This window comes from Numenius arquata, chromosome 1, assembly GCF_964106895.1.
Source record: "Numenius arquata chromosome 1, bNumArq3.hap1.1, whole genome shotgun sequence".
NCBI classification, from domain to species: Eukaryota; Metazoa; Chordata; class Aves; order Charadriiformes; family Scolopacidae; genus Numenius; species Numenius arquata.
This window is the reverse complement of record NC_133576.1, coordinates 98,841,907-99,130,264: the sequence shown is the minus strand read 5'-3', so window position 1 is coordinate 99,130,264 and position 288,358 is coordinate 98,841,907.

The following is a 288,358-nucleotide window of genomic DNA, read 5'->3' as shown; positions in this document are numbered from 1 at the left end:
ACCTGCTTACAGAAACAAAATGTTAGCAAAATATTAATTTCCTAAATTTCACACAGGAGTTTAATTACCTTTGGAGAGACAAATTAAGACATTTTAATGAAATTCTTAATCTGGGCCTTGGCTCATATCTCAGAAAAGAGAGAAAATGTAAGACATCTTTGCACTACTCTAGTCCTGCTGCAATACTAATACTGATCTTCTTTATACATAGGAATGGAGGGTTTTTGCAAACTTCAGTGGCCTTTCTGGCATACGTAGACTCGTAGAATCATAGAAACATAGAATGGTTAGAGGTGGAAGGGACTTTAAAGAACACTGAGTTCCAACATCCCTGCCGTGGGCAGGGACACCTCCCACTAGAGCAGACTGCTCAAAGCCCCATCCAGCCTGGCCTTGAACACTTCCAGGGATGGGGCATCCACAGCTTCCCTGGGCAACCTGCTCCAATGCCTCACCACCCTTAGAGTAAAGAAGTTCTTCCTAATATCTAATCTAATTCTACCCTCTTTCAGTTTAAAACCATTACCCCTCATCCTATCACTACACTCCCTCACAAAGAGTCCCTCGCCATCTTTCCTGTAGGCTCCCTTCAAATATTGGAAGGCTGCTATAAGATCTCCCCGGAGCCTCCTCTTCTCCAGGCTGAACAACCCCAGCTCTCTCAGCCTGTCTTCATAGGGCAGGTGCTCCATCCCTCTGATCATCTTCCTAGCCCTCCGCTGGACCCGTTCCAACAGGTCCACGTCTTTCCTGTGTTGAGGACTCCAAAGCTGGACACAGTATTCCAGGTGGGGTCTCATTGGAGCAGAGTAGAGGGGTAGAATCACCTCCCGTGACCTGGTAGCCACACTTCTTTTGGTGCAGCCCAGGATTTGGTTGGCTTTCTGGGCTGCGAGCACACATTGTCAGCTCAATTGAGCTTCTCATCCACCCACACCCCCAAGTCCCTCTCCTCAGGGCTGTTCTCAATCTATTCTTTATGCAGTCTATATTTGCGCCTGGGACTGCTGTGACCCAGGTGCAGGACCTTGCACTTGGTCTGGTTGAACTAAATGAGGTTCACATGGGCTCCCCTCTCAAACCTGTCTGGGTTCCTCTGGATGGCATCCCTTCCCTCCAGTGTGTGGACTGTGCCACACAGTTTGGTGTTGTCAGCAAACTTGCTGAGGGTGCACTCTATCCCACTGTCCATGTCTCCGGCAAAGATGTTAAACAGCCCTTGTCCCAGTACCGACCCCTGAGGAATGCCAGTCATTGCTGGTTTCCACTTGGACATTGAGCCATTGACTGTAACTCTTTGAGTGCAGTCATCTAGCCAGTTCCTGATCCACCTAGTGGTCCATCTGCCAAATCCATGACTTTCTAGTTGTGAGACCAGGATGTCATGCGGGACAGTGTTAAACCTTTTGCATTAATGCAAAAGATGACATCTGTTGCTCTACCTTATATACCAATGGTGTAGCGCCATGGTAGAAGGCCACCAAATTCATCAGGCATGACTTGCCCTTGGTGAAGTCATGTTGGCTGTCACCAATAACCTCCTTATTTTCCTGTGAGCTATATAGCTGTGAGCTATAACTGCACAAGTTCATTTCCTTTCCCTGGCCACATACCTGACTCTCAGAAGAGGATTGCTTTAGCAAATATTTAGAGTATTGGGTAGCCCCGATATTTTGCCGCCTTTGTTAGGTTTCAACCTACAAGCACTTTTCATAAAGCATAAAGATGTAATTACATCCCTAGCGTTTTATGGAAATTCTTTAAAATCAGAGGCTACTTATATAAAGGTTTGTGATGATACCTGAGGAGTGCAGAAGACGTGCATTAGGTGGTTGAAGTCTTTTGTATTGAGTGGAATTAGAAGAAAAATTGTGGTTGGAAAAGACAAGAAGATTGATATTTTCTTTTTTGATATCCCAAAAGAATGTATTTTAGTCTCTTTTATTTCACAGAGATTATGTATTGGAAAAGTTTGCTTATGGATGCATCTCCTTGGGAAATGATATTAGCTAAAACACCAGAATTACCCTTATATACATGAGAACATATCTTCAAGATATGATGTCATATTCACTTTTCTCTAAAAATGAACTGATAGCTGAGAGACTGGGAGAGCTGGAGAACTTACAGGCTGGAGACCAGATTTACCTTCTTTCTGAAGACATCTGATTTAGCTTCTTTCTGAATCATCTATTGGAAATGACATCTTCTGGGAGGTTATCTATTGCAACCTGACACCTTCAAGCAGGGTAGTGCCAATGCTAGGTTAAGTTAGACAGGACTTTGGAAACCTCTAAGGACAAAAGTTGTCTGGGTAATCTGATTTAATAGTGCACCTCCTTCCTAGGGAAGGAATTTGTCCTAATGTCCAGAGTCAACCTCCCAAGTGGCTGGAGACCACTGCCTCATTTTTCACAACGTGCTAGTCAAAACCAGAATTCAGTTCCATCATATTTGTAACTTCTCTTCAAGCAGTGGATTTCTATTAGAACTCTCTTTATCTTCCTCTTCACCACACCAAACAAGACCTGCTTTCTTCACAGTTACCCCCAAATCCTTAGGTATCTTGGTAGACCAGCACTGGGGCCTCTCCAGCTTCTTACTGTCCTTCTTGAAATGATTATGGGGGAGAAAACCACTGGACAAAGCACTGCAGTGGTGGTCTCATCAGTAGGGAGTTGACTGGAACAGCAACTTTCTTGTACTTGTTATCCAAACTTGATGGATATACTTGCATGATTTGATTGCAGAGTTTGCCCAGTACATTATTTTCAATGAGAGCACACTGTTGTCTCAAAATCAGTTTAGTTGAATTATCAAGACTTTGTCAAGGAAGGCTGCTGCTCAGGTAGTTACTTCCAAGCCTGCACTGGTGCATGGGGATATACTGCTTCAGGTATACTGCTTGGCAGTATACTTGTTGAACTTTGTGAGGCTTCAGTTGGTCAACCAATTAAGTATCTCATGGTCCTCCAGGGCTGGAGCTCTAACATTCAGTATACTGGTCATCACCCCCCAATGCAGCATTGTTCATGATTTTCATGAGAGTGCCTTCTGTCTTGTCATCCAAGTTATTCACAAAGAGAATGAATAATATTGGCTTCAGCAGGAAACCTGGTGTACAGTGCTATTCCTGGCTACAAACTGGATGCTGGCTGAGATATTGATTGCTATCATCTGACCCTGACTGTTAAGCCAAATTTTAGCTCCTCTAACAATCTGTTCATTTAGTGCATATTTCTTCAGCTTCCACATGAGGCTGTTGTGGGAAATGGTCTCAAAAGCCTTTCAGAAGTTGAGATACACCTGTTGTTGTTTCCTTCTCCCTGTAGTCAGTCATTTAACTGTAGAAAGTGTTTATATTGGTCAAGGAAGATTGCCCTTGGTAAATTTGATTACCTTCTTGTCTGTCATGCATTTGAAATCTACCTTGGATTTCAAGAGGACGTGCTTCATGATCTTGTCAAGACTGAGGTGAAAATGACCTGCCTTTAGTTTCATTGGTCTGCTTTATTGCCTTTCTGAGAGATGTATGCAACATGAGCCATTTTCCTAGTTATTTATGACCTCTCTCAATAACCATGCTCTTTTTTTCCAGATGATAATGGCCCTGCAGTTTCATCAGGAACTCTTTCAACACACTTAGGTGAATCCCATTCTCCCCAACAAATGTGAATCCAACCAGCTTCCCTAGGTAGTCCTAAATCTGTTGTTCTCCACTGTTGGCTGTCTCTCTCCTTCCCAAAATATATTTTTTAACATAAATATCTGGGATTGAGTTTTTCTGGAGATTACAGTCAAGAAAGGGGTTGAGTACCTGAGCCTTTGCCTTAACTCTCACTAGACTGCCTTCTTGATTCAGCAGTGGATGCACATTTTCTCTGAACTTCCATTCACCATTAGTATGGTTGTAGAACCTCGTTCTTGTTACTCTTTATGTCCCTTGATAGTTTTACCTTTGTCTTCATTTTGTCCTTCTAATTTCTATTTTAAGTGTCAAGGCAATGTTTTTATTGCCTCGCTTTGCTGCCTCTCCTTGTTTCTACTGTTTATATTCTCTTAAAAAAAACAAAAACAAAACCAAAAAGAAGTGACAATAACAAAACAAAACTCCCCAAACCCTTCCACTCATTAAAACCTCCTTGCATAAAAAACCCAGTGTTCCACTGAAAATCCTGATCTTCCTGTACAGCGAGATGTACAGTGAGATGGGAGGATGCCCTTAAGGATACGGGAGTCCAGGAAGGATGGACATATTTCAAGAAAGAAGTCTTAAAAGCACAGGAGCAGGCTGTCCCCGTGTGCCGAAAAACAAATAGGCGGGGTAGGAGGCCAGCCTGGCTAAATAGGGATCCCTTGCTGGATCTCAAAAACAAAAAGAGAGTCTACGACCTTTGGAAGAGGGGGCAAGTCTCTCATGAACGCTATAAAGATGTAGCAAAGCTGTGCAGGGAGAAAATAAGGAGAGCCAAAGCGCAGCTAGAGCTCAACCTAGCTGCAGCTGTTAAGGATAATAAAAAATGTTTCCATAAATTCATTAACAACAAAAGGAGGATTAGGGAAAATCTCCCTCCTTTACTGGATGCAGAGGGAAATACAGTCACAAAGGATGAGGAAAAGGCTGAGGTGCTCAACGCCTACTTTGCGTCAGTCTTTAGCAGTGGAACTAGCTGTTCCCTGGACACCCAGCCTCATGAGCTAGGAGACAGGGAGGGGAAGCAGAATGAGAGCATCACGATTAAAGAGGAAGAGATCAGTGACCTGCTATGCCACTTGGATGCATGCAAGTCTATGGGACCAGATGGGCTACACCCAAGAGTGCTGAAAGAGTTGGCAGACGTGCTCGCCAAACCGCTTTCTATCATTTACAGGAAGTCATGGCTAACTGGGGAGGTCCCAATGGACTGGAGGGTGGCAAATGTAACACCCATCTACAAGAAAGGCAAAAAGGAGGATCCAGGAAACTATAGACCTGTCAGCCTGACTTTAATACCAGGGAAGGTCATGGAGCAGGTCATCTTGAGTGCCATCAAAACCCACATAATGGGCAACCAGGGGATCAGGCTTAGTCAGCATGGGTTTATGAAAGGCAGGTCCTGCCAGATGAACCTGATCTCCTTCTATGACAAGATGACCCGATTATTGGATGAAGGAAAGGCTGTGGATATTATCTACCTGGACTTTCGAAAAGCATTTGATACTGTTCCCCATACAATTCTTGTGGAAAAACTGGCTTCACATGGCCTGGATGAGCATACGATCTGCTGGATCAAGCACTGGCTGTCTGGAAGGTCCCAGAGAGTGGTGCTCAATGGATTTAAGTCCAGCTGGCAGCCGGTCACAAGTGGTGTGCGTCAGGGCTCAGTGTTAGGACCATTTCTGTTTAATGTCTTTATTGATGATCTCGACAAGGACATAGGGTGTATCATCAGCAAGTTTGCAGATGACACCAAGCTAAGCAGGAGTGTTGATTCCCAGGAGGATAGGGAAGCTCTACAGAGAGACCTAGATAGATTGGGTCATTGGGCCAAAATCAATGGCATGAGTTTCAACAAGGGCAAGTGCCCCGTTCTGCACTTGGGCCACAACAACCCCGTGCATTGCTACAGGCTTGGGGAAATGTGGCTGGAAAGCTGCCTGGAAGAAAGAGACCTGGGGGTTCTAATTGACAAGCGGCTGAATATGAGCCGGCAGTGTGCCCAGGTGGCCAAGAAAGCCAACGGCATCCCGGCTTGTATTAGAAATAGCGTGACCAGCAGAAGTAGGGAGGTGATTGTGCCCCTGTACTCAGCACTGGTGAGGCCACACCTCGAGTATTGTGTCCAGTTTTGGGCACCTCAATACAAGAGAGATATCGAGGTGCTGGAGCGAGCGCAGAGGAGGGCAACGAAGCTGGTGAAGGGCCTGGAAAACAAATCATATGAAGAGCAGTTGAAGGAGCTGGGACTGTTTAGTATGAGGAAGAGGAGGCTCGAGGGGAGACCTCATCACTCTCTACAACTACTTGAAAGGACACTGTAGAGAGGTTGGTGCTGGTCTCTTCGCACAGGTAACTAATGACAGAACGAGAGGGAATGGCTTCAAGCTCCAACAGGGTAGGTTTAGACTGAACATTAGGAAAGAATTTTTCACAGAAAGAGTGGTCGGGCATTGGAATAGGCTGCCCAGGGAGGTGGTTGAGTCACCATCCCTGGATGTGTTTAAGAGCCGTTTAGATGTGGTGTTGGGGGATATGATATAGGGGAGAACTTTGTAGTATAGGGTAAATGGTTGGACTCGATGATCCCAAGGGTCTCTTCCAACCTGGACGATTCTATGATTCTATGAAAGAGATTATATCTTCCTGATATCTCTGTAAATGCCCTTTAGTAATTGGACAGACCTTTTGGGCCACCTTCCTCTTCATGGTTGGGGGATTCTGCTTAGCTGTTCCCCAGAGAAGGGAGTTTCCTTCCCTAAAATCCAGAGTCTTAGCCCTATCATATCCTTTCTACTGTATCCTGAATGTAGTCATGTTATAGTCACTACCACTGAAAATGCCATCTATGATCACATTTACTATGTCTTTGGGAGAAAAAGTTCAAGATGAGCTTTAATCCTCACTAACCACTCCTTGGTTGATTGAGATAATTGTTAACAATGCAATCTGGAAACTTCCTGAATTGCTTTCACAATGCCATGCTACCCTGCCTGCAGAAGTCTGAGCAGCTGGACAATCTGGCATGAGGATGAGGGCCTTTTACAGGGAGACTTTTGTTGTTTATCTCTAGAAAGCCACATCCATTTCATGCTCTTTCTTCCATGGCATGCAACACAGCCCAAAAATTGTCAGTTTTACTGTTCCCTCAGATCTAGCCTTAGATATTCAACATATCCATCCACAGTTTCATAGTGAAACTCTGTGCAGTCGAGGAGCTCTTTTACAGAAAGTTAAATTTCTTTCTTCTTTTCCTTGGCTATCCTTCTTATGCATTAGTTCAGCGATAATTTTGCAGAGAGCTTGAAAAAAGCTTCTGAACTCCCTCCCTTTCTGACAGGAATTCTGAAAGTCTCCTTCTTACCTCTTTTGTCTTAATCAATTACTTCAGGGCTCTAGTCCTCACTCCCAGTGAACAGTTAAAAGCCTTTACATTGGGTTAGCATGTTTGTACACAAATATGTTCTTCCCACTTTTTATTAGGTGCATTCCACCTCTTCCCAGTGGTAGCCCTTAATCATCAACTGAAGCACAATTATCAAAGAAGCCAAAACATTTTTAGTGACAGTAGATACACAGTTACATGTTAGTCTGCCCACTGTGCCTGTTTCTACTCAGGTCTCCTTAATTGGAGGGATTACAGAGAAAAACACTCAGGAACCTACTGCTCTCAGCTTTGCCCTCAGAGAACTTTGATCTGATCAGGCTTTTTCCTGTGTACATGACTGGTTTCCACATGGATGAACAGATAGGGCTAATAACTGGACCATCATTGGAAAGTCATGGGTTCGATGGATGGATCACTCGGTGGATAAGGAACTGGCTGAATGGCCTCACTCAAAGGGTTGTGGTCAATGGCTCCATGTCCAATTGGTGGCCAGTGATGAGTGGAGTTCCTCAGGGGTCGGTACTGGGACCAGTGCTGTTCAACATCTTTGTCGGAGACATGGACAGTGGGATAGAGTCCACCCTCAGCAAGTTTGATGACGACACCAAGCTCGATGGCGCGGTCAACACGCTGGAGGGAAGGGATGCCATCCAGAGGGACCTGGACAGGCTTGAGAGGTGGACTTGTGCAAACCGCATGAAGTTCAACCAGGCCAAGTGCAGGGTCCTGCACCTGGGACGTGGCAATCCCAGGCACAAATACAGGTTGGGCGGAGAATGGCTAGAGAGCAGCCCTGAGGAGAAGGACTTGGGAGTGTTGGTGGATGAGAAGCTTAACATGAACCAGCAAGGCGCACTGGCAGCCGAGAAAGCCAACCGCATCCTGGGCTGCATCAAGAGAAATGTGGCCAGCAGGTCGTGGGAGGTGATTCTACCCCTCTACTCTGCTCCAATGAGACCCCACCTGGAATACTGTGTCCAGCTTTGGAGTCCTCAACACAGGAAGGACATGGACCTGTTGGAACGGGTCCAGCGGAGGGCCATGAAAATGATCAGAGGGATGGAGCACCTCCCCTGTGAAGACAGGCTGAGAGAGCTGGGGTTGTTCAGCCTGGAGAAGAGAAGGCTCCAGGAAGACCTCATAGCAGCCTTCCAATATCTGAAGGGAACCTACAGGAGAGCTGGAGAGGGACTCTTTGTCAGGAGATGTAGTGACAGGACAAGGGGTAATGGTTTTACATTGGAAGAGGGGAGATTTAGATTAGATATTAGGAGGAAATTCTTTACTGTGAGGGTGGTGAAGCACTGGAACAGGTTGCCCAGGGAAGTTGTGGATGCCCCATCCCTGGAAGTGTTTAAGGCCAGGCTGGATGGGGCTTTGAGCAACCTGGTCTAGTGGAGGTGTCCCTGCCCATGGCAGAGGGGTTGGAACTCGATGATCTTTAAGGTTCCTTCCAACTCTAACCATTCTATGATTCTATGATTCTGTGATCATGATGTGACTGAACGATCCTCATAAGTTTCTATCTGCAAGTTCATGGATGTGGATTTTGAAAAGTGGCAAACTTCCCTGGAGTGACAGATCACACTAGGAAGCAGGTGCCTCTGTGCCACTCAGTACAAAATCATCAACCACTAATGTTTCTGAGTTCTTCTTGGTACTGTTTCCCACCCAAAGACCTGAATTACCAATACAAGAAACTTCTCTAAATGGAATTCATCCTTCCCACTCAATTCTAAGGGTCTTAATACGCTCTCTAGATTTCCTTTCACTGACGAAAGTAGTTAGAAATGGAGAAAGAGGAAAGGAGATACTATGGCATGGTCAGACAAGCATACTGATCAGCAAGATGTTTACATGTGACTGGCCCCTTTTACCTCCTTTTACCTCTGCTTTCCTATGCTGGCTCATCCCCAATCTACTTTGTTCCCTTCCTTTTCCTGCCTTTGGTCTTTTTCCCTAAACACCTCATGGTAAGTCGTGGTACAATCTCAAGACTGTCTTCCCCAGTATCCCATAAGAAGCGGATACTCTTTAGGTAGTAACCTCCCTCATTCTGTTGAGTGATCTGGTGAGAAGCCCCCAGCTCTCATTGATACATGTTAATGTCTTTCACAGCTGGACAATGGGCTGATACCTGTGACAGCCTTCAGAGGACCTGGGCCAGGGTGTTCAAGTGGCTCCAGTTAGTTTATCAGGTTCTTCCTCTGTATTCCTTTGTGTTTACTGAGATGAGTTTTAATTACATAATCTAATTTTGGCAAATAAACGTTTCATATTTGGAGACAACCTTTCTTCTGCTACAAGAAATCATAATTATCCATATTCCAGGAAGTTCTTTATGTTAGCTATACCATTCCTGTCACTTGTATACAGACTCTTATTTATCTTTTTCATCTCCTGTTTGTCATACCAGGTGCAATCAATGCTGTTCACTTTCTTTTCTAATGCAATGTTGGGTAAAGGAGCTGCATCGGTGTCCCGCTGTACTCGGCACTGGTGAAACCCCACCTCGAGTACTGTGTCCAGTTTTGGGCCCCTTACCACAAAAAAGACATTGAGGTGCTGGAGCGGTCCAGAAAAGGGCAATAAAGTTAGTGAGGGGTCTAGAGCAAAAGTCTTACGAAGAGTGGCTGAGGAAACTGGCATTGTTTAGTCTGGAGAAAACGAGGCTGAAGGGAGACCTTATTGCTCTCTATAACTACCTGAAAGGAGGTTGTAGCAAAGTGAGGATCAGTCTCTTCTCCCGAGTAACAAGTGATAGGACAAGAGGAAATGGCCTCAAGTTCCACCAGGGGAGGTTTAGGATGGATATTAGGAAAAAAAATCTTCACTGAAAGGGTTATCAATCATTGGAACAGACTGCCTCTGGAACTGGTTGGGTCACCATCCCTGGAGGTGTTTAAAAGACAGGTAGATGTGGTGCTTCAGGAAATGGTTTAGTGGTGGACTCGGCAGTGCTAGGTTAAAAATTGGACTAGATGATCATAAAGGTCCCTTTCAACCTAGATGATTCTATGATTCTATGTACTAGAGGACATGTCCTATAGGTGAGAACACCGCTATTGTGTTCAGCCCCAGGGAGGAGCACCAGGCATTTGTTACAACATGAACCTGGATGATGGCACCCAGCACCAGAAGACCTGTCACAGTTTGGTCCAGGTTGGCCAATGACCAGACAATGGATGCTGTCCCCCACCTCTTGCTCCAAGGAGAGGAAGAAGAGAGATAAAGAGATTTATGAGTTTAAAAAAAACCACCTAATCTACTTTAATGAAATATTAATAATAAAATAAAAAGAAAATAATGAAATAGATACAATATATACAAAACCATATCAAGCTCCCAAGGAGACGTCACCAGACAGCACTGGGGAAGTTCCAGACTGCAGACTGGAGTCAGTTACAAATGGGAACTGGATTCCAGACCTTTATTCAGAAACCAATAGATCAGCAACAAAAGTAAATGAACTGATAGGGTCCTCCTCAGATACCAGTTACTGAAGAAAGAGAACCATTAAAGAAGCCAAGCCATTGAAGAAGAAGAAGAGCCAACCCTTGGGTCCCTCAGCTTTTATACTGAGCATGGCAGATGGACTGGAGTACCCTACTAGTCAGTTTGGGTCACCTGTCCTATCCGCTATTCCCCACAGGTGCAACCCCTCCACAGGGTAAACAGCCAAGTCAGCTGACCCTGGTTGCCACTGCAACAAGTATAAGCAAGAGCCTCTCTCACTGAAGAGAAAGTTGTCTCTGCTCCACCCCAAACCAGGATGACCTTTATTTGTAGTGGCTATCAAAGGACTTCATTTGGCTACACCAAGTCCTGCGGATCATACCATTTGGTGCCTAGTCACCCCTGCAGGTTTTTTCTGTGACCAGCACCTGCCTCTGGATCCCCTTTGCTTTATCAGTGCACTGACTGTCATGTTAACTCTGTTTGTCATGTTTATACATGAAGTTTCCATCAGTCCTGGTCATTAATATCCTCTGGTGCCAGATAAGTAGGAAGCCAGCTGTGAGTTTGCTCTGCAAGATTCTCTGCTTGGCAGGGAATTTCTCACACTGTCTGCTAGCTCCTGCCCTTGGTTCACTTTTTTTTTGTAATCATTGGCACTGCCACACACTGCTTCCTCCCACGCTGCTAGTCTGAAAACTTCTGATAGTACATGAGAGAAGTAAACATTGCTAAAAAAAAATCAGTAGAAAAGGCATGTTACCACTTATGATCTCTCCAGTGCAAGTGTTTTAGCTTTGTTATTTTCAGAGTAGGTTTTTCATGTACTGTCTTTGCCATTAGATGCAACAAACTCAGAAAAAAAAACAAAAAAACAACAAACAAACAAACAAACAAAAACTCAAAAAAGCCCAAAACACAAAACCCAACCCAAACTCAAAAAACCCTCAAAAACTCAAAATGTCAAAATTTTCTGCCAGCACACTTCCTTCAGTTAGGACCATGAAAAAAAAGTCCTGTATGTGTATTCGTACACACAAATAACACTGCTTTGTTGGAGAAATTCTTTGTAGAGGCACAGAAGTTGTAACTGTACTGGTACAGTAAATCCTGCCCAGCACTGAAATATAACTAGGCATGTTTCAAACCTTGCCTGAGATATATTTATCCTGTTCCAACTAGCACTTTCCTGAACAATTCCGAGGCATGCTCTGGTATTAAAATGTACAGGGGCCACCTCCAATAGAGCTTTGCATACAGCCATTATAGTGTGGAGGCAGAGAAAGTTTATTACCTTAGATGTGGACTGTTATGTGCCAACTAGCCTCTGCCCAGGAGCATTCACAAGCATGCTTACTAGAATATCTGTAGGAAAAAAAAAAATAAAGAAAATTATAGAGCAGGAATTAGAATAACATCAAATAAAAGTTTGTGTTAATTGAATTGTTTGTTTATAGGAGTATGTCTTAAGAGCACAATGAACTCCATGCAACATCTGACCTTTCTAGCAGGTTAGACAGTACTTACAGCTTAGGATTGCTTAGAAAAAATATTTTTTATTGATAATATTATATTTCTATGTTATTCCTGTTTGTGTTTTGAATAAGACAAATTACTTACTAGTTAATTTATTCCATTTAGAAGTTTTCCTTCAGCACTTACAAAACCTTCACCAACATGTAGAAAAAAAGACATATCTAAGAAAAAAAAAACTGTTAAAGATGAGGAGATTAGAGTTTTAGCCTCTGTATTTGGATGTCATAAACTTGATTCCTTTGCTGAAATGTTATTTTCAGCATCTGCTGAAATTACTGAAAATGGGTAAAATCACTTTTCCCATAGAACAGTGGCTACTGTGAGAGAGGAGCCTTTCCTCTTGTCATTCTGATCATTGCTTTTAGGAAAAGAGTGAAACAGCGAAATAATTCTAGAATATGCAGTTGAATTTCAGAATTCCATCTTATCAATAAGTTGAAATGATTTCAAATGATCGTGTTAAACGTCCATTTCACGCAAATGAAGAAAGCAAAGCAATCATTAACCAAGGATGATTTGACTCTAATTTCTATAGCCAAAAATGACAGAGTTTGTAAGTTTTTATGTGTGTGGAGATCTTATAGTTCTTAAAAAAAAAGTATCTTTATTAGAAGTATGATATAGAGATTCTGTAGTTGCAGCTAAAATAAAAATGTTTTTCAACCAACCTAACTCCTTACTACTTCCTCCCAAGTTTTCTTTTCTGCATGTTCCTCTTGAAAAATTTTTGTCTCTTGCTGTGAAACAATCTATCAAGCTACATACAGAGTCTTTGTTCCAGCTAATCTAAAATCAGCCCGTTTAGTCTGGATATAGCATAATTTAGAATGGAATATTTCACTCATTCACAATAAATTTTAATACTACTTTCTTTCTGTCCAGTAGAGAGAAAAATGCGTGTGATCAGAAGACACCATTTCTTTTCAGTTCTTGCTTCATTGCAAAGCTAAGCATGTGGGGAGAAAGAAAAGTCATTACAAGTACAAGGGGGTTACATAAAAACAATAGAACAAATAATACACTAGTAACTGCAGTGGATATTTATTTGAAATAAATAGAATGGAACAAAAGATATAATTGCAAAACTGAAATACTGATTAAAACAAATCTGAAAATAGGTCATAAGTTTCGGTTTGCATTTTTTGTTGTAGAAGGACGTAAATTTAAGATACTAGCTTACATCAAACAAGACATGTATCTATACTAACTATATTTTTCTTCTTTTACAAAATGCAAAAGAAGTTATGTATCTCAGTGGAATAGTTAGGTCAAAAATTTTGTATGAACCAGAATATTTTTCCCACCCCTCAGCCAGGAGCAGGGCAGCTGGGGGCATCAGGACAGCCCCAGCCCTGAGCATCGAGAACCTCCCTGGGGAATAGGGATGGGCTGAGGCCATGCTGGGACATTGGCCTGCAGGTGGATCTGGCATGGTGGGACCCATGGCCAGGAAGGGTGGGGCTGTGGGGAACTGGAGACCTGCCACACTGTGGCATCGCTGAGGCAGGGGCTGATGGCCCTGGGAGGCTGACATGGGGTCCTGGGCTGTGGGCAAGGTGGGAAGTTGTGCTGGGAGCACTGAGCAAGGTCATTAAGGTCCTGACAGTTTTCTCAGCCTACTTCTCAAATTGCTTTATTTCTGTGAATTGTTATTATTGATACATATGTCTGCTGTCCAATATGTCCCTCAGCTGTTGTGTTTTTTTTTTCTTTTAAAACTGCTGTCATGCAGGGCCATGCAGGTGACCTGTCCTGCTCATTTCAGACCATTGCTCCAACTGCTCAGGACCTCTCTGAATCCAGTCTTTGTTCTCTGAAGAGCTTAAAGCTGTCTCACCTGAATCAGTCTAAAATGAAAGTGTGGTGCTTTGTTCCATGTCATTAATGAATTGGGCTGAACTCGCCAGTACCCGGGCAAGCACTGGTGGTACTTCACTACAGCTGTGGAAGGATATACTGATAACTGCTCTCTAAGTACATTTTTATCAATTTATGAACTAATTTAACTGTAATTTATTCCAGCCTTTCCTTTTATTGATGAGTGTTTTACTCAGTTGCTGGTAAAGACTGTTCCCATACTTTCACATTCCTAAAAATTCATCAAGCATTCATGTGAAGGACTGAGTGAAAAAACTGATGAGGAAATGGTGGCAAAAGATGTGTGTATTATGTATTATTGTAATTTAAAATTGATCTTTAGTAATTTAATCCCTTTCTGTGTTTTTTGTCAACCTAAGAGAACAATACCATACTTGTGTGTACTTCCACTGCTGCATTTCAGCTTTTGGTCCTTGCTGCAGTGTAGTCCCTTAAGCAGAGTGGCATAACAGTGACTACATCCTTGCAACCTTTTGTGGATAACCAAGTACAGAGAGGTCTATTCAAGATCAGGATCTTAAAGAACAATGATCTATTCCACTGTAACAAAGGAAAGTTCCTCTTTCCTGAAGACCTTGCGCTTCCTGAGTATTCAAATTTTTGTTTCAGTTGTAACAGTTTCTAATGTGTTTATAGAGAAAAGATGAGATGCTACAGAAATTGGTGGTTTTAAGTTGATTGGTTGATTGACAGGTCTTTAAACTAGATGTGAAGGGGGAGGAGGGTGATAACATCAGGCCTGTCCTTGAGGCTCCTGAGGCAAAAGGAATCCGGGAAACACAGATAAAGCACCACAAGGAAGGCCACCTGAAGAGTGACACAAAGGAAATGGAGCCATTCCAGCTAGTAAGTCAGCCCCATTGGGCGCACAGCTGTTACACAAATGCACGAAGCATGGAGAACAAGCAAGAGGAGTTAGAGATGTACGCACGCCTCCAGGGCTACGATCTTATTGGCATTACTGAGACGTGGTGGGATGGCTCTTATGACTGGAGGGTTGGAATGGAGGGTTACAGACCCTTCAGGAAGGACAGGCTGGGCAGACAGGGTGGGGGTGTTGCCCTCTATTGTCAATGACCAGCTGGAGTGTGTGGAGCTTCACCTGGGGATGGATGAAGACCCAACAGAGACCTTATGGGTCAGGATTAAAGGGAGAACAGGGGCAAGTGATGTTACAGTAGGGGTCTGCTACAGACCACCAGATCAGAGTGACAGGGAGGATGGGGCCCTCTATAGGCAGATAGAAGCAGCATCGTGCTCGCACACCCTGGTCCTCATGGGAGACTTCAGCCACCCCGATATCTGTTGGAAGGACAACACAGCAGGGCACGTGAAATCCAGGAAGTTCTTGGAATGCATTAATGCTAACTTTCTTCTTCAGATGACAGAGGAGCCAACGAGGAGAGGAGCCGTGCTGAACCTTGTCCTTACCAACAAGGAGGGGCTGGTGGGGGATGTCAAGTTCAATGGTAGCCTTGGCTGCAGTGACCACAAAATGGTAGAATTCAAGATTCATAGGAAAGTGAGGAGGGTGTGCAGCAAGCTTGCTACCCTGGACTTCAGAAGAGCAGACTTTGGTCTCCTGAGAGATCTGATTGGCATGGTAGCATGGGAGAAAGAACTGGAGGGGAGAGGGGCCCAAGAAAGCTGGTTGGTATTCAAGGATTGCCTCCTCCAAGCTCAGGAGAGGTGCATCCCAAAAAAGAAGTCAGGCAAAATATCCAACAAGGAACTGCTGAACAAGCTCAGAACCAAAAAGGAGGCCTATAGAGGGTGGAAGCAGGGATGGGTAGAATGGGCAGAATATAAAGAAACTGTCCGAGTGCCCAGGAACCAGATCAGGCAAGCGAAAGCCCAGGCAGAACAAAATCTAGCCAGGGACATCAAAAACAATAAGAAAAACTTCTACAGATGTGTCAGGGACAAAGGCAAGACTAGGGAAGTTGTGGGCCCTCTCTGGAAGGAAACGGGAGACCTGGCCTCCCAGGATATGGATAAGGCTGAGCTACTGAACAACTTTTTTGCCTCAGTCTTCACCGGCAAGGGCTCTAACCACACTGCCCAAGTCACTGAAGGCAAAACCAGGGGCTCTGCAAATGAAGAATAGCCCACAGTAGGAGAAGATCAGGTTTGAGACCTCTTAAGGAACCTGAAGGTGCATAAGTCCATGGGACCTGATGAAATTCACCCAAGGGTCCTGACGGATCTGGCGGATGAAGTTGTTAAGCCACTTTCCATCATATTTGAGAAATTGTGGCAATTTTGTGAAGTTCCTGCTGACTGGAAAAAGGGGAACATAACCCCAATATTCAAAAAACGAAAAAAAGGAAGATCCAGGGAACTATAGGCCAGTGATCCTCACCTCTGTGCCTGGCAAGATCATGGAGCAGATCCTCCTGGAATCTCTGCTAAGGCACATGGAAAATAAGGAGGTGATTGGAGACAGCCAACATGATTTCACCAAGGGAAAATCGTGCCTGACAAATTTGGTGGCCTTTTACAATACTGCCACAGGCTTGGTGGACAAGGGCAGAGCAACAGACGTCATCTACCTGGACTTATGCAAAGCGTTTGACACTGTCCCACACGACATCCTGGTCTCAAAATTGGAAAGTCATGGGTTGGATGGATGGACCACTGGGTGGATAAGGAACTGGCTGGATGGCCGCACTCAAAGGGTTGTGGTCAATGTCTCCATGTCCAATTGGTGGCCAGTGATGAGTGGAGTTCCTCAGGGGTCGGGACTGGGACCAGTGCTGTTCAACATCTTTGTCGGAGACATGGACGGTGGGATAGAGTGCACCCTCAGCAAGTTTGCCGTTGACACCAAGCTCGATGGCGCGGTCAACACGCTGGAGGGAAGGGATGCCATCCAGAGGGACCTGGACAGGCTTGAGAGGTGGACTTGTGCAAACCGCATGAAGTTCAACCAGGCCAAGTGCAGGGTCCTGCACCTGGGACGTGGCAATCCCAGGCACAAATACAGGTTGGGCGGAGAATGGCTAGAGAGCAGCCCTGAGGCGAAGGACTTGGGAGTGTTGGTGGATGAGAAGCTTAACACGAACCAGCAAGGCGCACTGGCAGCCGAGAAAGCCAACCGCATCCTGGGCTGCATCAAGAGAAGTGTGGCCAGCATGTCACGGGAGGTGATTCTACCCCTCTACTCTGCTCCAATGAGACCCCACCTGGAATACTGTGTCCAGCTTTGGAGTCCTCAACACAGGAAGGACATGGACCTGTTGGAACGGGTCCAGCGGAGGGCCATGAAAATGATCAGAGGGATGGAGCACCTCCCCTATGAAGACAGGCTGAGAGAGCTGGGGTTGTTCAGCCTGGAGAAGAGAAGGCTCCAGGAAGACCTCATAGCAGCCTTCCAATATCTGAAGGGAACCTACAGGAGAGCCGGAGAGGGACTCTTTGTCAGGAGATGTAGTGACAGGACAAGGGGTAATGGTTTTACATTGGAAGAGGGGAGATTTAGATTAGATATTAGGAGGAAATTCTTTACTGTGAGGGTGGTGAAGCACTGGAACAGGTTGCCCAGGGAAGTTGTGGATGCCCCATCCCTGGAAGTGTTTAAGGCCAGGCTGGATGGGACTTTGAGCAACCTGGTCTAGTGGAGGTGTCCCTGCCCATGGCAGAGGGGTTGGAAGTCGATGATCTTTAAGGTTCCTTCCAACTCTAACCATTCTATGATTCTATGATTCTATGATTCTAAGTTCTAAGGACTGAATCTCATTAGCAAGAAAAATATCAGACTTTACTAATATCTCACAAACACAAATGCAATCACATCAAATACATACAGATGCACAAATATTGGACACTTTTCATTTGGCAGGAAGAAAACAGGGTTAGTTTGAGACTAGCCATACACATTTTGAAATTTTTTGCTATTTATGAAGCAAAAGTTATTTCTGAAACAAACTTTTAATCTCATTATAAGCCATTATAACATCTCACCCCATAAGGCAGGATGGACTTCTTCCTGACTTGGATTTTTACACATTGACAAAAGTAGACACATTTTTGCCGTCCATTCTCAGCATTTTATAGCCATTTCTATGTACTCAAGTCCCATTAAGGAAAAAAGCAAAACTATTTGCTGACTCAGTTCTAATCAAGTCTATTAGCTGACATCTTATCACTCTAAAACGTTATCCAAAGCAATCATTTACTTTGCTGAATGCTCAAATAAAATTTGATTCAGTCTAGAGAATTACTGTTCTCTTCTGTGGGAGGAAGAAATATGGAACATGCTGACACTTTAAGAAAAAAAATTAAAATCCTTTAACCCTTTTATCCCAGAATTTGATAGCTATAGTATACAGTGAGGGAAAAAGCAGTAAAAGATTAATTTTATAAAGCTACATTCTCTCCTCTGCCATGAAATGAGAACTGAAAGTTACATTTCTCTAAGTTCCTTGTGACCTTTACAGTTTTTTGGCTGGGATTTTCTTCCATGCATATAGAAAATCACATACCTCAGACAAAATCCCTTCAGGGTGAACTGCTTTCAAGCAAAGACCTTTGACTCTCTGCTGGCCAACCAGTAGCAAAGCCCCTACAGAAGTCATCCTGCCAAAATAGCGAATGTGCGTACATAAACTACATAAATGTGCAGAGCTTGGGAAGTTATGCAGTTTGTAACTGACTAAATCAACAGTAATTTATAAGCTGTGTATATTTGTGATTCAGAAGAACAAGCTGAGTGGTAAGCAGTGAAGAAGAAATGGGGAAGACAGCCCTCCTGAATGCATCTCAAAACTTTTTTGTTATCTTTTTCTATTTTTATGTGGCAAATTTTTCTTTTCCTGGTATTTCTATCCTATATTACAAATTATTTTGAGGATTTATTTTAAAGTATTGTCCTGTTTATAAACTTTTGTAACCAGTGAGTTACAATTTCTTATGAATCCTGCCGTTGTCAAGTGGTGGGCAATGTTATCTTTGTGTAAAGACTCTCCATTATTTCTCCTTTCATTAAAATTCCAAGAGAAATTTTCTATATTACAAACAAACAAACAAGCAAACAAACCACAACAAACCCATAAAATAAACTTTCAGAGTATATTCTGCAGACTAATGCACAAACAAGTGCCACTGCTAGTAACAAGCTACAGTCACCATATTAACTTGGCAAAGCTCTGAAGAGAAGACTTTTTCACCCTTTGTCTGAACATGTGTTAGTTTTTCTGGAGCTTTAATTTGGCTTATTTAGCTGTAATAACAACAAACAAACAAACAAACAAACAAAAAAAAAACCAACAAAACCAACCAACCAAAAAAACCAAAAACAAAAACAAAAAACAGAACACCAACATATCAAACGTGATTATTACTTAATTTGCTATATTTTTGCTTAGATTTGTATAACTGGGTGGTATAACCATAATTTTAAAATAGATGCTAGTAATAAGTAAGTTGCTATCCCCAAGACTATAATCAGGTCACCAACGGTCAATTACTCATAGCTAAAGAAATGCAGACTTGATAACTGAAAGAAAAACAGTTTAAGGGCAAAGAAAACATGAAACATTGTGTAAGATATGCAAAACACACCATACACAATGGATTTAGTTGTAGCAAGGAGTAGCAGTTCAATGAAGGGAAGACTTAGTGGTTTGTTATATTTACAAACACAAACACACAGGTTAGAAAATTCTGCTGCTAAGACTTCCTGCACACACACCACTGTCTTCTCTCTTCTCTCATATACACAATTATTAGTAATATAATCATTTGAAGAGTTTTTCTTCTTCTACAGGAAGCCTTACACTTTTCACAGAATACTGGACAAAACCAGAAGAATCTTGAAGAGATGATAAGCTAAGCAAGACAATGTCTACTAAAAGATTAAAAAAATTCAACATCTTTTGGCATGCCATTTATACACATATAGGTATCTAATAAGACTTGGAGGCTGAGCAGAATGTCTGGCTTCCTTATGCAGTCAGAATAGCTAAATATTCAAAACAGGATATACAAAATCTAACGTTCTGGGTGCCAAGTACCAAAAACCAGCGTAACAGCAAATATGTTGGAGAAAAATATACCTTGAGCTCCAGTTTTCCAAGTCATCTTGCTCTATATTGCAGATGGGTTTCCATCTCTAACTGAGAATCACATCCTTGATATCTCTTTTGGAGTTTGACATGTAGGTTAATTGTGTCTCCCAGCCCCAGCTGGAGACAGAACAGTAATAGTGATGTCTGCAGACATCTTTTTATCTTAGAATTTATTGGTGAGATCTTGCATGCAGTTATTTCAAAGATTATTGCACAATGAGAGAGCTAGAGCATTTATGGGAAAGGTTGTAGAAGGGACTGAAGTGATCACCTCACAAGCCTTCCAGGATCAGCCATACACATACTGACACAGGAACAGACCATTAGACCAATAGCATTGAGGAAAACTATTGTCTTTAGGCATTCATATCCTCAGGATAAACAGTAGACTCAATGGCCTGACTTTCAAAATGGATTGACTACAATACACAGGACACTTACATAAAACTCTGTTTTCATGTGAGCCCTAAGTAATTGATAGTATTCATTGGCCTATGCTCATCTCTCCTTTATCACATGTGGTAGAGCAAAATATAGCATCACATAGCTTTTTAAAGCATTTGTAGCAGCTCATATTTTTTCACATGTAACAGATATTTCTGACTGCTGTGTATGAAACTGAAGCAGGAAGCATATACAAGGAATATTTTAGTAGTTATGGCAACTACTGTTAGAAAGCAAGGGTTGGATAAAGTGCATGTGTTGTATCATAACAGATTTCTATTGTTTCCTAATCCTAGAAAAATTGAGTTGTTGTCTAGTTGAATACTAATTTAATGGTTTTCTTCCATTTTTTTTTAAAATGAAGTTGATATATGATATCATTTTGTTTACTAAAAAGAAATCTTAGATTTAGTGGGAAATAGCAAGGAAATAATGCTACCATATTAAGATATTTATAGCATCAGAATTGCTATTTTAAGATATCAGTGGAAGAAATCCTTCAGTTCTATAAATTATCGACATGAATATTTAAGAAACATAGACATCAACTCATCAGAATCCTAACATACTTGATTAAGAGGTCAGATCATCCAGTCAAACCACTCATAAGGAAGGTTAAACATAACTGAATGTTCCTACTTATCTGTATTGAATCTGCCTTTTAAAAAAATTCCAATTCCTCTTAATGATATTTTTACATTTATTATTATGAGTAAGTCGAGAAGAAATTAAAAATATTTAATAAGTCACTGGATCCTATACTGCATGGAGAACCCTGATTAACCCAGCGAGTTTGATCTGCATTTTTCTGGTATTATCATATTCTGTCAGAAAAGACATTAAAAGTTCTAATTTTCTGTATTTTATCAAAAGAGGCTTGAAGAAAAAACATTAGTAATATTTACATTTATTCCTAAGTCTCTAATAGTCTTACTGCTCTGTGACAAAGTCACATTAGATAGGATTAATTTGAGCAGCCGTAGATTTATCCTAAAACAGATGTCTAACATAGGTCAGATGAATCATATCTCTAAGTGATTAACTGTCTCAAGCATAAAGGAAGCTTAGGATAACTACCTCATATGTAGAAGTCTACATTGTAAATGTCTAAAGTTAGATGAAAGAAATCCTATCTTGTGGCTTCAAAACATGTGGCTCAAAACAAGCACTTGAGTACTGGTTTCATAACTAGATTACAAAGCTAAGTGTATAGTGAAGCCAGCAGTGGGGTGTGTGGAAACAGGCAAAATTTACTGAACTCATCTGAAGTAGAGATCACTGGCATTACATTATATTATTTTTTTCAATGATCACTAGTGACTCATTTCAGTGATGGCAGCCTTTTCAGCAATCACTGAAGTGGTAATTCCAATGGGGAGACATAACTATAAGTAGAGAAATTTTCAGTCTGCAAGGGGAGGGGGGGTGTGGGGAGGTGTTCTGCTTGAATAGCCATTTGACGTGTTGTGAAATGGGAGCTAAGTACTGATGAAGCTGAGAATAGTTGTCCACTAGAAAACTTGTAAATGGCAACAGTAATATGAGAAAATTGACAATAAACTTACTATCCCTGAGAAATAAAAATACTTGAAATAAACTACTCTTTATATTACAGTTGCACATATATTGCATGTAAATCTAGAGTAAAACTTAAAATGCCACACTGATCCCAGAAGTAGCAAAAGTTTTTCAGGTCTGAATGAGAAGTCTTGATGTTCTAACTCAATGAACAAAAGGTAGTATTCAGCTTTGGGCTAACATGCAGTGTAAATATAACTCTTCTACTTAATAAAAATGTAAATGTTATTTGTATTCACAGGCACAATGAACTACCTCGCTTGAACATAATCCTGGCCCGATATCTAATAAACAACATATAAGTTATTATTTTTCCTTAAGCCCAGGAGTAAAAACAGCTGTTTGTAAAGCCCCACTTTTTCCTTTTTTCTAATATTGCAGTGATTCTGGTGAAAAAAGTCTGTATGTATATATAACATATATTGGCTCCTTCCCAGGTGGATTCAGTCACTGTCGAAAAATTATGTGTTGTATTCAAAGTTTTTCCAACAACAATTACATAAACATATTAATAAAATAATTCACTTTTTTTCCTCTCTCTGTGGCATTTTGGGAAATAAAATAGGCATGTCTTGTTATGACAGATCAGTCTTAGAGGGAAAGTGGCAGCAGGGATCTTGAGTGGAGAGTCTTTCAGACCAGCATAGCAATATAAGGTTCAGCAGCATCTGGCAAACTGCTGGTGATTCCTGGGTTCAAGTGTCAGAATCAGCCTGTAAATTGCAGGAAAAGAGTTTCTGATGCATACAAGTCTTTACATAACCTCTGTCCTGAAAGGGTTTACAACTTGAAGTCAAAAAGCTAGTATGGGTCTGAAATCTGGAAAACTTCTGTGTGAGCTGCGGTGGGTGTTGCTTTGGAAGTGAACTGTTGAACTTGCTCACCTTTAGCAAGGCAGTTTTTGTTGTGATTGCTGATGAAGTAGGATACTGTTGACCCACTCTGCAGCTGTCAAACTAAAGTTAAAACTGATGACTGGTATTTCCTGGGGCTGAATTAGTGTAAAGGATGTGAGGCATCCTGTAATTTGTTGATCCTAGATCTTAGTGGAAGCATGAAAAAGAATATTTGCCTGAGGGGAGATGCCAGGGATGAGAAGGTCTCAGGCTTCTGAGATGCGTAATGGAGAGGTAAATTCTATGCTGCTTGAAGTTTTTTTTTACTTTAAAATGGCATTGCTTTCAGTAGCAGTGATGCTTTCTTTGTATTAGGTATTAAAACATGAGAAAGATGAAGGTTGCTTTGCATATTTTTATCCTGTATGGTTGCATTCAGCGGGGCATGGTGAGCACTGAAACAGGAAAGATTGCAAGACATATTAAAATAAAATTTGGGGGAAAATGAGTGAGCTGGGATCAAACAGCAACACTGTATCAACACTGAGCATGGCAACATGATCTTCATGCACATTACAGTTGCCTTTTCTCCAGATCTTCTCACTTACCTTCTCACCTGGATTTCCTCTCAAAGAGTGTGTTCATGATAAATGTCCCAGCACATGCTAGTCTACATGATGTGTAACAGCCGAATACAAGTGCAGCATCTTCTACTGTTTTGAGCAAGCTCTCTAAATGTACCAAAATATGCCTTAAATGCACCCAGCTGAATGAATTAGAAAGGCACAGCATGAAAAGTTGCATCATTGATGTTTTCTTTGGATTTAAAAAGGGGAAGCACAGAAAGGAAATTTGCCTTATCTATCTTCTGTCATCCTCCTCACATGTTTACTTCCAAGTGAGGTCTGCTTCAATAAAAGTAAATTACCAGTACCTTTTTCCCTTGGGGAGCTTTTGAAGAGGAAGAAACTTTGCACAAAATATTGTTCATCAAATGCTGGGAACTATTTCTCTTTTGGTTAAGTGTACGCTGCAGCTCCTAGTAAGGTAACCATGTAACTTGTTGCATATTAGCAGGAGAATGAACTGCTAAACTTATTCACTCTGTGTATAGACACAAATGCTCTTGCTGAGTCATAAACTCCAGCTTTCTACCCTAGTTTACTTGATGTGGTGTGTGTACAACTTGTATGAATAGACAGCCTGGTGATACACCTTACTTCAGCCAAGGTAACATGCCATGTCCTCAGATCACATTAGAATTACAATTAAAAGAACACCACAAAAAGTTTTTATGAATCCTCTATGCACATTTAATGTACTTGTTAAGGGAGGAAACTGGCTGCAGCATTATTCCAGATCTTGGCAACTGTAAGTCCGCTGATACCTCTATGACTATACATGTATAAAAGAGATGATGCAGTTTTAGAATCATCTACTCTAAAACATTAAGAAAACTAGTCTGGAATAATGTTTACAATTTCAAAACTGGTTTCTACATTTTGTATGTGATCGTCCCTCGCTCTGCATAACATTTTAAAATAGAAGGCTTCAATAGTTTGGTTTTGGCCTGGCAAAAAAAGAGTCTGGTTAGAGATTTTTCTGATTATGATTTAATGATTTTAACTGCTTTCAGTACAGACTGGGAAATAACAAATACTTCTTTCATAAGCAGACAGAAAATAATCTCTTGGTAACTTTAGAACATATTTTACTGGCTGTTCAGTATTGCTGTTCAGGAATAATAGCCTTCAACTGCTCATCTACATTTCTTATTATTAAATTTTAAAGAGTCTGACAGTCTGAGACATAAAGAATTAATATAATTCTATATCACAGCTGTAAAAGACTGAGATTTTTCTTTCTCTGTTGTATTCAGCAAACTTAGAAATACAAGATTTGTTTCTAGCAGGGAACTACACAGCCCACTCTAAGATTTTGTGTTATATTATACCAAGTACCTTCGAGTGCGAAGAAATGCTACTTCTTTTTGCCATTACACTACTTTTCAAAAAGAGCATTCTTTCCAGCCATGCATATAAGAGCAGTTATGAATCTGTGCCATTATCTTCATAGATTAATGAAATAATTACTATCTTATTATTAAATGAGGTAGTTCATGCTTCCCACACCCTTTCAAACACAGCATAACCTGCACTGAGAGATCTTTATTATGAAACCATTATTTGACAGATAAGTCTGGCTGGTTACCAAAAACATTCGAGCTTCTCCTTTTCAGATAAGATCTTTGAAAAGAAGGTGCAGGAGCCAACTCCAGTAACACAACACTGCTGCATAAAATACAGAATCCTTTTGATTTAATGTATAAAGCCAAACTGTGATGCTTAGATGACAAAGACTATTTTCATGCACATCTTTCACATTAATAATGAAGAACCTATCCACAATAATCAACCATACATCATTTTAGGATTGCTAATTCACCTAACAGGTTTTGCATATGTGACCTGTCACTCACTCTTCAACACATTCACACACCCTTCCTCCATAAGGGATAGTATTTGTGTATACCGTATGGTAAACAATGTCAATATATCAATCCAACAACCATGATAATGATTAGTGATAATTAGCTAAACATCCAAACAGAAGAGAAACTATCATGTCTACACAAAGCATTGGCAAAAGTCAATTACTTTTTATACAGATTTGGAGCTGACATGATTTCAGGAGAGGCATACAGATTGGGGAACACTCCATTTCTTAGAAAGAGCTTCAGAAATCTCTTCTATACTTTTCTACTTGTATCTGCACAAAGGGACTATAAAATGAACATAAAATGCTATTACATTGGATTGATGTTTCACTTACATATTTGCACTCATTTATTGCCCAGAAGGTAATAGGAACACAATCCTTATCTTGTTTCCACACATGTAGATTTGATTAAGTTATTCATAAGTGGCTTTGGGTGGAAGCTGAGCACGCTACATCTATCCTAATTTTACCTGTCAGCTATGTAACATATCCAGTGGATTAATGGAGTGATATAGATTTTAGAAAAGTAAGCTAAGAAGATGTGGCTTACATCATCATTGTCCAGTCAATTTCTTCCATCCCCTAATATTTGTCTATCTTTTTGAATTACCTCTATCACTTCCCCGCCTTTGTAGGTTCTGACTTCCCTGACTTCTTAGGCTTTTAGAGTTTAGAGAAGCAGCTGCAAAAAGATCACACCATCAAACTTTTTGTAATGAATTACAGCTAGAATTAATCCTCATTTGTAGGCTTGACAGGCTAACCGTACCCACATGAGACAGTGCTCACAAGAGTGATCAGAAGGAAAGTTCTAGCAGTCAGGAAACTCGTGTCTCATATTCACTTCCAATGTCAAGCCACATAGGACTGTATTTTAAGACAGTTTGTTTCAGAGTAGCATTGATTGAGATCTGCAATCTGAAGCATTTTAAGGAGGTATCCATTTAATCTGTTTTATGATATTAGCTATCTAGCTTTGGTTATGGTAAATTTAGAAGTTTCTTTGCAGTGAAGGGGACCAGGGCATTAAGGAAGTCAGATGCCAAATCAGATTCCTGACCTTAGAAAATCCTTCTAGAATCCTCCTCTTTAAGAAAGACATCTCTTTGCTCTGGTTATTGAATTAATATTTCCAGTTTTCAAATTTGAGAAGTGCAGAACATGTAAATACTCAGGCAAATAAAGGTGAAGTGTTCTAAGCCAGACATCAAAATTTCAGGGTTAAAAAAATCTGAGACCTGTTTCTTGAAATGTAGGATCTAGTACCCTGTGATTATCCAATCTGTATAAAACAGACTGCACTTCTCTTGCCTCTGCCAAGATTCCCATGTTAATAACATTATATAAGTGCAAAGTGTAATTGTAGCAATAAGTGGAAGAGAAATAGAAAAAGTAGCTAAATGTTAACCAATAATAGTGAGAAATATATATGCATTTCATTAAAAGGTAATTACATTTAAAGGAGAGAACTTCAGAATGATATTTAATTAGTTCTGCAATAGAAACAATTATCATGAAAAAACACATGTAGGAATAATAAAAATGAGTCCTTTCCCAAATGTATTTAATTACACATAAAAAAATGGAATACAGAATATAATTAATACAAATGATATAAAGCTGCCTGTTTTTTTGATTTTGTTTTGTTTTTCAAATTATTCACATTTAGAAAAAGTTGGCTGTAGTAATGGCAGTAGAAGTACTAATGCAACCTGCAATCTGAACAGGACCTTAGCTGAGAAGCCCTATAAGAGTATATATAAATACTAAGACATGTCAAAAAACCCAAAGTTAACCTTCACATTTTAAAACACAAATATAAATAAATTCCTAACGTGGACTGGCATAGTGATAAATGCATGAAGTTGGATAGTGATTTCTAGCTTTATGATTTTCATTCTAACTAGTACAGAAACCAGAATGAGGGTTGCAAAGCACCGAAAGACTCATCTTCCCTTTCCAAGAAGTAGCCCTGAGCATTATTTTTAGCTCCTCTATGTGTACACTCTTACCTGTCCAAGTAATTTGTGTACTTGTGTCAGCATGGAATTTAAGTTATAATTGTGAAATAAGGATGAAATTAAAGTTTTCCCTACAGCTGTAACAGTTGTTTGGCTGGGTATGAGGGGTGTTCCTGCATGCAGCCACTGTGCTCTTAGTCATCAGTTCCCTGTGTTGTCTAGAAACTCCCCAGATAGTCTCTGCATAGATGAGACAATGCACCAATTTGAAACAGCAAACTGACTTGAGATAAAATGATTGACTGAACTCCTAGCCATTGTCAAACAAAACATTTGATGATTAACTGGTGCAGAAAGTGGGAGTTTTGAACAGTCCCAGACATTCCCCAATGCTATGCATATGCCAATTGGTAGGTGCTATTTGTGCACTTAATTGTGTTGGTTCTCTTGGGTGGGCAATCTGGCAGTTTCAGAGACTCTACCATTCCTGATGTAGAATTGACAGAAAGATATAAAAATAATGTAAAATAGCGTAAACTGTTCCTGCTTATGCAGGTTTGGTCACATAACAGTCTTTTGTATATAGTGAGGACAGACAAGAAATGTTTTGTACATCGTTTAAGATAATACTCAGAGAATGATCATGCATTTTCTAAAGTGGTCACATAGGACCATCAACCATCTAGATTCATTAGAACAGTTTAGAAACTCTCAGTTGATTCGGGTGAAGATACTGTTGAAAGGGGCCCTTGCAGCAGTGACTAGTATCACCATCCAAAAAACAAGCAGCCATCCTGTTCAACGGATTTGATTCCTCACGTGAGCATTACCCTATTCAAAGATGCCAATAAATGAGGACTTCTTTAAACAAATCCTGTCTGTGAATGTTTGTGAAGCACCTTACACAGAATGTGATGTTCTCGCTGAATGTTCTTTCTAACATTGAGACAACAAGATCAAAACAAAACATTTGTATATAACACTAGAGTAAACAAAATAATCAGGGTAGCAAACTACCTTTTCAACCCCGATAGCCTAAAGTTAAGAGTGGAAATCAGCACAAGTACAAGGAAAGAATAAATTATGACTCTCCTAAAAAGATCAAGTGCGTTCAAGGAAGGTTTTTTCAAGCTGCATGGTTCTAGTTACAGACTTCTTTAATTCACTGAGTCAAGTTCTCTCTTTCTACAAAACTTACAGAATAAGCTGAAGAATTGAGTTGAATGGATTGATGATAGGTAGATAGATAGACAGATAGATTAATTATTTATGTTGTTGAATGGAGGTCAGATCTCTACTTTCATCTTTTGGACCTGGCTGCATATTTAATACTCTTATTAGAAAGATGGCTGGAATGCCTAATCTTAATGTTCCCAATTGTTGATAGATTATGATCTCTAGGAGGCTCCCAATGACTCGTCTACCTGAATTATTTATATCTCACTAATTATTTATACCATGCTTATTTTAAAGAATGGGAATTATCTACACACTAATTAAAACTGTCAAAATTTTCAAGTACTACTCTAGGTGAATCAGCTTTGGCAGGGGGCTTGGACTGGATGATCTCTGACGGTCACTTCCAACCCCTTTGCAATAGCTTGAGGACAAGTCTGTGACAAGTATGTGTATAAGTTCTTTTAGAAGAAGTCAAATGAGCCATCTTTACTACTTACACATATATATATTTATACTGCAGAGCTTAAACCAGCAGTGATACAAAATCACCTTATAAGTATATGCTTGTTCAAGCCATGGCATTATCTTTCTTTTTGCAACAGCTTGTATGATAGAATACTGATGTTCTGTTCATGGACAATATTGAGTGTGGAAAACTATGCTCACCACTGTAAAGAACAAAAATTATACAAGGAGTGAAGGAACAAACAGCCAAAGACCTCAATGTCTTGCTCTCTTTTGTTTTTCTGCATTCCCAAAGTTAAATGAGAGCTATGAACAATCAGATTTTTGCTGCAGGGATTCAAGGTTACGTCTTTAGATAACTAAAATAAAAGAAGGTTTCAATCCTGTAGCAGTCCAAATCACTTTACTGATGCAAATATTTCACACAACAAAGGATCGTGTTTTCCTAGCTGTGTTCTTACTCGAGGCTGTTAGCTTCCTCAGCTTATGTCTATCCTACACCAGACAGACTGCACTGATCACCAGACTGCAGGAATAAAGTATATTAGAGTTCCTATTAGTCTTTTTGCTTGCAGATCCTTAAGCTTAATAAGCCTAATTCTTTAGATGAGGGTTAATTGCTTAAAATAAATCCAACATATTAGTCACTGTGGCTTTAGTTACTTAGTCTTCCTCTAGCAGAAAGAGGTGAACAAGTAGCTACAATCCAACAGCAAGCAAGACTTAAAAGAGGGAGAGTAAAATACGTGAATAGCGTAAACAGTAAATGAAGCAAAAATGGTCCATGTGCCTTATCTGGGGGGATAGATAAGGGACCCAACAAATAAAACAACACAAAAAACCTACCAACAAAACCACCAAACATCTGGGTGGGGAAACAGGAGAGCACAGAGGTAAACATATTAGCAATCATAGCAGAATACAGAAATACCAAAGACTCTCTGGCTACACTAGTGACTTACACTAATAAATTCAACAGCACTCAGGAGTTCAGTCCTCCATACTATGGAAGTGCTGGAAGGCTCCTTGGCAGGCTTGTGGGTCGTGGCTTCCAATCCCCTCCCAAACTATTAGCGGCATTGCTCAGAAATTGGAACATCCATGACATACTCAACAGGAAGCTTGCATGAAACGTTATGTTTCCAAGGCCTTGTTAACAGGCAATATAGGGGCCATTTCATATTAGAATCATAGACTCATTTAGGTTGGAAATGACCTTTAAGATCATCGAGTCCAACCACAAACCTAACACTGCCAAGTCCCCCATTAAACCATGTCCCTAAGAGCCACGTCTAAGCATCTTTTAAATACTTTCAGAGATGGTGACTCAACCAATTCCATGGGCAGCCTGTTCCAATGCTTGACAGCTCTTTTGGTGAAGAACTTTTTCCTAATATCCATCCTAAACCTCCCCTGGCGCAACTTGTCCTATTGATTGCTACTTGGGAGAAGAGACTGACCCCCACCTCACTACAACCTCCATTCAGGTAGTTGTAGAGAGCAATAAGGTCTCCCCTCAGCCTCCTTTTCTCCAGGCTAAACAACCCCAGTTCCCTCAGTCATTCCTCATAAGCCTGTTCTCCAGGCCCCTCACCAGCCTCACCAGCGCTGAGTACAGGGGGACAATCACTTCCCTAGTCCTGCTGGCCACATTGTTTCTAATACAAGCCAGGATGCTGTTGGCCTTCTTGGCTACCTGGGCACATATTCAGCTGGCTATTGACCAACACCCTCCAGGTCCTTTTCCACCAGGCATCTTTCCAGTCACTCTTCCCCAAGCCTGCAGCATTGCATGGGGTGGTTGTGACCCAAGTGCAAGACCCAGCACTAGGCCTTGTTGAACCTCATACCTTAGGCCCATTGATCCAGCTTGTCCAGATCCCTCTGTAGAGCCATCCTACCCTCAAGCAGATCAACACTCCTGCCTGATTTGGTGTCATCTGCAAACTTACTGAGGGTATACTCTATCCCCCCGCCCAGGTCATTGATAAAGATATTAAACAGAATTGGTCCCAATACTGAGCCCTGGAGAACATCACTTGTGACCGGCCAATGACTGGATTTACCGCCATTCACCACAACTCTTTGGGCCCAGCCATCCAGCCAGTTTTTTACCAAATCCAAATCATGAGCAGCCAGTTTCTCCAGGAAAATGCTGTGGGAAATGGTGTCAAAGGCTTTACTAAAGTCTAGGTAGAGAACATCCATAACCTTTTCCTCATCCAGTAAGTGGGTCACCTTGTCACAGGAGAATGAGTGTGCTGCTGGTAAAGGTGTTCAGGTAATAAATCCTCATCATCTTGCATTGACCTTATTCATGATTCTATGATTCTAGCCTTTAGGTGAAAGCTTTTGCATCAGGGAAAAAAAAACAACCAAACAAAAAAAAAACCCAAACAACAATCAACAGAAAATGCCTTACAAAACAAAACAAAAACAAACAATAAAAAAACAACCAAGAAGACACTTGGCAAAAGGAGGCAGAAAGGATAACTAGTGAAATATACAATCTCCTGAAGGAAAAGTGTAGGGTATGGAAACTTAACATGCTACAATTCCTCAACAATGGCATAACAAAAGACAGTCCTGAATACCATTATTACTATGACAATTATTTTTTTTAAACAAGGCTAATAATACCGAGGCATATTGAACCTAATTAGTCATAGGTATCTATACAAATGACAATACCTGTGTACACAACTTTTTAAAAGTTCTTTGGACTTCATAGAATCATAGAATCATCTGGGCTGGAAGGCACCTTCAAAGCTCATCTAGTCCGAGCCCCCCCGCAGTCAGTGGGGACACCCCCAACTAGACCAGGTTGCCCAGGGCCTCATCGAGCCTTACCTTGAATGTCTCCAGGGAAGGGGTCTCAACCACTTCCCTTGGCAACTTATTCCAGTGCTCCACCACCCTCACGGTAAAGAACTTATTCCTAATGTCTAATATAAATCTGCGTTTTTCCAGTTTAAAGCCATTACCCCTTGTTCTGTCATTGCCAGCCTTTGTAAACAGACTGTCTCCAGCCTTCCTGTAGACTTCTCATTGCAGGACTCATGTTGCCTTCTGTGGCATCTGTCCTAAGAATATTTTATGAAATATCAGCCTAAGCAGGACATAATTACCCAAACCTACCACCTTCCAAACTTGAAGTAGAAGAAAAAAACACTGATTTATAGTGCTAATATTAGTCTTAAGACTGCTTATCATAAATACCTAGATAGCCAGAGTTATAAGCTACCTGACACACATCTCTAGAAAAAATTCAGCAGAATTTTTCTAACAGGATACTTTCTAACATTATACATCAGTATACATTTTAAATAGTAATAATAAGGATCAAAGTTTACCCTGACAAAGTATGACAATATAGTAATTTCAGGACACATGAGCTTGCTCTGCCTAAGTTTCAAAGCCAGATGAAACCTACCTGACCACAATAATATGGTGCCAAGACTGAGTTAATAAACCCTGCCAAGAATTAACATTCATTTGTTTGGGGTCTGTGTTATGCTAGAAGGTCAAAGATTGCAGACATTTATTTAAAATATACTATGTAAATCTACCCTCTACAACAAAAATACTGAGACACTTGGTAAACTCGTAATTACATCAAGATTTGATTTCTGTTTACCCATATACAAGGGTCAAAACAATATTATTTGAAAAAAATTCATCTTTTCTAACTGGTACTCATACCTTAGTATAAATTATTCATATATATCATTTACCTGTCATAATTAAAATGTGTCCCTTTGTTCTGTGCACATAAGGCCACACTCTTCTCACCAGTTAGCTATGCAGAGAAGGAAATTCAAAACTAACAGCTACTAATATGGCAGTGCAATATTAAAACCAGCTCTTTTTTTCAATAGAATGTGACACAGGGCATCATTCTACCAATATCTTGTCAGCAATATGGCTGCCACAAGCAGAAGACTCAGATATCCCAATTATGAAGTAAAATTTTATTTTCAAATACAGTTTATTCACACCGAGGAGCACTTTCTGAGTTTCAGACTGCTGGCTGAGCAAAATAGATACAATTTTCTTTTAACTATTTATTTGTAAATCTCCTCTGAGTATTAAACACATTCATAAAGATATGTCCCTAAAGAGAACAAGTACAAACTTTATCCTGACATTTGATTTAAGCTGTGTTAGGAAACTTTTTTGACAGATACAGTTTTTCCCCTAGGCATTGAAATAGAGCAGATTGGCACGAAGATTTGTGCTTGAAGAGAAGACCTGATTTCATAGTGAAATGTGAATATGAATAATACTCTTAATCTCTGCAGATTTTCCTACCTTTCAGTAATATGCTACTATGTAATATCATTAGCAAAACAAAAGAAACACTACCATCCTTCCTTAAAAGGATACTATTAAGTTATTTTAGCTCAAAGTTTGACCTGTATTAGTATAATCTCTTGGCAAAAGTCCTCTGGGGGAAAAAAAGAAAACCATTAATACGTTACTCATTAAAATTACCACTCTGGCTCAGCAGAAACAGTAAAATTAAAGTTAAAACATTCCAGGTGATATGATGGTTCTACAAAAAGCAGAATGAAAAAAAAAAGTATCTTAATTAGTGAATGGCAGGCTGTATATTGTTTTTGAATCATTATCTATGGTCTACTATAATGCAGAGGAAAAATCAGACTCCTTCTCTGGAGACATTCAAAACCTGCCTGGACATGTTCCTGTGCAACCTCTCTAGGTGGACCTGCTTTGGAAGGGGGGTGGGACTAGATGATCTCCAGAGGTCCCTTCCAACCCCATATCGTTCTGTGATCTGTGTGATTCTGTAACAGCTTCGTATATTCATGATCCTGATGAAAATTGGTGTTAGTTTGAAAAGTTCTTTTTACAGCTTTGTTTAGGCTATATTATTAAGTCTATGCAAAATAGAACATTTTACATGTATTTTTATGCCAAGTTTCAATAAACATATAGAATCATAGAATGGTTAGAGTTGGAAGGGACCTTAAAGATCATCTAGTTCCAACCCCCCTGCCATGGGCAGGGACACCTCCCACTAGACCAGGTTGCTCAAAGCCCCATCCAGCCTGGGCTTGAACACCTCCAGGGATGGGGCATCCATAACTTCTCTGGGCAACCTGTTCCAGTGCCTCACCACCCTCACAGTATAGAATTTCTTCCTAATATCTGATCTAAATTTCCCCTCTTTCAATTTAAAACCATTACCCCTTGTCCTGTCACTACATTCCCTGATAAAGAGTCCCTCCCTAAATATATATAATTGATGTAATTATCAATTGATATAATTGATATCATTATCAATTACTATAATTATTAATTATAGAATTATCAATTTCACAAATTCTTCCTGATAAGATCAATTACTTTTCTACAAGTAGCTTGTTGGTAAGAAAGATATGGTAAAGCTTCCCAACATGAAAAAAAAAGACGTATCTTTCCAAACAGAATTTAACATGACATGCTCACTCTGACAAATTAATAAGCTTTTCTCATCATAGATTCCACAGGTGGTTCATAGCATGGTACTAAAGTGAGCTGCATTTGATCTGAGAGATTATTTTAACTTGTTTCAGTGATCGAAAAGAACACTACAAATACTGTATAGAAAGAGAGCGATGAGCCTGATTAATTAGATATTTTTTTGACACAGAAATGATTCTATGACATCTTCAGCAGAATACAGTCTGTATGAATATGATAAGTATATATGCACTGTTGCTTGACCAAACCCATATTATAATTTGTAGTATACAGTAGTATACTCTATAGTACATAGTATTATATAGTGTTATTATATACTATTATATAGTATATAGCGTTATTATTACTGGTAAAAAATGTTCTTATTACTGAATAAAACACATAAAACAACTGTAAGGAAAGAATTATTTTTTAATAAATTAATGAGAAAAAACATCATCATTTTCTCAAGGGATTAGCACTGGAAATGATCCCAAAACTGTTTTTAAAAAGGTGAAGAGAGGAAAAGAAAGGAAAGATAAGAGCTTTTCAAAAAGAATAAGAGACAAAAAAAGGATAACTTTTGCTGAGCAGCTTGTGTAACTTCACACTTGGCATGAACAGCAAAGAGCTCAAAAACATTATGGACAGGACCTAGCCTCATGCCAACTGATTTTATCTACCAAGACCACAGCTGCTTTTAGGGACGTTATAGCTCGCGGGCTGAATCACATATTGGTGGTATATATTTCTCTCTCTAATTGTACCAAGCCTAAGGAGACAAAGCTTTTAAAAGAGAGGGATGAATCCTGACCAGCACAGAACACTGAAGATCTCTCGTAGATCTTGAGAAATGGTTCACTGTTGACACAGTAATTTCAGGGGCACTGTTTAACAGAGTAAAACAAAATTATCACACTTTCACTGCAGTTAACTCAGAAATTGCTGCGCTAGCCTCTCCTGCTCAATTGAAATTATTCATTCCAAATTGCTCAAGCACAGATAATCAGAGACAGGTTATGATACACTTTTATGAATCAGAAAAAAAAAAAAATATCTAACACAATTTCCAGGCTTCTTTTCTCTTAGTAGTCTTGGGTTGTTCAGAATTGAAGTACACTCTTTTTGAATTAGGTAGAACAGGATTGGACTCTCATTTTCAGACAAATCCCATGCCTGAAAGAGCAAGTTTCTGCATTTGTGTTTTGGCAGGTTCAAAGCTATGATCAATATTCTTTGACGTTTTTTCATGGTACATAATCATGAAATGTTAGTTGTTCTAATGACTACAATTTCAAACCATTGCATTTGAAAGGGTCAGTGGTTGAAAAGTTCGTATTTGTAGCAGTCCTATATGCTCATTTGTGATTACTGCTTCTGAAATGTTGAGTGAACCTTCTATCATAACAGCCTTTTATAAATGCATTTTATTGCCAAATAACTTTTAACTATTTTCTCTGCGGGTATATTTTCCTATCTGTGCAGAATTTGGTTTTCTCTTTAGCTGACAAATTATTCTCTTGCTGAGAGGAGTACACCTTTCTTGTAAAATTTCCAAGATGTTTGCTGGATTGTGTTTCACAGCAGATGTCCATTCCCTGTTACAGGATATTATACTGACATACCTTTGAATACTTCAGTGATGTCATGTTACACACAGTTGATAAGCTACTTTCATATATTAAGAGTTCATTCTTCATTGTTATAGTTTGAGAAAACCCATAACAATTTATTGTTGTTTAGACCATTATTCTATCACCCGATGACCTCTCCCCATGCAGAAAGAGGAATTGGGGAACACAAAGAAACGCAAGGGTTGAAATATAAATAGATTTAATAGAATAAGACTAAATAATTAACAATAATACTAAAGAACCAGTATTAATCCCGATACTGATATAAAATATACAAGAATTATATTCAGCCAATTATATCAGCAGGAAGCTGTGCACTCCCAGCAGGGACAGCAAATGTTGGACACTGCGAGGGCAACGGCTTTGGGAGGAAAGGAAGGCCTCAGGGGTCTGGCACCGGGGCAAGGAGTTGTCTGGACTGCTGCCATCAGGGAGAGAGAGCTACGCAGCAAACTTTTCTAATTTATATTGAATGTGATGTTCATGGTATGAAATAATCCTGTTGGCCAGCCTGGGTCAAATGCCCAGGCCTTGCTCCTCCTCATCCCTGCACCTGGCAAGGCTCAAAACCACTAAGGTCTTGAATCCCACATAGCCTAGCTGGCTTTAAAGTAAATATTTTCATGAATTCAGACACTAGAGTCTTCTAAAAGTGCAGTTTCCCCCAGCATTAGAAGAAAAGTTAGTCCTGTGTCTCTCAACCCAGGACATTCATATACAACCTTCACTTCTAAAAGTATTTAAAAATATAAATATTTCAAACAAAATATTAACTCTTTGTTGCCATAAAGCTATATTTTGAAATCTTTTGATTGCTGAACCATCTCCTGTTCATAGTTGGTCTTTTGAATCCAATAAGATTATTTAAATTACTAATTACAAGATATATACAAGGTAAGTAAAATATGACCAATTTCAAGGATAAATTATTAAGTCTTGTTGTATGAGACATATTTAAACTGTCCTTATCAAAATGGGCAGAGAAGAACCTAATGAGGTTCAACAAGGGCAAATGTAGGGCCCTGCACCTGGGGAGGAAGAACCCCAGGCACCAATATAGGTTAGGGGTGGATCTTCTGGAAAGCACTACTGAGGAGAAGGATCTGGGAGTCCGGGTGGATAGCAAGCTTTCCATGAGCCAGCAATGTGCCCTTGTTGCCAAGAGGGCCAATGGGATCCTGGGCTGCATAGGGAAGAGTGTGGCCAGTAGGTCGAGGGAAGTCATTCTGCCCCTCTACTCTGCACTGGTGAGGCCACAACTGGAATATTGCGTCCAGTTCTGGGCTCCCCAGTTCAAGAGAGACAGGGAACTACTGGAGAGAGTCCAAAGTAGGGCAACTAAGATGATTAAGGGATTGGAGCATCTCCCTTATGAGGAAAGGCTGAGAGAGCAGGGACTCTTTAGCCTGGAGAAGAGAAGGCTGAGGGGAGACCTTATCTATATTTACAAGTACCTAAAGGGTGGGTTGAAGGACGATGGAGCTGGATTCTTTTCAGTGGTTTTCAAAGACAGGACGAGGGGCAATGGGTAAAAGCTGGAACATAGGAAGTTCCACTCAAATATGAGGAGAAACTTCTTTATGGTGAGGGTGACAGAGCCCTGGAACAGGCTGCCCAGGGAGGTTGTGGAGTCCCCTTCTCTGGAGATTTTCAAGACCTGCCTTGATGCAGTCCTGGGTAATGTGCTCTAGGCAATACTGCTTCAGCAAGGGAGTTGGATTAGACGATCTCTAGAGGTCCCTTCCAACTCTGACAATTCCATGATTCCATAGTGATATCCTGTCATTTCATGATATTATTGAGGCAGCAATAGATCAGAGTATTTGGCTTGTAGTGTTCCTCCAAAACACTGTGCAAAAGCACCTATCTTCTAGAGAAGTTAGTAAAAGTAAAGAATAAAAAAAACCCCACAACCAGGTTTTACGGATTTCTAGCAAATAGCTCCTTATCAATCTGAAAGGCATAAAATAAATTGTTTCTTTACCTTCTGTGATTAATAATGATTCCCCACCCCCCTACAAAGCCAGACTTCCTTTTCTATTGAGGGAAGGGCGGGAGGGAGATTACTAGAATGGATGTTTTTATTATAAAAAAAAAAGATATGTGTTGGGAAAAGCAAGATAACGGACCAGGCCAATAAATGTACCTTGATCTAGAAAGATAGGTCTGCTATTACAACTGCTACTGCAACTACTCAATCACAGAATGGTTGAGATTGGAAGGGACCTCTGGAAGTCATCTGGCCCAACTGCTCTGCTCAAGCAGGGACACCCAGAGCCAGTGCTGAGGACCAGCTTTTGAATATCTCAAGAAAAGAGCCTCCAAGACCTCTCTGGGCATCCTGTTCCAGTATATGGTCATGCTCACAGCAGAAAAAATGTTCCTGGTGTTCAGATAGAACATCTTGGAGAACTTGTCTCCGTCTTCTTTGCATCATTCCTTCAGGTTTTTATCGGCATTAATAAGATCCCCCCATAAGCCTTCCCTTCCCTGAACAGTCCCCGCTCTCTCAGAAAAACCTCACGTGTCTTCATCAGCTTCCTGGCCCTTTGTTGGACTCTCTGCAGTATGTCCATGTCTCTCTTGTACTGAGGAGCCCAGAACTGGACACGGTACTCCGGGTGTGACCTCACCAGTGCTCAGCAGAAGGGAAGGATCACTTCCCTCGACCTGCCGGCAATACTTTTGCCTAATGAACAACATGGTACGATTAGCCTTCTCTGACACAGTGATGACTCATGTTCATCTTGGTGTCCACCAGGACCCCAGGTCCTTTTCTGCCAAGCTCCTTTCCAGCTGTGTGGTCCTCAGCATGTACTGGCACCAGGGTTTGCTCCTTCCCAGAGGCGGGACTTTGCACTTCCCTTTGTTGAACTTCATAAGGTTCCTGTCAGCCCATTTCTCTAGCCTGTTGAGATCCCTCTGGATGGCAGCACAACCCTCTGACCTATCTGTCACTCCTCCCAGTTTCCTGTCATCAGCAAACTTGCAGAGGGTACACTCTGCCCCAGTTTTAGGAACATATCTAGAAAAGGAATAACAAAGTGGGGGAGGAGAGGTCTGAATCTAACCTACACTTTTTAATTCTAACGATAAAGAGATTCAGAAAGTGCAAAATAACACCAAAGAGAGAAAATCCAGCTATCAGCAGAAAGCCAGCTGAACTGTTGGTGGTAAAGCATCACTTAATCAAATAAGTTATTTCAAAAAATTAAGCAGACCAGAACAGAAGCTTAAAAGCTAACACTGACAAAGTACCAATCAACGTTATCAGCAAACATTAAATTGCTTTCCAAAACAAAATCCACTTAAAAGTTCACTACACAGGAAAGGGCTACTTCACCATAACAGCAAGACAGATGTATCCATCAACAAAAATGCTGGACCCCAGGACAGTGATTTCAAGAGTAAGACATTTTATTCTGATAAAAGTCTCGTCATCAGTTTTTGTGCTAAAGATTGTATTCAAAGTCAAACCATTCAACACTAACATATTAACCTGTGAAACAGTTTTGAAGAATATAAATGCAGTCTTAAGGAAAAGAACTTTCCTTGATTATGGAAATTATCCTCCTGTTATGGAACAGATCATCCTGAGTGCCATTATGCAGTTCATGAAGGACGCCCAGGTGATCAGGCCCAGCCAGCATGGGTTCACGAGGGGCAGGTCCTGCTTGACAAACCTGGTCTCCTCATACGACAAAGTGACCCACTTGGTGGATGAGGGAAAGGCTGTGGATGTTGTTTACCTGGACTTTAGCAAGGCCTTTGATACAGTCTCCCACAGTATCCTCCCGGAGAAACTGGCTGTCCATGGCTGGGATGGGATTACTCTCTGCTGGGTTAAAAACTGGCTGGAGGGCCGGGCCCAGAGAGTGGCAGTGAATGGAGTTAAATCCAGTTGGCGTCCGGTCACGAGTTGTGTCCCCCAGGGCTCGGTACGGGGACCCGTTCTCTTTAGCATCTTTATCAATGATCCGGACAAGGGGATTGAGTGCACCCTCAGTGAGTTTGCAGACGACACTAAGTTGGGTGGCAGTGTCGATCTGCTGGAGGGTAGAAAGGCTTTGCAGAGGGAACTGGATAGGTTGGATCGATGGGCTGAAACCAACGGGATGAGGTTCAACAAGGCGAAGTGCCGGGTCCTCCACTTGGGTCACAACAACCCCAGGCAGCACTACAGGCTTGGGGCAGAGTGACTGGAGAGCTGCCTGGCAGAAAAGGACCTGAGGGTGTTAGTGGACAGCCAGCTGAACATGAGCCAGCAGTGTGCCCAGGTGGCCAAGAAGGCCAACAGCATCTTGGCCTGTATCAGGAACAGCGTGGTGAGTAGGACTCGGGAGGTGATCGTCCCCCTGTACTCGGCACTGGTGAGGCCCCACCTCGAGTACTGTGTCCAGTTTTGGGCCCCTCACCACAAAAAAGACATTGAGGTGCTGGGTCCAGAGAAGGGCAACGAAGCTGGTGAGGGGTCTGGAGAGTAAGTCTTATGAGGAGAGGCTGAGGGAGCTGGGGTTGTTCAGCCTAGAGAGAAGGAGGCTGAGGGGAGACCTTCTCACTCTCTACAACTACCTGAAAGGAGGGTGTAGAGAGGTGGGGGTCGATCTCTTCTCCCAAGTCACAGGCGATAGGACAAGAGGAAATGGCCTGAAGTTGCACCAGGGGAGGTTCAGATTGGATATTAGAAAAATTTTTTTCACTGAAAGGGTTATCGCACATTGGAATGGGCTGCCCAGGGAAGTGGTTGAGGCACCATCCCTGGAAGTATTTAAAAGATGTGTAGACATAGTGCTTAGAGACATGGTTTAGTGATGGTATTTTTATCAAAGGTAGGTTGATGGTTGCACTAGAGGATCTTAAACGTCCCTTCCAACCTAGACAATTCTATGATTCTATGATTATATTGAATAAGGGGAGCCATTTGGATCTGGTTCAAAACAGAACTAGGAGTGAAATTAGGGCTTCATTTAGGTGATGTAACTTTTCTGCAAGTAAAGCATTCATGAGTTCATAAAAAATGGATATGACATGAAGTTGTCACTACAACTTACCTTGTGAAAAAAGAGTTGGTATTCATGTATCATATGTGGATTGAACTTTAAAATATTTCTTCTATGATACTTCCATAAAATCTAGGAAAATATATTCGGAGTAAATGGCTAAGGCAAAAGCACAACTGATTTAAAAAACAAAACCAAAACCAACCAACTGACCAAACAAACAAAAAAAAAGCAGAAGAAAAACCCCCACCGACTTTCCAAGTGTCACTGCTAGCAATTCTCCATCAAACTGAGATGGTGTTTTAAGCACAACCTTGAAGGAGTCATTTAATTTTTGATTGGTGCTGTCACCAATCACATGGATGGTCTGTACAACTATAAAACTTTGTCGTGTCCCAAGGTGGAAGTCAAAAGATTAAAGGCATTAACAAGAAGGGAAATTTTAAATAAGATGACTAAACTGGAAAACTAATCTGAAATCAAGGAGGAGAAATTCAGTACAAAACAGATTGTTGAAGCACATCATATGTTACAAATGAACTTTACATCAACTATGGTGGGCATTGTTATTCAGAGATGATTGTAGGCCCCAAAACTACCCAGCCAGATAAACTAGGAAGAAAATGAGAAAAGCTGACCTCGTAACAGAGAAATATACTACTGGCATTTAACCTAACTAATAAACTAGATTGAGGCAGCTTGAAGATATGTAGAAGGGAATGCAAAGCAAAGGTCAGCGGTCTGTGCCAAATGTAATAAAGACTCTGACTAGATGGAAGAAATTCATTCCCCATAACACTTAAAAACCTATAAAGAGTGACTGATGGGTGTAGCAGGGGAAAGAAAAACATGACAGAAAGAAGGCTCTGATCTAATAACATTAAGGAACAGCACAAAAAACTTAAAAACAAAATGAGAACCTGGATCAGATCAAATCTTCTTTAACTGTGGTTTTGCATATTTGTAGTATCGTAGAGAAAATTTTTTGTATTTTACGGCAAATACACCACATGTATTTAAAGGCAGCACTACTCACGTGACTGGCTAATCTCTTTGTTTGTGTTTATAAGTGTTAAAGTGAATTGAAATAAATACTTCCCTTGACTGCAAACATTCCCTTGTCTTACTCATTTTGGAGTCAGCTGGTGGACAGAAACTGGAAGTATTCCTTCAATCAGCCAACCTGACTTAGGCGTGGTTGCAGACCACAGCTGGCATGCAAAATCAAAAGCGGGAATCAAGCATGTGTACATGCACACACACAATGGAGACTATTTGGATAAGCAGCAAAGGATATGGAGATTGAATCTAACTGATTTCCAACTTAATAGCAGTCTAAATTATGGTTTAGGTGTTAAAAAGGCAACTCTAACTGAGCCTTAATTAAAAGGCAGTAGAGTTTAGTCTGCTTATATTGTGTATTGTCTCACCAGAATTTCAGGTACAGATCTTTGAGGACAATCCAGCACACCTAGAATAAGCTTTTTTTTTAATTTTTTTTTTTTTAAGTAATGGAAAACTATTGGGGACAATTCAACATCATTAAATAAAATGTCTTTAAGACTATAGAAAACCTGGGAAGTGGTAAGTACTTCCATTTACTTTCTTTAGTTCTTTGTTGACAATATCATTACAGCAAAGTCAAATTATTTGAATAGTATCCAGGGAAAGAAGCATCTGGGCAAACTAAACTCCACTTTGGAGCAAACACAGAATCCATAGTGTTTACATATCTGGAGGCTTTCCTGACTATTCGTGATACTAAGTGATCAAAGCTGTTGGCCAACTCCAGTGATCACAAATTGTACATGCAAGCATAGATTTTTAGCACTGCTTCTGAGACATAAAAGTACTTTGTGTTAGAACATCACTGGACTACCTTTCCATCATGTTGCTTTCATATGGAAAAAAAAAATAAAACAAGAAAACCTTAAAACCAAGTCTTGCTGGCCCATAACCAGGAAGAAGAATCTACCCTCAAAGTTGAAAACTTCTTATAACAAGATGCATCTAAGGGCTTCATCAAACTGAAGACCCTAATTACTATAGAAACTGCAGCTCAGCTCCCATAGATAAGCATAGTCCAACTTCTCTACAAGTTAGCGATTTTGACACTCTCCAAGAGATTTACTTCATCTTGGACTGAATGGAATATAACAGGTTTCCCAGTGTTCTCCCTTCATGAATGACTGCTTTAACTGTTAAACTATTATGTAGAAATGGAAACTTATTTATTACTAATTTTAGCTTGTCACAGGTCACTTTTTCAGGGGCCTAGAACTGCTTTAGCATATATGTGCCCATCTATTCTAAAACAGCACTTTTGTCTGTGTAGGGAAGAACACTGGCAACTGTTCTAACAACTCTCAAATTAACTAAGGTAATACCTTCTGAATTTACAAATTCATGGATAGGTAGTCCTGGTAACCACATTGAGGAATCTGGAAAACCAAATACTAAGGGAAGACATGGTAACAGTCTCACAGTTCACAACAAGTTATAATATTTAGGACAATAAGCAATTTATTCACTTTTTCTATCAGAAGAATATTGAGAAAAAAGGGCAGCTTAACTTGCAGCAAAGACAACTTTCTAAGCAGTTGCTTAGAGCAGCTACAAAGCTAAGCTAGCAACTAGGGTAAATGCTGCTGGAGGGGCAGCTCAGGTACACAGAACAACAGTTTGTGCTGTGGTAAGCAAACTGACCTTCTAACAGCAGCAATAGCTAAAGTCAAAATCCCAATAGGAAAAACAAAATCCATTCTACCAGACATAATTCACATTTCTCTCCCCTGACTCAAGTATACTCTATCTTCTTCTGTTTTAGTTGCAGTAGCAGACTGTACCTAACACCTCATATTCATGATAGAAAAAAACAGTTTTGCCTGCTTTGTTATAAAGCCCTGAGTCAACTCTGCTAAATGGATTAACAATATCTAAAAAAATTAAATCACATACCAGAGACCTACTTGCAGATGAAAGAGAACTTACGTCTCTAAAAAAAAATAATGAAATTTTGTTTTAGCTATTTATTTCTTGCTAAGATTACAACTGTAGACACTCCTACCTCCAGGCTAGAAAAGAGAATTATATCTGTTCTTGATTCAGTCTGTGAGATAGAGGGAGACACACACTAAGATTGTTAGCTACTTCCTGACAATTGCTTTCTATTATAGCAGATCCAGCCCAGCTGTGATGAACTTAAAGAGTCACAGGTGCAGCAATCACTAGTTGGCAGGAGGAAAGGCCCTATGAGCATTCTGCTCTGCTAATGCCCTGCAGCAGAAGTCTTGGATTCACTTCAGGCAGAAGTGTTGAAGCAGTAGGAATAAAAATGAGAATTAATTGAAAGATTTGTGAAATTCATAGGCATGGTACAAATAAGTAGATGTTAAGGATACAGTTAGTGTTTAGGTTCTCTCATCTTGTAGGTAACAACTGTTTCTGTCCTTTTTTTGAAAGCTTAGTTCCTAGATAGAGGAGAAGGCTTGGGAGGCCTGCTACTACAGCAGAATTTTGATAAATTAATGGGAATTAGTTTATCTTTATGTATTTTCTTTCATCTCTAGGTTTCTTGTGGGTTTTTTTCTATTATTCAACAGTTATTTTACAGGAAAGTTTTCAGTTGACAAAGGTAATAATGTACTTTGATTATTTAAACTGTATTTTAAAGTTTTAATTTTAAGCATGTAGAAACTAGGTTTATTAGTTTATTATGATAATTGTTTGGTTGTACAGTTATTTTAACTTTGAATCTTCAGTACAACTTGTAGGAGGAGCAGCAGCTACAAATGATGGGTATTTTCTTCTTCCCTCAGTGTTAATTGTAAATCCATACCTGAAGTAGGGTATTAAACCTATTTAGCATAACTATTTTGTTAAACTTTTGCAGAGGATGATTAGCGTCGTCTTGTTTGTGGCAGCTGTATGATGAGGAGTAGTCCTCCATCAAACAAGTCTCATGTAATAAAGCTTCACTTGGAATGCGTGTCTCATTGTTCTTATCTGTAGAAAGGCTACCTCTGTGTAAACACTTCAGTTAAGAGTTACAGGCTGTACTCTACTTGTTTTCTGTAGAATTAGAGGTAGCATAAGGGAGGTTCAGAATATGTGTACATATAATTTTATATATATATTATATATGCATGTATAGATTTTTGCAACTTTGCAACTCTTTATAAAAGAGAAGTGCAGTAGAAGCAAGAGACAAGAAAGTTTTGACTCTATTATGAATCTGAAGTAGCTGGGACTCTAAAGTCTTTATTGTGTCTCTTAAAAACAAAGGATATGCTTCCATGTCTACTATTCTTTGTTATAAGGACTTGCCAAATATAATGCACAAATAATTTCCTGATTTAAAATGAAATGAAGCCCAGGAATGGGATTAGCTTTCTGATCCATAAATTTCCTATGTGATACACTTAATATTCTTACATAGAGAGTGGAACATTTCAGGTTTGGCTCTCTTGTTCCTGGTTTCTCCAAACTGATGAGGACTCTAGCTGCCTGTTATACTGTTCTTATATATTTTGATGAAATAAATTTGGGTTCCAAATACAAATAAGTCTCATCTCAACTATACCTTAGAATAAAATTGCATTTAAAAGAGGAAAAAAGGGGTTTGTTTACTTTGAAAATTAAGTGCTATTAACAAAACTTTTTGTTCGTGGTGTAATGACTAAACACTAAGAATGGATACCTGAATACACTGAATTTCTTCTGACAAAAATCTTATTTTGCAATATTGCACATGATCTATATAAATGTGCAGTAATAGATGTTCTAGCTCTGCCTCAAGCAATATAACAACAAAAATCTCTCAACATAACAACACTAACTGCAAATCATTAGCCATTATAAAGTTTAGCAATATGCAGGATGTTTTCCACTTTTTTTTTTGTTTGTTTGTTTTATCCCTGAGTGTTGGGATCTAGAATATTTGGTCAGAACATGTCTAATGTCCCCGAACAACATTCATTTCAGTCAAGAGAAAAACAGACCCACAGGTTTTACTTATGATTTGCTACTGTCCTCTGTAATAACATAGTGATAGGTGACTCACTGTGGAGTTCTGAGACAACCTGTATAAGTTTTCATTTATTAAAAATTTGTGGACATTATTTTTCTTTCTTTTTTGTACATCTACTTATTTCCTGTAAATGTTTTTTTTTCTTTTTTTTTTTTTCTTTTGAGAGCGAGAGGCTTAATGCTGTGAATGTCTTGAAATTTCCTGCAAGTCTAGCTTCTAAACTCAGATAAGAACAGGTCCTAGCTCCATGCCTGATGGAATTCATTGTAAAGTAGCCTATGGAGAAGATGAGCTACCTGATGTTGAAACACAAGTTTCCCTTCAAGGAGATGAAGAGATTGCTCATTGCAGTATGTGTGCATATAAGTTGCAGGGGATTTGCATGGGAAAGCATGGATTCTTGGCCATAGGTGAAGAGCTGCAAGCTAATTGTTTTGTGTCAAAGGTCTGGAGGCCTTCTGAAAACTAAGATGGAAAGATGTGGAGGAGGATGAAAGAATTAGTAATGGAGTGTCACATTGTAGCTGTCTATAGGGTCAATCCTCTGGAAAGGAGATGAAGAGAGCTATTAGTTAAGAACTATTTCTGCATTCTGCATTAGAGTTGTCAAATGAAACATAGCTGTCCTGTCAGTATATCCAAAGACTGATGATTGGCACTTGCAGGGAAATCTATGCCTCACTAGGACGTGGAATGAAATCCTTTTATTCTTATGTTTTCTTTCATTTCAACAAGTCTGTTTCCCTGCTTCATAAGGGGAGGAAAATCCCAGAACTGAAGTATAAGGATTTATTTGAAGACATAATATCTGCCTTTGACCAGATTTATTTTTGATCTGTAGATGAAAGAAAAAGTCACAAAATAAAAGGGGAGGGGGAAGTGCAATAAAGTTATACAGGGTCATCTTTTTCACCTTTTTTGATTTGAAGAAAGAGAAATTAAAACAAAACAAGCAAACAAACCCCTCCAAAATCTGAAAAAAACACACAACAAAACCAGATTCTTCTTTTTAGTTGAGGAAAAAAAAGTTTCCCATCATAAAGTGCTGTCATAGTAACAGTCTATTACCTGGGGGCAGGGGAATACATTCATATAAACACTAGGGATTTTTAACGGTACAAAAAAAATCTGAGGAGATTATGAAGTGAACATGATCAAACCTCGAAGTGATATATTTTATGATAAATGCATGTGACCATCTGGGATTAACTTTAGTTTATATATGCCAATTATATATAGAGAGGTAGTTTTTATATATATCTTATTAGTATAGAAATTATATGTGTAAAACTATATAGAATTTTGTATATAGTTTATATTTATATAAAATATGTTTTTATAAATGATATATATATTGTTTCTGCACAATCTTGTTTGACACATAAATAATATGCAGTTTTTTCCTCTGTGCAAATCTGTTTTCCTTCCCTTTTTATTACTGGATGTGTGAAATAAAGAGTGAAGTCATATGCTTCACTGTTTAAGAGAGAAAGCACTTTCCTTTATTTCCTTCTAATAACTAGTAATAATTTATCTGTTTTGCAACTCAGTCTTGCCATGATATCACGTGACACTTTTTGCTACATTTGTTCACTCTAACCATTTATGCCTGTAGACTATCTCTATAAAGAGCTGGGGTTTGTTTAGTATATTTTATCTTCTGAAAACGGCTCTGAAATCTTTCATTATAATTAAAATGTGAGAACAGCAGCTCCTAAATAAATACTGATAACTTTTTAATACATATCTATGTATTTTGTTTACATCATGTAGTGTTTTTAGGCCTTTTCAATATTTGCTTCCTATATTGAGAAAGGACGTAGTGGTGATGTCCAGTACCTTAATGATAGTTCTACCTAGAAAGTGTGAAAGTTTGAAAAAAGCACAAACCCAACAACAACAAAACACAAAAAAGCAAACCAAACAACTTTGCTTAAGCCTGATTTGTTTATTTCAGGTCCTCCAGTAAAAATGGCCAAAGACTATAGATAAAAATTATTTTCAATGGGATTTTTGAAGCAAAGCCAGTGTTCGAGGAAAATCACACAGCCCTTTGGAAAAACCACAATAGCACAGACACGAAAATGGAACCTGCCTTCTCAAGTTTAAACATCTACTTCAGGATAAAATTGGTAAATTAACAGAGAAGGCTGGTTATAATGATGATGTCACCATTAAGTCAGTATGAGATCAGGTAAAAATACAGTAGCTCTTGAAGTTTCTAGAACCTGATAGTTACTGTGACAATAAATGAGTACTAGTAAGCATTAACAATACAAATACACGTATTTCACAAGGTCTTTTCCTACTAAACGTTAACCTAACACATTTTTTTAAATTGAAAATTAATGACAAATCCATGTTGTTATGCAAAGCTCTCATCAATAATCAACAGAATACACAACGTAGCATCAGGAGAAAGATGCAGAAGTTGAAAACAATCTAAAAACTGAAATGGAAGAAAAAACATCTAGTAAGAAAATATAGCAAGTCCTCTGGGAAACATGTAGTGTTTTGGAAGAGGCAGAAACAAACAAAAATTCAAGCAGGAATTTTATTCCTTTCAGAAGTAAGGAGAACTACTAAAATTCAAAAATTTAAGGTAGTTGTTCTTCTGAATACTGAAGTAAGAGATAAAGATTAATGTGCAGTAGTTACATGAGGAAGAGGAAGTAAAACTTCAGATTGCAGTCAGAAAAAAAATAAAAGAATACTAAACTCATTTCAACCACCTCAGTTTTAAATAGATACCCTGTAACAGCAGAAACTTCAATAGAAGATGAAATCTGAGTGTAAGGGAACTATTAATTCTTACTGATCTGCTAAAAAAAAAAAAAAAGCTGCTTATTGCATCTTAAAACAGAAAGAAGCACTCTAGGACTCCTTAATATGGGCTAGGGGATGGGAGGGGGCAGAGGAGAAGGAATGACAAAGAAAAAGAAAAAAGAATGGAGAGGAAAAAAAGCAACCACCAAAAAAGCTCATTTACATCATCCAGGAAATTTTAGATTCATTTTTTGTTATTAATATAGATTTGTTTAACTCCTTGGAAAAATGCATGGATTATTTTTACATTGTCATTTTTCAGAAATAGAATTATGAGAATTATTCAGAAAACTGTGAAATATTACCCTTATGCATATATTCTGAAAACCTGTGGTAATGACACGTAATGGTTAAAGTAATGATTACGCGTTTCAGTACTATAGAATTTTTTTAAATGCATCTGATGTCTTGTAGAAAAAGGGTATTAAAATGTTAAAAACATGCTCAAAAAAGCTACAATGTCTAGTTTAAGTCCTCATAATTACAGGGTAGCCACTTTTGCATTTGGGAATTTAAATTATTACAATGTTATTCATTAAAAAAGCTTAAAACTATATTATTTATCCCTGGAATTTAAAAATAGGAGCATTTTAAATACTTATAAACTGGCAAAAATCAAATGTAATATGATTAAGAGAGACAAAAATTATACTTGCTGTAGACCCTTGTAATTAGTGTGTGTGTATGCATGTGCTTGTATGCTGTACATAGATGCAATATATTTATGGTAAAACATGGGTATAAAAACTAAGTATTGAATTTGTTCCTCTTGGCTTCAGTGTGCTAAATTAGTCTCCGGAGTAGAACAGAAAAATCGGAGACATCTGACCTTTTTTCTTTTTTTTTTTTTTTTTTTTTTTTTGTGGAAGAAAGTAAAGATCAAGATTCTTAATCTCTAAACTCCAGAACAGGCTGAAGAAGACTAAATGGCTCAGTCGTCATCACTTGACACAAATTTTTCACTGACTATGACTAGAGAAGTCACTGATGGCCCCTGTACCAATATGAAACTCTTGCAGTTCAATGGCTCGTTGGCTCAGGTAGATCAATAAACTATACAACTTTTATAAAATATTATTTCTAAGAATCTAAAATGTTTTGTTGTTTCTCCCCATAATGGTACTTCAAACCCATCCCTACTAATGTATGACAGTGTGATTGCTAGTATTTTGCAAGCACTTTTTAGAGTGGAAATTCTATTTATCTTACTAAATATTTTGCACATTATAATAACACATAGAGTATACTGCTCTGTATCAGTCAAGGAAAAATTATAAGAAACTTCTTGTGCAGTAAATTACAAGCAAGGACAAATTTAAAACAGTTGTCCTTGACTGCCTTATATCTACTGGGCAAAAATAAGCCTTAGTGATTTATGATAAGAGAAATAATGACTTTATTAAAGACTTGTTCAAGCTCATTTTTCAAAATATAGAGTACATGTGATCATTTATTACTGATTTTTTTAATGCTCCAGTTGTACCATGCAACACACATCATTTGCTTATCTCATTAAAATTTTCTCCATAGAAAGAAAATATTAGGTCACCAACATAATATTACAAATTCTTTACACTAGATTGGAAAAGTGAGATTGAAAATACAATGTCTTAATTGACGAAAACTACTGCTAATCTTTAAAATACTTTTTAGTTTTTAACTGTTTGAAAGCTCTTGTCAGTGCCACCTTATTTACGATAGTTCTGGAATTTGTGTAACGATGCACACTGATAAGTCGAGAGCTGTAGCTCACTGAAAAATAATTTAATTTTTTTTTCCCAAATAGTCCTACTAGCATTCTCTTTTCCTTTGTTGTAAGGACATAAGTTAATATTAGCTAGGCTTTCTGTGAAGTCCTGATTTTGCAAATGCTCTTTCATTGGCTTAATTTAGTGTTGCGATAAGTCTCCGTCATTTAAATCACTTGCCAATGTCATTTGTTATTTACCATTAACATTCTGACATCTCTTCTTGAAAGTAATTTCTGTTCTCATGTGATTGCAGTCTGCCACCCTTAGCACTTACTACTTTCTGATGTACCCTTGGCTTCGTCTTTCCATCCACAATTTGTCCAATTCTTTGTAGTGTTAAAGGCATTCATCTACATGGAGATAGGAATACCTCAGGATGTATATTCATGCCTTGGTTGTACCTGCAGAAATAAATACTGTATACTCCTATACAGCATCTCTCATGTCAGTAAAATTTATCAAGTCCAGCTGCTACTGCAAGATATGACTCAGACTCATCCAGTATAAATCCGAACATCTATTTATGACACCTCATTTAAGACACTGGGTGTCCTAGGCTTCCTCAGATGGCCATATGTCTTAGGTAATCTGCATCTACGTCGATACATATTTGTTTTCACAAATAGTACAAACAGTGAAGGGCGCTCTTAAATATCTGCTTAAAGTTAGTAGGATGAATCCATGCATAAGTCTGCTTTGCAGCACAGAATCTCCAGGTAGGTAAAATGAGTAAAAAAGGAAGGTAAAGTTCACCAAGAACTGTTTTTATAGAGTTCACACCAGTAATAAAAGCTAAAGTAAGCATCTTACTGTGAGTGCTTCTGACTGGTCCAAATGTAAAAAAATCTGGACACAGAGGAGAAACATTTTTTGGTTTTTAGAGAAAATGTCTTTTCTAATTTGTGTAAACACTGTGTAAATGTATAGAAATTTAGAGATAATTTGACATCATATATTTCAACAGTAACCCTTTCTGACAAAGAGATATTTTGAATGGAATTCAAAGTAAATCATGTTCCATTCCCCATCCCTGTCAGAGTGTAAAAATGCTGATGAATCTTGATTACAAACAAAATATGAGAGAAAGAAAGTATCAAGAATGGTTTAGATTTCTTTCTGTGAAGATAAATTTATCACAGTAAATCTTTCTTGGGACAGTACTGTCTTTACATACACAAATAGAAGTTGTTACTTTTCTAAATGTCTGAACACACAGAGAAATGGGCTTTGCTACTCACATCCAGTTGAAGAAAATAGTGCATGGAAACATTTATTTTTCAGAGATCTCTTGCATGTGTTTTCAGAATTTCCAGTCTCATAAATTTCAACTTTCAGCCAATTTTGTCCCTAATCCATGCATTGCTCTTCATCTGTCAAATAGCCACTTGAAAAATCTCCAAAAGAAAACAGGAAGGTGGAGAAATTTGCCAGACACATAACTCTGTCTAGATAACCTGATTTGACTGAACTGGAAGGAGTTAGAGCATGCTTTCCCTTAACAACAAAGCATTAACCATCTACACAGAAAATAATCATGTGAAGTCTGAATTACTGTGTTCCAAAGCAATGAAGCAACAAACCTTATGGAAATAGTGTCTTCACATTACTCAGTGAGCTCCCTGCCAAAGCTATTTCTATTCAATTTTCAAGCCTAGAAACACAGATAGATTGTTTTTGGTATCACAGTAGTTATGCAGCTACCAATGAAAAAGATAATGTACAGTTGTTTCTATTTGTCTTGACAAAATAGCATACATAGAATGCTGTAAATAGTACATCTTGTTAGTTTTGCATTCAAAAGAACGTGTTTTAAAGTTGTATATTAATAGGTTGATCTGATATCCTTTGAAAAAAGCCAGTTTCCCAAAACCATGATTAAATATTTTCCAATATATTATATAGCTTGTAAATAAAGGCTGAAAATTTTTAAATATGTGTTTAACTTAAGGAATGCAAAATATATTATGACATTGAAAAGAGCTGAGTGCAATTTCTTTCTGTATAAATGGAAGAACTCGAAAGGGAAGTTCTCAAGTATGATTAACTTATTCAAGGAAATACAGATTTCTTTCTTAAACTGCTATAATAAATAGTGTCTGAGACAATCCAGAAAGGGTAGGACGTGGACCAACCAGTGCAGGCATACAGATACACTGTTCTGAGAGGCTGAAAAGAGATGTTCTTAAATTGTGACATATTCTGAAGTTTTTTCTTCTTTGCCCTGTGTTAACAGAGGAAAGTTAAAACGAAATCGAATAAAAGGTATTCACGGTGTTGCCTCATTGTCAAGTAGTATCCTGCAGAATGTTAAACAACTCCTAATGCGTGTATTTGCTGTATAACACAAATACTCATATTTCAGTGTTTTCCTCTCTTCACATCTTTGTAGTCTGCTTACCATTCACTATGGTGGCTGGCGCTTACCTACAAACACAGATGGGAAGGGTATACTAAGATCGTCATAATTACTGTCCAAGACGTGAAGATTTGAATCAAACAACTCTGTTTTGGTAAGAAGGCCTTCTCTTGATTTGGATATCTGGCACATGATGTGTGCCTATAGAATAGAATTCTACTATTAGATCTACAGTGTTAGATATGTTAGCAACATGTTAGACATGTTTTTGTTAGAGACATGTTGGATATTGTCACTCTACAGAGACATTTGTTTGTGACCAATATTCACATCACCTTATAGTGCAAAATTCATTTTTCATGAATTCTGAAATAAAGGAAATGTTGCTAAAAGAATGTTTAAAGAGCAAATGCATGATGGACTAAATGGAAAGGACAAGCTGAGGCTACAATGTAAGGGTCTATTTCCTGATTCAAACGAAAATGGAAATAGTAGATACCTGAAGCCAGCATGTACCTCACAGATAGGTAAATATAATTTTTGAAACCAGTCTTCATAACTAATGGGTTTCAAGTGATTATAACCGTAATATAACCATTCTAAACCATTATAAAAGCAATGGCAGCGCTCTCTCAGCACTCGCGGTTGTATCCCATCTGGGCCCATGGACTTATGAATGTCCAGTTTGGCCAAGTGGTCCTGAACCTGGTCCTCTTCTACTGAAGAAAAAAATTCCTCTCTCCATACCCTCCCCCTGGCCTCCAAGGCCAGAGATTCATGAGGGGCAGCCTTAGCAGTGAAGACTGAAGAAAAGAAGGCATTCAGCAACTCTGCCTTCTCCGTGTCTTCCACCACTAGGGTGTCCATCTCATTCCTCAGTGGGCCCACATTATCCCTAGTCTTCCTTTTTCTGTTTACATACTGGAAAAAACCCTTTTTGTTATTCTTAACTGTAGTGGCCAAGATGAGTTCAGCTTGAGCCTTGGTCCTTCTAATTTTCCCCCTGCATATCTTCACTGCTTCCTGGTATTTCTCCTTGCCTACCAGGCCCTTTTTCCAAAAATCATAAACCTTCTTTTTGTTCCTGAGCTCCAGCCAAAGCTCTCTATTTAGCCAGGCTGGTCTTCTTCCCTTCCTGCTTGATTTTTGGGACTTGGGTATGGCTCTTTCCTGCGCTTTTAAGAGTGCCTCCTTGAAGTGCGACCAGCCTTCCTGGGCACCTTTGCCCTTCAGGACTGTCTCCCAAGGGACGCTTTCAACCATGCTCCTGAAGAGGCCAAAGTCTGCCCTTTGGAAGTCCAACGTGGCAGTTTTGCTGGCCCCTCGCCTTGCTTCAGCAAGAATTGAAAATTTTATCATTTCATGATCACTCTGTCCAAGACAACCTCCAACGTTTACATCCCCCACAAGACCTTCTGAGTTAACTAACAGCAGGTCCAGTACGGCACTTTCCCTAGTCGGTTCTCTCACCAGCTGCATTAGGAAGTTGTCTTCCATGCACTCCAAGAATCTCCAGGACTGTTGCCTCTCTGCTGTGTTGTATTTCCAGCAGATATCTGGGAAGTTGAAGTCCCCCATGAGTACAAGGGGGAGTGATCGTGAGGTCTCTGCCAGCTGCTTATAGAATATTTCATCAGTCTTTATATCCTGGTTTGGGGGTCTATAACAAATTCCCACCACAAGGTCTGCCTTATTGGTCTTCCCCTTGATTCTTATCCATAGGCACTCAACACTGTCTTCATGTGTATTGCCAAGTTCTAGGCATACAATACTACTCTTAACATAAAGGGCCACCCCACCACCTCTCTTTCCTTGCCTGTCCCTTCTGAAGAGTTGATAGCTGTCAATCACAACATTCCAGTTATGCGAGTCCTCCCACCACGTTTCTGTGATGGCAACTAGATCATAGTTTTCTTGCTGTACGATGGCCTCCAGCTCCTCCTGTTTGTTGCCCATGCTGCATGCATTCATGTAGATGCACTTCAGCTGGGCTAATCGTCCCACTATTTTTCTGGGAGGGCAGGCACTAATTCCCACCTGTCCATGTGCAGACATTTCTGCAGTTACCATCTTATCACTACTCCTTATGTCTTCACAGCTGCATGTATCTTTCTCTCCCACATCGACTGCTGCAACAGGCTGCAAGGCCTTACTGGCACCTTTACCCACTAGCACACTACTCCTGGGCACCACTTTAGTAACCCTGGTTCCAACCCCGTCCCCCTTCAAATCTAGTTTAAAGCTCTCTCAATGAGCCCTGCTAATTCTTGTCCCAGTATCCTTTTTCCCCTTTGGGTTAGGCTTCCCCCACCTGCTGCCAGCATGCCTGGTGACCTGTAGATCAGCCCATGATCAAAGAATCCAATGTCCTGCCGTTTACACCAGTCTTTTAGCCACGAATTGATCTGTTGAATCTTGCTTTTTATCCCTTCATCTATCCCTGTGACTGGTGGGATAGAAGAGAACACCACTCGTGCTCCTGATCCTTTGACCAGTCGTCCCAGCACTCTGAAGTCCTTTTTCATTGCCTTTTGGCTTCTGGTAGCTACCTCATCATTGCCTACTTGAAATATCAGTAGTGGGTAATAATCTGAGGGCTGAACCAGGGAGTGAATTTTCCTCTGTATATCCTTAATCCTGGCCCCAGGGAGGCAGGTGACTTCCCTGTGGGACGGGTCTGGTCTACAGATTGGGCCTTCTGTTCCACTCAGAAGGGAGTCACCTATTACAATCACCTTTCTTTTTTTCTTGGTTGGTGAGGTCCTGAGGCAATGGGGTGGGTGACTATTCCTGGGTGCCTCACTGGGTAGATCGTCCTCTCCATTCTCATTTACCTTTTCCCCAAAATCCAGAACTCCGAACCTATTATACAAATGCAGCTGGGAATGTGAGGGAGGCTGTTGGGGGTTCCGCCTGCCTCTCCGAGGAAGGACCAGCTTCCATTCCCCCCTTTCTATTAAGTCCCCTCTCTCTGCCTGGTGACAGGGTGGGAGGGGATCATCTACTTTTATTAGAGCCTCTTCTTGCTGCCTTTGCCTCAGGGTACGGCTCCACCAGTCTATTTCACTTTCGCATTCTCTATGCTTCTTAACCTTTCCACCTCTTCTCTCAGTTCCACCACCTGCCTGAGCAGGTCGTTTATCTGCTCACATCGCACACAATGGGTGTCTCTGGGTCCCTGTGGTACCACAGCCAGGCTCAGGCATTCGGTGCAGCCAGGGCACTGCACGGATGCATCTTTGCGTGGGAGCTCGGTCTGAGTTCCCACATTCTTCTTCACAGGGGCTTTGGGGCGATTCGTTGCCATTTCCTCTCTTGAACCTAAACGGACCATTCACCCTCAGCCTCGCATTCCCCTGTGAGGTTCCTGCCTCCTTTCTTACTCTCTGCTCTCCTTTGGCTTCACCGTCTCCGAGAAGCCCCCTCTCTGCCCTAGTCTAGCTCTCCACGTGCTCTGATTGCTGCTTCCCACAAGCTCTGCGCACGTGCGCCTACACGTTAATATACTCACCCTTGCGTTCGCGCGCGCCCGCCTCGCGCTCTGAACCTGCTGCAGCTGTAGCCGCTTTTAAATTTGCCGTGGCTCGCCCGGCCCGCCCCCTGCCACTCGGCTCTCTCTCGCGAGATTCCCGACTCGTTTTGGGCCTCTCCGCTCTCCCTTGGCTTCTCCGTCTCCGGGAAGCCCCCTTTCCGTCTTGATCTAAATCAAATTTAAAGCTGCAGCACTCACCGCTGCCGCTGTCGCTCTCCGCGTGTACCCACAGTTTTTTTAATAGCCTTTGGCCGAGTTCCAACCATGATTCAAAAAATCTCTTCTGCCAAGTGACTTTTTTTTTTTTTCTGTGTCGCGCGCCACCTGCCAGACCGGTCGGGTGCCGCCGCCTCGCCGACCGACCGAGTGTCTGCTCTGACCGCGTTTAAATCCCTGCGGCCGCGCCCCCTCCGCGCCTGATAGGCTGACGCGGACTTCCGGGTTCCGGCTGGGGCTCGGGCTGTGAGTGGGGGGTCTCTGAGCTCGGAAACCCCTCCGTACAGCGTGATCCAACCCTCCCCGCCTGCTCACCTCAGTCTTCGTCGCCGGTGCTGCCGGTGCTGCTGCCGCCGCCTCGCCGACCGAGTTCTATCACTTTGTCTCCTCAGTTGGACCGGGGAGAGAAAATATAACGAAAGGCTCATGGATCAAGTTAAGGGCAGGGAGAGATCACTCACCAATTACTGTCAAAGGGAAAACAGACTTGACTTGGGAAAATTTAATTTATTAACAATTAAATCAGAGTAGAATAATGAGAAATAAATAAAAAAAAACAAACCCAACTTAAACACCTTCTCCTCACCACTCCCTTCTTCCCAGGCTCAACTTCACTCCTGATTTCTCTACCTCCTCCCTGCACCAAGTGGTGCCGAAGGACAAGGATGGAGGTTGCTATCAGTTAATCACACGTCATCTTTGCCGCTTTCAGTGAAAATTCAGTGAAATCTGTTCCACCGTTAACACCCATGGGCTGCAGGGGACAGTCTGCCTTGCCATGGTCTTCACTATGGGCTGCAGGGGATTCTCTGGTGCCTGAATTTCACTGAATTTCACTGAATTTTTTAGAGTTGGAAGGGACCATAAAGATCATCTAGTCCAACTCCCCTGCCGAAGCAGGATTGCCCAGAGCATGTCAGAGCATGTTACTCAGGACTGCATCCAGGCGGGTCTTGAAAATCTCCAGAGAAGGGGACTCCACAACCTCCCTGGGCAGCCTGTTCCAGGGCTCTGTCACCCTCACTGTAAAGAAGTTTCTTCTCATATTCGAGTGGAACCTCCTATGTTCCAGCTTGTGCCCGTTGCCCCTCGTCCTCTCACTGGGAACCACTGAAAAGAGTCTGGCTCCCTCCTCCTTCAACCTACCCTTTAGATACTTATAAGCATTGATAAGGTCTCCCCTCAGCCTTGTCTTCTCCAGGAAGCACCTCCTCCCCTTTCTTCTTCACTGATCTTGGTGCCTGCAGAGTTGTTTCTCTCGCATATTCTCACTCCTCTCTTACAGCTTCTGTTGTGTAGCAGTTTTTTCCCCTCTTCTTAAAAATGTTAACCCAGAGGTGCTACCACTGTCGCTAACTGGCTCAGCCTTGGCCAGCAGCAGGTCCATCTTGGAGTCAGCTGGCATTGGCTCTACGGGACACAGGGGAAGTTACTGACAGCTTCTCACAGAAGCCACCCCTGTGCTACCAAAACCTTACCATGCAAACCCAAGACAGAAGGAAATTAGGAAGGAAAAATAACTGAATCTTAATGTTTGGTATTAGTTTCTTTAAGCTTTCTGACAGGTGTAAAAAGATGTTACTGGAAATAAAAAATATGCTTGACCTGTAAATTGGTTAGTAAAATGAAAAAAGAAAACAAAAAACATACCCAGCAGTGTACTTTTCTTAGCACAAAATCTTTCTCCTTTTTTTTTTTAACTCCACTGAGATGCAAAATCAGATACCAAGGAAAAGAAGAAAAACTGAAATACTCTAGATGCTTCACAGTACACTTCTGTGTTATATGAGGTTTTGATTATGTAAATGATTAAAAGATATTAGTCTTGTGCCTAACATATTTTTACTTTGGTGAATTTCACTAAACAGAGAGAAAATAATGCTACCAATAATCTGTCCAACATTATATTTGCTTTAGAAAAAATGACATTCAAAGTTTTATAATGATTGTAATGGTTCAGCAGAGAAATTGAAATCAAAACTATAAACTAAAAAGAGGGGTTTTGCTTGACAAGTTAAAAATTCACCACCATGAATTACTTAAATAGGAATTTACTCAATGGACTGCTATGACTTCTGAAGACTTGCTATAGTCTAGTGGTTAAGCATTATGCATTTTCAAAATCTAGAGATCTTTTCTCCCTTCAGATCAGAAGAGATTTATATGCGTAACTACTATTAGCAGTAATGGGAATTATAGACGTCACTGCTGGCAGAATTACATGCTTTAATACACATCATATTAACATCTTTTTTAAACCATAAAGAAATAATAAACTTTTAAAAATAATTTTTCACTAAAAAGTTCATACCAGTACAGTCAAAAATGAATTCCCCTAAACAGTGCTATTCGGGGTTTCTTTTGTCTGACAGTCTTTAGCACTTTCCTTATTTTTGTTTATACATTTGGAAGTGAAACGTTGAAAGAACATTTTTGAACTTGTGCTCTACTTTCATCGGTATTTTTCACTGTCATAAATTAAAAAGAGGAATGTTAGATATATTTTTTTTTTATTTTAAAGGTCAGATTGTATTACAATTTTATATTTTTAGATAAACAATTTCTTCCTCCCTGACTCAGAACCCATTGTCCTAAGACTTATGCTTGTACTACAGATAATAGAGTGTAAATCATACCCATGTTGGGAGGAAATCTAAATAAAGGTTGTTAAATATAACAAATAATTAGAAGGTAATAAAGTAATAAGTTAAACACCTAAATACACAAAGTCTAAACAACAGCAGGTGATAAAGACAATAACAAGAACCACAAGTCTCAGGCCACTGACTGATGAGCCACTGAAGGAATTCTTTTGTAACTGGTAAGAAGAGAGCAGACCAGATTAGCATGGGTCTCATAAGCAGGAGCAGATTTCTTATGAGATATTTGAGAGATCTGATGGAGTTGGGTAAAACATAAAATAGGGTGTTTTAAGGGGTGAATGGCATGTAAAAAACCTACTATGGAATGTTTAGGGAAAGCACAAAAGGTAGGAAAATGAGGGATCAAAGTTGATTGGGGAATAACAAGTGGGTAGTGAAGAAGAAAAGACATAAAAGGCTGGTCAGGTACAAACAAGCTGATGTTCAGGACACTAAACTGGCCAATCCCCCTGGCCAATTACCACAGCCTGTCACATCTTACTAAATTCTGTTCTTGCTTATTTTCTGTGTGACCTTGCTCTCTATTATGGAGGTTGAGGGCAGGCAGAGGGAGGAATATGATTTATTAGAAAACTCAATATGGATTAGCCAGTGAGTAGGAGGAGAACAGAATCTGGAAAGATCCAAAGTTGAAGCTGAAGACTAGGTAATGGAGTCCAGGGTCTGGTCATGGATTCAGATCTGGTCAAGGATTTGAGGGACTAATGGATGTGCATGAACTTGTGGATCACAAGCATGAGGATAAATGCATGTTCATGAGTGAATTCCAAGGTCAGCTGGAGAGGAGGAACATGATTGGTCCTGTTTGTACCTCCATCTTCAGAATGACATCCTAAGCCTAGCTCCTATTTGTACCTATCAATAGCACTCCCACTGGGACTAAGTGAGCAGCTGTGGGGTGCTTAATTTCTGTCTGGGGTTAAACCACAACACTGCGTCTTGACTCGATTGCTGAAAAATAGATGTATATGGGATGTAGATCTCTATTGACTTTTACGGGAATTTTTATATCTACAGCTTTATTCAGTTGCCAAAATGCAGGAATCTTATGACATTTTAAATGCTTGTCTTCAATCTGTCTGGTTTCCAGTTGCTTTTCCAGAGGAGTATGGGTTTCCTGTAGATCTTCTGTCATAGCTGCCATGTCCATGCAGATTTTCTCAGATACTCTAGAAAATCTCAAATAGTGCTACATGCTCTATGTTTAGGAAAATGAATCAAGCCTGTTGCTGATATAGGCACTTTCATGCAGACACCTAAATTTAAATGTCTTAATCTAGAGCCTCCTACAATGAAGGCATCTGTATCTGAATTAGTACTATATTTGAATTAGTCACTGTATCTGATTATTCACTGTAACTGACTAATTCACTTAGGCTTAACTTTGATGGAGACTAAAAGGAATTTATGATGAGATGAACTGTATCATGCAAGTGAATTAGTCAAACTTCTCTATTTTTCTGCCTATTCATATACTGCAGGTCACCAAATTCCCAGAATTGTATCTGTTTTCAGAGGTTTTTCTTGTGTTCATGTCTCCTTCAACAAATATCCTGATTTGCTGTAGTATTTCACTCTCTTCTTTTGCACTTTCAGATGAAAAAGGTATATTTTTAATAGGATTACTGAATTTGCCTTGTTAATCAAGCTGTTCTTTTCTAGCTCCCTGCCCCCCCCATCTTGAAGGAATACTCTAATAAATAACCAAAATATTTCCAACGCAGCTCTCATTTAACTTCTTGACAGATGATGGCTCCTGCCTTTCAGTTAAATAGAGTATGACTCTTGAAATGGAAAGACATAATTGAGGGATAACTTTATGAAAGCAAATAAACAGTGAGAAACACATGAAACAAGTTTACAGTAGAAGGACTGGAGGCCAAAAGAAGAAAGTCGGTAATAAGAGATTTAAGACAAACAGCGATGAATGTATAGTCAAGCTATGAAACACTATACTGTGGATGCTAAAAGTGTAAATGAGTTCAGTAAAAATCTGAACAAACTCATGGGGAAAAAAGCCACCTTAGAGGGCTTTTAAATATAAATATGCCAACACTAGTTGAGAAAGATTTTGAATCACACGGACCACTGAAGTTCACTAAATCTCAGAGAATATTTTTATCTATCACTATGTACTATGCCTGTTCTTATGCTTTTCATGGCCAGAAATGTGTTATTTGGTCACAATTTATGAACACTTAGATTAGATAGATCTTTGGTAAGAATTAACTTTTCCCAGCAATGCATCCAGAGGCTCTATATAACAATACACATAGAAATTTAAGTATGTCTGTACTGAGTAGGTCTAAAATCTGTTGGTTTTCTTTCCCCCATGGTATGTTTCCAAGTAGAAGTATACTTCTCTAAGATTTGAGAAGTATAAAAGAGATTTTCATGTTAGTTATCTCTTTTCTATTTCTAGATCCATAATGAACCTCTGTTTTCTAAAACTGATTTTTGTAGGTGACACGTAATTTTTAGATAGATTAGAGACAGTCAACATGACATCACCAAGGGGAACTTCACAACTGACCCCAACAGACCAAAGAGATACCCAATACCATATGATGTCAAGCTCAGAAATAAAATCTGGGGGAGCAGGAAGGAAGTGGGAGAATGTTCAGAGTGATGCCGTTTGTCTTCCCAAGTAACCACTATGCGTGATGGAGCCCTGCTTTCCTGGAGGTGGCTGAACACCTGCCTGCCTAGCTATTAAACTGTCTTTATCTCAACCCGTGAGTTTTTTTCACTTTCAACCTTCTGATTCTTTCCTCCATCATACCTTGGGGAAAGTAAGCAAGTGGCTTTGTGGTGCTTAGTTGTCAACTGGGTTTAAGCCATGACACCATTCAGTATTTAAAGGGGGCCTTTAAGAGATAGAGAAAGACTTTTTAACAAGGCCTGTAGTGACAGGGCAAGGGAAAATGGTTTTAAACTTAAAAAGAGTATATTTAGATTGAACATAAGGAAGAAATTTTTTTTTTTACAGTGAGGGTTGGGAGACACTGGACCACGTTGCCCAGAGAAGTTGTGAATGCCCCATCTCTGGAAAGTTCAAGGTCAGGCTGGGTAGGGCTTTGAGCAACCTGATCTATTGCAACATTTCCCTGCTCATGGCAGGGGGCATTAGACTAGATAATCTTTAAAATTTCCTTCCAATCCAAAACATTCCATGATTCTGTAAAACTATCACTCTACGATTCTACAATTTTATGATTCTATTATTCTGTAATTATGGTCCCTGTTAACTACAACTCCTCCAGTAATATGTAAGAATATTCCTTATTGACTTAGGTCAAATTTCCATGGTCAGAATTTTCATTTAGTACCAAGTTTAGATTCAGTTCAGGGTTGGGAGTCCAATCGAAAAATGTTCAAGATATTTTTATTCTGGACGACTTTGAATCACTAAATTCTTTATCCAAATATGGATTATCTGCTCCTTTTTAAGACATCTTTTTGAATGTTTACATTCATACCTTTCATAAGTCACTGGGTTTTGGCTGAGCAAGGAACATAGAAACTTTTATTCTTCATAGTTCATAGATTACAAGTAGTATCCCTTATTTTATTTCAATACATTGAATAAAATCAGAAAGTGCACAGTTTGCAGTCCTTTGTTTCTAAACCAGAGGAAAAAAAGCAAATTGAATTCTGCACAGATTGAAATATGTTGATTATATAGAGTGGCAAGGATAAGATGAACATTAAGTTGTTCAAAGCATCTCATAACACTACAATATTTTCAGTCCTCTTTTTTGATTGCAGCACCGTAACTACTCAATTTAAGTAAAAGAAGTTAACAATGACTATTGCTCATTTGGTTTCCATTGAATATCTGATCTGTTTTTGCATATGTATAAAAGGAGAAGCAATTTGGCCTTGCAAAGAAAAGAAATAACTAAGGACTCCAAACCAAAGATCAGCACCAAAATTACAACTCTTCAGTATTACTTGTTAACATTTATGCCTGAGCAACAGCATCACATCAAAAGTCAGAGAAATTATTGTAAGTTTCAGTAGCTGGAAATAAATTACTTGTGCATCTCTTGTGAATTAAGTTGTCCCTATGCATGTGTATAAATCAAACAGAAAGGAAGGAAATTATGCATGTAATGTTCACATGCCCATATTCTTAATTCATAATAACAAGTTTCATGAATGGCAATTTAAGTGTAGTACAGTTAATGCTTCAGAGAAGACCTTACAGCACTCAGGTTTACTAACTACACAAAGTCTGATCTGTAATTTTATTTTTCTGAAATATTCTCAAGAATCATGATATATCCATCTAATAAAGAAAGAAAAAATTAATGTATCTGATAATATCTGGAACAGTCAAGTTGCTTCTCATCTTCTATGGTATTTCAGAAAGATTCAGTTCAGTGTATGCACAATTTAGATTTACAATTTCCTTTAAAAGGCAAGGCTAGCAAGTGCTAATATCACTTAGAGAGAAAGAGTGGAAGAGTCTGTAAGCTTTCATTTCCACTTTGGAACAGAGATTTATGTATTTTTAAATCAAGCTGTTTTCTAAATTGTCTGTCCTCTTTAAGAGTTTAGTGTTTTGACTTACCCCCTCCCCTCCCCTCTCTCCTCCCCCTCCCCCCCTCCCCCAGTTAATATAAAACATGCATTTGTTATAACAAGCTTGAAAATCTGCTGGGGTTTCATTATCTCAACATTTTAAAAAGCAGCACTTCTAAGAAAAGCTTGAGGCAGAGGTAAAGGTGCATACAAAAATGTTTCAGCATCAGATTTTTAAGGGGAAGATATCTACATCTACACATATCTACATTATTATAGCTATAGTAGCACATATTTACATAAGTTTTTTTTTATTATTTTTATTTAAATATGGCTAATTAATTTACCAGTGAGAATAATATTCAGAACAGTAATGACCTAATCCAGAAGGAAAGTTGTTCTTTATTCAGAAGACTCACATTAACTTGGTTCAGTCTTTATCTTCTGGATTATTGTAAGAACACAAATGATAAAACATGCAAGATGGGGACTTCATTATCCACAGGAAAAGCAGTTATCTGTAAAAAAGTATAATTAGTTTTTATAATGTAAGTTGTTATAAACTTAATTTACATAAGTAACACTTGTTTATATTTCCTTCTGGAATTGATTAAGTCCCTTAAATTAATGTTCAGATGATTGTTGCAACAGTTGCTGATTTCTATCACACTAAGGCAAATCTAGACTGTAACATGTCTACATGCACTTACACAGATTTAGCAGAAATCACCCCCTATCTGGCTTTAATTTTTGGTATTCCTTTCCCACTAAAATGAAGTTCAGAGGATGCATATGAGGTCTTCTAACTGTCTGTAAGAATTTCTGTTTACCTTGTAGAAAACATCTAACAGAAGTTTTTATCTGCAAGTTGTATATCTTCTGGAAATAACAGTTTGCAAAGATAGGACTATTTGATTAAGAGTTACACAATGAACAGAAGTCTCCTCAAAGAACAAGACATATTGTGCCTGATACTGACTTCTTTCAAGCATACAAACTTTCAAGATACTTATCTTACAAGAACACATCTGTAACAGATAAAGATGTTTTGATTATGAAAGTGAAATACTGGAATGCATTATTGATGGTAATATGAGGCAGCAATCACAACTGATAGGAATAGTAAGAGACTTCGTACTTTTCAAAATTAAATCTACTCTCATAATTGCAGTCTTTCAAGACCTGTCCACTGGGAAGTATTCAAAGAGATTGAAACCTAAATAATTATTTGTTAATGTGTATGACTTGCTTTTTTGAACATCTCCCACTCCTATTTATTTAGTTGCAAAATAGTCCTGGTTAATAATAGTAATTGTTTTTCTTGTTTCCATATCCCCAGAGACACATTTTTAAAAAAATTATTTCAAAAGAGAAGTCACTTCTCTGGATTAGCACTAAAAGAATTACCTATACCATTTTTATTTCTCTAGACTACAGTATGCAAAACTTTTAAATTTGAGGTTGCTTGGAATATGATGACTCAAACACTTTCCTTCTCATACCTCAAAGCTAATAACCAATAAAGCCAAAATATTAATGGAAAATAAACACTAAAGAAGATTTTAAAGAGCAGAGAAACACTCATTAGCTAATTCACAGAGAGAATTTACAGCTTCTGTACTTTGAGATAGAAATTCAAATATTATACAAAATAAATAATACTTTAAAAATCCACCCATGGCAGTAGAACTTGCCACCAAGAGATATACTGGATTCTGTGGTAAATCTTTTAAGACTAGGAATTGTATCTGTATTGAAACAGCTCAGAAATTTCCTACACAATCTTACAGCCATTTGTTGAAACTAGAATTAATTTTTTTCCCAAAAAAATTTCACCAAATCCTGTGATGATTCTCCAGGAAGCCTTCCTTGAACTAATGCTGACCTGGCTCAGACTTTAGGAATAACATATTTCTCACTTGAACCTCAAAGTGCGTAACTGGACTGTCCAGGCTCTATGACCATTAAAGAGATTATTTCAAAGCCAAAAACCCTGGGACATCTGTAGAGTTAAATATTTGAAAGTTCTGTGTCTAACAAGGCTTGGATTCATATGACCAAGGGTCTAATGAGAAGCAGCAGATATGTGTGTAAAAAGATGCTGAAAAAAATTGGCATGGTTTTGATTTCACTGATGCTATAGATTATTTGCTGAAAAAAAAGTGTTAATGGCATCAATATCATGGAGTGGCTGAAAGTCCATAGGACCGTTTTCATATTGGAGAAGCTGTTCCATGCTTGTTTTTCTAAAATAAACTGTACCCAATTTTTTTTTAAAGTGTGTTTTTGTCTGATCCAGAATTAAAACTAAAGCTAAAAACAATAATAATTTAAAATTGAGCTTTTAAACAGCTTGACTTCTTATCCTGCTTCGATCACTTCATTTTGGAAAAGAAACAGTTGAAGTGACATAGTCATCCTGTTCCTTGCTGTACAAAGATCCATTCTGCTTCTGAGATACTTTCTCAGACTTTCCATAAGAAATATGCTTAGAATGGAAGAACATGTGAGGAACAAATGTGTAGCACATAGACACAATTTAAAGCAGAGTGAAAGATACTACTCCTTAAAGCATTCTGAGTAAGTTGTTATAGCCAAATTAAAGGACGTGCTTTTATATTATCAGGAATTCTTCTAGCCTGCTGAAAGTACCAAACTATATTTGTTGAGTCTGGCTATGATGGAGTTAACTTTCCCCATAGCAGCCCTTATAGTGCTGTGTTTTGTACTGATAGCTAGGAGGATGTTGATAACACACCAAATATTCTGGCTATTGCTGAGCAGTGCCTGCACAGTAGCAAGGCTGTCTCTCCAACCCACTTCCTCCCTGTCCCCCCCCACCCAAAGCAAGTAGGCTGGCAGTGGGCAAGAGGTTGGGAGGAGACATAGCTGGGACAGCTGACCTAAACTGACCAAAGAGATATTCCATATCTTGGAATCATTTAGGTTGGAAAAGACACTTAAGATCATAGAGTCCAACTATAAACCTGACACTACCAAGTCCACCACTATCAAAAGATAAGAGAAAGGAGGAGGTGGGACAACATTCATTATTAAGGTATTTGTCATACATGTACTGAGGCCCTACTTCCCAGGAAGTGTCTGGACATTACCTGCTGATAAGTAGAGAATAAATCTTTTTGCTTTTCTTTACTTCCAAACAGCCTTTGCTTTTCTTCATCAAACTGCCTTTATCCTGACCCATAAGTTTTTAACCTTTTCTCCACCGTAACGCTGAGGAGAAGGAATGACAGAGTGGCTTGATGGGTACCTGGCAGCCAGCCAAGGTCAATCCACCACATCTTTCCTCATTCCTCTGTGTCACTTGTTTCTCAAGGAATGGTCTCACTCCACAGAATTTGTGTCCTTTCTATGTGGTATACTAAGTGAGTTCCTACCGACTTTATGGCTCTACTCCTTCACAATTAACTCAAACATTTTTTCCCAATTATCAGGCACCAGATCTGACCCAGCTGACATGATTGAAGTTAAATGATTGTGCCTTTGGTAAACTTCTCCTTTTCTCTTTTCTCTTTATGTCCTTTGTGTCGTGTCTATTTTCATTCTCTCTTGTTTCAACAGCTTCCATCTAATAAGCTGAGCAAAGTCACTTTTCTCAGAATTAGTCCATGTATCCTTTCTCATTAGAAGTGGTAGTAAAGTAAGAAAAATTCATGGTCTAGACCAATACATTATCTAACAGAGGAAACAGATTTGGATGAGGAAAAGGAATGAGGAGAAAGGATTTTCCATGGTTTTTATAGTGTTTTTTTCCGTTATGTCACAATTTTATTTTATCTGTTCCATGTCTTTAGAGCCTCATAATTTTTCTTTTTGAGCTTGATTGACTGAAAAACAAAGCTTGTACCTTTTTTTGCTAACAAACAGCTTGGAAATTTTCAGTAGAAGAACTTATAAGAGAAGGTGTTATTATAGCTAATCAGAAGTTTCACATATTTACAGTACAAATATTTTTTAAATAACCAGCTAGTGATTATTTTCATAGATACAATACACCTTCTTAGAGTTCCTTATTGTTATGTAAATGGTTAGAAAAGACTGCCAAATTAATCAACTACTAAATGGTTACAAATAAATAACTATTATCTGATTGTGTTGATCAGGTCCCATAATCAAACTGAAGGAAAGAGGACAGAATAACCATTTCTTCTTGATTCTTGATTCATCCTTGTTACATGTTTTTGGTTAGACAGCATCTTTGCATTCTGATTGTTTGAAAAAAATAATGTGAATATAAAGTACAATAATTTGATGAAAACTAGAGGAAGAACTAAATGGTTATTTGTCTGGATAGTTAATGAAAGCATATTTATTATTTCACTGTATGTGTGCGTGGTCATTTATATATGTACCTACACACATATATATATGTACATAAAAATTAGGGAAAGTCCTGGTACAACGGAGACAATCCTTGCAGCAGTGATTTTATTAGAATCTCACCACAGTTACAATATTAATTTCAGTAATACTGAAACACAATCTGAAGGATTGGTTTCTGTAATGCGCTATAACCTATAAATCAAATATATGTTCTCTCCATGATCCCATGCAAATAACCAAACTGCTAACAATTTAAATATTAATTAAAATATTTAAATTAGGCTTATGAAGATAAAGCCTGAGGCTAAAGCTCAGGAACAAATTTGGCTTTTGGCTGTGTTAGAACAATTGCAATTTTATGCAAGTCACAAAAGACTAAAAGTGAAAATGCCTAATTAACAGACATTTAAAAATTAACTAATTTTTTGGGGAAGGTTCCTATCATTCCAAGAGGAATTCAGAAAACACTTTTAGATCCTAGGCTTCCAACACTGTACCCAGAATAAGACATTCAGACTTAATTTCACTTTCAAAGTTAAGAACTCAGGTCTATCTTTCTCAACATTAAAAGTAAATCACCTCAGGTTGTAAATTAGAATTAATCTGACTTGGCTTGAATTAATATACTCAAAATCAGGCTGATCATAGAAATGTATCAGGCAGTAAATCTGTTTCTCCTTTGCCATTACATTTAGCTAGTTAGCACACATTTCTGTTTAGCGTAAAGAAACTGTATTCCCTTTTGAGAATTTTGTAAATCTAGCTTGAGTATATCCAGTTTACATTATTTCTTTGTGACAATTTTTAATGGGAACCATGTGGATACCTGAAAAAGTAAGTAGGACCTCAAATTCAAACAAATTTAAAATTTGCAAGAGAGGGGGTAAATATCATTGTACAAAAACCCCCAAAAGTAAAATTAATAAAATCAAATAAATAAAGCAAACTGATGTCACATGTTGAGATACATTATTTTATTGTTAATTATTGAGAAAAATGAAGTGGAGGAGGCTGGAACTATTTAAAAACTTTGCAAGCAGACGGAATAGACGGGGGTCATGAGAACATGCCTTAGCCCATGGCCAATGTTTGAATGTCTATTAGAATATTTTGACTGAAGCCTTGATAAAGTTTCATAAATTTGTAATTTATCAAATTGCAAAAATGCAAACAAAAGAAAGAAAAAGAAATTTACAAAAATAACAAAACATAAAAGGAAAGAACAAAGACAAGAACAAAGGTGTGAAAGTGGGATAATAATCTTATCTGCAGTGGTAGCTGAGATGCTTTTCTCTCATTGAACAGAAGCTATATGAGATATCCAAATTGCTGCATGTATTCCCTCATATCCAGCAAATGATTTCTCCCATACCCAGTTTGTATTTTTTCATTTATAAGATGGTTGTGAAATATGCTGAGAATTAATTGAATGATGAAATGACATTAATGCCATGATTTAGGGTCACATATTGACTCCTGAGTCACACTTAATTGGAGGAGAAGGTGGAAATAAAGAAGGTATTTGTCTTTTCATACAAGCTGATGATCATTTTATTTTTCCAAGTTTTCCCCTCATTTTGCCAGTGTTCTTCCTTAAAACTATCTAGCCTTTTCTCTGAACAAGTATACTCTATTATAATGATTTTCAAATGATTTTTTTTTTTTTTTCATTTTTTTGCTTTCTGCTAAGGAGTAGATCCTGCAGGTTTACAACTGAGAAGCACATATGGGAGAAGCATGTCTAGTTACAGTGGGATTTTTTTGCGTGTATTACATGGATCTGTCACAAAGGAAAGAGCTTTCTCAGAGCTACAGTTTTCTTTTTTAATAAAGAACTGTTGGGAAATGCTGGCAACTTTACATGCTTCAGTGACCAATTTACTGTTTTCCCAATGCATTAAAAAATCTATTTTTTTCTTTAGAAAAAAATGACACTTTCTCAAAATTGTAAAAAGCTTTTGAAGTGACATTCATGATTCCAGCAGATACTATTCAACGTATATGTAAATGTGTAAAAGTATGGTTTCTGTTTTGATTTCTGCATAATTTTAATTCACATTTGGTATGAGTTTTTAAGAGAATTTGATATAAATTTTATATTATTTTCAAGGTATTATCAGGTCAAAACACATTTTTTTATTTTCTTGACTTAGTGTACATCATTTTGATACATGTGAAAAAGACTAGAAAAAAGGAAGATAAAATCCTGAGTCTAAGTGTCTTTCACCTTGTCTTCAGATACAGAGTGTGCCTAGTGTTCCTCCCTGGGATGGGGCCAGGAACATCACTGGGGGTGTTCCATCTAGGATGTGTGCTCTGATACAGGTGTTGCGGTGCTAGGGGGAAGAGGTGCAAGAAGAGGTGATCTAGCTTCATTGCACCCAAGATGAGAACAGAAGATAAACAGCATCTCCTAAAAGAGTTAGCAGAGGCAATGGCCTGAGCCCTACAAGGAAGGTATGTCTAGGACAACACAAAACCAGGAAGATAACAAAAGCTCTCAGGTGGGTGGCAGCTGGAAAATGGGTACTCTTGAGAGCAAGAGATAGTCCCGCTCTCCACTTGTAACTGATAGGAAAACAGATTCAGGGCTCTTCAGAGTGAGGAGGAGGAACACTCAAGAGTATATTCTGCAATATTTTCAGTCAAAGAAAGAGACTATGGTGAAAGAATTCATATGCAGAAAATCAGCACCTGGCTGCATATCTGGTGTCAGTGAACACAGTTTGGCCTATTCAATAATGGTGCATAATTTGATGAAGGAGGAAAACTACTGGCAAGAAATGAAAATACACCTGATAAAGACAGGGCATAGCAAACATTAACCTAGGAAGAGGAATTTTAACATGAGTGGACTGGATGATGGGTGCCTAGGTCCAGAAGTAATTAAGGAAGAGCCACAGCACAGGAGCTTCTTGTGGAAAAAGGGAGACTCACATTCCCTCTCAGAAGAGAGGACATTCAGAAGGTTTTTTCAAGCATCTGTGTATTAACACAATGTACCTTGTGAAATAAACAGGAAGAATTAGAACTGTTTGTACTGAGACAAGGTTATGTGACAATGGGAATCACAGACTTGGTGTGATAGCACAACAGGAACACATGAATGAGTGTAGACTGTTAAAGAAGGATAAGGAGAGAGGAGAGGAGAGGAGAGGAGAGGAGAGGAGAGGAGAGGAGAGGAGAGGAGAGGAGAGGAGAGGAGAGGAGAGGAGAGGAGAGGAGAGGAGAGGAGAGGAGAGGAGAGGAGAGGAGAGGAGAGGAGAGGAGAGGAGAGGAGAGGAGAGGAGAGGAGAGGAGAGGAGAGGAGAGGAGAGGAGAGGAGAGGAGAGGAGAGGAGAGGGGAGGGGAGGGGAGGGGAGGGGAGGGGAGGGGAGAGGAGAGGAGAGGGGAGGGGAGGGGAGGGGAGGGGAGGGGAGGGGAGGGGAGGAGAAGTTGTATTCTGTGTAAAACAGCTCCCTGGCTGTGTAGAGCCCCAGCATGAAGCCGGAGATATATTTTCTGTATCTCTAGATGAAGGTCAGAAGATCCTGTGCTAAGAAGGCTAGTTTTGATCATCTAACAAAGAGGATGGACTCAGAAAGTCTGGAAATTTTGGCAGAAAACCTATTTGACTAAGCACAGAAATTTTTTGCGAACTAAAATATAAAAAGGTAGCATACAGGAAGTGAACAAACAGCAGAGGTGGAATTTAAAAGGTCTGTACCTCATCTCTAAGCATTTTAATTGTTATGAGTGTTTGATCATTTGATTCACCTGAGGGTGTTGAGAGAACTGGGTGATGAAATTGGACTACTGCTGTCATTCATTTGTGAAAATTCTCACTATTCAGGAGCTGTCAGCAACAACTCAGAAAATTAATCATGCTGTATCTATTTTAAAGAAGGAAGACCCAAGAACCTAAAAGCCATTCAGTCTCACCTCAGTCCTTAGAAAGATCATGAAACATGTAATCTCAGAATCCATTCCTAAATGCATGATGAACAGTTTGGTACTAAAATTTACCAAGGCCAATCTTCCTTGACAAACTGAGTGCCTTCTACTGTTAAATAATGGGCTACAAGGAAAAAGAGAAAGCAGAAGGCCTATCTCAACTTCAAGGGGTCTTTTGAGACCATTTCCTACATCAGTCTTATGTGGTAGCTGTAGAATTATGGGCTGCATAAACATATGCCTAGTGGAGTTGAAATTTGGCTCAACTGTGATATCTTCATAGTACTATGAGTTATACAATAGAAGACGGGTATTTCTTGATAGACAACTGAGGAATCTATGAATCTATGAATCTATGAACCTATAAATGGGTGGGATTCTCTGGGCTGTCTCCGTGCCACTAGATGTTGACGTGTGTACAAATGAACCAAGTTGCAGTTAATTAGCCTAGATTTGTAAAAGGCAAAAGTTAAGTTAGATGAATCCTGCTCTTCCTCACAGTTTCAGACACTCTTTAATAAGAAACAAAATGAGGCAGAAATTATAAATTTTGGAGACTAAAGCAAGGATGGAAATAATATGTATCACATAATTTTGCATTTTGGAAATAATTGCATTTTTTTTAATTCTATCTGTTATAATTTCTCTAGCAAAGCTCTGAGAAATGTCATTTTCTGTTGCACTGGAAAGGCAGACTATTCTCTTTTTTTATATGAGGAGAGAATAAGAAATAAAGCATAAGGGAAGTTAATGAGGCAGTTTCAATGAGTCAGACTCAACTGAATTTCCTAGGAATTGCTTCTCCGAAGTTCACATTTCTTTATTGGTATTCATTTCTGAGGCTCTCTTTGGCTTCTTATTCATAAGCTGCAGATTTATGTTTCCACCTGGAAGTTGTTAGACAACACCCATATTTGTAAAATTACAGCCTTATGCTGTGAAAATCCTGAAACCTATATAAAGGTCAGGAAACTATTATTCTTCCAGTAACACAGGAATAATGGAATGAGTACAGGCTTAATGATTGTCGTAATTTTTCTCAGTTTTAAAGTCCACCTGTTTAATCATGATCTGACCACTTTGCAGCCAGAAAACTGAGAAAAAGGAGTTCTCCAGAACACAAGCCATGCTCAGTTTTAATACCGCTGAATTTTAAAGGTTTTCTGGAAGCACTTACGTATCCTGTCATGTTCTCCAACATCCTAATATAAGTTTATACTTCCCTAACTTGTTAACTGACAAAGTTAAATGATAGTTCAGTGCCTTCCTTATATGCATTTCATGTAATGTTAGCTGAACACTGTCAGTTTTATACTTTAGAGCTCAGCAGGACGTATGTTGCTGGTTCACAAGAGGATTATGTCAACTGTATGCACTTAGCTGATGTTTGCCTATTGATTCTGCTTAATAGTTACAACTCCCTAGGTGTTAACTGAAAAATATGTATGTTTAACCAGGATTTCATGTGCCTCGTGCATCAAAAATGGATATAAAGGTAGAAAAAAATATCTTCTATCATTTTATCTTTTTAATTCTCACTGGAAAAAATCTCAAATTATAACAAAAAGAATGATGAAAGAAACAGCAAGATATAATCTATTCTATCTGTCTCAAGGTAGCATCAGTTATTCTGAATCACTGTGATGATGGGAAGGAAACAACTTACTAACTACTGTGATGTCACTCTGCCTGCATAGTTTTGTTGTAATAACCATCAGAAAATAAAATCCTCAACTTAGGTGCTCTCAGCATTCTTTTACTGTATTAAAAGTCAGCATTACTCATGTATCCACATTAATAGTCAATAGGATGCCATTTTTGTTGCCTCCAACAGCTAGTCTGATACATCCTGCCACTCTATATGCTAGGTTCTAAGCATGTTTTAATTATTTATCACCTCAGCAGAGAGAACTCTCCTGCTGTCTGTATCTACCAGCAAGCAGAAACACCAGTCTTAGCATCCTTTGCTACTGCACCTCTTACCTTCTAAAAGAGACACCGAATTTTCCGCTGTGTGAATCAATTGATGCTGTGCTTCAGCTTTATCTTCCGCTGAGAAGCCAATTCCCTGATTTTCTTGGTCTGCAACAGAGCGGCTACATTTTCGCTTGTTGTAGATGCTTATGGCAGAGAAATTACTACTCATTTCAAGTCTCAAAAGTTTTATTTGATGAAACTTCTGTGACTAAAATAAAACATGTTAACTGAAAATGGAAAACATATTTTTGTTAAAAAAAAAATAATTCACATTTTTTTTTATTTATAACATCCTTTGAAATTTCTCCATGGAAAATAACCATCACTTTTCAAGATCTATTTCTATTTATTTGAATATTCTAATTTGGCTTCTAAATACCCACCGTTTTCATAATATATAAATATCAAGCATTATTGATATGTGAAGCCTTTGCAGCTCTCTATGAGGGTCAGTTTAACACAAGAGGTAAAAACCTGATATTACCTGAAAATACAACGGTACGTGAAATCATGAACTCCTATGTCTTAAGTATGGTATAAGCCATTGAGAAATGAGAAGTCCCAAAATCTGCTGATCAGCTTCAGTATAGCTTCTTCATCTCCATGATAATCATCTAAGCCTTGTTCCAGTTTGAAACCCTCTTTATTTAACGTGGTTAATCAAAATTATATGCAATATTTGAATGCCTTTTGTAATGTCATTCACGTTTTCTCACTTCTATTGAAAATGTTGATTGGTGCACTACAAACTACCTATATCTTCTTATGACCACATTAAATTGAGGATTTATAGCTATTTCATAAAAGCCCCAAATGCACAGTCTTTTGAAGACAGATGTAAAAAAACCCACTCTGTGTCATTGTACCCTACTAGATATAAGGTAGCTCTAAACAACAAGAACAACAACAACAACAACAAAAGTATTTCTATGTCTAGAGGGGCATCCGTCCTGAGCTAATAATCCTTGCTGTGAGGAGAAACACATTATTTCATGCTTCAGTCTGAGCTGAGAGAGAAAAGTGGTTGCTGATTACAAATGGCTCGTAATATGGGCAGAATATAAAAAAACTGTCCAAGTGGCCACGAATCAGATCAGGCAAGCGAAAGTCCAGGCAGAACTAAATCTAGCCAGGGACATCAAAAACAATAAGAAAAACTTCTACAGATATGTCAGGGATAAAGGCAAGACTAGGGAAGTTGTGGGCCCTCTCTGGAAGGAAACGGGAGACCTGGCCTCCCAGGATACGGATAACGCTGAGCTACTGAACAACTTTTTTGCCTGAGTCTTCACCAGCAAGGGCTCTAACCACACTGCCCAAGTCATGGAAGGCAAAAACAAGGGCTCTGCAAATGAAGAACTGCCCACAGTAGGAGAAGATCAGGTTCGAGACCTCTTAAGGAACCTGAAGGTGCGTAAGTCCATGGGACCTTATGAAATCCATCCACGGGTCCTGAGGGAGCTGGGGTTGTTCAGCACCGAGAAGAGAAGGTTCCGGGGAGACCTCATAGCAGTCTTCCAACATCTGAAGGGAGCCTACAGGAGAGCCAGAGAGGGACACTTTGTCAGGAGATGTAGTGACAGGACAAGGGGTAATGGTTTTTTAATTGGAAGAGGGGAGATTTAGATTAGATATTAGGAGGAAATTCGTTACTGTGAGGGTGGTGAAGCACTGGAACAAGTTGCCCAGGGAAGTTGTAGATGCCCCATCCCTGGAAGTGTTTAAGGCCAGGCTGGATGGGGCTTTGAGCAACCTGCTCTAGTGGAGGTGTCCCTGCCCATGGCAGGGGGGTTGGAACTCGATGATCTTTAAGGTCCCTTCCAACTCTAACCATTCTATGATTCTATGATTCTATATTAGGAATTACTAGGTGCCTGTAGTAGGATGTGACTTAAGTAAGTTCAAAGCTTCCTCATTCCCCCATGCAAAAGACCAAAGAAACATTATGATAATGCATAATCTTGTCTTTCGTATCTTCAAATATCTCCCTGTCCTCCTCAATAAATAGGAAAAAAAGTTGCCACATGATCTTTGTCTTTTAATACTGTCTTAGATCCCATTTCTATAACACAGGTTACTACAAAATCAAGCAATTCTTTCTCCATATTACTGTTATTCTCCTTTGTATTTTAAATTGCTTCAGTCTTGTGTCATCAGAAAAAATATTGTATATCCCTGCTTTTTTTTTCCAGGTTAATTAACAAATATTAAAAAAAATTGTAAAAATTATTTCAATCCTATCCTTGATGAATTTCACTGTTAATATTTCTCTATCCTTATATTTGTTTGTCTTACATTAAAAAAAATATCATTCTTCTTTTAACCATTCTTTTCCTATCTACAATTATGATACTTATTCCTATCACATCTATTGTATATAATTTGTAGTGCAGGTAGAAATCCTGTGCTTAAATTCAAATAGATTAAACCAGAATGGACAGGGTTTTGAGGAACCTGGTTTAGTGGGAGCTGTCCCTGCCCATGGCAGGGGGTTTGGAATTTGAAGATCTTAAAGGTCCCTTCCAACTCTAACCATTCTATGATTCTGTGAAATCCACTGAATTTTGTTTAACCAGGGAAAAAAACAAGAGAAAGCCCCCCCCACCCAAAAAACAAACAAACAAACAAACAAAAAGCCCCAAAGCCACCACTTTGCTATCAAAGAAAACCACTAGGCTGACCATGATACGTTAGCCTTCATTATGCACATGCTATTTATTAAAATATATAATTTATTAAAATTTGCCCTTTTAAAGTAAAGAACTTAAAAAATCCTTTCATTTGCTATGTCTGCCCTTTTGTATGAATCAAGTCCCAGATCTCTAGGACATTTTGTTTTCTCTGAGCAATTTTATAATGTCCTCTTTGTTTACTAAAAACAAATTAAGCATTCAGAGAATAATTTAGAGAATTTAGAGTATTAAGTATTTAGAGAATTCCCTTACAACTAGGATAAATTGCTTTTCAAAACAGTTAATACAAGGAAAGGAGCTGTGCTGGACCTTGTCCTTACCAACAATGAGGGACTGGTGGGGAATGTCAAGTTCAAGGGTAGCCTCGGCTGCAGAGGTCATGAAATGGTAGAATTCAAGATTCATAGGGTAGCGAGGAGGGTGTGCAGCAAGCTCGCTACCCTGGACTTCAGAAGAGCAGACTTTGGTCTCCTGAGAGATCTGATTGGCAGGGTAGCATGGGGAAAAAAACTGGACGGGAGAGGGGCCTAAGAAAGTTGGTTGGTATTCAATGATTGCCTCCTCCAAGCTCAGGAGAGGTGCATCCCAAAAAAGAAGTCAGGCAAAATAGCCAGCAGACCTGCAAGGATGAACAAGGAACTGCTGAACAAGCTCAGGACCAAAAAGGAGGCCTAGAGAGGGTGGAAGCAGGGCCTAGTAGACTGGGCAGAATATAGAGAAACTGTCCGAGTGCCCAGGAACCAGATCAGGCAAGCGAAAGCCCAGGCAGAACTAAATCTAAAAAAAAAAAAAACTAAAATGCCAGGGACATCAAAGACAGTAAGAAGAACTTCTATAGATATGTCAGGGATAAAGGCAAGACTAGGGAAGTTGTGGGCCCTCTCCGGAAGGAAACGGGAGACCTGGCCTCCCAGGATACGGATAACGCTGAGCTACTGAACAACTTTTTTGCCTGAGTCTTCACCAGCAAGGGCTCTAACCACACTGCCCAAGTCATGGAAGGCAAAAACAAGGGCTCTGCAAATGAAGAACTGCCCACAGTAGGAGAAGATCAGGTTTGAGACCTCTTAAGGAACATGGGACCTTATGAAATCCATCCACGAGTCCTGAGGGAGCTGGCAGATGAAGTTGTTAAGCCGCTTTCCATCATATTTGCAAAATCATGGCATTCTGGCAAAGTTCCCACTGACTGGAAAAAGGGGAACATAACCCCAATATTCAAAAAAGGAAAAAAAGAAGACCCAGGGAACTATAGGCCAGTGATCTTCACCTCTGTGCCTGGCAAGATCATGGAGAAGATCCTCCTGGAATCTCTGCTAAGGCACATGGAAAATAAGGAGGTGATTGGAGACAGCCAACATGATTTCACCAAGGGCAAATCATGCCTGACAAATTTGGTGGCCTTTTACAATACTGCCACAGACTTGGTGGACAAGGGCAGAGCAACAGACATCATCTACATGGACTTATGCAAAGCGTTTGACACTGTCCCGCATGAAATCCTGGTCTCAAAATTGGAAAGTCATGGGTTGGATGGATGGACCACTGGGTGGATCAGGAACTGGCTGAATGGCCGCACTCAAAGGGTTGTGGTCAATGGTTCAATGTCCAAGTGGCGGCCAGTGATGAGTGGTGTTCCTCAGGGGTCGGTAGTGGGACCAGTGCTGTTCAAGATCTTTGTCGGAGACATGGACAGTGGGATAGAGTGCACCCTCAGCAAGTTTGCCGTTGACACCAAGCTCAGTGGCGTGGTTGACACGCTGGAGGGAAGGGATGCCATCCAGAGGGACCTGGACAGGCTTGAGAGGTGGGCTTGTGCAAACCGCATGAAGTTCAGCCAAGCCAAGTGCAGGGTCCTTCACCTGGGACGTGGCAATCCCAGGCACAAACACAGGTTGGGCAGAGAATGGATTAAGAGCAGCCCTGAGGAGAAGGACTTGGGAGTGTTGGTGGATGAGAAGCTCAACATGAGCCGGCAATGCACACTGGCAGCCGAGAAAGCCAACCGAATCCTGGGCTGCATCAAGAGAAGTGTGGCCAGCATGTCGCGGGAGGTGATTCTACACCTCTACTCTGCTCCAATGAGACCCCACCTGGAATACTGTGTCCAGCTTTGGAGTCCTCAACACAGGAAGGACATGGACCTGTTGGAATGGGTCCAGTGGAGGGCCACGAAAATGATCAGAGGGATGGAGCACCTCCCCTATGAAGACAGGCTGAGAGAGCTGGGGTTGTTCAGCCTGGAGAAGAGAAGGCTCCGGGAAGACCTTATAGCAGCCTTCCAATATCTGAAGGGAGCCTACAGGAGAGCCGGAGAGGGACTCTTTGTCAGGAGACGTAGTGACAGGACAAGGGGTAATGGTTTTAAATTGGAAGAGGGGAGATTTAGATTAGATATTAGGAGGAAATTCTTTACTGTGAGGGTAGAGAAGCACTGGAACAGGTTGCCCAGGGAAGTTGTGGATGTCCCATCCCTGGAAGTGTTTAAGGCCAGGCTGGATGGGGCTTTGAGCAACCTGCTCTAGTGGAGGTGTCCCTGCCCATGGCAGGGGGGTTGGAATTTGATGATCTTTAAGGTCCCTTCCAACTCTAACCATTCTATGATAATACTATTTCTTACTTAATCTGTTTTTCTAAAAATTACGCTTTTAGTACTATATCTGTTTCCAGGAATAATTAAAAATAAATCTATCAGTATCTGTATTTTACCCCAAATTTTATGTTCTGGTTCTTGATTTAACGTAGTGGTTCGATAAATAATCCAGTAAATCTTCTCCTATATTTTAAAATATTTTGTACTACATATAGTTTTGCTTATTTCTTTATGTTTCATCCTTCTATTTGCATGCAATTCCAAACTTTTCCATTTATATCTGTTTTCCTGAAAATTTGTCAGTTCTTCAATACCTCCATTCTAATTGCAACTGCTAGATTACTGTTTTTTTATTTTATTGTTAAGACTCAAATACTGTTCAAGTAATTTGAGTTTTTGTGAATTTCCTTCCCTCACAATATGTATTTGGGGCATTTCTTTGGTGTGTATATACATACTGTTTAAAAAAAAAAAAAAAGGCAACAAAACAAAAAACAAAACAAGCAAAATACCAGAAAGAAACAATCCTAAAAATCTTTAGGAGCAGTATAATACCTTATATTTTTTTCTTTTTTTATGAAAGGAATAAGTTTAGATTTTGCAACACCAGAGGGTTTGTTTCTGAGGGCCTACAAAAGCTGATTCTCTGTTACAGAAACTGTTCTATTATATACTTCTAGGAATAGGAATTGTCAGACGTTGAAAGTCACAGGAAAGTTTAGAAACCATGGCAGCAGAATTCTATGCTCATAGACACAGGGCACTAACTATAAATACTCCTATAGTTGTACTAAACATGTCTAGCAAATCTATCAGTAGGATAGATTTATCTTTGGGCTGTTGACTAACAGGCTCTACTAAAAGAAAGTCTTTGGAATTTGAAATTAAAAGTGAATAGAAAGAAAAGGAACAGGCACTGAGGTTGTCTTGATGAGAAGACAGTAAGGTGGTTTGAAAAAACTGTCTGGAAGGCTGGCCCGAGACAGTGGTGATCACTGGAACAAAGTCCTTTTGGAGGCCAGTTACTAATGGTATACTCTAGGGGTCAATACTGGGTCCAATCCTGTTTAACATCTTCATTAAAGATCTGGATGATGAGGCAGTGTGTACCCTCAACAAGTTTGCAGATGACACAAAACTGGGAGGAGTGACTGATACGCCAGAGAGTTGTGCTGTTATCCAGAGGGAGCTGACAGGGTGGAGAAATGGGCTGACAGGAACCTCATGAAATTCAACAAGGGGAAGTGCAAAGTCCTGCACATGGGAAAAAAACAGTCCCATGCACCAGTATATGCTCAGGTCTGTCCAGCTGGAAAGGAACCATGCAGAAAAGGGCGTGAGAATCCTGCCAGGCACCATGTTGAATATGAACATTCAATGTGCCCTTGTGACAAAGAAGACTAATGGCATCCTCAGCTGCATTAGGCAGATTGTTGCCAGCAGGTTGAAAGAGGTGGTCCTTCCCCTCTGCTCAGCGCTGATGAAACCACATCTGGAGTACTGTGTCCCATTCTGGGCTCTCCAGTACAAGGTAGGGTGTCCAATGAAGTGCTACAAAGATGATGAAGGGACTGGAACATCTCTCCTATGAAGAAAGGCTGGGACTGCTTATCCTACAGAAGACTCAGAGGGGATCTTATCAATGTGTATAAATACCTGAGGGGAGGGTATAAAGACGATGGAGCCAGGCTCTTTCCAGTGGTGCCCTGTGACAGGACAAGAAGCAATGGGCACAAACCAAAACACAGGGTTCCAAATGAACACCAGAAAACACTTTTTTACCATGAGAGCAACTGAGCAGTGGCACAGGCTGCCCAGAGAAGTCGTGGAGTCTCCCTCCTCAGACATATTCAAAAGCCATCTGGACACAGTCCAGCTGTGGGTGGCCTCTTTTGAGCAGAAGGGTTGGACTAGATGACCTCCAGGGGTCTCTTCCAACTTCTACCACTCTCTGACTTTGTGAAACAACATTAATAGGACAGGAGAGCACAGTATGCTGCTAATCAGTCAGTCAGGGGACCACATCAGATATTAAATATGAATATCTTTCCAGTTTCAATGACTCACATTTTTCTAATAGCCTAAGACTCCTCATCAGATTAGTAAACACTCGTTTTTATTTTGATTTTGAGTTTAAATAAATTTTTAACAAATGACATAATTGGACTAATTATAGCATTTCATATTAATTGTTTCATAATTATCTTATTTTCTATGTATTGGATTTATGCTGTTTTCCTTGCTGTTAATTTTAATATGAACTAAATACCAGAGAAACTCAGAATATTTTTAGAACATCATTTCCTGTAGCTGATATTTCAATGACATAACACTTGGTGCTTTGCACAGAATATTGATGCTAATATGTATGTTATACTTTGAAAACTTGTGTTTCATCATGTATTTTGATATCCTGTGATTTGAAGAAAAATATACAAACATTGTCTCACTAACAAGAAGGTATTCAACTAATTCAATAAAAGAGTTGAGCATTTCACATTACAAATTTTATAAAAGAAACTATTTAGCTCCATGTAAGAAAAAAAGATAAATTCCATATGATATTAATTAGGATATTAATCTCCTAAAATGGTGTTATTTTCATCTAACTTTACATGTGGAATAATATAAATATTTTTATATCCATACATATATACACATGTATGTGTGCTTATATACTTGTATAACTCTAAGAGATCCACCATGTTCTTGTAGTATATGAACAAAAATAGACATCTCCAGAGGTCATTTTATCCTGAGACAGCTATGTAAATCAGCTTCTTGGAGCTTATCCATATGGAGCCTATAATAGAGTTAAAAATTCAACTTCTGTAAGTAAGGACTGGTGGAGAAAATATTGGAAAATTAGGAGAAAAGTTAGTCATGAGGACACAGAAACAAAGATTTTGTCCACTCAGTATGTTATGATAGGGAAGGATGGTAAATGTCTTTGGAAAAAGTAGCTGCTGTTCACGAAAAATGCTTTGGTTTTGTAGCAATCAAAAAATAAACCACATTTTTTAAGCTGATAAAACTGAGAATAAATAAACTCAGTTCTTTCTTCTTACATCTTTTTTCAGAATTTCCCCTTAACATCCAAACACTCCAACTTTTATTCTATTATCTCATCATGGATTGCTGACTGGCTTATTTGAAACATTGTTTTATAACTTCCACTTTCTTTATAAAATTATTGCAGTGATGATAAAGCTGATTTTTTTATGGAAGCCTGGCTTTGTAAAACTTCTCAACATCTGATTACTACTCCAAATAAAATGCAACATTTAAAGGAATTGATAAAATTTAAAATCTCTTTCTAGGCCAGGTTCTTAACATCCAGAATCTATTCTGAATTCTTAATTTGGTGACGTTTCTATTTTCTTGTCTTGTATATTACTGACCTATGTGTCACTGCCTTGTGGCTTGTTGTCAGATGCACACAAAATTGCTAACTGTATTAAATACACAGAATAAGTCTCTCATCTTTCCCTGCAAGTTTTCTTCTAATTATAAATTCATATATTAAATGCAAAGAAGTGAGAATGGCGAATAGATTAAAATCCTGCTCTCCCTCGGGTACGTAGTCAAGAGGGATTAAACAAGATAATTTCCCACATTCATGGTTGTTGGGTAAGTCAACTTTCATTGTATAACAGTTACGCCAAGCAAAAATCAATAGCACAAGCACAATGAACAAAATCCCAGGAGATCTGTGATTTGTGTCTATGTGTAGGACATGGTACATGTTAATGTGAATAACATGTGAAACACTATTATAAAAACATTAGGTCTCAGCTTTCTTCTGTTTACACTACAAGAACTATTTTTCTCTTTAGTAAGTATTTCCAATGCGGAAGAGGCAAAGAGTGTGTCCTGTACTGCGAGCGCTTCAGGGCTTCTCTTGTTTGCCATTAAAATCTCATACTTTCCCTCTTCATTCTAATTCCTGCTCTTGTACAAAACACAGGATCTGCAGGGGAACATCCACTCAATCCATGGAAAACTGCTATGTAGGCAACACTTCTTTGCCACCTCTCTTTTACATGTAATGAACAGATTAGGCTTTGCCAAGTACGAATGACCAGTACTGGTATTATTTTTATTCCCAGGATGTTATGGGAGTTACATAGTGATTTTTTTTTTTTATTTTTTTTTTTTTTGAAATTTAAGCATAAAACATCACAGGGGTGTTAATTGTCCATAAATTAACTTTTGTATGCCCACCAACTTTAGAATTAAGTTCACGTTAAAACAAAACAAATCAAAACAAAAACCCATCTGCTGATTATGATGACAAAAAGGAAATTAAAATATTTAATATATAAATAAGTTTCTTTTCTAAAGAAGTCTCAGACATCTATCTCTGACATTTGATTCTTTGGATCTAACCAACAGGTCTACATGGGAGTTGCTGCTTCTTTTAATCTCTGTCCCCAGCCACAGTTGCATTGTAATGAACTGCAAATAATCCCTAATGAGTGTTTCAAACTAATGTCCAGATGGTGTTCAAGCATTGAGATTTTAAAAGACAGAAACAGTCAAACCAGTGGGTATCACTACCCTAAAAACTTTTCACCTCAGAAAATATTTCTTACTAAATAGCTTTGCAGGTTTGAGATAATTCGTTGACTTAAAATGTAACATGGAGTCTTTAGGCAGTAACCTCACAGTTGCTTTAAGTTTTTCACTGTCCAATATAATCAGTAGAATTAGACAAAAGATATGAATAATTCAAACATATGTAAATGTAAAGTTTCACTTGTTCTATTACTGATGTAAACTGAGGAAAAACTGGATCTTTTCACTTATCTCTGGAAACGTATTTTTGCTTATTTCTGGAAACCTACAACAAGACTATCTCTACATGTAGGAGAAATAGGTTTCTTTTGGGTGAAAATATAGACATTAGAATGAGGAGAGAGAAAGGAGCGTCTCTAGAGTTTAACTCTTAACTATAGATCTCCTTACTACAGGTATCTAAAGTTTGGTGAGAAACCCACCACAAATGAAAATGTAGTTATCTCTCTTAAACAACCAACATGTTTGCATGAAAATTATCAGATATTTTATGTGGAACTCTGGCAGTAAAGATTGTTGAACCAGAAATAGAACTAATTTTCTAAGTAGAAAAAAGCTATGTATCCTGCTTTATGTGCAAAACAGAAATCCATCATAACTCTATGTTACGTTTCCTGTTGTTATGTTCCCTTAAAAACCTTTAGTGACAGCATACTATCTTATGAGTTTAATAGCCATGAGTTTCATGGTAACAGTCACTAACTGAAGATAACTACTAAAAAGCATTTATAATATTCAGTGAATATCCAAATACCTAACAGTGAGCGACTTGAATCAGCCAAATCAACATAGCATAATTAGTATTATTTACCATGTTTATATTAATGAAACGTAATTTTTAAGATGTTTTTTCTGGATACAGAAAGACGGAAATACTGAACTTTCTCCTATGTTTGTGCTTGCAATAAACATAAGTAAGTGTGAATAAGTGCTGTATACACATTAGTGTAAAATAGAGCTGACAGTGAGTATACTGTGAATTCACTAACGTTTACTGGCAGTTCATAACGAGGTCTGGTTTTATGTAGATTTAGCAGTGTAATCTGACTGTTGTAGTCAATGTAAAGTTATTCATATTAGCTAATTTAAAGTGTCATGGTAGTATGTTATTCTACTTTTTCCATAAATGGGAAAATATTTTCTATAAGTTTCAATTCATTCTTGGCTGTTTCAGGATAAATTAGAATTACTCAAATCTTTTAAGCAGAAAAAGTAGAAGTGGAAAAAAATCAGTATATCTTTCTTAATAAAAAAATCTGTTAAACTCCAAAGCAGTTTCACATTAGTAAGGATGACAGTCTACATTCCATATAGTTTATCTATCTAAAGTCAACCCATCCAATGGAGTAAGAAAAAGATGTTATTTTAATGAGGAGTAACCACAAGAAAGATTGAATGGATGACTTTTTAAGTGTGTTGTAGAAGAATTAGAATTAGAAGAATTACATTTTTTAAGGAAAAAATACAATAACAATATAGTAATAAAATCCTATTTCTACAGGAATTTTGACATATATCTCATGCATTAGAAATAGGACTCATAGGAGTCCCTGATTTTCTCACAACTTCATAGAGTTGTTTTTGTCTCAGAAATTAATTTTGTCTCAGAGAAATGTAACTAAATAATGTAGTAGATTATAAAAATTTTGTTTGAATTGGATCTGTTGGTAAAGCATACAAAGGGAAGGATGCTCTTTCTTCACTTTCACTTAAAACCTCATATAACACTACTGAACAGTTAATAGCTATATCAACATTTTATTTTTTTTTCTTTTGGATAGGTCACCTGTTTGATTAACTTTTATTTTCTCTCTCTCGCATGTCAATTACCTGTTTATCTTCTTGCAAGTTCCTTACATGACATTGCTATCAGGCTTTTGTGAATGGTCCGTGCTGGTAAGCACTAAGCTAAAGTAAAGGAAGTTATACTTATTTCCTATGGTAATCAGTTTGAATTTGCTAAAATGAAAGGACTTTCCAGGAAAACAAAGATCGCTATAATTAATATATTGAGAAGCAAAATGTATTAGAAAGTAACTAACTTAAACAAGTAATTATTTTAACTCAGTCTGTTCTCTCTTTTATAGTATTATTTAAATTAATGACATTATTTATGTTAATAAAATTGCAAATACTTAGCTTAAAAGAGTGATTCGAAATTACACCAGAATAATATAAAATAAGTCTGTACACTGAACTTGATTAGGTTCAAAGTATTGCTCAAAGTATTCCTATTTATATGAGATCAGAAGTTGTAGATTTGTAGAATCACCCATAGATACACAGAAAAGACTGCAAATTATGGTGAGTAGGAGAAATGCCAAGAGACATTGGATAAGCTGTACATGACAGATCTATGCATCCAGAATAAAATTATTACAGCTATATTTACACTGCTGTTTTCCATCAATTGGAAAAACACTATAGCCATAATGTCAACTATTAATGAATTTATTAAATCACAGAATCACAGAATGATATGGGGTTGGAAGAGACCTCTGGAGATCATCTAGTCCAACCCCTCGGCCAAAGCAGGTCCTCCTAGAGCAGGTTATACAGGAACTTGTCCAGGCGGGTTTTGAATGTCTCCAGAGACAGAGACTCTACCACCTCTCTGGGCAGACTGTTCCAGTGCTCTGCTACCCTCAAAGTAAAGAAGTTCTTCCTCATGTTTAGATGGAACTTCTTATGTACAAGTTTGTGCCCATTTCCTCTTGTCCTGTCACTGGACACCACTGAAAAAAGACTGACACCCACCCTTTAAGTATTCATAGGTCTTGATCAGATCCCCACTCAGTCTTCTCCAGACTAAAAAGACCCAAGTCCCTCAGCCTCTTCCTCATCAGAGAGATGCTCCAAGCCCCTAATCATCTTTGTGGTCCTCTGCTGTACCCTCTCCAGCAGTTCTCCTGTGTTTCTCTAAAGTACACAAAGATATCTACATCTAAAATCGCTTGCATTTATATCCATATAACATTTTCTGAAGGGGACAAATTCAGGCTTCATAAAAAATCTTTTTCTTTATAAAAATTATCGATTTTTGATCAAAATTTGTTGTGGTTTCTTTTTGGGTTTGTTTTGTTTTGTTTTGTTTTGTTTTTCATTTTCTCTTCTGCTTTTAAAGATACTAGTGTTTTTTCTTTCTAGGTTCTGTATTTTTAAATAGCACATGATCATAGGTAATTAGGCATTTTTAGATTAAGCAAAACAGGTATGCATTTTTAACTCCTTATGTTGTACCCTCTTTAAGCCAAATGATCAATCTTATGAAAACTGAGCTCTAATCTATATAGAGGCAGTTTTTTGCTGATTTTTAAAGATGTCAAGAAACAGAAATTTTAAGTAGTTTCATGAAAATTTGAGCTGAGCAACAGCCTAGGTCACTGAGGGTATTTTATGTGTTTATTTTTCATATATGTGTCTAATTCCTGTTTTGCTTACAGCAGATACTTTTAAGAATGTCAACACATGAATATGAAGTCCATTGAGATGCATTTATGAATTTTCTCAATTTTTTTTTTCTATTAGAAATTTCAATATAAAATCTAATATATTGCTAAATTAGACGCAAATAAATGAGGACACAAAAACTTCAGAAATTGACTCAGACACAGGAAAACTGACAGATTATACTTTAAAAATTACAGATTGGAAAGTTCTTCAATAACATGAATAATGATGATTATTTGAGCAGCAGAAAGAAAGTTTATTGTACACAATCAATTACAAACAAAAGTTGTAATTCTAGTAGAAATTTCAGATGTTTAAACTAAATATCTTAAAGTGAATGGTTTTAGAAAGAAATCTTCACTTTCCCATGTTTTCTTCTTTCCCCTTTTTCTAACTCAATAATGATGGGGTTTATTCTCATCTCAGCACCTCTTTTAAAATGGAATATTTTCTCTGGCAGAGAAATTCCTTGAATTCCAAGAATTCCTTGTCAGAGAAATCAGCTCTTATTTAATTTATTTATTTAATATTTATTTAATATTTAATATTTATTTAATATTTATTTAATAATTAATTTATTTATTTAATTATCTTTGTTTTGGTTTGGTTTTTTTTTTTTGGGGGGGGGGGGGGGGGGCTGTAGTCCTCTAAAAAACATATAGAGATGAAAGGTTCCTGCATTTTTAAGAGGACTTGTTTTTCAGAGTTGGAAATATTGGCATTTTTGTGCAATAAAAAATGACCTTAACCAACGATGCTTTCCTACTGGAAAGCACATGGATATAGAAAATCCTTGTTTCTTTGCCCAAACAAATTTAATTACACACTCTGATTCACTCAGTCAATCTCAGCTGAGAATCTCCAAGTAAGAGATAGTTACTGACATTCTGTCCATTGCACATTCTAATTTTGAATTAAACATAGTCATAGTATAAGTGCTTCAGAGGGGAAGTTCATCTGTTGTCCTATAAACGTCTTGTTTGTATTTGAGCTTCAGAAGAATCTCTATTAAGTTTTTATACTGGGACTTAGAGAATGCCCAAAATAATTATAATATTTGTTTATTTCTTCTCAAATACATTTTTCTAGTGTTTTTATAAAAGATTGGGTCATTTCAGGAGAGTGAAATAGAATTATTTTACAAATATATTAAGCAAAATATACTTTATTTTTTTACTCAGAAATTATTTCATGATTTGTAACTTGCTTATATTTAGATTTCAAGCTGAATATTTAAAAAATGCATCTGTGCCACAAAAAATCCCAAAATATAGACAAAATTTTGCAGTTTCCACATAAAATCTACAATGTCATTGTTTGTCATAATGTATAGAGATTTATATATATAATTCATAGAGAATTTAAATACTTATATTTATAAATATATTTTTATATATTACATATATATTTATATATGTTCTAGTATTCCAAATAGTTATCCTGTAAAAAATACATGGAGACACATTCAGTGTTAGTGGGTTTTGTGTGTATTTAACATAATACAGGACAAGAAAAAAAATGAAATCAACCAATTTTCTTGACCTGTGAACATCTGCAGTGACAGCCAACTTCAAAGTATTGTACACACTTTCTAATTAACTGGCAAGAATAATTAGTTAAATTTTAAGGAAAATTAAACTAATTGTGAAAAATCACTCTAGATGAAACTCCTTTGATTTCTTTAAGCTTAGAGAAGCATAAAATTTGTTCCATCATTTACTTTACATTCTGGAGTACTATTGCTTAGCAAGCAAAGCCAATTTTTATCCCAAGGGACATATACTTAATGACATAGCAACAGTTTTGCTTTACTTTCTACCTCAGGCCACAAAGTGAGATTAAGTGGGAGTTGTACTTTTTGCTTAGCTCTATTTTCCCCTAGCTTCACACCAATAGTACATACAGGAAAAATCAGGAGGAAAAAAAATAATTATTTTTAAGTAACAAGAGACAACAAAAGCAACAAGAAGAGAGTGTATAAGTACTTAATACACAAGAAAACAGACCTACTTCAAGTTGGAAAAGTTACAGGGTGTTGCATTGCATTCTTAGATTAGGTGTATATTAAAAAGTAACCTGTGACAAGGTACATAAAATAATTAAGTTGAGCGAGGAGATAAACATAGAGGATAAAAACTCCAGGGATAAAAGCTGGAGTTCAGGGGGGAAGAAAATGGACATAACAAAATCAGATTAAAGGATGTCTTGGTATAGAATCTGTGTTTTGTTCCTTGGGGCCTGATGAAATAATTCACCAGAGCATGCCAAAGGACTTAATGGCAGTCACTTAGAATCACTCCAGTATCTGTAAGAACTTGAGAAAATAGATGGGGTCACAGGTGACTGGGAAATTGAATATATTTGTATATTATGTTTGGCAGGGGGAATCTTTGTCTTATGAACTGTAGGAGTATGTGTGACATATCAAAACTACAGCAGAATGACTGAATTTGTTCCACAAAAGATCTCATATATAAACTAAACTCTAGTTGTTACAGCCATTCAAGGTGTCTGGAAAATTATTTTCCAAGAATAGCTATCAATAATTTGGTGTATAATTATGAAGCATCTTAACTTCAAAAACAGTCTCTCTTAAGGTCAGATTTTCATTGATGTTATGACAGAAAACAGAGTGTAACTTCTAAAATTTGCAGATGACATCCAACTGAAAGGAGGTACAGTTTGACAAAGACGTTCAGACTTCAAAATGGTCATGAAAAATTAGTGCAGGATCTGAAATCAGGAAAATGAAATTCAACTGAGACAAAAGCAAAATGCTGTGTTTCAGAAGGAGGACAAATACTAATGGGGAATATCTGTGTAGGCATCAATAGAAAAGAGGGGAGTTCTAGAAGTAACCATGTATCACACACAAAATAAGTGCCAACAGTGTGAAATAAGCAAATCCCATTTGGGAATGTAGTAACAAGCTTTTTTATTTTCAAGACATTCTAGGTCTGGTAAACAGATAGAGAGTAAAGTTATCTCCCAGCTAGCTGTGAAAATGATTTATCTCACAGAATCCAGCTCAATTTAGATGGTGAAAGAGTGAGAAAAAGAGTTTTAGGAATAAGTTATCTGACCTTGAACTTCCTCCTTGTTTTTGGTTGAAGCCAAATAAAATCTAAAGAATAAATCTGAAACAGGATGCAACCATTTACCTACTGGGGGCAAACCAACTTGTCTTGTCTGTCTAGAGATAAATTGCACAGTTAAATGCCAAGCTGTCTGTGGAGAAAACTTTTAAGTGTCAGTCACAACTGGAGACAACTGGCAACAGGAAGTTAGCCAGTAAGAAATGTTCAACAGCTAAATGCAGAAAGTTGTTTGGACTCCTTTCTGTAACAGTGATTTAAGAGTGAAACTTAAGATCAAAGGAAAGTATTTACATACACAGATCCAGAGACCCAATATGTCTTCTGGAAAACAGGGTTCATTATTATCCTTTAAAATCTACCAAGGGAAAAGCTGATGGCAAGATTTATATTGTAACTGCTGTTTAGAACTCTTGCCCAGAATGAGAAAAGTTTTGAAACCACCTCCATTAAGTATCATTAATAAAACATAAAGAGATTTGATCCCTTTCACCCTATGCAGTCTTTTAAAGTTATCACAAACCAAATGAGCTTCTCATCTTGAAGCGCCTACACCAATCTTCATGAGACGTCCCCTACTGAGGTTCCAAGAGGTGCACAATCACCTCTTGGTTATGTGATTCTGTAAGCTAGATGAATTCATTGATTCCATTTATTGACTATTTTGAAGCCCTTTTTAAAGAATCTGGTTGATTTCTAACACTGTATATACAGGGAAGGTATATAATCCAGGATTTAGCATTCCATTTTCAAATGACTGACTTGAAGTTCCTTTTTTGTGCCTAAGTGTACTGTTTTTCGCTGGGATAGTGTCAAATTTCTTCATAGTATTTTGTATGGTGCTGCTTTGGATTTGTGCTGAAAAACATGTTGAATACACACCCATGTTTCAGTTATTGTTGAGCAGTGCTTACACAAAGTCAGGGCCTTTTCTTTCTCAGACTGCCATGCCAGTGAGTAGGGTGGGTGTTTGCAAGAAGTTGGGAGGGGACAGCTCAGTCCAACTGACCAAGGAGATATTCCATACTGTATGACATCATGCTCAATAATAAAATCTACAAGCAAGAAGGAGGAAGGGTGAAGGAGATTGGTCTTCCCACCATTCATCCCCATTACGGGTGATGAATCCCTGCTTTCCTGGAAATGGCTAAACATCTGCTTGCCAATGTGGAGTAGTGAATGAATTCCTTATTTTGCTTTGCTTGTGCACACTGCTTTTTCTGTACCTATTAAACTGTCTTTATATCATCCCATGAGTTTTCGCACTTTTACCCTTCCAAGTCTCTCCCCTACTCCACTGTGGGGGTGTTGAGTGAGCAGCTGCATGGGGCTGTGATGCCTATCAGTGTTAAACCACAACACAACGTCCTTTATAAATGGAGTATGGGCTTCATATATTTAAGTATTTAAGTTGAAAAATATATATCACAATGAAAAATTCATCAGCGCTAAAAAAAAAAAAAAGGAAAAAAGAATCAACTATAAGTAGGGAAGAAAAAAAAACCAGAAAGGAACCATTTGCTATTTGATACAAGCATGTTCCAGTACAAAGGTGCTTGTGAAAAAGTGCCAATCACTTTTGGGGTCCCAATATTATAATGTCAGTATCTACATCATATATTTTAGTGTTCTATGCTTTTCAAGAGTTCACAAATCTATTGCTAATATTATCAGCATCCAGGAAATATGCTTCAGTGCAAAACCTGAGATATGAAGAGCAATGTAATAAATTGACTGCTTAAAAAAGCTATACCTATTTATCTGTCTATACTTACTTGTGTATTTACATCTTTTATCAATATTCCAAAAGCACTGTTTCCCAGATTGGTCTCTTTATACTGCACCCCTCTCTCCCAGTTTATGACTTATCAGCATCAATGAAACATAACCATATTGCAGTAATTTCATTATAGGTATCCAGTGTTTTCGTCATGAACTAAATAATGCTATATACATAGGGGTCTACTTTGAAATTATAGATAATTTGACATATTTATCAATACACATGATTCATATACTAAGACCAGGATACCAATGCAGAGACTACCATGGAGGATTTTTAGACCCCTTTCTAGAAATAAGGTAGGGCTCCCGAAAATAACAGAAAGATGAAAGACAGAAAAGACCTAAGGAAAAAAAGCTTTCTCCTGTTCTCTGAATCTAACTTGTAAGTATGGATAGAACAGAGATTTCATGTCATATGGGAGAACATATCTGCTGTTAAGGTCTTATTCTTTATGACCACTGATACTTTCTTTATGGAAAAAGCAAAACCATATTTGCATTAATAAAATCATGCATACAAAAAAAATTGATTCAGAATGATTATCTGATCTGTTAAAAAAAATCATCTTGTTACATAAATATGCTGTGGACCAATTTATACCAAGGGTATAGAATATATTCAACATATTACACCTGAAGACATATTATATCTACTAAATGTGTAAATACATACAGTAATAACATTACAGTAGCTCAAATTAATTTAAGAAAGCCACATTGTTGAACTTGGGTTAAGTAGAAGTCTGTGTATCACTGTTTATGGTGGAAAATGCAATTACTTGTTCTATAAAATGAAAGCAGGACCAACAATGTTAACATTTCTTGAGCTTCAAGTTGTATATTTCTTTTATTTTCTAGTTGAATTAAAATGCATAGTCAAAACAGCCACTATTGGCATTCACATCCTTGCTCAAAACAGCCAGTACTGCACAGTTTGTTATCTATTTGAACAGAATTCACATTTGATCTTCGCTAAGAACTAACGTAAAGAATATACACTCTTAATTTGTATAAGGTGATAAAGATCCATGAGAAAAGTTAGGCTTTGGCACTTCCTGGATCTTAATTAGACAACATCAACATAGAGTAGATTGTTATATTTGTTTAATTTGTTTTAATTAATTTTATATCTGCTATGTTCATATGCTTATTGGAAAGAAAGATCAAATAATTTGGCCAGTTCCAACTGTGATGTGCTGCAGAAAAATGACTGACAATAAAAAAGGCATATAGCAAATTTCTATGTCTCTCCTTTTGCAATATAACTGTAAAATAAAATTCTACCAAAAGAAAGGTGTAATATTTAGAAGTGCCAAGGCACCTAATTAAGCAACAAAATATGTCAAAAGGTGAGATTCAGCTCATCTTATTTCAAACATACACAATACAGTCAACTACAACAATCTACATTATAGTTTTGACTCTTTCTGTACTCAGTAGGTAGATATTTTCAGGGACAAATTCATGTCAGTTCAGGAGATGAATCAAGCTTTGGACCCAATTGACAATATTAACTAGTTCTTACTAGGAAACTTGAATTATTCTCTCAAATGTGAACATCTGATGTCACTTAGATGAACCACACCCACAATATTATTAAAGTAATTATTTCTCTTCTGGGTGTATTAGGCAATCACAGATGATGATAAACCATGAAAGAGACATAAGGGAAACCACTGGAGGGAAATATAAATTTAGGATTATATCAAATGATCTATTTTGGTAGGGCTAGAGGTACAGTATGCAAAGTATACAGTATATAGGGCCAGTATACAAAGAAAGATAAGATTTCTTTTGAAATTCTGTGCATCCACAGCCAAGAAATATGTGGAGTATGTGAGAGGAAGGCCAGTAAAAGTGATTAGGGACATGGAGATTTAAATTGACAAAGAGAGTTTGGTTTATAATTTGTTCATCTGTAATTTTTAATTAGAAATTAAATGAGTGTTTCTAGTCTCTGAAAGGTTGAAGATTTTTCACCACAGTACGATCATGGCTGTCAAAATGAAATTCTAAACTGGGACTGACCATTTGATGAGAAAAATATTATCTGATGTGTTTACTGCTGTTGTATTTTTTTTGTTGTTTAATAACAGTAATAGTAATTTCCAAATACATGTGTTTTTGTATAATTTAACATTTAATATTTAACATAGATTCTAGTGGCACTATTTTTTATTCTGAAAATGAGTCATTATGCCTAGACAAACATGTTGTCTTTGGTGGAATTTTTGTTTAAAATCTACTGTTTCCATTTTATCGCGATTTATTTTATATATATATATTTTTAAAGTGTCATTATTCCTATTACAAAAAATGTTTGCTTTATTATGAATATTAATTTTATTGCTTATTGTTTATTATTCCACTGTTAAAAAATCAACATATTAGCTATAAAATTTTAACACTGTGGAGTTTTCTTTTTTCAGAAGTAAACTTATTCCAAAATAATTTGCTGTACAAACATATCTACCATTTGTCTTGTCTTTGTCATGCTAAACCTACTAAGAAGCTAATTAGTTAATTAATTAGCTAATTAGCTAATTAATTAATTGAAATTAACAAATTTCAAAAAAAACTCTCTCTTAAAAGAAAATTAAGAAAAATCAATACAAGTTATTGAGACCAAAATAAGATCTTGCCACCTTGCTTCTGATATAAAAGAAAGTCAAGAAAAGTAAGTAAGTTTAAACACAAAAATTACATATATAGATGGAGTTTAAGTGCAATTAACTAATACATCCACTGACCTGCTAGAAGTTAAGGTGTACCATTTGAGGGAAAATCTAGGATTAAACAAGAAAAGATAGTGTGGGAAAGGCACGGGTAGTTACATGTCATAAAAATGAAAAGAAGCCCGAGAATTACCCTCCAACTTCAGTTTACTGTTAAAATAATCAAGACCATATCAGAATATCTAGATAACTTCCTTTGTACCTATGAAAATTGTAAGCAAAAGTAACTCAGGTTGAAAATAATTCTGGCCATTGTAATCACAATACAAAATGGTATTTCCACATGAGAGTTGATTTTTCTTTAGAAAAGTGGGATTGATTCTGATTCACCATTTGAAAGCTCTGGGTTAACTAATCCTGTGAGAAGCAGAGAATAAACTCAACACTAGTTATTTAACAAAAAACAAACAGCCCCCTCCACATGAATATTCCTATTCAGCCTTTCCTGAGTTTGGTTCCTGTAATTTATAATGCTTTGATTATTCTACCTAACAAATCTATTACAGTTTCCTGTGATGATATTGCTGTCTTTAAATAGTCAAATTATCATTCTAATCTTCAGTGTACAATGCAAGTAGTTGAGCTTGGAAGCTGATTAATAAATTTCCATATAAATCAGGAAACTTTTAAAATAAGTAGATATTAAATTTACATTTTTGTAAGGACAAACCTAGCAAGGCATGGATCCAGTGGCTCATTAAGAGTTTATATATTATCTCTATTTGATAGCACTCAAACTCAACATCACACTAATCATGTGGTGGACACTGTAAATGTCAGGTAAGTGACAGCAAACTTGTAGGAAACCAGACAGAGGAACCCCTGCGAATGTAAGAGCTGAACTATGCAGAAAGAGACCTTCAATAAGCTGACTTTCCAGTAATACTGCATAAGGCTTCTGCAGGACTTCCATATTCATAATGCTCATTTCTCTTATCTGTCAGTGGATTTGGATTATACAGCAGAAGAGCTATTATTCCAGCATTCAGTATAATACAATGATTTTTTACAGAGGAAATGTAGGGCATATTTTATTTATTTGTTTGTTTCATTTTAGCTGAATGCACTGAAAGTGTTTAAATTTTCATCATTTGTTTTTAGAGTTGTCTGTTTCAGTTTATACCATTAATTTAGGACTTTCTATTGTTTTCGTCCAGCTAGGTTTGTGTTGGTCATTTTTAGACACTAATCTCTAATTAGTAATTATAAAATAATATGATGCAAATAAAAATTTTAATTGCTTTAAAACTCCAAATACTCTTTGCCACAATGAGTATGTATACCACTTCTGCATCATCAGAAGATAACACAGTTGCTTGCTATTGCAACTTTTAGCTCCTGGTTTCTGTTGTTACTACTAGAAAAAGTTCTACAGGCTGGTACTACATGTCACAGAACAAAAAGGCTACAATGTTGTAGTGGCTGAATAGATAACACATGTCAACAGTGAGGAGTACAGTGATTTACTTTAATAGAAACATTTGAAGTCGCTCTGAGTCACTTATCAGAGCCCAGCAGCTTATTTCATTAGCATTTTCATATTTCCTTATGTTTTTAAAATCAGTCTGAGCAAACAGTAAAAAGTTCATGTGTAATTTATTCTAGTGCCTTTTGTGGGATGTATTTTTAGAGAGAAAAAACAGAAATATACTCTAGTCCATTGTGCTATAGGTTGACTCATGAAAAGTATAATAAAAGTCTAATGTCAATGTTTTAGCTATATTGTGGGATGCATATTTGAAATTATAGCTTTCAAAATGCATACTTGAAATTATAGCTTTCAAAATCCATAAAACATTTCAACAAAATTCATTTTGGTGAAGTTGGCACACGACTGGAGGACACTGTAAAATCAGAACAGTGGCAGTATAACAAAATACTTAAGGCTTGGTAAGAATAGTGGAGGCATGCTGATCATTCATCACACAACTAAAGTTCTCTTTGAAGCAACAGAATTTTCAAGAGTAAAACTTAAATTGCACAAAAACTCTCCAGTGTTTGCAGAGCAGAAAATAATGTGAAACAAAACAGCTTTTAAGCAAAAGCATCTTCATATTTTATTGTTAACGAGGAATGTGCATTTTATTTTTTATAATAAATTACAGTTAAGAATGAAATTGTACTGAGTTTTGCCAGGCTCACTTTGACAGACTTTGCTTTTAGCCGTTACTGTTGTTATTATCATAATTACTATTATTCAGTATGGTATGTAGTCTGTGCACTTAGTGCCATTCCTTATGTCAAATATGGTTTTGTACACACATAAAAAAACCACCATGAATGCATTTTCTGTACAAAAGAAAAATCAAACAATCAAAATAAAATTTAATCAATTGTATAAAGCTTTAAAATTTGTAAGTAAACTCACACCCACCTTGAAACACCTAAGTATAAGAGAGTTGAGGAGACAGAGCAAGGCCTGTTTGTTAACACACATCCATACTAATTGTGGATTTAGATGAGAAGAATCCCATCTGATATGTTTTTCAGGAAAACAAACAAGCAAGCAAACAAACAAAAAAACAGATGAAGAAGACAATTTGCATTTTATGTATGACGTGTAAATGTTATTATTTCACAACATGAAGAATAGGATAGGATAGGATAGCATTCACTGCTACTCAAAGGTTAGAAAAATTCACACACCACACTACTCCCCTTCATCCCACAGTTACTCTTTTTTTTTTTTTTTTTTTTTTTGTCACTTAGCAAATGTAAAATTCTGTGACGTATAATTTGGCTTCTGTCTCTAAACAAGTATAATGTGATATCTTCTCTTCATTTCACTTTCTGAATGAGTCTCCGAGCAATTTTTATGTATAACAACTGTCTTTTTATAATAGGAAGAATGTTTTTTTTTCTCTATTGAGCATTCATGCAGAGCTTTAAGATATATGTGAATCTTGGAAACCTGTTCATTAAGAAGTACAGTACTTATACAGGAATTTTCTGAAATGTCCTCAGAAGTACTCCAGAATTACTTAGCAGAACTGTCATCCTTCCAAAAATGTACCTAGCAACTGTCATTTTACCATCCTATGTGCTTGGGGACAGGTAATAGAGTATAGAGTTTTTTGGTTCTAGTCCAGTTATTGAAAACTAGATGTTATACATTATGTCTGAAATTCATTATTACTAGTATTACTAGTTGTTTCCAAGTGGTGTACTGGAACTGAGTCACAGTCACTAAGCAGTCTATAACTGATTATTGCTTAGCTCAAGAGTCAATTTAGTATGCTGTGAAATTAAATGGGAGTTTTATGAATCAAATGAAGTAGAAAAAAAATTGAATTAACGAATTTTACAAATTCTTCAATTTTTCTCATTAAAAAAAATAAAATTAACTATATATGTAAGGAAAGCAAATGGCTTCCATGGAGGAGGCATTTTTTTTCTCTTTTTGAAAAACTCAGGATTTAGAGCACTAACATGAGATGTGGAAAGCATGAGAACAATGGGGATTTAACTCAATTTAAAGTACTTAAGTGATAAATTATCCCAGACCAAGTTGGAGCTGTGATACAATTTCCTTAACCAAAAGGAGATAACAAAAAATAGACTAAGGAGCTTCAGTAAGACTATCTTAGTGGGACTGAAACCTTTAAGTTTGGGATATAGTTTATTCTCTTAGATGGTAATTGCAGCCTAACATCCCTGTTCCCCAAAATTTAAAAAGAAAAAAAAAAAAAGATAAAACAGTATATGCATAGATCTCTGAATTTGCTTCGCCTTACAGATTTGCAAAGTAACATATGATCTTTAAAATCTGTATTGTTCTACTCAGTCTCTACCTATTTCTACAAAGCACCTTGATGCTTGTCCTACTGAATCCCTCATGGCCTGTTGTGTTTTGGATCTTAACAATGTAGAACTCGTCACTTGAGGACCTTATGCATCATATACTATTTTTATAGATATGTCCTTGCCCATATTGCATAGTTCACATAGGCCTTTTACCTCCATTGATTATCAACTGTGCCTAAAAGTTATTTGGGAGTGTGGTGGCTGCTGTGGGCTAAACTGTCCAGGAAGCATTCTGACAGTATGAGAGTATAAACAAACATGTCCCCAGACAGTGTCTGGGAATTTTACCTGGAACTGCTTAATTCGTATATATTGATAAACTGTTGATAAACACTTATTTCCTCCATACTCAAGTAAGACTGTAACAACTGTGATCTATTGAATCTTGAGGGTCTTGGAGCATATTTAAATGCACATCTGATTCTGACAGTCAAAGGAGAAGAAGGAAAAGCTTTTGAAAGAAGAGGTGTATATCTTTTTCAGTCAGAGCTGAACGTACTCTAACAAACAACATCTGATTCATATGAAAATGATCCAGAAATGTAATTTTGTAGCCCATCCTTCTTGAAGTGACAATTTCCCTTATAGTAGACAGGCAACCGGTGGCCAGGAGTCCTTTCTGTGAATCTAATCTACACGATATTAATCTAATCTAATCTAATCTACACGGTATTTTGTGTCCCAGAGCTCTTCTTATGAAGGAAAATTTAGTATTTATAAGTAGTAGAATAGTTAACAGGAAATATCAAGCACAAGATACCCTGGAACCCTGTGGACAGGAGATTCTTGTTGTGAGTATGGATTTAGATCCCTTCAAGTAGCAGATTACTTAAAACTTGGTCTCCTAAATGAATGGACTAGTGCTCCCATAGTATGTAAAAGGGAACTGTAAACTCAACATGCTGCCAACATCCAATCTTTTTTTTTTTTTTTTTTTTTTTTCAGCTGAAACTTCTGGCAGATACAATATAGAATCTTTTGATTTGACCTAAACATAAATTTTTAATTAATTTTCTAGTCCTTTCTAGCTCTGGTGAGACCCCAGATACAGTACTGAATCCAGCTCTGGAGTCTTCAGCACAGGAAAGACATGGACCTGTTGGAGCAGGTCCAGAAGAGGGCCACAAAAATGATCAGAGGGATGGAACACCTCTCCTATTAAGAAAGGCTGAGAGAATTGGGGTTCAGCCTGAAGAAGAGAATGTTCCAAGGACACCTCATTGCAGCTTTTCAGTACCTAAAGGGGGCTTATAAGAAAGATAGGGACAGACTTTTTAGCAGGGCTGTTGCGATAGGACAGAAGGTAATGGTTTTAAAATAAAGAGGGTAGATTTAGATTAGATAGGAGGAAGAAATTTTTAAAGATGAAAAGTTGGAACAGGTTGCTGGAAAAGGTGGTAGATGCACCATTCTTGGTCAAGGTCAGGTTGGACGGGGCTCTGAGCAACCTGATCTAGTTGAAGACATCGCTGCTCATTCCAGGGAGGATGGACTAGATGACCTTTAGAGGTCCCTTCCAACCTAAACTATTTTATGATTCTATGGTTCTTTAAAAATTAAAACTACACCTATTGGTTCTATCACTGGCATAAACATAATCTTTTACCAGAATACTCCATAGAAAGTGAGGTTATGTTAACAGTTACTGGTCATGGAGAAACTTTAAATTTGTCATTCTTGCAAAAAGCAATTTTTTAAAATTCTTCTGGACTCTAAGGTGTCCTACCTCTAGTTCTATCTACTGTTTCAGTTTGGTTTTACCATAATCTGTTTACTCAGACTGAGGTCTGTGCTATAGCCTTGTATTAAAAGGACACAAAAATACAATATAAGAGAGCTTGAAGTAACTAGTGAAGTTACTACTTGGAATCTCCAGATCAGAAATCTCACTTTCTCTTTTTTTTTAGCAAAGCTAAATTTCCATTGCCAAATGCATTTTACTTAAGCTAACTTACACAGTACGAAATAAGATGTATCTTGCACTTCTTTCCTTTTGTACTTTATTTGGGGGGCAGGGCAGTCTTTTGTTGAGATACAAAACCAGCTAAAAACATTACAATTATATGCTAAAATCAATCTTCTGGATTTCTAGTGTACTAGGTTTGACTGGGATACAGTTAATTTCCTTCATAGTAGCTTGTATCGTGTTATGTTTTGATTTTGTGCTGAACACAGTGTTGATAATACAGGTCTGTTTTAGTTATTGCTGAGCAGTGCTTACACACAATCAAGGCCTTTTCTGTTTCTCAGATTGCCCTGCCAGTGAGTAGGCTGGAGGTCCACAATAAGTTGTGAGGGGGACACAGATGGGACAGTTGACTTCAGTTGACTAAAGGGTTATTCCATACTGTATGTCATCATGCTCAATAATAAAAGCTACAGGCAAGAAGGAGGAAGGGGGGACATTTGGAGTTATGGCGTTTGTCTTCCCAAGTAACTCTTAAGTGTGATGAATCCCTGCTTTCCTGGAGATGGCTGAACACCTGCCACGTGGTGGGAAATAGTGAATGAATTCCTTATTTTGCTTTGCTTGTGCTTGCAGCTTTTCCTGTACCTATTAAACTGTCTTTATATCACCCCAAGAGTTTTCACACTTTTACCCTTCCGATTCTCTTCCCCATCCCACTGGGTGGGGGTGAGAAAGTGGCTGCATGGGGCTGTGCTGCCTATTGGGGTTAAACCACAATATCTAGTCATGGTATTTAGCCAATGGTTAATGAACAAGCCTGAAAATGAGATGTACATATACTAATACATTTGCCATGAAAAGTTAGGAGATAAATTTATTTTTTATCCTGAAGAAATATTAACACAAATGACTTCTTCATAAACAATCCAATATTAAAGTTATAAGGCTCCAAGTATAAAGAGCATAATTTTTGAAAAACAAGCAGTGATATTTCTAAACTGTCCCTACTTATGAAATTGAGCTCTTTGTGTGAGTATCGGTGTAGCATACTGGCGTTGCTAAACTGAGATCCTGTGTAACAAAAGCATAGCTCTACTGGTGTTTGAATTCACAGTTCTACCTTTTGAAGTAACAGAACAGATGTACCTTATCATGTATTTTTCCTTTAAGTTGCTACTGCTTGTAGTTGTGTTTGCTATGACCAAGTGACTAGTTGCAATTTTGTCTTTATAAATGCTGGAATTGATTTTTGTCACTTTGAAGATCTTGTTGTGAAAATCCAGAACACATCCTTGACCCTAAAGTGCAGTGTAGCAACAGCAGGCAACGTAGGACACAAACTTGTTTGTGATCAAGCATCTGAAGGTGAGCAAAATCTGATAAACTGATTCTCCCACAACCACACATATACTGCTTTTCCTGACTAATATCTAGTAAAAAGGCATAACTATGTTTACTGAAGAGTACAAAACTTCATGTGTTACCTTCAGCATACATAGTACACAACATATCAGACTTTACTTGGTTAAATAAAACATTGCCCTTTGTTGCTTTCCAATAATCCAACTATAATTACATTTCAGAAAAGAGCATTGTCTTTTGTTTAACCTGCATTTCAGGTACTTTCAATATTCATACCTTGTACAAATCCCCTAAAAGTCTGTATTCCTTGTCCTTAAATAAACTAATAATGTATCCACCCTTAGTGTCTGAATCAAATATTGATATGGTAATAAAGTTCATATTGCAAATAATGGTTGAGCATGAAAAAAAAAATACATCTGAGGCACAGAATCTATACCTTTCTTCCAGTAAATATGTAAGTAAAATACTTCTAATGAAGCAATAAAATAGATTGTGAAATTTATCTGTTATCTTGCTTGATTCATTTATTACCACCAGTTGAAATTTAATATAGTGTAAAATCTGTCCTACCATTTTTCTTAAACACGTTTCCTGATGATGAAAAACATTTTCTTTCTTGCTGTTATTTTGTAACAGGAAAGTCTTATATTAATTAAAGAACAAATCCTTTCATTCTCTGTATAACATTGATCACATACAACATCCAAATCTGTGGATAGAAGCGATTTCCCCTACCTCAAAATGAGTTCCCTGATACAATGGGAAATAAAATGTAGAGCAAGTAGAAAAGCTCCAGCTGTTCAAGAAGAATTCTGAGTTGCAGCTCACAATGCACATGTCATTTGCTCATGAAGACTAAGGCAATTAATTTTTTGTTGTTTTCCACACCTGAAAAATCAATCAGACAATGATATAATCAGTAACAACAAAGGTTTAATGGAACCCACAGTAAACAAGACTTAATTATTGCACTATCACTATAGGGGGTGCACTCTAGGCAAGTAGACTATAAGGTGGATTAATTTTGCCTCTTTTTATTTTTTGTGTCCCTGTAGAGATCTCTATAGCAACTGAATTAAATTATACGTGGTGTTAATAGCTACAGAATTTTATAAATTAATAATGCTGCAAAATTGGACTATGGTTTGTCTGGAGATAGAACAGCCTTCCTCAATACACAGAGAGTGTTGAAATAAGACTAACAAAGATATACAGGCAGTATAAATTTAAAGAACATGAAACTTGACTACCATAATTATTTTCCAAAGTAATTCTGAATAGAAAGCTACATAAGCACTTTTACCATTGACCTCATCTTCTCTGCAAAGGATTGTGCTGTTCTTTTAAAATATAGCATATTGAATTCTGAAATGTAGTTAAGCCTGAGCTTGTTTTCGATCATGTTTCTTCTGCTATGAAAATTCTGTTGTGTATATACATGACTGAAATGTGGCTACGGAACAAAAGAACTACACACTACAGTCAGACCCTTGTCCTATGAGAGTTTAAATGTATCATGTAAATCTCAGTAGAATGATAAAAATCAAAGGTGTTATGCCTACTCTAACTCTTTTAAAGCTATGCCTCCCATTTAACCTTTAGGCATGGATATCATCATGTGCTTATGCTATGACTGCCCTAAGAGCTGGTATTGCAAAAAGACTTATGAAGGACTCAGATGAGTAACTTCCCTTCTAGTATCTTGAGAATAAATCTCCAAACCTCAAGGTTCTCTTTGAAGTACCTCATAATAAAACGATGACAGCTAAAGTACCTTCCCTTTGATCCTGAAGTTACTTATAGACCTAAAATCACATTTGTGAGAAAGCTAAAACCAGTTTGATATTAACAGTTAAGTGTAAGCAATTGGAATTCCTCCCTGTTCACAGTCAGAGAAAAATCAGTTTCCTATAGGGAAACTTTAGAGAGGACTTCAGTAATAATAACTTAAAATAAGAAATCAGGATGACTTCAAAAAATGACAGCTTAGATGGGTGTATGAAAAATAGATTTGTCTACTATCTTTTTATATGAGGCATTATAAGAATTTATTATAAATAATAGTGAAGATGCAGTATAAGTAGATACTGTAAGGCATGTATGTGATTTAGTGTTTTGGAACACTTGGATAAAGAGACTAGAATGGTATGAGTGTGACAAATATTAAATGGAGTGAAAACTGACTCACCATTGGTGTCAAAATAGGGATCATCCATAGATAATGATTGCATATGCATAACAGGGATTGACTCTGGTACTGATTCTAGTTTTGTGCTAGTATTCAGTGATATGCAAGAAAGCATAAATTTTTTAACAACCAAAATTGAAAAGAACAATGAAAGAGTGGCAAATAAGGAATGGGACTGTTTGCTAATATTAGGGTGACCAACTCAAACCAATAATCAATATCAATTAGTGAGGTCAAATGTTAAGTCATACATTCCGACTGTGAATCTAGTCTGATGAGTTTGTGAATTCTAAAATTCAGAAATAGAAAATAACAAGTAAAAGTAAAGAAGTTACAATGATAACTGGTCACATCTTAAACCTGAAACTCTGCTTGACCCACACTGATCTGGAGCAAAATATTCTGTAACAAGTATCCTGTCATTCCAGACTAACAGACTGAGTTATAAGGTCCAGTGCCTGGAAGCTGACAATAGACTCATTTAGATTAGAAATAGGGAATATAATTTTAATTGTAGTGGTAATAATCTGCTGTACTTGCAAGCTGTGGTGGAGAATCCATCACTAAAAATGCATGCTTTCCTGGAAAAGCTGCCCTAGTTCAGAATCAGATTAATTCAAAGAACTCCTGTGACTTCTGTTACGCTGAAGTCAGGCTAGATAATCAGTGCCTCCTCAAGGTTTTATAATCTCTGGATTAAGTACAACAGGACACTAAACCACAGACTAGAATAGTACTGGTGGAGAAAGAGCATGATAGAATCCTGACTACAAACTGTAAAATTGAATTTCTTGCCACTCCCATAGTTTTCAAGAAAGAAACAATTACTCAATCTTTGTGTGATAGATGAATGTCATCGAGGTTGACAGTTGTCATGAGCTAACCCCAATGGGCAGCTAGGCACCACACAGCTACTCACTTCCCCCCATCACCCTAAGTACGATAGGGAAAGAGGAAAGTAAGAACAAAAGCAAGAAAATTTGCAGGGCAAGTTTAAAAAAAAAAAAAAAAAGGTTTAATAAGTGAGGGATAAGATAGACTGATGTCCTGTCAGTTACCAAGCAAGAGAAACAAGCCCTCCTAAAATTCCCCTTTTTTTTTTTTTTTTTTTTGCTAAACATGTTTCATGCATGTCATATCTCTTTGGTTAGTTCAGGTCATCTGCTCATTGTGTCCTCTCCCAGCCTGCCGTGCCCCTCCCAGTTTACTCACTGAGGGGGCAGACTGAGAAACAGAGAAGGCCTTGATATCATGAAACACTGTTTAGCAAAAGCTAGAACACCAGTGTATTGTCAGTAGTGTTTTGGTGAAAAATCTAAAACACAGCACCATATGAATTGCTGTGAAGAAAACTGTCCTAGCCAGCAGAACAGAGAAGAGATCTAATTTTTTCATCCACTTCCCTTCTACAGGGAAGGAACTACAGTTTGTAGTGCTGTCAATCAATTTTTGCACATAAATTTTCCAATATCAAACCCAAATTATTTTTTTTTGAAGTTTCAAGGAGAATATCATACAACACATGTATTACATTAACTCATGTACACACCTTATTTCTATCAGTGTTACTGTGATTTTTCACTGACTTCATTTAGGCTTTAGGGTTCTTTAAATAAAGTTATTAAATGTTCAATATTTCCACAGATGGTGAATATAGACAAGCTGAAATAACAACTTAGACTTCTATACTTGGTTAGCTGAATAGCTTACTAGACTTTTGACTTGATTTTTTTTGGCAGCTGAAACAAACTGGCTTTCATTTAGATGCAACATTGAGATAACTAAAAGTTGGTATCTGTCATTTGGAACTCAATTCACTTTCCCAATCTGTATTAATATAAAATAGATGACAGCCACCTTCAGTGGTGACAACATCCACATTCATTTGATCTCTTGACAAATTTCAATTTAGCATAAAAGTCTTCTGAAGAGGCTGGCTGGTGCAGTTTCCAGTTCTACATTAGATTTTTGGGGGGTTTGTTTCTTTGTTTGTTGTTTGGTTTGGTTTGGTTTTCATGCTATTGCTTGAATAGCGTTAGTGCGATGTAAAAGTTTCATTATTTCTTCTGGTGCTGCTTCATTCTCCTGCTCCCCACCTCTTGTTATTAAGACTCAAGATCATCTTTCACCAGGTAACACTGCTAATCTAGTATCTACTACTTTATTGGATATATGGACAGAGAGCACAAAAATTGAAGTGGCAAGATTCTGATCAATTTATAAGCTTCAACAGCAATTTACCTTTTAGGTTCCTTAAGAAGTTTAGATTCTTCTTGTAATAATGTAAGAAAATTTGCTTTCATGCTGCACAATTTGGACTTCTTATTTTTTAGGCAGTTTTGGATCTTAATGCTGAATTAAACTTGCCAGTCAAAATACACTTAATCCAGAAACCTGTAATATTCATGGTAGAATTTGGACTTAAAACTTCAGAAAATATTCAGTATCCTGTTACAACCACATAAACACTTTCCTTAAAACCAGTCTTCAGTGTAATTAAGATGATTAAATAACTGGAGCATCTGATACTGGGGGAAAGGCTGAAAGAGATGTGATTATTCAGATTGGAGAAGAGAAGGACCCGAGGGATCTTATCAACGTGTGCAAAAATATCACGGGGGCAATTAAAAAAGATGCAGCCAGACCCTTCTCACTGTTGCCCACTGACAGGACAAGAGTCAATTGGTGCACATTGAAAAAACATAAATTTCACTGAAACAGTAAAAAAAAAAAATTCACTGTGAGGGTGGCCAAACACTGGAATAGGTTGCCCAGAGTTGTTGTGAGGTCTCCATACTTGAAGATATTCAAAACTTGTCTGGATGTGGTCCTGAGTAATCTGCTATATCTGTCCCTGCTCTGAGCAGGGACATTGGATTAGACAACATCCCAACCCAGGGCATCAGGCATGTATGTGGGAATGTGACCAGGTCAAGGCCAGGCCAAGACATCAACCCACAGGTGGGGATCAGAGTCAAGCCTGGTGAGGGGAAACAGGGTCAGACACATCTCTGGGATGGCCAGGCAGGGCTATGGGGATGAGCAGAGGCCAGGCTGGAATGTTGGTGTGTGGGTGGACCTGGCTTGGCAAGGGCCATGGCCCGGCAGGGCTGTGGGGAGCTGGAGACCGACCCTGCTGCAGTGTCTTTGGGGCAGAGACTGACAGCCCCAGGGCATTTAAATGGGATCCTGTGTCATGGGCAGAGTGAGAGGAGGCCTTAAGCTGTTAAAGCCCATTAGTGCACTCAGATCCCTTTCAGATTCTTGGGAGACATTCTCCCACAATGTGAATGACACAAATTGACCTCCTTGGTACCTCCTCTGAAAAGCAAGCTCCCAAGTATCAAGTAAACCGAATGAAGCATTAATTCTCCGCTGGTCTTCTAGTAAATGTCATGGGATCCTAGAAATCTAGTTTGCATGGTGATGTAAACAATTTGTCTAAATGTCTGTAATGTTTAGTTTACTCTCAGTTAAAGCTAACCTGGACTTTCAACTCAGAAAGGCTGTCCTAATCTCAAATCTACAGGGTAAACACATTTTCTTTTTGTTGGACTGTCTCCAGTGTGTAAATATACACGTAAACTTTTAATTGGCATTAAAGGTTTGTCTCTAACAATCAGAATTCAATACTACAATGAGACACCTGAACTAACAAGGTTTAGCTTAACTTTTTTGGCTTAATATTCTGTCTGTACTCCTAATCTACCTTAAAGTTTTTATTGAGCAGATGAATTGCCTTGGCTGTAGCACTGCACTACTATGTACTTCTGATACAATAGGTAGTTTGTTAAAATCTAGTTTAGATATTTTCAACTAGTGCTCAGTTATTACAGTTAGGCATACAGCCACTGTATAATAAAGCCACAATAATGTGTAACCTTAAGGTTCAAGCCTGAATCTTGGAAAAAGAGAATGTGGGGTCAGGCGCTGAAGGCTAGCTGCTCTGCCCCATAGGCCTTTGAATAAATGATGATGCCTGTTCCTTCACCGACAACTTTCATTCTGAAGACCTTCTTTCATCTGTTGTGCCACAGATACCCCAAAGAAACATTCCCTTTAAGTTTCAAATAGTGTTGCAATTAAGTAAAACAAAAAAAACCCAGGGTTTCATTTCCACAAAAAAAAAAAAAAAAAAAAAAAGTGAAAAAGCCTCTCTCTTTCCCCCTCAGTGCTCCTTTTTTCTGCAGCTGAAGTGAGCAATCACTAACTTATCCCAGGATTTTCATGAATATATTCATCAAATGTTAAACCAAATCCATAGCTGGGTATTTCTTAAAGTTAAATTTAAATAAAGTCACTCTATGATGAAGGATATTGTTTACATAGTCATGGTCAAAAGATACCAGAATGCCACAATTCAGTTTTCCTGTCATAGTGTTCTACTCAGCTCAGAGACAAGGCTAGCATTGATCCTGGAATTAGTTAATGTATTCTTAGGGCTTTGAAAACAGAAAAAAAATAGTACTATTTCTGATTCTAATACTATTTCTAATTTATTATTTTAGATGTTATTGTTGTTATCAGTACTGTTTGTATGGTTTTCATGATTATGATTATTGCCATGCATAGGCCTTATTTAATTTCTTTGTATAATATTAACATAAATTAAATATTCTTACAGAAACCTCTTACTTTTATGCTTCTCAGTTACCAAGTTTAACGAAGTTTTAGAATTATATAGCTGAATGATGGATATTCTCTTATGTGGTTATTTAAAACTTGAAATTTAATAGCATAAAGAAATACTCTCTTGAGCAATAGTATTTCAACTAGATGGTTGCAGGTAGTCCTTGACTGAAAAATGTAAGTAATGCAACAGAGGTATTTTTGTCATAATATAATCATATCCCTAAGGCTGTAAAAGATATGAGATTTAGCAGAGTATTTATAATTCCCAAGGGGGGTGATTATCTCCTGACAACTACCCACTAGATTTGCCTTGCTGCTTTTATAAGAAGTCTGCATTGTGTGAGATAATGCTGCTTAATTTCCTAGAAGATAAAGTCAGTTTGACAGCAGTTTCAGTATGTTTCACATGAAATAATCTGACATTATGAAATAATGTAACATTTGGAATGTTCTCTAGCCATTGAAAATGCTCCCCCAATTCAGTGATCCAGTGTAGCAATAAAGATGAGCAAAGTGATACGGTCAACAACCTAAAGATATTGGGAATTTACATTAATACCAGGGAAACATTATGGAAATTTTACTGTCTGTAGAAAATGATAATATTTTTGTGATTTTTTTTTTTTTTTTCAGAATATTATAATCTATGTGGATTTCTATGCTGTGTTTACAAGAATACAGATGGAACTGGGTCATCTTTAGCTTTTTGGATAACAACAGAGAATGACATAACATCTATTAGCTTAACAATGCCAAATATACTTTGTTTCCTGGTTTAATTTTGAAGTCCTTTCTAAGAAGTCACTGCTAGAAAGCTGCTGATGTCCAGGCTATCCATTTTAAGGTTGCATCCCTGTGTCTCTGCATTATTGCAGATTCAGCTGATAAAGAAATGGGTAGAACAAAGGTTGATATCCACCTAGTAACATATTAAACTAATTATCTAACCTCATATCTTCATCATTAATAGAGAAAAAATAGGTCTCCAGGTAGTAAATCTTATTATCCTCTTACCTCAAATTTATTACAAGACTTTTTTTTCCACCAACATACGGAATTCATCTTTTAAGAAACACATTTTTGTAACAATCATCCTTCTCTAGACTTTAAATTGTGCAAATCTCCATTGCAGTTAGATTTTCCTCTTAGAATAAATATTCACAAAAAGTAAAAAATGGTCAAACATTATCATCCACTCTTCCTAAACACTGATTAAATAAGAGAACATTGTAATACCTAGTATCACAGTTCCAAACTTAATTGAATGATATGTGTTAGAAAAACCCAAAGAAAAAACAACCCCACTCAGCTGCTTAATTCACACCCAGAAGACAAGATAACAAAATAACAAGCAAACAAAAAAATTATCTCAAATCCACAGAATTCCAAAGACTGATAAACTGAAATGACAAAAAAATCTACTTCTTCTTTTCCAAATTGGCACTTTCAAAAGAAATATTCAGAAGAATTATGGTTCCAAAAATAAATAACAAAGGATTTGCTGACAGATGTCAGTTTGTGTCTTTTTGCTGAATTTTTAGTCACAATCACAAAATAGGAAAATTACTTTCTTCTTACTCACACTAGCACATTATTTTTATTGGCTCAATAAACTCAACAGGTTGAATATCACAGAAATTACTTTGAACAATGTTATTTAGCATCAGTGGAGGGACTAGTAAGATATCACAAAATTCTGTGATTCTGTGATATGGGATTCTCGGAGAGCTACAGTGAGAGAATAAAGCTTAAAAAATATGAATGCTGGTTGACTCTTTTTAAAATGCATTTGCCTTGGTGAGCTTCATACTTCTGTCTTTATTTTTTTAATGCTCATAGCAATTGAGTTTAACATATACAAATTATTAGAGAAACTAAATTCAGTCCCATGGGCAAGTAATATTGGTGGAAATACTTGTATTTTTGTTCAGTCAGAGAATACAAAATATAGTGTAAAACTTATTTGGACAACCAGATCTAAAAAAAATATAACTAGAAAATGCAGCATAAAAAAAAAAAAAAAAAAACATTACAAAGAACGACTGGTGGAGAATGAAGCAGTGATCACTTTAGAGTAATTTTGAGCAAATGAAATTGAGGGAAAACACCATGATGCCCTTGCCTTAAAAAAGGAGAAAATCAAAAGGTGGAAGACTAACTCCTAAAAAGTATTGCTACAAATGGCCCATTTAATTATGAACAATAAATTAACCTTTTCTGTGAAAAGGTCACAATTGTTCATCCCTAACGTTTAGTCCCGTGGGTTGATAACAGGAGATAATTTTAGATAACTGAACTTATTAAGTCAGTTTATCAGCCTTGAGAAACAATGGGCTGAGATAAAAAGAGATGATTTTAAGATCCAAGAAGGTACTGGAAACTTCATGGGCTTATGGACTGGGTGCTTCATATTGCATGCAATGCAGACTCCTTCATATATGTGTAGTAAGTCCAACACATCAGGCTTTCTTCCACACGTGCATATCAGCCATGTAAGACATATGCATTTGAATTAATATGAACATTTTAAACGCAGTTAATTCACTTTCAGGCCCTGTTTCAAACCAAATCCTGCATGTATGTACCTCAGACTAGTGTAAGACATACAATTGGAAGACATTATGGTGGAAAAATTCATAGAACTCAAAAGTTTGAAGTCGGAAACTGAAAACGTGCTTCAGGGAACTTTGTGTCAAGAAACTACCAGTAGTTCTGAGAATTCTAAAAAAACCCTGAAGTAAACCAAAGTCAACTATAGCTTGATTGCAGCAAAGTTAAAAATGATGGATCTCAAAGGGGTTGAACTCCTTCCATGCTTTACCAAAAATGGCTGCAAGATTGCTAATGAACATTTTTCAATGCATATTTTATGAAATTTAAGCTTTTCTAAAGACATAGCCCCAATCACAAAGAATTAAAGCAATTTTAAACAATTTGTAATTCAGATGGAAGTAAAGTAAGAACTGCCTTCAATCCCTACAGTATCCTGGCTAATTAATGAAGTATTTATTTTACATCTTTCTCTTCTAAGCTTTTGGCATTGTTCGACAGTATTCTTTATATGAGTTTATTTCCCCAAACAATATTCCTTCTCACAAGAGTAATTATACCTTCTTTACACTGCACTATACATGCACAGACAGAAACAATAGTTCACAGTTCAAAAATATTGTTATTCACCTCCTGTAGTACTAAAACATGGTTTTGCAGTTTGGCAATGTAATAATGTGGAAATGTCATCAGTGGCAAAAAAAAAAAAAAAATACAAAAAAAAAAAAACCACCCACTGGTATTTAGAATTATTTCTAAGCAGACACCTTTGAAGGTTTACTGGTTAAAAGTGTGAAAGGAAGTTTAATTTGGGCTTTAATATTATTTAGACAACTAGCAACACTAAACAAGAATTCAGTTACTGGAGACTGTAACATAAGTGTGAAGCTTGTATTTTGTAAATTTTTTCAGTAATAAAATTTTGCCATTAAAACATTCTAGATTTTAATACCATTGAGAAACTGATATACTCTGTTCACTAGAGGGATACTAAGCTTAGCATTTATGATGATGAGAAATAGGGAAGAAATTCTAATATACATACTCCTAAAAATGTAATTCGGAAGGAAAATGTGTCTTATTTTATGACTAAACATTTTAAACTAAAACCAAAACCATTGTTTTCTGATAAATTTAGAATCAAAGTGAAACTTCAGTAAAGTATAATGGATTAATCATGACAGAATTTGAATTACGCAGATATAAACTCTGAGTCTCTAGATCTTGGCAGGAAGAGATACTGCTAATGTTGACAGGAAACATATAGGAAAAAAGTGTAGGACAATGAAGGAGAGATTGATATCAGACTTCTTTTCTTACAGAGGAGTACTCACACTGTATCCTGTGAAAACATAGTTTGCAAATTCTCAAATATTTTGAAGGTATTCCAGTCTACATGATATACATATTCCTGAGCTTCAAGGAATGTTTTAATGTATTTCTAGTTCTTTCTCACTGAAATTAATAACAACAACAATAATAATAAGATTAATAAAGATGAAAATGTTTCCTTGGAACCATTTCACTAGAATATGCCCTGATCAAACAGAGGACAAAATTTAGTTCTGATAGAAAGGTTACACCTTGTTTGTCCTTGAATCTTGTCTGCACTCAATTTATTAAGTGATATAGATTATACACTATACCTCCACACATTTTAAAGGAAAGTGGAATATGTACAATATTTTTGTTATGGGTGATGTACTAGGGTGACATACTTCAAAAATTAAAAAAAAACTACATATGATGTAGAAAATTTTTTGTTCTCTTTCCTTCTGCTACGTTCAAGGAGAAAAAAAGTATAACAGCTATGAAAACAGCTATTCTGCCTCCGTCTTTTCATCTGATTTTGTATTTTAAGAGTGATTTAATTTTTCAGGGAATACCAGTCTTCAAAATGGAACTAAAATTATTTACTTGCCAGTCCAGGAATATATTTTATCAAAGAGTATCTAGAACAAATATATGCATTGTAGGTAAATATATAAATATAGTGAACATAAATTTATATTAAAACATAAAAAAATTATGTGTAGGACTATTGTCTCTAAAATAGTAAGTAATTTTTGTGTTTTATAGCCTCAATAAGGCCTTAACATGGAAACTGTGTCGAGATTTTTACCATATTTCAGGGAAAAAAACATGGATTAATTGGTTAAAATGCAGAGGAGGTATACAAAAATGGTTATATCTTCAGAAAATATGCCATGCAACGTGAAGTGAAAAGAAGAAAAATTGATTTGCTGAAAGACAAGAAGACTGGAGATTTAAATACACAAAATGCAACACCAGTGAGTAAAACAGATGTTTTCCATGTCCACTGTTATGACAGAGAAGATTTAGATTAACGGTCAGAAAAGTTTCAAATTAATTTAATTTGCCAAGGTAGTGCATTAAGTCTTCACCTCTGGAGGACTTTAAGAAAAGTTTAAACAGTCATTTGCTAGGAAGTGTTACACATGAATGTTCCACCCTGGAGCAATGGAGTGAATTAGACCTGGGTGCCACTTCTGTTTACACTTTTATTATTACAACTTTATTGCAAATATATTATAAAAGTACAAAGAATTCAGTATAATTAAATTTTGTGTTTTGTCAGTGAGAAGTGCTATACCTCAAGAAGAAAATAAATTTATTACTAACCTGAAAAAAACCTTGCAAGGAATCAAAAATGTAACGTGATAAATAAAGTGTCTTCAGTTGCCTCTAGATTTGGGTCAGATACTCATATTAACCTTCATACTCAGACTTGTATTGTGCAAGACTCAAATAGCTCTTAAATATTTAGAAGACATGGTCTATAGTTATTGATAATGTAGGAAATTTGGTGCAAAAAAAAAAAGAAAAATAAATAAATATATATTCTGTTCTAACTGCAATCCCACAAAGTTTACTGGTGCAATTTAGGAATCTAAATCCAAATTGATACTCTGAAAAGTCTTATGCAGTTGCTACTTAGCCTACTGGTAATCCAGTTTGGATTTAGTATTACCCTGACACCTGAAGCTCATGGCCCAACATCTCTTAATTTTAATTCTGCTGAGACAGTTGGAATTTATCTCACAGTCACCCAACCAAGATCCAATGGTCAGGCATTTTAGAATCATCGTTAAATAATCTGCAAAGAATATGCTAGAACAGATAGGGCTTTTATTATTATGTAGTTACAGTCAGAGCAAGAGATGATCGGAACACATCAGTGATCAAAGAATTCTTTCCGGATGCATGAAACATATTACCCAGACTTACCCCCACTTTCTGTCCCAGGTAATTTAATTGTGTGTGCAGTCAAAGAATCATAGAATCAGAAAATCAAAGTAGTACAGAACACTTGGCCTTGGAAGTTCAAGCAGGGTCAACTGGACCAGGTTGCCCAGGGCCGTGTCCTGTTACGTTTTTAATATCTTTACACATGGAGACTCCACAGCCTCTCTGGGCAAGCTATTACAGTTGACCACCCTCACAGTAAAAATCATTTTTCCTATCTTCGGATGGAATTTCATGCTTTATAATTTGTGCTCATTGCCTCTTGTCCTGTCAGTGAGTACTACTGAGATGAGTCTGGTTGCCACTTCTTCATTCCCTCCCATCAGGTATTTACAACCATTGACGAGATCCCCCTTGAGCCTTCTCTTCTGCAGGATGAACAGTCTGAGCTCCTCAGCCTCTCCATTTATGTCAGATGCTCCATGCCTTTATTCATTGTAGTGTCCTTGTGCTGGGCTACTTATAGTAAGTCTACACCTTTCTTGTTCTGGAGAGCCCAGAACTGGACACAGTAGTCTAAATGTGGCCTTACCAGTGCTGAGTAGGGGGGAAGGAACACATCCCTTGACCTGTTGGCAATGTTTCTACTAGTGCAACTCTGGTTACCATTATACTTGGTGGCAAGGGCCCATTGATGGCTCCTGTTCAACTTGCTGTCCGCCAGAATCCCAGCTCTTTTACTGCAAAGCTATTTTCAGGATATTTATAGGAGTTTCATAGCTACAGTAAAACCATATTTCAGTAGTCCTTTTTTTTTCCCTTTAGTCCTTTCTGTATGCCCATTTCTTTCTCTGTCCTCTTCCTCTGGCACTAGTATAATTTCTCTTCGTATTTTTGTCGTTCTCCTGTCACAATATTTGTTCATCCTGCTTTGACTCGTATGGCTCTATTTAAGGCATTTACTAACTCTCTAATTCAATACATAGCTTGTTCCTAATAATTTATAGCTGTTAAAAGTGTGTACAAAATAATGTGGTTATGAGAGGAAAATGGCAATAATAATAATAAACTGTGACTACCAGTTATCCTGATCTGATTTCTTGTGGTGGGGTTTTAGAAATTTAAAATACGTTTTGTAGCATCATATGCAGATTTAAGAATGAATTTTGCATTTCATTACTACCTTTCTGAGTGTTTCATTGTGTGCAGTGATGACACAAAATCAAGGATGACATATTAGCAGATAAAACACTTGACATACATCACTGATGAAACACATCCAGCCAATGCATATACTTAACCTTTATGCATATAAGTTAAGGTCAAAATCCGTCCTTTATGGGTTCTCAAAATCTGGAAATATCATGTGTAGAACCGTACACATTGGTCATGATGGTTTGAAAAAGGGACTTTATATGTATTTGAAGAGTAGTGCCCACTGAAATTGTAGAAACCAATTGTGTATATATTATCATGTGTGTATATGAGTTGGTATCTGCCTATGTATGCTTTAAAAAAGAGGGAGACTAAGAAGTGTGACTGGTCTGCAAGTATTTCAAACAGCCCAAAGGCAGCGTATGCTTTTTAATGCACTGCCTAAAATGTGTCAGTTGGCATACATCTATATATGTAGTTCAGTTGTAATTCAAGTCAATAAAGTTCCAGTCAAGTCAATTGGGTCCCAATCAAGTCTGTGAGAATTTAGCCACTAATTTCAATGAGAGTTGGACTGAGCTCAGCATCAGAATGAGAAAATAAATAATGAAAAAGTATTCCTGATTATTTTTTTTTAAAGTATCTGAACGCAGTTCACTTAGTGTGACCCTGAAAAACTCACAGCAGTATCAAAAAACAGGTTGTGTAATTAGATGCCAAATTAATCCACCTGGACCAATTAACCCAGAAAAGGCTCCCAGGCTCAGTAATACAATGTCAAAAGAAATAAAATCAGAAAGGAGAAAAAGGTTGAGTGAAGAAAACTTCTTATGAAAATCAGAACAGAATTAGGGATGATTATAAAGAAGTCTGGGATCAAAGAGATCTCAGAGACAAGTTTGCACCAGAGTGCAAGATAATACTACAAGTCATCATATCGTAAGATACTTGTAATTCACTAATGCACTGAAAAAAGTTGGCAAATCACCGTAACTCCAGCGAAATCTTAACTACTTATAAGTTTCTTGTTCTGTTTCTGTTGATTTAGTGGGGTGATCTTTTTTGGAGAGCAGAGGAAAGATTATTTTTTTAAAATTTCCTGACATTCTAATTGCCTAAAATTAGCTGGAACACTTATATTTATGATGAACTACAATGCTGCTCTACTAAAGCACAGTAGAGAAAATGTTTGATTACTAGAACTATAACTGTATATTTATACAAGTGTGGGCTTCTGTTGCTTATTGGGATCCCATCTACTCCGGTCAGTTTTCAGCTTTTGAAGTGATGACAAAATATAAACATCCAAAATTAGAAACTCTCATATTTTTCTTGAAGAATCTTAAACCTGGTTAAATTCTAGTATTTGTAAAAAACAAAATCTGAAGTTTATAAATTAGCCACAAGATGCCAAGTTCTGTGAAGGGAAGCAGAACAACCACAAGTACATACCAGCATGTGCAGAAGTTGAAGGTAACAGATCTGGGTAAATGATGCACAACTGCTAATGCATAAACTGATTGGATGATACCTTCAGTTGTCTTCCTTGGGGTTTTTTTTTGTGGGTTTTTTTTTTTTTTTTGTAGTACCCTTTTTTATCTTTCCAGAAGGATCCCTAGTATTTGTGTACTATAGACTTTCCACTTCTAGTATCAGCATCTTCACACTTCATGTTGTTCACACCACTTCCTGGGAGTGTCTATTGTCTCTGGTTGTAAGAAGTTAATGATGAATAATAATATAAATACTTTAACATGCATTCCATTTTACGTGTAAACTATGTAAATATTGATTTTTTTGCCCATTATGATCTAGAATAGAAATTGAAACTCAAAGAGTGGATTCTTAACATACAAAAATCAAAATAACATTACTAGTATAAGTAGTGCTTTTATGAATACGCACTGTATATATAGGCATGAGTGTCCTGCTCTTCTTCCAAAAGTAATATGACAAAATAAAATATATTACATGTACATCTCCAGAAAATACCTTTAGATCCAGATGTACTTTAAAAAGTTGATAATGTTTACAGGAATTCATGCCTGTGCATTTTTAAACTCCATTAATAGAATTATTAATTTGTATTTAGAGTAGTTTCAGAATGTTGGAACTTCTTTTTTGATGGAAAAGAATATGCAATAATTTTATTCCATGTGTATCTCAGTGTATGTTATATGGAGTTGTACTGATTTTTTTTTAATTGAAGTAACACAATATGAAAGAAAGTGGAACGTAGTACTTTGACTAGGCTCATTATAATCCGAGCCATAGTATCATTCACACACAGAATTAATGTGGCTAAATCTTCAATTCATCAAGATTTTCAAGCGCATTAATTTGCATGATGCAAGAATAATAACTGTAATCTCCTTTTCTCAGGCAAATTCATCAATATTTGGGATTTTGTGAGTGAAACCAAAAAAGAAGACAGTAAAGGGGACAAACAGTTTTACTGTAATTTAGTCTTAATAAGAAATTGTCAATTCCTGATATTATATCTTTTCCAGTCTACTCTTTATGTCCGTGGAGCATACTAGGAATTAAAAATGTATTTTCACTGATTGTCCCAGGATGTTTCCTTTAATAGAAATTAAATAATAATTTAGTATCTAATGTTCAGAGCAAATATTAAGTGGCAGATAACTGATAGCTTAACGCTGAAGTATGGAAGGACCTAGAACTAAATGACTGAATGTGTAACTCATGATGGGAATCATTATGGGTTTTTTGTAGTACAGTTATCTTGATAATAATTAATAGTTCAAAGAGGTAATTATATGTAAGGAAATTCACATGTAATAGATTCTGATTAGGATTTGAAACTGTCCATTTCATAGCATATTTGCAATTATAGTTTAATTTGGTCTGTCTCTGCTGAAATTCCATTCAGGACAAGCAGAGACCAAATTAGAGTTTGGTGCAATTCAGCAGTTTTGGTTTGGTTTGAAGTCTACGGCATCTTTGGCCAAGATTCATAAATAAACTAAACATAGTTTTGTTTTGTATATTTGTCTAGTATCAATCACTGCAGTTGGTAGAGGAATGCAATATTTTAAAATCTTGTCTAAGTATTTCACCGTAGGACATTTTATGGAACATTTAATCTAAACAATAATTGTAATCCATTGCATAGGACACTACAGGGGAACTGAGGAAATTTGTTTCTCTGACACTGAAAAATCTTATGAGTTTTATGAGTGTGTTGGCTGATCATTTAGGAAGTATTGTCTGACTTCTAATCCCTGATGACTTGCATTAAATATTAAAAGGGAAAAAAAACCCCAAACCACAGAAAGGAAATTATAAAGACTTCTTTGTTATTATAATTAACTTCTTTATATTATAATTATAAAGTCTTACTTTGTTCAAGACTCCTAGATGTTTACCTATAGATAATAGTAACCCCTTAATCACAGAGATTTTTTAAATCATTTTTATCTATTGAAGTACTCTCACATTAAATTAGACATATTCAATCAAATCCAAAATAGAGAGCTCTAGGTAAAACATAATGATTATTAGGAAAGCTTTGCATGTGTAACAACTCTGTTTCTTTGTATTTAAAATTCCAATTGTATTTCATACACTCAATAGATTTCTTTGTAAAGCCAGAAGTGGGATTTTTTGGTCTAAAAATAACCATTTGATTTCTATATTTCTAAAGGAACTTGTTGACTTAGCTCTAAGACAAAGCTCTATTTTCATTCACATGCCTCTGTAGAACAGTTTAATACAGAATAATATCACTTCTGTATAAAAAAATCACTCTAATTGTTTGAAATTTGCATGTTTTTCTTTGATGTTTTCTGGTTTCTCTTACCGTATTATGTTTTCTAGGGGTTATGAAAACTCTCATTAGATATTGTTTCAAAGTCTATTCATTTTCTGCTTTTCAGAGAGAAACTGTTAGGTCACTGAAGAATTATCACCTACTATGTTTTTTCCCAATCTTGAGATGTCTTTTCTGTAAAATTCATATTTATATACTGATAAAAAAAAATTGATAGAAATCAGTACTTCCTGGTATTTGGCACACTTCCTGGAAAGTGTAGTTTTTCATTAATGCTAGGTAGTATAGATGAGACTGCAAGCACTTCAACCCATTCTGGTCTATTCAGCTCTTCAACGCTGTTCCAGAAGCTTTTGCACACTTTTACTTTGCAACCCCAAATGTCACTTTCATGTTTCAAAACACACTTCTGAAAAATCTGTAACAAAGCCTTCACATCATATCAGACCCTTTGCATTGAAGGAAATAAACAAAAAATACAGAAAGAAAATAATATTTTGTTGACTCAAGAGGACATCTTGGGGGGAGAAAGGGGGGAGAAAATCTAGTCAATCCGTTTTAGAAGGTGCAATCAGAGAACAGTATATATGTGAACTACTCAGAATAATTTGCCTGTTGGCCACAGGTCTTTCCCATGAAAAAAATACAACAGTGTGAATATAGCATAGAATCATAGAATCACAGAATCATTCAGGTTGGAAAAGACCCTTGGGATCATTGAGTCCAACCATCTACCCTACACTACAAAGTTTTTCCCTACACCATATCCCCCAACACCACATCTAAACGGCTCTTAAACACATCCAGGGATGGTGACTCAACCACCTCCCTGGGCAGCCTATTCCAATGCCCGACCACTCTTTCTGTGAAAAATTCTTTCCTAATGTTCAGTCTAAACCTACCCTGCTGGAGCTTGAAGCCATTCCCTCTCGTTCTGTCATTAATTACCTGTGCGAAGAGACCAGCACCAACCTCTCTACAGTGTCCTTTCAAGTAGTTGTAGAGAGTGATGAGGTCTCCCCTCAGCCTCCTCTTCCTCATACTAAACAGTCCCAGCTCCTTCAACCGCTCTTCATATGATTTGTTTTCCAGGCCCTTCACCAGCTTCGTTGCCCTCCTCTGCACTCGCTCCAGCACCTCGATATCTCTCTTGTATTGAGGTGCCCAAAACTGGACACAATACTTGAGGTGTGGCCTCACCAGTGCTGAGTACAGGGGGCACAATCACCTCCCTACTTCTGCTGGTCACGCTATTTCTAATACAAGCCAGGATGCCGTTGGCTTTCTTGGCCGCCTGGGCACACTGCCGGCTCATATTCAGCCGCTTGTCAATCAGAACCCCCAGGTCTCTTTCTTCCAGGCAGCTTTCCAATCACACTTCCCCAAGCCTGTAGCGCTGCTTGGGGTTATTGTGGCCCAAGTGCAGAACCTGGCACTTGCCCTTGTTGAAACTCATACCATTGATTTTGGCCCAATGATCCAATCTATCTAGGTCTCTCTGTAGAGCTTCCCTATCCTCCTGGGAATCAACACTCCTGCTTAGCTTGGTGTCATCTGCGAACTTGCTGATGATGCACTCTATGTCATTATCAAGATCATCAATGAAGATGTTAAACAGAAATGGTCCTAACACTGAGCCCTGAGGCACACCACTTGTGACCGGCCGCCAGCTGGATTTAAATCCGTTGAGCGCACTCTTTGGGACCTTCCAGACAGCCAGTGCTTGATCCAGCAGATCGTATGCTCGCCCAGGCCATGTGCAGCTACTTTTTCTACTAGAATTCTATGAGGAACAGTGTCAAATGCTTTTTGAAAGTCCAGGTAGATAACATCCACAGCCCTTCCTTCATCCAATAATCGGGTCATCTTGTCATAGAAGAAGATCAGGTTTGTCTGGCAGGGATTCATAAACCCATGCTGACTAGGCCTGATCCCCTGGTTGCCCATTATATGGTTTGTGATGGCACTCAAGATGACCTGCTCCATGACCTTCCCTGGTATCAAAGTCAGGCTGACAGGTCTATAGTTTCCTGGATCCTCCTTTTTGCCTTTCTTGTAGATGGGTGTTACATTTGCCACCCTCCAGTCCATTGGGACCTCCCCAGTTAGCCATGACTTCCTGTAAATGATGGAAAGCGGTTTGGTGAGCACGTCTGCCAACTCTTTCAGCACTCTTGGGTGTAGCCCATCTCGTCCCATAGACTCGTGTGCATCCAAACAGCGTAGCAGGTCACTGATCTCTTCCTCTTTAATCATGATGTCCTCGTTCTGCTTCCCCTCCCTGTCTCCTAGCTCATGAGGCTGGGTGTCCAGGGAACAGCTAGTTCCACTGCTAAAGACTGAGGCAAAGGAGGCGTTGAGCACCTCAACCTTTATTAAGCTGATTAATTAAGCTAATTAAAAAGATGATAGTTAATTGCCAAATAAGGCAGTCCATCAACTACTTGAGATCCACAAATAATTCACTGAATTTAAGCACAATGAATACAAAACTTTATTCAAAAGTGCCTTGTGAAAACACTTTTGAAAGCCATTACTTCCTTCTGGAGGGAAAATGGATAAAAATAGTATCTCAGAAAAAGGCAAGAAGTCATTGATCTTAGCCGAGATGATAACACAAAAGGAACTTGGCCTTATGACTAAGTCAGTCATCTAGCTCGGGTAAGTTTGGGCTATGATCTTGCTTAAATAACTCTTTTGAACTGTACAGATTTAATAGTTATCAAATAAGTTATAGGAAAGTTCAGAAGAAGGATCTCAAACCGAGGAGTAGCCCGAAAAGCCTGAAGAGCTATTCAGCTCAGCCTAAAATAGACATAAGATTCAGTTGCCTATTTATGTTTGCTATTGTATTAATCACTCTGAGGCCTGTAACATCTGTTCTAGAAAGATTTTCTTCTTAGAGCTCTAAGTCCAGAGTCTTGTATCAGCCTTCCACGTATGTCCTGATTGCACTATGGCATGTGAAATTACACTAAATAACTATTAGTGTATAACCAAATCAAGTCCTAGAGTTCATTTGAATGTAATGGAGGCTTAGAAAGCTAGCTCATATCCATACACCTCCTTGTAAATGTTACCTCAAAGTTCTTAATCTAAAAATACAACCCAATCTCTTTTGCTGAGTTACTACACAAGATTCAGTTCTTTAAGTTAGTCACCTTATACAATTTTAGGCTCCGTGGGGTATCTTGCTTTCCTTCTAGTTAAGATTCCAGAGAGAAACACACCTCATATATGACCTACAATATAGTCCCCTCCCATAAGGGCCTCCCACAGGTAGCACTATCACTAGCGTCCCTCTCTGAGATCTTATTGTGCTGCATGCAATTCTTCTTTTCCTAAACAGGTTGAATTTCCTAGATGAACTTTCTACACGATCTTTGACTCTCACTGGGGATGCTGGGCTGATTCCAGACGCTGTGTCAGATGATTTTTGAAGTGAGACTCTGTTTTTTACTTTATTGGTCCCCCTCTGGGTCTGTTTCTGGAGTCAGTTTGGTTTGTCGTCCCACCTGTGGGATGGTTGGATCCCCTTCTGCAGTTGGTTTGTCCTCCTCACTGAGATGGTTTGGTGCCTTCTGAAATCTGTCTGATTCACTTGACGCTGGTATTATACATCCATATAAGTAACTAACATATCATAAATATACCTGCTGTTATATAGTTAAATTTGCTTCACTAATGATAAGTTTGTAGTAACTTGTAAAAGTATATACCTACTTGGTTGTTGCTATAATAATGATTCATGCTATATTATCAATTGCTGACTGTAACAGCTTGAGATATACATATATTTGCTTTACTAGTCATAGGTATATTTGCTAGTGGTGATTCTGTTTGTGGTAATCTGTAATAAAATAGAGAAATTTAGAGGATAAAGTCTCCATGTCCTTGTGTATTCCAGAATCCTTAGAGCCTACAGTCACAATCTTTATACACCAGCAGGCCAGGTAACCCTTTAGGCCATGACAGTATCCCTGAGTAAATATTCTTCACTGAAATATATAGGTTATTTTTATACTTTTAAATAAAGTATTACCTTGGACCAAACCCTAGTCTTGAGACCACTTTGTACCAGCTGGCTTGCATTCACATTGATTACAGTTAGTCTTTCTAGAATGCATTTTTCTCCAAGACAGCAATTTGGAGTGGTCCAAAACAGAGCCTGCTAAATAAGATATCAGTTAAGCTGTACTGATCATCAGCATTACAGTGCATGAGCTTGCTCCATGACCCACAGAAACCAAGCAAGCAGGGACACGTGGAAAAAAAGAAAAAGATTAATATTTCTGTCCAATCTTACCTGGCCTGGAGATACTCAAGTCATTCTGAACACTAAGCAGATAACTTTTAAGTTTGGTGGAAGTGAACTGAGGGCATAACTGTGAGATACATATATACGGAAGGAATGTCTCCGAAGTTCTTAACGTAACATCCGTGGGAATAAAACATTGCAGTTCAACGCACAGTTCTGCTCAGAATATCAGAATGGTACCTCTACTATATACTATACAATAAGATTACTCTCATGTGGTAAGCAAATATGAAAGAGATCTAACCCTGATTTTCAGAGCATGAGAATTTGCAGATCATTTCCAAGTATGGCTCCAACTTTGTCAAATTCAAAAGATTAATATTCAAGGGAATCTTTCAAATCTCAGAGACTATCCTTCTGCAAGAGATACTGCAGGAAACAATACCTATGCTGTATTTATTCATGCAATATTCATCAGCCCGTCCCTCCCTCTACTCACAATATTTTATATCTACTTTGTAAAATTGTGTACAATATATAGAGAAATAGCTATTTGGTAGTATTTGATAGCAAAAGCAGCCTAGTTTTCTTTGGGTGCAATTAAAAGTCATTGCACCACAAGCTAGAGCATAACTTATCCATGTGTTCCTTCACAACAATGAATGAGTTATTAACTCAAGAGTCATTGCTGCACAGTGTTAATAAGGTATTACAGACTTTCCACATTGTTGATCCTGAATACAGTAATTTGATTCCGTTACAATAATCTTGTAATGGATCTATAAAAATGTCAGATGTATTTAAAAAAACATTAATGCAACTGGGAAAAAAGCTGAAATAATCAACGTAGGTAAGTTGTACAGAGTTGACTGAGTCACAGAGTCAGAATACATTTACCAGGAAAAGATAAAAAAATTGTAAAAAAAAAAGTTCTGTAGTCATTATGATCTCACTTTTACTGCTTTACAGACTATTTTCACCAGGAGTCTGCTGGATTACAGGCTGAAGAGGTAGAACTTTTCTACATCTTTACTCTGTTTTTTTGTTCCTTTTTAGGACTATCACATCTTGCTCTAAATTGTATCTCGCTATCTGTAACAGCTGGCTATAGTAACCCACAGAATCCCCCACAGAACTCTGGCCTGGGAATCTTGAATCTGTTACTGATCTAAAACAGCTGGAGCATTATATTTCAGGGCGCAGTGCAAAAATTTTTTATACTCGTCATCCCTCACCACTCTCAACCATTGTGACTAATAGAAATGATGGTTTAGAACACATTCTGTTAAAAAAAAATACTGTACTTTTTAACTGGAGTGTATAAAGAGCCATGATGACTCAAGGAAGTGCTTCAAGGGTACCCTAAGGACATGCATGACTGAGTATAATTTACCAAGCAACTCTTTTGAGCTCGTAGATGCAAACAGGCAGCAATGGAATGCCAAGGTGATAAAAAGTCCTAGGACACTGAGCAGAAACGGAATGCCCCTTGGCTTTTATTGAAAAATACACAAGATGACACACCAGCAACAGTAGAACCAGAGCAGGTCATTTCCTGCATAGGACTACGTAGTGTTTCATAAAAAATGCTAAATGCACTCAGACTTTTACAGTCCTTTTCACACTTTGTTTTCTACATCACTGAGTGTCACTGTGGCACAATCATTTTCTGTCATGAGAGGCTTATAATGGTGACAAGAATTTCTGTCATATGTATAAAAATGACTACTACTTATATAACGAAGGAAACAATTTTCCTTTAACAAGACATTGGATCCTAGCAGATTTATCCAATGCATAATATTGATTATGAATAAATTTATGTAATCTCAATACTGTTTCGTACGTTCCTTCATTTGTGGTCTTTCTCACCAGTTAATTTCCTTTTTCTTTGTGCTAATGCACTATTAATTTGTGGCTAAAGGAAATATGCAAATTAAACACCATACCTCAAGAACAACAGTGAAGTTATGTTCAGTTTAGTTTGCATCTGCCTGTCTGATAAATGCCTTCTACATGTTTCACTCTATCAAGACCTATTAGTACAGAGATCTTGTTAGGTTATACAGAGAAAAAATTAGGAAGGCAAAAGCCCAGCTGGAACTCAACCTGGCCATTAATATAAGGGACAACAAAAAAAGGTTTTTACAAATACATCAACAAAAAGAGAGTCAGGGAGAATCTTCATCCCTTACTGGATGCAGGGGGGAAACATTGAGACCAAGGACGAGGAGAAGGCTGAGATACTTAATGCCTTCTTTGCCTCCATCTTCAATAGTCGGACCAGCTATCCCCAGGGTGTTCAGCCTCCTGGGCTGGAAGATAAGGATGGAGAGAAGAACAATACCCCTGTAATCCAGGAGGAAGTAGTTAATGATTTGCTTATGCACCTGGACATGCATAAGTCTATGGGGCCAGATGGGATTCACCCAAGGGTACTCAGGGAGCTGGCGGGAGAGCTCACCAAGCCTCTCTCCATTATCTATCAACAATCCTGGTCAACAGGAGAGGTACCAGATGACTGGAGGGTGGCCAGTGTGATGCCCATCTACAAGAAGGGCTGGAAGGAGGATCTGGGAAACTATAGGCCTGTCAGTCTGACCTCGGTACTGGGAAAGATCACGGAGAGGATCATCTTGAGTGAGCTCTCATGGCAAGTGCAGGGCAGCCGAGGGATCAGGGCCAGCCAGCATGGGTTTAGGAAAGGGAGGTCCTGCTTAACCTACCTGATCTCTTTCTATGACCATGTGACCCGCCTCCTCGATGCAGGGGAGGGACTGTGGACATTGTCTACCCGGACTTTGGTAAGGCCTTTAACACCGTCCCCCACAGCGTTCTCCTGGAGAAGCTGGCGAATCATGGCATAGACAAGTGTACTCTTCACTGGGTAAAAAACTGGCTGGATGGCCATGCCCAGAGAGTTGTAATTAATGGGGTGAAATCCAATTGGCGGCCGGTCACCAGTGGTGTCCCTCAGGGCTCAGTCTTGTTTAATATCTTTACTGATGATCTGGATAAGGGGATTGAGTGCACCCTCAGTAAGTTTGCAGATGACACCAAACTAGGTGGGAGTGTTGATCTGCTTGAGGGTCGGCAGGCTTTACAGAGGGATCTGGACAGGTTGAATTGATGGGCCAAGGCCAATGAGATGAGGTTTAATAAGGCCAAGTGCCAGGTCCTGCATTTTGGTGACAACAACCCCAGGCAACGCTACAGGCTTTGGGAAGAGTGGCTGGAAAGCTGCCCAGCAGAAAAGGACCTGGGGGTGTTGGTGGACAGCCGGCTTAACATGAGCCAGCAGTGTGCCCAGGTGGCCAAGAAAGCCAATGGCATCCTGGCCTGTATCAGGAATAGCGTGGCCAGCAGGAGTAGGGAAGTGATGGTACCTCTGTACTCGGCCCTGGTGAGGCCTCACCTCGAGTGCTGTGTTCAGTTCTGGACCCCTCACTACAAGAAGGACATTGAAGTGCTGGAGTGTGTCCAGAGGAGAGCCACCAAGCTGGTGAGGGGTCTAGAGAAAAAATCACATGAGGAGAGGCTGAGGGAACTGGGCATGTTTAGTTTGGGGAAGAGGAGGCTGAGGGGAGACCTCATTGCCCTCTACAACTACCTGAAAGGAGGTTGTAGACAGGTGGGTGTTGGCCTCTTCTCCCAAGGGAATAATGACAGGACCAGAAGAAATGGTCTAAAGTTGCGGCAGGGGAGGATTACAGAATCACAGAATCACAGAATCTTCTAGGTTGGAAGGGACCTTCAAGATCATCTTGTCCAACCATCAACCTAACTGGCAAAAATAAACACCCACAAAAACAACAAAATGCAACACCATCACTAAACCATGTCTCCCAGCACCACGTCAACCTGTCTTTTGAACACTTCCTGAACACTGAGGGATGGTGCCTCAACCACCTCCCTGGGCAGCCCATTCCAATGTCTGAAAACCCTTTCAGTGAAAAAATTTTTCCTAATATCCAGCCTGAACCTCCCCTGGCACAACTTGAGGCCGTTTCCTCTAATCCTGTCACCTGTGACTTGGGAGAAGAGATCGACCCCCACCTCTCTACACCCTCCTTTCAGGTAGTTGTAGAGAGCAATAAGGTCTCCCCTCAGCCTCCTTTTCTCCAGGCTGAATAACCCTAGTTCCCTCAGCCTCTCCTCATAAGACTTGTGCTCCAGACCCCTCACCAGCCTTGTTGCTCTTCTCTGGACCTGCTCCAGCACCTCGATGTCTTTTTTGTGGTAGGGGGCCCAAAACTGGACACTGTACTCGAGGTGGGGCCTCACCAGTGCCGAATACAGGGGGACGATCACCTCCCGAGTCCTACTCGCCACACTGTTCCTGATACGGGCCAGGATGCTGTTGGCCTTCTTGGCCACCTGGGCACACTGCTGGCTCATGTTCAGCCGGCTGTCCACCAACAGCCTGAGGTCCTTTTCTGCCAGGCAGCTCTCCAGCCACTCTGCCCCAAGCCTGTAGCGCTGCCTGGGGTTGTTGTGACCCAAGTGGAGGACCCGGCACTTCACCTTGTTGAACCTCATCCCGTTGGTCTCAGCCCATCGGTCCAACCTGTCCAGTTCCCTCTGCAAAGCCTTTCTACCCTCCAGCAGGTCGACACTGCCACCCAACTTAGTGTCGTCTGCGAACTTACTGAGGATGCACTCAATTAGATTAGATATTAGGAAGAATTACTTTACTGAGAGAGTGGTCAGGCACTGGAACAGCCTGCCCAGGGAGGTGGTGGAGTCACCATCCCTGGAGGTATTTAAGAAACGTGTAGACATGGCATTTCAGGGCATGTTCTAGTGCCCAAGATTGTTGGTTTGTGTCTGTTTGTGGGTGGGTATGGTGGGTGGTTGTGGGTGGTTTTTGTTTTGTTTTATTTTTTGGTTTTTGGGTTTTTTTTGTTGTGCTTGGACTCAATGATCTCAAAGGTCCCTTCCAGCCATGAAGATTCTGTGATTCTGTGATTATATATGGTGTTCAACTGATGGTGTGGGGTTTTTAGTTTCATTTTTCCAATAGCAATGTGGCAGAAGATTTTTCTCATCTTTAAGTTTGCACCATAATTCCAAACAATTACATTATTAAAACTGGAAAAAGTCAAAGTAGCAAGAATCACAATTATCTTTGAATTAAGCAAGAAAAGGGACAGTGAGTACACAGATTAATTTTCACACAGTATAAACCCATTGGTTCTAGTCACCGCTTGGCTAAATGAAAAACCTCAAACCACGCCATTATTTTTTATTGCTAGTTGCAAAGCAAAGTTTACCTAATATTCCTCTTATCTTTATGACTATTCCTTATGTAATTTGCATAGGTACTTCCAAAATGTAAAATGGTGTATTTGATGGTAATTACACCTGACTAATAGTCAGAATATACTTAAGTAAATTTATGTTACTTTATAATCACTTTTAAGATGTTTTAAGTTACACATTTACATGTAAACACCTGAAACGATTAACACAGTTATGCCAATAGGTAGAAAAATAATTCCTGAAAGACAAGGTCAAGCAATAACTGCTTTGAATTAAAGGATTTTATTTTTAGCAATCATAACCATTATCTTTCTTATTGTAAGTAACTAGAGTGGTTGACTACTGTTTCTGATATAATTTGACCTATTTCTGGAGAGGGAGCTGCAAAAAAACCCATCGTGGAAATTTCATGATTCACTGCACATTGACTTAACCATCTGCTGAAACATACAATGGCTGAGTTTACTCAGGATGGGCACCAACATCTCACTAGGGACCCTTTTTGAATTATTGGTTTTCAGTGGTTAGGGAGAAGCTGTGATCTCCTGGAGATGATCTTTTAAAACAGATGTGCAGTCAAGAGAAATCAGTAAGGAAATGAGTGGAGAAAAAAAATATAAATTTTCCTCTGAACCTGAACATTACTGGTAAATAAGCAAGTAATATGCTTTTTGCATTTTTTTTTTTTGCCTTTTGTTTTTTGAATTCTTCATTATTTCAGTGAACACGTTATTAAAGGATAAATTATTCATACTTGTACAAAAAGAAACACTCTTGAACTTTTGGAGTTCAGATCTTTAGTGACCTAGATTATGTAAATTCAGATGTGAATATATTGATTCTATGATTCTTGTTAATTATGCACCATTGTGAATATTGGTATCAATAATGGCTTTATTTACATTATCATATATATTATGGCCCTGGTGTTCTGTAGTGGCAAAAGTGTTCATGTCTGGCATTCCTTTTGGGTTTAGCTTCAAACATAACAGGGCAATGCCATAACTTACTGCTAAATATAGATAATACGCAGAGATACAAAGCCAGAATACCTCTCTATAGCTATAGCTGTATGTGTAAAATGTTTTAATTCCATCTGTATCATATGACACTGTATGATATTGACTGTATCTGTGTCATATAGTTGTAAGAAATTTTACTAAGACTGGTAGACAAATTTAGTACAGAAAACACAGAAAAATAAAAACTTTACAATTACTTTTTTTTTTTTTTTTATCATGGTCCAATCTAAATATTTCATAAGAAAATATCAGGTTTTGTGCTATTAAAAACTGTTATGATTAAATAAAGCCCCCTGATCCATATATATACAGTTATGTATAAAATACTTATATAAATATATTGCATATATTATATATTATATGTAGTATATATATTATAAATACTATATATACTATATATTTTATATATATATAACTTCAAAAAGTTGTACATAGATATGTACTTACATATGCATAGATATAAAATTAAATATGTTAAATCATCTAAACATGACCATATTTTGGTTTATGCTGAACAACCTTTTTTTTTTTCCCTGAAATGTCCTTATTTTTTTTTAATTCAAAATGGAAATAATTAGTGATATTAGTGAGTATTGGGTTTCCTACCCTCTTGTTGTTTTTATTAGTGGGTGAATTCTCCTTTAGTAAGGCTTTAGGTATCCTTTTGATTTTTAGGTATGCAGCCTTAAGAAGCACAGTCTACAAAGTGAGTCGTACTTACATGAATACCAAAGCTTCTTCCTATCAAAAGCCATAATTTTCTGGTTATTGTTGAACTTACATAATTTTAATATATAAAAATATTTTATATTAATACATGTTAATTCTTTATTTTTAATAAACTGCAAAACTACTGCCTGCAGCTGACCTGAATGCACATTTCTTTGCCCATATCACTTGTAGTTATATCAGTTCATCCATCCCTGCCTACCTTGCAACCTATCCCTGAAGCCTGAGTATTCTGTCGTTGAGGTACTGTCTTCAGGAATTCTGAAAGTAAAAGTTAGGATGAGATTTCACTTGGAGTTGAACAGTTAGTCTTGTGCAAGACTATTAAGTTAAAGCATTGCACATATTGCTATAATAAGCTTCTTGTTTATCAAATAAAATTAGAAAAAGTTGAATGTATGTGAAATTATATAATGAAAAGTTGAGTGATATTTATTTTCTCCATAGATTCTTATTACTACGGAACTATTTCTGAAGAGTATCACATGGAAATGTTAATTGTATTAATTTGTATTTTTGTAATTTAAGCTTATTTTCCTTATTAATAAAATAAGATGTTAAATATTTCAAGCTCATTAAAGTAATGAATATGCAACAACATAAAGGAATTTAGGTGGAACAAGATTTGGAATTTTTTTTTTTAGCATAGCAGAACTGGCAAAGGTACAAATGACTGAGATGCAGACATGCATCATTCTCTTCTATTAAACGCAAAACGCAAAACAAACCCTCTTTCAATATGGCTATCTGAGTGTTTCTGTATGATATAAAAAATATTCTTCTGATCTATGATGATGCTATAAGGAAACATTAAAAGTTCTGAAGCTAAAGAAAATACACACTTTAAAATTTAATGCTATTAAAGTACATCAGTGCATTCAAACCATCCAAATCTGCAATCATTTTTGCTTATAATCCTAAGAATCTTAACTACCTTGAGTTACCTTGGTCTTTATTAGTGCCACCAAAAACCTTAAAAGACTTTTGGATGGGATTATTACAGAAATTGAACTTTAATTGGAGCTTAATCTCTATAATTATGCATAATTAGCCATGTTTATTACTCCTACGATGAGCACACATTTTTCTTTAGCTGTAAGGCAAAATGAGTTAAAGCTTCTAGAAGCATTGGATAATATGATTTGTATGCACTTCACTGACTTTATTAGGCTGTATAGTTTTAAAATTCAATTAAAAATGTATTTGCACTCTTTGGCCTTTGACTTTGGTAAGGAACATGAATGGAGAAAAGTACAAGTCTTGATGGCATGTGACAGCCTTTCATTTCTTTTATTCCTTGAAACATGGGCCAAAAATGATGTAGTTGTGTCCTTCGCATGACTTCTTTCCATTCTGAAATATTCAGATGAACCAATGTACAAACATAAGGGAGAAGAAGGGAACGTTTAAACCAATTTTATTATTTTTCAAAGATAAGTATGATTAAATCAGATTCAGCCTCAGTCTTTTCTTGGGTCTATTTAAACTACAAGTCATGTTGGTTGTCACCTCAGGGAGTAGATTTGTGATAACATGGCACAGTCATTTGTAAAACTACTCTTCATAACTAATGCAGCTTGCTTGGATGAGTTTCACCATTTGTAAAGAAACAGTCACATGCTCTGACTTCTGTTTGTACATTCTGAACTCAATCTTTTAAAATCCAATAGTTGTGTCAGCAGGATTTATATTCTGTGGCCACCACTTCCATCAATTCTGTGAAATCAGTTACGAGGTTAGATCCATTTACTTTCAGAATCACAAGTATCATTGCCCCTGCCTCAGAGTTACTTACAGATATTATACTTCTGGTGCTCCAGGGATAAAGAAATACTATGGTGGTGGTGTGTTTAAAATATTTTACTGATCTGATCTGGTTTGGTAGTAATAATTTTATATAAGGAAAAACTAAGATAAAGTCCCTAAATTTTACTCAATTCAGTTTAACAAGAAAGTACTGTGTGGATGGTAGGTGGATGGTAGTACTTATAAAACATACAAAATCAGAGTTGTTTTCTTCAGTATGTTCCTATCAAATCAGCTACTGATTACAATTAGACATTCAATCCTGTTTTAACGTCTGATGTGTCATGACAAAAGGTGACAGTAATCAAACCATATATACATTATTTAATTTTTTAATGTATTTTTTCTTTATCCTGTAGGAATAATCACCTGCATTTTCAATATCATATGTTACCTTGTAAATTCTCTATTTAGTCTGATATTTCATGCAAATTTTGGGTTAGTTTTTTTTGTTTGTTTGTTTGTGAGTGGGGTTTTGATTGGGGTTTTTTGGGGGAAGGTGTTAAAATAATTTAATTTTTCTAGTTCCTCTGGCCTGTCTTCTGGAAGGGATCAAAAAATCTGTCAGAATATCCCCAACATAGAATTTACAGAGAGCATTAACTAAGAATTCACTTGCTGTAGTCTTCTAATCCAAGAGTATTCTTTTTACATCTTTATCATGGATTTAACTTCTTGTGTGATGTTATCTGCTGAACTTATTTTTTATGTTACTTTAATTTAAATTTTCTTATTGATTTGACCACTCTTCCACAAATTCTGTTTTGAATTTTCTTTTTGATTTTTGCCGGTCAATTCTCAAGATTTCCTTTTCGCTAATGAAAAAGAAAAGGAAAAGAAAAAAATAAATTTGTAAAACTTAGCATTCCTATGTTCATGACATTTACCTGGAAAGTATCAGGCGTGCTTTTTCTTATCTATTCTCAACCTTATTTTTGTAATATACATTACACAGTAGGTAAATACAAGAAAATAGCAACAACATTAGAAACAAAGGCCAGAACACTGGATGTCCTTTTTCCACTTGAAAATCCTAAGCAATGAGTTACTTGTTTTCTGTCTCTAGTTTAGTGAATCTTTAATGATACAGTGTTCAAGTAGAGTTGGGAATTTTCATGTTTTTATTGTGATTAGGAAGCTCTCAAGGTATAGATATATATGCAAAACCTTCAGCCTGAAGAGCTCCGGAGTTTGGTTTTACACTTATTGGACACTTCTGTAGCTCCTTGAGCTGTTATTCATATAACAGCAAATACCATTAAACTGATAGTTATTAACAGAGATCACTATCCAACAGTAACTAACAATAACTAAACCCATCTAAGGGTATTTGTTAGAGGGTTGGTTACTCCCTACGTCCCTACTGGGCTCTGGAAGAAAGTGAACAATGATTTGAAAAGGCCCCTAGAAGATCTAGCCATAGCTAGAACTCTCTATATCTGTTGAATTCTGATATTGAAGAAGATTTTGTGAATTATGCCCCAATATAACCAGGCACCTTCTAAAAATTTTCAGGTTTTCATATAGAAAATTTTTGAAATACAGTTTTGGACATCTCAGCCTTAGAACTGTAATAGGGACTGAGCAAATGATTCGAGAGTCCCTCATTTATTTATTAAAATAAATATTTATAAATATTTATTATTATTTATTAAATAGTTCTGTTCTTTTAATTGTATGAGAGTATCAATAATATTTTTCTTTTAACAAAATGAGCTATTATAAAAGAACACTGTGCATATAAAGAACCATCTGGGCAAAAGAATCACTTGCTCAGTTAATCATGAACACTTGCTGTAACCAGTCTCTCAAATAAGATAGTATTTTGTAGCACTCACGGTTACAAGTTTCAGGTTGATACATTAGCATGAAGGGTATGGCAGTGGTTGCAATAGTCTCAAGGGCCTTACCTGACAACTACTTGAAAAAAAATAAAGCCAACAAACCAACCAAACAACCAAAACCAACCAAACAACCTACCAAACAATACAAAACAAAACACTGCAAAGAAACTAGAAAAGAGAACAAACAAACCCTCCTCCCTGCCCTTTTTAATTAATTTTTTTTTTCCAAAACACTAGTTTCACTTTTGTGAACTTCCATAACAGATACAAAAGTCTAACTACACTGACAGATACAGCATATTAAAATGGAGCATGGGCAAGATAAACAGCAAAAAGAAAGGTTAGAAAACAAAAGAAAACAAACAAACCCTATATAAAAGAACAGTCCTCAGCTGCAAGTTTCTCTTGTTTTACCTTCACAACATGCACTAACCTCGTATTCAAATTTTCAGTCTGTAGCCAGGCATAAAATGTCTACTATTTATACTAGAAGCAATAATGATTTATATACAGCTCTGACTATCGCAGAATCACAGAATCAGAATCACAGAATTGTCATGGTTGGAAAGCACCGCTGATATCACCGAGTCTAACCATACACACACAAAAAAACCAAATCCTACAATATTGGCCACTAGAGCATGCCCTGAAGTGCACATCTACACGTTTCTTAAATACCTCCAGGGATGGTGACTCCACCACCTCCCTGGGCAGGCTGTTCCAGTGCCTGAGCACCCTCTCAGTAAAGTAATTCTTCCTAACACCTAATCTAAACCTCCCCTGCCGCAACTTCAGACCATTTCCTCTGGTCCTGTCATTATTCCCTTGGGAGAAGAGGCCAACACCCACCTGTCTACAACCTCCTTTCAGGTAGTTGTAGAGGGCAATGAGGTCTCCCCTCAGCCTCCTCTTCCCCAAACTAAACATGCCCAGTTCCCTCAGCCTCTCCTCATGTGATTTTTTCTCTAGACCCCTCACCAGCTTGGTGGCTCTCCTCTGGACACACTCCAGCACTTCAATGTCCTTCTTGTAGTGAGGGGTCCAGAACTGAACACAGCACTCGAGGTGAGGCCTCACCAGGGCCGAGTACAGAGGCACCATCACTTCCCTACTCCTGCTGGCCATGCTATTCCTGATACAGGCCAGGATGCCATTGGCTTTCTTGGCCACCTGGGCACACTGCTGGCTCATGTTAAGCCGGCTGTCCACCAACACCCCCAGGTCCTTTTCTGCTGGGCAGCTTTCCAGCCACTCTTCCCCAAGCCTGTAATGTTGCCTGGGGTTGTTGTGACTGAAATGCAGGACCCAGCACTTGGCCTTATTAAACCTCATCTCATTGGCCTTGGCCCATCAATCCAGCCTGGCCAGGTCCCTCTGTAGAGCCTTCCTAATGCACATAATAATGACTATATGCACATAATAATGACTTTTCACCTTAGGAAAAAAATAATCCTCAAAGAACAAGGATTTTAGATACACAGAAGGAATGAATATATTAAAAAGTCTTCCTATATAGTGGAATGAAAAACAATCAAATTGATATAACATTTAAGAGTCAAATCCAACCAGGGAATTAAGCAAAGTGAGATTTAAATAGATTTTCAATTAAATTCCTCTTATTCCATGTTATACCAACCATTTCTCATTATTTCTTACTCAGATTTATGAGGTTTAAAACTCTCCAGCTTTCCATAGTTGTCAATTCTGTCAACTTTGATTTCAAGTAATTTTATAATAACTTTCTTAAACATTTTGTGGCATTCATTCAGCAGATACTTCTCCTTCAAACCTTTTTTTTTTTTTTTTTTTTTTTTGTACAACGATGGATTTATTTGAAAAATTAGTTACCTTTTATACAGTAGAGTAATATATTGGACAGTTGCATGAATAAGGATCCTTATTTCATGTCTTAGCAAAATTAGTCTCAGAATTAGAATAAAACCAATGGTAATATACAGAATCCACGCAAGAATGTTGAACCATCTTTTAGCTGTAGCTACTTTAAAAAGAACGGTGCACTATTTGTATTTTTCAGATGCTTTATGTAAAAGGAGTGGTGAGTAGAATATCTTTCAGTAACACTTTTTGAGCAAAACTGTACTATATCCTTTGTTTAAGATACGTTAGCAATTAACTCACAGTTTTTCTTAAGGTTGTTATATAATATAACTACATGATATCTGATAGAAATAAACAGGAATCTGTCAAACCTCAGCTTCTCACAAAGCTATTTTTAATCATTAATATTATTGAAACAAACAAATCAGCCCGGTTTCACAATATCCAGTTTCCCAGTCTTCATTATTTTCTTTCACAAGCTTTAAACAAATTAAAATACTAAAATTATTGAAGCTGTATAAATTTACATGCAAATCTATTTTAACTGCCTGATAGCAGATCAAAGCTGTAAGGAAAGATAAATAGTTTATCTAATTACATGATATTTAATGCTGATGTTTTCAAGATGCTGATTGGTTGGGTTTGTGTCATTAGAATCAAAAGTTATGCATGAAATATTTTTATTACCTTCATTAATGATGTTAAGCTCAAGAAGTACAGATATTACATTGCTCTGGTGTGGGTTGCATATTAGGACTGGAAAAACTACATTTCTGTAGTGCTTTAAAATTTTAACACATACTAGCAAAAGCAATAAAATCTAAGGCTCTTATGCCTTAATTATTATAATGTGAATATAAATAGTGAAACAGGATACGAAACATATTTTCAGCTTTTTAATTTTCATTTGACATATATTTCATACATTTAATGCACTAAGTAGACTAATGGTTTGCAAGGTTTTCATTTAGAAAAAAATTTAGAGTGTGAAAGACTACAAGATGCACTCGTATTCATGTCTAGAAAGTGGATAAAGTTTGCAAATTTGTGATATTGTTGGCTTCTTGTTTCTTAATTTTCATTAGATACCAGCTTAATATTAGGAAAAAATGCTAATATTTTCCTCAAACATTCTAACTTTGTAAGGTTCTAGTTTTCAGAAAGCTATTTTATTTATACATTTAGTTATGCAACAACAAGACCAAAACAGCTTGCAGAATATCTGCAATGAAGTGTCAATAGATGGTTATTCTAAATATTACTATCAGCTACATATTTTATTATTAGACACATGCCACAAACAGGACAAATTGAATCAGAGCATCATTGTACTGGATAGTGCACATTATGGGAAATGACTGTACTTGTTTAGTTTTAATTTCAGAAGTGCTGCAAATGGCACACAAAATATCCTCATGAGGAAAATTAGAAGATAATGTGTGACAGAGGGTATTCTTGAGTAAAGGTTATCTTTTAGGCTATCTTTTTCTGTTTCTAACTACAGTACTTTGTAAGCTTATTCAAACCACTCAATCCCTTTCTTTCCCAAGATCAGATCATAACTAAAAATGTCACCTTTTAATGGATCTAGAAACTCTCTGAAATTCATCCTAAAGTCTTCCCTAATTTTGCCACTGAATTGTGTGTTCTTCAATGCTACTAAAGTTTAAAGAACAGAAGAGCATTCATACTGTAATCGTATCAGCTGATTTTAGGCATCTGCAATATATATTCTTGTAGCTAGATTACTCTTACATACTAAGCTATCCATACTAGGCTGGTAACTTTTAAGGTGTGTTACCACAAATATACAAAGTACTTGTGATAGGACAAGGGGTAATGGTTTTAAACTAAAAGAGGGTAGATTTAGACTACATAGAAGGAAGGCATTTTTTACAATGAGGGTGATGAAATACTGAAACAGGTTACCCAGAGAGGTGGTCGATGCTCCATCCCTGGAAACATTCAAGGTCAGTTTAGATGGGGCTCTGAGCAGCCTGATCTAGCTGAAGATGTCCCTGGTCATTGCAGGGATGTTGGACTAGATGACCTTTAAAGGTCCCTTCCAACCCCAACTATTCTATGATTCTAAGCAGTCATCTACTTTATTTTGAAAAGAGTTGAATCCTCAAGTTCCCTTCAATTACCCCCAGAATTGTTGTACAATGACTCAAAACATAGCACTGAAATTTACAGAAGAGTAACGGTGTAAAATCATAGCCTGGGGAAGTTATGACTTCATTGGCAATTTTGCTTGGTTTTGGGCTACTATAAGTAAAAACATACAAACGTTTCATCAAATATTATAAAAAAAAAGCTCAGATCTTCTCAAGAGTAACCTATTTAGCCAGTAATTCCGTTGAAGAGGAATAATGATACTCATTGTAATAACTCTTACTCAATAGAAAGATATAACAGCTTCTGTCTTTCAATAATATTTTACTGTCTCTCTAAGGAGAGGTAGAAAATTACTAGTAATTACGCACATATAAATATTTCCTCTGGATGCTATTAAAAATCTCCAGAGAAACTCTACTAAGAGCTGCGCCTAAAGAAGCAAATAAAAGTATTTCATAGGATAATACAATAATTTAGGTTAGGAGAGATCAAGGCCAACCGCCTGATCAAAGCAGGTTCATCTGTGAGATCAAACTGACTTACCTAGGGCTTTATCCAGTCAGGTTTAGAAAACCTCCAAAGAGAAGACTACACAATCTATGTGGGTTACATGATCCACTGCCTGACTGCCCTCTTAGGAAAAAAAAGCTTCTTCTTATAGCCAGTCTAACTGTCTCTTGTTTCAGGTTATGCCTGTTGCCTCTAATCCTCCCACCATGCATGGCTGTGAAAAGCTTGGATCCTTCTCCTCTGTCATCCCCCCCTAATTACTGGGGATAAAGTTTTTAGGTCCCCTTGAAACTGCCTCTTCTCCAGGCTGAATGAGCCCCTGTCAACCTCTGCACAAGTACTCCAGCCCTGACCATCCTGGTAGCCCACTGCTGAACTCGCTCCGGTTTATTTATGACTTTTCTGTACTCAGCAGGCCCAAAACTGGATGATTTATTACATATGTGGTCTAATCAGTGCTGAGTAGAGGATGATCATCACTCCCATTGATCTGCTGACTATAATCTGGTTAACACAGTCCCAGACACTGTTGGCCATCTCTGCTGACAGGACACACTGCTTTCTTATTTTCAGCTCACTGCCCTCAAGGCCCCAGTAGTTTTCCTCAGACCTGTGTCCCAGTCCCTTAGTCCCCCAATCTGTGACAATGCCAGGGTCTCCCTTCCCAGGGACAGGACTCAAAATTTGTCCTTGTTGAGTTTCATTAGTTTAATATCATCTCATTCCTTCAGCCTGTCAGTACAGAGCCATGTGTGCAGACCCAGTACTCCTCTGGTTGACTCCAGGTATGGAGAACAATCCATGAACCACAACCTTCTGAGCCCGATAATCCAACCAGTTTATCTTTTATCTGCTTGTTCACACACCCAGTCATAATGTACTAACTTCGATACAAGGATGTTGTGGGAAACTGTCAAAAGCCTTGCTAAAACGGAAGCAAAAGACATTGCCTACTCTCCCCTTGTACATGTACCTGATCATTTAGTGATATAGGACAGTCAGGATGACCAGACATGAGTTATACTTTATAAGAATTTCCCACACACACACCCGTTTAACTCTTCTGGACTGATGTTTTCTCATCTTTATGCAGATTATGTAGATTTTCAGAAGTCAGACGCAAAACTCCCATTGATCTGTGATCCATCTCTTCTTAAAATAGTACCTGAGACAAAGAGGATTCTCACTCTGTGGCAGTGATTTTTAATTTCTACTGACTTTAAAGAAAGTATAAGGAGCTTAATTATCTATGTTAGGTGAGATGAATTGTTCCATTAGACTACCTGTATAATAAATGAAGAAAGATACCCAACTCCAGAGCACAAGCCATAACATTTGTTATATGTAGGCTGTGATGATTTTTCCCTTGGTGTTGTCTCTCTCTAGATTAAAGAAGAGACTCTGCAAAGATGCCTTAGTCTAAACATGCAACTAAAACTATATGAGATGAGTTCCGCTCTTGTCATAGGCAGCTCTCTTTGGCTCTACCTTCTGTGGTTCATGCTTATTATTTCTTCTCATTTTAATTAAACATGAGTATAGTGGGTCTGGCTGGGATGGAGTTAACTTTTTTCAGAGTAACACATGTGGTGCTGTGCTTTGGAGTTGTGGCTAAATCAGTGTTGATAACACACCAGTGTTTTGGCTATTGCTGGACAAGCCTTCTCTTGATCCCACTCTGCCCCCTCAGCAAGTAGGCTGGTGCTGAGCAAGAAGTTGGGAGGAGACACAACTGGGACAGCTGACCCCAACCAGTTAAAGAGGGTTCCATGCATTACAATCTCTGGGATGCTTTTGATCTGGTTTCTTTCAGTCTGTCAGTCTGATATGCCAATCAGCTGAAGCCCAGCTAGAGACCATCTGGAGGTTTTTGGAAATTTACTGTGTAAATGATGAGCTAATTGTACACAAATGTAAAATTCCTGCAGTAGTTTCAGCTGGTACTTTTCCTCTCTTACCCTACATATTATCCATTCTACACAAGAGAGAGGTTTTTTATGCTGGATTTAGATCTAAAACTTAGTGAAGGAATGGATTCCTATAAATGTACTATATAAATATAAGTGTTTATTAACACCATATGAAAGCTGACACTAACATAATTAAAATTATATTAACATATATCATAAAGATCTACTTTTTTTTTTCCCCCCTTTTTTTTTTTTGCTCAAGCATAAGAGATTTATGGAAACAACTTTGTAATCTGATAGTATATATGTTAAATTAATGGTCTTCCATGTTTCATTTTTTCATAATCATATTTAAACCTCATCTTTGTAAGACTAGAAGATTAAATTCAAGACATACTTTCTGAATTTCAGATAATTTCCTTTCTGAATAACAGCTATTTAAGATTAAGCAAAAATGAATACTGTGAATAATTTTATGCAGATGAAAATCATGCTCTCACTGAATTGTTAATATCTAAAAATAGAGAGATTTTTTAGAGGAAAGCCTATAGAAACAGACCATGCATTTTAGTAATACATAAAGTATCTGTAAAAATTCTGAAAACCATGAAGCGAAGATGATCAGTAAATCTTGCCCCACTGCATGGGGTTTCAGATGAAAAGGCTCATCAGAATCACACTACCTAAATGTGAAATCAGACCGGTCTGTCCAGTAAAGAAAGCACGATGTGATACGGTGCCATTCTGACCTGAGGAATACTGCCTCCTACTTTTTGCATCTTCATATCACTTCTAGATTGGGTATGGGGATTTCAGTAGACAGGTGATCGTGGGTTAATGGCTTTGCATACCTGCACATTGTGTATAATTTGTTCTAAGTTTACAATAAATGTACTACTACTGTTAATCAACACATTTAAACTGTCATACATATCATCTTTCTTTAATGTTTTCTATAAGTCTTTATATTATACAACACTACACACTGAAGTATTACAGGTGAAAAGGAAGAATATCTAATGGATTTTAATTATTTTGGACATTCTGTTTGGGAAAAAAAACCAACACACATTACTGTTAAAAAAACATTATTAACCATATTCTGCTTCTGTTGCTCATAGTGAATGTTACATTATACCAGACTAAGAAAAATCTCACAGAAACTTACTTTTTACTGAAGTAAATTTGATTCTGTATCCTCAAAAGTACATGGCTTCAATGTGGAAAATACCAAGGATGGGATTCAACTCCAGAATATGTCTACCTAAATCCAAATGTACAGATGCCAGATTTGCATGATAACTAGGTATCTGAGCTGTCATTACTGCCAACAGAACCTAAGAGGACTTGATTCATGGTCTAAACACAAAAGCCACCCTGAATGCCATAGGTTGTCAGACCCTTCTGCTTATGGCTGTCAGACCTGTAGGTGATCCCTGTCTCCCTGGAGTGGCACCTGAAAAACAGTCCAGATACTCTAAGATGTTTCAAATCCTGCATATGTTTAAGGTTAAGAAGCTGAATCAAGATCCTGTATTTATTCAGCAGAGGAGGTCTCCAAATTCTCCGGGGCTTGATTCCATTGCCTACACTTAGACAGTTTTTAGCACTGTTTAAAACATTGTAAAGTGCTGCTCGGTTCCCTGAACTTAGAAAAACTAGTGTCATTTTAAAAACATGACACTAATCCACGTAACTCCAGATGGTTCTTTAAGAGGTTCATATCTTCCATGGGTCCTGTTCCTTACCTTCCAGCTGCATGGAGCATGGATTGCCTATTTTAAGGCTTCTCAGGACTCTTATGTATCAGGAACTGAGTCACGACTTCTTGACTATATGCTCTATTTGTCTCTTGCTATTTGAAAGAATAGCAGAACTGATGGTTATGGCTAAGGACTTATAAAATACCAGTCCCCATCTAGAATACTTTTGAGGGATTAAGCTGATATCCTAGAGCACCTGTGTAGACACACTTAGATGTCTGTATTCAGCATGTATGGTCAGGAGTTTAATTTCCCTCTATATTGGTTAAAAATGGCTTTTCTGAATATGAAAATGAACAAAAATCCTCCAAAAACTGGAGGATTCAAATAATGTGTAGAAGTAAACTAATAAACTGAGAATTCTAGCCTTAAGATTTGATGACATATATATTCATAGTCCATATTGTTTTGAGTGTAAGACCAAATAATGTCAGTAGAGAAGGCTCATGTAGGCATAATTTAGAAAGGGAATCTTATACTAATGTTAAATTTTCATAATCCATGGGGGAAAAAAGACAAGTAAGGTAATGAATGATAGATTTCAGAAGTAAGTTATACTTCTTTTCATATAATTTTTCTTAATTTACCACAGGAAAACCATCATTACACATACATAATGATGCGTATGACACACAGAATTATCTGATGCAATGAGAGCCTTTAAAGATTTTTTTGGGTTTTTTTTAATATTTTTTTTTTAGTATGGCTAGATACTTCTGCTGTCAGAAGAAATTGCAGAATAATGTGGCAATAGATCTGATAGATAGGTCTGTAGACCAGACCCGTTCCACAGGGAAGTCACCTGCCTCCCTGGGGCCAGGATTAAGGATATACAGAGGAAAATTCACTCCCTGGTTCAGCCCTCAGATTATTACCCACTACTGATATTTCAAGTGGGCAATGATGAGGTAGCCACCAGAAGCCTAAAGGCAATGAAAAGGGAATTCAGAGTGCTGAGACGACTGGTCAAAGGATCAGGAGCACGAGTGGTGTTCTCTTCTATCCCACCAGTCACAGGGATGGATGGGGGGATAAATAGGAAGATTCAACAGATCAATTCGTGGCTAAAAGACTGGTGTAAACGGCAGGACATTGGATTCTTTGATCACGGGCAGATCTACAGCTCACCAGGCATACTGGCAGCAGGTAGGGGAAGCCTAACCCAAAGGGGAAAAAGGATATTGGGACAAGAATTAGCAGGGCTCATTGAGAGAGCTTTAAACTAGATTTGAAGGGGGACGGGGTTGGAACCAGGGTTACTAAAGTGGTGCCCAGGAGTAGCGTGCCAGTGCTAGTAGGTAAAGGTGCCAGCAAGGCCTTGCAGCCTGTTGTGGCAGTTGATGAGGGAGAGGACACATGTGGTAGTGAAGACATGAATAGTGATAAGATGGTAACTGCAGAAATGTCTGCACATGGACAGGTGGGAATTAGTGCTTGCCCTCCCAGAAAAATAGTGGGATGATTAGCCCAGCTGAAATGTATCTACATGAATGCACGCAGCATGGGTAACAAACAGGAGGAGCTGGAGGCCATCGTACAGCAAGAAAACTATGATCTAGGTGCCATCACAGAAACGTGGTGGGAGGACTCGCATAACTGGAGTGCTGTGATTGATGGTTACCAACTTTTCAGAAGGGACAGGCAAGGAAAGAGAGGTGGTGGGGTGGCCCTTTATGTTAAGAGCAGTATTGTATGCCTCGAACTTAGCAATATGCATGATGACAACGTTGAGTGTCTATGGATAAGAATCAAGGGGAAGACCAATAAGGCAGACATCGTGGTGGGAATTTGTTATAGACCCCCAAACCAGGATATAAAGGCAGATGAAATATTCTATAAGCAGCTGGCAGAGACCTCACGATCACTCTCCCTTGTACTCATGGGGGACTTCAACTTCCCAGATATCTGCTGGAAATATAACACAGCAGAGAGGCAACAGTCCTGGAGATTCTTAGAGTGCATGGAAGACAACTTCCTAATGCAGCTGGTGAGAGAACTGACAACGGAAAGTGCCATACTGGACCTGCTGATAGTTAACTCAGAAGGTCTTGTGGGGGATGTAAACACTGGAGTTTGTCTTGGACAGAGTGATCATGAAATGATACAATTTTCAATTCTTGCTGAAGCAAGGAGGGGGGCCAGCAAAACTGCCACGTTGGACTTCCAAAGGGCAGACTTCGGCCTCTTCAGGAGCAGGGTTGAAAGTGTCCCTTGGGAGACAGTCCTGAAGGGCAAAGGTGTCCAGGAAGGCTGGTCGGACTTCAAGGAGGCACTCTTAAAAGCCCAGGAAAGAGCCATACCCAAGTCCCAAAAAACAAGCAGGAAGGGAAGAAGACCAGCCTGGCTAAATAGAGAGCTTTGGCTGGAGCTCAGGAACAAAAAGAAGGTTTATGATCTTTGGAAAAGGGGCCTGGCAGGCAAGAAGAAATACCAGGAAGCGGTGAAGATATGCAGGGGGAAAATTAGAAGGGCCAAGGCTCAAGCTGAGCTCATCTTGGCCACTACAGTTAAGAATAACAAAAAGGTTTTTTTTCGATATGTAAACAGTAAAAGGAAGATTAGGGATAATGTGGGCCCACTGATGAATGAGATGGGCACCCTAGTGGTGGAAGACACGGAGAAAGCAGAGTTGCTGAATGCCTTCTTTTCTTCAGTCTTCACTGCTAAGGCTGTCCCTCATGAATCTCTGGCCTTGGAGGCCAGGGGGAGGGTATGGAGAGAGGAAGTTTTTCCTCCAGTAGAGGAGGACCAGGTTCGGGACCACTTGGCCAAACTGGACATTCATAAGTCCATGGGCCCTGATGGGATGCACCCGTGAGTGCTGAGAGAGCTGGCAGATGTTATCGCTGGGCCACTCTCTATCATCTTTGAAAGGTCATGGAGAACAGGAGAGGTGCCAGAAGACTGGAGGCAGGCCAACATCACATCAGTCTTCAAAAAGGGCAAGAAGGAGGACCCTGGGAACTACAGACCAGTTAGTCTCACCTCCATCCCTGGGAAGGTAATGGAGAGACTCATTCTAGATGTCATCTCCAAACAAGTTGAAGAGCGGGGGGTTATTGGATGTGGGCAACATGGGTTTACCAAGGGTAAATCATGTTTGACCAATCTGATAGCTTTCTACGATGCTATAATTGGTTGGTTGGATGAGGGGAGGGCAGCAGATGTCATCTACCTTGACTTCAGCAAGGCTTTTGACACAGTCACCCATAGCATCCTCATTAGGAAACTAAGGAAGTGTGGGCTGGATGAGGGGACAGCGAGGTGGATTGAGAACTGGATGTGTGACAGGACCCAAAGGGTAATGGTTAATGGAACAGGTTCAAGCTGGAGGCCTGTAACCAGTGGTGTCCCCCAGGGGTCAATACTTGGTCCAGTCCTGTTCAACATATTCATCAGTGACCTGGATGAGGGGACAGAGTGTATCCTTAGCAAGTTTGCTGATGATACCAAACTGGGAGGGGTGGCTGACACCCCGGAGGACCATGCTGCCATCCAGCGAGACCTGGACAGGCTGGAGAGCTGGGCAAGGAAGAACCTCATGAGGTTCAACAGGGAAAAGTGTAAGGTGCTACACCTGGGCAAGAAGAATGTCAGGCACCAATACAGGTTAGGTGTGGACCTGCTGGAGTCAAGTTCTGAAGAGAAAGACCTGGGGGTCCTGGTAGACAGCAAAATGACAATGAGCAAGCAATGTGCTCTTGTGGCCAGGAAGGCCAATGGAATCCTGGGCTGCATAGGGAAGAGTGTGGCTAGTAGGTCGAGGGAAGTCATTCTGCCCCTCTACTCTGCACTGGTGAGGCCACAACTGGAGTATTGCATCCAGTTCTGGGCTCCCCAATTCAAGAGGGTTAGGGAACTACTGGAAAGAGTCCAGCAAATGGCAACGAGGATGATTCAAGGATTGGAGCATCTCCCTTATGAAGAAAGGCTGAGAGAGCTGGGACTCTTTAGCCTGGAGAAGAGAAGGCTGAGGGGAGACCTTATCAATGCTTATAAGTATCTAAAGGGTGGGTTGAAGGAGGAGGGAGCCAGACCCTTTTCAGTGGTTGCCAGTGAGAGGACGAGGGGCAACGGGCACAAGTTGGAACATAGGAGGTTCCACTCAAATATGAGAAGAAACTTCTTTACGGTGAGGGTGACAGAGCCCTGGAACAGGCTGCCCAGGGAGGTTGTGGCGTCCCCTTCTTTGGAGATTTTCAAGACCCGCCTGGATGCAGTCCTGAGTAACATGCTCTGACATGCTCTGGGCAATCCTGCTTCAGCAGGGGAGTTGGACTAGATGATCTTTATGGCCTCTTCCAACTCTAAAAATTCAGTGAAATTCAGTGAAATTCAGTGAAAATTTTAAGTGAATCAGTTTCGCAGCAGGTAACAGTTATCCTTTCTAATTCACTGAGGCTTTCAGCATTTCTGTGACAGAAAGCCTCTTTCCTTAAAGTGCAAGTGTTTTTGTTACCTCTAGAAATGGTATAGAAGTAGTTCCTATGAGAGAATGTATAAACGAGGCTAGATCCACACTGCTAAATGACTCTGTCCCAAGAAACGATCCCCAGAACTCAAGCTAAAAGGTTATCATGATTTGGGCCGGACTGGCCACTGAAATGAATGACAGATGCTCTTCCCCACCTCTCTCTAGGAGGGGACAGAGAAAGGACAGGAGGGAGACAGAGAAAGACAGTTAGGAGTTTAGGAAAAAAACTAAACTACTTTAATGAAAATATTAATAAATTAATAAAATAATAATAATAAAAAAAAGAAAATAATTAAATATTTACGAAACTGTATCAAGCTTCCAGGATGACGATCACATCATTGCAGGCACAGGGAAAGTCCCAGACTGGACTCAGTGACAGATGGGAACTGGATTCCAGATCTGGAGTCAGGAATACATGGATCAGGATCAAAGGCAGATGAACAGACTGAGTCCTCCTTGTACACCAGCCACTTAAGAAAGAGGGTGACCCTTTGATCCCTCAGCTTTTATACTGAGCATGAGGCAGATGGGATGGAATACCCTGTTGCTCAATTTTCGGTCACCTGTCCTGTCCATTCCTCCCCGCAAGTGCGACCCCTCTACACTTTTCCACTTCCAGCCCTCCAATAGGGCACACAACAAAGTATGCTGATCCTCATTGTTATAGCAATAAGTATAAGCAAGAGCCTCTCTGTGTACCATTCCTTGAATTACACTGAGTCTTGTTGGATCATCTAGTTCAGATCAAAAGGCAACCCAAGAACTAACTAATGTTTATACAAGACTGTGTTTGTCCTGGTCCTGGCCACCCACTTGATCACACTGCACTAACATTAGACTGTTTGGCAGAGGTAGTGCTCTGTTTTATGAATTAAACAGTGATATAGACTTGAAATTCTCAAGAATTATTCTACTGAATGCTATTCACTTCTTTTATTCTATGGGTTTTCTGTGTGGAAACAAAAGCATAACTTTTGCAGAGTTGTCACAATCATTCCTGTACTATACAAATATCACAGCAAAAAGTCCTTAAATTACATTAATGTCTAGTATAAAAAGCAATTTTTTTTAACCCACTATTGTGATTTAAAAACAATTTTGGACCTAAGAAATTTTGAAGCTGCTGAATATACACTTAAAATACAATTAAACACTGAATCCTTGTTAAATTTTTCACCAAAGTTCCATTTGCAAAGACCCAGGAATCTGCTGTCGTAACAGAGTGAGTATTTTGCTGTTAGAACACGATTGCTGGTCTTTGAAGAACAGGGAACAGAAACTATAAATTACTTTAGTACTTTGAGATCCCATTTCTAAAGAAAAAATAGTCTGGGAAGAAGATTAAGTGGGAGGAAGCAGAGATCAGGATCCATGAGAGTCTACAAATGATTAAAACTTTCTTACATAAAGTACCTTTATGAAGAAAACATCTACTACAGATAGAGATTAACTAGAACATCTTAATTAGATCATCATGATTACTTGGATAGGGATTTAATTAGAACAACTACAAGTAAAGGAAACAATCAGGAAAATCAATTAGTATTAAAAGCAAACAGAAACCTATAAAAAACCCTAAAAAAAATAGTTCATGAAAGATGGTTAAAACTAAACTCTGTATTTAATTCAGACAATAACAGTGCACTCAGAATTTTGTGCAAGATGTTGAGTATCAAGGTTCTATTGTCCCACTGAACTGTAGTCATATTGTTTCATATCACCGTGGATGTGGCCTTAAATATATTTAGAAAGGAATGTATTTTCAAATGTTAAGTTTAATAATTTTATCTTAGGTATGAATTAGAAAATGTAGGACTAGTAAAAATCACATATTTAATCTTTGTAGTACTGACCAAAATTTTTTAGCTAGAAAAAACTCAAATACTTACCTGCGAGTTAACTGCATACCTTGGTTTTTCTATCCTGGAACTTTTACATTCAATTTTCCAGCTCCTTTTTTTTTCCTTTGAAAGATTATAAAATACTACCACAAGTAATATGTAGAAGCAAATTATTTATTCATTATATAGCTTTTCCAGATTTATTCTTAGTTTAGATCTGGTTGTCTTATGGTTCTGAAGTTGGTCACATTGAACTAATTGCCCTAGATTAATTATCCAAAGCATATTACAGTGTGCTTTAGTGTACTTAGTATTTTACAGTTCACCCTTCCAAAATCACAGGTCCTTAGTTTTACAATACATTTACTTAGCTGGTCTACTAGAATCGAAGTTTGTTGACTTTCAAAATAGTTCATCAAGTCTTCAGTGTAGCGAGGTTGAGGATGTGGATTTTATTTCAATTTTTTTTAATAGTTCATTTTAATTTTTTCCTTAGTATTAGGTATTTTTATTTCAGCACCATTTAATAGATGAGCAAATTGAGAATATGTAATTTAATAGGTACGGGTTTTATTATTATTTCTTAATGCTGGTAGAGGATGTAAAAGCAATTCCAGAAGTAGATGAAAAGTTAATAAAATGCTTTGAAGTACTGCCCTACATAATTGCTGCACATTATTATTCTCAGCATTCTGTATTTTCCAGCTATGAAAAGGCTCATTGCTGTACTTAATTTCATAGATGAACAAACTATTCTCAGATTTATTTGTGAATCCAAAGTTTTAGCAAAGAAATATAATAATTTCAAAGTGAATGAAGAGTCATCTTGATCTTTGGAACTGATAAACACAGGGTAGCTCCCTAGTACTGTCTTAGAATAGCTTCAGGCTATCTGGTCTGGATACATGCCCTGACTTGATTGGGGTGAGACATAAACATGCATCAAGATTCCTTCCTCTTTCCACCTAAATCTTTAATCGAGCACAAAGAAAGCTGGAGGTTATGAACTTGACAAGATCTACGACTGGCTCCAGCTCATATTCCTATACAGAAACTGCAGTCATATTCTGCAGTTTCCTAAAACTTCCTCATAAAAAAATGTCCAAATGTACAGATATCTCCAGAAACCAAATGTCAGACCTTGAAATTTAGAATATTATTACACTTAAAAACAAAACCTATTTCTGGTTTTAGATGTTTAAAAGTGACTCCAACAGAAATTAGTGTATATTTGACACAGAAGAATCAGAACCCATTTTTTAAGTCTTCTTCATGATCTTCACAAATCAATAAGTATAAACATACTTAAGTCCCTATTGAAGTGACTTATTTGTGTGAATATCCTTTTTTTTTTGTTGTTTTTTCATGACAGTAAGACATTTGAGTAGCACCATTAATTAGAATTATAGAATCATAGAATCATCCAGGTTGGAAGATACCCTTGGGATTACCGAGTCCAACCATCTACCCTATACTACAAAGTTCTTCCTGATATCATATCCCCCAACACCACATCTAAAAGGCTCTTAAACACATCCAGGGATGGTGACTCAACCACCTCCCTGGGCAGCCTATTCCAATGCCCGACCACTCTTTCTGTGAAAAATTCTTTCCTAATGTTCAGTCTAAACCTACCCTGCTGGAGCTTGAAGCCATTCCCTCTCGTTCTGTCATTAATTACCTGTGCGAAGAGACCAGCACCAACCTCTCTACAGTGTCCTTTCAAGTAGTTGTAGAGAGTGATGAGGTCTCCCCTCAGCCTCCTCTTCCTCATACTAAACAGTCCCAGCTCCTTCAACCGCTCTTCATATGATTTGTTTTCCAGGCCCTTCACCAGCTTCGTTGCCCTCCTCTGCACTCGCTCCAGCACCTCGATATCTCTCTTGTATTGAGGTGCCCAAAACTGGACACAATACTCGAGGTGTGGCCTCACCAGTGCTGAGTACAGGGGGCACAATCACCTCCCTACTTCTGCTGGTCACGCTATTTCTAATACAAGCCAGGATGCCGTTGGCTTTCTTGGCCGCCTGGGCACACTGCCGGCTCATATTCAGCCGCTTGTCAATCAGAACCCCCAGGTCTCTTTCTTCCAGGCAGCTTTCCAATCACACTTCCCCAAGCCTGTAGCGCTGCTTGGGGTTGTTGTGGCCCAAGTGCAGAACCTGGCACTTGCCCTTGTTGAAACTCATACCATTGATTTTGGCCCAATGATCCAATCTATCTAGGTCTCTCTGTAGAGCTTCCCTATCCTCCTGGGAATCAACACTCCTGCTTAGCTTGGTGTCATCTGCGAACTTGCTGATGATACACCCTATGTCCTTGTCAAGATCATCAATAAAGACATTAAACAGAAATGGTCCTAACACTGAGCCCTGAGGCACACAACTTGTGACCGGCCGCCAGCTGGATTTAAATCCTTTGAGCGCACTCTTTGGGACCTTCCAGTCAGCCATTGCTTGACCCAGCGGATCGTATGCTCAACCAGGCTGTGTGAAGCCAGTTTTTCCACAAGAATTGTATGGGGGACAGTACTGAATGCTTTTCAAAAGTCCAGGTATACAATATCAACAGCCTTTCCCTCATCCAATAATCTGGTTATCTTGTCATAGAAGGAGATCAGGTTCATCTGGCAGGACCTGCCTTCTATAAACCCATGCTGACTAGGCCTGATCCCCTGGTTGCCCATTATGTGGGTTTTGATGGCACTCAAGATGACCTGCTCCATGACCTTCCCTGGTATCAAAGTCAGGCTGACAGGTCTATAGTTTCCTGGATCCTCCTTTTTGCCTTTCTTGTAGATGGGTGTTCCATTTGCCACCCTCCAGTCCATTGGGACCTCCCCAGCTAGCCCCAGTTAGACCTCCCCAGTTAGCCATGACATTAGCATAGGACACCATCAAATATCTGGTTTGGGTGTTTGGTTTTTTTTAAAAAAGGTCATCTTATGGAAAGAAGCTATTCTTTTTAATATGATTCTTCTTATTTTGAGTTGAATTTACTGCAACAAAATAACCCCCAAATTACTTACTCCATCAGTTTCCTGTGATAGCGGATTGCTGATCACCCCAGCATACTGATAACCTTCTAGCCAACACAGCTGATTTACAGTTATTAATTTTTTTCATTGTTATCTTCTGTGCCTGTTAGTAGAATTGTAACAATGCCTGCTGGCTGAAAAATTAACCAACTGAACCCTTTCACATCTGTTTCTCAGTAGGCTAATGAGAAATAGGGTCTGATATCCTCACATTTTTTTCTTGCCGAGCAGTCCCAGTAGTGGGAGAACAAGAAAATACAACCTTCTGCAGCCATTTCATTCAATTTTTCTTAACTTTGTTACAGAGGTATAGCAAGGTAGATATTACTTTCAATTACACAAAATATTGCATTAATTTAAATGGAAGATCTTGCTTCTAGAAGAATTTATGGAAACAAATTGAAAATTGCAACATAATAACCAATGCTAACAATAGCAGTACATCCCTCATTTGGCTTCTCTTTATATAATACATAGAATTGAAATGAATACAAGGCTGTTATTCCTATCCTCCCCTTCAAAGTCACAAAAAAAATTGACTGACCTTTTCTCTAACAGTAATTTCAACTGCCATTGTTCACTTAGATTTTAAGTAGCATTCACAATTCTATTTTTATGCTGCCCTTAACAGTGAAGGAGGCAGCTTGTAAACATCTAGAATGGTGTCACTCCTTGAAATCCAAAAATGCAAAAATTCATTGTATACTAAGTTAACTGTCTACTGTCTACTATTATACCAAAATTTGCTTCCCAGTTTTCACAAACTTCTTGCTTGCCTTTTTGCATCTCCTTCTTCTCACATTTCAGTTCATGGTACTCTGGGATTAGATACTCCATGTTTTTTTGTTGTTTGCTTGCTTTCTGTTTGCTGACCACAAAACACGAGAGTGCTTACTTGTAGATTGTGTTATTTGATGCTAATAAAAAAGTTATATATAGCAGCAAATTATGGGAATTCTGAATACGCAGTAAACATCTTTAATATAACTTACTTATTACTCAAAAATACATATAAAATATTGAGTGTAACCTGTCGGATATATGCACCTATTTCTACAGCATGGCTGTAGAACATGGAATATAGTTATTATAAATTTATAATTAACAGATTCATATTTTCTGTATTGTGGAACAAGAAGTGAAAATGAATTTCAGTTAAAGAAATTTTAACAGGATAGCCATATAACTTCAAGCCTTGATTCAGTCGAGAATGTTTTAAAATAGACTGCAGTCCTTAGAGCTTCCTCATAACACTGGATAAAGTAGAAGTAGAAAGAAAGAATTACAGAGTTTGCTCATGCCATTCTGGAGAGTCTTATCATTTTATACTCAATTGTACTTTTTATTCAACAGGAAAAGATTAAATAATCCAGCAATTACTTATCGCCTTAAAGTCTATGTATCTAAAAAACTCAAAGGTAATTTATGATCTAGAATAATAAACATTTTGGAGTATATTTTTTTTTCTATGGGTAGACACTTATGTGGTCAAATACAGGGGAAAATGCATTGTATATGTTTCATGAGTGTGATACAAATAAATATTTAAAGACTTTTCAACAGTAATACCTAACAAACCTAGGAGTGCAAACTGAGATTTACTTGGAAAAAGGAATAAATGTTTCCGGTATCACTAGAATCAACATTTTAAAATAGAGTTGAAAAAGAAAAGAAGAATTTATTTCAATTTCAACTTCACAACAATTTTTTCCTTAAAAGTATTCTAACATATGTAACTTTTAATTTTTTTTTTTTTTCAATTTCCAGTTTTACCACAGGAGAAATGCTACAGCACAGCAACCCTTCAAAACTGGTAAAAACTCCCTACATTTTGTTTCAATCTTATAACAAAAAAGAGAAAGAAAAAAAAATCCAGTTCCTACTACATGCTATTCAAACTCTTTAATTATGTTTCATAAAAAAAGACTCCTTCAGCTACTGCTTTTGTGTGAAACATTCTCCCTGAAAAAATGTAAATGCACACAAAAATAATCAATAGAATGTGCAGGATCATACCTTATATAATTATGTAATGCTAATCAATACAGTGAGTACAGTCAATATAAGACAGGCATGTAGTTTTGACCCCAATTAGGAGACTCAGAGAAACAGTGTAAACAAAGAAAATAACATGCAGGGAAAATCTAAATGCCAAACCTCAATTTTGTTACTGTAGTGATGAGTAAGACAACTATCTAATACTCATGTTCAATACACTAAATATATATCAGGGTTCAGTCACAAATATTTCATTACATTGCAACAATTTGGAATGCCTGCTACTCAGCCTCTCTTATGCTTGAAAAAATTTCTGTTTTCACTGGCATGTCTGAATACAAGAAAGCCATTTACCAGTTTCTTCTAGGAACTAGTTTCTTGCTTTGGGACTGACGTCCTGCTCATCTCCCACCTTACGCCTACCTTCAGCTGCTGCTACAGAATCTTAAACTGAACCTCAGAACAAGGAAGATAAAAAGGGTTGTAACCTTTTTATTACATATCTTAGGACAAATATTTTTGCCTGTCTTCTTGGACTGACCTGGGACAGAGAAATGGAAGTTGAAAAATCTGTTCTAGCAGTTGCAATGATGAGTTTTCCAGCACTCTAACATGACAAGTCAGCAGTATTCTAAATATTATACAATCCTCATATATTATACAATCTTTCTTTAATCTTTCAGTATAGTAATTTATTTCCTGCTTCTCTCATGTAATTTTTCTATGTCATTATCATCTCCCTTAATTCCTTAGATTGTTCTGCTTCTAACTTGGATTTGACCCACTTTTAAGCCAGAACTAAACAGACTTAAAGTTGGCCTTGTGCCTTATTTAATTCCTTGCTGGTTCCATTTTTAACAAAGTGAAAAAGCAGATCTCTTCACTATTTCCAATAAGATAGCTGAGAGAGTTTTTATCTGAAAAGGCTGCCATGAGGTGATAACCACGGGTGAGTTGTAGCTACACAGGTCAGACAAATTTAAAAGATCAACCTGAAAAAGGCTTCCTGGAAAAGTTGTTTTGGAATCTGTAGTAAAAGATGGAATTTCAAAGTGATTCTTTACAGACAGGTCTATTTTGTGACAAGAACAACAATGCCTTGCATCTGACAATTTTATGTCAGGACAAGAGAACAATCTTTTTTGGATGTTTAATGAAGCAGGTTTTTTAATGGGAACTAGAAGACAAAAAACTATTGAGATTATTCTTTAGCCAGTAAACAGAAACCTTGAGAAAAAGAATAAAGAAATGCTTGATTTTTTTCTTCTATGTTCCATATTTATAAGCTGCTAAATATTCAACTGATATCTTGGTAACATAATGTTCTGCTGCATTTGAGACTTGTAGAGGTAAAGACTGGGCCTTAGATTTATAAAGGCAGTTAGGTGCGTAACTCCCGTTGGTTCAGAGGATGATTTTTAGCCTAGGTAATTGGTTCTAAATGAGTAAGGAAACAAGCTACAGGTCTCTGCTTGGTCTTACATCTTTTCAGTATGGGACAATTTAAGATCATAGACAAAGTAGCTTGCTGTCATCTTCCAGCTGCAGGTTATGCATTAAATGCTCAAAAAACTCTACTCAGTATGTACAGAAATGGAATTTGTTGATTTATAGGCTTTGTATTAACAACAAAGAACATAAACGTGTACAAAAAATCTCAGAATGGCCTGACATCAGGAAATGTCTAGAAACAACTTGTTTCTAAGGGAAAGTCCTAGGAATATATTTAGAGTTAGAATAAAAATGTTTCCTGTACATATACTTTTTTTTTTTTTTTCTACTGGCAAAATACTCATTAGTCACGTAAGGTTTTAGACAAGTTTATTGACATTTATATCTCTATGTGAAAACTGAGTTTTGAATTGGCATTCAAACTAGCAAAATATCTATAACCATTTGGCACGGCAACACCGTATTCTTTGGATCTCCTATTTTTTTCATGCTACACTAAAACATTTCCAAACCCACAGTCCATTTTAATTCCCATAATTATATTTTTTTCCCTTTTCAGTGGATCATATGGATCATATTTTAAGAAGAAGAGGAATGTGAGACAAAGGTTAAGTTTCTGCTCCAGGAACTAAAGACTGCAGAGACCTCAAAATGTTTCTGTTCTGTCTTATATTTCCCACACAAGCCTTGGACCAGACCAAGGTTAAATATTATCCTCTGTGTTGCTCTCTATACCCTCCTTGATGATGCCCATGATTTTGTTGGCTTTGTTTTCTGCCACTGCAGACTGATTTTAGGCCACTGCCTCTGTTGAGGTCCAAAATCACTTTCCCCACTTGCAGCTGCCAGATTCGATTTCATCATCACATCAGTGTTTTTCAGTAATTTTTAGTTATTGTTTTGCTTAATTGCCTTGATTTATGTTTATTTATACTGAAGCTTAGTTGAAAAAGACTAGACATTCATAGAACTAGAGCTTACATCGGTCACTCTTTTTGTCAGAGTGGTGATAGCAATTCTGAAATTACTGTTGTCTCACTGTAGTTCGTTTTAATGATAGGTTATGCACACATTGGTCACCAGTTCTGCAGTTTCATATTTGATGGTTGTCAGATATCTCAGGCAGATGCTGTACAGCCCTGATGACTTACTGTCATCTAAGTTCTCTGTTTGATCATATGCTTTCTATATATTTCAAACCGATCTTGCTTCTCTGACCTAGCTTCTAGAAAGGGTATGACAACTATGGGAATATACATAACAAAAGACCAATCCATAGAACCTACAGAGTCTTTCTTCTATGGCCTTTTAATCTCCAACTGTCATTTCTACAGTACAGCAATTGGAAGAATTATTACTTGTAAGCTATTATGAACTACTGTCCAATTGAAATTTAAATTCCCTTTAAACTAAGAAAATTGAACATAGCTGTGTTCTGTTTTTTCAGCTTTGTTTGGTTTTGGTTTTTTGGTTGGTTGGTTGGTTTTGTTTGGTTTTTTTTTAATTTGTTTTGGTTTTTTTTCCTGTTTTTTGTTGTTGTTGTTTAATTTGGAAAAATAGTACAGACATTTTTCAAATGTACTTGTGAGCTTCAGCTTTTGAAAACAGAATTCTACTGCTACCTCTTTACTCATTAGCCATCCACATTCATCTCCTTTTGAATGACACTTTATGAAGATGCTTAGGCTAATCTTCAAAAAATGCCCAGCAAAAAGGTTTGCAGAGCTGAAGATAAGACTATACAAGTATTACTGTAATTTAAAGAACAAAAACTTTAACAGCTATTATAATTTCTTTGCCACCGTGAATTTAATTACTGATTATTATTTAATTATAATGCAGTTTACTGACTGAAAAAAACCCTAAACTCTTTTTCTGTGAGAACTTGATTAATAGGTAACTTATCGATAAAGTTCTTTCAATACTCATATATATAAAAGGAGTCAAAAACTTGATATTTTCTTTTTTTTCTTTCCCTACTGACAGTTTTGCTATGGGAAACTTTGCAGGAAGTTAAGCAACTGCTTCAATTATGATAAGAAGTCTAATATTGCACTTGGGCTCTGCCTGTACTGTTGTGGTGGTGAATAAGTTGAAATACACTGGCGAAACCATTCTTCTCTTTGTGCCTTACTCTTCCCATCTCTAAAAGACAGAAAAGTTACTGTCTTTCTATATAAAGCATACAGATACTTGCAAATGGAAATTGCTGTCTGTACTGCCTAGAATATAATTTAAATCCTTAGCACAAAAAGCAGCAAAAAGAACACTTTCTTGTAAAAAAGCCACACCAGATATACTAGGACAGGCTTTATGTATACATTTCATTTTTCTGTATATGACTGAGGGGAATTTGGCATTGTCTCCATTTGTTAGAAAGAAAAGAAACTGGGATTTGTGAGAACTGTACTATAAGGGAAAACTAAGAATTCTAGATGTGGAGCTAGATGTAACAGTAGCAAATCATTGTACTTTGTCCAAGAAACTGGGAATTAATGTTGGTTTGAACCATTCTGTCATTTCCAGTACTCAGATGAGGCTTCATGCAAGTGTAGCTTAGACTTATAGGCCAACCTCTCTTGCTCTGGCCATAGATCTGAAAGGTTTAATAAAATATTGGAAGACAGACATCAAATAAAAAAAAAATAGAAAAGTGCATTTCATCTAGGAAAAGGTGAATTGAATCTATAACCTATTTAGAGTATGGTTCACCTCATTGTGGCAGAGCAACTCACTTCCTCCTGTCAAGTCCTCTGTTTCATAAAGGAAGGACAGATAGCAGTCTGGCATCATACCGCAGTACAGCATAATGAGCAGAGTGCCTTGTCTGCGCTCCCATAGCACACCAGGATATAACTCCATATTGGTATTCTTGCCAGAGCAGCAGAGACAGGTCAATGAGTTTGGGTGTTATACTTTGCCTTCAGTTTGGTTGTTTCACACATTGGACAGGCTGTCACAGCACCCACATTTAGTAGAACGTGTTTGAAAAAGAGTTATTTTAAGCAGAGCTAGTAAGGTGAGCTGTGATGCACAGTGAAGTCGCCAGTCTGCTATGGCACTAAGTTTGGCAGCTGTTTTACTGGGTAAGAAAACAAGTGCCAACAATGGTATAGTACACACATTGCACTGCCTGCATGTTAATGCTTGGGTTCATTTTTCCTTATTTTAAGTACTTACTATGAGAATACTTCTAGGCTTCGGTTGTTCAATCTGCTCACTATATTCCAGCCTCCTAAAAGCTATTCATGAATAGCTTATTGTATCTTCGTTTTGACAAATATGATACATGTTTGCTGGGAAATGTGTTGTACTGCAGATTTATCTCACCTGGATAGCTGGGGAGGAACCCAAACAAGTATAGGTAGTGTTTGATTTCCAATGTTTCAACTATGTGTCCTCAGAGGTTTTGATCTCTTAGGAGAAACAGGCAACCTGCCACAAAGAGGGAGCTCAACTTTTCCTAAGATAAAGCTCTCAGTGTCTCATCTTAAGGGCATGAATCCTGACCTTAGTTAATTCACTTTGTTTTGAACCTACTTATGCCAGGCAGCCCTTTTTTGTCAGACAAATAAGAAAGGTCTCTCCAAAGAATAATTCGCATTGTAGCCATACTGAATCACTACAAGATTGTGTTTCTGCCCACTGAAGGAATCTAGAGTGATTAGATTCCATACAAGCAACGTAAGAACAGCCAAGTTTATGGTTTAAAGTTGCTTCTTATGCCTTATTATATCCCACCCCCAAAAAATCCCAAACAAATCTGTGACTCTTTAAGGATTAAATTAAAACTAGTGATATAAATTCATGTCAATTTGAGCATGTAGTTCCTGACACAAAATTATTTTCTACTCCTCCCCCCTTCAAAAATAATGGAAATTTATTATTGCTTTCAGTTCACAGTTCAACCTTTTTTTTAATTATTCCTAAGGCCTACAGTTCAAATGACAACACTCAGTGTAAAGGAGGAGAGAGATTGGTGAGCTAGTATCAGAGGCAAAGACAGAGATTTTAAGGACTGAATTGAAGAGAAAAGATAATTTCCGTGAATCCTTCAACTATTTTCTGAAAGAAAAAATTCTCACCATTTAAAGTATTCTGGTGCTTTCTGTGAATATTGTGAATTTAACTAGAATTTAACTACACAGTCTTGTCCCAAACTTAGAATTTAAGCAAGTAAGAGGCAAACGCTGGTTCCCAGGGGATAGTTCAAACAACAGAATGTTTAGGTGACCAAAGTGTTTTCTAAATGATGTTCCTCTAGAGAGTTTAGAGCCTTTTATGAACTTAAGAATTAATGTCCCTGAGCTACATACTCCCTGTACTGCCCTGGGTAGACAAGTATAACTATTCTCTCAAAGAAGGGCAGAGCATTGGTGAGTGAGCAGACTAGCAGCACTCATATTTTGTTTTCAAGGTTAGTTGGTGGCATCCTTTACTTTTTGATGTAATGGTCTAATTAGGCACTGAGAAATGCTGCAACTTTCTGGATGGGATTTGTTTCTCTTAACATTAGAGACCTATAATGTAAAAGTCTACATGTAAGCAGTGCCATTAAATTTCCAGGAGATCGAGGGATTGTTTCAGTTACCTTTACATAGGTGTCTAGTCTTATTGAGATGTTCTAAAATATCCAAGATACCGCAAAGGAGCCAGCATTTATAACTCTGAGTATCTGGGGAAAATTTGACCTTCTGCAGTAATAGCTTGCATTATGTATAGATGGCAAGGTTTTGATGAGGGGTGGGGAACCTGTCAGGGTGGCATCTGTGAGGAGAGGACAGGACAGGACTGCCCCATGCCAGACACAGCTGGTTCCAGTCAGCTCCAACAAAACCACCACAGGGCATGGCTGAGCCCCTCAGCTGAGTTGGCACCTCTGAACCAAACAGAGGAATAGGTGGCGCCTTTTACCTGCCATGGTAATTGGCAAGTAACCTCCCTTTCTTTTCTTCTTTCTTTTCTTCTTCTCAACCTATGAGCTTTTTCATTCTTGTTCTTCCTGGTTTTTTTTTTCAGCTTTCCCCATTCCAGCAAGGAAGAGGAGTGACCAAGTGGATGGTAACCCACCACACCGCTGGGGGTAGAGTCAGGACAGGACAGCTTATGATGCTTCAAAAAATGCTAGGTGCCCATTGTAGGCAACTGAGTTAATGTTTTAATTGTTACAATCAGTGGTGTCTAAAGATTTGTTCAAATTGACAAATGACATCTATTTCAGACTGAAATTATTTTAGAGTCCTATGTTCACGCAGCTGAGTCACACCCTTACACTGTATAAACCTAAAATTAGCTGAACTAAATTATATCCTCCATGTGATTTAGTGTGGTAATGCATGTTAGTCATATCCCAGAGGAATATGCTTGATTTCAGTCAGTTGGGTATTCTGGAATAAGGTATTTTCAATGCCTGCTTATAAACCTGTCCTCCTTGTATTAGTTAATTTGAATATCAATTACACCCTGTTGTGTAGATCAGAAAGAAAAAGATTAAATTTAAAGCCTATTAGGATGGTTGTCCTATAGCATATCTGTGTTCAAATCTACTGGGGTAAGAAATTGAAATGACAGATTTCTACTTCCCAAGAATATTCCATATTTAATTAACTAAAATAAATTATTTTTTCCAATTTTTTTCATTATAAAATATAGCCCAAGGTTTGGTATCTGGGTTCAAGAGAATACTTTTGGTGAGTAGTTCCAAGAAGTTTACTTGCTACTTGTGTTCACCTTGATTTTCCTCTTCTTCCCAATTCCCACTTATTTGCTTATGCAATTCTCTACTCAGTAACCTTTTTTTGTGAATTCCTTCTTTGGTCTCTCTCTCATCTGAAAACTGAAGGAAACAACGTCATTTCTTTCTGCATTGTCTGCTGCTTCCACTGTGTTTACAGCTATTAGATAAGTAAGAGAAGTCATCTATTGACCCTTGTAAATGCTTGTAGAATAGCAGTACTCAAAGACTCCAGGACAGGAATTTTGTTCCAGAAGAATCTACTGGACAGAACAGACAATAGGATCCTCTTTATTCTCACTGCCTGTTATGATTTCCATAGCATTAGGAGTGAACAGTACATAAGGAATCATTATCATAATTCCATTTAGTATCTATAATGTTCTTTTCATACCTAGATACAGAATTTTTGTTTTAAAAAAAGCATATTTATATTCCTATTATAAAGTATGGAAAGATATTATTACTTTACTCATGGTCATCAGAGATAGTTCAGAAGTAAAAAGTCTCTGACTTGTTGAGATTTTTATCTAGCAATCTCTCTGACAATATTCCTTCTTTCCAAAATCCTAGAGTATGCAACAGCCAATAGCAAGGGACTGTTGTGGTTTGGGCCAGGTTGGCGAATTATAGGATGACAGATGCTCTGCCCCACTTCTCATTCCAAGGAGAGGAAGAGGAGAGATAAAGAGATTTATGAGTTTAGGAAAAAACTACTTTAATGAAATATTAATAATAATAATAAAAAAGAAATAGATAAAGAAATTCTGTACTGTGAAGGTGGTGAGGCACTGGAACAGATTGCCCAGGGAAGTTGTGGATGCCCCATCCCTGGAAGCATTTAAGGCCAGGCTGGATGGGGCTTTGAGCAACCTGGTCTAGTGGGAAGTGTCCCTGCCCATGGCAGGGGGGTTGGAACTAGATGATCTTTAAGGTCCCTTCCAACTCTAACCACTCTATGGTTCTATGATTCTAAGATACAGTATATATAAATATATACAAAACCATACCAAGTTCCCAGGAAGATGTCACCAGCAGGCACTGAAAAAGTTCCAGACTGGTCTCAGTGACAAATGGGAATTGGATTCCAGAACTCACTGATAGAGACCAAAGGTAGACAAACTGACAGGGTCTTCCCCAGGCATCAGTCATCAAAGAAAGAGAGCAATTGACAAGGAGGCCCTTGATATACTGAGCATGGCAGATGGGATGGAATACCCTATTTGTGAGTTTGGGTCACCTGTCCACTCCTCCCCACAGGTGTAAACCCTCCACAGGGTAAACAAGTCAGCTGACCCTGGTTGCCACAGCAATAAGGCAAGAGCCTCTCCCACTGAACAGAAAGCAGGCTCTGCTCCACCCCAAACCAGGATAAGGGCATATAATTAAGCAGCTTTTCATGTATTCCATTTAAACATTTATTATGATAGATAAAAAAAGTTTGGAATGCTAACATATAGGTCCCTTCAGTTATAACCAGAATAGAAGAAACAATTTGGAACTGAGTTTAGATAACCTTGTATAACACTCTTTAGGGTGCAATAACATTAGTGGCATTTATAATATGAGCAATTGAATTTTATTTTCACTTTGTGATGGGTTCATCTTGGTCAGCTGCTAGACAACCACCCAGTCATTCTCTCAGTCCTCATTCTTAATCAGACGGGGACAGGGATGGGGACGGGGAGCATGGGGGAGGAAATAACATTAAAATGCTCATGGGCCAAGGTAAAAACAGGGAGATCATTTACCAATTACTATCATGGGGAAAAGAGACTAAATTTCAAGACAAATAATTTTATTTATTGCCAATTAAAATAGAGTTGGATGGTGAGAAATAAAGAAAAAAATCGAAACAACTCCTCCCTATCACACCCCTTTTTTTCCCAGACTCAATTTCACTCTTTCCTTCCTGACTTAGAATCATAGAATCATAGAATGGCTAGAGTTGGAAAGGACCTTAAAGATCATCTAGTTCCAACCCCCCTGCCATGGGCAGGGACACCTCTCACTAGAGCAGGTTGCTCAAAGCCCCATCCAGCCTGGCCTTGAACACTTCCAGGGATGGGGCATCCACAACCTCCCTGGGCAACCTGTTCCAGTGCCTCACCACCCTCACTGTAAAGAATTTCTTCCTTATATCTAATCTAAATCTCCTCTCTTCCCATTTAAAACCATTGCCCCTTGTCCTGTCACCACTCTTCCTGACAAAGAGTCCCTCTTCAGCTCTTCTGTAGGCTCCCTTCAGGTATTGATAGGCTGTTATAAGGTCTCCCTGGAGCCTTCTCTTCTCCAGGCTGAACAACCCCAGCTCTCTCAGCCTGTCTTCATAGGAGAGGTGCTCCATCCCTCTGATCATCCTCGTGGCCCTCCGCTGGACCCGCTCCAACAGGTCCATGTCCTTTCTGTGTTGAGGACTCCAAAGCTGGACACAGTACTCCAGGAGGGGTCTCACGAGCGCAGAGTAGAGGGGCAGAATCACCTCGCGAGACCTGCTGGCCACACTTCTCCTGATGCAGCCCAGGACACGGTTGGCTCTCTGGGCTGCCAGTGCACACTGCCTGCTCATGTTGAGCTTCTCATCCATAAGCACTCCCAAGTCCTTCTCCTCGGGGCTGCTCTCCAGCCATTCTCCACCCAACTTGTATTTGTGCCTGGGGTTGCCACGTCCCAGGTGCAGGACCCTGCACTTGGCTTGGTTGAACTTCATGCAATTTGCACGAGCCCACCTCTCCAGCCTGTCTAGGTCCCTCTGGATGGCATCCCTTCCCTCCAGCATGTCAACTGCGCCACCGAGCTTGGTGTCATCAGCAAACTTGCTGAGGGTGCACTCTATCCCACTGTCCATGTCACCGACAAAGATGTTAAATAGTACTGGTCCCAGTACCGACCCTTGCGGAACACCACTCGTTACTGGCCGCCACCTGGACATTGAGCCATTGATTGTAACCCTTTGGATGCGGCCATCCAGCCAGTTCCTTATCCACCGAGTGGTCCATCCATCGAATCCATGAGTTTCCAATTTTGAGACCAGGATGTCGTGCGGGACAGTGTCAAATGCTTTGCATAAGTCCAGGTAAATGACGTCAGTCGCTCTGCCCTTGTCTACCAAGTCTGTGGCAGTATTGTAAAAGGCCACCAAATTTGTCAGGCACGATTTGCCCTTGGTGAAGCCATGTTGGCTGTTTCCAATCACTTCTTTATTCTCCATGTGCCTTAGCAAGGATTTCAGGAGGACTTCTCAATGTCCCCCTCCCCAGTCAATGCAGGAGGGATGGGGAATGGGGGCTGTGGTCAGTCCATAACCATTCATTTCTGCCACTCCTTCTTCCTCACACTCTTCCTCTCCTCCAGTGTGGGTCCTTCTCTTGGGCTCCAGTTCCTTCAGGGAAAAATATCGTCCAGCATGGGCTCTCCATGGGCCACAGTTCCCTCAGGGCACATCCACCCGCTATGACATGGGGTCATCCAGGGGCTGCAGGGAGCAATTTGTTCCAGCACCTGACATACGTCCTTCTCTCACCTTGGTGTCTGCATGGCTGTTCCTCACACTTTTTTCTTCACTCCTCACTGCCTGTGTGCTGTTTTCTGCTCTTTTTTAAATCTGTTTTCTCTGAGGCACCACCACCTTGGCTGCTGGGTTAGGCTGTGCCCTGGGGGGGGTCAGTTGGAGCCGGCTGGAACCAGCTGTGTCTGGCTTGGGGCAGCCCCAGCCGCTTCTCACAGAGGCCACCCTGCAGCTCCCCCATTACCAACACCTGGACACCTACACCAAATACATCCTTTTTCTTTTTTTTTTTTTTTTGTTAAAAATTTGAATGAATATACATTTTTTTTCTGAGAGTAGCTTAAAAGATGAACAATTCAGGAAGACACTTAGTAAACTTTACCAGGATCCTCTGTCAAAACAGTTGTTTGTGTGTAAAACACATTGTACTTTGACATTACTGAAATGTTAGCCCAAGCCACCCAAAAACTTTAAACTTTAATGTGTTTTTTTATTCTTATTATTTCTTTAGAACTTACACTTTTTAAGAGCTATGTAATATTTTTAAATCATCTATTTTTGCATGTGTTTAATTTCCCATCAATATCTACAAATGAATGAAGTTCTACTTAAGGCATTTAATGATGGGAAAACTTTAAATGGATTTTGAGTTTCAGTTGAATAATCTTGCCAAACCAAGGATGCCTATGAAAACTGTTGAAACCTACTCAGCTTAAGTGCACTGTGACAACTAAATAACAGGAAGATACTATTTTAATGTAAACATATTGGAAAGCCCTTTCTGGGCCAAGACAAAAACAAGGTCGTAAAGTAATCCTCCTTGGTCACCTCATGGATTATGGTAGTTGTCCAAGCAGTTATTGTCATTAAAAGAAATTATGGTGTTTACAGTGCTAGGTTTTCAAGCACTCCTTTGTTACATGGTTTGTACCCCACACAATTTGATAGCATTAAAAAAATTTATCCCCTGAAATAACATAGTGGTAAAGTTCTTTTATTCCCTTGGCTAAGTAGCTTCTGGCATAGAATAAAGATTATTGACATCTCCCAGACATGTATCCTAGGTATCCCATGTATCATCAGAGAGTCCCAAACCCCTGATACCAATGGGAATATCTGGAACAAGACAGATTTATCCTCAGTGAAGGAGGATCACATTAAAGAATATTTAAACAAACTGAACATATATAAATCCATGGGACTTGCAAGTGCTCAGGGAGCTGGCTGATGTCACTGTGGAGACACTCTCGATTATCTTTGAAAGGTCATGGCAATCAGAAGAAGTTCCTGAGGACTGAAAGAAAGCAAATATCACTCCTATCATCAAGAAGTGCAAGAAGGAGTGTGGGTGAACAGGATTGTGGAAGATGCAAGGCCAGAGGAAGGAACAGAAGCAGCAGGAACACTGGCAGGGGACGACCCACAAACAGCAGCTAACGACCCTACTGATTGAGGGGAATTCCGCCCATCTGGCAGTTGGGGGTTGCAGGGGTGTGTTGTCTGGGAAAGAATATACTTAGTACTATATAAGCTGCATGTTTGTTGTAATAAACGATTCTGGTTGCACCTCCGGCAGGGGGCTGTGCCTTCATATGCTACAAAGGAGGATTTGGGGAGGTACAGTTAGATTCAGCTTGCTCTCTTGACAGGTGATGGAGCGACTAATCATTGAAACCATTCTAAACACATGAAAGACAAGAAACTGATTGGGAGGAGTCAGCATGGATTTACGAAGGGGAAATAATTTCTGGCTAACCTGTTAGTCTTCTACAAGAAACTGCTTGGCTTGGTGGATGATGGTACATTAGTAGATGTTGCCACATAATGTCCTAGTAACTAGATTTTGCTAGATGTCCTAGTGACAGACTCATAGAAAAAGTGATGAAGTATGGACTAGATAAGTGGACAGTGAGGTAGATTCAAAGTGAGCTTGAGTGACTGGTTTCAGAGGGCTGTGATCAGCAGATAAAGACCACAGAGACTCCAATAACTAGTGGTGTACCCAGGGGCCAGTACTTTTTGACATTTTCATTAATGATTTGGATGGTGGAACCAAGTACACCCTCATCACGTATACAGATGAGACACAAAGCTCTGAAGAGTGGTTGGTAAAATGTGGTTGTGGAAGATGCTGCCATTCACATGGACTTCAAAAGGAGGGAGAAATAAGCAGAGAGTAATATAATGAAATTCAACAAAAAGAAATGCCAAGTTCTGCCCCTCGGGAGGAATAATGTCATGTCAATCTCCTGGAAAACAGCTTTGCAGAAAAGACATGGGGGATCCTGAAGAAAAACAAGTCTGCATTGGTGCCCGGTGAAAATATAAGAGACAATGGGCATGAACTGAAATACAGTAAAATCCATTGAAAAGTAAGGAAAAAAAAAAAGATTTTACTCTGAAGGTTCTCAGATACTGGAACAGGTTGCTCAGAGAGGTTGTGGAGTTTCTACCCATCCAAGCCTGACTGGACATAGACCAATACAGGTTAGGGGCTGACCTGCTGGAAAGCAGCTCTTCAGAGAGAGTCCTGGGAGTCCTGGCGGACAGCAAGTTGACCGTGAGGCAGCAATGTGCTCTTGTGGCTGAGAAGGTCAATGGTCTCCTAGGATGCATGAAAAAGAGTGTGGCCAGCAGGTCGAGGGAGGTCATCCTCCCCCTTTACTTTGCCCAGGTGAGGCCACATCCGGAGTACTGTGTCCAGTTCTAGGCTCCCCAGTTCAAGGACAGGAAACTCCTGGAGACAGTCCAGCGGAGGGCTACAAAGATGATCAAGGGAATGGAGCACCTCTCTTATGAGGAAAGGCTGAGAGACCTGGGTCTGTTTAGCCTGGAGAATACAAGGCTGGGAGGGGATCTTATCAGTGCTTACAAATATCTAAAGGACAGGTGTCAACTGGATGGGGTCAAACTCTTCTTAATGGTGCCTGGTGACGGGACAAAGGGCAACTGACACAAGCTGGAACACAGGAAATCCCATCTCAAAATGAGGAAAAACTTCTTTAGTTTGAAGGTGCCAGAGCACTGGAACAGGCTGCCCAGAGATTGTGGCGTCTCCTTCTCTGGAGGTATTCAAAACTCACCTGGATGCGTTCCTGTCCAACCTGCTTTAAGTGAACCTGCTTTGGCAGGGGGGTTGGACTAGATGATCTTTGAAGGTCCCTTTCAACTCCTACCATTCTGTGGACTGTTCTGAGCATGGGTTTGGACTAGGCGATCATGAGAAGTGCCTTCCTACCTCGGCCACTCTGAGATTCTGTGTGATTTTGTTTTGCTCATGTACCTGTTCCATCATATCTTTAACAGAAATATCATCTTTAAAAGGACAGAAAATGGTAATTTCTTGTAGAGATGTGAGATGCCTGACTTATACTCAGATTTGCCTGTGGCTTCATGCTATAGCAACAGATTAAAGGATGTTAGCATTAATGTTAACATTAGCTAATGTTTGAAGCAACACTACTGTGCTTTCCCTGTTTCCTACCACAAAATACATAATCCTTCATATCACCTCTAAAATCTCTAATTGAATCACGTATTACTATGTTCTCTTCAGAAAAGTAGACTACTTAATGATTCAAGCCACACTGGAAAAATTTGAAACCATACTTTTTAAATGAATCTGTGCATTTTCACTTCCAACTATTTGGTTGCATATGTGAAAGTACAACTCTGAATACAACCCTGTGTACTTTTGTTTTGCAAAAATACTAAACACATTTTTGGCATTTAGATAACAATAAAAACAACCATAATGACACATTGTGACAGTTTGTGCCAGCTGCCTAGATGTACTGTGAGTGTAAATCATAACCATGCTTCGAGGGCCACTGTGCTGATTTATATGAGCTATTTAAGTACTTATGTCATACTACATCTGCAGTCAGGAAAATTTCATGCTACATCAGAAAGATCCAGAGAAAGAGTCCTAAAATCCACTTGCCTCAGATGAGGTCACACAAGATGTGAAGCTTCTTTGAAGGCCCTCCTCCTCATTCGTAAGATGACTGGATCCCATGTTATACTGCTATCTGCATTCTAACAGTGCAGAGCCTGCATTTTTTTAGTAGTTTTTATAGCAATGGGGAACAACATAAGTAAGTTTACAGCCTGCCTTTAAGTCCAGTTCATGAGGCAGCATAGAGAATAGCTGCTGTTTGACATTCTAAAACCTATCCTACAAGCCACTCTAATTCTAACTCCTAAGCGTGATTGCTAGAGCTAGTACATGATACTGGGATTTCTGGAAAAGCAAGAAAAATAGAGCCAGAATAAAAAAAAAAAATCATATTCCTAGTTCTTTCTCTTGGCAATTGTTGGGGGTTTTGTTTTTGGTTTTGGGTTTGGTTTTTTAATGTTTTTGTTTGTTTGTTTGTTTTTGTTTGTTTGTTTGTTTTTGATTGTTTGTTTGTTTGTTTTTGTTTGTTTGTTTGTTTTTATTTGATTTTTTTTGTTTGATTGGGGTTTTTTTTTGTTTTTTTTCTTTTGTTTTGTTCTAAGATTATTCCTTACTTTTTGCAAGAATAAGTTGGGTAAAGTATCCGTTTAATAGCTACTACAGTATCTGTAAGAGTTTACAACTGAAAATGTAAAATTTTTGCTAGGACCAAATGGAAACACAGGGAAATATGGACCTGTAGCACTAACCTTGGGCAAGGTAGCTTAAGTTTTGTGTATTATTTCACGTTGTTTCTCATTGTTGATAAAATATAAAATCTGTTGTAGATCATATATATGTGTATATTTAATGATGAACCTAATTTTACCTACTTCATCTTAGAAAAGGTGTATGGAAAATTTTACATTTTCATATCCTGCAACTTTTAGACTATGAGTGAAGGAATGTGGTATAAATATTTATGGAAAAATAATTTTGAAACAATTTACACCAGAACAATCCAACCAATAACAAAAGTACGTCCAGCAGTAAAATGTCACATTTATATACAAGATCATGTCATAAATTTTAGACAAGTGTATTTCAGTGTGGTCCTTTTATTTTCTGCAGCTGGAAACCTGAATAGTATGATTTAGGCTGACATTGTTTCGCTACTGTTCCAAGATATCTTGTTAATAATCCTCTTTTGCATTTGTGTTTGCACGCTCTGTCATGCACTTTTTCCCCTACATAGTGCTATAGTTCCAGGTGTACCTTATTCAGTTTATGATCTGTTGAACATTTGGATTCAGCTGTAAATGTTGGCATTTGTGCCCTACTGGGACTTTTTGCCAAGCAACAATATATTTTTCTTTATTGTATTTAAAAGGTTAGATTCTTGTGCGTGGTCTAACTTTGGAGAGAATGTATGTTATTTATTTGATTTCTGGAAACACCATTGATGTCAACAAATATCCTCTGATACTGAAGAATTATTAAAGCTTGCCAAGCAGATAAGTACATGTCAAAACTAATCACACTGTAAAGGTTGTTTCCCATCTAGCTTCACATAAATCAGAATTGCAGAAGCTTCAGAGGAACAACATTAATAAAAGTCCCCATTAAAAATAAATATATAAATAAATCACTGTATGTGAGGTGCAGCTGGTTTTAAAGACTTGTTTACACAGAGAGAACGGTGACCTTCATTTTCTGTCCTAGTAATCTACCTCACCTGTTTTTTTCTTTTTTACAGTATTTTTCTCTGTTGTGAGTAAATGACGGTCTTAATAAATGTTATATAATATTAGAGAGAAAGAAACTTAGTTTTGCAGTAAGCTACAATGTTGTCTTTAAACTAATTCAAGTCAATAATTGTTCATGTTTTCAGTTAAACTTTTCATAACCAATAGAAGATTAATAAAAAGTTTAATGAGGCCCACCAATATAACTAATATATACTTGTGTGTTCTTAGTTTGGTTTCTTGCAGAAGCAATTTAATCTATGCTTCTTTGTTTTATGTGCATCCGTGTAGTTTATAGCTTTTGAAATTTTGCACAGACATAACTTTGATCATTTCAGTTTATATTTCTATGCTGTACAGTTGTAATTTTTAATCTTTGTGTATAACATGAATTTGACAGAGATGTAGAACTCACCAAAATTATTACATTTCTACAAATTTCATAAAAAAAAACTTTGGCTAGATGAGAGTCCCATTCAATATCCCAGCTATGCACTATATGACTACATGTAGTTAATATTAGAGAAAACAGAAGGAAAATAGAAATTTTCATCAGGTTTCCTGCTGTCATGGTTTAATCCCAGCCAGCAATAGGACCACACAGCTACTCTCTCACTTCTCCCACTACCCCTCAGAAAGATAGGGAAAAGAGGAAGAAAAGGAGGGGAAAGGAAAAAAACCTCGTGGGTTGAGGTAAAGACAGTTTAATAGAACAATAATGGAAAAGGAAAATAACAACAGTAATAATAATAGAAGAATATAAAAACATAAAGTAATACAACAAAAATCACTCTCATGATTGGTTGCCCATCCCAGCCCAAGCAGGAATCGTGGAACCCTGCCCCCCAGCCAAGCCCCATTTATATACTAAGCATCATGTCTATGGTATGGAATATTTCTTTGTTCTGTCAATGCTCCCTCTCAGCTTCTAGGGGAAGCTGAATAAAGGCCTTGACTAATGTAAACATCATCTGGCAACAACTGAAACAATATGCATTATCAGCATCATTCTCACACCAAACCCAAAACACAAGAGCTACTAGAAAGAAAATTATCCCAGTTGAAACCAGGACACGTGCAAAGCAAGGCTCTGTGAATGCAAGTATCTCATTTTTAACCATAGGTTTTGGATCCACCTACTGATTTCAATCTCATGTGGCAGAACAATTGATGTCTCTCAGATATTTACATCTCTAGTTTTATAGGGATTGTTATTGTCTCATGGAGTAATCAACTTGTTAAGGCTACTGTAGATATTACCGTTCCCTTCAGATTTCCTTTTTAAAATTACAGAAAATTATTTTCTTAAATGTTTGGGACCCAACTGTCTGAAATAAACGTCTTCGCCATTATTTATCTCAGTGACTATAGTCAGCTGGAATGCTGTGTGCACGAAATTCTGGGCATAGAATCACAGAATATCTCAAGTTGGAAGGGACTCATAGGGATCATCAAGTCCAACTCCCTGCTCCTCGCAGAAGTATCTAAAACTAAATCATCTGACTAAGAGCATCATCCAGATACTTCTTGAACTCTGACAGGTTTGATGCCATGACCATTTCCCTGGGGAGCCTGTTCCCGTGACCAACCACCCTCTCAGTGAAGAACCTTTTCCCAATATCCAATCTGAACTTCCCCTGCTGCAATATCGTTCCACGTCCTTGTGTCCTATCGCTGGTCACCCAAGAGAAGACATCAGCACGTCTCCCTCTGCTGCCCGTCTTTGGGAAATTGTAGGCTGCAATGAGGTCACCCCTCAGCCTTCTCTTCTCCAAGTTGAACAAATCAAGTGACCAAACCAACCTATCCCTTTTGTAGTCAAAAGGATTGTAAATGATGACTTTTGAGTATACTGGAAAAAGAATATTTTCAAACTTTGGGCTACATGATCTCCAGAAGTCCCTTCCAACCCCATGTAATTCTGTGAAACTGGATTTTATAGAACAAGAGAAGAATTTTTTGAGGGGGATGTTGGAAACACAAGTTTCTATGATTCCACAGTTTTCATTTCAGAAGTTGTGTGTGATATCCAAATTATATTTTAGTACTCTTTATTTTTCTTTCAAGGAATTAATCTGTTTAAAGAATAGGAGGCAGTGAAATGAAGAATAAAATACTTAGGGTAGAGCTGCAAAATTTCCAGATCCAAATTGGAGCTACAAAATGGGGAATTATTCACTTTGTCTATACTGCTAAATGACATCTTGGGGACCAATATACAGTCTTAAAGCCAAGGGCATAGACTAGCCCATGGTCAGATTTCTTAGGGGTAATTCCTTCTAAAACTGACAGTTTGCCTGCACACTGTATAGCTCCTGGGCCTCAATTTCCTCTGAGACCCAAGTGGACCCCTATCTCTAGGACAATGTGACTATTTTTGTCCATTTTTGTACCTATTCAATATGTTTGAAAGGTTGTGGTGGCTTTTCTTTTTTTTTTTTTTTTTTTCATCCTGTCAGATGAGTGTGTCTGCAGCATGAACCTGAGGGATATATTGCACACTGGTGTGTGGCATGAAGGCCCATGGTTGTCCTTGATGATGCAGGATCAGATACCAATACTGGAGGATTTCATAGAATAGAGAGAATCATCCAGATGTGTTCTTGTTCACAGTGCCTTCTGCGAGTTGGTTCTCTGGAGAACCCAGCATTTTTTTTTAATCGTAGGAGGCCAAACAGAACCAAGAAGAGAGTTAGCAAATAAGCAGTGTGGAAAGTCAGGGGCTCATATTTAATCTAGCAAGGCAGGCAGGTTTGAAAGCCTGCTGAGGAGAGTGGGAACAGGTAATTTGGCCTTAGAAATTGTGAAAAGTTCCTAGAGTCCACAGGAGAGACTGCAGATTGATTTCTTGAATTGAATCCTGGAAAAAAAACCTGCTGCCTTGACCAGGAAGGCTGTGGAGCCTGCATTCTTGGAGATATTCAAAAGCTGGACATGGTCCTGGATAACTAGCTTTAGGTGGCCCTGCTTGAGCAGGGGAGCTGGACAAGATGACCTCCAGTGGTCCAATCCAACCTCAACCATTCTATGATTCTGTGATTCTATGAACATAGTCCGAGGACTAGTTATCCAAGCTTCTCCTCAGCCTGGCTCCACATTTTGCCCGATTAGTCACTCTGAATTATCTCTTACAATTTAAATATTCAGGTTCATGCTTTAATATATGCATGATCTCTATACCATGAAAACCTTTAATAGGCTGTACTGAAGAAAGTATAATTGTGGAAACAATTCAATAAGATTTATTTAAATTTTTTTAACCATCAGAAGCATGTTTAAATGTTTGAATACTGCTGCATGCCTAAGACAGATTTTTGCTATGTTGACCAATTATTTTTTTTTTCTGAGCCAATCTAATGAATTTAAGGTCAGTAGTTAAAAATTATATCCATCAATATATTTTGCCTCATATATAGATTATATTTAGCTATATAACAAGTTCTTAATTCAACTTTATTTCCTTCAGGTCTTTAAAACTTTTTTAGAGTGTTTTTTAGTTTTAACTGATCTATGTGACTGTGGTCAATTTTAAAATTTTATCACTTGGCTAGTTACTCTGTTTATTCCATTTGGTGGCCTATCTCTTGATCATTTTCTGTGTTAAAACTGTACATTACTTCTTGTTACATAAATGGTTTCCCTACTAACATCTTTTGTGGGAAAAAAAGATAAAAAGCCATTTATAAAAATCAGTCCTCTGATCTAATGCTTCTTAATGTGGTGCTCCATTATTTTTATCTTCATTTTCTATAACTTTGTCCCCAAAGACTTCAGTGACTTAATGATACTTAGCGGTTTAAACAACAAAAATAATGCTTAGTTTTCTTTGATTTGTTAAATTTAAAATGTTATTTACTAAATAATATATTTCTGATGTGTATATTTAGAAACTGAATGTGTTTGAATATGAAATAATAATATATTTTTCCCAGTAGTTTTCAATTCATGGCCAGTTTCATTTGACTTTCTTAAAAACCTCTGTGATGCTAAGTACAATAGTATTAGTACCATATCTGAAATAGTGACCACCACTATGGCAATGTGAAAAAGTGAGTATGAGAGAAACTAGGTCGTCAATGCTGATATCACTGAAGTATTTATACCTTACAAATTTATTCGTCAACTGATTGGAGAACTTAACTTTAACGTCAGGCTCAGGAATGTTCTTTTTCTTCTGAGTAATGGAATCATGAATCCTGATTTCTATTTTTATTACCAATTCAATTCTGATCAAAGCCACTTACAGCGAATAAATCTAAGCTAAACTAGCAGCATTTAGAGGCCACTGGAAACACATCTAGGTTTCTGGTCAAATAACAATCTTTTCTTGAAATTTTCTATGTAAAAGCTTCTCAGAGTATACTTTTTAAAAATAAATTTCAAACAATAACTAGAATTTACCCAAGTGTACACACACAAACGTAATGCTGTGAAATTCTTAGCACTCATATAAGATACTGTGTTTCATACCGTAAGTCACTTTTCTTTAAAAATTCCCAAAATAGAAATAAATAGATAGATAAATAAATAAAAGAATTATCATCTTGCTTTTATGCTGTGTGAATCTCTAGTTAACAATACTGACCTGGACCTGTGCTATATTCAGGGTCATATTCACTTGTTTTTCTTTCATATTCACTTGAATTTCTTTCACATACAAAGACATGTGTACTTCTCTTTCGATATCTTGTACAAATGATATTTCAAATGACAGTAAGTATCTTATTGTGAGTCTTTTACAGTCTCTTGCCAAATGTCTTGTAAGTTGCAAGTTTACTAAATGGAAAGTACTTGCAAGGATTTGACAATGCAGTCCAAGATTTCACATATAAAAGATATTATTCTTACATTAATGAAGCTTAATTACAATTTATTTTGCTAAGACTTTGTGAATGCACTAGTTTTCTCTGCCCATATCAAAGTCCACCAAATAAAGAGGGTTTGAGAGGACAGTATATTGCTTGGTGCCTGGAGTCTTATCCTCTTGAGAAAGAAGAAAACTTGAGGGCTGAAAACATTGTAAAATGTGCCATTAAAGGGACAGAATTCAACTTATGTTCAGTTAATTTCTTCATGTCTCAAATGCTTTCACCCAGTACTTTCATGGTTTAGTATTGCAGGCCTGTGATTTTCTGAACATCATGAAAAAACGAATTTGTTAGTACATTTCCAAAATTGACAAGGAAACATTTTTTCAGTAATCTGTATGTCACTTTACAAAACTATCTCTGAAGAGACAACTTTCTTTATAGTGAAGAGTTAAAGCAGATGCATAGGTAAAATGACTGTAGGAGTACTTTTCTGCATGTCATCTAGTGGTTCATTTCCACCAACACAGATGTGTAGTGTATATATTAAATAATTATTTTATAAGCTAAAATTAGACCACAAACAACACCTATTCAGAAGTGTTCACAGATTTTTTCTCCAAAACTACTTTTAGATGGTGCCAGTGTCCAAAGTATTTTTGAAGATAAAAAAAAAAAAAAAAAAAAATTGCTTTCTGAGCAATGCAGAAGATCTCTATCCAAAAGTAAATTTTGTGCAGCAGAGGAAATGAGAGCAAATATGAAGTGATGACCTACTGAGATCTATCTGGACAGAAAATACATAGGGTTTTTTAGTGCATTGCCCTGTGCATTCTATTATGTTTAATATACTCTTCATAAAAGAAGCAGAGTTCAATCAATAGTAGATGCTTTTAACCAAGGTTCATGAAAAGAACATTTGAATTTTCTCTTCCTTTATCCACAAGTGACTCTCTTCAGATGGAGATAATAGCTTTACTTCTCTTCTTTTAATGCTTTTACTTAGTACAGGTATCTGCTGTTCATATTAACACACTTTGCTCCCAAATATTTCCAAAAAAATATAAATACACAAGATTTTTAGTCACATGAATATATGATGTAACACATCCACAAGAATAATCACTATTTTACAGTTAAGGGAGAACAAGCCGGTACTGGGACAAAGGTCTAGTGTAGCCTTTCAAGTTGAGTTACATCCTCCCTCTTCCTCTGAAGAGCTGGAAGCTTACCAACACTGCTGAGCATAGCCATGCGCAGTGGTGAAGGGGAAGTGTTCACTTAGAGAATGTTTGTGGCTATCTTGAGTATAATAGCAATGTAGAAGAGCAGAGGATACAAGACTGCTTCTTCCCTGAGGCTGCAGAAGAACTTTTAGATTAGCTCTGCCCTTGTTCTAAGGATTTTTCACACATTTCTTGGTGTTTGCTGAGTATCCAGAGGAGCTAATGAGTTTGAGGATGTGAATAATCCCGCTTTTTCAATTACTCTATTCTGCTAAAGTCTTGGGATATGTAGCCATATATCCGCCCACATATAAGGCTTTTAGGTGTCTTCATTTCTTCCAGAATATTTGTCTTTGAAAAGGCACTTCCACCTACAGAAACATCGTGTCCTTTATCTGTTAAGTATGTCTTTTATTTCTAATCTAAATCTCTGACCATTCAATATCATCCACACTGCCTTTTCTTCCCAATCTATAGTACATTTTGCTTAAATTGGGCACACTGTGCTTTAAATTTCAGTTCTAAATGATCTATCTAGGTATTAAAGTTGCATTTAAGCACTTTGTAGTGCTGGATAATTGATACCTTAAGTTTCTACTGCCTTTTTACTAGTGGCTTCATAGGGTTCATTTGAAGGTAAAGCACCATCCATGAGAGGTAATTGGGGGGTGTTGGCTGAGAGCTGAGCCTAATGTAACTCACAAAATCTATTGCTCTAAAATTCTGAATACATTTCCAGGGAGTTTTGCCAGGATAACCAGTATGTGGTCTTATCACGGATGCTAAGAAGTACAGCTGTTATGTTGTGTTAAAATTTCCATCAGTAAGAAGAACGCACATACATAATTCAGGAAATAGTAACTATTTCTCAATTAAAGACATGCTAAGAGTTTCAATTTGCACATACTGTGGCCACAGGAAACAAACGGGAAAATATTAATCCTTTTAAACAATTAGTGATAGGAAAGATCATGACATCTGTTGTATAATGGTACTGAAAGCCTGCTTAGGGTACATACATAATATATTTCAGATTAGATTGGTATTCTATAACTATAACCCATTAAACATCATTATAATATAAGAATTACTACAGCACTCTATAAATTATTATAAAAATGCTTCAAAGTTACCTTGGGGACTGCAATCTTTTTCTATTAATAACAGAAGTGTTATGGAGTTTGAGTGTTTTCTTCAGAAAATAAGTACATCTTCTGATAATAAGCAAAGAGCAAAATATGTCTCTCTGGAAATGATAGAATTCTCCAAACAGATGTCCAGGTTTTTTTCAGATGCTTTAGACTATCTGAGACTTCCATGTCAGCTTACTATTATGCAAGGACCCTGACTTTCTGGAGTGCCAGATAGAGGCCAGGCTAGATGTTCTGGGGCATCTAAAATAACAACTCTTTATCTGCTAGTGGAACTTAATCCAGCTGAAAAATCCATACGTTTCCCTGTGCAGTGATCATCAGACTAACGTACCCCGTTCCTCAGGCTAGAGAGCACATTTAATTGAATAAGTGGAAATATTGATTGTTAAAATTAAGAGGGTCTGGTTCAATTTCAAGTTTGAACTGATCTCTCAATACTTAGAAAAGTGGAAATCTATTTGTGTTTCAATGTTTTAACAGCCATTTTTAATTGTTAACAAATTCCATAATTTAAAAATATACTCAGTTCTATCCTGAAATGCTATTCAGGTCCCCCATCTAGACTTTTCCTTACCGAAACTACTAACAGCATTAAAATCATATCACAAAACTGAGAAGAGGCAAAGAAATTGGCTAACAGCAAGCACAATAAAGATTAAGTGCTCAGCAATATTTTCCTTTGGATTTTCTGTTGGTAAGCATGTACATGCAATAAGCATACAAAATCAAGTTTCCTCATCTCTCTGCCCTTGTTTTGGCTGAGAAAGAGTACTAACTCCGGGAAGATAAGCAGATGCTGATTTCTGCAGCATCTGCCATGGGCTGTTTACTAAGTCTGGCAAAAGCAGCAGATGTAAATTGTAGAGAATTTGCACTACATACACAGGATAGGCAACCAGCCTGTTGAATGGTAGACAGATGGCTAGAGACGGTACTAATCCAGCAAAGAATTTCATTACGAATAGGTGTGCCTAGGATTCTGAGACCAATTTTTCAGTAACTCCTCATTTCATTTTCTTTACACTAATAATGAAAGAGCCATTTGATAGAAGGAAGAAAGAAAAAGAAGTAGACTGTCTCATAAAACTTCTCATTCAGACACTGGAGTTCTACTATTTTGGAAAAAAAGCAAGCTCTGTCGGCTTTCTGTCTCTACGGCTTTCTGTTTAAGTTCTGATATTGCAAAATATTTCAGTAATTTTCCAGAAATTGTAAATATTGTAAACTCTAAAGTAAATAAACTAAATTTTCCCAATATAGAATATATGTGTTTTGCTTCTTTTGGATGCTGTATGCAAGTATTTTTGCTATACTCATACCATTTCACAGAATTTTTGCCTACCTACCCTATTCTACTGTATTCTCATGAATTTCCCTGATTTTATTCTGCAGCTGGAGAATACATAAAGATGTGTAGAGTGATATTTTCCACAGTGGGTTAACTTAGATAACACTTTTTTCATTGTACCATCACAGAACATTCTTTTAATGAAAAATTGCCTTCCTTAAACATTTTAGTCATAACCCAAGCACTGAAAAGCTGAGGGCAGCCTTCTCTGAAAGCCTTGCCAAGATCAAAGGATGAAAGGGTCAGAGAAAAACCTCTGTAATGCTCACCTGGGGAAAATGAAACCTTTATTGTGACAGAAAAAAAAAAAAAAAGTTATGGTTAGTAAATTTATGAATTTAATGAATCCATTGCATTTAGAGTGGTAATTATGTAACCATTGAGCTAATGCTGAAAGTGTGGTATTTTATAGTGTTTTGGTTATGTTTCTTAAATATAAAATCATAGAATCAAAGAACAGTTTGGGTTGGAAGGGACCTTTAAAGATCATCTACTCCACACCACCTGCAATGGGCACAGGCATCTACGAACAGAATAGGTTGCTCAAAGCCCCATCCAGCCGCACCTTGAATGCTTCCAGGGATGGGCCATCCTCAACTTCCCTGAGCAACCTCTGGGGAATCTAATCTAAACCTACACTCTTTCAGTTTAAAACCGTTAGCCCTTGTTCTATCACTATAGGCCTTGGTAAAAAAATCTCTCTCCATCTTTCCTACGAGCCCCTTTTACATATTGAAAGGCCACAATAAGATTTCCCCAGCACCTTCTCTTCTCCAGGCTGAAGAGCCTCAACTGTCTCAGCTTTCCTTCATAGGAGAGCTGTTCCACCCTCTGATCATTTTCATAGCCCTCCTCTGGACTCATTCTAAGAGGTTCATGTCTTTCTTGTGCTGGATGCAGAAATCCAGGTGGGACCCCACAAGAGCGGAGCAGAGGGGGAGAATCATCACCCTTGACCTTCTCGCCACACATCTTTCTACGCAGCCCGGGACATAAATGTCTTTCTGGGCTGCAAGTGCACACTGCCATCTCATGCCCAGTTTTTAATCCACCAGTATGCTCAAATTCCTTCTCTGCAGGGCTGCCTGTAATCCATTATTCCACCAATCTGTACTGATACTGGTGATTGTCCCGGTACACCTGATCCAGGTGCAGGACCTTGTACTTGGCCTTGTTGAACTTCATGAGGTTTGCATGGGCCCACTCTTCAAGCCTGTCATGGTCCCTTTGGAGGGCATCCCTTCCTACTAGCAAATCAACTGCACCACTCAGCTCAGTGTCATCAGCAAACTTTATGATGGGGCACTCAATCCCACTGTCTATTTCAGTAATGAAGATACTACATAGCATTGATCCCATTACAGACCATTGAGGGACACAACTCATTACCAGTTTCCATTTGGACATTAAACCATTGGCTTGTAACTCTTTAGATGCAGCCATCCAGCCAGTTCCTCATCCATCTAATGGACCATCATTCAAACCCATACCTCTCCAATTTAGCAGCAAGAATGTTGTGGGGTACCACATCAAAGGTCTTACAGAAATTGAGGCAGATGACACCAGTAGCTCTTTGCTTGCCCACTGATGCAGTCACTCCATCATAGTGATTAGTCAGGCACTACATTAGTCAGGCATGATTTGCCCTTTGTGAAGGTATATTGACTGTGTAATAAAATGTTATAAATGTTACAAATCGTATATAATATATAAAGTTTCCAAGAGCTTGTATGAATCATAGGTATCACTGCCACTATTCCAGTTAAATAAAAGAAAGTAATAGGAAATGCAGACCTTCCACTGACAGAACTATTCAAATATGGTTTCGTGATCAATGAAAAAATAGTAATGTCTAAAATGGGTACCTGTTACAAGACATAGGAGTAGAGCCCAGATAAATGAAAGGTCCTTGCTAATGTGAGAAGCTATGGTGAGTTGACCTTGGCTGGCGGCCAGGTCCCCACCAAATGCTTTATCACTTCCCCTCCTAAACAGGACAGGGGGAAGAAAATGCAACAAAAGGCTCATGGGTCAAGATAAGGACAGGGAGACTCCCCAACAATTACCGTCACAAGAAAAACAGACTTGACTTGGGGAATTTAATTTAATTTATTGCCCAAATCAGAATAGGATATTGAGAAATAAGAACAAATCCTAAATTACTTTCCCCCCATCCCTTGCTCATCCCTCGCTTACCTTGACTGGTGGCAGACCTAAAGGAGGTGTAAACTTGCTGGGGCCACCCCTCACCCCTCCTCTCTCCACCCTCCACCCCCCACCCCCCATAAAAGAGGCCATTCGGGAGCACTGAACAAGAAAGCAGTGACTGGGTGTCACCTGGGATCACCACCACAAGGTGCAAAGACCACGGAAGGGCATGTAGGAAGGAACTGAAACACTGCCAGCTTGATAGGTGAGTCCTGCTGGTGGTCATCACCCTCTCAGAAGGAGCTAAGCCATGGTCTCCACCTGGAAGAAGGTCATGCTCTCAACCTCAGCCAGAATGGATGTGAGAACCCAGACAGAGCTCCCATGGAAGCATACAGCTGTCCAGGTCACACGCTGCAGGGAGTGCCAGAACCTTTTACTGGTACTGGGTGGCGACTATAAGAACCGCTGTGTGCATTGTGAACAGGTGAATGATCTGCTCGGCCTAGTGGTAGAGCTGTGAGAGGAAGCTGAGAGGTTGTGGCGCATTAGGGAGGCTGAACAAGAATTAGACTGGTGGAGCCAGGCTCTACCCTCCTTGAAACAGAAACAGGAGTACATATCAGAAAGCAGCCAGGATCAAGGAGCCCCTGTATCCTGCCCTTGTCAGGCAGAAGCCTAAATGAAAAGAGCAAATGGAGGCAAATTCATGGTTGGGGCAGCAGATGAACTCCCTCCTTGCCCACCTCGCACCCCACCCCCCCCACCAACACCCCCCCCAGTACCTCTAAAGTACAGATATGAAGTTTTGGTTGAGGAAGGCCAGTCAAGTGAGGATGTGGATGATTGTGGCCTGGAGAAGAGAAGGCTCTGGGGAGACCTCATAGCAGCCTTTCAATACCTAAAGGAGGCCTACAGGAGAGATGGGGAGGGACTCTTTGTCAGGGAGCATTGGGCTAGGATGAGGGGTAATGGTTTTAAGCTGAAAGAGAGTAGATTTAGACTAGATATTAGGAAGAAATTATTTACTGTGAGGGTGGTGAGGCACTGGAACAGGTTGCCAAGAGAAGTTGTGGATGCCCCATCCCTGGAAGCGTTCAAGGCCAGGCTGGATGGGGCTTTGAGCAACCTGCTCTAGTGGGAAGTGTCCCTGCCCATGGCAGGGGGGTTGGAAGTTGATAATCTTTAAGGTCCCTTCCAACCCAAACCGTTCTATGATTCCTCTCTCTCAGCTGCTGCTGCACAGCAGCTTTTACTCTTTCTTAAATATGTTACCACAGAGACGCTGCCACCATTGTTGATTGTTTCAGCTCTGGCCAGTGACAGGTCTGTCTTGGAGCTGGCTGGAGCCAGCTCTGTTCGACATGGGGGAAACTTCTGACAGTTTCTTACAGAAGCCACTCCTGTAGCCTTCCCGCTAGCAAAACCTTGCCACATAAACCCAATACAGAAGCAAACCATTCAGTCTGTATCTGGAAGTTATTCAGGGTGGTTGTCAAGACAAGAAAACTCAACATCAGTAAATGTAATGCTCTTTAACAGCAAAATAAGAGTTTTTCATATCTGTGTCTCTCGGAATTGTTTTCAAAAGCATTAATATTTGTTCAAAGAACCCCCCCCTCCTTCTTAAAAGAAAACCAAAAAAACCACAGAGGTTTTTCAACATTTCTCTGGATTAGGAAGATCGGTGTTCTCCTTTGATACAGAAATGTGTATATTTCTATGACTATTTCAGCTCCTTTGGTTTTGGAGCACAGGGGATCAAAATGCAGCTGTATTGTTTCCACAGCAGAGCTGTGTCAACATCAGGGGATGACCTTACTCTAGATGATTTCTCAGGATAAAAATATTATTTATGCAGTGTGGGTGATCAGGTTACCAACATATGGCACTGAAGTGGGATGCTCAAGTGTTTGACCGTGTATAAACATTAATGCTATTTGCAAATTGAAGTGAGATTTATTGATCAGTCTACATTTTTTGGTCTGAAATCCAGAAATCAGACAAGGGAGAGGATGTATTTAGTAACTTAAATATAGACCAGAATTTTGAAAATTTCCCTTGATAGTCTGTCAGTTGGCAGATAATGTAATATCTTTCTTGAGACAAAAACCAGGCAGCCTTTTTATAATGATACTTTTATGATAACTGAATCTTACCTGGACTATACAGCTCCACCTTTCATACTGTTACTTATACCACAGTTTTTCACTGATCTCCCGAGCTGCAAAAATCTTTCAACTGCAAGTAGATATTCATTGCTTCAGTTTTGTGCAATGCATTGTGTGACTTCTAGTGTGTGCATAGGTGTGACGAGTTTTTCCTCTTCAAAAAGTTCTAAATATCTGCAGTTCTAAAAGGCAGTGTATTCCTCTGGAAATCTGCTAGAAATCATATAAAGATAATTGCATCAAAGTTTCAAATCTTCTGAACTCTGGGACAGAGTTGTCTGCATTAATTCTTAAATGCTTTTCATTGATAATGACACAGTGTAGAAATATATTAACTGCAGAATTAATTTCAAACTCTTAATTGATTTAAAGAAAAAAGAGAAAAAAACTTTCTCTTTAGTAAAAAATAATAAAATAGATACACCTTTGCAATTAAATATTTGAAGACACATCTTCACCACTTCAGTGCACAGTTGATACCCTCTTTATTTCACAGAATCACAGAATATTTTTGGTTGGATGGGACCTTTGAGATCATCGAGTCCAACCAACAAAAAAAAACCAAACAAAAACCAAACAAACCACAAAACAAAACACATCCAAAAAATCCCAGAACACCAACACCAAAACCAAACCAAACCAAATGCCCAAAACCACACCATACCCCACCCACAAACAGACACAAACCAACAATCTCAGGCACTAGAGCATGCCCTGAAGTGCCATGTCTACATGTTTCTTAAATACCTCCAGGGATGGGGACTCCACCACCTCCCTGGGCAGGCTGTTCCAGTGCCTGACCACTCTCTCAGTAAAGTAATACTTCCTAATATCTAATCTAACCCCCCCCTTGCCGCAACTTCAGACCATTTCCTCTGGTCCTGTCATTATTCCCTTGGGAGAAGAGGCCAACACCCACCTGTCTACAACCTCCTTTCAGGTAGTTGTAGAGGGCAATGAGGTCTCCCCTCAGCCTCCTCTTCTCCAAACATGCCCAGGTCCCTCAGACTCTCCTCATATGACTTGTTCCCTAGACCCCTCACCAGCTTGGTAGCTCTCCTCTGGACACACTCCAGCACTTCAACGTCCTTCCTGTAGTGAGGGGCCCAGAACTGAACACAGTACTCGAGGTGAGGCCTCACCAGTGCTGAGTACAGAGGCACCATCACTTCCCTTCTCCTGCTGGCCATGCTATTCCTGATACAGGCCAGGATGCCACTGGCTTTCTTGGCCACCTGGGCACACTGCTGGCTCATGTTAAGCTGGCTGTCCACGAACAACCCCAGGTCCTTTTCTTCTGGGCAGCTTTCCAGCCATTCTTCCCCAAGCCTGTAGCGTTGCCTGGGGTTATTGTGACCGAAATGCAGGACCCAGCACTTGGCCTTATTAAACCTCATCTCATTGGCCTTGGCCCATCAATTCAACCTGTCCAGATCCCTCTGTAAAGCCTGCCGACCCTCAAGCAGATCAACACTCCCACCTAGTTTGGTGTCATATGCAAACTTGCTGAGGGTGCACTCAATCCCCTTATCCAGATCACCAATAAAGTTATTAAACAAGACTGGCCCCAAAACTGAGCCCTGAGGGACACCACTGGTGACCGGCCGCCAACTGGATTTCAACCCATTAATTACAACTGTCTGGGCACGGCCATCCAGCCAGTTTTTTACCCAGTGAAGAGTACACTTGTCTATGCCATGATTCGCCAGCTTCTCCAGGAGAACGCTGTGGGGGACGGTGTCAAAGGCCTTACCAAAGTCCAGGTAGACAACGTCCACAGCCTTCCTGGCATCAAGAAGGCGGGTCACGTGGTCATAGAAAGAGATCAAGTAGGTTAAGCAGGACCTCCCTTTCCTAAACCCATGCTGGCTGGCCCTGATCCCTCGGCTGCCCTGCACTTGCCATGAGAGCTCACTCAAGATGATCCTCTCCATGATCTTTCCCAGTACTGAGGTCAGACTGACAGGCCTATAGTTTCCCGGATCCTCCTTCCGGCCCTTCTTGTAGATGGGCGTCACATTGGCCACCCTCCAGTCATCTGGTACCTCTCCTGTTGACCCGGATTGTTGATAGATAATGGAGAGAGGCTTGGTGAGCTCTCCCGCCAGTTCTCTGAGTACCCTTGGGTGAATTTCTTTTTACTTATGATACATCTTTTTCTTTGCCTTTCTTTTTAATTTTTCAATTTAAAAATCAGTTGGTCTTGTTGGCTCTTGATTGCTATGAAAGTATCTATTAAGAGAGTAATTTGTGGAGTAAGTAATATTGATCAAAGTAAGCTTTGACCAGCAAGGTCAGGAGAAAAAAAATAAATTAAAAATCCATCTTTAGTTCCACTGCTGTTCTCTGATGTCTCACAAACCTTCCAGTAGTATATATAATCTGCACTTCTATTTAACCTCTTCACTTTCTCAGGCTTTATTAAATTTCCTTGCTGATTTCTCATGATTTTTTATACAACAGATTTCTTACTGTAGTATTAAGTGAAAAATTATTTATACCAGGTATTTTCCGTGTATACAAGAAGTGAAATGTTAATGACATCTAAGCATACATTTACAGTTGCACATTTACAAGACAATCATTTCATTTCTGTGTGCTCATGAGACTAATTCCCATCTTCTTAGATAAATGGCATTCTGCTCAGAAGATAAACTCTTTTAAAGAAAGGTATTCAGTACTGATAGCTAAGAGATGTTTCTTATGTTATATGTCTGTTTTGAGGATAACATTCTTAAACTAATGTACATTAATTATTGTTGATCATATATTAAATAAACATACATACATACATATATAAAAATCTACATTTTAGGAAGAATAGATGAATTGAATAAGTGAATGGCTGGCTCTGTGGCTGGTGCCATTGTCAAGGCTTTGGCTTCTGTGATCATGGATCTATGGTTGAGAAGCGAGATCTTTTAGGAGCTGATAGGATTCACCTGACCAAGTAGCTGAGCAGACTTATAGGAAGAGCTTTAAACTAGATTTGGTGAGTGAAGGGGATGGAGTTTTGAGCCACAAAGAGCCATGGGCTGCTGATATATTAGGACCCAACAAGGAAAAACCTGTGAAATGTCTCAAAAGAATTAGGAAGTGTCCTCCACAACATTTTTGCCATTACACTGGAGAAATATGGGTCATGAATGGATTGAGAGAAGCCCTGCAGAGAAGGAATTTGGGCATACTGGTGGATTAAAAACTGGGCATGAGATGGCAGTGTGCACTTGCAGCCCAGAAAGACAATTATGTCCTGGGCTGTGTAGAAAGATGTGTGGCGAGAAGGTCAAGGGTGATGATTCTCCCCCTCTGCTCCGCTCTTGTGGGGTCCCACCTGGATTTCTGCATCCAGCACAAGAAAGACATGAACCTCTTAGAATGAGTCCAGAGGAGGGCTATGAAAATGATCAGAGGGTGGAACAGCTCTCCTATGAAGGAAAGCTGAGACAGTTGAGGCTCTTCAGCCTGGAGAAGAGAAGGTGCTGGGGAAATCTTATTGTGGCCTTTCAATATGTAAAAGGGGCTCGTAGGAAAGATGGAGAGAGATTTTTTTACCAAGGCCTATAGTGATAGAACAAGGGCTAACGGTTTTAAACTGAAAGAGTGTAGGTTTAGATTAGATTCCCCAGAGGTTGCTCAGGGAAGTTGAGGATGGCCCATCCCTGGAAGCATTCAAGGTGCGGCTGGATGGGGCTTTGAGCAACCTGCTCTGTTGGTAGATGCCTGTGCCCATTGCAGGTGGTGTGGAGTAGATGATCTTTAAAGGTCCCTTCCAACCCAAACCGTTCTTTGATTCTATGATTTTATATTTAAGAAACATAACCAAAAAACTATAAAATACCACACTTCTATTCCAGACACATCTATAATTTGATATTCTATATTTATTCATTTACACTCAATATTATATATATTTATAAACATATTTTTCATTTTACCCGAGTGAATAAATATATGAATATTAAACAAATTGTTAAATTTTTAAGGATTACGAACATTTTAGTGGTCTGTCAGCTTGATTATTATAGTTCTATTATAAAATAGAAAAAAATACTTCTGAAATATGTTTCAAACTGCCCCATTTGCTATGGTTTATTAAATATGCCATGCTTTGTCTGAAACTACCTTTTGCCTAAGGAAGAACTATTGCTGTATTAGAAAACTTTGTTTACTTTATATCACATTTAGTGTTTTGTTTATTCTCTTATCATTAAATAATAAGCAATATGCTACCACTCACTTGAAAATTATAGGAGTAAAAGAATATGAAATATGCTATCATAGCCCGTAATACTGTTTATATAAATACTTTATTAAAGTATTGTAGACAGAAATTACATATTGAGGAATGTGATTACTTTCACCAAATTAATCTTGAAAGTGGGTGTTTATACATGGGCTAGTCATTCATATTATCTTACAATGCAGTGTAGATGATAGAGGATATTGTTGGAATAAATTAAATATCTAATAGAAATCGGTAACTCCCCAAAACTATAATGATAATTTATGCATATAATAGAATATATAACTCTGAATATAGCACTATATACTTTACTCAGGCTAGATCTCTAACTTTTAAAAATCTACTGGTGTACAAGATGATTCTCTAGCCTTAGAAAGATCCATAAGGAAAAAAAGCCCAACAAAACAGATCACACTTAGCGTGATTTGTGTACCCTTTCTAATAGCTATTGAAGTTAATGAGTGAATTTGTGTTGACTTTGACAGGAATTACAACGTTTCTGAGAAAATCCTTAAAGAAAAAGATAATGGCCACATAATGAACACAATGGGAGTACTTTAAACTGCAGCATCATGCACTATATGCTATTGTAGATTGATCAAAAACATTGCTAAAGGGAAAAAAAAACAAAACAAAAAAAAAACCAAACAAAAACAAACAGAAAAACCCCAAAAGCAAAAAACCTACACATGTATTAAGACCATTTCTCCTTATGTTCTTTAATCTTCTCATCAGATTTAATTGAAATTGTAATAAAAGCAGGCAATGCGCAAAACAAACAGTATCGATTCTTGTTAGTGCTGAAATGACTTTCAGAAGTGCAACATTATGAAAAATCATTGAAACATTTGTTAAAAGCAGAATTCCTTTTTCTTGTCAACAGAGGGAACATACATATGAGTCTTTTAAAAGATAATGTTATTTCATTTCATGTGATTACTTCTCACCCTCTGTCATCCTTTGGAAATACCAGAAGATTTGAGTGTACTATGTTATACACTGAGAAGTATTGCTTCTAAGAATCTGTGGAAAGACTAATTTTTGTTTGAGTGAAATTTAGATACCACTGAAGTCAGATTTCATTCTATGTTACTGAATACGTATAGACTTACCAGTGTGACACTCATCACCACTACAACCAACAGAAGCAGTGTCTTTCTATTACTCTTATCAAAGTTGCAGTATATGCATTAAAAGAAATGTCTTCATCCTAAACAGTTATATGTTATTATTAATATACAGTTATATATTAGTTATTAGGGAATTTCCACTGGCAGTTCGGTGGCACAAGTTATCTATGCATCATATCTTTGAGACAACTTTAACTTTGAATTCCTGTAGCTCCTGGATTAATTTAAAATCATGCTTCAACACAAAGTTTGCATGATGAAGGTTAAATTCTGTGGTTATATAGCAAGTAATGTAAAATTTTATGAAAGTGTACAAAACTTAAAAGAGAAGAAATAAGTTAGATATTCTGGGCAAAAAGCAGAGCCTGGAAATAAATCAAAATATCTCATAGTGTCTGTTAGAAAACAGATTTTAGTAGTCATAAATAAAGATGAAAAAAGATTCCATTAACTAAAGGTTCCTTCTTATTGAGATGGGTATGAAAAATAAAACTGCTGGATGATGACATTTTCCATTAAATTTATTTTTTTTAATGATGGTGAAGAGGATGAAGCTTAATTCAGATAAGAGAATGAGAATGATTTTCGGAAAAAATACACACACACAAAGTCAGTCTTGCTATAAAGTTATTTCTCTGGTGAAGAGCATAAAGATACCATAGTCCAAGAATTAGATGTTTCTGATGGTTTGAGACAAAAATGAGATAAAAATTAACAGTACAGAGGCATGGTTATACCTTTACAGAGTAGCAGCAGAGCTGGAAATACCTGGGGGAGTATCTTATTACAGAGAATTGACAACTTAGCAGGAATATAAACCAAATGATCCTATAATGTATCTGAAAATGTATTCCTACTAGAAACAACACATATAATGAAAAGGTAATGAGTTCTCACCTGGAGCACCAAGTCAATTCTGGTTACACTGTTGTGTATCTTAAGCAGTTTTAGTTGCAGAAACAGAATATTAATAGTATAAAAAAAAATCCAGGTTCTTCCTGGAGCCCATGGAAGTAGATCACTGTGATCAATAAATCATAAAATTTTATTCATAAAAACAACCTGCATGATTGAGCAAGGAGCTTCTGGAAAAACTCAAATGGAGGAAGGAAGTTTACAGAATGTGGGGAAAGGGACTGGCCATTTGGGATGAATATAGGAACGTTGTCAAAGTATGCAGAGATACAATGAGGAAGGCGAAGACCCACCTGGAATTAAATCTGGAAAAGGATATCAAGGACAATAAGAAGGGCTTCTTCAAGTACATTGGTAGCAAAAGGAAGGCTAGGGAAAATATGAGCCCGCTACTGAATGAGATGGTGACAGAGGATGCAGAGAAGGCGGTGTTACTGAATGCCGCCTTTGCTTCAGCCTTTACTGCTAAGGCCGGCCTTCAGGAATTCCAGACCCTGGAAGTAGGAGAGAGAGCCTGGAGAAAACAAGACTTTCCCTTTGTTGAGGAGTACGGGGTTAGAGATCATTTAGGTAAACTTGACTTGGGCTCCGAGGGGATGCACCCATGAGGAAGGTGGCAGAGGGTTATTGCAGAGCCCACTCTCCATCGTCTTTGAAAGGTCATGGAGAACAGGAGATGTGCCTGAGGACTGAAGGAAAGCCAATGTCATTCCAATCTTCAAAAGGGGCAAGAAGGAGGACCCAGGAAACTACAGGCCCAGTCAGTATCACCTCCATCCCTGGAAAGGGGATGGAATAGCTCATTCTGGATGTCATCTCTAAGTATGTGGAGGAAAAGAAGGTTATCGGGAGTGCTCAACACAGATTCACCAAGGGGAAACCATGCTTGGCCAATCTGATAGCCTTCTACGATGGTATGACTGGCTGGGTAGATGAGGGAAAAGCAGTGGCTTCAGCAAGGCTTTTGCGACTGTCTCCCATAACTTAGGAAGTGTGGGTTAGATGAGTGGAGAGTGAGGTGGATTGAGAACTGGCTGAATGGCAGAGCTCAGAGAGTTGTGATCAGTGGTGCAGAGTTTGATTGGAGGCCTTTAACTAGCAGTGTTCTTCAGGGCTGTCTTGTTCAACATCAAGTCTTGATCAATGACCTGGATGAGTGTACCCTCAGCAAGTTTCCTGAGGACACAAAACTGGAAGGAATGGCTGACACATCAGACATCCGTGCTGCCATTCAGCGAGACCTGGAAAGCTAGAGAGTTGGGCAGAGAGGAACCTAATGAAATTCAACAAGGGCAAGTGTAGGGTCCTGCACCTGGGGAGGAATAACCCCATGCACTAGCAAAGGTTAGGGGTTGACTTGCAGGAAAGCAGCTCTTCAGAGAGAGAGTCCTGGTGGACAAGTTGACCATGAGGCAGCAATGTGCCCTTGTGGCCAAGAAGGCCAATAGTCTCCAAGGGTACATTTAAAAGAGCGTGGCCAGCACGTCGAGGGAGGTCATCCTCCCCCTCTACTTTGCCCAGGTGAGGCCACATCCGGAGTACTGTGTCCAGTTCTAGGCTTTCCAGTTCAAGAAGGACAGGGAACTCCTGGAGACAGTCCAGCAGAGGGCTACAAAGATGATCAAGGGAATGGAGTACCTCTCTTATGAGAAATGACTGAGAGACCTGGGTCTGTTTAGCCTGGAGAATACAAGACTGGGAGGGGTTCTCATCAATGCTTATAAATACTTAAAGGGTGGGCGTCAAGAGGATGGGGCCAGACTTTTCAATGGTGATCAGTGACAGGATAAGAGGCAACAGGCACAAAGTGGAAAACAGAAAATTCTATCTGAACATGAGAAAAAGCTTTAGTTTGAAGGTGCCAGAGCACTGGAACAGGCTTGCCAGAGAGGTTGTAGAGTCTTCTTCTCTGGAGGTATTCAAAACCTACCTGGACACGATCCTGTCCAACCTGCTTTAGGTGAACCTGCTTTGACAGGGGGTTGGACTAGATGATCTTTGAAGGTTCTTTCCAACCCCTTTCTTTCCAACCCCAATCATTCTGTGATTCTGTGATACAGTCCCTTAGCACTGCACACAACTGGATTTGGAAAGGAGAAGATGTACCTGAGTTAGATGATAGGAGATAAAAACTCTGGGAAGAGAGTGAAAAAGAACAGAGAAGAGGATGGAGATAGGCAAGGAGAAACAAAGGAGAGAGAAATCAGTAAGTCTAATATGAAGGAAATCCAGTCAAGATTGGGAAGATAAATAGACTGTGGTGGGAACCCCAAATAAAGAATCACGCAACCTTGATCTTGTCCCATTCTGATATGGTATTTAATTACAGACTTTTTTTTCTACCTCACCCCAACCTCATTCAGGCAGGAAGGACAGTGACTCAGGATACTGCAGCTATTCAGTGATTTGTTTCATCCTCGTTGTTCAGTGTGTGTCCCTAGGCGTTATTTACTGCATGCTATTGAAACCCCTCTCTGTATACAGAATTATTAATTTCCTTATAGACTCATTCCAACCTTCACTTCAGCTGATTCAGCCCTTAGGTATATTCAGTCCCTGCCCATTAACTAAAACGTACCTACTGATTTACTCTTTTCCCAGCTCTATCCCTCAAATCATTCTTCCAGCCCCACTAAATAGTTCACGGAGACTGGAGCTGCTGACTCCCGAGGCTGTAAAGGAGTAAGCCTTTTTATTTTATTAATGTTCACTAATGGGTTTATTAATGCTCAGTAGGTATTTCATTTCATTGGTTTATGTTTCCTCTTAAGAACGCACACTCTGTCCTCTGGAGCTGTGCTTTATTTTGTATTGGCTGGCTAGAGAAGAAGTTCATTTGTCCTGTGCCATTACTGCCATCTGCCTTGTCAGGCCTTTCTTGAAAATGAAACTGCATCTCAACAACTTTGCCCTTGGTTAAATAAATAAGCCATAACTGTAGCTGTAACATCATTATCTGAGTATAAGTCTGAAGGTCTTAGGATTTATTAGAGTGATGCAGCCATTACCGTTGCAACTTGACTTTATTGTATTCACCTTGCTGCATAACAGCATCTATGCACCACTTGCCGTGCTGCTGCAAAAAGGCTCTACAACTTCAACTCTATTCGAAGAAGATTCTCCCCCTTGCAGACATACACACAAACACCCTTTTAGTCTTCTTTGCTTTCCTAATCTCCGTCCTTGGAGTCTTTGTTTTGCCTGTTTGAGCTCCTTTCCTCTGACTGACTTCTACACAGCAGGCAGTGAAAGGTGCCAAATGTGGTGTGTGCAATGACAACACAGATAGGGATGGAAGACTATAACAGTCATCTAGTACGAGCATTACTTGGGAGAAGACGAAACACATTCTCAACTAATATAATTATGATAGTTTGTATCAAGTCAATCAATTTTTAAAATTATTATTGTTTTCTCTGTATTGTCAAGTTTAACTGTAGGACTCGAAGTCCTCAAGAAAAAGCAGCATCAGTAATAATAGCATTGCATTTAATTTCCCTGCACCATTTGTTGACTTACTACCATACAATACAGATGTAGTGAGATTCCTTGAATGCAATACATTTCTAATTCTGTGCATGAACAATTTTGTCCACAGTCTAGTCTCTACATTAAAACAAAACTAATTGACAAAAAAAATAGTGTTTGTGCAAAATGAAAGTGGCACTGTACATCCTTTAGGAAACTTGTGTCTAGAGAAATAGCAAATTCTGAAAATTAGGGAGTCCACAGTTACATGTATAATAATTCAAGCCCAGTTGTCTTTGAGCAAAACCCCAATACACACATTGTACTCATCGTCATTCAGCTCTTACAGATGGAATGAACACTAGAGGGTAAAGTCACATTTCCTCTATAAGAGTCTTTATACCTTCTTTTTGCTACTTAGAATTTGTGTAATTTGTGTTGAGGTAAGCAACATTTTATACTAACCAACACTGAATTTACTTTATAAAAAAAAAAGAAACAAAACCAACCCACAGATTAAATTTATAATATTTTAAAATTAATTTTATGAGTTCTTTAGTTTTGCTTTGGAGTTTTTTGGATCAGTCCCATGAAACATTTTCAACATTACATCAAAACATAAATTCCATATCAGAAGCTCTTGATAATACTCAGAATGCATTCACAAAAATGTTATACACCTGTATAAGCAAGAAAAGTAAAAAAACAAGAAACCAGGAGCAAAGACAATGTCGGTGGAATATGACCACAGATGGTTCTTAGAAATCTTCCTTTTATGGGCTTAGAAAATACTGTGCCCTAATGTGAATTTGATTCAATAGTCAAATGTATGGTTTCTTGAACCACACAAATAATTTTATATCTGTGCTAAATAGATACACCTCCAGCTAGTCTTTTCAGTTTTGTGCATTTATGTCAATCTCATTTAAATAAAATCAGATGCTGAAAAGGGTGTCTGTTAGAAATTATAACAACAGGCTATATTTGTTTTCTTCTTCTTCTTTGTCACCTTTTTCTCTCAATATTGCTGCTTCTCTAACTTAACATGTTCTGGCCATTTTTTCCTCCTTTTTTGGTTTTTTGCAGACTCAGGTTTCCTTTGCCTCCCCCTTTCCACAGATACTTGTCCTTCTAAATACACAATAAACATTGTCACTATCTCTTTTTCTTTAACTTGTCTTCTATTTGCCTTCTAAAATTTTTTTCTTCCACTGATTCAGGTGCACGTATTTTTTGTAATCAGCTACCACTGTCTTTATCACTTGATTGCTCCAATGAGGTTTTCTCCTCAAACTGAAAATGTATTATACTCTTTGCAATCTTAAAAATTCACACTTTATTTTACATCTTTTTTCTATTTCAATTCTTTTTATCATTGCTGAATACTTTTTCATACTGTCCATATTGAGTTTCTTCTTGTCAATGATATTCCCTTTCTTCCCAGAAGCAAATTCTATACCTTATGCTTTAATCAAATTACTCTGACCAAAGTAATTTTTTGTTTAGCGATTACTTTCTAATTTCAACTACTCTATCCTTTCCTTTCCTGGCTAGCTGCCTTCAACCTTGTTAAATGTGCTCTTATTGAAATATAGCCCTTTTTTGTTTCCATTATTATGTTTGTTCCTGTTTCTACCACTGTCGAATTGTTCTTTAAACTTGTTCTTCAGAGAATCCTCTTCTTTCTCTGCATCCATTAAAGAATTATCTCTTTCTTACCCCACAAAAATGTTTTCCACATTTGTGCATGAAACCAAATTCATCATGGTTAAGACGGAGATCTTAATATCTCTCTCTATACTCCTACCATTTTAATGTTTTCTGTAGACCTGCTGGTGGATTCTCTTCTGTGTCTCAGGTTGTTGATGGTGAGCAGCATTAGGTCCAAAAAGAATGACCAGGTACTGAAATGAGGCTGACTATCTTCCCTAGATTCTCCTTCTTGCCACTCTTGGAGATGAGTGTGACATTTTCATTTTTCAGGTCACCAGGAGGATACATTTATCTTTCAAAGACAACAGAGAGTGTGTCTTGCAATGATGTTAGCAAAGTCCCTCAGAACCCATGAATTTCTCCCATCATATGCATGTCAGGGAAAAAGGTCCCATTTAGATGTCCAATTGATTTATAGTTCCAACATTTGTATTTGCATTGTTTTATTGTCAGCTACTTGTATTCAACCCACAGTAGTTAATCTTTTTTTTTTTTTTTTTTAAATGATCTGGCAGTTATTTTTCTATGTCTATTTATCTTTCACAATTAAAAGCTAACTGAGAATTAAATAATTTTCTGCTACTGTTACACTTTGCTTTTAAGGCTAGGTCAAACAAGATACTTATAAGAAACTGCATATGATTTTCACATAGGTGGCCCTGCTGTTTGTAACATATTTCTGTATTCCATGTTTTGCTTTTCTACAGTGCTGTTACTACAAAGATTGCCTGTTATAAACTTTTTTTTTTTCCTTACATTAATCTTGCTAATAGTTGTGGTGAAAACCAAAATTGTATGAGATGCCAGTAGGTTGCATTTTCAGTTGTAACTTAAGCTGAAGTTCCATCATTTCACACCTGTGAGGATTTGGCATTGCCTATTTTTCCTAAATAGTCTTTTTTCTTACCTAAGAAGGTCAAGTAGTACAGAAGAAAAGAACTGCTTAACTGTTGTGTTCCTACTAAGAAGTCAATATATCTGCGTCAGGAACAGAGATGCAAAAATATAGACGGTCAAAGGGCATTAGAAATTGACACACACTAAATCCGTACATATTTCATGGATCTTTGATCTCTCTGATGTTTTTTGGTATTTCAACATGTAAGAAAAATAAACTTGCTTTTTAAAAATGTGGTATCATCTATGCTTAAAGACAAGCAAACAAAAATATAGATATGCCCTACTGAACTTTATGTGCCTCACTGAAGTACCCATGGAGAATGGGAGCATAGGAGCATGGTCACTTTAGACTTTTCCTATAAGCTGTGGAAGCCTAAAAAGAATAAGTTAGTGGGCTAAGTCATCCTCCTCTAGATTGGTTTTCTATCTATCTCCATTGTTTGTAAATGACATTGAGCACATCTGGTCTTCTGTTTAAAGTGTTTCATTTGAAAAATTAATAAACTTTAGATGTCAAAGCTATGACCAAGGAATCTAAATGCCATCATAACAGTTAAACCTTTAGGACCTGTATTTTGCAGAGCCACTTCTATAGCGATAAATAAATAAAATATAGGAAATATTTCTCATAACTCTAACTGACTATTAACACTAGAAGTAACGAAATCTTACAGTATTTGGATGAATTCCATGTTTGCAATGCCACTTGATTATACATCTTTATGTGTTTCATAATTAAAATACATTGAATGTGTTCTTTTGTTTCATAAATATGTTAAATATTGAATGACTCTGTAGCATAGAAGTTCCTTGAACACATTCTGTCCATATGCACAGGGCATTTATCATGTAGATGTTCATATTAAATGACTAAGCAAATAAAGAAATGCCCCAGAGACTCATAAGACTGAATTGCCATAGTTCATTTATTGTTATATAATTACAAAGAATGTTTATCCATTCTTGCTCTGTTTATCTAACCCCAGCTTCTAACACACCTATGTTTGGGGTCACAGAGGGAGAAGAATTCTAGAATGTTTGACAGTTAATTGGACAAAAATACTTCTCTGAAATGAAAGTTTTTTTAAAACAAAAGTAAAGTTCCCTTGTAATGTAGAAGTTACATTGCAAGTAGAAGTGTTAGTACATGTACTATTATCCAAATGGGATGACTTTTGCCTTCTATGAATTGCAGTCGAGATTTTTGGCATAAATTAAGTTCTATTTAGCATCAGTTATGTTATTAGTTTAGTTTACATCTTGTTTTAATGTTACCAATGTCATATTTATTAATTTTTTAATCTTCCCACATAAATATTTAAAAGGTATATGAAATGTCTCCAGTCATGTTCACTCCCTTTGTAGTAACTTGTAAAGGAACATTTACTTTTCAGATTTTTCAGAACTGAATATGTGTAGTTACTATTATACAGAATAGGTTTAAGTTCTTAAGAACATAAAAGAGTCACAAGGGTAAGACAGAAGGTCCATCTACCCTAGCATTTTTTCTTTGTCATGGCAGTCAGAACCAAATACCTAAGTGAGAGTACAAGAAGAGGGCAAGGATATATGACCCTTTGTCCTGGTTTCAGCTGGGATAGAGTTAATCTACTTTCTAGTGGCTCCTGGGTTTCAGATTTGATATGAAAGGAATGTTGATAATGCATATTGTTTTAGTTGTTGCTAGGTGGTGTTTATATTAGTTAAGGACTTTATTCAGCTTCCAATAGAAGCCGAGAGGGAGCACAGACAGAACAAGCTGGCCAAAGGAATATTCCATACGATGGCCATCATGCTTAATATATAAAAGGGGATTGGCTGGGGGGCAAGGATCCATGATCCCTGCTCGGGATAGGATGGGCAACTGATCACGAGAGTGACTTCTGTTGTATTACTTTATTTCGCATATTCTTTTACTATTATTATTGTTGTTGTTATTGTTATTATCGCTATTTTCCTTTTCCATCATTGTTCTATTAAACTTTACCTCAACCATGAGTTTTTTTTTTCCTTTCCCCTCTTTTTCTCCTTCTTCTTCCTACCTTTCTTAGGGGGTGAGTGATAAATGAGTGAGTGGCTGCATGGTCCTACTTGCCGACTGGGGTTAAACCACGACATCCTTCCCTATAAGTAACCTCTTAGATTCCAACCATTCCCTATAAGTAACTTCTTAGATTCCAACCATTTCCATATGGCATTTTCATGTAACTATCAATAACCCTAACATCTCGCTACTGGGTAGTAGCTTAGAGTTAATAATTTTTAAAGACGTGTGAAGTTTAAATATGAACTTGGGAATCCTTCTTCCCATGTGCTTCACTTTACATTACACGTTATAGTAATTTCACTTGTTAAGAAATCTAACACAAATTTGCCAACAAATGCAGTCTGAGCAACAAGAGTGCATGTATCTTCATTCTGCTCTCGGGTCATATTTTAAGGAATAAGTATCAAGTGATATCAAGTATGTATCATGCCCTTTATTTGTTGATCTTTCAGCCTGTAAGAATAGTGCATATTACAAGGACTAACATCACAGTTAATCATGCTTTTTTTTTTTTTTTTCTTCTGATATGGACTTCTGTCCAGTAAGCGCAGAACTGAGATAAACAATTTTATTTTTTATATAAAATACTAAGCAGCAATCTAAAAATCTCTGTATTTGAAGAGTAATGTTCCTGACCTTATGGTTTCCAGGACACATACACACTGATCATGTTTTATTGCCACTGTGATGAATTATTAAAAATGAAGTTATTAGGAACAAAGAAGCTGTCCTTTTAAACAGGATTAACCATGGAAACTGACCCTTCTCTCAAGATCCACACAATAAAATTCATAGATTCATAGATTCATAGATTGGTCCAGGCCGGAAGGGACCTCCAAAGGTCATCTAGTCCGACCTCCCCGCAGTCAGCAGGGACACCCCCAACTAGACCAGGTTGCCCAGGGCCTTGTCGAGCTTCACCTTGAATATCTCAAGGGAAGGGGCCTCAACCACCTCCCTGGGCAACCTGTTCCAGTGTTCCACCACCCTCATGGTAAAGAATTTTTTCCTAATATCCAATCTAAATCTCCCCTTCTCCAGCTTAAAACCATTGCCCCTCATCCTGTCACTGCAGGCCTTTGTAAACAGACCCTCCCCAGCCTTCCTGTAGGCCCCCCTCAGGTACTGGAAGGCCGCTATGAGGTCTCCCCGGAGCCTCCTTTTCTCCAAGCTAAACAACCCCAGCTCCTTCAGTCTGTCCTCATAGGAGAGGTGCTCCAGCCCCCTGATCATTTTGGTGGCCCTCCTCTGGACCCGCTCCATCAGGTTCATGTCCTTTCTATATTGAGGGCTCCAGACCTGCACACAGTACTCCAGGTGAGGTCTCACCAGAGCAGAGTAAAGTGGCAGAATCACCTCTCTGGATCTGCTGGCAACACTTCTTTTGATGCAGCCCAGGATGTGATTGGCCTTTTGGGCTGCGAGAGCACATTGCCTGCTCATGTCCAGCTTCTCGTCAATCAGCACCCCCAAGTCCCTTTCCTCAGGGCTGCTTTCTAATACCTCATCCCCCAGTCTGTATTTATACTGAGGATTGTTTCTTCCCAGGTGCAGAATCCTGCACTTGCTTTTGTTGAACCTCATGAGGTTCATCTGGGCCCACCTCTCCAGCCTGTCCAGGTCCCTCTGAATGACATCCCGTCCCTCCGGTGTATCGACAGCACCACACAGCTTGGTGTCATCTGCAAACTTGCTGATGGTGCTCTCAATCCCTCTGTCTATGTCTTTGACAAAAATGTTAAACAGTACTGGTCCCAGGACGGACCCTTGAGGGACACCACTAGTCACTGCTCTCCATCTGGACTTAAAGCCATTGAGTACCACCCTCTGGGTGCGACCATTCAGCCAATTCCTTATCCACCGAACCGTCCACCCATCAAATCCATATTCCTCCAATTTGGCAAGTAGAATGTTGTGAGGAACTGAGTCAAAGGCCTTACAGAAGTCCAGATAGATTACATCCATAGGTCGCCCCTTGTCTACTGACCTAGTCACTTTATCATAGAAGGCCACTATGTTAGTCAGGCAGGACTTGCCCCTAGTAAAGCCATGTTGGCTGTCCTGAATCATCCCCCTGTCCTCCATGTGCCCAAGCATGGCATCCAGAAGGATCTGTTCCATGATCTTCCCAGGCACAGAGGTGAGGCTGACAGGTCGGTAGTTCCCAGAGTCCTCCTTTCTTCCCTTTTTAAAAATGGGTGTGATGTTTCCTTTCTTCCAGTCTGCAGGGACTTCACCTGACTGCCATGACTTTTCCAATATCATGGAAAGTGGTTTTGCAACTTCATCAGCCAGTTCCTTCAGGACTCTGGGATGGATTTCATCAGGTCCCATGGACTTGTATGTCTTTAGATTCCTTAGGTGATCACGTACCATGCCTTCAGTTATAGTGGGATGGACTTTGTCACCTGGATCCTCAACTTGTGGGCCATCAATACAAGAGCTAGGAGGAGAGGGGTTGCCAGTGAAGACTGAGGCAAAAAAATTATTGAGAACTTCTGCCTTCTCTTCCTCCATTGATACAAGTTCCCCATTTCTGCTCATTAGGGGGGGTACATTTTCTTTAACCTTCCTTTTCTGGTTAATGTACCTGTAGAAGCCTTTCTTGTTTTTCTTTATGTCCCTTGCCAAGTCCAATTCTAGCTGTGCCTTGGCCTCCCTGACCTCATTCCTACACAGCCGGGCAACATCCCTATACTCTTCCCAGGTTGCCTGTCCCTTCTTCCATTTCCTGTGTAGCCCCATCTTACCCCTTAGTTTAACCAGCAGGTCCCAGCTCAACCATGGTGGTTTCTTGCCTTCCTTACCCAATTTCCTACATGCTGGGATTGAGATCTTTTGTGCTCTATGGAGAGCATCCTTAAAGATCTGCCAGCTTTGTTCTGCTCCCTTGTCCCTAAGGGCAGTTTCCCATGGGGTCCTATTTACTAACTCCTTGAAGAGTTGGAAGTTCGCTTTCTTAAAATTTAGCGTCCTGATGGTGTTCCTCTTGGGCTTCAAACTTCTTAAGAGAGTGAACTGCACTAGAGCATGATCACTGCAGCCCAGACTGCCTTCAACTTTGATATCCCTGATGGCCTCACTTGCATTTGTGACCAACAAGTCCAACAATGCATCTCCTCGAGTAGGGCTGGTGATTTCTTGTCTCAAGAAGTTGTCGTCTAGGCACTCTAGAAGCTTCCTGGAGTGCCTGCAGCCAGCCGTGTTGCTTTTCCAACAGATGTCAGGGTGGTTAAAGTCACCCAGCAGGATGAGAGCCTGTGATCGTGATGCCTCTTCCAGCTGGAGTAAGAAGGCATCGTCGACAGGCTCTGCCTGGTCAGGAGGCCTGTAGTAGACTCCTACCCCAAGGTTCCCTTTGTTGTCCCAATCTCTAATTCCTACCCACAAGCTTTCGACCTGTTCATGGCTATTCTTTAGCAACAACTCTTCACACTCTAGCCATTTCTTCACATAGAGGGCAACACCTCCACCCCTTCTTCCTCTCCTGTCCCTTCTGAATAGTTTGTAGCCATCAATGGCCACACTCCAGTCGTAGGACTCGTCCCACCAAGTTTCCGTAATTGCTACTATGTTGTAGCTTTCCTGTAGCAGGATGGCTTCCAACTCTTCCTGTTTGTTTCCCATGCTGTGTGCGTTGGTGTAGAGACACTTTAGTCGGTCTGCTGGCTGTGTCTCCTTCTTAGAGGGGCACTTGAAAAAAAAAGTAAATTGAAGCACTCTAGATACAAGACACTGTATTGGCAGTGTAAACTGTAATTCAAGCTTTTCTACAGCTCACAAAGATGACAAAGTTATTTGGTACTCTAGGCCCCTTGTCTTTTTATTTTTTCCTTTCTTTTTTTTTTCCTCCTTTTTTTTTTTTTTTTAAATTTAGATTGCAAAACCTTCAGGAGGGGTCAGTCCCTCAGCAGGTAGTCTTTTTATTCTAATGTTAGACATCTAAAGGCTAGGTATCTTGTGAGATATTCAGCTTTAATGAAGAATGAGAGAGAGAGAGAAATATGCCTCTCCTGAATAAAGAGGGAGTTAAGTCTAGGTGAATACACTTCAAATGGCTGAAGTTAGATGTGATTAATTCCATCCTTAATAGTTTAGTGCAGTGCCTGACACAGGAAAGTTTTAATATTTATAGACAATTCAAAGCTACTGAGATACAATTAATAAGAACGTAATAGTAAAATCTGGGCTGCTTAAGGTAGGAACTATAAGATTGTCATGTCCTTTTCCCTATGCTTGACTTTGAATTTCAGTAGCATGCACAAGTTTGCCCTCTATCCCTTGTTGTTAAGGTATTTAGTCCCACTTGATGTGTCATTGTTTGTATGAGCACACGGAATCAGACAACTAAAGATCCCACAGTACACTTCATTAGACTAGTTCCTGCTGTCATGGCTTCATTCCAGCTAGGGTAATTACATTCTGCCTACCTACATTTCTTGGAGTGTCAATTGGATTTTCCATTCTTCTAGACTTTCTGCTTCAATTTGTCATGTAATGTTCACATGTGTTGTTGAGTACTTGCTGCATTTCAGTGGTAGGTAAACCGAATGTTATTAACACCTACCACTCTCACAGGCTAAATGACCAAGTCCTATACAGCACTTGGAGTTCCAATGATGAGAAGTGCTGCAGAAGTGAAGAGCAGATATCATTAACTCATCCTTAATCTTTGTCAGTGTTCAAAGTTCATAGTCAAACTATGTGAGTCCTATGACGTCAAATGCTTTCTTTTTAATGAAGTATTATGGCATACGATAAAGGACCAGTAAATTAAGCAAATAATACATAAATAAAGACAATATAACAATATTTTGATGCAATACAGATGAAATGCAATACCATGGAATTCTTTAAAATGTCATCTTGGCTTGATTTGCAACAACCAGGTATTACTGATAATTTACTGAAATAAAATTAACTAATTTTGTTGAATGAACAGAAAATTCACTTTCCTACTGGAGCTGAAAAAGGATTTTTTCCCTGATACACAGAATAATATACAGTTAGTTAGATTTGGTTTAAGTTAACTATTTCTCTTCCTGAAGACATTAATAATTTGACATTGTTGAAAACAGCACACTGGACTAGCTGGAAAAAAAAAAAAACAAACTGTAATAGAATCTTAGAATCTAGGCCAGAGGGACTGTTAAATGATTTAGTGTGATCAGCGGACAATGCATTTCACTCAGTTTCACATATTAACAACAATATTTGTTTGGGAAGCCAAAGGATCTAATTGCTTCTAAGGGGTATATGCTTTGCTGCTTTGGACTGCTATAATAACCTGTTACATTTCTATCAGAATGTTAACACCAGAGCACCAGCATATATTGTCTTCACAGAGAAACGCACTAGTGCACTTTCCCCCTCTATTCAGATACTAAGCACTACCTAAACTTAAGAAAATATTCTAGGGTATCCTGCAATCTTTATTTCCCTCCTTAAACTTCAACATGTTCCCTGTACCATTAGTTAAAGGTTCAAGATAACCGTGGCCAAAACCAAAGCCAAACTGCCACATATGGAAAAAGTTTTTCATCTTAAACCATCCTCTCTGGCCATGTCCTGGCCCCACATTCTCTAACAGGTGCACATGAATGCTTTCATCATCAATTTTATCTCTCTCCCTCCTTTATCCCACAGCTACATCTCTTTATGTTACCCCAGGTACGCATATGGCAAGGAACTATGACACAGTCCTTCCTACCTGGACTAACAGGGGATCAGAACGTATGAGTCCATATCAGTAACTAATAGGACAAATACAGCCTGAATTGATCTTACTTTGTCTTTGACACAAAAAGTTTACTGTAACCAGATATAATAATCTTTAGGGGAAATGGAAAACATTGGCCTAAATTTTTAGTTTATTATAAGGCAAAGAAGAGTGAAAGAACACAGGAATCACAGGATAGGAAATTGGAGAAATAGTTACTCTCTCACTACAGAAATTAGAAAAAAATTGTTTCTTTTTGTGTGTGTGTCACATTTCTAGTGTCACAGGGAGTTACATTATCTCAAAAAATAATGAATCCTCTGAAACTGTTCTGAGAATCAGAACACTGACATTGGCTACAACAACTTAGCAAAAAACCAAAAACCAAACAAAAAAAAAAAAGGCAAAAAAAAAACCCAATACAAGAAGACATTTATCTTAATGTATTTTAATCTCATCATTCAATATTCAAAAAAAAATCATAAGAACTATGAAACTGAATAATCTTGTAACTGCATCATGTACAATATTTTTTTCTATATAAAACACTTTTGAAATCTGTGTTTCAAATAAGATGCCAATCACATCATGTCTATGAGTGCTCCTGAACCATTATATCAGAAGAGCTTATTTCATATAAAGGTGATGTTATAGGGTTTACAGCACAAGACTCAATGATTTTCTCAGGAGCCTCTCATTCTCCTTTCCACTAAATGCACTACAGGCAATGCTGACCCCTTTAATCTTTCAGAGAAAACCTTATAGTCAGCCACACTTAGTAAAGTTCTTTTATGTGAGTCCTATCCTCTGGGCCCAAACTCTTCAAGCTAGAGCATGACCTACAGTAGAGTGTTGCCTGCCTTAGCTTTGTCCCTTCCTCCAGGCACAGATGAATGGGAGATGATTGAAATAGGTCACGTTAAGCTGGAAATACTTCTTTTTGTGAATGAGCTATGAGGGAACCCAGGTGACTCTGTTACAAACTTCTAAAGTTATATGAAATAAATCTCACATAGGCTATCCATAAAGTCAATCAACTGATTTAGATCTTTTTCACAACTCCTTCCATAGACACTAAGTTACCCAAAAATCCTTTACCAGAATGTTGGCATGATGAACTATAATTTATACTGATATGTAACAACTGAAGAAAAAATTGCATTATGTTTTTACAGTGTTCCCAACCTCCTTCTAAAATTCCTTAGGTAGCTTGAGAAGACAGCAAAACAACAAAACACAGGTGTACACAGTCCAGTGCCTCAGTTTCCCTTTTATCACTGTATATTCTCTATTCAAAGGTGTGAGGAATTCGGAAATTACTCCACCTTTCTTCTCTCATCTGTACATGGCTTCATTTCTAAATTTTGAATTCTCTTTTTTATTTCCTCTCTCTCCTTCCTCTTCATCTGGTTCTTTAGTTGTAAGGAGTCCTTAAAGAATGATAGCTGTATTCTTGCTAACTCTCTCTCTCGCTTATGATTTCTTTATCTAGCCACTACAAGAACAATATGACACAAGATGAATTAACTGTCTCCATTAATTTCCACCATGCTAACACTAAAGGTAAACTAAGCGTACTCTTGTGCAAAGTGCCTTAAGAAGTATGGCTTCTCTCATAACTTTAATTTAAAGTTGTGAGTATGGGAGAACCTGGTGGGGACTTACACTCCAGCTACCTAGTGACTTTCCTGAGCAAACAAACAATTCTGTTTTATAAACTCTCTCTTTAAGACTGTGATATTTGTTTCCGTCCTTTTCTGGGAATATTTTGTTCTCTGAAATCAGTCCTACCTTCTCTTCTTTCTTGCACAGTGATGTTGAAGCAGCATGGTTTCTTTTAGGTTGCACCTAACTTTTTTAAGTACTGGTAGTATTTAACAACTAACACTGTAATACAGATGAATATTTATATTGCCTTTTGATTTTTGTAACTTAAGGAACATGAAGAAACACACACATATTCATAAGAACACAGAACTTTCACACAACAACCGCCCCAACTAATCAACTGAAATTTACTAGTTGCATATGTTTAATTTCTTGACATGGTTTGGGCTGGGCTGGCCACTAAAATGAACAACAGATGTTCTCTTAAACTTCTCTCACAAGGGAGAGAAAAATGAGAGAGAAACTTATGAATTGAAAAAGAAACTAAGCAACTTTAATGAAATATTAATAGTAAAATTATACTAAGAAAAGATGATAATATCAATAAGAAAATAATGAAATATATACAATATATACAACTCATATTGAGCTTCCAGGATGATGATCACATCACTGGCAGGCACTGGGTAAGTTCCTGACTGGACTCAGAGATGGTTGGGAACTGGGTTCAGGAAATGGGGTCAGGAATGCAAGCATCAGGATTAAAGGCAGATGAACAAATTCCTCTTCGGATACCGGCCACTGAAGAAAGAGGATGACACCTTTGATTCCTCAGCTTTTATACTAAGCATGATGCCGGGATGGAGTACCCTACTAGTCAGTTTTGGGTCACCTGTCCTGTATGCTCTTCCCCGCAGGTGTGACCCCTCTACGATTTTCCGTTTTCAACCCTCCAAAGTGGCACAAAACAAAGCTGACCTTGATTGTTATAGCAGCAAGTATAAGCAAGAGCCTCTCTGCAAACTATTCCTTGGTATTCACTACAAACATCAGGCCTTATCAGTCTGGAAGCAGACACTCTCTGAAGAATGTACCATTAGTTTCAGAGAGTTTGAAGAGGCCTAACTGAAAAGTAAAACTTTCAGTAAAACATAATCTGAAGGGGCATCTACCTTCTGTCCCACTGAGATTCCTGACAAAAACCCTAAACAACTGAAGTGTAAGATCCAGACATCAAGGTCCCCTCATTTGCTTCACCACTGCCTCTGTCATTTGTGGACTATACCAGAAACTAGGCAAACAAGAAGTTGCATTGTGTCCTCTTTACCATCTCTAGATTCTTTTGGAGTCCTCTAACAAACATTTTTTAAAAATCTGTTTCAAGTTTTCCCATGTAATTGCATAGGCGCTGGGTTGGTTGTTTTTTGTTGTTGTTGCTTTTGTTTCTGGTTGACCTTCTATCTTTCTGGTTAATGAAATGTGTATGTCTTTAGTCTCTACTTCACTCAGAAAAAAAGGAGTTTCTGATATTTCCCTTACTATGTGTTGCTGCAAGACCTAAAGCTACCGTCGTTACTGTTCTTCTTGACTCAAATAAAAAAAATGTAGTGCTGAGTCTGTGACTATGCTAAACCTCAGATTTTGTTAACTACTGTTTAGAAATATTTTCAAAGATAAATATGGGCATTATACCATTAGCTTCATACTCTTTAATACAAGTCTTACATAAATTATCTAGGAAGAGATAAGTCAAATCTGAACCAGTATAGAATTTCTTCTTGAAAAACAAGCAAATTTTTCAAATCAGCTCAATTTTAGGTTACAGAATAACAGAATAAAATAGAAAAAAATGAAGAAAATGAACACATGAACAAAAAAAAATATAATGAAGTTAACAATTGGGTGATAGTACTGCTACAAGAAAAATAGGTTGGAGCTTTTTAATGAATTATAGCATAGGTTCTTTCATTATAAGAAAAATAAACATAAGAATAGACTGTGCAACTTCAGATAACAAGAATACTTCTTACACTAAAAAGTAGATTAATTTGGGAATTTAGTTAAAATGAATAGAATCGATAAGCAAACAGTAAATGATCTAGGCAGCCATGTAAAGTAATTTAAGAATGCCATAAGGAATTGTTTCTGCCAAGAGAAGTTGCCATTTTACCATACCCAAGTGGAATGCTTTCCTGCTTTGAAACTAGATACAAAATCAAGTACCTTTAGATGGAAACACATAATTTGACTATATTAAAAAACAAACAAACAAAAAAAGCAGAATAATTACTTTGACTTTCTATTTAACTTTTGTTCATTTTTTAGATAACCATAAATGAATTAAATCTCACAATCAACATACAAGTTTCTTTTTTTCACAACATGATGAAGCATATTTCAGGAATACATTAGAGAAGGACCTGTGTTTGAAAACAATTTGGAAGTTGGTAACTAGGGAATAAACTGATTTACAGTCTATGTAAATGCTTTGTTTTCTACTTCTGTTTGGTCTGACACATTTGACATAGGCACTTAGTATTTGTTTTCACTGTCCTCATTATGTGAAGTTGCAGAGTCTAACGAGTAGGTTGGTGAGGCTATAAACAAGAAGGTAAGTTGAATGTCCAGCCAGTCAAACAACAGAATACTATAAAGGTCAACGTAGAAGCACACTGTTATAATTCATAGAATATACGAGACAAAAAAATTAACTTACCTCAGTCATTTGACAATGGTTATAACCTAGAGAAAGTGGAACACTGTTGTTCTGATTACAATGAGAACGGGAAATAATATTAAGTTTAAACAACTCTGGATTCTTGCAGATGCAGTATTCATAATGCAAGTCTGTTCTTTCTGATAAATGTAATCCAGGACATTATATCTTCCATTATAAATGGTCAGAGGAGGAAGAATGCCCCACTAGAGTTTTAGGCTGGAAATAATCTGTTGTCTCTCTCTAGTGTGTCCATCAGAAATTGTCTCTCAGAGGCATCAGGAGTAACCTTCTTAGTACATGGACCACATGACTGTCTTTACTTATGTGAATTGTATTTCCTGTCTTCAGATATCTTAGTATCTTTGAACTGTATCCTGTACCCTGTCATACATCAATGTGTATGCTCATATCAACATTTTCTGTGCATTCAGATGATATATACTTTCTGCTATAAATTAGATTAAACTAGGCAGTTTGGTTCCTAATTTTCCTTTAAGTAAATTTCAGCTACTGACAGGTTAAGTTTATGGTCCTGTGCAACTTCTATGTGTGCACCAATTTATGGTTTTGAAGTGTTACATTAGTATCTAATGATACTCCTTTATTCCATCCAGGTCCTGCTAATTTGATCTCTAAATGGAATTCTTGCACAGTGCTGTGTGCTTTGTTCAGAAAGTATGGCTTATCTTGCTTCTACTGTTCTTGGTTTCACCTTTTCCCAAAAATGTATTTTTCTCTTGCATTTTTAATTACAATTTTCAAATGTTGGAGTCTATTTGGACCTAGACATACTTTAATACTGTATCATTTTTTCATTTTTCTATTTTTTTTTTTCTCCTTGAAGGTACTTGACCTTTGCTCTTTTCAATCCATTTTAACTCACCCTTTGTTGCAGTTTTCAGTTTCCGGCTTCCTTTCCAGCTAGCCTACTTCGTCTGGACTGTCTTATTTTCCTTCCAGAGTTTTCATTGTACCCTCAAAAATTTGTAAAGCTTGATATAATCTAAAAGCTTTTGGAGTGCTTTTGGAGTGGTCTTGGCACCTTTTCTGTGATTTTGGTTCTTCAATTCAAATCATTATCACATGGAATCTATTATAATGGAATCTTACAAACTACTCTACCTATATGTGTACCAAATTAATTTAAGTATTTCTGCACCTGAATATTTGAACTTTGACTTCTCTTGATAAGGTAATGTTATAGCAGAAGCTTCTGTTATTACATCATTAAAGAAAAGTTCTAACATGTTTCAATTCTCCTTAAGTCCAGAATTTCCATATAGATGTTAAATCTTTCCTTCAATATATTTTTCCATAGGAGTCTGTAACATTATATCTCTAAGAATTTTTGCTTGCTTCAGTCTTGGTTCTTCTTCTCTTACTCTTTGCTTGCTGAAGTCCTTTGTTTTCCTGACCTGTGCTGCTTCTATCACATGGTATTTAAACTCATAGAATCATCATAACATTTGAAATAACGTGAGGGTTTGTTTCTTTATTATTATTGTAAACATGCTATAAAGGGAGTTTGAAGCGTGTGTGAGAGCTGACTTTTTTCTCTGAATCTCTCTTAGGAATACTTTCAGTGCTGAAGTCATATCAGCTGATATAGATATATTAAAACAAGTAGTAGGTTACCTTCATTAACTGTAGAAGCAGTTTAGCTCAGATGTATATTTAGTCTGTGGTTGGTTGGTTGACATAATCTAATTTTCTCAGCTTCAGAACAGAACTCTATTTTAGTATGTATTTTCTTAAAAAAAAGCTACATTGCCTACAATTATTGAAAAGTATATATATATGTTTATATATTGTTTATACAATGTCTTTGCTAAAGTCCTTACCCTCAAACATAGAGGTAAAGAGCAGGTATTGTTTGTCTTCCATATCATATATCTCACCCTAAAACTTCTACTACAGTTATCATCTGAATGCTCAGTAAGGCAGTTAGACCTCTGTCTAGCTGTCCTCTGGAGTGAATATACAATGCTTTCTCATGTTTTCTTGCCTCTCTATGAAACATGCTCACCACCAGATTTTATGCAAGGGTTTATTTCTCTATAGTGTCCACCTATGACACTACCAAAATCCTTAATGTTAGCCTATAGTGTAAAGTAAAGGTAATTCATTAGCAGAACTTTTCATCTGAACTTTCTAAGTAGTAAGAGAGACAAGAGCAACAATTAGATGTTTTACTATCCATGTACATTGCAGAAGCTCTTTGCCTTTAGGGTTATTTTTTCTTAAACTGCATAGCTGAACTGTTTGCTGATGTGTGTTGTTAGGGAAAAATAATTTTACTCTCTTTTCAGGCTTTTGTCCAGTTAAATCATTATTGAATTATTCTTCCAACAAGTTCTTCTTCCCTTTTAATTTTAAGATTATTTTTTCAAGGACATACTGCTGAGAAGATAATCGAATTGAATTACCTTTATATTCATCAGTGGAGACAGTGAAACATAAAGAAAATCTGTTTGGTTTTTTTTCCTCCATGAACCAGGTAGGCACAGGGTGGTGAAAAGGAATGCCACTGACACTGATCTTACAAGGCGCTTCTGGGAAGACAAAAAATCATTTGTAGTGTAAGAAAACAAATAAACAAGAATTGGTTTTTTACTACTTTTTTTTTTTTCTTTTAATAAAACCTCGAGATGCCCACTGATATATATATTTTTTTTTAAATAACTAGTTTAAAAATAATAGTGTATAGCAGATTGAGCATTTTAAGTAAAAAATAATCCTGGTTTATGCAATCACAGATTTTTGAATGCATCTTGGGTGTATTGAATTACATGATGAGATGATTCACATTTCTTCAAAACTGGAGAAAGCTTATCTGTGGAAAGCACATCAAAATACATATTATAATGAAAGTAAATTGCTAGTCCTGTAATAAAAATAGCAGCAAACATTGTAAAACATAAGGATGATATCTGATCTATTATAATAGAGGGAAACAGTCAAACAGTGGAAGAATTGGAGTTAATTTTTCACCTAGGATAGTAAACCAGCACTTTATAGATTAAATCAATGTTATTACTGTTGCTTTATAAGGAAGATTTGTCTTCTTTTCTTATTCTTTTTAGTTCACTCAAACTTTAACTTCTGGTTAAGTCAAACTTATGTCCTGGATAAAAAGGGCTGCCCCCCGCCCCCACCCTTCCTTCCCCCCAAGCAAAACAATGCCAAAAACCTGAGAAGCACCCCATGCCTCAAAAAAAACCCCAAAAACAAACAAACAAGACCAAACTATATGAAGCTAAATTTTTACAGATCATGAAAAATTTACACTTCCCATCTGCGTATGACTAATAAATATTTTTTTCCTTTATCCTTTTTTTCATGGACTATATCAGTCCCCAGAGAAAACATTTACTAATAAACTGTTAAATAATTTGGTATCTAAGACCAGATAATAATACTTCTTAACCGCAGAGGTATTATCCAAATATTCTCCTTTCCATGGAGGATAACTATTTATCCTGTAAGATCTTTTTTTTTTTTTTTTTTCCTTTTTTTAGGCAACTGTGCAATCAACAATCATGATTTTGTTTAGGTTATGCAAAGACAATTACTAACTTGTTTTAATATTCACTGTTGAAAAACAGGACTTTAAAAAAACCAAAACAAACAAATAAACAAAACCCCACAAACATTCACAGCAAGGGGTCATAGAATCATAGAATCATTTTGGGTTGGAAGGGACCTTAAAGATCAGTGAGTTCCAACCCCCATGCCATGGGCAGAGACATCTTCTTGTAGACTGGGTTACTCAAAGCTCCATCCAGCCTGGCCTTGAACACTTCCAGGGATGGGGCATCCACGACTTCTCTGGGAAACCTGTGCCAGTGGCTCATCAACTGCAGAGCAATAAATTTCTTCATAGTATCCAATGTAATAGAAAAAGTCAAAATGTGAATCCAATGGTACACTGATCATTTTTTCTAATACTGAATGCAGGTTTTCTTTTGAGAACCAAGAAACCTGCAACTACACTGAAAAGCTACACAAGCAAGCATATGAGCATAAAATTTGGATTTGTAATGCTACATCTGACTTTATAGGTAGTAAGTATTCAAAATAAATACACTTGAATCATGCATACGTACATGTTTGCTTAATGTTTAAATACTAACCAATAGTTATTATGGAAAAAAAATATGAAATGAGCAGGTAAAGTTAGATACTTCACATAGTTTATAAAAGTAGGTTAGAAATTGTACTTAGATACTCAGGAAGGTGATTTTATATTTAAGTGGAAACAGTTGCTGTCTAGAAGAGACTGTTTGACTACAGGGGCTGCTAACATAGGCCCATCTCTCCTAGGAGAGAACATAGGTTCCCTGGTCAGGTAGCTGCTACTAAGTAGGAATAATCTGGGCATCAAACTTAGAAAATGCTGCAGAGCCTGGTCAAAGACCAGCAAAAAAATCTTACTGACAGAGTAAGAAACTGAACCAACAGAATTATTAATCATTAATATTAAAAAGAATAAAAAGATAATGTTAGAAAAAATTCTGATATATTCACAACAGTTTTGGGTTTGTTTTTTTTTTTGTTTGGTTGTTTTGGTTTTTTCTTTTAATTGAATTTCTTCTGTCTTTGTGCTAATTGAAGAGTTTGCAACTGGTGCTCCATTAAAATGGTAGACTGTTTTCTGAAGGTTGATTTCACCTTTGTAACTATTTCAACTTTGTAACTATTTCAACGATTTCAACTTTGTAACTTGGGCAGAAAAGGACCTGAGGGTGTTGGTGGACAGCCGGCTGAACATGAGCCAGCAGTGTGCCCAAGTGGCCAAGAAGGCCAAGAGTATCTTGGCCTGTATCAGGAACAGTGTGGTGAGTAGAACTGGAGAGGTCATTGTCCCCCTGTACTCGGCACTGGTGAGACCCCACCTCAACTACTGTGTCCAGTTTTGGGCCCCCTACCACAAAAAAGACATTGAGGTGCTGGAGTGGGTCCAGAGAAGGGCAACGAAGATGGTGAGGGGTCTGGAGCACAAGTCTTATGAGGAGAGGCTGAGGGAGCTGGGGTTGTTCAGCCTAAAGAAAAGAGGCTGAGGGGAGACCTTATTGCTCTCTACAACTACCTGAAAGGAGGTTGTAGAGAAGCGGGAGTCAGTATCTTCTCCCAAGTCACAGGCGACAGGACTAGAGGAAATGGCCTCAAGTTGCACCAGGGGAGGTTTAGACTGAATATTATGAAAAATTTCTTCACTGAAAGGGTTATCAAGCATTGGAATGGGCTGCCCAGGGAAGTGGTTGAGGCACCATCCCTGGAGGTGTTCAAAAGACGGGTTGACATGGTGCTGGGGGACATGGTTTAGTGATGTTTTTTTTGTCAGAGTTAGGTTGATGGTTGGACTAGATGATCTTGAAGGTCCCTTCCAACCTAGATGATTCTATGATTCTATGATTCTAACTATGAGTATTTCCACTTCCAGGCAGGGAACTGACGCATGTATCCATCCAGCTTACGTATCCAGCCAAAACAGTTCTGATTTTAAATACCCTACAGACATGAGCAAAAATTTCAAATAAAGAAAGAAATGAAACAAAACCATCTCAGTGTGTTATGCTACAAACTTCCTGATAAAAAAAGTTCTCTAAAGCCTATTTTAAATGCATTATGGCTAAGTTACAAGTAAGCGAAGAGAGAAGGCAGTAACAAAAGCTGCAATGCTAAAAATATAACCAGTGCCTTATTCTGCTTTGTAGACTGTAAAAATCAAAGATCGCTAAACCTCAGTTACTAGAATGATAAACAACTGGTCAATTCACAGAAAAAATGTACAGGAAACAACACTAGTCAAATTTGAAATGCAAAAAGTGTCATCTCATGAAAAATACATATTGGTCACTAAAAGGGATTAACTAAGAGAGAGGTAACTTCTCAACTCTCTACTTAGCTGTAGCATTGCTCAAAAAAGTCATAGTTGACCCATTCTTGTAGTTGTCTGTATCAGATAATGTTGCAGTACACAAAAATGACATTAACAGCCCATAAATCGATAAGTTTTTAAATAAGAGATCCAGTTTATAAGATGAAATAATAATTGAACACAGTGCTTTACCTGTCCTTTACTAAGCATCACATACTATTAACCTTTTTACTCAAGCTTTGGCTCTTGAGGGTTAATGTTTCCATAAAACATGTCTGCTGTCTAAAGCCTGGTCCTTCCAGTAAATTGTTATCTGTCTGCTGTTTTCCTTTATGTAAAACTAGTTGCCCAGAATCCCTTCCTGAACATGGATATCGATCCAGTTTCTTCAGAAAAAGGTAGAAGTTCACTGAAAAAAACCTCAACAGTAGTATTGCCAGTGCATACAAGGATCCAGTGGTCAGAGCAAGAAACAGTCTTTGGAATCATTCCTTTTCCTTACCTAGTGAAGATTCAAACCTCATTTTCCTAGAACAGCTTTTATGTCAAAGCTCAGATTCAGACAGTGTTACCCTACTCTGAGGTATCCCTGTAATCATCAACCTTCAACAGGTATACAGAAGGTATTCTTTCTGTGTGGGATAGCCAATAAACTTTTATATAGACAATTTTCTAGAAGATGGGATGAATCCTGAGAAGGAAGTTGCATCTTTTACTCCCTTCGTAATGACAGAAGGAAGATAAATGACAAAACAAAGTCCATTGTCTGGTGTATAAGAGAGTGAGCTTTGCCCCTGCGCTTTGTTTATAACTTCTTCCAATGGTTATTTCCTAAAAATGCCTTTCAGTTTGAATTCCTCATGTGATATGGCTGAAGTAAAAATAATTTTATTAAGTCTGATTGGACTGAACCATGAACTAGTGTTGGCTCAACTAGTTCTGCCTTTTCATGAATTCCACATCCATAGAAACTTTAGGCATTTGAGAAACTGATGCAGAAAAGCGTATTCAGACTTCCAACATTTCCAGGATTAGGTTGCTGCTAATCTGGAATTTTGGGGATATTAGTTTTAGACTTAAGTGTGTTTCTTATTAAAATGTTTTGTTGGGGTTTGTTCGGGTTTGTTTTAATGGTTTATATGTATCTCATCTATTTTTAAATCATGGTATCATAGAATAATTCACGTTGGAAGGGACCTCTGGAAAACCATCTCATCCAAGTCTAAGATCAAAGTAAGGTTACCTTCAAAACTAGATCATGTTACTCACATCCCTGTCTGGTAAACTTCTATATACACAGTGATAGACACTTGACAGCCTCTGTGGAAACCATTCCAGTACTTGCGTTTCCACGTCCATTGTGTTGTTTCTTTTTCTTTATATCCAATTCCAAAGATAGGATCCTAGAGTAATTCAGGCTGGAATGCAGATCATTTAGGCCAACCTCCTGTTGAAAGGAGGCTCAAATATGAGGTCATACCAGGCTGATAAGGATGTTTTCTAAAAAGGTTTTGAATACCTCCAAAGATGGAGACTACTCAGCGTCTTTAATGTGCCCAGAAATATGTTCCAAGAGGGCTTACTTGATGATTTTCCCAAAAAGTGAAGCGAGGCTGACTGACATGTAGTTCTCTGGACCATTCTTTTGGTTTTTTTTTTTTTTGAAGGTGAATGCAATGTGTCCTTTTTCTCCCGTCATCAAGGATCTTTGCTAGCCTCCATGATCCATGACTTCTGTTTGCCACAAATTGTGCTAATTGCTTCTTTGAGTTTGGCATGCCCTTCTCTGAAAAGTCTTTGTCATTTTGACAAGCCTCCCAACAGAGATCTGAAGGTACCTCTAGACTTCAGTGTTTTACTAAGTACTAAAAGTGCCTAAATCAAAAGTCTTGTAACCATAAATAGCCCTTTAAAATTATGATTTTCTCCTTTGGCTAAAAAGGGGACAAGAGGAGATTATGACCAGATTCTAGGTATCTCACCTATGTATCTTTAGTGTGAAAAGACTTTTTGCATTTTGGTCTTAGCTCAACTCATCAGACCAGACCTTCATCTGCTTTAATGTAATTGCCTTTATTAAAGTATGTTAGCTTATATGAATTTAGGAAGCAATGAAAAAGATAATAAAGTTGACACTTGACGTATTAAAAAAATACAACATAAAGAGCCCTCGCCCCCAACATGTATAGCAAACTAATAAATTATCTATATTCAGAAGCCTACTCTATAATTTAAAAAGAATATTATCACTCAGATGCCTTAGAATTATCTTATTTCCCTGAAGAGTTGTACCCCATGCTTCAGAGCAAGACCAATAAATAAATAACAGTAACTCAACTGAAGTTAATGTCAGACCATTTCTGGAAACATCTTTTTGACCTTAGCTGTGGTTCAGCTTGTCCAATGAAGCATGAAGATTAATGGACCTTTCAAGTATTTTCTATTGTAAGAAGCACTAAATGAAAACAGGAAAATGCAAGATGAGTATACATTTTGTTCAGAAAGCTGTGGGAATGAAAGACTTCAGATATGAGCTAATTAGCAGTGTGAGACAGTTTCCTCTGTAATGGACATGATGAGATAAATTGTCTGTGTTAATGGAAGTGAAAAAGCAGCATTAGTCCCATAGTAGCCTATCATTTGGCTTGTGGATCTAGAAGTGATGGTGGACTGTTACTTAAAAGGTTAAATAAAAGCAGGGTCTGAAAAGTCTATTAAGGAGAATATATAGGTATTCTATACATGGTAGTGAACACTGTTTCCATCTAGTGGTATATACAATGTAATGTAAATTAATTCTGGATATTTTTCAAGGTAAAGTCTTTATTTTTGAAGAAGTGCTTGGCTGTCTTTTTTTTATTATTATTTTTATTTTTTTTTTTTTAATGGTTTGTCTTTCAAACTATAGCATTTATTTCAAGAACAGAGATTTTGGGATGCAAATAATCCTTGTTCCCAGTGATGTTAAACTGAGATTGCCGTCTGTCAACTGACTGTTGTGGACCTGTGAGGCCATATTAAACCTTTTCCTTTACAGAGATAAAGACAGTACAATATATCAACTAACACATTTCAAACTCTGACCCGTTTTTGTTTTCCAGCCATGACTTTAATCAAGGAAGCAAAAGAAATATGCTTATTACCTATGGTGGTTCTACTCAGTAAAGAGGGCATAGAGACAAAATGTGTTCGGTTACCCGACTAGCAAATTACAAGTTCTCAGTGTGAGAACTGTAAGCCTGGCCATATAACTCATTTCTCTGAATTTTAGAATCATAGAATTTCCTGAGTTGGAAGGGATCCAGGAGGATCATTAAGTCCAACTGCTGACTCCACACAGGGCAGTCTGACAGTTAAACCGTATATCTAGGAGTATTGTCCAAACATTTCTTGAACACCGACAGGATCAGAGCCATGACCACTTCCCTTGGGAGCTTGTTCCAGTGCTTGACAACCTCTTCACTGAAGAACTTTTCCTAGTATCCAATCTGAACTTCCCCTGGGCATGGCTTTAATCCATTCCCTCACAATTCTCTTGTTAGTTCCATATGCTTTTTGGGTTTGCTTCTAAAAGCTGGAATACAAATACAAGGTCATCTTTCTTAAAGGCAACAAAATTTCAGACTAAGTAAGGAAACATGGTAATTAAGACTTCCTTGGAGAAACATAAAACTTCAGAAGATGTTCTAAGATGTGGCCAGTATTATACTGTAAAAGGTAATTAAATTGGTAAAGATGACAAGGTTTGACTGCATAAACCTAAGCTCAGTTTAATCTGCAATGCTGAGTATACACAGAAGTCAATCCTTTTCTGGTAATCAGCTAAGATCCCTGCTCCACACAAAATCTCCCTAAATTCAGTTGCTGTGGCTTCGTTTTTACTATCAGCTGCTACATGAGAGACTTTTTCTTTCAATCAACTTTGTTTCCAAATGACTGTATGAATGATTCCCTTCAGTGTAATGCTAAAGGAAATTGCTCCTGTTTGAACTCAATACCTAAAAGGCAGTTGTAAATTGATAAACTCTAAATTCAGTTCTCAGATGTTTGCACATTTATTTTGTAAAAAAAGCAATAAACCCCAAGAAATTTAAATGCTTGCCTATCTCATAGTATTTTTAATGGTGTTTAATAACACATACTGTTATAATGGCCTGGCCCAAAGATGGTTGCATTCTTATAAACCAACCACCACCACTTCATTTATCTGAATGGCTTTAACACATCTCTCTCCCCCTCTCTGTTCTCTCATGTCTAAAAATGTCTCAAATAATACAAATAAACAAAAGGAACGATTCCATCATAATGTATACTTATTATCTCCTAGGCTGCTTGTTATATGATCCACTTTTTATTTTACCCAAGAATCTTTAGATTTCCACTTACGGTTTAAATATTTCTCATTAACTTATTTTAGTCATTTCTTCCTTTTCCTTAATGTCATAATGACCTTCTCTTTATTCTTTCCTTACTCAGGAGAACTTCGTTGCTCTTAACATATTTGAATTTTCTAGGGAGCCATTGTGGTGTTTTCCTCAAGTAGTACATGGATTAGCACATCTCAAAAGAAAAAGAACAAAACAGCAGCAACAAAAATCAAGTAATAAAATCTAACGGCGGGATATGGTATTTTCACTCATGCACTCAGCTGTTTTAGTCACTGTTTCCTGATGACACATATTTCATTAAGACTAGTAAAACTAGTACACCTTCTCTCTGTGCTTTCTTTTTTTTTTTTCTTGACAAGAAGAATGCAGAATCTTTACTATCATCTCATCACATTTTCTGTTGGTGCCCACTTTGCCTTTGGGTCTCTGTTTTCTTTTTCTTTTTTGCTTTCATGGCTAAAGATTGAAAAGAAATTATTTACTCTTCCCAGAATTATTCACGTAGTATATCACTTATGCCATTTGTCAGTTACTTAAAATACATCATTGGCATCATTCAACACTTGTGAAGAAGTGTTATTTTTAAGTGGCATGTCTGCAAGACCAGAACCCATGTATTTTCCAAATCAACTCAACTCAAAGAGAGTTTTTCTTTTTCACTGCCTGAAGTTTGTGGTTATATAATATCTAATCTTCTCAAAGAGACACGAAATCAGAATTCATTTGAGATCGAGTCAGATTACATTACATTTCTATGAAATTTAAATCTCAAATATCTCCATGCTAAGTCTCCTTCAGTTCTCTTTTTTTTTTTTTCCCCCATCACCTTAAAAATGGTACATTTGTACTCTTTTTGCAGTAGAAATTACTATATTCAGCAGAAAGTGGCAAGACTGGACTGACATAGTCATTGCAGTCAATGTTTTCAGGCTTCACTCCATTAACATCTTGGAGAAAAGAACCCACAAAAGGTACATTTTTATGTAATTCACCCACTACAAAGTTTAATGTCAAAACATAGATAAAAATAGAGGAATTTCAAAAAGATTTAGTAAATTAGACTTTAGCATTTATCCTTAAAATAAATATTTAGATTCTTGTTGACTACAATAATGCATTAATGGATTTTCCATAACTTTATTCTGACAGTAAATCTACCTAGAATACATTAGATTCTGATGATATCCAAAACTTAGCTGGCATCATTAACATTAAAACATTCAGTTTGTTTTCTTCCTACGTTTCAAAAAGAGTTACTATGGAAAACGTAGTAAAAAAACCTAAATGGAATGTGACTTATGCAGAATATTTTCTGTAAAGCCTAAACACATGTAATTACAGTACAGCATCTGTAGGCTTCCATTAGTCAAGTGAGATATACTAGCATGGAAAGGTTTTCTTCTGCAAATTGCTGCAGCTATATGACTTTATTTTATCACTTATTTCCAACTAAAGAAGGTGTATGAACACTGATTGCTCTGCCTTTGGTCTCTTAAACATGTTACAAAAGATTTTTCAAACAAAAAGGAGGCTTTTGGGGGTCTTTGCAGTTACAGATCTGGGAAATGTAGGTCACACAACAGAAATGTTAATTAGATGGGGGACTACAATAGCATTTTGAGCTCTTTAACTCTTGTCATACCATCTATTATACAAGGAACAAGTTGATTTTAATATTTGTTGAACTAAAAAATATTGCAGCAAGCTAACCTTGGGCCCTCATTTCCATAATTGGCTCTTGCATGCTGTGTATTATTTGACACATTCATTTGATAACTTTTTTTTTTTTTTAATTCTAAAGCAGCATCTAACGTAACCTGCATATTAACATTTCATTTCTTATCATACCTTTCTTCAAGTAGTCATGTTATGGTGAAAAATACACTTTTTCTTGGAGGGATGTAGTCTATAAAGTTATTTAAAAGGAGAAAAAAACAGAGACAACAAGTTTTAGGTGTTTTTTCTTGTCCTTGAAAAATAGGCAAGACACCTCTGTTAGGTTTTAGTAAGAATTAATATTTCACTGCTTACCTTGCTGCTATAGATAAAAAAAGGGAGAGCTAGTGTGAATACATCTTAGAACTGATACTACACAGGGCAGAGTTTCTGTTCTCTTCCATTAGCAACTCACTTCAGTCAATAGATCCAAGCAAGTAGCTCTGTGTGCCCATGGCCTTTCAAGTCAAAAATAAAAAAAAAAAATCCAGGAGCCAGTATTGCTTTAGGTCACCACATGACCATTTCTTGGTACGTCCAAAATGTCCAGTTGACCTCTCAGGCAAAATTATACTTTGATGAAGTCATACTGTGTTACGGAATGTAAAAGTGTTTGATTGACTCCAGAATGTAGAAAGAGAAAGCAGATTAACCTATCTATGTTTCAAATCACCATGTTGGAAAGTATGATGGAAGTTTAGATCCTGTTGCAACTATTTCTTATTTTGACACACTAACTTATTGGCTCTGTTTAATTGTTCTAATAGATGCCTGTGTTTTTCAAAAATGTAGTCATAAACATTATAAAAAAGGCACAAAGGTTTTTCTATTAAATTGAGCTGAGTATCTTATGTTTAATTTTTCTGATTATTCAAAGATATATACTAAGTGTGACTATGTGAGAAATCTCCATTTATTTGTATACAGCTAGATGAGAATGATGTAAGTTCAGGAAGATATGAGGTTCCATATGAACACTATTCTCGTCAGCCAGGTTAACAACCCTTCATGGATTTTTTTAAGTTTCACCCAAGCCATCATCCCCCTAATCCTGAATTTCTTTGCGGAAATTCTCAAATAGCATACAGAATATATAAGGATTTTCAGAAGTAAAATTACTTCTGAAGTGTAGACAACTAACTTTTTTGATTAAATGAATGTTCCTTCCAGCGTGAGCTTCAATAGAGTTTGCGTTTAGGGTGAAGAATTGAAGAATCATTCTTCAAACTGAATCTCAGTAGAGATTTTCTATTTCTTCTATTGACTTTCATAAATATTTTAACACCTATCATATGTGTAGACCTCTCAGTCTCGATATAGCTACTCTCTTGATTTAGGTGCTCCCTTATAATGTCATTTTGCATGTTCTATAGCATCTGAGACATCTGCACAGACCTGGCAGATATGATGTGACTTTTGGAAGTCAAGTTGGTACCCACTAACTTCTCAAATGCATGAGATGATTAAATCAAATCCTATACTTAGACATTTCATTTAAGTTTCTGAAATATGAAGATTAATCCCCCACATCAAGACAGATCACAGAATCACAGATTCACAGAACGGGTGAGGTTGGAAGGGACATCTGGAGCTCATCTGGTCCAACCTCCTTGCTCAAGAAGGGCCACCTAGAGCCAGTTGTCCAGGACTTATTGAAGTCTAAGTAGACAATACGCACGGCTTTCCCTTGATCTACCAACACAGTCTTTTCATCATAAAAGTCTAACAGGTTGATCAAGCATGACTTCCCCTTGCTGAAGCAATGCTGACTATTTCTGATGATTTTCTGGTCCTTCATGTGCCTGGAAATGGTTTCCAAGATTAGCTGCTCCATCACGTTCCCAGGGATCAAGGTGAGGCTGACCAGCCTATAATTCCCTTGGTCTTCTTGTCCCTCCTGAAGATAGGAGTAATATTTGCCTCCCTCCAGTCTTTGGGCACTCGTCCCAGTTGCTGTGAATAATCAATTATTGACATCAGCCTCACAATGACATCTGTCAGATTCCTCAGCACTTGTGGGTGCGTCCAATACAAGGACCATGGACTTAAGCATGTCTAGTTTGCTTAAGTATTTCCTGACCTGATCCTCTTCTACCAAGGCTCCAGCCTTTCCCTCTGGTCTCTGAGGCCTGGGATTCTTGAAGCCTGGTCTGTTGTAAGTAATGACTGAGGCAAAGAAAGCATTCAGCACCAGGTCCCACATCTCATTGAGCACTGGGCCCATATTTTCCCTAGTCTTCCTTTTTTTGCCTATGTACTTACAGAAGCCCTTCTTGTTGTCTTTGACATTTCTGGCTAGATTAAATTCCATTTGGGCTTTAGCTCTCCTCATTTCACCCCTGCATGCTTGGGTAATGTTTCTGTATTTCTCTCAAATTACCCATCCTTGCTTCCACCCTCTGTACGTTTCATTTTATGTTTCTTTGGCCAGGAGCTCCTCATTCATTCACACAGGCCTCCTGGAATTTCTGCCTGACTTAATATTCGTTGGCACAGTGCTCTCTTGATCTTGGAGGAGGTGATTCTTGAATATTAACCACCTTTCTTGGGCTCCTCTTCCCTCCCTTATCCCATGAGATGCTTGCAAACAGACTTCCATCTTTGAAGAGGTCAAAGTTTGCTCTCTTGAGATCCAGGGTTGTGAGCTTGCTTTTCACGCTGCTCCCTGTCCTCAGGATCCTGAACCTCACCATCTTATGGACACTGCAACCAACAACATCTTCACATTCCCAAAAAACCCTTCCTTGCTGGTGAGTATGAGGTCATCTCCTCGTTCACTCCTCCACCCCTTGGGGGAGGAATTTACCATCAATGCACTCCAGGAACCTCCAGGATTACTTATGTCCTGCTGTGTTATCTTTTGATTTAGGTCTCATCTTATACATTTTTAACAGTATCACTGGTCACTATGTATTTAGACCTCCTTCATCTATCCATATACACCCTGTGATGGAGTAAAGGATGCATCATTCATTCCAGTAGGATTTCTAAAAGGACACTACAGAAATAGCTGTTTTCTAGCAAGCAAACAGTGTTGTTTTCAAGTTTATTGTCCATAAATTACCTATTCATATTTTAAAAAGACCATCACTAACAACACTTAGCATCCAACATTTCAAATCAGACCAGAAACATTTTATCTCTCTTCTGCCATGATACTGTGAAAATTTGTGTGATATGTTGTACTGACTGCTGGAAAATGAATATTTTTTTTTCATAGAAAAAGCGAATAGTAGTGACAATTTGTACTCTATGCAGTAATGGCACGCTCTCTATTACAAAGAGAGTGATGATCTGTGTCACCATTTTACAGCTGGTTTCAGCTCCACTCTTCAGAAGCCCTAGAGAGCAAATGTAGGAGTGTCACACAAAAATTTATTATATTTCAAAACTAACAGAGCATCCTTCAGTCTGTTCTTAAAGCATGATGCTAATTTTATCTTTCTTACTAGGTGAATGAAAGTTGTTTCTGGTCACTACCAGGATATTAATGAAAAACAGAGAATTGCAGAGGCATTTATGAAATGGAATGAGATCAACTAATTATTCTGAATGTCTCATGAATGTGTACATGCCTTCATCTATAATACCAGTAGCAGTAGTAATATTAGTAATAACAATAATAATAACAACAAAATAGTAAATAACTGTGGAAAGAAAGTAGACAATTAGAAAAACTTGTTTTCAAGATACAGACTGTGGAAACTAAAATTTAAAATTAAAAAAAAATTTCGTCAGCAGATGTCCCTTTGCAGTGGTTCAGCTATGAGGTAACCCTAGGTAGTATTTTGCTATGTGTCAGTCACATATAGCGGTTATATTTACTTACATAAACTTGAAATTGCTTATACTTTTTTCTTCATGAACTAGTGAGCAAATTTAATCCTGTTTGAGAGTGGAAAAAGTAGCATCAAGAAAATTGCCAACCACTCAGCTCCCTCCTCACAATTTTGTTTATTTATTTATATATTAAAGAGAACAGAATTTTAATTTAGAATTACATATATAATTACATATATCATTGAAGCGATGATATAGTCTTCTAAAGAATGACAGAGAAGACTATATCTACTCCCTGGTAGAGTGGCATAAATCTGAAATACCTCGCTTCAATGTACAAAGAACATAATTTATTACTGAAATTGTAAGGTAAAGTTAAAAATTTGCTAAGAACATAAAAGCTTTAACTGCATGGCATATTTTGTGCCTCATTCTTCTTTTATCTTCCTGGAATTACCTTTGGAGATTACAACTGTAATTATTGTGTGTCAGCCACAGGAGTTTATGAGTGTTTGGAACAGGTGATTTCCAAGATAGAATGTCTACACATAGAGAGAATGAATTTTAAACACATCACTTGTTAATTTATTTTTATTTTTTTTTAATCTTTCTTCCCCTCCCCCCAGTTTAAGTGAGATCACTCTTGAGGATATTTGCTATTTCCTTAACAAAGCATGTGTGCATTATACCAGAAAACCTGAATCCTCTGAGAAAGAGGGCACTGTTTAAGAAGTCCAGTAAAGCTTTATCTTTCTTATACTGTCTTTGTTTCTTCTTAAGACATGAAGTATATTCTGGGGTGCCCTGAGGTTGTGTTTAGCATTCTTCCACTGATATCACCACTACAAGAAACAAACCTCTAATCTTGTTTAGGTAATTCCTTTACAGTAACATACTTTACAATAGCTTATCTTTCTAGATATTGGCACAGATAAGAAAACGGAGAGACAAAAAGGTGCATGACAGGCCAGTTGAGGAGCAGTAGTATCTTCCTTTCCCTGCAACAAAAGCATACCCATAAACACATGTTCTTTCAAGTGTCTGAGTTGTCCATTTGTGATATGTGTCCCTGAATGTTGAAAGAAACATGGAAAAATATTCCATTAAATGTCATACCACAAGAAACAGACGGGCATGAATTTTCCATTAGCTTCCAAGGACAATTTATGCATTACAATAAATCAGTAGAGCAGTTTACAACCTGTAGCAAGTTATTTAAGGCTACTACATTTATCCATTAAGAAATTTTAAAACGGATCTTGTTCTTTTGTGGTAGCTCCCATTGCTACAACCAAAACTACTGCTGCAGTTAATTTGCACAGTTTACCCAATGATGATTGCTCACATTACACTGAAACTTTTTGGAATTCAGCACCTGTAGAGTAGGACTCTAAACCATAGCTAACTGAGCGATGTCTAAATTCTCATTATGGTTTTATAGAGAACTAACCAATGCAGTCATCAGAATTTAAAGAATTGTTCAGCTTTATGTGAAGTATGAAAACTTTTCCTGGAAATGTAGTTCTTAATACTTCAGTGATTGGGATCCACTAGCAAAATATGAAAGATAAAGCTCATCAGGCCAACCTGAAGTTGTTTTTTCAAAAATAGACTTGAGATTTACACCTTCTGTGCATCCCTTCTACTTAGCTAAGATTTGTAAGTAGATCAAAACCTGATTTATATCAGCTTTAAAAATAATCTTAAGAGGACTCACCCATTGTTTGCCTGAGAACCCAGTTAGTAGAGCACCTTAGAGAAAACTTAATAACTTAAACAAAAATGTTCATGAAAATGGTGGATACGATTTTCAAAAGCACTTAGCCTTGGGTCTAGCTCTGCTCCTATCAACTTCTGTTTACATATTTGCATGTTACTTCAGAAAAAAAACTTTCTAAGCAGCAGCACCCTGTGGAAAAGTTGAGACCTGTCCTTTGACATTTGTATTAGTAATTTTTAAAAAGTATCAGCTCACTTCATATTCAAGAGTTGTTTTCAGCTCAAAGTACACAAACACTTTGAATTTGAATATTAGAAACTTAATCAGTTACACCAACTCCCTTTTATTCTTCCTTCTGATAAAATATGACAATATATTACTTACTGGCATTTTACATCTGAATGCAAAAGCAACAAATATGCAGACCAATGAAATAGTAATGTAAACAGTGAAGAATACTACTTAATGAAAAATAAGGAATGAAAAACATGGAACGAGCCTTTTAGACCTGTTTTGACTCACTAAAACTGTAAACTGTATCTGCTAGATTGCATTGCAAGCAGATTTACGTACACAATTACTTACATAGAGCTGATAAAACTTTAAGTAATTATTCACAATTTTCTTTCACGACAAAACAAATGCAGATTAATTTTCCAATAATCTGAAAAGTAGTGTTTAGGATAATATAATTATATTGTTTGATCAGTTAGTTCAGGAAACAATAACTTATACTGGTTTAGGACTGAAAATAACCTACTGTTAACATCCAGCTAGGATCCCTGATACCTCCTGTGTGAATCTGTCCTTCTCCAGGATTTTGATGGATGAGTCTCTGTTGGAACACTTTTCCATACCTGTTTGAAATACATTTTCTCTGAACACATTATAGCTTCTTTCCAGGCCATAAGTACCTAGCGCTCTGTGAAAAGTGAATACATCTCTCCAACCGCTATTTGGCTCTGATATGAAGAAATTACTGTCAAGGTTAATTATCCCATTCAAAACCAGTTCTCACCTAAAGGCTTTCCAAAATGTTTTTGAAGTACCAGCAAGATTAATTTGCCAGACAAACTGTGTGCTATGCATATAGATGTGTTAGTATAGAATTCATAATTTAGGAACCTTCGTTCCTAAATTTTGTTTTGAATTTAAAAATTAAGGTATATATTTTCAGCATTTGGAGTTACATATGAAATCCTAATAATAACATGAAATTATGTTAAAAGGAGCTAAGAAGTTATAATGAAAACACTTCTGAAAATGTTCTACCAAACCAACAACATTTTCTTTCAACCAATTTCTTTTGCTGTACTTGCTTTTGTTATTATCTTTTATTTATCAGCTGGTTAATACATTGTTTGGTTCTATCCATTAACTTCCCCTAATTTGATAGTTTCAGAATCATATTAAAATTCAGAGAAGATTACAATCAAACTCTCATGGTATATAAAGCAAAAAAGGGACCACAGTATGATTTTACAAAAAAAAAAAAGTTGTTTTTTTCCTTAAGATTTCCAAGCACAGCATACAACTCTCTTGGAATAAGATTATTGGAATAAACCCTTGCACTACAGTTTATGTTGCTCTTATAAACCAATTTAAACATTTTTAAATTTTCCCTTCCCTATTATGAAGAACAATTCTATCATTATAATTAAATTTCCCCCTCGGATATTCCTTTACTTCAAATGCCAAAATGAAGTTTTGAATCATCTCAATAAATTATAAATTTAAAATATATGTTGAGTATGACAGTTCTAAATTGATCTCATATTTTTAACCATCATCAAGTTGGCTGTAGTGATGTCTCAATCCTAAGACTGAGAATTCCCTAAAACAAAAAGAAATGAAATGTATTAAAGTTCAGCCGACTGCAAAGGACAATACGAATTGAGCATTGCATGAGCATCAGGGTGGAAATGAGTTGCACTGAACACAATATAAATATGTGGGTGCTGACATGTACACAGATGCCTCAATAGTTCTGAATCACACTCACAGTTCAAACAAATAGGATGCAAAGCAGTATAAGCTCAGCAGTGCAGCCACTTGTAAACTGAAGTTCATTGTGTGGCAGCCTATAAACTATAATGAGGAGTTGTATTTTCTCAAATGTTAAATTCTCCAAAGGAATAAGGAGAAGAGACCGTATAATTCACCTTCAATAATAAAAACTTTCATCACCTCTCCCAAGTTCTGCTACTGCATAGAGATTGTGATGATTTTGTGAAACTTAGTAAGCATAGTGGTTACTGGAGGGAGCAGACACAATCCTTTAATTCACAGTGATGGTATTTTTTGTTTGGAGAGGAGATGACATTATGCTTATTTGATTTCACCTTGTCATCAGCTCTCACTAAGATCAGTGGATTCCATCTGAACACCCAAATAATGGAGAATGTGATAGGTTTATGAAAATATTGTCTGGAGGAGTGCGCTTCAATTTAACACAAATTTGGTCAAATTATTTTCAATGCAGTCAGTACAGACCACTGAACAAAAGCAAATTGCTGGGGAGGGAGAAAGGGAAATGAGCACAAGGAAGAAAGGTGAGGAAGAGAGACCTGAAAGGACATTATCCTTTCTGTGCTTTATTGCTCACTGACCTCACAAGCCACAGATCTTCTTCTATCACTTCCAATAATTAAATTTCTGTAGCCATTCCCTTCCAAAAGCTACTTCCAGGTAATTCTGAGAACAATGAATTACTCCAGCTAGACTTTCCAAGCTTTGTCTCAGAACAACTGAGACGTTAAAAAAAGGGTTCATTTGATCAACGTACAAATTGGAGACTTTTCAACTGGTGTTATAACAGGATTTTGTTGTTTTCAGAATAAAACAGTAAAAAAACATTTCAACTTAGATAACACTTCAGAATTTTAGTCTAAGTTTATGTTTATAGCAAAACTTAAACACTGAATGCCTATGTTGAAACTAGAACGAATTATTCTGGCTATTTCCTATCCAGGAAAACTAAGCTAGAGCCCTAATCAGAGTTTTCTCTGTTTTCATTTAAGCTTTGCTTTGAATGTCATCTGCACATTGTAGGACCAGTAGGATTTCTGTCAATAAAATAACAACAGCAATAACAGTAACAATATTTACAGTTGTGGGTTTACAGCTAAACCCCAGAAAGACGCTTGTTCACTTCCTTCCACTGGGATGGAGAAAAGAATTGGAAGAGCAAAATTGAGGAAAGTCATGGGTTGAGATAAAGGGATATTAAAATAGGGAAAGAAAAATCTGCATGTGCAAGCAAAGCAAAATATTCCAATATTAAAAAAATATATCATTCAATACTTCCTATCAGCAGGCAAGTGTTCAGCCATTTCCAGGAAAGCAGGGCTCCATCATGGGTAATGGTTACTTGGAAAGACAAATGCCATAACTCTGAATGTTCCCCCTTCCTCTTTCTTTCATAAGCTTTTTTTTTGCTGAGCATGATTTCATATGGTATGGAATATCCCTTTCAGCAGGTGGGGCCATTTTTTATTAGCACATTGCAATTTCAAAGTATGAAAATTATCTTGGTAACCTTTACAACACGTTTCCGGGTGGTGTATTATCTTAATTTTGGCAGATATAGAAACACTAAACTGTTGTGAATTACACATATGCCTGGAAACAAAAAATAATAAAAAGAAAAAGACAAAATATAGTTCTCGTGGGTATTGCATTCGACAGTAGATAAATGTTGGAACAAAGGACATACAGTTTCAGATTTACAGAGGTTTTGTGGTGACTTTCCACATCTGTTCAGGTGTCCTGTAGTGTGAATAATTATTCTGCAAATCATGCCCCATTGAGAAAATTTTCTGTAAAAGACCATTTCTTTTGAATAATTACATCTACAGATAACCAATCTAAACAGGATATACAACCAGGTGCTGTGCTAGTGGACTAGTTCTACCTCCTATTAGACCTATATAATATTATATGTTGGACTCTTTCAATTGTCACATCTAATGGGTGTTATATGGCACTAATTAAACACCAGGAAATAACTGTTATTTGTTTACATTTTATCAGATGTCTGCTACCTTAATAATTTGTCCATATTTATGTTCCTTAATACTTGCCTGGGTGATTACCCATCTTACTCTTATTGGAGATTAAGGACAATCATGCAAACATAATTGCTGCTCAATATTCATTTTTCTTCTCCTTTGTATATTTTCAATTATTTTGTCAGAGGGAATGACAATACACACATAAATGCTGACTAGTGAATTGTAAAGTAAGCTTCTTCCATATGTCCATGTATGGAAAATCACCCCAGAATATTATTCAGTGAATATTTAATCATACAGATATCAGCTGATTTAAAAAAAAATAATCAGGAAAGCAAAAAGCAGGGTAAGATTCTGAGACAATTTTGGGGGAGTCACCCTGCTGTATTTCTCTTTGCTTCCTGCAGGATAATTTCAGTTCACACCAAGGTTAGTTTATAGGATCATAGCCTTAGGGTATAATTTGAAGACATGTAATAGTAGTACTGTCTGCAGAATCTTGATTTATGTGTGATGATGTACAAGGACTAAAGAATGCAGATTGATTGTAAAATCTTAGAGGAGAAACTATGACAGAATGTTTTGGGTTTTTTTAACTAAGCAAGTTGATAATATAAAGTTACCCATAAGAGAATCAAATACAGTACATTCACATATAAAACTAAAACATTTTTCTATACAAGTCAAAGGATAGTTTAGGCCTAATGATCACATTAAATTAAAGTTAGATTATACTAACTGCAAGTGCTGCTGCTGATACTCCAGAAACTGAAAAAAAAACCCAAAACCCCAATACAGCAATTTAATAATTTCTACTTCAATAAAAAATACCCAAAATACCTGTTGCAACTTACTAAACTGTGAAGATGCAAAACTAAATGACTAAAAGGTAGTAAATTGATAGCTATGTTCTAATTTTTTAGCAAATAAATATCCAGGGCATGATTTTACCAAAGTTTTATGTCATTAATTAGTATCTCAGGATTAAATTATATAACTTTTCATTACCTCCTTTGAAAATAAATTACCTGAAAGGTAATCCTATATACAACAGTGTCTTAGTTTTCCAATTTATTTTTAAAATCAGGATTTCTGCTGAACACGTACTTGTACTGAACTTTGTGCTTGGCCTAGTTGAACTTCATGAGGTTGGCACAGGCCCACCTCTCAAGCCTGTCCAGGTCCCTCTGGATGGCATCCTTTCCCTCCAGCATGTTGACCACACCACACAGCTTGGTGTCATCAGCAGACTTGCTGAGGGTGCACTGAATCCCACTGTCCATGTCACCAGCAAAGATGTTAAACAGCACCAGTCCCGGATCCCCTGAGGAACACCACATAATCAAATGGAACTTCTTCCCTATGAGAAACAATTGAACAAGCCAGGACAACTCAACCTTCACTAAAGATAGCTTAGAAGAATATTAGTAATTACAGTACAGATTAATATGAGTTGTTTGTTACATCAGAAAATCTAGGGGCTTGAGATGAAACTGTTAGGGGAAAAGCTGAAAAGAAATGAAATAAAGTGGTTCTTCACCATGAAGTGGTAGACCTGTAGAACTTCTTGATTAATCATAGAATCATAGAATAATTTAGGTTGGAAGGGACCCCTAGAGAACCTCTAGTCCAAGTCCCCAATTAGAGCAGGTCCTATTAGACCAGATAACCCAAGAATTTGTGTACTCAGGTTTTTATTTGCTCTGAGAATGGAGATTCCAAAACCTATCTGGACAAGCTGTCACCTGCTGTTTAACCATTCTCATGATAAAAAACAAACAAAACCGCAAACAACAAACCTACCTTTTCTTTATATCTGATTGGAATTTTCCATGTTCAAAATTGTATCCACTACTTTTTGTCCTGTTATTGTGTGTCTTACAAAAAAGCCTAGCTCTGTGCCCTTTGTACCGGCCCATGAAGGCATCAATAAGATCTTCCCTTAGCTTCCTTTTTAAAGATGAACAAACCCAGTTTCTCAGTGTCAAAGTAACCACTTCAGATATCTGCACATTGTCACTTGGCTCTGTTGAGACCCCACCTGGAGTACTGCATCCAACTCTGGAGTCCTCAGCACAGGAAAGACATGGACCTGTTGGAGCAGGTCCAGAGGAGGGCCACAAAAATGATCAGAGGGGTGGAACACCTCTCCTAAGAGGACAGGCTGAGAGAGTTGGGGTTGTTCAGCCTGGAGAAGAGAAGGTTCCAGGGACACCTTATTGCAGCCGTTCAGTACTTAAAGAGGGCTTATAAGAAAGATGGGGACAAACTTTTCAGCAGGACTTGTTGCGATAGGAAAAGGGATAAGGGTTTTAAACTGAAAGAGGGTAGATTTAGACTAGATAGAAAGAAGAAATTTTTTACAATGAGGGTGGTGAAACAGGTTGCCCAGAGAGGTGATAGATGCCCCATCCCTGGAAACATTCAAGGTCAGGTTGGACGTGGCTCTGGGCAATCTGATCTAGTTGAAAGTGCCCCAGCTCATTGCAGGGGGGTTGGACTAGATGACCTTTAAAGGTCTCTTCTAACACAAATTATTCCATGATTCTATGAGTCTATGTTTTAGAAAAAGAATCAATCAACATTTGACTTTGAACTTGCTGAGAAATAACAGTATGAAAGTGTGCTATTCACCTAATGTTCAATATTTATATGTATATAAATTCTGGTGAAAAGGTAGGGAAGGAAAATGACAGTACTTTATTCTTCTAGGACTCTCTTCATGACCAGCTCAAAAGAAATTCCTTTATATGGGTTGTAACGACAATTCCTTATGGATTGTTCAGGATTTCAGCTTGTCTTTTAAATTGATGTTACGTTGCAAGTGAGCTGGTTCCATTGGAATCTACAGAGCCAAAAAGAAGACGACGTAAGGTGGCAACAATATATTTAATAACTCTCTTAGGCTTTAACTTTCCTACAACTGAGGTTGTATTCAAAGATTCCATTAATCTTATTTTTTTCAAAGTCCAGAGAACAGTAATTTTTTGAGTAAAATTAATAGTTACAGCAGCAGCAATGACAACAACAATAATGGTACTACTAATAATAGTAATAGGAATGAAAATCAAAACTCGATACCCAACAGATTTACACTCCTCTAATGAAAACATTTTCTTTTACTCTAAACTAATGTTGGTTTGTTCATGAATACCAAACTCTGCTTTTTGTTTGGCTGCATCTAATATTTTCTGTGTCTGGTACAGCAGTGCAAATAAACAGCAAGCTTACTTCATTCAGAAGGAATTACTCACAGTGCTGTCCTATTTTAGCCTTGGTAAGGATCTCAGCAGATTTTGTATTGTGTGTATATATGTATATACACATATAATAACGTGTAGGGAAAAAAAAAACAAGGGTTTTATTGAAAGAAAGGTAAGGGTTTTAATGTTGTTTTCTGGGGGGTTGTTGTTGGTTGACCTTAGCTGGCTGCCAGGTGCCCACCAAGCTGCTCTATTACTCCTCCTACTCAATGGAATAGGAGGAGAAAATATGATGAAAAGTTTGTGGGTTGAGATAAGGAACAGGGAGATCACTCAGCAGTGATCAGATTCTGCTTGGGAAAATTAACTTATATTATTGACAATTAACCAGACTAGGATAAGTAGAAATAAGAAAAAACACTAAAAACACATTCACCCCATCCGTCCATTCTTCCCAGGCTCAGCTTCACTCCCAATTCCTCTGCCTTCTACCAGTGAGCAGCACAGGGAGACAGGGAATGGGAGCTGCGGTCAGTTTATAATGCTTTTCTCTGTTACTTTTTCCTACTCTCACTCTTCCCCCTGCTCCAGTGTGGGGTCCCTCCCACAGGAAACAGTCCTTCCCAAACTGCTCCAACATGGGTCCTTCCCACAGGCCACAGTTCCTCACAAACTGCTCCACAGGATCACAGGTTCTGCAAGGAGCCTGCTCCTGCATGTCTCGCCACAAGGTCACAACCTCCTTCAGGTACATTCACCTGCCCCAGTGTGCGTTCCTCCACCAGCCGCAGGTTGGATATCTGCTCCACCATGGACCTCCATGGGCTGCAGGAGGACAAACTTCTCCACCCTGTTCTTTATCATGGGCTGCAGGGGAATCTCTTCTCCAGCACCTGGAGCACCTTCTCCACTTCCTTCTTCACTGACCTTGGTGTCTACAGAGCTGTTTCTCTCACACATGACTCTTATCTCCAGCTGCTGTTGCAGAGCAGTTTTCACCCTTTCTTAAATATGTTATCGCAAAGGTGTTACGAGTCTGATTGTCTCAGCTTTGGCCACCCTATTTTGTGTGCATGTCTGCATCATAATAAAAGCAATAAAACAGGCTGGTTTAGGTGAAGAGTAATAAAAAAGCATCTGTCTATAGCCGAACTGTGAATTATGGGTGTTGCAGCTGATATCTGATTAAGTTTGCTTCCACCAAAGCTAACTGTCACCAATTTTTAATATGGTCATATACAAATCTGCCAGTGTAGCCTGAATGTCAAGTTACATACATGTGGAGAGGGGATAATACATAAACAGAAGATGTTTACTCCTTGTGTAAGTCAGTGATCAGGAGCAGTTAATCTGTAATAACACTTCAAGACACAGTCCTGAGTCCTGCTGAAGGGCTTTGTTGTATTGTATTTCCAATACAGAAATGGGAAAATAGATCACATCTACACAGATGAGGGTTCTGCAAGACAACATGTGTCCTAAATTACATGCAGTTATTGTGATTCATTCAACTCTATTCGCAGCTGAAAAGCTGTGTGATTGTGAAATCATGCCTGGCTAATGATATGTTGTTGGGGGACCATATTTCACTAAACACAGAGCAGTCTTGAAGCAGTGTCCAGGTTTGTGAAGTTGACATATAGTTTAAATGATTGGATCCAGACTTCAATGACAAAGAAACAGAAACACTTTTTATAGTATGACTACTATAAAAAATACAGAATGGCTAAAATAGCTTCAAAATGCATTGGTTTTATTATTTTCATTTTAAAAATCTGCTTTTGCTGAGAAGTGGCGTGTTAGACCATATATCACCCATTTCACAATCATTATTTTTTTAAAGGAAAACACCAAAAAACTTTAAATCTAACAAAAAAATACCAAACCAAATCAAAACAATAACACTTTACTTAAAGTCAGACATATGAAATACTATGCTATTATGAAATAGGATACTGGAGTAAAGCACTGATGCTTTACTGCAGCAATTAAGTCAGTGAGCCTCTACAATGGTGATGTCATAATTGAGACTGTCCACAAGACCAGTAGCTAGTCTGTCCTACAGAAATTTACTGAAGGATCTTAATCCTAAAAATGAATATTAATTAAATATCCACTAAGCTTATTTTAATAAATTAGAGATGAGAAAAATTTCTGATATTTGAAATAAAGTGTTAATAGTGTCTCTCAGCTTTACCATGAAATGAAAATATCTTCCTCATCTTTCCCTAAGTGCTTAGATCCATTCCCTGTCTTACACCATTCTTATATTTCATGACATTTTAGGCTTGATTTAGTTCCTGAATACTACTTCCACCCAATGTTTTGCTGGGTTGCTAAGTACTATCATGTAAGATTGTTGAGGTATAGTTATGTCCAGATCTGATCCTGGAAACAGAAGTAGCTCTACAGTTCTTCCATCATAGAGGAAAAGGCTTTTGTGTAGCTTCTGATAAAATAGGGATAAAAGTATCTTCACAAACAGGTGATAAAATAGGGATAAGAGTGTCTTCACAAACAGGGAAGTTAACTGAAATTGCAGGAGAGAAATAACCAAAAATAGGGTAATTAACTGAAACTGCAAAAGTTAGACAACTGAAAAACTGCAAGTTAAACTTTTATGTAATAGGCAGATCAGGAAGTCTGTACCTTCCAAGTACCTCAGCCAATGGGGAAAAGAAGTGGGTTACATGTGGCCAGGGAATTACGATAAAATGGAGGCTGCGTCCTCTGGCAATTTGAGAGACCCCACAGGCATATGCCCCAGTGGACTCTCCCTTTATTCTCCTCTGTCTCCGTTGTGAACATTGACCTCTGGCAATGGGATTTTCTACACACTTCACAAGATAATCATAGAATCATAGAATCGTCTAGGTTGGAAGACACCCTTGGGATCATCGAGTCCAACCATCTACCCTACTCTACAAAGTTCTCCCCTATACCATATCCCCCAACACCACATCTAAACGGCTCTTAAACACATCCAGGGATGGTGACTCAACCCTGGGTAGCCTATTCCAATGCCCGACCACTCTTTCTGTGAAAAATTCTTTCCTAATGTTCAGTCTAAACCTACCCTGTTGGAGCTTGAAGCCATTCCCTCTCGTTCTGTCATTAATTACCTGTGCGAAGAGACCAGCACCAACCTCTCTACAGCATGACTCAAAATTTTGTTACTTTAGAACATATTTACCTGAAAGAAGATGTGAGCGGTTATATGTATGACAGACATATTTATCAAATATGTAATTATCCGGAAAAGGTGAATAAAGCATGACTATCTTTTATTTATCACAGTGCAAGAAGAATATGCAATCAAATACAATGATCAGGGAATTTTAAAGAGAGTGAACAAAACCAAAAAATTATTTCTCTCAATGCATAATTGAATTGTATGATTCGGTGTCACAGGTGGGTTTTGGTTACTGAGAAGTATAAAATGATCAGGAAGTGATTAATAAACTTATATAAGAAAAACAAATATATTGCAGTTAAGTACAAAAGATGAAACTTGTGGGTTGGAAAACCATCTGTGACTGAAGAAGGCTGGAAGTAATGGGGTGTTCTCTATCTATGCTATTTCTAATACTCTTCTGTCCTGCCAAAACCGTGACATCTTCTCAGCCTCTACTTCTAGCTATAAGCAGAGATCAGATATCACTTCAAAACATTTGGTTTTGTACAACCAGTTATATTAAAGTATCAGATTTATGCAAGTTCTCCAGGAGAAAAATATAAAAAACTGTTTTTCCATAAAATAATTCCAGTGTGAAATGTCTAAATTGAGTGTTGATCAAGGTAGTCTTTTCAAATTAATGTATATTCAAAACTTATTTCCCACTAACATATTTCTTTCATGATTGATTGTTCAAAATGGCAGTCTTAGATCAAGGCTTGCTGAAGAAATGTCATTAATAATTATTATTGTCACAGTATTATGAGATTGAAGGCCAAATCCAGACAAAATTTCTTATTGGAAAGAGATGTTAGTGTTAAGATACAACAGTGAAAAGCCTAAATAAAATTTTGCTTAATCACAGTAAGCATGGAGACAGGAGACAACAAAGGGGAAAAAGAGAGAGAAAAAAGAAAAAGGAGAAAGAAATTATCAACTGCAAGAAAATTAGACACCTGCATTTCTTACCTTAGGTGCTTCATAAACTCACTGAGCTGGAAAATTTTTAGCTACACTTAGCTAAGTCAGGAAAAATTCTGCTAAAGTCAACAGCTAGATACATAGGAAAACGGTGTAAGGGCCACTGTGTCTGCAGACACAACTCTGTATATTCAGTAGCTGGCTGTTTTGTAAGCAGAGAAACCCTACTGTGTTTCTGTTCCAATAAAACAATCCAGAGGTTCTTCAAAACAAAACAAAAAAAAACCCTCCCTAATCCTTTCAAGCTATCTTTTGAACCTTCCCAGAAATCTGGCAGCAACATAGTACAGGTGTGATATTGTCCAGTTTTTCTATGAAAGAGCTGTATATGGGTGACAAAAGAAGAATGAGGTAAATGCACAGAATGGGAATTAAGAGATTTCAAATACAGACAGAAAAAAAAAGGCAAAACCTAGCAACATGATTTGCAGGTAGGATAGGAGGAAGCAAAGAAATATATTACACTGATGACCTTAAAAATAGTAGGTTTAGGTGTTTAATTTTTCTATAGATGTCAATAACATTTCACTGCCAGACATTCTACATCAGATTCTTACTTCCCTGGATTCTTTAGATTCATATGAATATGAATTATTCATAGTTTACATTGTAGAATTCCCTAAAAAAGATCTTTCCAATTAAGCAAATTGTCACGTATATACATACATATATAAGTGAACTAAAACAGTGACATTTTTTGTCCATGATAGTATACTCAATTTACATTAAAGTGGAATGGCTAGGTGTCAAGGCTGGTTGAACTGATTTCCTGACCACAGAGGAATAAGAATATCATTGCATAGAAACATTCTGTCCTGCAAAAGAGCTTTTAACTAATTTTATGGGTGATGAAGTATATAGTATAATTTGCCTATGCCAGAGAGTACACCAAGGCTCTGGTGTCTCTCTGTGTGAAGAGCCTATGCACCTGCCCTCTCTCTCACCTCCACAGCACAGTATACAACACCACAGAGGCGCTGGTAGCACCTTGGGTAAACAAACCTATCACATTCCAAATTCTTAGCACAGACAAGGTGGGGAGGTTTGTTCCAAGGAGTGAATAGTCACGCACCGCGTGTTCAGTTTCTTCTTTTCCTGGCATATGAAACCTGACCCACACCACATGGAGAGACCTTCTCTCCTCTCATTCTCTACTGGGAAAAAGCAGCATCTCTTGCCACAGATATGATTGGATGTCACAATGGGATTCAGTCATTTAAGCTTAGGCATCTAATGAACCTGTAGATGCTACAGACTGTCCTCTAGCTGCCACTTTGGAAAGTCTGAGATTTCCACCAATCCTGCATCATCACAGTTAGTCATACAGAAATCTTGGATACTGTAGGATGTCTCAGCTGGCATCAGAGGCTCATGTCTGAAAACTAACCCAAACCCTTAGAACTCTCTTCTTCTAGTCAACTGAGAGACAATACAGCCTGTTACACTCAAATGCCTTTTCCTAACATTAGAACATCTGTTGCAATTGAGAGAAGATGCTGAGTTCTGGCCTTATCTGTTTACAAAATGACCTGTCTTGAACAGCTGTATATCACTTTTCTTTTCTCATTTCCCTCACAGTTGCAGTGATTTGCCACCTATAGGCTACAGTCTGTTTTGTCTGAATTTCATTTATGTTAATTGACTTTTTCTTTTCCCAGATTAATGATTTTTACATTTGAAGGCAGGCCATGGTGAGGGATATATTCATTATGGTGTCTTAGGTGTACTCTGAAGAATAAATAAGACCAAATTCATTCTTCCTGGCAAGATGTGTGACTAGTTTGTACAGCCAGTGTACGTTTTGGAGGAAACTTATGATAATTCCATAAATAGAAGCTTATGATTAAGAAGACAGACAATGATAGTTAAAAAGGCATTTGTCAGAATTTTTGTATTGTAGCCATGCACTTTGTACGCTGTAATCATGCAATTATGAATGGTCATTAATCAACTAATTTGACTTCACAAAGTTGTGTGAGTGACTCACACATCTGTTGTGTCCAGATTTACCATGTAATGACAGCTATTTTGAGTACAACCACTGTGTCTGTGATATTAATCTTTAAAAGATACTACCTGAACACTTTAAATGAATCATGTAAATCCCCAGTTAGCATGTAAAGGTGGCTTTGTATGTAAGTGGATTCAAGCATCCATAGCTTCCTCCAGAGCCCATTTGTTCTTGAATGGCGTTTTCTGCAGTGTGAAAAAAGCCATTCCCCAGGTACTTCCTGTTCTGGTTTTGGCTGGGATAGAGTTAATTTTCTTCATAGTAGCTAGTATAGGGCTATGTTTTGGATCTGTGGGGAAAACAGTGTTGATAATACAGGGACGTTTTCGTCTTTGCTGAGTGGTGCTAACACAGAGTCAAGGCCTTTTCTGCTTCTTGAACCATACCACCAGCGAGTAGGCTGGGGGTGCACACATGCAGGACAGCTGATCCCAAATGACCAAAAGGGTATTCCATACCATATGACATCATGCTCAGCATATAAAACTGGGGGAAGAAGGAGGAATAGGGAGACTCTTGGAGTAATGGTGTTTGTTTTCCCAAGTAACCATTATATGTGATGAAGCCCTGTTTTCCTGGAGTTGGCTTAACACCTGCCTGCCAATGGGAAGCAGTGAATGATTTCCTTATTTTGCTTTACTTGCACACACACCTTTTTCTTTGCCTATTAAACTGTCTTTATATCAATCCATGAGTTTTCTCACTTTTACTCTTCTGATTCTCTCCCCCATCCCACCTGGAGGGAGTGAGAGGGTGGCTGTGCAGGATGAGGGGCCAGCTGGGGTTAAACCATAACACTCCCTTAACTGTGGAAGAGCCCCTCTGTTATCTACTTCACATTCATTACTGCACTGTCACTCAAAATTTAAAGCTTTACATGCTTTAGCTGGCTTTAGTATGAAATGTTTTTTAAAACTTTATACTGTCCTTAATATGCTTCTGAATAATTTTCTAATCCCTTTTAACAATTCTAACGCAAATTCAGTACCTTAAAACACAGAAAAGGGTTGGTGTGGAATTGAAAGAAATCACCGCCTCAAGGGTGGTGAAACTAAACTTATAATTATTGACAGAATTGCATATTTTAAATGACCTAGAAATCTGTATAACTAAAGTTCCACACTTCAGGGCAAACTATTACATAAACAGCATTCATAACAGGGTATGCATCAGTATTTATATGTTTAAGGTCATCATACTGATTTTTAGGTTATTTAATGCAAGGACAGAATTATTCTCACAGTATGTCTATCCAGACTTAGAAAACATATGCAATATGCTTGTACGAACAGAAGAAAATGGAAGAGAAAGGTAAATAAAGCACTGGGTTTTTTTTTTCTAAAAGAGCCTTTATAATTTTCTCTGCTCTACCTTGACAGAAAAACCTTCTCCTTTTTTTTTTTTTTTCATACAATGGTTGTTCCTATAATATACTGTCAGTTTTACTTTTTATTCTAATTCAAGGCCCAAACATTGTTCAGTAAAGTCAATGAAAAGACCCTCTTTGATTTCAGCAAGTACTACACAAGGCCATTACATGAAACATAAGTTATTTAAGGGAAAAAAAGGAAACTCTTCAGTTTGCATGCTTTGACCTTGCTGGCTGATGACCTAAAATTTTTCCTTTAAAAATAAAGACAATTAGAGAAAAGTGAAAGAAAACATTTTTCTAAATTTCAGACACTAATTTTTATTGGAAACTTAAACATTCTTTGCAATGGTCTTAAGTAGCCAAACCCCCTCCAGACTTTATTTTACAACATGCCATTTATTAACAGTGATGATATATAAAGCTGTTGCTTTTTTTTCCCTCCTTTTATTTTTGAAGTCAAGGAAAGGGAATTTAAAAGCTAGGAATTCTCTCCAATGTATCCTCTCAGAGCCTTGTGCCTTCCTTATTTCCTTTGGAAACTTCTGAGGGCTCCAACTTACAGTTTCATGTTGGTAGAGGGATTAAAAATCCAAGAAGTACTTGTAAGAATGTGTGTATCAAGATCATCAGGATTCATAAATGAACAAGGGAACTGCCCCAAACTAGAATATATTTACTTCTTTTTAAATTTACAGAATAAAATTCATTGGCTTCACCAAGGGCAAATCGTGCCTGACAAATTTGGTGGCCTTTTACAATACTGCCACAGACTTGGTGGACAAGGGCAGAGCAGGAGATGTCATCTACCTGGACTTATGCAAAGCGTTTGACACTGTCCCGCACAACATCCTGGTCTCAAAATTGGAAAGTCATGGGTTCAATGGATGGACCACTCAGTGGATAAGGAACTGGCTGGATGGCAGCACTCAAAGGGTTGTGGTCAATGGTTCAATGTCCAAGTGGCGGCCAGTGATGAGTGGAGTTCCTCAGGGGTCAGTACTGGGACCAGTGCTATTTAACATCTTTGTCGGAGACATGGACAGTGGGATAGAGGGCACCCTCAGCAAGTTTGCCAACGGCACCAAGCTCGGTGGCGTGGTCGACACGCTGGAGGGAAGGGATGCCATCCAGAGGGACCCGGACAGGCTTGAGAGATGGGCTCATGCAAATCATGAAGTTCAGCCAAGCCAAATGCAGGGTCCTGCACCTGGGACATGGCAATCCCAGGCACAAATACAGGTTGGGTGGAGAACGGCTGGAGAGCAGCCCTGAGGAAGAGGACTTGGGAGTGCTCGTGGATGAGAAGCTCAACATGAACCGGCAATGCGCACTGGCAGCCCAGAAAGCCAACCACATCCTGGGCTGCATCAAAAGAAGTGTGGCCAGCAAGTCACAGGAGGTGATTCTACCCCTCTGCTCTGCTCTCGTGAGACCCCACCTGGAATACTGTGTCCAGCTTTGGAGTCCTCAACACAGGAAGGACATGGATCTGTTGGAACGGGTCCAGCGGAGGGCCACGAAAGTGATCAGAGGGATGGAGCAGCTCCCCTATGAAGACAGGCTGAGAGAGCTGGGGTTGTTCAGCCTGGAGAAGAGAAGGCTCTGGGGAGACCTCATAGCAGCCTTCCAATATCTGAAGGGAACCTACAGGAGAGCCAGAGAGGGACTCTTTGTCAGGAAATGTAGTGACAGGACAAGGGGTAATGGTTTTAAATTGGAAGAGGGGAGATTTAGATTAGATATTAGGAGGAAATTCTTTACTGTGAGGGTGGTGAGGCACTGGAACAGGTTGCCCAGGGAAGTTGTGGATGCCCCATCCCTGGAAGTGTTTAAGGCCAGGCTGGATAGGGCTTTGAGCAACCTGCTCTAGTGGAGGTGTCCCTGCCCATGGCAGGGGGGTTGGAACTCGATGATCTTTAAGGTCCCTTCCAACTCTAACCGTTTTATGATTCTATGATTCTATACTGGCTTGAAAAAAACTGTTACATACATTATCAAGTAGTTTTTCCTTGTCAATAATAAAATTTCTATTACAGAATCACAGAATCACCTAGGTTGGAAGGGACCTTTTAAGATCATCTAGTCCAACCAATGAAAAAAAAAACCAAAACAAAAAACCAAAAAAACCCACAACACACACACACCCCACCACACCACCCAACACTAATCCATATTCCCAAGCACCATGTCAACTCCTCTCTTGAATACCTCCAGGGATGGTGCCTCAACCACCTCCCTGGGCAGCCCATTCCAATGCCTGATAACCCTTTCAGTAAAGAAATATTTCCTAATATCTAACCTGAACTTCCCCTGGCGTAACTTGAGGCCATTACCCCTTGTCCTATCATCTGTAACTTGGGAGAAGAGACCGACCCCCGCCTCTCTACAGCCTCCTTTCAGGTAGTTGTAGAGAGCGATAAGGTCTCCCCTCAGTCTCCTCTTCCCCAGACTGAGCAACCCCAGCTCCCTCAGCCTCTCTTCGTAAGACTTGTGCTCCAGACCCCTCACCAGCTTCGTTGCCCTTCTCTGGACCTGCTCCAGCACCTCAATGTCTTTCCTGTGGTAGGGGGCCCAAAGCTGGACGCAGTACTCGAGGTGGGGTCTCACCAGTGCCGAGTACAGGGGGACGATCACCTCTCGGGTCCTACTCACCACACTGTTCTTGATACAGGCCAGGATGCTGTTGGCCTTTTTGGCCACCTGGGCACACTGCTGGCTCATGTTCAGCCGACAGTCGACCAACACCCCCAGGTCCTTTTCTGCCAGGCAGCTCTCCAGCCATTCTTCCCCAAGCCTGTAGCGTTGCCTGGGGTTGTTGTGACCCAAGTGCAGGACCTGGCACTTGGCCTTATTGAACCTCATTCCGTTGGTCTCAGCCCATCCAGCCAGCCTGTCTAGATCCCTCTGCAAAGCCTCTCTACCCTCCAGCAGATCAACACTCCCACCCAACTTGGTGTCGTCTGCAAATTTGCTGAGGGTGCATTCGATCCCCTCGTCCAGATCATTGATAAAGATGTTGAAGAGAACCGGCCCCAGTACCGAGCCCTGTGGGACACCACTCGTGACCGGTCGCCAACTGGACTTCATTCCATTCACCACCACTCTCTGGGCCCGGTCCTCCAGCCAGTTTTTAACCCAGCGGAGAGTATACCCATCTAAGCCATGAGCATCCAGTTTCTCCAGCAGAATACTGTGGGACACTGTATCAAAGGCCTTGCTAAAGTCTAGGTACCACTCATAAAATAAGCCTTACTCCAAGACTAAAATCTGCTTTAATGATGAATGCTAGAAGTTTTCTCTAAGATCCCCAAAATTAGATTAGATATTTTTAGGTTTTTTCTTATCTAATGCTCTTTTTTTCTGAAGTCATACAAAAAAGAATGTTTTACGCAGTGGCAGTCAACGTATGAAGTGTGACCTTTTGAGGGTCTGTACCATCCTTTATGGATCTGTAAGTATCTATAAATAAAAAAATATATATTTTCAAGTGACTTAAATTTGCCCTTCCATTGGGAACTTTGTAGGACTTAATAATCAAAACAGCTTAAAGAATACTATTCTAGAAAAAAGTATAGATAAAATAATCTGTAATGCTATGATCAACTCTGTAGATATTTTTATGCCTTCAGATAGCTTTTTTTCCTACTTTCTTAGATATTCAGTCTCAACCATTTGGTTCTCAACGTGAAGATGACTTTATTATCTTTACGTGTCAGAAACACATTTTGTATATCTTATGCAGCTTTTCCCTATATTTGCTTTTGAACTCTTCAAGTCTTCTACAACATAATCTGCTAGCTGATAAGGTTTCTTCCCCATTGCTTCCTTCTTATTGTAAAACTATGATGCATATCTGTGATTATTTGATGTTATGAAGTAATACCTTCACCTACCTCAGTCACAGGCATGTGCAGTGAGAAGATCAGATCATTCACTATTTCTATAACAAGAAACAATATTTTAGGAGATACATTAAACTACTTCAGTAAACTTCAAACTCACATTTTCATGGTTAATGAACCAATACACTATGTAATGTTGATGATTCACATGTAGCTTAGGTATATGTGCCACTACAAGGAAGGTATGCCTCAGGTACATTATATTATAGTAGAACTTTCTAAGCCTGTCTTTCAGTTTTCTTCTTACCAGAAGAACACAAAACAGACCTTAATGCCATGAAATCAAAAGCACTTTTGCCCTCATAGTACTGGCTCCTGATTAAAGCTTAACATCATTCCTGTGCATTACCAGCAATGTCTCTGGGCTGGCCTTTCTAATTGTTCATAATGCTCAGCATTTTTAACAGATACTGTAATATTAGCCCTACTGTTAATCACTGAAACTGAGAGAACTGATGCAGGCTTCTGCTTTATGGTCTGTTGACTTTCCTCATCCCAGATATTTTAATAATACTTATCACTATTTCAAGACTCTGAATCTTCACAACATTGTCCCATGCTACTAAAAACATAAAATAAAATAAAATAAAATAAAATAAAATATAAATAAGTAAACCTTTACTACTAATCTTTGGGAAATCAGGTCAAGGGATGACCCTGAAAACTTGCTATGTAATTTCCAAAACCATTGTTATTATCAAAGGTGACTCAAAAGTGCTTGCCACTGAACTATAGTTTTCTTAGAAATATATAATTATTACTTATGTAATCAGTTTTAGCCTGTCTTTCATCCAGTTAACAGCACTGACACATCTTTTCTACATGTTTGGAATGATTTCATGACACTTGTTGAAAGGCGTCATGTTATTGTTTTCTCCTGCTGGACTCGCTTTTTTCAGTGGCACCTGATGCTTCCAGGATGAAGTCCCATTTCTTTGCTTATGTCATCAAAACAGTTTATCATTCACTGTCTTAGATTATTTTTAAATTTACTCCTATCATTGAAGTGCAGTTCATGATTATTACCTCTTGTTTGATTTTTTGATGACGTGCTGACACCTGTGTTTCTAAATTATCAGCAGGTAGACTACTAATAATTTGCATGGCACTTCTGAAGGATTATATTTACTTGTCATAACTAAGTAACACAACTAAAATTCAGATCTGGATTTTACAGACCTCCATGATATAATATACGATTTGAAATTCTGGTAGCATCAAATATGTAGAAGGCAGAGTTGCATTTTCAAATTCCATAACAGTGTAAAAATAATTTAACATTGTATCCTGCTTAGGTACACAGTATCTCAATACAGACATTCAACATCTCCCATTGGTATTACAAAACCAGGAAGATCATCAACTTGGCTTGTCTTTCTGCTGTACCCATGAAATATTTTCAACTCATTCCAACTTTAGTCAGTAGTTAATTATACTACGAAGCATGATTGAATATATTGTTTCTATATTGAGAGAGCTCCATTAACTTTCAGCAAGACAGATGATCAATTTAAAGAGCCTGCTGCTTACACACAGAGTCCTTCCTGCTGTGCCCCAATTTATTTGCAGGACATTTTTGTTACTGTACTCACCAGGATGTATTTTATGGCCTCATTCCTCTTTTTTTTTTTGGATATAGTTAATGTTAATATAGAAGTAAACATGCAATCCATATGAGTATGTCCTTATGGGACACTTATACATTTTAATAAAAAATAAGAAATATTTTTCTTGTGCAGAGTTAAGTAGAATTTCACTGTAACAATCTTGGAATAGAGCTTTATCAATTTCTGCATTTTGTTGAGTTTATATACAACTGAATCACTGAATGCCTCAGTATTTGTGGTGTCCATAGTTTGTTATCAGAGTTAAGTTAGGTATCTCAGATCAGGAAATGGTGCTTAAACACTAGGCATATTTACCTTTAGAGTATTGAAATAGCTGAATTTTAGTTAGGAAATTTATCTGAATTTCATAAATTTTAATGGAAAGTTAGAAAAACTGTCCAAGTTTCCATGAATTATTTGTTTGTGAAAGAAAAATCCTAAGAAAATAACAGATGAAAAGTATCAGTGATGAGTTTTATTGTTTGTAAAGGCCATAAAGCTCCTGGAAATTCAAAGATTACATCTAAATTTTAAGACATGAGTACTTCTTAGGTCCCACATACACCACATTTGTTATTTTCTTTTAAATGTCAAGGGGAAATTTAGTTATCTGCTATCATCCTTGCCTAAGTACTCTGGTAGGAAGAAAACTGAAGTGCAGAAGCACAAGAGACAGAAAATTAAATGAATATTCAACTAGGTCCCACAGTCTAGTTGTCTGTCCACAGTCTGTCTACAGTCTACGTAATCATGACAGCAGAACTGGGGACAACACCAGCCAAGCATTCTTATCCTGCAATTGAGAAGTAACTCAGTTAAGTCTTTGTATTCCAGATGTTCCAGATGTCTCAGTCTTAGTCCTTCTCTGAAAACTGTCTTGTCCTTTGAAACTTCCATTGCATACTCTGTTTAAGTATTTAGAGAATTACTTTCTATGCCATCTTTCTTTTTTGGGGGGAGGAAGCCATATTTGTCACTTATGTTCTGCATCTGCTCGGAGCCATGAACACTGCATAGGTAGGAATAACTCCATGAAAAAAGATTGCCTTTTGCAACCACGCTCACTATTATGCATAAATAATGGTATTGTACCCACAGAACTTCAACAGTTTTAATCTTTTGTAAAATATTTTAAGTGCTCCAGAATATCTGCTCATATTTTTATTTCATTATGCTCTTCAGAACTCACAAATTGTTCCATTTTCCTTGTTAGCTTAGTTTATTTGTCTGGGTCTAGACTTGGTGTTGAACAGGCTTTCAACTGGTAGCAATTTAATCTTAATGTGCACTATTCTGTGATCTAGTAGTACTAGTTTTAGTACTAAATATTTGAATTGGTTCTGAATTGGTCTCTTCATTTCAAATACAGTTTTAGTATTTGCTATTAGATCATGTAGATTATCCATAGCTTGGACTTTTAAAATCACAGTGCCCTGCAAAAAAAAAATCTTAGTTGGGAATGTCATCCATCTAAGTTTCTAAAATGCAAGTCATGCAACTGTCTTAAAGTACCTGTCTCCATTTACTAGAAGAATATCCTAGGCAGCTAGTTTAGACTAGACAATCAATATTTAGACACTCAAGATAGGTGTGCTGAGATGACTTGGACCATGCATTCCACAAGCTCTCCAAAATTGTCAGCTCGAATTAAGAGTCTTATTTGTTCTAATGCTTCAGTCATTTTTCCCTTTTTAAAAAAGTATATATGGAATTGATTATTTTCTTCAAGTGCAATGTTTTCAAGTTTACTTTAGTACAATCTGATAACTCCTCACTGTTTATATATATGTATATATTCATGTATTTACACATATACATAAATATTTATGCATATATGTCTAAAATGTATCTTTCGGTCAACTTTCCATTCAGCAATTGCAGTTGCCTTTACAAATGTCTTTTCTTAAATCTTTTGCCAATATCTTTTTCATTTCTAGAGAGCTCCAGCTACAGCGACCACTTTGGCAGCACCATGTTTTCCAGTTTTTACTTTTTTTCTATTCTTCTGCTTGTCAATTAATTTCCTGTTCCATTCTTCCCTTCTCAGGAAGCAATTTATGAGGCATCTGAGTCATGGATTAGTTTTATGATTGGTCTTCAGCATGACAGCAAGGAGTTAAAACAGTAACAAGCATTAAATAGAAGAACTTGAAAAGGAGAAAGAGAGGATCTAGGGCATCATGGAAATTTAGCTTGAATCTCCCTTGTACATGCATATAGCAAGAAAGCAGCAGTTTCAAAAGGCAATTCAGGTTATGAGCCTCATTAACCTCTGAAGTGCTCTCTGAGGCAATATCTATCTCTCTTTTTTGGTAACTAAATGGGAATCCTAGGGACATGAGCAAATATATAGGTGTCTCTAGCTTGGTAGCGTGAATAGTTTTATTTGTTTCCACTAAGATAATCAAAGGGTTGGAGAACCTGCCCTGTGGGGAAAGACTGAAAAGTTAAGTCTTTTCTCCCTGGAGAAGAGAAGGCTCAAAGGCTCAGGGGGAATCTCACCACAGTATTCCAGTACTTAAAAGGTGGCTACAAAGAGGATGGAGTCACAGAGAACACAAGGGGCAACTGGTACAAGTTGCACCAGGGGAGATTTTATCTTCAAATAAGAAAAAAAAAATTTACAGTGAGAGAAATCATTCACTGGAACCTCCCCAGGGATATGGTAGAGTCCCCATTACTGTAGGTTTTCAAGATGTGATTGGACAGGATGTTAATCTCAACTAAGCTGCCTTTCCAAGAAAGGTTGGATCAGATGATCTTTTGAGGTCCCTTCCACCCTAGCATGTTCTATGATTCTATGATTCTGTTTAGCTTACGCATTAGATTGAAGAACCAATTTAGCTAATGTTCCAAGGAGCATTGTGGTCTGCCAAACAACTTGAAGTTTCAGCTACCCATACAAAATTTAGGCATCTTTCTCCTTTCCCGCTTCTCAGGATTGCTTAGGTTTTTCTATGTACAAGTTGTGGATGCCCTATCCCTGGAAGTGTTTAAGTACAGGCTGGATGAGGCTTTGAGCAACCTGCTCTAGTGGGAGGTGTCTCTGCCCATGGCAGGGGGCTTGGAACTAGATGATCTTTAAGGTCCCTTCCAACTCTAACCATTCTATGATTCTATGATTCTATGACTTACGTCTGATAACAGAATCAGTCAAGGTTCGCTTTCTTCTCCCATGTCCCCTGGACTTTTGCTGTGTAATACTGTCAAAGAAGACCTAAAAATAAGGCTCAGAAATAACATGAGGCATATCATATCTGAACTTGGAAGAAATCCAGACCCATACTTACATGTTGTAACTATATGAAAATTTTGTTTGGAGTTTTTCAGCTTCAAAAAAGTGTCAAAAGGGATGATAAAAATGGTATAGAAATTCAGAGATATTCCTGTGAGCAGAAAGATAAAAACCTCAAAATATTGAGAAAACAGTCGTATCCACACTTATTGAAGAAGTTTATCAACATACTTAATACTTCATCTCAACTGAGAGGATCACATGATAATGCAACTCATATAAGTGGTATTTTACCTACAGTACATTAAATCTTTCTTCTTTAATTTTGGTTTTTTTCTTAAATAAAATAAGTTACTGACACAGATAATGTTTTCTAGATTAAAAGCAATATTTTTCAAGGAGGTTTTTGGTATTGCAGACATGTTATGTGGATAAAATTTTATATGTAATGACTTATCTCAGATGATAACATTTTAGTAGGGTAGTGGAGAAGAGGAAAAATGGAGTAGAGCAGAGAAGGGCTAGAGAATGAAAGTATGAAATCTGTTATTATGGATTAGACTTCCTTTCCTTGAAATAAATATCATTCTACAAAAAGAAAACCCCTCTTATGCAAAAACCTTTATAAGCACGAAACAACAGAGTAAAAAGTCCAGTTCTCCAATATATTCATCAATGACCTGGATGAAAGGATAGAGTGTACACTCAGCAAGTTTGCTGATGACACAAAACTGGGAGGGGTTGTTGACACAATGGAGGGCTATGCTGCCATACAGTGAGACCTGGACAGGCTGGAGAGTTGGGCAGAGAGAAACCTAATGAAGTTAAACAAGGGCAAGTGTAGATTGCTGCCCCTGGGCAGAAATAACCCCCTGCACCAGTACAGGTTGGCGGCTGACCTGCTGGAGAGCAGCTCTGAGGAAAAAGACCTGGGAGTCCTGGTCGACAACAGGATGACCATGAGCCAGCACTGTGCCCTTGTGGCCAAGAAGGCCAATGGCATCCTGGGATGCATCAAGAAGAGTGTCACCAGCAGGTCGAGGGAGGTTATCCTCCCCCTCTACTCTGCCCTGGTGAGGCCCCATCTGGAGTACTGTGTCCAGTTCTGGGATCCCCAGGTCAAGAAGGACAGGGAACTGCTGGAGAGGGTACAGCAGAGGGCTACAAAGATGATTAGGGGCCTGGGGCATTTCCCTTATGAGGAAAGGCTGAGGGACTTGGGTCTTTTTAGTCTAGAGAAGACTGAGGAGGAGATCTTATCAATGCTTATAAATACTTAAAGGATGGGTGTCAGGAAGATGGGGCCAGTCTTCTTTCAGTGGTGCCCAGTGACAGGATAAGAGGTAATGGGCACAAACTTGAATATAAGAAGTTCCATCTAAACATGAGGAGGAACTTCTTTACTTTGAGGATGGCCGAGCACTGGAATAGGCTGCTCGGCCTATAGAGGTGGTGGAGTCTCCTTCTCTGGAGACATTCAAAACCCGCCTGGACATCTTCCTGCGCAACCTACTCTAGGTGGACCTGCTTTGGCCGCGGGGTTGGACTAGATGATCTCCAGAGGTCCCTTCCAACCCCATATCATTCAGTGATTCTGTGATTTTGTGAAAGAGTAAAAGAAGACGTTATGAAAGTCAATGCTATCAACTTACTAGAAATCTGAATGTTGATAAGTTCACTACAAGCAATAATATAAAGGGAACCTTTGTGTAGAAATTTGGAGGACGAGGGATAATGACATAGTTCCTCCTAAATTTAAGTAGATAAGAAAAGAGAAATCAAATAGATTTTTATTTTATAATTTGACTAGTAGATGATGGAGGCTGGCCATGATCAACCAATTAGGAGCAGGAGGTGAAATCTCACAGTAGACACTATGTGGTATAAAAATAATTTTAAAGAGCTATAAAAATGAAAGCATGTTTATTACACATCACAAAAGAGATAAGGAGAAATGGTGCAGAGAGGAATGATTCATTCAAGTAAAATGATTAAGAAAAAATGATTATTTTAATAAAATAGGAATAGTGTCCATCTGTATTAAAAAAGGGCTAGAGACGAAGATGTTTGTTTCACAAGAATAGAAATTGGTTGACTGTTGGTTAAGTGTACAGGTAAATGGTAGAGCTGGATATAAAATCACCTGAAGTTTCAACTGTGTTCTTGTTCTGTCCTAGAATAACCACAAACCTACTGCTGGCTAAAATTATTTTCATGAATAACAACTAGTCTGAACCCTGCTATTTTGGAAGAATGAAACTATTCATGATTTTCAAGAAAAGGGCTGAAATAAATGTTAATATGTTTCATTTCAAACATTGAATATAGACATGCTATATTCCAAGACTGATATTTTGCCCAAAACCAGCATTTTCCTTTTAAAATTCAACTGATGCTCAGAGAAAAAAAAAAAAAGTTAAACTAAAGGGGTCAGAAAATTCAACAAAATAAAAGCATTTTCAGTTTTTACTAAGTTTCAACTTGGTTTTTAAGTTGGTTTCATTTGAATCAGACTTAATTGTTTTTAAAAGTACAGATTTTTACAATTTTTTAAATGTAATTAGGGATTTGAAAGATGCATTATACTCTCATTCTATTCAAACTGAGCAATTATGTATTCTGGGCTGAAAGATTTATTCCCTCTCCCTTTTTTTTTTTTTTTCTTTTCATTAACGCTTAGCAGCAACTGGAAAGTTCTTCTCTCCTTGAAATGTAACATAAACCCATAAAAGGGGATGATTTTGACATTCAAGTAAAGCTCAAAGGACACAGCACTACTGAATTGTCCCTGCCTCCCATGAGAGAGAAATATCTCAAGGGATAGCCAGGGAAGAAATTGATGTCAAGTAAACTAAGTTTGTGCTTTATAAAGATTTGTAATTTTGTTTAATTTCTACTCCAATTTTGTAATCTATAATTTAGCCATTTTCTTCCTGTGTGTATACATATATATGTGTGTGTGTTTGTTTTCAAGAGTAACCAGCTGCCCAAAATGACCTGAGGTAAATGCAACAAGCATGAGGTACTCCGTCTCACACACAAAAATGCAGAGAAAGTAATTCAAAGAAACCCTAAATCGGCTTGCACCCTTGATTAGATTTGGGAGTCTAGAGGCCTGGAGTGAATTTCCACTGTGCTGCATTGCTCAACACATTGATTGCTATCATCATATGCCAAGACACATGGAAAACTTTCCCTAGCAAGCATCAACTTAAAACACCTTTGCAAGAAGAAAACAGTAGAAAGAGATCCCAAAATATTAGCTAGAAGATTTAACTGGCTACGTACAAATGTCTAAAATATAGAAATTTGCATACGATGGGGTATTCTGAGATCCCGTTACAGTCAATGGAGAAGAAAAGGAAGTCTTAAAGCATTATATTTCTCTTCTTCAAATAGCTGCCCAGAAAATGTTGGATGATTCTCTTTATTTACCATAAAGGAGGGTGACAGATGCTTATCTACTCACTTAAGGCATCTAACAGTAAATGAGGTGAATCCTAGCTGGACAAAAAAGTTGTAACATCACGTCTTTCAAAATTGTTGTGCTAGAAAACATATTCTGATACCTAAAATAATAATGAAAATAAATAAATAATAAGACAAACCTGATACCTAAAATAACGCAGATGAATTCTCTCTTATGAGGAAAGGCTGAGAGATCTGGGTCTGTTTAGCCTGGAGAAGACTGAGAGGAGATGCTTATAAATATCTAAAGGGTGGATGTCAGGAGGGTGGAGCCAGTGGTGAGCAGTGACAAAGTGGAACACAAAAAATTCTATCTGAACATAAGGTAAAACTTTTTTCCTTTAAGGATGACCCAGCACTGGAACAGGCTGCCCAGAGAGACTGTGGAGTCTCCTTCTCTGGAGATATTCAAAACTGGCCTAGATGCGCTCCTGTCCAACCTGCTCTAGGTGAACCTGCTTTGGCAGGGCGGTTGGACTAGATGGCCTCTAAAGGTCCCTTCCAACCCCTATCTTTCTGTGATTCTGTGAAACAGTGGTTTTGAATAATATACAATACTGTAATTACATTAGACAACTTCACTTTTTAAGGACATGTCTTTAATAAAGAAGAACTTTCTGCCAAAACAGTAATAACTTGTAAGAAAATCTCTAATCTCCATAGTTTCATAATAGTCTACGTATTTTTTCTTTTGCTTAGAGAGTACTTAGACTTTTTTTTCTTCTAAACCATTTATAAACTTCTGAAAAGGTACTGAGTGCTTAAATACCAAGCATTGTGCCTGATTCAATCTTACTTTACATGCAGAAGCTCTAAACACTGTATTCAATATTATTACTTTATTAGATGCTCTTAGGATACCTTTCTACTGACAACTAAATGAGATTTCTGCTAACAGGTAACTACTTACTTCTAGCCTTAAAGGAGTCGTTTACAAATGCAGCATGAAATGAGGTGTTGGCAGTTTTTTGTTATGTACTTAAAGAAAATTCAGATGCTTTGGAAAAGGCAGAAAAACATGAGCTAAATGGATAGAGCTGTGCTTTTTAACTGTTTTAGCCTGCTCCTTACTTCAATCAATTAAGAATTCTCTGTGCCTTGCCACAGTATGTGGCTCCTACAGCATGAATACTTTATGCTTCACTTGTTCTCCTGTAATACCTCCCAGGAAGAAAAATGCAGGTTTCTTTTTTTTTCCTTCCTCCCCACCCCCACCCCCCAAGAAGCAGCACAAGCATACATACCCTAAAAAGCTTGACATTTCATGTATAATAATTGGACTACCTGCCCTCATTAATTTCTTATTTTATTTGTGATTTTACTTAATTTGTTACTCATGCTGTTGAGAAAGTTGTCTCTGTGGCTGACTAAATTTAACAATAACTTTGACTACACATGCACCACTGCACTTACAGACTTTTAAATAATGTGTGAGTGTTTGTGGCACGTACTGAAAGACATTTTCTATTACTGCACATTGAGCCTGCAAGTAGAGAGGATCTTCCTAAAATAATGAGGATCACAGTTGTACTTATATACGCTTGCTGGTAAAGCCTATGTCAATTTATTATTTCATTAGAAATATCTAACAATTATTAGAGTTGTCAAAATATCTGGATTTGGATATGAACCTGCTCAGGAAAAAAAAAAAAGTAAAAACCCAAACCCAATCCCTAAAAAAACATAGATTTGCCTTGGACAAACAGAAAAGTAGTATTCAAGATGTTTCAGAAGTATTGACTATTCAATGTGGGTTTTGGCTTTGGGATCTAAGTGGTGGTAAAATGAAAACCTAACTGGCAGTTCTGCAAAAGTCAAAAAATCCTGTATGTCATATAACTAGATTTTCATTCTATCCTCTTTAAGTTAGTATCATTGACAGCAATAAACTGTCTCTCTGCTGCCAGAGCCAAGATTATGAAATGTTTACCTCATAAGACTTCTATAACACAGATCTAATATAAAGTATGGTATAATTTTGCTGAGAGTTTTTTGCACTTTCAGTTCATTAATCTTCGGTGACTTTTTAGGAATAGTAAAGGGATGCTAATGTTTAAATATTTGTAGTGACGATTTAAATATAACTGTTTCCTAAGCTCTAGAGCTGCCAGAGCTGTTTGTCAGATCTGCTTGCCATGCCCCCTCTTGCTTTTTTCAAAGACAGAAGACAAAAAAAAATATTTTTTATTTAGCAAGAAGAATTTTCTAGTCATTGACCAAAATCCAATACAAAAGGGAAACATTTATACTTGTCATCAACAGTGAATGTACACTATTTGCTCTTGGTGATTCACAATCACACATTAATGGCCTGTCTACAGTTAGGCAGAAAAAAATTAACTTTAGTACCAACCAGTTTATTATTAAGTGGATTAAGTAAACTTTAAACTGAAATAAAACCATTTTTCATAACTTAGGAGTTCAAGATTTTCAACAGTATATTTATATAAGAAAGTGAAAAATTGTGTTATTAAGTAATTCTTGAATATAATAAGATTTTCTTATAATAAGTGTCCCCTTAATTAAAATTACTAGCAAAAAAATAATTCTATAAACTTGCATATAATAAAAAGTAAATACTATGGAAAGAATATAAAAAGAGATTTTGTCTCCTCATAATAGGTGTACTATACACAAACTACCACAATGTAGCAAACACTTAAGCCCATGTTTAGAATTTAAGCATTACTAGACCTCTTGAGTTCACTAATCCAAACCATATAGACCTCTTCTATGCTTAAAAATTGTGTGTATTTAGATGCTTTGTTAGCTTGAAATGTATTCTGCAATATGATATTACAAAATAGGCAAACCATTTATAGAATATTGAAAATACTTGATGCTAAATGATAATGTGAGAACATTAAAAAATTGCAATCTACACTGAAAAAAACCAAACCAAAAATACTTAAAACTTTTTGCTTTTGCTTTTTTTTCAGATACAAACACCACCTAAACTTTTGTACAGTGATTTAAACATGAAATCCCGGCTGCAGTTTTTCATAATCGTGTATCTTTTATCCAATGATATTACTAAAATAAGTAAGTCTAACATGTAAACAACTACTGCAAAGCTGGGCTGCACTATTCCATCTTTATTTCCTCTTTGAGGAATAAGAAATTAGTTGTGTATCTTTCAAATTAAATATTTCTCTGAAAACCAGTGTGGCTTTATCTTTCTAAAGTTTTTGAATATCTTAATTTTTATCTCAAGTGTATATACTGCATCTTTCTAAACTGTAACCTTAAACAACTGAAACAATATCACTGTTGGAGCGAAAAAGACAAGCAAGGAATACACTAACAGAAAAGGAGGTGAGAGATTGACGTTTCTTCTTTTTTAGAGAGGGTGGGAAAGAGAAAGCAGGGTGATAAAAGAAAATAAGTGAACATAAAATTTTAGAATAGCAGTCCTCAGAGAAAAAATTAATAGTCCAGAACCATAAAAAGTATAAATAACATATAAACTCTTTCTACTTAAAGCATCTTAGATATAAATGCCTTTAAGTGTCTTCATGTAAAATGCTGTTTAAATACTAAAGCTGGATTTTTGCAAACATTTTAAGAAAAATTAGGCTTTAGAGTCAATGAAAGTATTCCTAAAAGATTAAGCAAAGAATTTTGCATAAATATTTTTCAGGGTGGGACCTTATTCTCAATTACATTCTTGATATCTTGGATTTCGTTGAGTGTATTCCTAAGAGTGATTTTCTACAACATAGCAGGTTCGTTTTTACATGCTTGTGACTAGCCTCCAGAAAATTATAGTTTTAGATTTTTAAAGTGTTCTCATTTATCAGAAATTTGGTAGCCTTCTGATTTTATAGTACCCTGCCCAAAGTATAAAAAAAAAAAAAAATCAATTTAGAAATTAAGTCTGTGAATCTTCCTTACCTTTTAACCAAAGAACATATCTAACCAAAATAAAACCAAGGCCAAGCAATACCCCCTTGTAAAACAGACATCAGCATTTAGTGATGCTAGAAGCTCCCCTAAAGGCTCCATGGAATAACAGTCCTTTTGCAGCAGATTCAGGTGCACCAAGTATCTTCTTAAACTAATAGCAGCCCATGCACAATATTTTTAGTGACTCTTATGTTTGCAGATGTATATAGCTAGGTATAAACACAGAGGCAATCTCCTACATATTTATAACAAAACCAATTTAGGTTATAGTTATAATCTAAACGCATAGGCTACTATATATCAATGCATATACTAGACTTTTATATATATCAATGCATAAACATGTATAAATGCAAATATATGTATATATGTATGCATACATATATTATATACATATATATTTATACATATGTGTGTACAGATATAGATATATCAGATTTTGGTAGAAAAAGAGCAAGTAACCAAATGGATAATGGAATTTTTTGCTGTAATATAATAGTCAGCATGACTCAGTCTGCATCGCTATTATGGATCAATGTGTTAAATGAATCTTGCTGCCTGAATTTCTGTTGCTGCCAGCTATCTTTAAGTGGTGATTCATTTAGTCAGCTTTGGCATGACTTTGGAATAGCACGAGACTTGGAAATAGGATCCAGATATCACATCACCCTCAGTGTCTCAAAAAAAAAAAAAAAAAAAAAAGCCTTCTGGAGATCTTCTGTTATTTAGCCATGAAACCAAAGAATGACTGTTTTTCCACCACAAATTACAGTTTTAATAAATTATATATTATTGGATATTAAAAACTTGGAGTGAAATCATATGCTGAGAAATCAAATTCCATCTTCAGAACATTCAGTTCTACTCAGTCCCAGGCTGGAGACTCTGGAGCTGTCTCTCAGCATTTCTTGGAGGTCTGCAGGGACCGGGGGCTCCCTGGGAGTCGGGAGCTGGGGGGCCTCCTGGGGTCTGTCAGGGCAGGGTCTGGTGGCCAGGATCTGTTCCACCCCCCAGCCAGGAGCAGGGCAGCTGGGGGACACCAGGGCTGCCGCAGCCCTGAGCACTGGGCACCTCCATGGGGATAGGGACATGCCAAAGCTGGGCTGGGATGTGGACCTGTAGGCGGGCCCAGGTCCTTATAGCCCATGGCTGGGCAGGGCAGGGCTGTGGGAAGCTGGAGATGCTGTGGCATCACTGGGGCAGGGACTGATGGCCCTGAGAAGCTGGCATGGGGTTCTGGGCCATGGACAGGGTGGGGGGAGCCCTGAGCAGGCTGGGCAGGGCCAGTCAGGGCTGGTGGTGTCCTCAGTGCCCTGATGATATTCAAGATTTTTGATCTAGAGGCTTTTAGATGGCTACTAATCCTTGCTCCCTGAATATCCCATTTATGCAGGGCAGGATCTGTCTCCATGTTTCTTCAGATGTCTCATCTTACATGTTTCTATATCACATTGCCCATTTGAAATCTTGTCATAGAAAGGACAGAAATCTTTGTTTAAAGGTGACTTGTCATGCTTAAGTCCTTGTACCATCACAACATAAGCACTGCCCTTTCAGGTTCTGACTCAGTTAATTATCAGAGCTACTCCCTTGAAATTAACAATGAGAGATTTCTGCCTCTATCAGCCTTATTACTTATTATACTGCTTGATGACAATCAATCAAGAAGTTTAGAAACCAAATACATAATATACATGTGCACATTATAATGAAACATTCTGCCATCTGCTACAACCAGCTACACTTTCAGTACGAGCACAAGAATCCACATGCACTGTGAAATTCTGCACCGTGTTCAGTCTGACAAGAAGAAAGACTACAATAGCCAGGCTCATCTCAACTCTTATGTGGATTATGTTGTTTATCAGCCAGCTAGAGTTCATTCACACCTCAGGATCCTCCGAAGTTTGTAACCCAGGCCATGAACCATACATGAACAAAAACTGGTTACCATCGATGAATGCAAAACACAGTCCTTGCAGTTGCCCCTGTGAAATGCCTACAGGTGATCAGGTGAGAAAATAAAGTCCTACAAGGTTCCTTGAGAGAACAGGACATTCCTTTCCTTGAATAATCAGCAATTAATGGAATTTTAAAAAACCCCAAACAAATAAACTATTAGTTTACAGACAGATAATGGTTTGCAGGCAAGTAAGTAGCCCTTCATAGGTCAGTCATTTTCCATGCAATTCCATGCAAGACTGGACAAAGGAAGCCTTTCCTATTGTGCAGGAAGACCAAGTTAAGGAGCAGTTAAGTGAACTGGGTATCCACAAGTCCATGGGTCCTGATGGGATGCATCCGCGAGTGCTGAGGGAGCTGGCAGAAGTCATTGCTGAGCTGCTCTCCATCATCTTTGAAAGGTCATGGAGAACAGGCGAGGTGCCTGAGGACTGGAGGAAAGACAGTGTCGTCCCAGTCTTCAAAAACGGCAAGAAGGAGGACCCAGGAAGCTACAGGCCGGTCAGTCTCACCTCCATCCCTGGAAAGATGATGGAACGACTCATTCTGGGCATCATCTCAAAGCATATGGAGGAAAAGAAAGCTATCAGAAGTAATCAACACGGATTCACCAAGGGGAAGTCATGTCTGACCAACCTGGTAGCCTTCTATGATGGCATGACTGGATGGATAGATGAGGGGAGGGCAGTGGATGTTGTCTGCCTTGACTTCAGCAAGGTTTTTGACAGAGTCTCCCACAACATCCTCATAGGTAAGTTTAGGAAGTATGGATTAGAGGAATGGACAGTGAAGTGGATTGAAAACTGGCTGAAAGACAGAGCTCAGAGGGTTGTTATTAGGGGCACAGAATGTAGTTGGAGGTCTGTAACAAGTGGAGTCCCCCAGGGGTCAGTAGTGGGTCCAGTCCTCTTCAATATATTCATCAATGACCTGGATGAGGGGATGGAGTGTACCCTCCCAAGTTTGCTGATGATACAGAACTGGGAGGGGTGGCTGACACACTGGAGGGCTATGCTGCCATACAGTGAGACCTGGACAGGCTGGAGAGTTGGGCAGAGAGAAACCTAGTGAAGTTAAACAAGGGCAAGTGTAGATTGCTGCCCCTGGGCAGAAATAACCCCCTGCACCAGTACAGGTTGGCGGCTGACCTGCTGGAGAGTAGCTCTGAGGAAAAAGACCTGGGAGTCCTGGTGGACAACAGGATGACCACGAGCCAGCACTGTGCCCTTGTGGCCAAGAAGGCCAATGGTATCCTGGGATGCATCAAGAAGAGTGTCACCAGCAGGTCGAGGGAGGTTATCCTCCCCCTCTACTCTGCCCTGGTGAGGCCCCATCTGGAGTACTGTGTCCAGTTCTGGGATCCCCAGGTCAAGAAGGACAGGGAACTGCTGGAGAGGGTACAGCAGAGGGCTACAAAGATGATTAGGGGCCTGGGGCATTTCCTTTATGAGGAAAGGCTGAGGGACTTGGGTCTTTTTAGTCTAGAGAAGACTGAGGAGGAGATCTTATCAATGCTTACAAATACTTAAAGGATGGGTGTCAGGAAGATGGGGCCAGTCTTCTTTCAGTGGTGCCCAGTGACAGGATAAGAGGTAATGGGCACAAACTTGAATATAAGAAGTTCCATCTAAACATGAGGAGGAACTTCTTTACTTTGAGGATGGCCGAGCACTGGAATAGGCTGCCCAGAGAGGTGGTGGAGTCTCCTTCTCTGGAGACATTCAAAACCCGCCTGGACATCTTCCTGTGCAACCTACTCTAGGTGGACCTACTTTGGCCGCGGGGTTGGACTAGATGATCTCCAGAGGTCCCTTCCAACCCCATATCATTCAGTGATTCTGTAATTCATAAAAATACAGAAAATTTAGTACATATCCTTTCCAGATTTTGTCAAACACCTGTAGAAAATAATAGCCAAACACAATCTGTTTGATTTTAGCTATAAAAAGCCATAATGTATATAACAGCAAGAACGGACATCAAGTATTAAGAGAAGCCATACAACACTGGAAGTTGATCAAGACATTAAAAATATTGTGACAGAAGTACATAAGCCTCTCTTTGTCTTTCCAGTTAGGAATCCATAGCCTATTCACAATGTAGCAGGGAATTCTAACCATACAACTAAGGGTACATGTTATTAAGATCGCTTTCTCTCAGTTTAGTTATTATTGTACATATGACAATGAGAGAAAAACTGACAAATAGCTCTTACTGGTGGCCACAAATCTATGAGTCAAATCAACCCTTTGAAGATAATGCCTTTGTTAATATTACTGTAATATGCCATTGCATTATGTAATTTCTAGGGTTTGGGTTTTTTTTTTTTGGGGGGGGGTGTTAATCTTTATTTCACATTTCCAAGGGAAAATATCCTTCACTTACACTCAAATAAGCATTTTCCCCTCATTTTATTTTGGAAATCAGAGAACCTTTGGTAAAAAAACTTCACATTCTGCTTTAATTTTTTTTTTCATAGGGGGTTTCATGTTTTTTTGTTTCATTTGTTTCTCTGTTGATTAAGAGCAACTAGCCTGCAGCAAGATACCTGTTTTTTCTTGCATCTGTTGTCATCTGCTAGCAAGGCCAGAAGTGCTAGTATTGCCATACTTCAAGTGTTCTGGCCTTATGTAGTTATTTTCTTGCCTTGCATGAATATTTTCTGTAGGCATTATTTTTGTGTCTCTGCAGTTATTTGATTCCCACTGGCCATCAAGAGGGGAAAAAAAAAAAAAGACATTTTACTTCAGGTATACCCATATGCTAAAAAGACCTACACAGCGAAACAACATGTAATTTTCCAAGACCTAACAGCCTGTATAGTGAGTTAAACAGAAGTAGTGAGAATACTTTACTGACTCACCTCAGCAAATCTTGACAGCGAATATTACTAGAAACAATTTTTAAGCTGAATTCTGAGCTGTATCTTGAAGATTCAGCTGCTGTAAAACTGGGGAACTACTTATAAAATACATTTTAAATATTATCTTTTGATTGAAAGCTGACTAATAGATGTAATCATTTATCATACAGATTCTAAACTGTATATTGTAAAGCATACTTTACAGACATCACCCCTGAAAGAAATAGTAACTGAATTAAAATCTACCCTTGAGTACAAGTACATCAAATAACATGTTATTTTCTGTACAGTAGAAGCACCCTACTTGCTGTGACAGGAACATGTAATACTCAAGTTAGACATTTATTATCAAATGTAGAAACTTCTAGTACCACCTACTGGCAGAACTGAAACACTGAAAAATATTTTTTGTTTATAATATTCTATAATATCACAATAGCAAACAAATTATTGCAACTCTGATCTCATCTTTAATTGCAAACAATATGCACTTAGGTATAGGAGATGAATTTGTGTATTTAGGCATATTTTTGATGAACTGAGCTACAGCTAGTTATAATTGGAAGAAGGAAAAGAAAAAAAAAAAGAAACAAGGAAACATAACTGGAGTTTAGGCAAGTTGCATAATGCTATGATTTAGAAAGCAGTACAGAAACTCATCTCACATTTCTAATTATATAGACTTGCTTTCTTGGCTGGGCTGATGTAGGGACTCAATATTCCTCTTATCCAAGACATTCTATTTAGGTTTTGCCCTCAGCATTCTTCCTTCCTTCCTTCCTTCCTTCCTTCCTTCCTTCCTTCCTTCCTTCCTTCCTTCCTTCCTTCCTTCCTTCCTCCCTCCCTCCCTCCCTCCCTCCCTTCCTTCCTTTTCATCTTTCTTTCTTCTGCCAAACATCTGAAACTTTAGTTAAATTCTCCCCAGCCTTTTCTTGGACAGATACAGTTTTGTTAGAATTTATTACTTGCAGTACTACTCTATGCTGATTTAAATAGCTATACAAAATAGAAAGCAGTTGGTCTTTAACTTCTAAAATAGAATCATAGAATAGCTTGGTTTGGAAGGAATCTTTAGAGGTCACCTAGTTCAACCTCCCCTGCAATGAGCAGGGACATCTTCAACTAGATTGGGTTGCTCAGAGCCCCGTCCAACCCAACCTTGTTAACTCATCAGGCAACAAGTTTCATTAAGGCCCTCAAAACTTTCTGCAGCAAGAATATACCTCAGTTTTCTATTCAAGCCAGAGAACTTGGGAATAATCTATAATTATTCTTACATGAGGTATTCAACTAGAAAAAAATGTTTTATTTTCATTATTATTACATCCTGCAAAGAGAATTTTGAATAAACAAGTATCTACCTTTTCCACAGCTAAGTGCATTATAGTTGCTGGGTGAGAAGAACTTTAAATTTAGTTGTCTGAAATATTTAAATCCTTTTTAAATCTGGTTTCACTGTCTCTCACTTTTCCTTATGTATTTCTTCTGTTGGGAGTCAGAGCATCACCTCCATATTAGGATTTTGCTCCCAACTGCACCATCTAACACACAAACATAAACTATGACAGAAATACTGCAAAATGACCTATCAGGCTGCCCCAATCTAAGCCACTTCCAAGCTGAAAAATGGTTTGTATCAAGGGAAACATTTACATTACTCTTCCATTTTAACGCCCTTTTTATGACTCTTGCCTTTGTCATTAATCTCTGATGTGGAACCTTGTTAAGTGCTTTTGAAAATCTAAATATACTACCATCTACTGAATTTTCCTTATCTATTGTGGCAGTAATATCTTCAAAGAACTCCAGCAGGTTAGTTAAGCATGACCTCTCCTGTCTGAATTCATGTTGGCTATCCTTAATCAAACTATGTGGGTTTACTTTGCTTTGGACATTTCATATGAGAGCTCCTGTATTTTTTCCCAGCAAATTATAAATTTCCGTTTTCTCTCATGACCATTTAAAGGAATATAATGAAGTTATCTTTGATGCTTTTCAATCCCTAGGAATCTCTCCTGAGTGGTGTGAACTTTAAAAATGTCAGTGAAGAATTAAGTGATTTCCTTACTTGGTTCCCTTAACACTTTTTTTGCTGATCAGAAAAGATGGAAACATTTTAAGGGCTTTAATAAATATGCCTACTGAATGTATTTCCAGTTGTGTGTCAAACTGGAAAAAAAACAGTCTATCTCATAAAACTGCTTCTCATCCATCTGAGAAGAAGAAGATTATTTAGATAACTGTTAAAAGAAAATCACAACAAAATGAAAAACTCAAACAAGCAAAAAAGCCCAGAACAAGCCAACCACCAAACACAAAATGTCATAAATAAAGCTGAATGACCCTTTTCTTCGTGTTAAAAAAAAAAAAAACACAAAAAAAAAGACATATCAATCCTTTATTTCTCTTTCAGTAGTCAGAAAAAAAAACAAACTAGGTCTTGAATTTAGGTGAGGAAAAAATGAACATAAAAGGTAATCAGAGGAAGCAGGTATGTTAGCTGCAGGCAAAATTTTATATATGCAAAATAAAATACTTTTTTTTTTATTCCTGTCTATCCTTTTTGAATTGATATTTTTAGTATAGTAGATATTTTTGATAAAATGAAGTTTATTGGAAAAACAATGAGATTTTTCCTCCTAGGTAATATAAGTATTCAAAGGTATTACATTTCATATATCGCTCTTTAATTTGGGAGTGCTTACATTTTGTGTATTTCAGAGGCTTACTACTATGACCCAAAAATCCCAGAAAGAGAATTCTTCAGAGAGACCAAGTCAATAAGTGACTGCCGTTTGTTAAATATATTTTTAAACATCAACACAAAAAATTTCTAAAAGTATTTGTTTGCTTTTTTGAACTTAAAGTGTTGGAAATGTGCAAGTGTCACTTTATCATACAAGAAAACGATTAAAGTACATTTCATGTACCCAAAACCAAATTCCTGCTTTCTTGCCACCAATATTTAAAGTAGGATAATTATTATCATTTTGTCATTATTTTTATGAAAATATTTGACAAAAAAAAAATGACTGCAAATATTAAGGGGTTGGTTGTGGTTTGGCACAATCTCAGTGCTAAAAAGGATGATAAGTAGACATGAGGGACATGACAAAGATACACAGATCAGGTGTAATCATAATGTTTGCATACTCTAGAACAAAAATGTTGTTAAATTGGTAGCAAACACCAAGGGCTGCTCTGGCCTTACTTCATGCTATTTCCACAGGGTTTTATTTCACAGAGGTCTAGCAGTCGAACAACTTCACAATTCTACCTCTGTGTTTTCCCTACACATTTTTTGAGCTCATTGCTGCTGTCAAACAGTTGCAATGTTGTCCACTATGTACTGAGGTCACTTTCTCATGAGTATAAGTAGTGTAAAATTCTCTTTCTGTCCAAGAGGGACAGAAGGGAAATTTGATTCAGTTTCCTCTTTAAAAGATAGAGTTTAATAACTTCTTTATGATTGTTAAGAGCTTAGGGGATAAGAAGCCAGGGCACATTCCCAGTTTTTGCCTCTCTTTATTCTGCTCTGTCTGCACAGAGCATTTAGGGTTATTCCCCAAAGGGATCAGGCTGCAAGACTGAACAGTTGCAGAAGAAAAAGACTGTGGGACTCACTTTTCTCTGTAGTTGCATTAGTTAAAATCAAGATCTGTGCTAACTCCTTAAATTAAAGTATAGTTAAACTACACACTGTTTAACATTCCTCAAAGAGGGAAGCAGAAAACAAGTACAATGTTCCCTAAAAGTCTGAAATTCTGTTTAATGAAAACACAGCAGCTGTCAATATACAAGGTATCCTGTATACCCCTGTGTTATCAACTCTATTAATTCCTAACAATGGAAAAACACAGACTGCATTCCTCAGGAAAAGTAATTACTCAAATAATTTTCTTTTAAATCTTGATCTTCATAAAAACGAGTATTTTAATTACTTGCAGGAATCTATTAGTATGTGAAATCACCAGCACTAACCTTGAAAAAGGACAGAATGACTGAAATGCTGATTTTCTGTTCTAATGAATTCATGTAAGTAAATAAATTACCATCTTTATGAAGTTTAAAAATTTAAATGATAATGGGCCAAATTCAGAACATACGTATGAAAACTGAATCTTACTCAGTGATGGACTAATTTCTGCCACCTCTGTTTGTAGTAGGTCATCCATCATGAAATATGGTATCAAAATAAATTTCAATTTAATTAAAATTACTGATTGGATACTGAATGTTACTTTAGGTTGAGACCAATTATACTGATCTCAGATTATAGAGAATATACTACTCCAGGAGAAATAGTGAGAGCATTCAGAATGGTTCTCAGAAGTGTCGACTGACACTGAGGAAAGGGTTATTTTTGTCCTAAAGATGACAAGTACAAGACAGTCCTTCAAGATCCATAGGAAATACTGGGCACTAGAGCTGTAGGGAGGGAAAGTTAAAGGGCACTTTTCTTCTCACCTCTCTTTTTTTTTGGATGAATAGTAACTTCATAATTATCTTCTGATGACAAGAAGTTATGTGACTAGTGGAGATTCTTATTCTCTCTGACAATCTATGTGGATAACTTCCCAGTCCTGACCATGTCTGGGCTGTCCTTCAGCCTTTGAGTCTATAGCCAGGCAACCCATAGCATCTATAGTTAAATATTTACATCATTCTGCACCCATAGTTATAGATGGTCTTTTATTGACAGCAGAAACTAAAGACACAGTCTAGTCCTCGGTGTTCTTCACTCACACTTTAAGAAACACCAGCAAAATGTTGCTATTTTATTTACAGTCCAATACTTTTATACAGTATACCTATTTAAAGTGCAGTACAACGAATGAGAGAACTCTAGCATTTCATTTTAGATTTCTGGAGACAGGAAAGGTGTTCCTGCACGTTCCTGGAGGAAGAGTATGTATGCGCTCCTTTGGTGACTCAGAGCCACTTCAGAAAGTCACTTCAGAAAGAAAATTGTCAAAGAGAAATACAACTGAGCTTATATAATAATTGTACACAGGGAGTTACAAGTCTCTAATAAAAACCTGATGGCAACTGAAAAGTTAATTAGTCTATCCAGTTCTAATTGAAATGGGAATAGATCTCTTGTTTATGGTGTTGTGACACTTCAGATCTTTGCCAGTTTTCAATAGGCTATTGAAAACCAGAGAACTACCTGTGCAATGAGATTAGACTCCATAGAGGAAGGAGGTCAGTTTATAACTGTTTGTTTGGGGACTTTTTTGTTTCGCTAACAAAAAAGTAACTCCATGTCTCACCAGTCTCTGATAGTGAACAATTCTATGCTATGCCCTAAGAAACTCCTCCATGTGGTTATGTTTTGATTTGAAGTCTTTCAGCCTTTTGTTGCAAGGAATCTTACAGTGATAGATTGAGACTTCAATATTCTTGCAAAGACATTCACTAATATTTGGTGGGGGGAGAGAAAAGGGGAAGTAGAGAAATAGCTTATTAAATGTGAAATTCTTTATATTTAGAATATTCTACCTCTCTAAAAGCATGAATGTAATGTTATGGTTGAGAACATAAATCATTATCTTAAGACTTTTCTCAACAAGATTTCTCTTTACTTCATTATACCTCTTTGGGCTTTCCAAAGTTTCCATAATAGGCTTTAGAACCCATGAAAGGCTAAGGATATTAGATGATGTGTTTTGTTTTGTTAATTTTGTTTGCTTGTTTTGGGTCTTTTTTTGGGTCTTTTTCTTTATTTTTCACTGAAAAATAAAAGTTAAGCATCTGATAGGAGCTCAGTAGTGGTTGGAAGACGCTTGCCTCACAGATCACCAATCTCATGTCTCTCCAGTCTCCACATTCTGCTGGGTTCACAACACAGCAAGAAACGTAAGCCACCAACTTAAATATACATGTGATACTTTCAATCAACCCTCTGTGTACAAGAGTGAACCTGCTCCTGTATTCCAAGGGTTAGAACATGCAGAAAAGGGATAGATCCAGATCTTGATCTCTCTAGGTAGTGTTTGTGTACAGGTTTTGGCTTAGATAGAGTTAATTTTCTTCATAGTAGCTCCTATGGTGCTATGTTTAGCAACTGTGTCAAAAACAGTGTTGGTGACGTACCAATGCTTTTGCTATTGCTGAGCAGTGCTTACATACTGTCAAGGCCTTTTCTGTTTCTCACACTGCCCCACCAGTAAATAGACTGAGGGTGCAAAAGAAGCTGGGAGGGGACACAGTCAAGCAAGCTGACCCCAATTGACCGAAGAGATATCCCTTACCATATCATGTGCTCAGAAATAAAAGCTGAAGAAGAAAGGAGGAAGGGGGTTCAGAGGAGGAAGAGGAGTTCAGAGTTACAGCATTTGTCTTCCCAAGTAAACTTTACACATGATGAAGCTCTGCTTTCCTGGAAATGGCTGAACATCTGCCTGCCAATGGGAAGTAGTGCAGTCCTTCTTTTGCTTGCTTGCATGCACAGCTTTTGCTTTACCTATTTAACTGCTGCTATCTCAACCCATGAGTTTTCTCACTTTTGCCCTTTTGATTCAATTCCCCATGCCACTGAGGGGGTATGAGCAAGTGTCTGGGTGGTGCTAAGCTGCCTACTGGGGTTAAAACAAAACAGTTGGTATTTCATTTATTGGTGATCAATTTCTTTATTTTTAATTAAATATTTTATGGGAATTCCCTAGTTCTTAGAGTATATATTTGGTATACGGTGGAGTATCTACACCTGCTCCATGAGAAATATTCCCTTTCATTTTTATGTGGAGGTCAAATACATTAGCGTCTTCCAGAACTGACGTAACGAAGAAAGTTGCTTTGTACATCAGCTTAAAATTTTGGTAATAAAGGTGATGCTCCTGGATATATGCAGAAACAGACTATAATGTCTCATGGAAGGTTAGGGTTAAAAAAGGAGACAGTTGGGAGACAAATACTTCTGGGATTAGATATCTCTTGAGAAGTGGAATTTTATGACTATGACCTTTGTACCTAAACTACTAAAGTGGGACTTGGAATTTAGATATCAACTGTGTTTATATATATCTATATGCCCATATTGCATATATTTATTATATATGCATATATGCATTATATATATTAGAATATATTACAAATATAGAATCATAAAATCATGGAATGGTTTGATTTGGAAGGGACATTTAAAGACCATTTAGCTCCAATCCACCTGCCATGAGCAGGAACATCTTCCAATAGAACAGGTTGCTAAAAGGCCAGTCCAACCTCACATTGAACTTTACCAATGATGGAGCATATACAACTTATTTGGGCAACCTGGTTCAGTCTCTCACCACCTTTGTTGTAAAAAATTTCTTCCTTATGTCCAACTTAAACCTACCTTCTTTCAGTTTAAAACCATTGCCCCTTCTCCTATCACTACAGTCATTGGTAAAAGTTCTTTCTCCATCTTTCCTATGGGCTGACTTCATATCTTGAAAGGCTACAATAAGGTGTCCTCAGAGCCTTCTCTTCTCCAGCCCAAACAACCCTAAATGTCTCAGTCTTTGTAGGAGAGGTGTTACAGCCCTCTGAACATTTTCGTGGCCCTCCTCTGGACATGTTCTAACAGGCACATGTCTTTCCTGTGTTGGGCACCCCAGAGATGGGCACAGTACTCCAGGTGAAGTCTCATAGAGAGCAGCGTAGAGGGGGAAGAATCACCTATTTCAGTCTGCTGTTCATGTTTCTTTTTATGCAGCCCAGGATATGATTGGCTTTCTGGGTTGCAAGAGCACATTGTCTCATGTCCAATTTTTCATCCACCGGTATTCCCAAATTCTTCTCCCCAGGGATACTCTCAATCCATTCATCCATACAGTACAGACTGTACTGATACTGGTTACTGCCCTGAACCAGGTGCAGGACCTTGCACTTTGCCTTCTGAACTTCAAGTGGTTCACACAGGCCCACCCCTCAAGCTTGTCAAGGTCCCTCTGGATGGTATCCCTTCCTTCTAGCAAATCAACTGCACCACTCAGCTTGGTGATGTCTGCAAACTTGATCACGCACTCAATCCCATTATCGATGTCATTAATGAAGACATCAAGAAGTATTGATCCCAGTATAGATGCTTGAGGGACACCTTATTAGTGGACATCTGGACATTGAGCCATTGACTGTAACTCTTTGGGTGAAGCCATCCAGCCTATTCCTAATCCATCTAACAATCCATCCATCAAACATTTATCTCTCCAATGTAGAAGGAAGAATGTTGTGTGGGATCATATCAAAGGCCTTACAGAAATCTGGGTAGAGGGCATCTCTAGCTCTTCCCTTGTCTGCTGAGGTATTCACTCCATCAGAGAAGGCCACTAGGTTAGTCAGGCACAATTTTCCCTTGGTGAAGACATGATGACTGTCTCTAATCACCTCAATGTCTTCCATGTATTTTGACATATCTTCCAGGACAATCTGTTCCATGATCTTACTGGGCGTAGAGGTGATGTCGACTGGTTGGTATTTCCCAGGGTCCTTCTATTCACACTTTCTAAAAATGATTGTGATATATCCCTTTTTCCAGTAAGCTGTAATATTCCATTCCAGCCATCATATTTACATTTTATGTAATGTTTAATTAATGTTAATATTATATATTAAATATTTTTCTATCATATGCCTATATCAGCACATATATACTATACTATACTATACTATGTTATTATACTATGTTATTATACTATTTTATTATACTATATTAATTATATTATACCTTATAATACATTTACATTTTCATATATAATATATACTATAATACTATAAATATTGTATGTCTATATAGCATATAGACATATTTCCACCTTAGCATCTCCAGGTGCCAGTTAATTTACATATATTAAGAAGATTATTTTCTTCACTAACATGAAAGTACACAAAAGAATTCTAATATATTTAAGGAATGCATAGATGATGAGAAAGGTTGATAACTGGTGTTCTTCGGTGTTGAAGAAGTGAAAGTAGAACTCGGTATTGCAAAAACTCAGTCTTTTCCAGCATTGTCCAGTATTTTCAATTTAAGTTGAGAATCTGCTTTTCCTACTTATGCTGAGAAAAATAATACCCTACCAAATATTCAGTATAATGAGACTGCTCGAGGAATATGGTATTGTTTAACATAACTATGATCTGCAGAATGTCAGTGTGAACACTGCTTCAAAGTATTCATCTCAAAGGAAAAAGCAAACTTTGACAGAGACACAAAAATGAACAAATTGAAGAGAAAATTACAAGCCTATAAGTAAGACATTCACTATTATGTGCACTTTCATTAAATAGCTGAGGGAAAAAAGAGATAGTTATGAGAAAATATAACTGCAAAGGAATCACACACAAAAAGCATTCCTGAGATGCCTGAAAAATCAGCAGCTGAATAAGAAATGAACCTGAAAAAAAGGTGACAAATCCTTGTGAATTAAAATACATTTATCTAACTCTTTGAAATACATTCACATTATTGGTATGCCCAAAGGAGATAACACACTGTTATCCTGGCAGGCTGACAAATAATCACTTAGCTGGTGCCACTCTTTGTTTCTTTCTAAAGAAAATGGTGCATTATTGGTTACATGAATTATCAGCAGATTTATGGGATTTAGGAGTTAGGAGCTGCAGTTTATTCAGCATCATAGCAAGTACAACTGAAGTCCTGAAGAAAAACTGCATCATGAGCATTATAAAATCTCAGACAATGAAAACACAATATCTGTATATTTTTCTTTTTGAAAAAAATGCAAACTTTTTGATAATAGTGCTGCCATTCTCCATGCTTTTCAAAAATTTTTTCTCACCTTTATGTTTATTCCCATGCCAAATTTAGAACCAGGATTATCACATTAGAAATGAAGCCAATAGTCTCTCTTATTTTATACTGTGCAGAAACATTTCTCTATCAATAGGTACGGAATGAAAATGAAACATGACAGTTAAGAATTTTAAAACTACCTTAATATACCAGACAGTAGGCATTACTTTAATTAGTTTAATTTAGTTAATTAGTAAATTAATAGGCTTGATCTTTATATTTTAGCAGGAACATCCAAGTAGATAATATTTTCACCAACAAGCTAGCATTAATTGATAGAAAAAATACTGTTATCTATCAGGGGTTGTCTGTGTTGCCGTCATTTTATTCAGATTATTTTACTAACAAACTGACACAACGATAATACTATTATGCAACCACTTCTGCCATTCTTTTTTCATCAATATTGAGAATGCTTTGCTTGGCAATCATCTACAAAGCATCGCTTCCCTGCATCCTTCAGGTCTTCCTATATTTTAATTTAGAAAGTCATGTGATTTCAATATTTATTCCCAGTCTTTCCCTTCTAATTCTGTCTATTCAGCTAATAATCCCTTCAGGGCATAATGATTATTTTTTTTTTACTTTCAATTCTCCATGCTGTCCATTGCTGTTCTTCTAAAACACCAGCTTAGAAAAGCCTTTACACTTGTTTCAAGCTGTGCCTATACTGTCATCTTTTCTTTCCCAACAATTTGTTTCTCAACTCTACTTTGTGTCAACATCTCAATTTTTTTCTCCCCATATGCAGTTGTTATTACATTCTGTGGTATTTCAGATGTGTTGCTTGTCTATTGTCACCCTAAATCTTCTCTTCCACTGAACTGTCAGACTGAAAGTTTCTGTCACAGCTAATATTTCTTCACAGATCTAGGGATAATGAATGGCAGTGAAAGTATTGTTTATTGTTCAATACATATTTGTCAGAGGAGTTCAAATACTGCACAACTGGGTGAGCAGGAGCGTATGACAGAAGAAAACTTCGTTACTAAAATCAAGTTTTGGAAAGATAATGAATATAAACATAAGGAAGTTTAAAAAGAGAGAATATTTTAGTGGGTGTATGCTGAAGAGTCAGATAACTACCTTTGATGATCTCTATGGTGTATTAATAGGATGGCAAGATGGACAATTTGTGTTTGTAATAACATACTTTATTTGAACTTTGACCAGACTGTTAATGACTTTTCCCTATTTATTTTTGCTTAATTTATTGAATAATTACTGTGTGCATGCTTTCAAAAAGAAAAAAAAAAAAAAAAGGTGTAAGAATCAATAATATTTCACACATAAGAAAGGAAAATAAACTGATCAAATCAAATCCTGGACTAAAATTCTTCAGAAATGAACACTATTGGGAATCTAAGTTTAGAAAAATATTGAGCATCTTCTGGCTAGCATTTATCAAACGGCTTATAAGTATGAATTGTAGCTTTAAAAATCTAGAAAGATAAATCATCTATATTTTAAAATTTATCAGAGTTTTAATGTGCTCCAAGCACAGTACAGGTGTTGTTTAAAATAGAAATAAATAAATCAAACTTAATAAACTGCTTGCTTCAGCTGTTTTACCTCTAAAAGTGTTTAGTTCATTCCTATTTTGGAGATGAAAGTCAGATGAAGAAGTAAATTGGTAATATTTACAGTGTTAGAGAAGCCTATTCACCCCAAATATGTTTGGTTTTACCTTGAAATAATTGTCTTTTAATATTGCCAGATGATGTTATCTAAAAAAAAAAAAATGCATATATAAATGCATACATGCATATGAATATACATATATGTATACATATATGTAAATATAGACGTGTATATGCAAATACAAAAAAATCGCTTGCTTTATTAGAAATACAGAGCATAACTTCTGACATGGGTTTTTCCTTGCAAGTTATTTCCTTATGTGTTGGATGGAGTCCCATAAACAGTCCTTCACATAAAAAAACCTACTAATAACCCACAAGAAATAAGGTTCCTTTATCCTGACAATCTGTTGACTTTGTCTATGCACAAACTAGCACTGAAATATCCAAGTAAATATTCTTTTATATCTGTTAAATTCAGTCGGAAATTTTGCATTACGGAATCAATTATTAATTATTTATAATTTTCCACAATTGCAGGTGAATCTGTAAAATGGTCTTTTGCTTTTGTACATCCTTTGTAACAAGCTAGACTATTCAAATGCAAAGCAGGCCCTGAGCATGGTGTATTAAATCAGATGAGTTGGCCATAGGCAGGCTTGTAAAATCTGGAGAAGAAATATGTAATTGTTACTGTTAAAAAATATTAGCAACCTATGTACATTCTTAATGTGGTTAGTGCATAATTTCACTGTAAATAAGGTTTTCTTTCAAAATGTTGTGTAAAACAAAGGTAATTAGGGCTCAAGCCTGCTGGAATGCTTTTTACGATTGAGGTATAAATCCCAGTTGCAACTGTATACATACTGAATGAGTTTATGAAAAAAAACCCAACCATCCAATCAACACAATCAAATCTCTTATTAGCTGCACTGACTAAAATAAATAATATAATCTAAGTATAATATAGTGTTATAAATTATTTCATGTATAGGATGTCAACCAGCATCTGCTGAAATAAAGCAAGAAACTTTTTTTATTACTTAGTTGGACCTTATTAAAGTAGCTTGTATGAACACTTTTCTAAGTAGTGGCAATGGGGAGTGCCTTTGTCACACAATTTTGCCCAGTGGGTCTGTATTATCCCCATTGTTCCGAGTCAAAACTACTTCAGTACATAATTTTTATTTCACATTTACATAATTTATTTCTTTGCATTGGTCCACACTGGAGATACATTTTTCTTATCATAAAAATGTAATTTATCCTCAAACACACAATAACTTTTTACCATTGTATTCTATTTTGCATGTGTGAAAAGCTAAAAAACCCAAGCAACTGAAGAACAAGAAAAGATATCATCAACTTTTGGACATAATAATGAATACTCAACAAATGAAAGGAAGATGACAGACAAAATTATCCTAAAAAATGCATCTTCTCAGCACTGAGATTACAGTAAATGCTTGATCTTCCATTTCAAAATAGAGAACCATGTTTTGTTTTCTCTTCCTGGCTGCTTTGCATCATGCCAACAATAGAAAAAAAAAAACAAAACCAAAACCCCTCCAGTCCTGCAAACCTTGGTGCCTTATAATTTACTTCTCAGAAGAAAGCCTCACAGGGAGCACAGGATATGTTATCACAACTTTTGTTACTTCAGGCACTTAATATCCTCCTGGGAGAAAGAATATGTAGCTGGAACCATACAGTGTTCTGTAACGTCAATGGTTTGCTACAGTTTCTTACTATAAAAGTTAAAAGGACAGCCTAAATAGGGCCAAGAGTTTGGTTTTTTCCCAAAGAACCCCAAGAAGCCTAAGTTCACTGCAAGGAGACTCTGTTGAGTAAGCTCTATGTTTAGCATGGGTGGGCCAGATCAAAACATGCAATCAAATGTCCTGTGAGCTACTTAACTATTTACAGATCTCATAATTTTACCTGAACTCTGCAAGTTTCAGGTGTCAAACTCTGGGAGTTTGTTTTTCACTCTTTTTGTTTTCCAGTTGGAGTCATTGTCCTCTAGTTATTTTCATCAATAATATTTACCACCTACTTGTTCAGAAGGTGACTTTAAATAATTATAAACACACACACAGACAAATATAGCATTAAGATACACAGCTGGTATTTTGACTGGTGATGTTACTATTTCAATATTTTGTCTTTTTACTAAGCTGGAGTTTCAAAATATTTTTCAATAGCATTTTTTTATATTTAAAAAAAATATTTTACTATAATTCATTAATTAAAATTAACACAATAGGATAAGTAAAAGCAACTTGATAAAGATACTACCAAATCAGGAAAAAAAAAAGAACAGAAATAAAGAAAAAGACCCACTTTTGTGGTTCATAATAGTACTCAAATACACAGTTTTCCTTCAGCTTAATAAAAAAATTCATGTTAGAATTTTAAATTTGTAAGTAATAAATTTTTAAATTGTAACTTGCATATTTTAATTACATTTTATGCCATATAACATACTATACTGGGTGCAGGTGCCCAGGTGCTGACAAGGGGGGCTGCGAGGCAGCCTCTGTGAGGAAAAGCTGGGGATGCCCGAGCCAGGCACAGCCGGTTACAGCTGGCTCCAACCGACCCACCGCAGGGCACGGCTGAGCCCTGAAGAAATGGGTGGCAGTGCCTCAGGGAAAAAGTATTTAAGCAAGGGCAAAACACTGCAGAGCAGAGAGGAGAGTGAGTAAAAAAATGTGAGAGAAATAACCCTGCAGACACCATGGTGAGAGAATCACAGAATCACAGAATCTTAGTGGTTGGAAGGGACCTTTGAGATCATCGAGTCCAACCACATTAAAAAAAAAAAAAAAAAAAACAAACAAAACACAAAAACACACAAACAAACAAAAAAACACAACACAAAACCAAACAAACAACAACACCCCCCCCAAAAAAAAAAAAAAAAAAAAAAAAAAAAGCAAGCAGCATCCATCAACTAAACCCCACACACAACACCCCACCACAAACCAACAATCCCGGGCACTAGAGCATGCCCTGAAGAGCCACGTCTACACGTTTCTTAAATACCTCCAGGGATGGTGACTCCACCACCTCCCTGGGCAGGCTGTTCCAGTGCTTGACCACTCTCTCAGTAAAGTAATTCTTCCTAATATCTAATCTAAACCTCCCCTGCCGCAACTTCAGACCATTTCCTCTGGTCCTGTCGTTATTCCCTTGGGAGAAGAGGCCAACCCCCGCCTCTCTACAGTTTCCTTTCAGGTAGTTGTAGAGGGCAATGAGGTCTCCCCTCAGCCTCCTCTTCTCCAAACTAAACATGCCCAGTTCCCTCAGCCTCTCCTCATAGGACTTGTTCTCCAGACCCCTCACCAGCTTGGTGGCTCTCCTCTGGACACGCTCCAGCACTTCAATGTCTTTCCTGTAGTGAGGGGCCCAAAACTGAACACAGCACTCGAGGTGAGGCCTCACCAGTGCCGAGTACAGAGGCACGATGACTTCCCTGCTCCTGCTGGCCACGCTATTCCTGATACAGGCCAGGATGCCGTTGGCCTTCTTGGCTGCCTGGGCACACTGCTGGCTCATGTTAAGCCGGCTGTCCACTAACACTCCCAGGTCCTTTTCTGCCAGGCAGCTTTCCAGCCATTCTTCCCCAAGCCTGTAGCATTGCCTGGGGTTGTTGTGGCCGAAATGCAGAACCCGGCACTTGGCCTTATTAAACCTCATCCCATTGGCCTTGGCCCATTGGTCCAACCTGTCCAGGTCCCTCTGTAGAGCCTGCCGACCCTCAAGCAGATCAACACTCCCACCTAGTTTGGTGTCATCCGCAAACTTACTGAGGGTGCACTCAATCCCCTTATCTAGATCATCAATGAAGATATTGAACAAGACTGGCCCCAAAACTGAGCCCTGAGGGACACCACTGGTGACCGGCCGCCAACCAGATTTTGCTCCATTAATCACAACTCGCTGAGCACAGCCATCCAGCCAGTTTTTTATCCAGCGGAGGGTACACTTGTCTATGCCATGATTCTCCAGTTTCTCCAGGAGAATGCCGTGAGGGACGGTGTCAAAGGCCTTACCAAAGTCCAGGTAGACAACGTCCACAGCCTTCCCCTCATCGAGAAAGCGGGTCACATGGTCATAGAAAGAGATCAAGTTGGTCAGGCAGGACCTCCCTCTCATAAACCCATGCTGGCTGGCCCTGATCCCTTGGCTGCCCTGCACATGCCTTGAGAGCTCACTCAGGATGATCCTCTCCATGATCTTTCCCGGTACCGAGGTCAGGCTGACAGGCCTGTAGTTTCCAGGATCCTCCTTCCGGCCCTTCTTGTAGATGGGCGTCACATTGGCCACCCTCCAGTCATCTGGCACCTCTCCTGTTGACCAGGATTGTTGATAAATAATGGAGAGAGGCTTGGTAAGCTCTCTTGCCAGCTCCCTGAGAACCTTTGGGTGAATGCCATCCGGCCCCATAGACTTATGCGTGTCCAGGTGCATAAGCAAATCATTAACTACTTCCTCTTGGATTACAGGGGAGTTGTTCTGTTCTCCATTCTTATCTTCCAGCCCAAGAAGCTGAACTCCCTGGGGGTAGCTGGTCTGACTATTAAAGACAGAGGTAAAGAAGGCATTAAGTATCTCAGCCTTCTCCTCATCCTTGGTTGCAAGGTTTCCCCCCGCATCCAGTAAGGGATGGACATTCTCTGTCACTCTCTTTTTGTTGATGTATTTATAGAAACTTTTTTTGTTGTCCCTTATATTAATGGCCAGGTTGAGTTCTAGCTGGGCTTTTGCCTTCCTGATTTTTTCTCTGTATGACCTAACACAATCTCTGTACTCCTCCCGAGTTGCCTGTCCCCTCTTCCAAAGGTGGTAAACCTTCCTTTTTTCCTTAAGTCCCATCAAGAGCTCTTTGTTCATCCAGGCCGGCCATTTTCCCCGCCCTTTAATTTTGCGCTTCATGGGGACAGCCTGCTCCTGGGCCTTTAGGATTTCCCTCTTGAAGAGCGTCCAGCCTTCCTGGGCTCCTTTGTCTCTCAGGACTACCTCCCACGGGACTCTCCCAACCAGGGTTCTGAACAGGTTAAAGTCTGCCCACCGGAAGTCCAAGATGGAGGTTTTGTTAATCCCCTTCCTTACCTCACTATGAATGGAAAACTTAACCATTTCATGATCACTAAGCCCAAGACTGTCTCCGACCTCCACGTCCCCAACTAGCCCTTCTTTATTTGTGAACAGTAGGTCTAGCAAGGCACCTCCCCTGGTAGCCTTACCTACCATTTGTGTCAGGAAGTTATCCTCCATACACTCGAGGAACCTCCTAGCCTGCCTGCTCTCTGCTGTGTTATATTTCCAGCAGATGTCTGGTAAGTTGAAGTCCCCAACTAGAACAAGGGCTGGCGTTTGCGAGACTGCAGCCAGCCGCTTATAGAATACCTCATCAGCCTGCTCATCCTGGTTGGGTGGTCTATAGCAGACTCCCAGCACAAAATCACCTTTGTTAGCCTTCCCTTTCACCCTTACCCATAAACACTCCACTTCTTCATCACTGGAGTCTATCTCTATAGAGTCAAACAACTCCCTAATGTACAGAGCCACACCCCCCCCCCTCCTTCCTTGCCTATTCCTTCTGAAGAGCTTATAGCCACTTATTGCAGCATTCCAGTCATGACCATCGTCCCACCACGTTTCCGTGATGGCAACTATGTCATAGTTGTCCTGCCGCACCATGGCTTCCAGCTCATCCTGTTTGTTGCCCATGCTACGTGCATTAGCGTAGATGCACTTGACCTGGGCTACTGATTTCACCCCCATCTTTGGCCCTTGACACTCAGGTTCATTACCAGCAGGCCTGGTTTTATCCCCATCCCCCTTAACTTTCGGCTTAAAGCTCTGTCCGTGAGCTTTGTTAACTCTTAGCCTAGTACCCTTTTCCCCTTCTAGGAAAGGGTTTTCCCATTGTTCTCTAGCAGTAATTTCTAAACGTCTATCACCTTTCTCTGATGAAATGTCAGAGTGTGAGTCCTCACTAATGTGGCCTCCTTCAAACCGTGGCATGCTTTCCTCAGGCTTAATCTTGACAGGCCCAGTTATCTCCCCTTCCCCCCTCATATCTAGTTTAAAGACCGGTCAATGAGCCCTGCTAACTCCTGCCCCAAAATTCTTTTCCCCCTCTGGGACAGCTGTGTCTCACCTGACAATGGCATGCCAGGTGTCTCATATAGCCACCTATGTTCGAAAAACCCAAAGCCCTGCCTGTAACACCAGTCCCGGAGCCACAAGTTGATCTGTTGCCTCTTCCTATCAATTTCTTTATTCACAGTTGCCACTGGTGGGATAGAAGAGAAGACTACTTGTGTTCCTGACCCCTTGAGCTGCTGCCCTAAGGCTCTAAAATCTCTTTTAATTGATTTCAGCCTCCTCCTACCCATTTCATCACTACCCACCTGAAATACTAACAGGGGGTAATAATCAGAGGGGTTTACTAGGTCTGGGAGTTTGTTTGTCACATCCCTGACCCGAGCCCCAGGGAGGCAACAGACTTCCCTGTGTAGCGGGTCAGGGCGGCATATTGGTCCCTCTGCCCCCCTCAACAGAGAGTCACCCACAACTATGACCTTTCTCCTTTTCCTTTTGGAGCTAGTGGTGAAGTTGGGTCCGCTGTGACGTGTACTTTCTGTCTTCTCTAGTCTTGGTGTGCCATCCTCCTCTCCATCGGCCAGTTCCTCCTGCAGGACTCCATACCTGTTCTGCAGGGGTAACTGGGAAGCTGGGAGAGGTTGGGAGGGGACTCGCCTGTTTCCCCGAGCAGTGACCTGTTTCCATTCCTCCTTTTCTCTGAGATCCTCTCCTGTCGCTTGATGAGAAGAGGGGAGAGGGTCCTCCGATTTACACGGGGCCTCAACCTGTTCCCCTACTCTCAGGGAGTGCACCCACCAGTCAATTTCTCTTTCACACTCCCTGATGCTCCTCAGCCTCTCCACTTCATCCTTCAGCTGGGCCACCAGGTAGAGCAGATCATTCACCTGTTCACATCTTATACAGGTGTTGTCTCCGCTACCCTCCATTGCCAGCGCCAGGCTCCGGCACTCTCTGCACCCAGAGGCCTGCACACCCATATGTTTGCGTGGGGCCTCGCTCTGGGTACCCACAGCTTTCCTAAACATAGCCTTCGATCTGGTAGCAACCATAGCTGAGTCCCCAGGAGCGACTGACCTTACCGTGTACACCAGTAGAAGCACTGGGCCCGGCCGGTACACACACACCAGCTCCGGTTGCTCCCTCCGTGCTCTGTGGCCAGGGACTAGTCCCTGCCCTCCCTGACACCTTTTATCCCCTGGAGGTGGGATAAACCGGGGGTGGTGGCGGCTCCGCCCAGGCTCGCTCAGCAGCACCGCCCCCCCAGCTGACAGCCCCCAGGACAAGCAGGGGCCTTGTCCCGGCTTCAAAAAAAGCCCTAAAAAGAGCTTCTCGTCGGCCTTTTCCGCTACAGAACCCTTCCCCAGCGCAGTCTTACCTGCCCTGAAGCTGGTCTCCGTGGCAAAGAAGAAGGAGGGGGAGAAGGTGCTCCAGGCACCAAAGCAGAGGTTCCTCACGCTATCCAACCCATATTTCTATTTGCTAAATCAGAGCAGTAGTATGGTCACTATATACCTGTCTTGTATCCTGAAAAGTGTGACTGCAAACATGATTTCCCAAAATATGATGTTAGGTGAGATAGTGAAATTAACAGAGGAAACCTTTTTCTCTCTCTTTCTCTCTCTCCCTCTCACTGTGATTGAAGTTTTACCAGTTGCTTGGACAAAGGAACATGAACTTCCTGACTGTGCGAAGCACCTGACCATATGCCTTATTGTAAGAAAGTTAGAGATACAGGTATCAGAACAAATCCATTTTATTCAACTGAAACCGAAGTGCTACCTGTATTTCAAAACTGAACTAAAATCTATTATCAGAGGTCAATGAAAAAAACAGAAAGGCCCACGATAACATAAATATGGAGCAAGAACTAAGTACATAAATAATGCTGTACTACTCATTTGTAATATGTAAGTATGGCAATACTGCAAGTGACAACTCCAGCACTGATAAGTAGCTTACTTCAGTTTCTGCCTTCTCCAAAATGACATAATAATATTAAAGCAAAACAACCATGTAGCATTTAGTATAGACAGAGCACTATATTTTGGTGTGTTAGCTGCACTACTGCAACATGTTGAGTTTAATTCCTTTGCAGTTCTTTATTTTTATTTTTTTTGTTACGTTCAAGGTTAATAGAAGGTAAAGTATGGTCCTTTCCATGAAAATGGCATGGTTTCTTGACATAATTGGAAAGCTTATGCGATAAAATTTACATGAGTTTATATAATTTTACATAATGTAAATGGCAAGAGTGGCTGAAATTTAATCTATGAAATCCAAACATCATAAATCATCTAAGGGTTTTGGTGGTTTTTTCTGTGATAGAACGTAACCTGGGAAAATTCATGTAATATGATTGTCGAATTTGAATGTATGTCAATATTAATATATATCTCTTAAAAATAATTATGTACACACAAATTTAATAAACAGGTTACTGACAAAAACTTAAACTCACATATAGCAGATAGCAATCACGTAATAGGACAAACCTCATTGACTAATCTTTCTCAAATTTAATATTGGCTAGCTGGATTTGGTCCCATGCTGTTCTTCACAAGTTTAGGAAATATTTAGGATTGTAACTGCAACAATTTGGTAGCTGAGTGAACAGACAAAAAGCCTTCCAAAAAGCGTCTGAAGTTGGATAGAGTTTAATATCGAACAGTAATTCCTGTCAAGATCCTGCCTCATGCTATTCAAAACACATGGTATGATATGTTTTTTTCAGTCACCATATGAAAACAAATTAACATTTTAAACTTGGGTAACTCTACAGATAAAAATCATATTATAGCCAAAATTAAAGTTCAGACCAAACTGAGGGAAGGCTGACAGAAAAAGTGAATATAGCTAGCCAATTGCTTCTTAGCACAGAATCATAAACAATAAATGCAACCCTAAAATTACAGACAATTTGGAATCAAAAAGCATGTATTCAACTGTTGTCTGCTTAACAGCAATGAATATCATAAATTGTGTGATGGGGTGAAAGCTCATTTTGTCTTTTTACAATACCTATGCTGATTCCTACATATTGTTTGGTTTGTGTTGTTGTTTGATGTCTCAGCCATTAAGTAGTATGGACAGATTCGCAGAAAAATATTCTACTTAATCATTACTAAATACCCTGCACTATGCAAAATCAAACAAAACAGCTTAACACTAGGGCATATCCATATTATTCTCATAAGTACAAGACACAGTTTTTAATACCCTGAAGTAATTCGAAGCAGTGTGATATATTTGGCTGTCCTCTATAAACAGTGTGACAAAACATTTTTCACTTGATATTAAGATGCAAAGTAAAAATATTTTTTTCTGGGCAGCTGTGAAAGCAACATAGTAAAGGATTTATTTGAGAAGCATAAATTTAAGAGCCTAGCCATTTTATCAAACTAATTTCCTTCTTTTTTTTCCCCAGAACAAAGAGTGCAATGACCAATTTAGTGGGAAACCAGTCTAGCAAACAAATTTTCTGTCCCTAAAAACACTCCTTTAGATCTAGGCTCCACTGTATTTTGAAATGACTTGTGTCAAGGCCATTGAGACTTCTATTATTAGAACAGTAATTTGTTTTTGCACGGAATTACTATTACTACTGTTGTGTAGTCTGCAAGCTATGAAGGCAATATTAGAGAAACATTCACATGGTCCGTTTACTGGATGAGGTTGCATAAAGTCCATCTGATTATGTATAAGTGGTTATTAGGAAAGGATCTCAAACAAGAGTCACAAGAGAGCTACAGATCCTCAAGCCGTCTGTTACAGAGTCATTTTACAGTAGATGTGGTTTCATAAGCATTGGATACTTCGTTGACAATGACTTCTGGACAACAATAAATGATGTTTTTACAGGCCAGCTTCAAACTGTACAGTTCAAGTGCCAAACAAGTCTGTACTTTTAAGTCAGAAATATTAAAAGCAAAAGGGAAAAATAGTTTTTGATAATGGCAAACTCTTTTTGGGCTTCAGAGAATAGAATGTTAAGCCTCGGCAGATTTCATGAGGCATTATGAAGTTCTGAAGACAGATATGTTTCCTTATGAAAACTGAATGCAGCAATTTATCAGCATAAAGCTTTAAGTTTTCATAGATCCTTGGGTTGTAACACAGGGAAACGACAGAAAAGTTATTCATGTCAGAGGGGAATTTTAGAACAAGTAGTTTGTGTCATATTAAGACACAAAGGCCTGAATTCTTTAAAGTTTGCTTGTTCATTAATTCATTCCGTTTCAAGATCTTTCATCCCTACTGTGATCCAAAGGCTATCCAAGATCAGAGAGAAGTCCCAGTAGGGCAGAAAGAAATCCTATGGTGCTAAAAAGGCTTTGAGGTAGATCCTGCTACTGAAAGCATGATAGTTGACATCACAGGGTGCAAAAAGACATAGGAGATCACATTTAGAACTTTGCACCTGTAAAATATTGTTTAGACCTTACTGACTAAGGTTCACACAACTTGCACTACACTTTCAAACCTTTTCTTTTATGCTGCCCATGCATTGCAAATTGAAGAAACATGCTTGTGACTTTAATTTTACTATTTTAATTTGCAAAGGTTGTCCATTTTGTGTGGAAAGCTTGTGAACAATTTTGTCACTGGAATCATTCTTTACTTGCATACAACCAAATATCTATAACACTTTTGTACAGATGTTTCTGTATTTTAGTATCTGTGATGAAAAACAAGCCTTGGATAATGATCACTTCTCTTTCCTTGATAGAGATAGAAGTTCAGATTCACACCTGAGACTTGGTATGGCATGAGCAAAAGCAACTACTTCTGGTATGAAGACAACAGAACCTAAAACAAATTTGAATTTTAATTTGATTCAAATGAGACATGATGTCTTGGGGTCTGAAAAAAAGAAAAATGCCTTTATTTTTGCTTAGTTGTTATTTTTTTCCTGAATTGTGTTTTAGATTTAGAGTCCTACACACAAAAAAATTCTTCATGTCTTGATGGCTATGATATTTGGAGGGGTTTGCATCTGGTTGGTCTTTGAATATCCTTTGAACTTCAGTAATTGCACTCATGATGATTCCAAATGGAACTGGCATGTGTAAATAATTTGAGTTTGCATTAAAAAAGCAACAAACTACATAAGACTCCCAAAGATAATCTATTAGATTACTGTTTCTAAAAGAAAGTTGAAAATATCTCTTGAAGGTGAAAAATTAATACTGAAAATGTGGATTGGCTGGGGAAAATGATATTTATCCTTTTAAGTTCAGACTGGTAGCCAATCATCTTGCTTCCTGACACCCTGACGCTTGACCAATATCAGTAGTGTAGGCAGGATGCCACCCACATTATTAATGCAAAGCATGTTTCAATAAGATCACATTACCATTGTGGAGCCAAGGGGTGTCAGAACTCTTACCCACATTTGGAAGGCTTTGGCATGATTGGCTGTTGCTGCCAGATGACCAGCACACTAAGTGTCAGTGATAGTCCACTGGAACCGAGCCATCACTTATGATCCTGTGTTTGATATCAGTGATTGGGTGAGTCACTTTATGGGTGCATTGTTGCTCATAGAATCGTAGAATGGTTCAGGTTGGAAAGGACCTTAAAGATCATCAAGATCCAACCTCCCTGCCATGGGCAGGGACATCTCCCACTAGACCAGGCTGCTCAAAGCCCCATCCAGCCTGGCTTTGAACACTTCCAGGGATGAGGCATCCATAGCTTCTCTGGGCAACCTGTTTCAGTGTCTCACCACCCTCACAGTAAAGAATTTCCTCCTAATATCTAATCTAAATCTCCCCTCTTTCACTTTAAAACCATTACCCCTTGCCCTAATTGCTCCACTCTCTCATAAAGAGTCTCTCCCCATGTCTCCTGTAGGCCCCCTTTGGGTATTGGAAGACTGCTCATCTTTCTTACTGTGTCAATAAAGCTTTGTATTATGACATATTGTCAGACTTCATTACTGTTTGGACTACAGAGTGGGAATGAACAATCTAGGTCTTTCATAGAGGAAGGGGTGCGAGTCCACAACAGAGAACTGTGCCAAAATAACCAATCTATCTGTAGGCCAGCTACCTTATTGGTATAGAAGCTGTAGAGAAGTACAAAAAGTAACAAGATCTAATAGACAGAATTTGAAGGCAGATAAATTCAACTGGAAACAAGTTTGAAAATAAGACAACAGGAATGATGAATCACTGTAACTATTTGTAATTACTTGGGAATTTCCAAGGAGAAATCACTGTGGGAATCCTTGGAACCAATGTAATGTTTGGTGTTTATGCAATGTATTTGTTAAAAAAATTAAAAAAAAAAATTAAAAATTGCTCCCATTTAAGCAGGAAGTCACTCAGGGTGTCAAAGCAGACAGTCACAGTAGGCTCTTCTTGCCTCATAAACTCCCGGAACCTTTCCTACAGCTGAACACTGTATCACTTTGTACTGAAAGAGAAAGAACAGGAAGAGCAGAGAATAGCACAGATGAGAACAGCAGTATCACAATAATGGAACCTGTCCAGATTGAAATAATGAGGGGAGCCCTGCTGTTTGGGATCATAATTGGGCCACAAAGGTCTGCTTTATCTATTTAGTTGTATTGTACTTACATTACTGAGGAGGTCTGTATTTAATTCCTGTAAGTGGTCTCCTCCTTGAATCAGCTCCAGTACTAAGGCTACATTACTATAGCACTGCTGTTCCTTCTCAGGGTTAACCCTTGTCTCTCTAAGACTGATTGATCTTCACCAAAGACAAAAAGATTTGTATGATAATACAGATTTTTGCATTGAAGTTCTTCTCAATTTCATTCAGTCAAAATCACAACTGATTCTTGAAATGCTTGTTACATGCCTGCTCGCAGCTCTGCTGCACCTTCTCTCAGAGCTACATCGACCATAAATATATTACTTGACTGGCTTTTTCTACTTTTCTTCAGTCAGATCTGGAAGTCCCTACATGGGAAGACTCAAGGTAGTACCTGATCTGAAAAATAACCACTTTACTGTAATTCATTAATTACATTCAGAGTTTCAACTTTCCAGCTGTTATTGCATATTGGTTAAAGTGTTTAAAAGGAGGTGCAAATTATGCTGCTCTTTTTAACAAATTCATTCAAATCACCTATGTGTCTGGTCAACTACTCAGTTATGAAGAGCCTGGATATTCATCTCACTTTCTAAAATTATAACTACTTCCACCTGTGGTAGCAAAATATCAGACAGTGTCCCATATTCATGCTTGTGGTCATTAGGGTCTTAATCAGAGCAGAAGAGACCAACAAACTAATGCTTTAGGATCCTATTAATTTCTGTAAAAAATTAAGCACGTAGATATAGGTAGGTATCTAGAAGGGCTGTAAGTTACTCCTGTAGTTAAAAGAGATCAACTTGACTCGCTTGGATAAAAATATATATGTCATACCATTTGATATGGTCTAGGTATTCCTTTGGTTTCCAGATGTCAGTCCATAGCAGTGTAGATCTTCTGGTGTCATAACTGTCATATTTCCCTGACAATTTAAGATATCTCAGATCATATTAAACATTTACTTTTGGGAACCTGAATTAAGCCAATGCAGTATTAGTCAATATAATTAATAGAGTCTAGAGAATTATTCAGATAATAAGTTCCTAATTTAGAACGAGCTAAATACCCCTCTCAGTTTATAATGAACAGACCCGAACTGTCATAAGTGCTTAGAGACCTAGTTCATATGAACGCTTTTCTTACAGATCCCTAAATGTCCCAATTTGTGAAATTAATGTAACAAAATCTAATATGAGAACTTATAAAAGAGGCAGGTGATACTTATTTACTAAAACTATGAGTAAGCAATTTTTTTCTACTGGTTCTTATCCTCATAAATTTCATGCATTCAGTCTCTTGTAACCACATACTCCCACATATAAAGACATATGTGTCTAATGATCTGGCCAGCATCTCTTAGTGCCACAGAAGACAAGGCACACCAGCTACTGAGTCTTCATTGCCTTTCTGGGATTCTTCTTGGTGTCAGCAAATGAGTTTTTGAACAAATCTTTTATATCCTTTAGGAGTCGTCATTCCTGTTATGTGGTGGTCCTTTACATCAGAATCTTGCTGTTTCATCCACAAATCTTAGGCCAAATCTTGCTACCCATTGTCTGCTTTCCTTATTTGAAATATATGTCTGCAGTCTATTTTCCAGGTCAGCTAATGGAAAAGGAATAATGTATAGGATATGCCACAGCCCTGTGACCATCTTCTGCTGACTCATGCCAATACATTCAGTATTAATAAAATCTCAGGTCTTTTGAAGGAGGGAGGTAGAGGCCTCAGTGATGATCTGGTCGATTGCTGCAGTAATCACCTAAAGAACAGAAATACTCAGACTACACTAAAGCTGGAAAAACAATTCTGGAGGCAAATATGCTCAGTGCTACATTTGCTGGTGCATCAACTAGGGCAATGGATTACAGCAGCTGCTGAAGGAAGTGATGGAGGTAATCTATTAGCTGGAGGAAGGGAAAAAGGTTGGTGAGGGAGGGCTATGGATGTTGATCATCATCAAAATTGGATTAAAACAGTGCTTTTAATTAGAAATACAATAGAAACTATGAATGAACTCAGACTTCATTGCTCCTAGGAAGCCAGATGACTGCCCATTCAATACTGTGTCTAAGCCCACAAGGAGCTCAATATGATAAATAACAACAGTGCCTGAACATCCTTCAAGAACTCAGACAGCATAGCTTGGATTTTTTAAATAGGAATGCATATATTTTCAAGCAAAGAAGAAAATCATGCACCATTATCTGTACAAAGGTGACATACTGCTCCAGTGACTTAAAAACACATCGGCATGGATTAATTCTTCGAATTCTTTTTTTTTGTGAAGATCTACATGCTGTAGCTAGGACCCTATAGTATAATGCACATTTTACATAACAATTGCAGAGTTGTTAGGCATTATTGGCAATAAAAAATCACATGGAAACAATAAGGTTAAATGGTGTGAAAATCATAGTAAATGTTATATTAATGTGCCTAGATGTACTGAAGTTTTGCTCATTGTAGACAGTAAAACTACATTCTTAAAAATTATAAGAAAGGCTGAAAACAAAATTTAATGTGGAAAGGCATATTCATTTCATAATTTAAATTGATAACTGCTATTATTGTTGGTGTGCTGCTATAAATTGAGTGAAACATCTGATCCTATGAACTATAACAATGGTGCTGCAGAAGAAGTTGATTTCAGCCAAGATTTTCAGGAGTGGCTAGTCTCCTTCAGTGACAGGTACTGTTAGAGTAAGGCAGAAAGACAACATTTAAATATCCATTGAACTAGAGAAGAAAAATCTATGATACACAGGATGACTGACATGAAGAAGTAGAATGTGGCGCCACCTTTTACCAAGTCCACAACATCTCAACAAAAACACCTGGTGAAAATGACACTTAGTCCTCTTACTTCTTGTCACACAGAGCAAGCATCATATTTCAACAGCAACACTTATCTGCAGTTATTTTTACCTTTTATGGGATTGTAGATTTTTTTTTTTTATTTCTAACCCCTGTCCTACCTGCAGTTCTGGGGTTCAGATGGCTGTTGACCATGAGTCAGAAAAAGAAATGTCAGACTACTAAATCTGCTCAGGAAGATATCTGCCACTCTGATCAGATGTCAGCAGAGACATCTTGCATAGCAGAAGGATGCTATCAGTAGATCATCCACACGGAAAGAATGTCATGAATCCAGTCAACGTGGATTCTAATCGTGGTGCTTTACGTAGAACAAAATAGACTTTGTCCTCATACCATAGCTGGGCCTGGTACAAGCATGACTCGTTTAAACAGGAAGTTTATTGTTAACTCCACATAGATTTCTAAACTCATATA